At 37.0% G+C, this 288,358-nt stretch overlaps 1 protein-coding gene and 1 pseudogene across 12 annotated transcripts; one reads left to right on the top strand and one right to left on the bottom strand.

The window, feature by feature from the left end:
- Positions 1-27,617: 27,617 nt before the first annotated feature.
- Positions 27,618-34,412, bottom strand: LOC124089321 (heterogeneous nuclear ribonucleoprotein D-like; annotated as a pseudogene).
- A 25,705-nt stretch (positions 34,413-60,117) lies between these two features.
- Positions 60,118-288,041, top strand: Tjp1 (tight junction protein 1). 12 transcript variants are annotated; one of them, XM_058576741.1, is made up of 30 exons: positions 60,118-60,312; positions 73,848-73,980; positions 217,816-217,872; positions 230,994-231,118; positions 231,815-231,917; positions 237,566-237,842; positions 240,658-240,761; positions 241,322-241,490; positions 241,800-241,947; positions 255,614-255,753; positions 256,454-256,559; positions 259,536-259,686; positions 262,499-262,607; positions 263,887-264,106; positions 264,370-264,554; positions 264,805-264,900; positions 266,372-266,454; positions 267,056-267,266; positions 267,550-267,650; positions 270,871-271,221; positions 271,557-271,796; positions 272,446-273,318; positions 273,446-273,543; positions 274,148-274,375; positions 277,388-277,438; positions 278,581-278,747; positions 280,695-281,172; positions 282,696-282,913; positions 284,150-284,233; positions 286,487-288,041. In XM_058576741.1, exons 1-30 carry the CDS (start codon positions 60,140-60,142, stop codon positions 286,579-286,581), a joined length of 5,574 nt encoding a protein of 1,857 aa, XP_058432724.1. In that variant the 5' UTR covers positions 60,118-60,139; the 3' UTR covers positions 286,582-288,041. The 12 variants fall into 12 exon arrangements, with proteins under 12 accessions (XP_058432724.1, XP_058432715.1, XP_058432713.1 ...); XM_058576732.1 differs by having other exon boundaries at positions 284,150-284,254; XM_058576730.1 differs by having other exon boundaries at positions 284,150-284,293.
- Positions 288,042-288,358: the final 317 nt, after the last annotated feature.

Raw genomic sequence — 288,358 nt, 5'->3', positions numbered from 1 at the left:
AATTGATGCCTGTATTTGCTCTCTTATCAATTTTTGCCTATATTTGCTCCCTCATGTCATTTTATAATTCACAGATCATTTTAATTATGTACATTCTGAACTCCTTCACTGACATTTCATCAACTGTGATGTCAATGGACTCTATTATTGTTGTATCTTGGTTTGTTTGATGCACTTCCTTCCCTTGTTTTTTCATGTTGTCCATGTATTTTCCTTTCTTGAGGTGTAGATCTGAGGTATTGCTGTCTCTATCCTATAATCTTGTAGTGTCCCTGAAGATTACCTGTACCTCTCCTCTTCCAGTCCCCTGCTGGTGTCCCAAGATGAATGCTACTGCAACTAAAGGTGGTGGCAGCACTAGTGGAGGTAACTCAAGATAGCAGTGGGGGTGTCCCAAGATGGATACAACCACTTTCAGAGATGACACTGAAAGAGTGGGCCTTACAATGGCTTTGGGCTGCCTGTTCAGAAATGCAGCTGCCTCCAGGCCCTGATTGTTGTCCCAAGGTGGAGGCTACTATGTGAAGAGGGCTATGGCAATGGCTGCAGTGTCCCAAGAGGGAGTGGGCTAGGCCTAGGCTCCTGGGTGATCAGCAGGGGCGGTCCTGGGCCTGATCTGGGCCTGGGCTCCCACGCCGGTCAGCAGGAGTCATCTTCTAATTCTAATTCTTTTAAGTTTATTGAGGCTTCCTTCATGATGTACCATATGATTTATCCTAAGAATTCTATGAGTGTGTTGAGAAGCACATGAATTGGTTGGACAGGGTGTTATATATATGTTAGGCCAAATTGATTGGTCATGTTCTTCAAGTCTTCCATGTGCTTTCTGATTTTTCATATAGTTTTTTAGTCCATAACTGAAAGTATTCTTAAAATATTTAGTTATTATTATTATTAAATTTTCCATTTATCCTTCCAATCCTTTTAGTTTTTGATTCATATATTTGAGGCTACCTGTTAGGTGTGGTATGTTAACAATGGCATCTTCTTGATGCATTGATCCCTTTATTATTATAAATTATTCCTGCTACTTCTGATTTTTGGTCTATCCTATGAAGAGCTTGGAAGTTGTTTCTTTTGTCCTCACAGTAAGATGGTGGTTACAGAACAAACCATTACCTCAAAAACTGGAGAATCAGAAAAATAAAGAGAATCACAACTTAGTGGAAACAGAAGCTACAGATGGAGGAAGCAGCTGGTAGGAAAACTTAGAGAATAATTGACTAATTGGTGGTTCAGCCTTATGGGCATCCACAATATATGGATTGTACACACCAGGAGCCCCACAGTTTCTCAGGCTGAAGATATGAGAAAAATTCCTCCATGCTTCTGGCAGGGAGAAGTGAAAAGTCACCATTGGAAAATACACAGAGCATTCTGTTTTCCTTGACAAAGAGCTGATTTTGAAAGGAGCTGTTTTATTAAAGCCTAACCAGTGAGGGTTTTACAAGGGCCTACCTGATGCTAGGTAGAGGAAACACCCAAGTCCAGCCCCCTCTGACCTTCCCATCTCACATTAAGGCATGAGGGAAACTGACAAGTAGTTCTGAAGGCACAGCCTTCATGGACACAGGCTCACTAAAAGACTGATACCTAGTCATAGGATGATAAAATGCTCACTCCACGTCACCCCTACATGAACAGGACTCCTGCATAATAACAGCCAAAAGAACCGCAAGACTCAGGCTGTACTTATGAATTCTCCAGGAAAATCCAAAGACAACAAGGGAGAAAAAACAAGTGCACTAGGAGAAATTTTAGAGTCTGGCATCTACAGCTACAGTAAATAGAAAACACAGCCTAACTCCTAACAAATAAATAGAAAACCTCATCCTAAAGACATATTTACTTCAGTTCCTTTTGCCTAATGCAACATGTCCAGCTTCCAGTAAAAAAAAAAAAAAAAATTATGACATGCTACCATGTAAAAAACACAGTCTAAAGAGACAAAGCAAACATCAGAACTGAATTCAGATATGGCAGAAATATTAAAATTATTAGATTAGGACTTTAAAATAATTATAACTTTAAAATAACTAGGTACAGTGGCACACGCCTGTAATCCCAGTGACTCAGGAAGTTAAGGAATGAGGATTGCAAGTTCACCGCCAGCCTCAGCAATTTAGTAACTTATCAAAACTCTGTCTCAAAATGAAAAATAAAAACGGCTGGGGATATGGCTCAATGGTAAAGCACCTTGGGTTCAATACCTGGTACAAAATAAATAAAATAATTAAATAACTATGGGTGGTATGTTAAGGATGCTATTAGAAAAAAAAAAACAAATGAATAATGTAATCAGAGAGATGGAAACCTAAAAAAAATTTTTTTTAAAGACATGCTAGAAATAGCATGGTAATAGACTTTCAAAAGATGCCTTTGTTGGACTCATCAGTAGACTGGATTCCACTGAGAAAAGAACCAATGAACTTAAAGATATATCAGTGGAAATTTCCCAAATTGAAAAGGATGAAAAAATAGAATATCCAAGAACTGTAGGGCAATTGAAGAAGATTCAACATATACATAATGGGATTATCAGAAAGAGAAGAAAAAGAGAAAAAAACAAAGAAATATTTGAAGTAATCATGACTGGAATGTTCAAAAATTAATCACAGACACCAAACCACAAGTCAGGAAGCTCACAGAACACTAATGAGACTAAAAGCCAAAAAATCTACACCTTGTATCGTATTCAAACTGTAGCTAATTAAAACGAGAAAAAAGAAAAAGAGATCTAGGGCAAGAACCACATAGTGCTTCTCTTCAGAAACCATACAAGTAAGAGCAGAAAAGAATTAAATGTTTAAATTGCTGAAATGTAAAAAATCAACATAGAATTCTACATTTAGTAAAATTGTTCTTCAAAATAAAAGAGAAAAAAATGCTTTCTCAGACCAACAAAATTAATAGAGTATTCCCCCCAATAAACCTACTTTTTAAGAAGAAACTTTAAAAATTTTTCAAAAAGAAAGACATGAAATAGAATGAAAATTATATAGGACAGAAATTTGAACCCACATGAATAAAGAAAGTTAGAGAAAAAATAAATGAACGTAAAATAAAACATATTACTTCTCTTATTTTTAATTGACTTCATAGATAACAATTTGCTCAAATAATAATGGCAATAAAATAGTGGATAATTATATTTTACATTTAAGTAAAATTAATATCAGAAGTGATGAGAAAGAGAAACTTTCTCTTTCTGGGAATATGCTGTTAAAAAGTACTCGGGTAACCTGAGAATCGACATAGCATTATTTGAAAGTAGACACAGTTTAGTTTTAAATGTATATGGCACACTCTAGGGCAATGACTGAAACAAATGCAAAGTATCCTTGATATGTTAAGAGATGACAGAAAATTCCATTTGTTTCCAAAAAAGAAACAAAATAAAGGCAATGAAGAAAAGCAGTTACAAATACGGATGATATTAATCATAAAATACCAATATGTACTTTCAATGTGAATGACTTAAGTAAACCAATTGAAAGAGAGAGACTGCCTGAGTAGATAAATACACAAGATCCAACTAGTTATGTGTTGTCTCCAAGAAATGGCACATGAAGTTTAAAAGTACAGGGATGGAGGGGCTGGGGTTGTGGCTCAGTGGTAGAGTGCTTGCCTAGCACACGTGAAGCACTGGGTTCCATCCTCAACACAACATAAAAATGAAATAAAAATATTGTGCCCACCTACAACTAAAATAAATATTTTTTAAGAAAAGTAAAGGGAAGGAGAATATACACCATGTTAACACTGATCAAAAGAAAACTAGAGTACCAATGTTAATTTTGACAGAGCAGACTTCAGAGCAAGGAAAATTATCAGAGATAAAGAAGGGCATCACATAATGATAAACGTAAAGATGACATTTATAGTTTATGTCCAAGAAGACATAAAAATCACTTAGGGCTACAACAAAATATGCCGACTGGTTTAAACAATAGAAATGTATTTTCTTATAGTTCTGGAAACTGAAGACAAAGATGAAGGAGCCAGCTGGTTCAGTTCCTGGTGAGGACTCTTTCTGGATTCTCACTGTCTTCATGTGGTGGAGGGAGTAAGATGTCTCCTGTCTCTTTTTATCAGGAAACTAATCCTATTTATCAAGCCTCCACCTTTATAAACTCTTTTAAATTTAATTACCTCCATAAAGGCCATTTTTCCAAATATAGTCACATTGGGAATTAAGGCTTCAATGTGAGAATGGTGGGGTTGGTTGTCAGGGAATATAATCCAAAACAGTTGTCTCTTAAAACACAATGGGAATAAACTACAAATCAATAAGAGAAAGATAGTTGTAGAATCCCAGAATATCTGGAGATTTAATTTAAGGTGTTTTTTGTTTGTTTGGTTTGTTGTTGTTGTTGTTGTTGTTTGGGTGAGGAGGGTATTGGAGATTGAATACCTGGGGTACTTACCACTGAGATACATTCCTAGCCCTTTTTATTTTTTACTTTGCTCACTAAGTTGCTTAGGGCCTTGCTAAATTGCTGAGGTTGGCCTCCAACTTGCAATCCTCCAGGCTTAGCCTCCCAAGCCTCTGATATCACAGGCATGTGACACCACATCCTGCTAAACTTAAATATTTTTAAGACTAAGTAAAAGACTTCTACATAATACCTAAGTCAAGGAAGAAGTCTCAAAATAAATTTTAAAATATTTTGAACAAACTAAATGATGTAGCAAAATAATGCTTAGAGGGAAATTTATAACATTGAATATGTATGTTAGAAAAACAAAAAGGTAAAATAAGAAAGAAAAGAAGATCAAATTTAATTCCAAAATAAACAAAGGAAAGAAGTAATGAATATTTGAGCAAAATTAATGAAATTTAAAGCAGTAATTTAATAGAGAATGTCAACAAAATCAAAATCTGTCTCTCTCTTAAAAAAATAATAATCTAATACATCTCTAGCCTGTCTAGAAAACAAAGAAGAGAGAAGACACAAATTATTAGCATCAGAAGTGAAAGAGGAACCCATCACTAATGATCTCATACACATTAAAAGGTAATGAAGAAAGATTATAAACACATTTGATTTTCACACATTTGATAACTTAGATGAATGGACCGATTCCTTAAATAGCATAATCTGACAAAATTTGCACAAGAAGAAAGGAAACAATCTAAATAGAGCTATGGTTATTAAAGATATTGAATCAGTAATGGAATAATTTTCAGATAACATCATCAAACAGCAGAATCGGAGGTCCCAGCCCTAGATCCGCAGGAAAAAACACCCATATACAACAATGCTTTGTGAAGAATGCCCAGGGGAGATTTCAGCACCCTGGTGGAGCACAGAAATTAATTTTAAAACACATCAAGAACAGTAAACGGAAGAATCTCACCTTGTCTGCATCATCCCATCCCCAAACCAGCACAATACTATACTGAGAAAGATCCCCTTGAGTTATAATTTATCCAGTAGTGGAAAGAGAGGCAAAGGTAAAAATGAAACTTCACCAGCTTTTTAGGAAATGGCCAAAAGGCCAACTTCTTTCTCTCCTTTTCCATATGGAGCAGGCCACCTGGGGACAGCTAGGACTAGGGAAAAAGGTTGGGCACTCACAGTGATTAGTGCACAAATATGGAAGTAACCTTGTGTCAACACCAGTGACCTCATCCAGCCAGGGCCCTTGCTAGTGGCTTTGAAAAAACAAGAATTCCTCCAACCAGCCAAACACAGGAGTCAAGACTTTAACCCCACCCCCCATGGAGCCCACCCAGCCACCTCGCCTGACCAGAGAGCCAAGCCAGCATCCCCCTCCAGCCAGGGAGCCCATCCAGTGGCCCAACCTGACCATGAACACTAACTAGTGTCCTGCCAACCACAGAATTTAACCAGCACCCACACCCAATCAGGAAACCCATCCAGTGTCCCTGCCCAATCATGGAGACCAGGAAGCAATCCAGCCTAACCCCAGAGCACTGGTAGTTTGCCCTGCCCACCTGCAGATACCACAAGCTGGCCCTCCCAGGACTTCAGTTGTGTTGACTGGTGGAAGTCTTTGCCTGCCAAATCTAACTTGTACGTATACGTAAACACCTCAAATGCACAGACACCAACTCAAAGATACAAGAATCACAAATAATCAGGGAAATATCACACCACCAAGGGGAACTGTGAAAGACCTAATAACCCATGTATTGATTCTTGATTTTATTTCTTGTGCTATAGGAGTCTTGTTAAGAAAGTCGGGACCTAATCCAACATGGTGACGATTTGGGTCTACTTTTTATTCTATTAGGGGTAGGGTCTCTTGTCTAATTCTTAGGTCCTTGATCCACTTTTAGTTGAGTTTTGTGCAGGATGAGAGATAGGGGTTTAGTTTCATTTTATTGCATATGGATTTCCAGTTTTCCCAGCACTATTTGTTGAAGAGGCTGTCTTTTCTCCAATAGATGTTTTTGGCACCTTTGTCTAGTATGAGATAATGGTATTTATGTGGGTTTGTCTCTGTGTCTTCAATTCAGTACCATTGATCTACAAGTCTATTTTGGTGCCAATATCATGCCATTTTTGTTACTATTGCTCTGTACTATAATTTAAGATCTGGTGTTGTGATGCCTCCTTCTTTACTCTTCTTGCTAAGGATTGCTTTGGCTATTCTGGGTCTCTTATTTTTCCAGATGAGTTTCATGATTGCCTTTTCTATTTCTATAAGATATGTCATTGGGATTTTAATTGGAATTGCAATAAATCTGTGTAGTGCTTTTGATTGTATGATCATTTTGACATTACTAATACTGCTTATCCAAGAACAAGGGAGATCTTTCCACCTTTTAAGGTTTTCTTCAATTTCTTTCTTTAATATTCTGTAGTTTTCATTGCAGAGGTCTTTCACCTCTTTTGTTAAATTTATTTCCAAGTATTTTATTTTTATTGAGGCTATTGTGAATGGGGTAGTTTTCCTTTCTCAGAGGATTTGTCACTGATGTACAGAAATGCATTTCATTTATGGGTGTTGATTTTTTTATCTGATGAACTCATTTATTAGTTATAGAAGTTTTCTTGTGGAACTTTTTGGATCCTCTAAGTATAGAAACATGACTTCAGCAAACAGTGATAGTTTGATTTCTTCTTTTCCTATCTGTATCCCTTTAATTTCTTTCATCTGTCTAATTGCTCTGGCTAGAGTGTCAAGGACTATGTAAAATAGAAGTGGTGAAAGAGGGCATCCCCATCTTGTTCCATTTTTTAGAGGGCATGTTTTCAATTTTTCTCCATTTAGAGTGATATTGACCTTGGGCTTAGCATAGATAGCTTTTACAATGTTGAGGTATGTTCCTGTTATCCCTAGTTTTTCTAGTGTTTTGAACATGAAGGGGTGCTGTATTTTGAGAAATAAAATCAAGAATCAATAAATGAGATGGATTCAAACTGAAAGCTTCTTCTCAGCAAAAGAAATAATTGGGATTTTAATTGGAATTGCAATAAATCTGTGTAGTGCTTTTCAATGAGGTGAAGAGACAACCTATAGAATGGGAGCAAATTTTTACCTCATGCACATCAGATAGAGCACTAATTTTCAGAATATATAAAGATCTAAAAAACATCAAAAAAAAAAAAAAACAACCCAATCAATAAATGGGCTAAAGAACTGAGCAGATACTTCACAGAAGAAGATATACAATCAATCAACAAATATATGGGAAAAAAAAGTTTAACATCTTTGGTAATTAGAGAAACGCAAATCAAAACTAAGATTTCATCTCACTCCAGTCAGAATGGCAGTTATTAGAATACAAGCTGTAAGGTCAGGCACCAGTGACCAAAATGAGGCAGATAGAAAGGTTGCTGAATGGGGATTTATTGAGACTCGATCCCGGGGAGATCCTCCAGTCCAACAGACCGGGTCTGGGGAATCGTGCGTGGGCTAAGCCGGATTGGAATTTTTATTGGGTTTAGGGCAGGAAGGGAGGGCTTGGGACAGGAAAGGGAGGTTTTTAGAGTCCCTTTTCCTACAGGGGTTGGATGGGGGAGCTTGCTGAGATCCAGGATTGGTCAGGAGACCCTGCTGGTTGTAGTTTTCATTGTAGAGGTCTTTCACCTCTTTTGTTAAATTGATTTCCAAGTATTTTATTGACAGGTGGTTCTGTTTGTGACTGGTTGGTGGTTCTTTCTTGCCCATGGGTTGCCTGGTGCTTTGTTCCTTAGCCACCTCAAACCAACCTAACACAAGCAACAATAAGTGTTGGCAAGGATGTGGGGGGAAAAGGCACACTTTTACATTGCTGGTGGGACCGCAGATTGATACAACCAATCTGGAAAGGTGTATGGAGATTCTTTAGAAAATTTGGAATCAAACCTCCATTTGACCCAGCTATCCCACTCCTTGATTTATACCCAAAGCACTTAAACTCAGCATATTACAGTGACACAGCCACATCAATTTTTATAGCAAGTCAACTCACAATAGCTAAATTGTGGAACCAACCTAGATGCCCTTCAGTTGATGAATGGATAAAGAAACTGTGGTATATACACACAATAGACTATTACTCAGCATTAAAAGAGAATAAAATCATGACATTTGCAGGTAAATGGATTGGGTTGGAGACTATCCATTGGTTAAATGAAGTAAGCCAATCCCCAAAATCCAAAGGCTGAATATTTTTTCTGATAAGTGGATGCTGATCCATAATGAGGGTGAGCGGGGAGCATGGGAGGAATGGAGGAACTTTGGATAGGGAAAGGGGAGGGAAGTGAAGGAATGGGGCATGGGGGTAGGAAAGATGGTGGAATGAGAGGGACATTATTACCCTAGTACATGTATGAAGACAGGAATGCTGAGACTCTACTTTTTGTACAATCAGAGGAATGAAAAATTGTGATCCCTGTATTATTTAAAAAAAAACAACCTAATAGCCAACCATAAAGAAATGGTGATACATGAAATTCCTGGTAAAGAATTCAAAATAATCACCTTAAAGAAGCTCAGTGAACTACAAAAGGATACAGGTAAACAAAGAAATGAAACCAGGGAGAAAAATACATGAATACAATGAAGTTCAAAAGGAAACCATAAAATTAAAAAGATACAAATTGTTAACACAGAAATCCTAGAGATAAAAAATACAAAAAAAAAATCAATAGAGAACGTCAATAGCAAACTCAAACAAGCAAAAGAACTATTGAGCCAAAGAATTATTGAATTCAAAGCCAAGTCATTTGAAAATATCCAGTCAAGGGTGCAAAAAGAAAAAGAATGAAGAAGGGTGAAGAAAGCCAAAAGGACTTCTGAGATGCCACTGAAGAAAATTTCATGTATATTATGGAAGTTTCAGCAGTAGAAGGGATATTGTGCAGAAAATCAGTTTTAAGAAAATGGATGAAAACTTCTCAAAAATGGGAGGGAAATGAGCAAGTCGATTCATAAAACCCAAAGACTCCCAAATGGATTGATTCTAAGGAGGTCTACCCTGAGGCACATCATAATCAAACTGGTAAAAGTCAAAGACAAAAAGAATTTTTAAAGTAGCAAGAGGAAAATGACTCATAAAGAAGCAAAGTAATGTTCATTAGACTATCAGAAGATTTCATAGTAAAAATCTTGTAGGCCAAAGGAGATATTCAACTACTGAGGAGGAAAGACTATTAACCAAGAATACTATGCCCAGCAAAAGGGTTCTTCAAAAATGAAAAGATAAAGACTTTCCCAGAAAGACAAAAACTGAGGGATTGTGTCACTAGACCTGCCTTCCAAGATGTGCTAAAGGGAGTTCTTCAAGGTGAAATGAGTAAGTGCTAAACAAAAATGAGAAAACATGAAAAGTACAAATCACACTGGTAAAGATATATTCAATGTATGTGTGTGTGTGTGTGTATACACACACCTTTATACATACACACACAGATGTATACATATATATAAGTGTATATATATAGATAGATAGATAGATAGATATGTATATAGATATATAGAGAGAGACACAAAGATAAAATGTTGTAAGTTTATGATAACACATAAATCGATTTTAACCCTTTTATAAAATTTCAGTGATTTAAATATATTAATAAGGTTATTCTAAATACATAAAACAACACAAAAATGTGTGTGGTCTTATCTCACACTATCTACAAAAATAAACTCAAAGTAGATTTAAACATAGGACGAGGATGAGGCTCAGTGGCAGATTACTCGACTAGCATGTGTAAGGTCCTGGGTTTGATCTCCAGCACTGCAATAAACAAACAAACAAACATAAACATAAAACCTGAAATATAAAACTACTATAATAAAATATAAAAAAGAAAGCTTTCTGACATTGGTTGGTGCAGTGATGTTTTGACATGACACCCAAAACACAGGCAACAGAAGCAAAACTAGAAAACTTAGATTGGGTTAAACTAAAAAGGTTCTCCACAACAAAGGAAACAAATCAACCGAGTGGAAAGGTAACCTACAGAATGGAGAACATATTTGCAAGCCATTATCTGACAAAGAATTAATTTCCATAGAACATAAGAATTCCTAAAAATTCAATAGCCAAAAAAAAATGAGCTTTGAAGGATTTGAACAGACCACATCTCCAAAGAAGACAAATAGCCAACATCACTCAGTAACAAGGAAATGTAAATCAAAACTACAAGATAGCACCACACACATGTTATCATGATTATTAAAAACAAAACAGTGCTAGTAAGATTATGCAGAAGATAGACCCTTTTATGCTGTTGTTGATTAGGTATAATGGAAAGCAACATAGAAGATCCTCAGAAACTGAAAATAGAATTACCATGTGATTCAGAATCCCATTCTTGGAAATTGAGCCCAAAGAATTGAAATTGGGATCTCAAAGAGATATCTGCACTCCCATGTTCATAGCAGCATTATTCACAATAGCCAACATAACAGGAACAACCCAAATGTACATAGACATATTAATTTAGGATAAAGAAAATGTGGTGTGCTTGGTGTGGTGGTGCATGCTTGTAATCCCAGAGACTCAGGAGGCAGAGAAAGGAGGATTGCAAATTCAATGTCAGCCTCAGCAACTTAGTGAGGCCCTAAGCAACATAGAGAGTCCCTGTTTCAAAAGAAAAAGGAAAAAAGGGTTGGGGATATGGCTCAGTGATTAAGTATCCTTGGGTTCAATGCCCAGTACCAAAAAATAAAATAAAATAAAATAGAAATTAATTAATTAAAAAAGAAAAAGGAAATGTGGTATTATATACATAATGGAATACTTGTTATTCAGCCTTTAAAAATAAAATACTTTCATTTGTGGCGATATGGATGAACCCAGAGGACATTATGTTAAGTGAAATAAACCAGTCACAGAATGTATGATCCTTCTAGCACGAGATACCTAAAATAGTCAAAAGTATTGAGGTAAACAATAAAATAATGGTTACCTAGGAAATGGAGGAAAGGGGAGAGAGGAGTTGTTTAATGGGTGTAAAGTTACCATTATACCAGATGATTAAGTTCCAGAAATATGCTGTGCAACATATTACCTATAGTTAAGAGTAAGGCTTTGTGTACTAAATTATTTTGAAAGAGAGTAGATCGTATAGTAAGTGTTCTCACTACAAAAAAGGAGGATTACACAAGGAACATTTTGAAAGTGATAGATATATTTACTACCTAGACAGTGATAATAATGAGTGTATACATTTATCCATACCTACCAAATAATGAACATTAATTATATGAAGTTTTTGTAAGGTTATTATAGCTCAGCAAAGTTGGCAATTTCTTTTAAGAAAAAAAAAAAGCAAAAAACACTTTTAAACAGAAAACACCAGGCCCAAGTGGATTCACTGGTGAAATCTACCAAATGTTTAAGAAAAAATAACATCAATTTTTTTTACAATCTCTTACACAAAATAAAATCAGAGAAAATACATCCTAAATCATTCAATGAGGCCAGAATAACCTTTGTACAATATCTAGAAAAGAATTTTATAAGAAGTCAAAATTATAAACTAGTATTTCTCATAAACATAGATGCAAAATCCAAACAAAATATTAGTAAAACAAATATAATATATATTATTAATGTATTATATGCATTATGTATAGAATTAATGTATTTAAAACTAGTTGCTATGAGTGAACTAAGCAGACACTTCTCAAAAGAAGAACTACAAATGGTCAACAAATATATAAAAAATGTTCAACATCATTAGCAATTAGGGAAATGCAAATCAAAACTACCCTGAGATTTTATCTCATTCTGGTTAGAATGGCAGCCATCAGGAATATAAGCAATAATATATGCTGGAGAGGATGTGTGTGTATGGGGGGGTGGAGATTGTAAATTAGTATAACCATTAAGGAAATCAGTATGAAGTTTTCTCAAAAGACTAGGAATAAAGCCACCATATGACTCAGCTATACCATTTCTCAATATTTATCCTAAAGAGTTAGACATTGCTATAGCAATACATGCACACCCATGTTTACAGCAGCACAATTCACAATAGCCAAACTGTGGAACCAATCTAGGTGCCCATTAACAGATCAATGGATTGAAAAAAATTTTATATATATATATATATATATATATATATATATATATATATATATATATGAATATAATGGAATTTTATTCCATCATAAAGAAAAATAAAATTATGTCATTTGCAGGAAAATGTAAGGAACTTGAGAACATTATGTTAAACAAAATAAGACAAACTCAAGAGATCAAGGTTTGCATATTTTCTCATATGTGGAAGCTAGAGAGGAAAAAAAAAGAAAGGTGTTTGTGTGAGGGGATGTTTCATGAAAATAAAAGGAAAATCAGTTGAGTAGAGGAAAGAGACCAGGGGAGGGAGAAGGGGAGAGAAAGAGGAAATACTGGGGAATAATATTGACCAAATTATATCATTATATAATGTGCATGTGTCAATATGTAGCAACAAATTCTACCATTATGTGCAACTATAATGCACCAATGAAAATATGGAAAAACATACATGCATTCATCAAGTGGAACTTATTATAGTATGCCAGGCTGGTTCAACATTCAAATATCAATTAATGAAAAATATAATCATATCAAGAATGTATAATATGCATTTAACAAAATCCAATATCCATTCATAATAAACACACACAAAAAAGTTTCTAGCAAACTAGAAACTTGATAAAAGATACCTGTGAATAACCAACAACTAACATTGTACTTAGTGAAGAAAGTAGATGTTTTTCCCTAAGAATGAGAGTAAGACAAGGTTGTCCCTCTCACCAGTCTATTCATTATTGCACTGAAAATTCTAATTAATGAAATAAGATGAGGAAAGGAAATAAAAGGTATAAAATTGTGAAGGAAGAAATAAAACCTCTTGTATTCACAAGTGGCTTGATTGTCTACATGGAAAATCCACAGAATTTACCCAAACAAGAAAACAAACAAAAAAACCCAGAAAAGGTACTGTAAATAATAAGCATTTATAGCATGTTTGTAGGAACTAAGAATATGTAAAAGTCAATATCTTTCCCATATAATAGCAATAAACAAGTGAAATTATAAATTTCACACAGTACCATATATGTTAGCACTACCAAAAATAAAATACTTAGCTAAAAACCTAACAAAATATGTAAAAGATCTAGATAAGGAAAAACTCAGCACACTGGTGGAAAACATCAAAGAATTAAATAAATGGAAAGATATTCCATGTTCATCAGTAGGAAAACTCACTATTGTTAAGTTAGGAAAACTCACTATTGTTAGTTCTTTCACACCTCATCTATAGATTGAATGCAATCCAATAAAAATCAAAGCAAGACAGGCTGGGTTGTGGCTCAGCGTTAGAGCCCTTGCCTAGGACACGTGAGACCCTGGGTTCGATTCTCAGCATCACTTAACAATAAATAAGTAAAATAAAGGTATTATTTCCAACTACAATTAAAAAATAAATTTTAAAAAATCCAAGCAAGCTATTTTATGGGTATGAACTGATTCAAAGTTTATATGGAGAGTCAAAGAATAGACAACACAATACTGAAAGAGGAAAACAAAGTCGGAGAATTACTAGTACTTAACTTCAAGATTTACTATAATGCTAAAGCAGTCAAGACTGTATATTTTTACTAAGAGAATAGATAACAGGACAATGGAAGAAAACAGAGAGCCTAGAATTAGACCCATAAAAATAAGTCAATTGATCCTTAACAAGGGAGCAAAGGGAATGAAGTGAGAAGAGATGGCCTTTTACACAAAGCTAGAACAAATGGACAGGCACATACTAAAAAGAAAATCAAATTATCCAACAGACCTTAACTCTCTCACAACAAAATTAATTCAAAATGCATTATAGACTTAAAATGCAAAATTATAAAACTCCTAGAAGACAACATGATAACATTTGGGTCACGGTGGCAACTTTTTGGACACAAAACCAAAGACACAACCCATGAAAGAAAGAGAGTATTGAAAAACTGTACTTCATTAAAATAAAAAAAATTAAAATTTAAAAAAAACAACTTCTGCTCTGTAAAAGATACTGTCAAGAGAATGAGAATCCATCCACTTACTGGAAGAAAGTATTTGCTAAAGACTTATCTGATAAGGAGCTGTTTTCCAAAATATACATTCTTAAAACTCAACAATAAGAAAATTACAAACCCAATTTTTAAAAATGGGCAAAAGATGTAAACAGACACCTCATGAAGAAGATATACAGATGGGAAATTATTAGATGAATAAATGTCCAACATGATGTATTATTAGGGAACTATAAATTAAAACAACTATGAAATACCATTGCACATCTATCCAAACAGTCAAAAGCCAAAACACTAACAAGAAATGACAGTGAGGATGTACAGCAACTATAACTTTCATTCCACATTCACAATACTGTAACTGTACTATAATTACATATACTATAACTGTAACACATTTATTATGCAAAAATGTAAAATGGCACACTCATTTTGTAAGATAATTTGGATGTTTCTTACAAAACAAAATAGGCTTACCGTATGATCCATCCATCATATGGCTTTGGATTTATCCAAATGAACTGAAAATGCAGGCCTACACACAAATCTACGTGTGAACATTTATGGCCACTTCATTCATAATTGCCAAAACTTGGAAACAACCAAGACATCCTTCAATAGGTGAATGGAAAAACAAACTGGTATATATACACAATGGAATGTCATTTGGCAATAAAGAAAATTACATGAAGGAATTTTAAATGTGTATTGCTAAGTAAAAGAGGACAGTCTGAAAGTGAACATGTTGTTTGATTCCAACTATACAATATTTGGAGAAGGTAAAAATCATAAAGATAGTAGAAAAGATTGCTGGTTGCCAGGTTGCCACCAGGTAGAATGAATGAGTGGAGCACAGGGCATTTGGGGGTGGTGAAACTGTTTTGTATGATGTTATAATGGTGGACATAGACCCTTAGTGCTGAGAGTAATTCTCTAATGTAAACTATGCACCTAACTTTTTTCAAAAAAATTAAAGCCCCTCTCTATATTTAAATACTTCTTTGTCTGGTTTATTTTGTTTCATATTAGGAAGTCATTCCAGATTTCACAAAGTTACTATTTGCATAATATGTCTTTACTACCTTCTTACTTCCAACCTCTTTGAATGTAAAATGTCTTTTGCAGACAGCATGTCATCAAATATTGTCTTTTAAATTCAGTCTGACAATCTCTGCCTTTTATTTGGAGTGTTTAGTCTATTCACATTTATTGTTATTATTTATATGATTGAAACTATATCTTGCATTTTGGTATTGATTTTATATGTGACTTTTTGTCAATGTCAGAACTGCTCCTGCTTTATTTCTTTCTTTTGTAATAAGTAGATCATTTCTATTGTATGATTTTAATTCTCCTGTTAACGTTTTGACTTAGTTGTTGCTTTAAATTGGTAGCACTACAGGAGAAGAGCTGGTCAGACCAGTCAGAGTTACCTCATAAATACAAACTGCCATCTTCCAGAAGCGGCCGGAGCCCCCAGCTTCCAGAAACCAATGCTCTCTGAGGACTGCTTTTGCCTTGATGACCCTCTGGATCTTGGTTTTTCCTGTCGTCCAGGTTCCTGGCTTCATTCTGAGGCTTTGATCTGGGCCTCTTTATGCACGACCAACTATAATCCCAACCCTTTCTGATCCTTGAGGAGCCCTTCTCTTCTGCCAGAAGCGAGTCAGTCAGTCAGCTTTTTTTAGATGCAGAAAATAGGGCTGAATCAGAGAGACTTGAAGGGTCTTTCAAATTCTATCATTCTCTGAGATTGCCTTAAAGTAGTACTAGGAAAACTTTCTCACCCTCTAGTCTCCATTCATGATCTCATTATATCTCCACATGGTATCAGCTGTGTGATTTAAACACCTTTCTGCCTGATGTAAGATAAATAATAACTGAAATTTAACCATTATATGATGTGATTATTTAGTGTTAGACTTGTGCTATGAAACTACACAATGTCTTACATATGTTTTCTGATAGAACTAGGGCAGTGAATCCCTTCTGGATATTTTTCTCTGAAATTACACTAAAAGAAATAAACAGCTGTCAGGAATATGAAGGCTAAACCATTAGACTGCTGACTCAGTGCTCTGGAAGTTACAATATGTCCTAAAATACAAGTCACATGCCCTGACGTTCAAGTACTTGCTTTCTTTTTGTAAGGGTCAACATAGATTAGTTGTGTGAGGTTGAAAACAGGACAGGAACACAAGTACAAATACAATTGCATGTACAAGTAACAACCAGCATTCTAGACATACAGGAATCGTCAAACAGCGTTTAAAATGGAATTGATAGCCAATTTTTACAATTCGGAAAGCCTCTTCTTTTTTTAATATTTATTTTTTAGTTGTAGTTGGACACAATACCTTTATTTTATTGATTTATATGTGGTGTTGAGGATCGAACCCAGGGCCCCGCACATGCTAGACAAGTGCTCTACCACTGTGCCACAACCCCAGCCCCCAAGCCTGTTCTTATAATAGTTTTCTCTTTTTCATCTACTGAATTATATAATTCTTTATTCCCTTGTCTTATTTTTCCTCCAAAACAGTGTAAATTGTTGTAATAGAGATAATATTTTATAAATAAAAAACTCACACATTTTATCCATAAGCCACATTGTATTCCAGACTCTCATTTAGAGTCAGTGAGTTTATTGCCTAGGGCTGAATGCAGGTGTGTGTCCTCTTTGGCAAGACGCTAGCTTGAAATCCAGGCTTCACAATTTGGGTAGATTATTTTAACTGCCAATTGGATGGCCTGCCTCGAAGCCTGAACCATCATCTCCTACGGTATAGATAAAGAGTCCTTCCATCTACCTTTGCTGGGCCTGTGGTTTTCTTTAATGTAGTCAGAGGAGAATATCCTAGAGGAAATATAAAGAAAAACCTGCTTCATCCAGTCTGATGGATGGTGGGTAAAACAGAGCCTAAAATAGGGGCTGAGTGTCCCTTGTGAGATTCCAGAAGAAAAGGAGTGCTCCAGAGGTGCTGTGCTGACCTCAAATCCATGGTCAGGGAGAGAAGCCAGGCTACCACAGGGTCTAAAGTAGTCATGTCAACGGTGTTTCTGGCACTTGGAGGGGTCTCAGCTGGTGAGATGAAGAAGCTGGATCTGTTGGGGGCATGGCCCCACAAAAATGGTTCTAGAAGTGCAAGTTTCACCACCAATCATTAGCCACTGCCTAGTCTCAGAATCAAGGAGGGAGCCCAGCACTAGATAGCCATGGTCATATACGAGATCAAAGGCATGCAACTGGCCACAAGGTCACCACACAGATCAATGCTGTATGTCTGTATAATAAACAAGAGACAACATTTTTCGCTGTATGTTCAAGTTATGGCAGGTTTCAGGTAGATTACAGGTTGACAGGAAGTATGTACACACTTACTTGTACACATGCACACCCAGCTGTGAATTGGGTAGCCGAGGAACAGAACTTTCACAGAAGTAAATATTGAAACAGGGCAAGAAGATGATCACAAATGTCAAGCACCTTTTGGGTTTTGAACCAATGGTGGCATTGGTGCAACCAGTTCTCATGCAGTGGAATAGTATTGCTGTGGCCAGCGGCCCCCGAACAATTGTCCATCTTTCCAGGATGCCAGTGTTAGAAAAATGTTTAACCTCCTCAGTGTTAATATTTCCATGTGAACATATAATTGTGGGATTATATACACATTATTTTACTTACACAACCAATTTTTTATCAGATTAACCTTTTTCCTGTCCTTAGGGTTGCTGAAATGTACTGAGGTCATGTTGGCAGTGCCAGAGCATCTCCGATGGAGCACTGCAGTGTGGTCAGAGGGGACTGGGAGCAGCATAATGAAGCTGCTCTCGTGGCATGCAGGGGACAATTCCTATCTTCCTAGCAGTTCCCAAGACTAAGCCAGCACAGCAACTTTGCTCCAGGCTGAACCTCACCAATCCTGCCAAACAAACCCTTTTCAGAATCTTCTTAACTCTTGAACTTAATGTGGAGGCTCAAGAAGCTGAATGACATTTTCCTTATATTATGTTGACTATATTTATCACAATATCTACTTTTATCTCTTCAATTTCTGTCTGCATTATGTTCCTGAAACGTTCTCATGGTCACTCTTTTGTACCCTATTTTGTTCTCGTATCTGTATCTTTTTTTTTTAATCTAAACTCAATTTCCATAAGAATTTCTAGTATGCTCATTGTAATGTTTGACACTATCTGTTGGGATCAGAGGTCAGAGTCCAACATGATGGTCAGCAAATCTAGGGCTGTGGGACTCTTCCTTTTGTGGACAAGAATGTGATGGAAGTTTGATAAACCTCGATACCGTGTAGTTGTTTGGGATGCTGGTCACAGTGCCATGATGGAGTGAAGTGCATTTGAGTGTCATCTCAAAGGGGGCACTGCCATTCTAATTTCTGATTTTTCATTTGGAATTTCTTGTTTGTTTGTTTTGAACTTTACGATTCTACAGAGTGGATGGGCTCATCCTGACAAACTCATACATGCATGGAAATCAATTTCAGTTCATGATACTCCCTTTTCCCTCCTTCCCTTCCCCCTTCTCCTTCCTCTATTGGAGTTTTGATGAGTCCCAACTTTTAGGGCTTTCTGAAGTCTTTGCTTCTGATCTCATTCTATGTTGGGAGAATTTGTCGCACCATGTACCACACATGGTACCTGAGACAGAAGACCACTCTTCCCACTGGAATACTCCCAGGGTGGTCAGCATTCTAAAAATATGAGATTCAACCAACCACATATCAAAAAAGAATCTCATCTATACAGAACATGTACAGGCTATTTTCTTGTCATTATTCCCTACACAATACAGTATAACAACTATAGCATTTGCCTAATACTAGGTTTTATAAGTAATGTAGACTAATTGGCTGAGGCTGCAGGTATGGGCACAGCATTCATCTCCACTCATGTGGCCCAGGTATCTTAATGGAGGTTCTCTTGGCATTTTGGGTGGGATAATTCTTCTTTGTTCAGAACTTTTCCACACATTGTCAAATGCTTAGTAACCTAGATTCCTCTTTGTTAGCTCTCAGTTCTCTGGAGCCTTGCTACTTAAAGTGTGGTCCTCAGAGCAACAGTATCCCCTGAACGTTTGATAGAAATGAAAATTTTACCATAAGTTCAAATTCGCTAAATTTGAACAAGGTCCCTATTTAATCCACATGCACAGCAGAGAACACCCTGGATAATCTCATGGCAACTTTTTTATAGTTAGACATTTTCCTTCTTGGCGGTATAATTTTTTGGATACCGACTCCCAGTGGTATGCACCTTTTGATTTGTATTTTTGCATTGTAATTCAAGTAGAATGCTCTCTGCCAAAGAGCCATCATGTTCCTATTCAACCTGGGTTCCAACATTAATTGAACTACATTATAATTATAAAAAAAAGAGTAAGAGAAAAAAAAGAAATACTAGGGACTGAAGTGGAGCAAATTATATTTCATGCATGTATGACTATGTCAAAATGAACCCCAATATTATGTGTAACTATAGTACACTGATAGAACATTTTTTAAAAAGCGAAAACAAAAAAGGAGCAAGAATATCAAGTGATCTTAATAATTCCTATTCATTATTTCTATTAGCTAATGACAGACAAAACCCATATCCTGTAAAAGGGGTAGAAACTGGAAGTGTTTCCTCAAGAGCTATACTATGCCGCCAGGCATTGTCCATCTTTCCTGTTAGTTATTTTACTTTTAACTAGGAGTTTTTCCTAATCTAGAGAAAAGCCTACTTGCAACGACCATCCACCCACACTTCCCATCATCTGCAGCAACAAAAATTCAAAAGGCCCCAAGACCACAAACACCCTAAAGGAATAAATAAAGGGATTGTGTGCCGGTGCAGCTAGCATGGCCCCAGCTGGCATAAAGGGCTGCTTGTGCTGCCCCATGCACTGTCAGCTGACTCAGTGGGACACTGTGAGCATCAACTGCTCTTGAACCTGCCAGCTCCTGTCTGCAGCTGGCTCAGCAGTGAACTCAGACCAACTAACGTCCAAAGACTCCCTGCCCACAAGTCTGCCTGGGCCCAAATGAACATTGCTTCCTTGTTGATTCTCCAGCTGAACTCACAGCTGCCCAGAAGCTAGTGGACACTTTGTAGGTTTTCCACAAAGAAAAAGAGGGGCAATTCTAACAATTTAACTTGGCTGTATCCTTTCTTCTTCAAACCGGAGGTTTTAGGCCACTGGCAAATTTGATTTTCTGGCATATTTAGGTGAGCTAAATATCTTTTAAAAGATCATTTTTATTGTGGCAAAACACATATAGCACATATGAAACTTACCATTTTAACCATTTTAAGTGTACAATTCAGAGGCATTTAGTACATTCACATTATTGTACAATCATCACCACTCTCTAGATTCAGAATCAATTTTGAAAAGATTTCTGCAATTTCAACTGTCTTCTATTTGTTATATGTTTTAGGAAAATTATGTGGTTTTAGTATACATAAAGTACATTGATTTATCTAATTTTGAAGATCTTATCATACAATTTGTGGGCCAATGTAGAGAAATATCTGCAATTATCTTCAAACTAAATATATGCAAAAGACTATTTTCAATTCATTAATAGTCTTCGTTATCTTTATATATATACATTGTTTTCTCCTAAATATAGCCTTTTTACTAAGCCTCAGAAAAGTAAGTGCAATACAAACAGAAATGGAAAGTCATTAATTATCTCTGTTATTCTTCATAAATTCAAAGCAACTGTCCTACTTATAATGTTTTAAGAAAAATTATAAGACAATATATATTTTTTAAATTCTTAACTGGTGAAATTAATAGTCCTTTCATATATCCCCACATATCTTTCTATTTATAAAATTTAAACCCACACATACATATTTTAAAGCTGTCTGACTTTATTAGGAGGCTAGTACTTAGAGGCAAAAGACCAAAATATGGGCTCCAAAAATTGTTGTCAGCAAAATTTGGGGTTGTTGTCTTAATAACATAAGAAATGATTAAGGCTGTTTGTGGCCCTGAGAAGCCCAGCCGTGGGCTGATAAGCCTATGATTAAGTTCCCATACTTTTCATTGGTCATAGTTTTTTTGTTATTCTTATCTTTTTATAGCCACCTGCCTGGACCAGTAAAAGCCTCACCCTAATTTTGGATCTCAGACACTTTCTTACATAAACACCACCCACAGGGAGAAATGGTTCTTCAACCAGATAGTTATACATATTTTCTCCTTTTTTAAAAATATTTTATGTTGGCACATGAAGCATTGAAGAGTTTTTTTTTCTTTGTAACTTAAGAGTTAATGTTCCTTCAGCTTTTCTCAAAATTTGTGTAGTATTATTCTCCACTTCTATTACCTACTAAATACCAACTATAGAGGACACTGCATTTAGATGATTGTTTTGGTACAGTGAATTGTTATTTTTAAAAAAAGTTGGGATTAGATAAATTCTAAAGCCTAGATTTCCATAAGAGCAAGTCAAATGGTCAAGTTTGGCAAATGTTCAACGCAGTTAAACAAACAAACAAAAAATCATTTATTTGCATCATTGTTACTCAGCTTTCCATTATTATGACAAAATACCTGAGATAATAAACTTAAAAGGAAGAGAGGTTTATTTTGGCTCATGGTTCCACCACCTCCCAATAGCATCATGAACTAGGGACCTAGCCTTCAACACATGGGCCTTTGAGGAGCATTCAACTTAAATGAGGAGCTCCAATTGTGGCTCAGTGGTAGAGCACTTACTTGGCATGTGTGAGGCCCTGGGTTCAATCCTCAGTACCACATATAAATAAATAAATAAATAAACAAACAAACAAAAGATCGGATTACAAGTAAAAAATATCTTTAAAAACTTAAATGATAGCAATCAGATGTCTGGCAGCTTTCAATTATCTATTACATATTTTCCTTTTTAACACACTCTACTGGGCAAAATTCATTCTGTGAATTATGTCATACACAAACACATGTTTCTGGAAATCATGACTTTACACAACACACAGGTAAAAAGTTGGAAGATGTTGAGCTTTGAATCAAAAAGACTATCTTAAAATATCTAAATCTAAATGAATGTCATGTACAGAGGGGAGTAGCTCTCCTTTCAGTGACCCCTGAGGGCAGAGACATAGAAATGCAGCGTTCAATTTCACACATGAAAGACTTTTCTAGATTTTAGAATCGTTCAACAATGGGACAGGTCTCCGTTTGAGGAGGTTTTTCCTTTTAAGTTTAAGCAAAGACCAAATCACTATAGATGAGTACATTACAAAATCAGTCTCATATCATTTGACTGTTGTTTTAACTCTCTTCTGACCTCACCAGGGAGCCAAGGGTACAGCTTGAATGTCAGGTTTGAAACTGTGAAACAGAAATGGCTTCACAGAGTACTGAGTTCATGCATTGTTGCTTCTATCTGAGAGGCAAGTTATCTCTAAAAGTGGTCAAATCAATCAGTCCTATCTTGCATGCCTTTTGCAATGTATTTTTACCAATAAAGAGATAAAATCGGTCTCTCTTCCCTTGAATACCAATGGTCTCATGACTTTCTTTGACTGATACAAAGCAGTGAAAATGACATTGTGGTTTCTGGGTCGAGGCCCTGAGAAGCCCAGCAGCTTCTGTTTCTGCCCTTTTGGAAACCAACTGCTGTGTGAAGTCCAGGATATCTGGTTGGAAGGACCACATGGAAAGAAATAGGGCCTGGATGAGGAGAGGCCACACAAAGGAGAACCAAGTACTTTGTGCTGACAGCCAGCACCAACTGACAGACGGCTGGGACCTTCCAAGCTCGGCCACCCACCTGATCCTCCCACTCCCAGAGCCAAGATGAGCTGTTTCCATCAACACTCACTCACATCCCAGACTTGCAGAATTGTGAACAATAAAAATGAATATCGATTTAAGCTACCACATTCTGGGCTGGTTTACAGCATAATGATGGATAACTGAATCAGAAAGTGAAATCTGGACATGGATGCTACCATAACCCAAACCTAAAACATTTGTCATCTATTATGATATCAAGTGGCAGTAGAGGTCAGAAAGGCTCTAAGGAGGTTGTGAGGACAACCTGGGGTAGCAGTGCAAAAGTTGCTATTGGAAACTCAGAAAAGGGTAGCCTATGTCACATGGTAGTGAACTTTTTGCTGACACTGTCACTTGCAGAATCATACAAGTTAGAAAAGACAGCTAATGAACGTGTTGATCTGGAGGAGGAGATTCCAAACAGAGATTGAAAGCCACAGTCAATTTCTCTTGGATGCATTGGTAAAGTAAAAGAAGAGAGAGATGAACTAAAGGAGGAACTGTTTCATTTTAGTCAGGATAAGGAAGAAATACAGAGGGTTCAGGGCAGTATCTCTGGCCAGTAAAACATTCTCAATAAGCCTCGGAGTAAAGAAAATCAAGTGTTCGACTTGAAGATCCCTTACTAAAACTTCTATAAGATTTGATGTAATACCACAGAGGCTTTTTCAGTAGACAGTTGGTCTTATAAGAATCTTAAGGGCATTTCTCACAGCAGCCTCGCATGTGGTCCAATGTAAAGTGAAGTCCATCTTAGAACTATGGATGGAATCTTTTTTGCCGTGGTCTGGTCTTCAATAAGATTCACAGAGAACCTAGAACATTAAAAAAAAAAAAAACAACTATACTTGCTTAAACACCATCAGTTCTACTAAAAGGCAGGAACATTTTAAAGTGAAAAGAGATCTCTGGGCCTCTACCTTTTTAGGGTCAAGAGGCAGGGAGAGCTACTTCTAATGAAAAGTAAGGACAACTCAGAGGACAGAGTCAAGAGCCCAAAACATGAACTCAAGAGCATCTTTAAAATAATGGACCTGGCATCACTTCCAGGGAGCAGAATTAGACTCTAATTAAAGGAATTTTTTTCTGTTCCTGGTAAATACGTGCTGAGCTGCGCTTCAGAATTATAGTGGATCAATGATCACTATGTGCTTCTCCTTCCTTTCTGTGGTTTGTATAATTTAGGTGTCAGAAGATTTAAATAAAATTGCCTGAGCCCTTTGCCATGGGTGGTGGAAGACACGTGTCCTTTTTGGTATTTTTTGAGGGTCATGAAGTAGTCCTGTTCCTTTCTTCTCTGATCACCTTCTACTGATGAACGAATTCTGTGGAAGGGTTTTCTTACTATCCCCCATTATACCCTACAGCACATGAACTAGATGGCCTTTCCTCAAAAGCATTGTTCACACAAGGCCATGTATATGAAGCAGACCATCAGAAAGATGAGGTAACAGTAGGGACAGGGTCACCTCAAGTCTCCAATCCTAGGTCTCAACAAGTCTCTTATATCAGCCAGTTCAGGTTCCAGCCTCTAACCAAACTGTTCAGCCTGTTCTTCCCTTCTTTCTTCTCTCAGTCTCTGTCTATTCCTTTAGAGAATTCAGTTCTTGGACTCTGAATATCCAAAAGTCCTGCTAAACTGGGATCTTAAATCCTTCTCTTGTCTCCCAGGAGTTTGTATTAGGGGAAAAAAGGCTAAGAGAGATTTCTTTCTCAACTGAGGAGAGTTATGCTGCCTTACTCAAAAGTCAGAGGTACTTACAGATAATTTGGGCTCCATTTTCCCCTTTCCATTACTTTTGATAGCAATATATTAAAAATAGAAGTTTAGAAAAGAGTTTATACAATAACATTGGAGGTTTGAGTAGAGACCACTGAGAAAGATAAGGTGCTGAGAATCTAAAGTTTTGCTCTACTTGAGATTTAATACTCTTTTTAACCTTTGTACATTATAAATACAAAGAAAATAATAAAATCTAAAGTTGAAATAAATATCTGCTATTAAAGACCAAAATAGGACAGAATGGAAGAGGAGGCTGAGCTTCTCCAAGGTCGCCACCCACAAGCATCTGACAATTGCTTCATTTTGACCATTGACTTCAGTAGCTCAAAAGCTGAATAAATACCAAAGAGGAGTGAAACTTTCTAAAAAAACATTGGCTTGCATGCTTCTTTTAATTACACAATTTTAATTATAATATTTAAAGCTAGTTACAGCTGTATAATTTAGGCACATTTATAATTTTGACATATTTATGTACACGTAAAATGCTTTGTGCTGTATATCCAAAGCAGTTAAAAAATTGCCAAAATGCTTCTTGATAATTTGAAAAGCTAAGCGCAAATTACAAATGGGAAGATTAATAAATTGAACTACATGCAAACATAAAACTTCTACTGATCAAAAGATACACACAAAAGGGACAAATCAGTGTCAACTAGGAGAACATATTTGCAACACATATGACATTTAAGGAGCTAGTTAAGAATATGTGTCTATCACATAAGAAAAAGGCAACATAAGATAAAAATCATCATAAGAGAAAAGTAGGCAATTCAGAAAAGAGAAAATAGTCAAGGCTCAATTCTACAAACAATCAGGAAAATACAAGTTAAAACTATCATGAAATATCATTTCACAATCATCATGCTGGTGAAAAGTGCAGAGTTACCACCATAAGGTGTGGGCAGGCTGCAGAACAATGTGTGGTTGGGTTCATCCTAGTGGGAGTGTAGGGAGAACAATTTGGAACCTTCAATCAAAGTTTAAAATGTGTAGATCTCATGATTCAGCAGTTATACTCCTAGGTCTACAGGGAAGGATCTTTTTAACATGGCAAAATTTTTACTTTAAGTTAAAAAAACAAAACAAAACAGTATAATCATCAGTATAATATTTCTGAAATTTGGCAAAAAAAAAAAAAAGGTTTAACTCATCCATAATCTAACTGGGGTCTTCTGACTGGTTTATTTTCTTCTGTTTTTCACCTGCAATGAGCAAGCATCTCCTTTTGAAGCCTCTCAACCCAAAATTTCACTTTCTTCACACTAAAAATAGAAATCTCCATCCATTTCCATAAAAGAACTGACCTTTGGGCCTCTTGAGTCCTGCTCTTAGGAGAAAGTCTGGGCTTCCTAGTACCTGTCATTGCTGCTAGAGTCCAATCTGCACTCTTGGTTGCATGACCATCAATGAGTGGGGATCCCGATCTTGAGCTTCCTTTTCAGTTTTTTCACCAGTGAGAGCCTTGAGGCTTCTCTATAAGAGGATCTGTTTTTTTCCCATTGGGAACAGCATACTCATCGGTTGCAAACTGAAACACAGAAAATCCAGGTAAGGAGGTGAGAACATATAAGTAAGCCAAGTGTTTCAAAATAGGAAGTGATGCCAACTATGACAAATTGGAATAGGCAGGTCCCACCTAAGAACTTCTAACTAGCTCCACCTGTTGATATGAGAGAACAATTTCTGATTTTTTCCCAGAGGTGCCATATTTGTATGTGAAATTTCCCAATTTAAAAAATTCTGTACAACTAAAGAGGTCTGTGACCTAATAAAGCCCTCAGGTCACAAACTTGCAAACTTTGGTCTAAAGCCAAATTGGATGAAAGTATGTTTTCTCTATTAGCAAAGCTTCATTCCTGCTCTCAAAAAACATCAGGCCTTTACAGTCATGCTGCCTTTGCCCAGTTCTTTCTCCCTGCCTGGGAATCTGTAGACACAGCAAGATCCCTTGGAGGACTGCTAAGTATCCAAATAACTGAATAAAACTTGTTTATTTCAATTTTACTATTATTTCATCATTGGATAATGACTTTTGTGTTATTAACATTTAGTCAATCTCAATTAACATATAGAATATGATATTTTCCAAACCGACAATTTTACTAGTTTTTTAAGTAGTATTACTGTGTTATAATATAGTCCTAATTCTTTGAGTGGTCCAACAGATCAGAGCTACTGATTAAAGTTAAGAAGCAGTGTTAAAATAAAAAAGAAAATATGTAACAAAAATATAAGGTTAAATAGAGAAAGGACTCCAATGCAAATTTATAATGTGAATTTATATGTGCTCAGACTAGATATATGCCAGTGTAATTAATAAGCATGTGTCCAAATATAAATAAATAAATGGTTAAATAGGAAGAACAAAGATTAATTTCTGAAAATTGAGGCTTTTTTTTTTCCTTTTGAACTGATAATATATTCCTCCAATAATCCCTGGTTACAAAAATTTGACAAATATTGGCATAATCTGTCAATTTTTTTTATATAATTTTCAAGTGGAACACAGTGAGCTCCTGTCTGATAAAGCAATGAAAGTTCTTTTCTTTTTTTCACATAAGGAAGCATTTATTTGAGGTTTAACATGAAATCATACAAATAAAATTTGTATAAACACAAATCCACATTGAGTCATAACACAGATAGCAAAGGACAAAGTAAAAACAAAGAAAACTAATTGGCGGCTATATACAGTTGGACACAGTAGTTGTGTCTTGAACTCTAGAAAGTCTTTTACAAAATAATCATCTTAGATCAACAGAAGATCAATCTTCAATGTCGTCCTGCAAGATGGGTTTCTTTAGCATCTCCTGTTTTCTCCAATGTCCTCCTCTAGTATGGCTGGTAATTATTTTGGTGATTGCCACCCCCTCGAGAAGCCTTGCCATAAGTGCTCTGTTGACCTCGGCCACGACCCCTGGTACCACCTCGCCCACCAGCTGCAGCACCTCTTCCTCCTTTTTGTTGTTACTGTTGCTGCCTATATACCTCTTTGGGCAGTGCAACTTTGATTTCACACTTCCCAGAACCAATTTGATGATATCTGCTTTCTAACAATTTCTTTACTGGCTCTTCATCTGTATATGTGATAAAACAAAATCCTCTTCTTTCATTTGTTTTTGTATCCATGGGAAGTTCAATATTTTCAATCTCTCCAAAGGCTCCAAAATATTCTTCAATTTGTTCTTCAGAAGTATCTGGGCTCAATCCACCCACAAAAACCTTTTTAGGGGGTTCTTTCCCTTTCAAAGCTTTGGCGCTTTGGGGGTCTATCAATTTGCCATCCAGTTTGTGTTCTTTCAGTTCCAAAACCTTATCAACACTAGCAGCATCTTTAAAAAGCACAAATACAAATCCTCTTGATCTTCCAGTGACGGGATCTGTTTTAATCGTACAGTCTACAACCGTCATCCTGCTGATTCTTGCTCGCGTTGATCATGGATCCCTCTGCGAATTCTTCTATGTTGCTGTACTCGTTCATGTCCTCCATAGTGGCGGAGCTGTCGCAGTGGGGTGCTGGCGCGCAGTCCTGGTCACGGCAGCAGCGGCGGCGGAGCATTGTATGGAGCTGGATTTAAAATGCCGGCGGAAGAGCAGCAATGAAAGTTTTACAAAACCCAAAAATGCCTTCCAGCACAAACCCGATGAATTCTGTCTCTAAAGGAGAAGAAGCAGAACTAAAAATCATCACAATGGTCTTCTTAAACAGGTTCACTGATTTTCCAAGAAAAAAGCCCAGTATTGGGCTAGGGATGCAGCTCAGAAGTATAAATATTTGCCTAGCACATGCAAGGCCCAGAGTTCTATCACCCAACAATGCAAGAAAAAAATAAACAAACAAAACCCCTCAATGTTAATGACAATTATTATGTTCAGAGAGAAAACAAAACTAACACAGGAAAATCCATTATCAAATGACTCTGTCACTGGACATAACATTTCTCTTGGGAGAGGAACATCATGTAATATCAATACTATAGACCACAGAGGAGCAGCTGTGTGTGCATTCCAGCATATATTGCACAATACAATTGAACCAAAGTACTAATGTAAAAGGTCTGAGCTTTCTCCTGGGTGGGTAGGGGTCGGCGTTTGAGGTTTGAACCTTTTCTTCTCTGGTAGGACATTCTCTATGTAATTGATACTTGTGAATCATGACATTAACTGAAAAAATGAAATACCTTGGAGATAAGTAATTAAGGGCTACCTGGTACAGGTGCAGGGGGGCCGCTGCTAAGATACACAGAACACAAATTTATATCCTTGCTGCATGCTCATTTCTGTCTAGCTGTAACATACAGTGAAAAAGTGGACACAGTGTGGCTATGTGCTGTGCATGAGTTAAAGAAATAAGCAAGAAGTGTATCACCCTTGCTCTTCCACAGTGAAGTATAAAGACTATCTAGTGGAAGGATGTTCTCAGGAGAAATGTAAATGAATTTTATCATTACCATCATCATCACTGTCACTTAGGCCTCTCCATTGTGACATTTGAGTGCCTTCAAGATATGGCAGCTGGCTTCCTAAGAGTGATGCACGAAATGAAGCAAGAAGTAAAGCACAGCGCCTCTTTTGATATAGTCTGCAAAGTTGTACATCATCACTTTTGCTTCATTCTATTCATTTTCTTTATTCTATTAGAAGTGTTGAAGTATTAACCAAAATAATAAAATAACTCGATACAGAAGTCAAAGGAAATAGCATTTATTTGGGAAACAAGGAATTACAAATCCAGTACTCTGAATCTGGGAAGCCTTGAATTGTGTTCTGCATGGTAAATGCAAGGAGAGATTTTTGTGTGTGTGTCTGTGTGCTCGCACACATGCACATTATAATCATACAAAATAATGGGATTCACTGTGATATACTTGTACATGTACATAATATAATATATATACACACACACAATGGAGTTTTATTCAGTCATAAAGAGGAATATATATGAAAGAGTAATATGAAATCTCAGCATAGTTTTGATTTGTATTTACCTGATGTTAAACATTTTTTTCATATATTTGTTTGCCATTTGTATTTCCTCTTTTGAGAAATGTCTGCTTAATTAATTTGCCTATTTATTGAGTGGGTTATTTTATGGGATTTTTACTGTTAGTGGTGGTTTTGTTTGTTTGTTTGTTTTGTTTTAAGTGTTTGAGATTTTAAATTAATCTTCTGTTAGAAGAGTAGTTGGCAAAGATTTTCTCCCATTTGGTAGTTCTTTCTTCACATTTTTAATCATTTCCTTTGCTGTGTAGAAGATTTTTAATTTGATGCTGTCCCATTTATTAACTCTTAGTATCATTTCTGAGCTTTAGGGGTTCTGTTGAGAAAGTTGTTGCCTGTATCTGCCTTGGAGTATACACTCTACATTTTCTTCAAGGAGTGGCTTCATTCCTAAATCTTTGATCCATTTTGAGTTTTATTTTGGTCCTAGGGATTGAACCCAGGGGCACTCTACCACTGTGCTACATCCCCAGATCTTTTAATTAATTTATTGATTTTGAGAGAGGGCCTTCCTATGTAGCTTAGAGTCTCACTAAGTGGCTGAGGTTGGCCTCAAACTTTTGATCCTTCTGCCTGGAGCCTCCGGAGTTTCTAGGATTACAAGCATATGCCATCATGCCTGGCTTGAGCTCACTTTTCGTCCAGGTGAGAGAGAGGAGTATAGTTTCATTCTTCTACAAATGGATATCCAGTTTTACCAGCACCATTTGTTCTTTTAAAAGGCTGTCTTTTCTCCAATGTATGTTTTTGTCACTTTTGTCTAGAATCAGAAGACTGTATCTGAGTGGGTTTTTCTTGATGTCTTCGATTCTATTCCATTGGTCTGTGTGTATGTTTTTATGTCAGTACCATGCTGATTTTGTTACTACATTTCTATAGTATAATTTTTTAAAAAATGTTATGATGCCTCCAGCATTGCTCTTTTTTGCTCAGAATTATTTTGGCTATTGTTTCATATGAATTTGAGAACTGTTTTTTCTAGTTCTGTAAAGAATGTCACTGATATTTTGCTGAGGATTGCATTGAATCTGTGAATAGCTTTTGGCAATATAGTCATTTTAACTGTATTAGTTCTGTTTTTTTGTTTGTTTGTTCTTTTCTTTTTTTTTAACAAGGGATTTCTACAGTAGATTTTTTTTTGTTTTGTTTTGTTTTTTTTTTGGAGACAGTTCATTGCCTGGCAGAACTCCTAAACTGCAAATCCTTTTTGATTGGTTCGTTAATTAGGGCACACCCAGCTGAGAGATGTTGAAGGCTGGCAGGATACTGACTTCAGTTGTTTATCCAAGACTACTGGGACATTCTGTGGTTTAACCCTTGGCAGGTGTGAATACAATCCTCTTGAAATCTCCCAGCTTCATTTTAGAAGATCTTGGTCTTAAGGACTTCATTTTCTTTCACAGAGGCAAGTCACTAAATCCAACCAAGACTCGAGGGGAAGGAAATTCGTTTTCTCTTCTCAGAGGAAGAAGTACACTGCACCCAGGACACACACCCTCACTGAAACAAGAGTGTCAAGAAATAACACTGATCTGTAAAATGTGTGACGCATCCTAATATTTCCAATTATATTTTATTTCATCTTTTTATAATGCTGGCTAGGACCACTATATTAATTTCATAACCCATTAATGTGTTAAAATGAGGAAATCACTGTTTCATATTCTATACCTTTCTGTACTTTGATTTATCAACTTTGAACTATGTCTATTAAAAATAAATATATTGGAGTACTTAGTACTTATCTCCCACCTGCCCTCTTGAATGCTACCAATCAATTTTATTGTTATTTAATGTCCTTAAGTTGTCACTGTGTGTGATCTATTTATTCTGCTTTGTTGCCCTAATTAAATCTATCAATTTGTTGTAAAAAATTAAACTTAATAAAATAGTATGTACAGTATGATTATTCTGTTAATTAGTTTTCAGTTACTGTGACAAAATATGTGAGGTAAGAAATTTATAAGAAGGGAAAGTTTATTTTGGTTCATGGTTTTGGGAGTTCCAGCCCATGGTCTCTTGGCCCCATTGGCTTTGGGCCTTTGGCAAGACAGCATATCAGTGGAGCATAGATGGTAGAGGAGGCCTGTTCACTGATGGCATCCAGGAGCAGAGAAAAAGAAACAGGAAGGGATCAGGTCCAAAAATCCCTTTCAAGGACAGGCCCCCAATGCCCTAACTTTCTCCCAGTAGGCCCCACCTCCTAAAGGTTCTGCCACCCTCTTAGCACCACAGGCTAGGGAACAAGCCTTCAACACATGGGGCTTTGGGGGACACTTACCCAAACTATACTAATTGTTAATTATTGTAGAAATAAATGGTGTAATTATACCTACAGAAAAGGAGATGGAATTCTAAATCTCCAACGTTCTACCAACCAAAGGAAAGTGCACCAAATATCAAAGCTCAATGGATTCTCCTTTGATTTCTTTTTAGTTTTCTGGGCTTCATCCAAGGCATATTCAGTTGCCACTCTTTCTGTCTTCATCTGGTCCTCGTTTTTCCTTTATTTTTAATTTTTTTATTTTGGTACTGAGTTGAACGCAGTAGCACTTTACCTCTCAGCTACAACCCCAGCCCTTTTTATTTTTTTCTTTAGAGACAGTGCCTCACAAAGTTGCTTAGGACCTCACTAATTTGCTGAGGATGACCTCAAACTTGTGATCCTCCTGCTTCAGCCTCCCAAGCTGCTGGAATTAGAGGCATATGTGTTCCTCTTTCTTAAATTCTCTTTTCCCCTGGTTAGCAGGTCATTTTGAGTCATATCTTATGTGGACTTGGTGATGTTCAACTTTCCAAGTCTCTGCATATCTGAAATGACTTTGTTTACCCCATACTTGGTTTGCTGTCTTTCCTGAGAATTCTGAGATATTGCTTCATTGTTTTCTACTAACCACTCTGTTAATATGAAACCTAATGTCTTCTGATTCTTATTCTCTTAAAGGTAATCTGTTTTGCTATTTAGTAACTTTTAGCCCTTATTTGGTAGACTTTTAATGACCTGGATCTAACCACCTGTCTTTTAATGTCTCTCATGTTTTCTTTGTCCTGCATCTCAACAAACTTCTTTTCCAGATTCATCTTAGCCCTGACCATTTCTTCTATCCACTGAACTTTTTATTTGACAGTCATATTTTAGTTGGTAGGAAAGTTTTCTTGCTCTCTGTTTGGTTCTTTTTCATAGCAACCAATCTTATTTTTGTGGATGCAGTATCCTAATTTTTCTAAGATTACTAATTAGAATTTCAAAATAAGCATCTCTCCCCTGGGCTTTTTCTTTTCTTTTTTTCCTCCTAAGATCAGCTGTTTGGTTTATTCCCCTGGTCTTTTTTAAAAATAATTTGTAAAATTGTGGTAAAATATACTTGAATTTGCCATTTTAGTCTTTTTTCCTTCCTTCTCCTTCTCCTTCTCCTTCTCCTTCTCCTTCTTCCAGGGATTAAACTCAGGGGCACTTGACCACTGAGCTACATCCCCAGCCTATTTTGTATTTTATTTAGAGACAGGGTCTCACTGAGTTGTTTAGGGCCTCACGTTCACTGAGGCTGGCTTTGAACTTGTGATCCTCCTGCCTTCGCTTCCCGAGCTGCTGGGATTACAGGCATGCACCATCGTGTCTGTGTCCGGCTTAATCGTCTTTTAAGTGTACAGTCCAGTGATGTTAAGCATATTCACAATGTTTTGCAACCATCACCACTGCCCACCTCCAGAATCTTCCCAAACTGAAACTCTGTTCCCATGAAACATTATTTCCCATCCCCCTCTCGCCTACTTTCTCAGGAGTTGCCACTGTTATACTACCTCTATGAGCATGAGTATCCTAGATCTCTTGCTCAAATGGAATCACAGGTCAGCCCCTTTGTGTTTGACTGAGTTACTTCATCACCTTGGTCTTTTTCATGCAGCTGGTTTTCATCCAGGGCCCAGTGATTCTTGAGCCAGGTCATCTGTATGAATGGTCAGGAGTTGCAGTTTCTCCACAGGCATTCCTGTCCATGGGGGTCCTGAGTATAGCCTCTGTCCCAGTGGGCAGGGTTGTTCTTACCCAGCAGGTTTGCTTATAATAGGTGTGGTGAAGGCAGGCAGGCGAGGCAGCGGGGCAAAATTAGCAGGATTCTGTTCTGGGGATGGAGTGCTTTAGCGGCCTCACTGTCTTTTGTTCCTCTTGGTGTCTGATGTGAGTGTTTTGGGAGTTATCCTGAACCCTGCTTGGCTTATTGTTCAGACTCTTGCCCCCAAACACAAATTGCCTCTCCAGGCAGACTGTCTTTCTCCAGGGGGCTCCGATGTGATTCTTACACCAGCTTTGAGTGCTCTGTATAAACGGGGAGGCAGGAAGGATGCAAGTCCGCTGACCATGCTAGATCAGATCTTGAAGCAAATGGCAGAATTTCTTCCTTTTTAAAAGGCTGAAAAGGATTCCATTGTGTATAGAGACCACATTTTCTTTGTCTGTTCATCTGTTGAGACAAGTTGATTCTACAACCTGGCTATTGTGAACAGTGGGTAAGGGACATGGAAGGGACATGGGTAGGCAGAAATGTTTTCAACATGCTGATTTTGAATCTTTGGGGTAAACACCCAGAGGTGAAATTACTAGATCAAAGAATGGTTCTCTATTTTTAGGTTTTTGAGGACACTTCATATAGTTTTCCATCATAACTGTACTAATTTATATTCCCAATAAGATATGAGAGCTCCACTTTCTCTATATTCTCACTGACATTTGTTATTTTTTAATCTTTGTGGAAGTAATGTTGGAATTGAATGAAATTACCTAGCTCAACCCTAACCCAAAAAAAAAGTAAATAAAGCTGGAAGGTTATGAAGGAAGCATTCCTATGATTACCTGAGGGTGACTGTCACAAAAGACTCTTCAGAACCACAAGCTTGCACAGAGACCCCACAACATTATATAAAAGTACTTCTACAAGGAAATTTGCCCAGAAACTCTGTGCTCAACCTCAGACTAATGCCATTCTTGTTATTAATCACTGTGGTCAAAAGTTATAATTTCCAAATATCTGATGTAGTCTTCCTCATAATTTAAATATGACTTCCCTCTTACTGAACCTCTTTGAATATACCCCTAATTTACTATGGCATGTGTATTCCTATTGCAATGCTCCTCTAGTCCCAAACAAATATAATTGTTTATTTATAGAATAAATAAATAAATAGAATATCTGATTTTTTAAATTTAAGTATATGTCTTTTTTTATAGTAGCTATTCTAGCCATTGTGATTTTAATTTTCACCTCTCTGGTGATTAGAGGAGTTGAGCATTTTTTCATTTATATGTCATCTTTTGGGAAATGCCTATTCAAGTCCCTTGTTCTTTCTTAAACACATTATTTGTTTTCTTTTTTTAATTTTTTTTCTTTTTTAGTTGTTGACCTTTATTTACTTTATTTATTTATATGTGATGCTGAGAATTGAATCCAGTGCCTCACACATGCCAGGCAAGTGCACTACCGCTGAGCCCCAGCCCCAGCCCTTGTCTTCTTTGAGTTCCTTGTATATTTAGATATTAGCCCTTGTCAGATGTATGGTTTGCAAATATTTTTATCTAGTCTCTAGGTTGTCTCTTCACACTTCAAATTGTTTCCTTTTTGTGCAAAAGCTTTCTAATTTGATGTAATTCCATTTCTCTTTTTTTTTGTTTTTGTTGCCTGTGCTTTCGGAGTTAAATCTAAAAACTCTTTGCCCAGACCAATGTTGTATGAATTTTCCTCCATGCTTTCTTTTAGTTGTTTTACAGTAGAATTGGGGAACACTGTATTAAGTAAAAATCAGCCCCATGCAGAAAAATAAATATCACATATTCTCATTTATATGTGGACTCTAAATTGAACTCATAGAAGAAGAGGGTAGAAGCTAGGAGGTGGGAGGAATAGTTAGATATGAGGAATGAGTTGGCTTTGGGGTATTCGTTTGTTGAGATTGTTGCACAGCATGGTGAATATAGCTAATTGTTGAGTACTGTACATTTCAATGTCATGAGAGAGTGGAACTCAACTGCTCTCATCATGAAATCTGCCAAATCTTTGAGGTGATGGATGGTTGGTTGGCTTGATTTGGCCATTCCATATTGTACTAAGAAAATAGTGACATCACTTTGTTCCCTGTAAATATATACAGCTATCATTTGTTGATATACAATTTTAAAACACAACTCTTTCTTCTTCTAGCACCTTAGGGACTGTAGCACCTGCTTTTGTGGTTGATAGACTTGGGGCGTGGTACTTTCCTTGGGGCTTTGACTATCCTAAATGGGGTTTTGTACACAGAAAGGAATCCTTCTATTTACTTATTTTACCCCATATTATATTATTATAGTTACAAATGTAAAAAGCTTGCTTCCCTTCAACATTTAAGCTTAACTAATAGCACTTATTTTACTTTTAATTTTATTATTTTAATCAAAATCAGAATAATCCTTTTCACATATTCTTTTTCAGTGAACTCATGCATGTAATGTTAAACGTCATTTATATAGTTAGCAAATCAAATTCCTATTTTAATGCACTTGCCCCTCTTAAACATTTCAAATACATCAAGGGAGGATTACAAATATAAGAAACAAATCTTCCTAAGCATTTAAACCACTCTTATCAATCCACTAAATCAATCTTCTAAAATAAATTGTAGATAAAATCCTTCTAAGCCTTTTAAAAAATCATTTAAAAAATTAAGAGTATGCACATGATAACCGTTATATTTAAACACAAGTTACATAAGCGTACACTGAGTTTTTATACTTTTCAGAGATTATAAATTATTCATCCAACTAAGGGGAACAAAACAAGCACATCACACTGACTGACATTACAAGGTCAAAAGCACGGGACACTGATACACTCTCTAAATGAAATAACTTGGAGATCCCCAGGGCACAAGGACCCAGCAGTTCTGGGTGGGGCACCATCTTATGAGCACACTTTGTCTATCATGGCATCAGCAATTGCCAAGTTTATGACTTACAATTATATCAGTTTGGATAATTTCAATTAACTGAAAATCCAGTGATCCCTCCCTCCCCCCTGAAAAATGACCTACCCTTAAATTAGTGAATACTTTCCAGGTCTTAGCTTTAAATTTAATCTTCTATAGTTCTTGTGTAAATTCCTTCACTAAAGTTTAAAATATCCTAATAGAATTTTGAGTCACTGGGATTTACCTGCATCCTCTTTGTTCACCTTATCCAGAGTGATCAACTATCCTCATTTTATTTCAATGTTATGACACATAAGAGACTTGTTGTATTTCTTCACTGTTGTTCATTAAGACTGTCTGATTTGTACACATCAAAATCCTATATGAACAATCTATGCCAGAGTCTTCTCAGAATTACAGATTTAATTCTGTGTGGCTAAAAGAGAATTATGAAATATCCAAGCTTAGTTTCTGCCATTAATTTTCTTGCTAAGCTTTCTGGGATTATTGGTCTATGGAAGCTGACTTCAGATTACTTATCTCATTTTCCTGTTATTTATTTTAGTCTTTCAGTATATCTTTAAAAAGTCTACAGTTTTAAAAATTCCCATTTATATCTTTGGCAGCTAGCACAATGTCTGGCAAATGGTATATGTTCCACAATTATTGATTGAATGGGAAGGATGACGACATAGATAGTTTATTATCTTCAATCACTTGTACCTCAGTCATCCAAATACTTTCTGGGAGGAATTTAACATATGTGAAAATGTGGGCTAAGAATAAATGTGTCTTGGGGCTGGGGATGTGGCTCAAGCGGTAGCGCGCTCGTCTGGCATGCGTGCGGCCCGGGTTCGATCCTCAGCACCACATACCAACAAAGATGTTGTGTCCGCCGAAAACTAAAAAATAAATATTAAAAAATTAAAAAAAAAAGAATAAATGTGTCTTAACTTCCTCTCAATGTCTTTTTGAAATTTTATACTTCATATTATCCACAGCATCAATCTGACAGATGTAAACTCTGAACTTCCAATTGCTGGTGATTAATAAAACAGGATTTTACTGGAATCCTTCAATACACATTTTATTGTGCAGGGAGCAAATGTTATAACTGGTTTTTTTTTTATTTACCAAGTGATTTGTGCCACTAACCCATGCCTGACCCTGTCCTTTCCCACCTCTTGATTAGTCTGATGATGCTAGACATAGCTCTGGGTCAAATGCAGAAAACACCAGATGGTGTCATACCACTTAGAGAAAACAAACAAAGCTCATTTGGTGTGGGGAGGGGGTAGAGGAGTATGGAGCAGATCATATTGCACTAAAATCTCTGGATATGAAGGCTGGAGTCAGGATAAATTTGGACAATATACCTATGGACTTGAAAGAGAAATAAAAAAATCTGAAAGAAATAATGCTTAGAAAAGGATAATACTAATGAATAGTTAGAAATCTTTTTGTTAAAGATTGTAGTCTGGTTACTTGATATATTCTCTATCGTCTTTAGAAATATAACTCATATTTGTTCAGGCAGAAAGAGTACTAATCTAAAAGTCATATTTCTCAACCTCCCCTGCAGTTAAGGGTTTAGTCAATTAAATTTAAATGAAATCTTTGATTTTTTTCCCCCTGCAACTCTTTTTAAAGGGGGACGGCCTTGTTTGAGAGTCTATCTGCATCTTGTTCTTCCCTTTCTATTCTCCTAAATTGCAGACATACTGGCTGGAGCTCTGACAGCCATTTTGTGACTTGAAGATAGAAGCAACTGCTAAAGAATGAATACCAAACAGAGAGAAAGAAGTGCCTGAGAGTCCTTCATGACTTTACGGAGTCACCTTACTAACCAGAATACACACACACACACACACACACACACATATTTTATATATTTTCTGGTGAATATATGTGGAGGGAGCTTTAATTTTTTTAAGCCACTATAATAGGTTCTCAATTACTAGTCCAACATAATTCCTAACTGACACATCCTAAAATTGTGAATGTACATTACATAATAAATCAAAGATAAGTTAACTCATAGGACAAACATTTATTAAGCACCCACTATGTGCAAGGAACTGGGAAAGACATTGTGGAAATCACACAATGATCCTATTTTTCAAGAGGTCGCTGTTTGCAGAAAGAGGTAACACATGTGCATCTGAAGAGTAATATAATAAAGTGGGAACAGTGGCACATGCCTGTAATCCCAGCTACTCAGGAGGTTGAGGCAGGAGGATCACAAGTTTGAGTAGCTATACTTATATCAGATAAATAGATTTTAAAACAAAATCTGTAAAAAGAATAAAATAAGGTCACTATTTAACAATAAAAGGATCAATTCAACCAAAGGAAATAGTGATTGTAAATATATATGTGCCCTATGCTGGAACACTCAATTGTATAGGCAAATATTAGATCTGCAAGGAGAGATGGACTCTAATGCTGTAATATTTGAGGACTTTCAATGCCCTGATTTCATCAATGGGGAGATCATTCAGACAAAATGGGGCTGTGACCAATAGTTTTGTTGGATGGGACTTGGAAGGAACACAGTTGGACAACTGGTGACAAGGAAGTCTAGGAGGAGGTATACGGATAGAGTTCTCTGAATGGAAGAAAAGCATGAAGATGTTTGTGTCCCATGTGAACATGCTCACCGAAAAGTGACCTCAGCAGAAGAGGATTTTAATAATCAAGCCGATAAAATATCCTGTCCTATGGAGATCTGTCTACTTCCTCAGTCGATCCTGTCATTGCACAAAGGGCTCAAGAGCAAAGTGGCCGTGGGGGCAGGGATGGAGGTTGTGCAGAGGCTCAGCAACATAGATTCTGTTCGCCAAAGCTGACATGGCTCTGCCTGCTGCTGAGTGCCAAATCTTCCAGAAGCAGAGACTAACTTGGAGCCCCACCCCCCCCCACCCCCCGCACTTCAGGGATGATCAACCAGTCAGGAACCAGGTGGCAGGTTGATTATATTGGACTATTTTCATCATTGAAGGGGCTGTGTTTGTGAAATTGACAGTCTGGTTAAGTACACAACGCTTCTGCCAAGTCTACTATCTGTGGACTTACAGAATGCCTTTTCCACTCTCATGGTACTCCACATGCAGTTACTTCTGACCAAGGAAGTCACTGCGCAGCAAATGAAGTATAGTAGGGCGTCCACAGATCTTATCATATTTCCTACTGTCTTATTTAGGCCATCTGGGCTACCATAGCAAAATACCATTAATTGGCAGCTTATAAACAGCAGAAACTTGGGGCTGGGGTTGGGGCTCAGTGGCAGAGCACTTGCTTGGCATGTGTGAGGCACTGAGTTCAATCCTCAGCACCGCATATAAAATAAATAAAAAATAAAGGTAAATCAACAACTAAAAAATATTCTAAAAAAATAAAATAAATAGCAGAAACTTATTTCTCACAGTTCTGAAAGCTGTAAAGTCCAAGATCAAGGCACTGGCAGATTTGGTGCCTGATGAAAACAGATTTGCAGCTCATGGAAGTTGTCTTCTTGCTACATCTTCTTATGATGGAAGAGGCAAACAACCCCCAAGCATCTATTTTATAAGGGTACTAATCTGGTTCAACAGGGTTCTGACCTAATCATGGACTTTTGACCCATCAGTTCCTAATGCCATCACCCACCGTGGGGGTTATCAACATATAAATTTGGAGGGACGTGAACATTCAGACCATTGCATCCACTATTCTGAAACAGTTGACTTCGTAGAATGGTGGAATGGCCTTCTGAAGATTAGAGCACCAGCTTGGTGGACATTCCTGGGCACGGTTTCCCATAAGGCCACAAATGCTCTGTATAGCGTCTAACACACAGTGCTGTTTCTCCTGTATCCAGGATTCACAGACCCGGGAATCAAGGAATAGGAATGGGAGTGGCACCATTCACTAGAGCCCATTTTGCCTCACAAGCAAAAAACCAAAAATTTGTTTTGTTTTGTTTCCTGTCCCCGTGAACTTACACATGTTGGCCTAGAGGTTTCAGTTCCAGGGGGAGAAATCCTTTAACTAGGAGATACAACAACAATTTCATTGAACTGGAAACTAAGACCAACTGCTGCCTGGCCACTTTGGATTCCTCATGTCTCTAAATTAACAGTGAAAAAAGGAATTATTGTGCCATTTGGGGGTAATTGATCCTGGCTACCAAGGGGGAAATTGGACTCCTAATCCATGAAGGAGGTAAGGAAGAGTATGTCTGGAATTCAGAGGTTCCATTAAGCATCTCACAGAATTACTATATTTTATGATTAAAGTCAATGGAAAACTACATTAATCCAATTCATGCAGGACTGCTAATGGCAGAAACCCTTTAGGAATAGGGTGTGGGTCACCCCACCAGAAAAAGAATCACAACCAGATGAGGTGCTTGCTGAGGATTAAAGAATTATGAAAGGAGTGGTAGAAGAATGTAGTTATAAATACCAGCTATGACCACATGACCCATTATAGACATCAGGACTATAATGGACAACAGTATTTTTTCTTTTTTAGGTTATGAATATTGGTGTATGTCTGTGTGATATCATGTAACACCCATCATGTAACTTAAGATGTACTGCTGGGCATGGTGGTGCACACCTGTAATCCCAGAGGCTTGGGAGGCTGAGACAGGAGGATCACGAGTTCAAAGCCAGCCTCAGCAATGGTGAGGTGCTAAGCAACTCAGTGAGACCCTGTCACTAAATAAAATACAAAATAGGGCTGGGGATGTGGCTCAGTGGTTGAGTGCCCCTGAGCTCAATCCCTGGTACCAAAAAAAAAAAAAGTACTGATTTTTTTTCTGTCGTGGTATTTAAGAATTGCTGCATATATACACATGGATGTATAACCAATGTGATCCTGCAATCCGTACACGTGGAAAAATGAGAATTCATACCCCTATTTGAATCAAATGTATGATATGTCAAGATCATTGTATTGTCTTGAACAACTAATAAAAAAAAGAAAAAAAAAGAATTGTTGGTTTTATATTTAAGTTAGAGACTGTCAAGGAGAAGAGTAACCATCATACAAGGATGCATCTTCTTTGGGGGAAAGAGTGCATTTTAAAAAAAAATTGGTTGTAGATGGACACAATACTTCCATTTTATTTATTTTTATGTGGTGCTGAGGATCGAACCTAGTGCCTCACTCATGCTAAGCCACTGCTCTACCACCGAGCCACAATTGCAGCCCCAAATTAGTGCATTTTTCCTTGTACACAGATAGTTGTATCATGGTAGATAGAAGTAAGACGTATTCATTATTTAGAGATTAAATATGGTCTAAGAAGATATATATGGGCACTAAATTGATAAGCAGTGGACTTGTGGTGGTTAACTTTATATGTCAACTTAGATGAGTCACAGTCATTTGACTGTGACTGAGATATTTGGTCAAATGTTATTCTGGATATTTGTGTGAGAATTTTTGGGGGTTATCTTAATATTCAGTTGGTGGACTTTGAGTCATGCACATTACCATGCATAAAATAGGTGAGCCTTGTGAAATCAGTTGAAGACATTAATACAACAAAGACTGACTTCCCTTGACTAAGAAGGAATTCTGCCAGCAGACTGCATTTGGACTCAAACTGCCACTCTTCCTGGGTCTCCAGCCTGCCAACTGACCCTGCAAGTTTTAGACTCATGAGGCTCCAGATCACATGCACCCACTCTGATAGATAAAGATATAAGTATTTTTATATCATGATTGGTCTGTTTTGAAGATAATTTTATCTAATTCAGAAAAAAATTTCCCAGAAAATGAAGCGAACAAAAAAAAGTAAGTAAAAACAATAACAACCAGTAGGTAAAAGATAAGAAAATTAGAGGATTAGGGGGCTGGAATTATAACTCAGTGGTAGATTGCATGCTTAGCATACATGAGTTTCCCTGTGTTCAATCCCTAGCAACATCAAAAAAATTGTTTAAATAGAAAAACATGGGCTGGGGATGTGGCTCAAGCAGTAGCGTGCTCGCCTGTCATGCGTGCGGCCCAGGTTCTATCCTCAGCACCACATACAAACAAAGATGTTGTGTGCGCTGAAAACTAAAAAATAAATAAATATTAAAATTCTCTCTCTCTTTAAAAAAAAAAGAAAAACATAAGATTATACCAGGAAACTTGATATCCAACTATAAAGAGTCAGTTTTGGAAAGAGTCAAGAGACACAGGAACACAGAAGGAAATATCAAAAAACTAATACAAGAAAATTCTCTAAAACTCAAGAGTTACACCTTTTTTTCTCAATGAGTGGGTTTACAGTAACTGACCAAAGTCCCACTCCATAAAATATTGTTATGAAATGTTAAAGGAGAGGGATTAATAGAAGATCCAGAATTTTCCAAAGACTGGAAAAATCAAACAAGACAACGATGTACTCAAAATACAGAACACAGTGTATTTCTCATCAGCAACACTGGAACCTAGAAAACATTGCAGCAATGAGCCAAAACGTTAAGTGAAATTATTTACGGTCTGGAATTCTATATCCAGTCAAAGAATGGATTAAGATGACGATAATGGCATTACTTTTCAGATATGTGGTGTCTCAAAATACCTATCTCATGTACTTTTCATCAGGAAATTACTAGAAGAGGTCATCCATCAAAACAAAGAAGTAAATCAAGAAAGAAGATATTAAATCCAGAATCCTGGGGACTCAATATAGAAATGAGATTAAAGAGCATTCCCAGGACAACAGCAGGGCATAAACCTAGAGGGCTAATCTGTATAGATTTGCACAATAGGATGTAGGGCTTTAGAAGGGAGGCGTCCAGAAGAAATGAAACTGATAGACTATGTTCTAAGTTTATGGAAAATTGTATTGAATTTCACATGAGTGTCACTAATGTTAGAAGACTTAGCTGTGGATTCTAGAAAACATGGCAATTACTAACTTCAGGAAAAAAATAAAACACTGCATTAGGAAGGAAAATCTAATCATGGTATAATACTAGGTTCAGTACTAAACAGTGTTTAAATAGTCACAATGAAGAAATATGTGGACTTAACCCCAAATGTTGATGATCTGCAGGAAGGAATATATAAATCTCTTGTCTGAGATTGCCAGCATTCTGGAGAAGGGAGCTCAGTATCTCATTGCTCAATGTACAGACTTTCCTATAACTCTCTATTTCAGTCTGGTAGCCTACTCTGTTAAACTGATGCCAGTCCCTGCCTTTTCTCTTGATAACATACTCTCATTTTTGCTGGAGAGAGATGCCTAGGAGACTAAAGGGTTCCTATTCCAGCTTTCAAAGTAACCTTATTTATTTATTTATTTTGGAATTTGTTATAATATATTCATACATGCACACAATAAAACAATATAATTTGATCAGTCTCCTTCCCTAGTACCTCCCCTTTCCATTCCCCTCATTCTCGTCTTCTCTTTTTCTGGTCTCCCTTCTATTTTTTTTTAAATTTGTCCTAATTAGTTATACATGACAGTAGAATGCATTTTAACACATTGCACACAAATGGAGCACAACTTCTCATTCCTCTGGCTGCACATGGTGCAGTCATATCCGTACATAGGGTAATAATGTCTGTCTCATTCTACTGTCATTCCCATCCCCACAGCCCCACCCCTCCCCTCATTCCCCTCTGCACAATCCAAAATTCCTTCATTCTTCCCTAACCTCCCCCACTATGGATCAGCATCTGCTTATAGAGAAAACATTCAGCCTTTAGTTTTTTGGGACTGACTTATTTCACTTAGCACGATATTCTCTAGTTACATTCATTTACCTGCAAATGTCATGATTTCATTTTTCTTTAAGGCTGAGTAATATTCCATTGTGTACATGTACCACATTTTCTTCATCTGTTATGGGGCATCTAGGTTAGTTCCACAGTTTCAGTGTTTTTATGTCCCTCCATGTACATCTGTCTTTCATGGGACCTGGTGTTTATATTTTACAGTTCATTCCTTTGCATTTCTGTGGTTCCACAATGCCAATGAACTTGCTTCTCCCTAGCCCTACCCTAGAGAGCCACTTAGGTTGGTCACCCTTCTTCTGTTAAGTCATTTACTATATTACCACTGTTTTCCAACTTCTGAAATGGAGTTTCAGATTTCTTCATATTTCAATGATGATGGAATTTTATTTTTCCCTTCCTTGGTCTTTTGAGCTGATTTTTTAAGAGGGGAAATGTTTTTATTACTGTATCTTTAAACTGAAAGCCCATATTATTGCCAATATTTAATATTTGGGAGAAAGACCATGAAAATATGTGTTTACATGAATTTGAAGATTTAGAAATACTACCTAACTTTTCCACATGATGAAACTTGACTGGTATTGAGTAGTGGTCACTCCTTTCTAAAAAGGACCTGCAGGACCAAGCACGGAGGTCACAGCTTCCTCTCTACTAACACCTAATGTTTTGCTCATTAGCAGTAAGTTCTTTGCACTACTGGCATTTGAGTTTGTGAGCCTGGGTCTAAGGTATCTCTCCAGCTACAGCCCACAGGAATAAGTGGCTGCAGTTGAATAAGTAAAGGTCGTTGGAGGAGATGAAGACAAGGAACTAAGAGGCAAGGCTGTTGGATGGTTCATTCATGTGGCTGTTGAAGTCATTAAGAATTATGCCAGAAATAGAAGTGGAGAGGAAGTCAGTAAATGATGATGGAGAAGAGGAGAAGGAGGTATAGTCTGCCTTCCTTGAGGACTGTAGAGAGATTGTTGAGGTATGCAAAATATAAAATGTGAAGTCTCATTGAAGGATACAGAAGATAGCATTGAATCAGGGCACAGTCCAGCTTCAAGTGAGAACAGGACCTGAAGAAAAAGTTTAAATGAAATGCTAAAAATGTAGGGTAGCTTCATCTTTGCAAAAATGGCAACCCAGAGGGCACAGAGATCGATTTGGAAGGGATGGAAATTGGGTCACTCTAATTGGAGACGAACAGAGTGATAAGTCTGCTTCTTGCTGATGGAAGGGCTTAGACCATGGGAAGCCATTGAGGCAAACAAGGATGTGACAGATGATGGCATTAGTCACAGGCATCTCTTAGAAACATGTTATATGAGCTATAGTTATGATCTGTTAAAGGGTCAAAAATTAATTTGGTGGGTTGTGATTAATATGTAAAACATTGAATAAAAGAGAACAGAAAAGTTCTGCTGAGGAAGTTACAATATTGTCTGCAGGAGTGGGTGTATGTGTGCATGTGTGCACACACGCATGTGCCTCTGTGTGTCTGTATGTACTGGTATACTGGGTCACTATTTAAAACGTCTTTGTGTAGTAGGCCGCTATTTTCAATGTGCTTCTTGGGGCTGGTTTCCAATCCCATCACTGCAAAAACAAGACAAAATATTAGACTGAAATATTAAATGTAATTCTCTGGCTGAGGTGGTGGTTCACTGGTAGAGAGCTCGCCTAGCACCTGTGAGGCACTGGGTTCGATCCTCAGCACTACATAAAAATAAATAAATAAAAATAAAGTCATTGTGTCAAAATATAACTAAATTTAAAAAAAAATTGAATGTAATTCTCGCTGGAGGAGGTAACCAAAGGAATTTGGAAAAAAACAAAAACAAAAACCCTGTCTTGGAGAAAGACAGGCAAAAAGTTCAGCTGCTCTGAACCTGGATACTTGCTTGTTGAGAGGCAGGTTGAGAAGACTTCCCCTTGTGCTTCACTCCCTCATTTTCCTTTGAGGAACTGACTATCCTGTGAGAACTAACAGCAAATTTTTATTTCTTGGATTTCAAAAATTGATATAAACTTTCTAGCTGTAATATTTATACCACCTGCAAAACTATATAGGTAGCATATTTTATTCTTTAGAAAAATGATATGTTTACATAAAGTCCTGAAACCTTTCACTTTGCTTTCATGCCTTCACTCAAGTTCAACAAATTCTTACTGGCTGCTTACTGTATACCATGGTATCTTCTAAGCACCAACTTTTGATTTTGTTCACTCTCTCTATTTTCTTCTCTTCTTTATTTCATTTATTTCCATTCTGATTTTTAATATTTCTTTCCCTTTCTTTGATTTAGATTTAGTATGCTCTTCTTTCTAGTTGCTTAAGGCAGAAAGTTAGATTATAAATTTGAGATTGTTCATCTTTATCAATCTTATGTTAACAACTATACGTTTTCCATTAAGTATTTAAATGCAACAAATATTTATTGGGTGTCATAGCTACATCATGTTTTATATTATGCTTTCATTTTCATTCATCTTTTTTTCACATTTTTCTTATTGTTTCTTTTTGGTTCTATTGGCTATTTAGGGATGTTTTGTTTAATTTCTACATATTTATGAATTTCCCCAAATTTCCTTCTATTATTGATTTCTAGTTTCATTCCATTTCAATTAGAGAATATGCTTCGTATGACTCCAATAATTTTAAATTTATTAGGAACTTGTTTCATGACCTAAACTGCTCCATCTTTCTCCATTTGAGAAGAATACATGTTCTGCTGTTATTGGGTAGCATGTTCTAGAGGCATGCTGGGTCAAGTTGGTTTACAATGTTGTTCACACCTTTTGTTTCCCTGTTGGTGCTCTGCCTTGATCTATCCAAAGTGAAAAGTGGATTGTTGAAATTTCCAGTTATTATTATTGAAATATCTGTTTTTCTATTTAATTCTGTAAAGGTTTTTTTTTTCCATATGTTTTTGGGCTCAGTTGTCATGTGCATATCTTTTTCTAGTTGTTATATTTTTTTTGATGGATTGACCTTCCTGTCCTTATGAAAGGTTCTTTCTGTCTAGTAACATTTTTTTTTCTGAAAGTCTAGTTTGCCTATTAGTATATCTACTCCAGCTCTCCTTTATTACACTTTGCATAGAGAAAGTCTATCCATCATTTTACTTTCAACCCATTTGAGGCTTTAGAGTGTTTTTAGGGGCAGTATATTATAGGGTACTGAGTTTGTATCTGTTTTACCGGTCTCTGTTTTTTTCATTGGAATGTTCAATAAATTTACACTTAATTATATGTAATTATTGACAAATTAGAATTTATGTCTACCATTTTGCTATTTGTTTTCTTTTTTTTTTAAATTTTTTTATTTGTTCTTTTTAGATACACATGACAGTAGAATGTATGTTGACAAATTACACATACATGGAGTATAACTTCCCATTCTTGTGGTGTCTATGATGTTACACTGGTCATGTATTCATATATGAACATAGGAAAATTATGTCCAGTTCATTGTACTATCTTTTATGTTCCCATCTCCCCTCCATTCCTTTCTTTCCCCTTTGCCTAATCCAATGAATTTTTATTCTTCTCCTTCCCCCTTTATTGTGTGTTAGCATCTGCAGACCGGAGAGAATGTTCAGCCTTTGGTTTTTTGGGATTGGCTTATTTTACTTAGTATGGTAGTCTCCAGTTTCATCCATTTACTGGCAAATGCCATAATTTCATCTTCATTATGGCTGAGTAATATTCCATTGTGTGCATGAATATATATATATATATATATATATATATATATATATATATATCACATTATCTTTATCCATTCATCTGTTGGAGGGCACCTAGGTTGGTTCTATAATTTAGCTATTGTGAATTGAACACTATGAACATTGATGTTGATGTGTCACTGTAGTATGAAGATTTTTTAAGTCCTTTGAGTATAAACTGAGGAATGAGATAGCTGGGTCAAATGGTAGTACCGTTCCAAGTTTTCTGAGGAATCTCCAAACTGCTTTCCAGAGTGGTTGCACCAATTTGCAGTCCCACCAACAATGTATGCTGTACCTTTTTCCACACATTCTCACCAACATTTATTATTACTTGTATTCTTGATAATTGCCATTCTGACTGGAGTGAGATGGAATCTTTCAGTGTAGTTTTAATTCACATTCCTCTAATTGCTAGAGATGTTGAAACTTTTTTCATATATTTGTTTACTAATTGTATTTCTTCTTCTGTGACGTGCCTATTCAGTTCCTTTGCCCATTTATTGATTGGGTTTTTTTTTTGTTGTTGTTGTTGTTGTTGTTTTGTTTTGGTGTTGTTTTTGGCTGGCATCCATTTTCTTTTAGAGCTTGGTTTACATTATTCTGAGACCTCCTAGGTTTGAGTATCTGGGTTGAGAAATCAGCTGAGATCTGTATTAGTTTCTCTCTAAATGTAATCTGAACTTTTTTCTCTGGCAGTCTTTAAAATTCTATCCTTATTCTGTATGTTAAGCATTTTCATAATAATATGCCTTGGTGTGGGTCTGATGTAATTTTGTATATTTGGGGTCCTATAAGCCTCTTATATTTTATTTTTCATTTCATTCTTTAGGTTTGGGAAATTTTCTGATATTTCATTGAAAAGATTGTATATTCCTTTGATTCATATCTCTGAGCCTTCATTTATCCTGATAAATCTTTTTATGTAATTATATAGTTATCTTTATCCGTGCTTTTAATTTCTACACATATATTCAAATTTCTGTCTAATATCCTCTCATTTCAGCCTGAAGGACCCCCTTTGGTATTTCTGGTAGTTTATGTCTGGTAGTGAGAATTTCTTTGTTTTTGTTTATCTGAGAAGCCTCACCTTTTTTCATATTTGAAAGGTATTTCTGCTGGCTATGGAATTCTTGGTTGACAATCTTTTTCTTTCAGGTCTTTAAATATGTCTTCCCATTGTCTTCTAACCTTCATGACTTCTGAAGAGAATTCGGCTATTAGTCTTATTGAGGACCTTTGCATGTAATGGGTTGTTTTTCTCTTGATAGTTTCTCTCATTGTCTTTGGCTTTCAACACTTAGACTATTGTGTATCTGTGAGGGCATCTTTCAGTTTCTCCTACTTAGAATTTTTGTTGGGTGCAGTTCATGATTCTTCATAGATCTTATGAGACCTTGTTCATTTTTCTTCATTCTTTTTTCTCTCTCCATCAAACTGCATAACTTCAACTTACCTATTTTCAAGTTAACTGTCTTCACTCACTTCAAATGTGTTGTTATTGAGCCCACTAGTGAATTTTTCATTTAAATTTTTATACTTTTCAAATCTAGAGTTTTTTTTTTTAAGTTTCTGTTTGTTAGAGGATCCAAGATGGCAGGCTAGAGGGAAGCTGCATTCTGTGTTGCTCTGTGACCTGGGGTTCAAGTAGAGGGAACACTGTTTCTCTGTGAGTGACACCCAATAGCTGCTCCTGCACAGGAATGATGGCCACCATGCCCAAGCAGGTCTCCAGCCTCAGTGTCTGTGCAGGACTCCCAGCCACTCATCCACACAGGACCTCTGGGTGCCCGAGCAGGAACACCAGCATCAGGACCTGCTCAGGACTCCTGGCTGCCCACCCACTCAGGAATCCTAGATACTGCTCTCACGCAGGATACCTGACCACTGCCCATGCACAGGAACTCTGGCTGCCACTCCTGTGTGGACCCCCATCTACCAGTGGGGCTCTCCCAGTTGCCTCCATCTTGGGACACTGCAACCATTGCCATAGTCCCCTACATGTGGTAGCCTGCACCTGGGGACACCACACAGGGTCTAGAGACAGCTGCCAGCCACAACACAGCATGCCACAGAGCTGCATCTCTTAACACGCTGCCCACTGCCACCGCTTGGCCCCAACCGACCCAACAACTAATCACTGAAAGCAGCTGCCTCCATCTTGGCACACCTTCTTTAGTAGGGGCAACCCCCAGCTTGGAACTCTAGTTGGGTCTTAGAGGCAATATCAAGGTAGCTTTAGTCCCCAAATCACCCCCTCTCCCTGGTAGCTGCTAACCCAGCACGGTGCTTGTGGCTACACAACCGGTCTATAGCACACAAAACCTGGCCCTGAACTGCCCAATACAAAACAGCTTTCCACAGCAGGTGCACAGCCCCCAGAGCCCAGCTCACAAGACCTCCAGAGAGAAAGGTTCCTGATTGGGAAGTAGAAAGGGAGGGAAGCAGTGAGATATAGTTTAGAGACTAAATTAGAGACCAGGAATTTTGAGGTTTACAGGCGATATAAGGAGATAAGACCAGGCGACCACATCACATGAATAGGCCCCAAAGGAGATCCTTGGGGTGCAGTCTCCTATAGGGGACCACCTCCAGGAGCCACACTCCCAAGACCAACCCTCCCACCCTAATAACCTTCACCATGCTGAGGGTGGAGATACTAGCAAACAACAGACAACCCCACCTATTGGATGAGAATCGAAGTAGGAAAGATACTGGTCTACAAAAACAATCCTTATATCTTCCTTTGAGATTCCCCATCCTTCTCCCACTCTCACATCCCCAACATTTGTGAAACCAAGTACTTTTCATGAATTAGGCTACTGAGGATGGAGGTGTCTGCATAGTATATTACAGTTGTGTTGTATATTCTTTTATCTCCTATTTTTACATTTTTAATTTTTCTTAATATTTATGTTTGTTGTACACAATTGTCTTCCCACTTACTTGTCTCCCCAAAATCACTTCTCTCTCTTCTCCTGCTACTAACCAATTTCTTTAGATTCTCTTTCATGCTTCCTAAGATTTAATAACTCTATATCCTCACCTCCTACCCCTTCAACATCTCATCTTACACCTCATCTCCAGTTCTTTGTCCACCATTAGAAACTGTAGACCATTTTGCAAACTTACTATTTATATTGTAGATAATAATTGAACTCAACATTTCTGTATATTGTGACAAAACTGTAAACATCTTAATAGCAGCTATTTGGTTTAAGGTGGTATATTGTTTGTATTGGGATCTGTTCACATTGTTCTCCCCCTTAAAGGACAGGTATTAGAACCCTGCAGAGACACTATAGGCCTATAAGGTAAAAACTGTAGTGCATTTTGTAGTGCTAGAAGGAAAGACACATGAACAACAAGAAAAAACAAGGGAAGAAAGTGCCCCAGACAAACCAAGATCCTACAATATTAGCATCCATGGCCAGCACAACAGAAGAAATGACAGAGAAGTTCAGCATGTACATAATTAAAATGTTATGTGAATTAAAGGATGATATAAGAGAGCAAGTACGGGCATCAAAAGATCATTTCAATAAAGAGCTACATAAATAAATACAGGAAGCAAAAGATTATTTCAATAAGGAGATAGAGGTTCTGAAGAAAAACCAAACAGAAATCCTTGAAATGAAAGAAATAATAAACCAAATTAAAAACTCAATAGAAACCACCACCAACAGATCACTTGGAAGACAGAACCTCAGACAATGAAGACAAAATATATAATCTTGAAAATAATGTTGACCACACAGTGGAGATGGTAAGAAACCATGAGCAGAACATTCAAAAATTAATTATGTGATAACATAAAAAGACAAAATTTTAAAGTTATTGGGATACAGGAAGACATATAGTTCCAAACCAAAGGAATGAACAATTTATTCAATGAAATAATATCAGAAAATTTCCCAAACATAAAGAATGAATTGGAAAATCAAATACAAGAAACTTACAGGACATCAATGAACTAAATCACAACAGATCCACACCAAGTCACATTATAATGAAAATGCCTAGCATACAGAATAAGGAGAGAATTTCAAAGGCCACAAGAGAGAGGAATCAGATTACATATAGGGAGAAGCCAATTAGAATATCTGCAGATTTTTCAACCTAGACCCTGAAAGCTAGAAGATTCTGGAAGAACATACACCAAGCTCTGAAAGAAGAGGGATGCCAATCAAGAATCTTATATCCAGCAAAATTAAGCTTTAGATTTAATGATGAAATAAAAACCTTCCATGATAAACAAAAGTTAAAAGAATTTACAACTAGAAAGCCTGCACTACACAACATCCTCAGCAAAATATTCCAAGAAGAGGAAACGAAAAACAACAGTGAAAATCAGCAAAGGGAGGTATTACACTAAAGGAAAAACCAATCAAAGGAGAAACTAAATCAAGTTAAATACCAAAAATAAACAAAAATTACCAGGAAAACAAATCATGTCTCAATAATAACCCTTAATGTTAATGGCCTAAACTCACCAATCAAAAGACATAGACTAGCAGATTGGATTTAATAAAAAGACCCAACAGGGGCTGGGGTCATGCTCAGTGGTAGAGTACTTGCCTCATGTGTGTGAGGCACTGTGTTCAATTCTCAACACTGCAGATAAATCAATGAATAAAACAAAGGTCCATCAAAAACTATATATATATATATATATATATATATATATATATATATATATATATATAAAAAAAAAATACCCAACAATATGCTGCCTTCAAGAGACTCATCTCATAGGAAAAAACAGCCATACACTGAAGGTGAAGGTTTGGGAAAAAACATTTCACTCACATGGACTGTAGAAACCAGCAGAGGTGTCGTCCTCATATCAAATAAAATAGACTTCAAGCCAAAGTTAATCACAAGGGATAAAGAAAGACATTTAATACTGCTTAAGGGAACCATACATCAACAAAACATGACAATTATAAACATATATGCCTCAAACAACGGAGCATCTACATTCATCAAACAAATTCTTCTCAAATTCAAGAGTCAAACAGACCACAACACAATAATTCTGGGTGACTTTAACACACCTCTTACACCACTGGATAGATCTTCCAAACAAAATCTAAACAAAGAAACTATAGAACTCAATAATACAATCAATAACTTAGACTTTATATATATAAAGTCTAAGATATATATATATATATATATATATATATATATATAAAGTCTAAGTTTATATATAGATAATAATAGATGCAGAATTATTTTATATATATATATATATATATATATATATATATATATAAAATAATTCATCCATCAACAAGTGAATACACTTTCTTCTCAGCAGCACATGGATTCTTCTCTAAAATAGACCATATATTATGCCACAAAGCAACTCTTAGCAAATACAAAAAAGTAGAGATACTACCCTGCATTCAATCAGATCATAAGGGAATAAAATTAGAAATCAATGACAAAATAAAAAATAGAAGCTACTCCAACACCTGGAGACTAAATAATATGCTATTGAAGAATTTTTTATCTCCTCTTTGATGTCTTTTGCAACCCATTCTTAGAGGTAAATGAGAACACTGATACAACATATCAAAATCTCTGGGACACTATGAAGGCAGTACTAAGAGGAAAAAGTTCATTGCATGGAGCTTATTCCTGAAAAAAAGAAAAAGTCAACAAATAAGTGACCTAGTAATAACAACAGCATGGTATTGGCACCGAAATAGAAATTACATCTCAAAGCCCTAGAAAAAGAAGAACAAATCAACATCAAAAGCAGTAGAAAATAGGAAATAATTAAAACAGAGCTGCAATCAATGAAATTGAAACAAAAGAAACAATTGAAAACATTGACAAAGCAAAAAGTTGGTTCTTTGAAAAATAAATAAAATTGATAAGCCCTTAGCCCTACTAACAAAGAGGAGAGAGAAAACTTAAATTACTAACATTTGTGATGAAAAATGAAATATCATAACTGACACAGAAGATAACTAAAAATTATTTTGAAAATTTGTACTCCAATAAAATAGAAAATATCAAAGCCATTGACAAACTTCTAAAGTCATATGATTTACCCAAACAGAATCAGGATAATATACACAAGTTAAACAGATCAATTTCAAGCAATGAAATAGAAGACACCATCAGAAGCCTACAAAACAAGATAAGCCCAGGAACAGATGGATACACAGATGAGTTCTACAAGACCTTCAAAGAAGAACTAATACCAATAATCCTCAAATTATTTCATGAAATAGCAAAACAGGGAATCTTTCCTAACTCATTTGATGAGGCATCAATAAAATTCTGGCAAATCAAATTAAAAAAATAACAAAAAGATCGTGTACCACAACCAAATGGGGTTCATCCCAGGGATGCAAGGTTGGTTCAATATACAGAAATCAATAAATGTAATTTGTCACATCCATAGACTTAATTAAGAATCATACGATCATCTCAATAGATGCAGAAAAAGCATTTGACAAAACACAGCACCCCTTCATGTACAAAGCACTAGAAAAACTAGGGATATCTCAACATTGTAAAAGCTATCTATGCTAAGCTCCAGGCCAAAATCATTCTAAATGGATAAAAATTGAAAGCATTCCCTCTAAAAACTGTAACAAGACAGGGATGCTTTCTTTCACCACTTCTATTTAACGTAGCTCTTGAATCTCTAGCCAGAGCAATTAGACAGATGAAAGAAATTAAAGGGACACAGACAGGAAAAGAAGAACTCAAACTATCACTATTTTCCTACAAAATTATTCTATACCTAGAAAATCCAAAAAATTCCACCAGAAAACTCCTAGAACTAATAAATAAATTCTTCAAAGTAGCAGGATATAAAATCAACACCCATAAATCAAAGACATTTCTGTACATCAGTGACAAATCCTCTGAAAGAGAAACTAGGAAAAGTACCCCATTTACAATAGCCTCAAAGAAAAAATAAACTGCTTAATCAACTTAACAAAAGAAGTGAAAGACCTCTACAATGAAAACTACAGAATGCTAAAGAAAGAAATTAGAGGAGACCTTAGAAGATGGAAAGATCTCCCTTGTTCTTGGATAGATAGAATTAATGCTGTCAAAATGATCATATTACCAAAAGCACTATACAGATTTAACACAATTCCAATCAAAATACCAATGACATTCCTCGTAGAAATAGAAAAAACAGTTATGAAATTCATCTGGAAAAATAAAAGATCCAGAATAGCTCAAGCAATCCTTAGCAAGAAGAGTGAAGCAGGTGGCATCACTATATCAGACCTTAAACTATACTACAGAGCAATAGTAACAAAAACAGCATGGTATTGGCACCAAAATAGACATGTAGACCAGTGGTACAGAATAGAGGATGCAGAGACAAACCCACATAAATAAAGTTATCTCATACTAAACAAAGGCACCAAAAACATACATTGGAGATAAGATAGCCTCTTCAACAAATGGTCCTAGGAAAACTGGAATGCCATATGCAGCAAAATGAAATTAAGCCCCTATCTCTCACCATGCACAAAACTCAACTCAAAGTGGATCAAAGACCTAGGAATTAAACCAGAGACCCTGCACCTAATAGAAGAAAAAATAGGCCCAAATTTTCATCTTGTTGGATTAGGTCCCAATTTCCTTATATAGCACAGGAAATAAAATCAAGAATCAATAAATGGGATGGATTCAAACTAAAAAGTTTCTTCTCAGTGAGAGAAACAATCACTGAGGTGAAGAGAGAGCCTACAGAATGGGAGCAAATTTTTTATCACACATACATCAGATAGAACACTAATCTCTAGGATATTTAAAGCACTCAAAACTCCTGGGGCTGGGGCTGTGGTTCAGCAGTAGAAGCTTGCCTAACATGTGCAAGGCCCTAGGTTCAATCCTCAGCACCACAAAAATAAATAAATAAAATAAAGGTATTGTGTCCAATTACAACTAAAAATAAATATTTTTTAAAAAAACTCAAAAATCTTAACACCAAAAACCGAATAACCCAACCAATAAATGGGCCAAGGAAATGCACAGACACTTCTCAGAAGATGATATACTATCAATCATCAAATATATGAAAAAATATTCAACATCTCTAGCAATCAGAGAAATGCAAATCAAAACTACTCTAAGATTTCATTTCACTTCAGTCAGAATGGCAGCTATTAATAATACAAACAACAATAAGTGTTGGTGAGGATGTGGGGGAAAAGGCAAACTCATGCATTTCTGGTGGGACTGCAAATTGGTGCAACCAATATGGAAAGCAGTATAGAGATTCCTTGGAAAACTTGGAAGGGACCCATCATTTATCCCACTCCTTGGTTTACACCCAAAGGACTTAAAAACAGCATAATACAGTGACATATCCACATCAACGTTTATAGTAACACAATTCACAACAGCTAAGTTGTGGAACCAACCTAGATGTCCTTTAGTAGATGAATGGATAAAGAAAATGTGGTATATATACACAATGGAATATTATTCAGCATTAAGAGAGAATAAAATTATGGTATTTTTAGGTAAATAGATGGAGTTGGAGAATATTATCCTAGGTCAAGAAAGCCAATCCCAAGAAAACCAAATGCCGAATGTTTTCTCTGATATGTGGAGACTGGTCCATAATGGGTATGGAGGGGAGAGCATGCGAAGAACTTTAGATAACGCAAAGCGGAGGGAGGGAGAGGGAAGGGGCATGGATGTAAGAAAGATGGTGGAATAAAATGGACATCATTATCCTAAGTACACTCATGAAGACACTAATGATGTGAGTTTACTTTGTGTACAACCAGAGACATGAAAAATTGAGTTCTATATGTGTACTATGAATTGAAATGCATTCTGCTGTCATGTATAACTAATTAGAATAAATAAATAATTTTTTTAAAAAGCTTCTGTTTGTTGATCTTATCTATTTGGTGAGTCATTATTTTTAACTTTCCTTTAGTTCTTTGGATATGCTTTTTTTCATCCTCTATGAACATATTTATAATACTTGATTTAAATCAAGTCTTTGTTCAGTTAAGTCCAATGTTCACACTTTTGTAGGGACAGTATATGTAAACTACTTTTTCCCTTATATATAAATCATATTTTTCTGTTTCTTTGCATTTTGTGTAACTTTCTGTTTAAGTCTTGACACTTTGAATAACATAATATGGCACTCTAGAAATCATATTCCCCTCTCCACCATGATTTGTTGTTCATTTAGTTCCTTTATAGGACCACTTCTGTAAAGTCTGTATTCTTAGTTGTGGGTAATCAGTAAAGTTTCTCCTTGCGTAATTTGTATTCAGCTAATAATTAGAGATTTTCTTAAATGCTTTGAACCGATAAGTCTCCAAGCCTTTGCTGAGAGGCTGTGTGTATTAGCCTTCAATATCCCAAATATCCCAGTTGGTGGTTTGCTACTCTTGTTTAACCTGTACTTTCTGCTTGAATTGAACCTCAAGGTCAACTGGAAGTGGAAGATTAGGCCTTTTCAGATGTTTCCTCGATATGTACAGTCCTGCATGTATGCATGGCATTCTGGAGTCCCAGGAATAGGTCAGAAATTTTCGAGAAAACTTATGTACTTACATTTCCCATTATCCTATTTATTTACTTACTTGGTGAGCTTCTTTTTTTAGGGGGAGAAGGGGTTTACCAGGATTAAACTCAGAGATACTCCACCACTAAGCCACATCCCCAGTCCTATTTTATATATTATTTAGAGACAGGGTCTCACTGACTTGCTTAGTGCCTTGCTTTTGCTGAGGCTGGCTTTGAACTCACAATCCTCCTTCCTCAGCCTCCTGAACTGTTGGAATTACAGGCAAGCCCCACTATGCTCAGTTTGGTTAGCTTCTTGATAGTCCCCACTGGTTTCACCACTTCAGGAAGCTGTGATGCTAAGCAATTGCAATGGATTGTTTTCAACAAATGCCCTGGCGATAGGGCTACTTCACAGCAAGATCTGAGCCAGGTCAAATAAAGGCAAGCACTGAGAATGGAACTTTTCAAGGTGCTGTTAGGTCAAATGATGACTGTTTTCTGAGGATGGGGCTTTTGAGGGGACCTAAATCCATTCTTTTTTCTCCAGTAGCTGCTAGTCTGCTGGTTTTCAAAGAAAACTGCCATAGTTTTGAGGCCACAGTGAGCCTAATGTAGTTTTCAACAAGATGCAGTACTTTTTCTTGAATAAAAACTTGTATTATTGCAAGCCTTTGGTTTATTCAGTTTAGGCACTGACAGCAAAGTGTACAGTTGTGTTGCTTCCTTTTCTCCCAGTGGTAAACCAGCACAGCATTGTATAAAAATTAGTAATTGAAAGAGAGAATCTGTCAACAAAGATGAAAGTGCAGCAAAAACAAGAATAAAAACAAACAAACAAAAAGGCTAAGGATAGAACTGAAGTGAAATTCGAGTGGAATGTAAAGGAAATGTAAAAGAAATGGACAACTCAGAGATTGTGACTTTTTGGAGACTTTAGATATGAAGCCCGCAGAATTTACTAAATAAGAAACTGAAATGAAGAAGACAAAAAGGATGAGGATGTCCCTGAGGACATCAACAAAAACAAAGCAAAACAAATAACATTAAAGGAACTCTTTGAGATATTGCATGACATTAGTAGCACAAAGAATAACGTGCTGAGAGTAATCCAAATATGATGCTTTGCCAAGGCACAGAAATGTGGGTATATGAGTTACACTGGAAGACAAGCACTGTTTAACTTAATTCTTGATATTTTTTTTTTTTATTTTTTAGGTATAGATGGACACAACACAATGCCTTTATTTATTTATTTATTTATTTTATGTGGTGGTGAGGATCAAACCAGTGTCCCGCCTGTGCTAGGCAAGCGCTCTACCGCTGAGCTACAATCCCAGCCCCAACTCTTGATATACTTTAACAACAAAAAATACTTTAATTCTCAATGTTTGTATTGTTTTAAATTGCATTAACTCATTAAATTGTATTAACTCAATAGTTTTCCATTTTTAAAATTTCCGTATACATTTCTAACTACCATTTACAAAGATTCAAGTTTTTTTTTTTCTTTTAACGTATTTGCGAAATTTAAAAGGTCATGTAACAATCTTTTAACTTTTTCCCATTGATTGTTGAGGAAGTCTGGAATGGTTCAGTATTTCCACCATCCAGAACTACCATGCAAATGAGGACTGCATATCTTTGGATGTATAATATATAAGTAATATGCATGTAATACATATTAAATGTAAATGCAAAATCGTCAAACAGTTTAGGGTAGACAACATATGATGACAACAAACCATTTAGTAGTAATTCTAAATTAAAATTTTTTTTCACTCTGAGATTCTTTTTGGGTATAAACGACTGGAAAGGAGGGGGGCCGATGAAGAAACTGAGGCACGCGGGGATCAGGCCTCGCCCGCAGCTCCAGGAGCGCGCACCACGCACGCCCCGCTGTCTGCGAATCCCGCAGGGTGCGCACCGGAGCCCGGCTTCCCGGGTGGAGGAGGCGGTGCGGGCGGCGGCTGGAGCGGCGGGCCACGCACGGCGGCGGCGAGAGCGGCCGGGCACGCACGGCGACGGCGGCGGCGGGAGCCCTGGCCACGCACGGCGGTGGGATCGGGATCCCGGCCACGCAGGGCCACGGCGGCGGGAGCAGGAGCCGGGCGCACACTGCGGCGGCGGCAGCGGCGGGAGCGGCGGGAGCTGTGGCGACGGCGGATGGCCCAGAGCTGATCTATGCGGCGCTTGGAAGGGCTGTGTCTGCGGCGGCGGCGGCGGCGGCGGGGCCCTGCCCGCGAGCGGAGCGGGGACAAGATGAAGTACCAGAAATACCTGACGGTGCTGCAGATGGCCATCGGTGTCACCCCCTCCAACCGCGGCAGCCTCCTGCCGCTCAAGAGGAAGCTGTGGTGAGGGAGGGCGCGGCGCGCGCGGGCGCAGAGCCCCAGCGGGACCGGGCGCTGGGCGCGGGGCGTGGGGCGGGAGCCGGGCCGGGACAGGGGCGGGCCAGTGGCCAGGCCGCGGTGACCCGGCCGACGGCGCTCGGAGAGCGCGGGGTGCAGCAGCGGTTTCAGTCTCCCAGGGCCGAGCGCCGCCACGACCCTCACGGTGCCCAGCGACACGTAGAGCTGCGCGCTGCAGCGAGCTAGCTGCAGGGACCTGCCGGTTGCTGGCACTGGACCGGGCCTCCCTCCCTGTCTGTCCTTTTAGCTCCATACCGGCGAGTTGTGACTCCAGATTTCAAGCCAGGCTTTCTTGGCATACAGACACCAATTTATTATCTTTGTGTATACGTTCTCTGTTTTTTCCCAAAATCCATCTGCTCTTGAGTACATAGTAAAAATGAATTGTTCCCAAGGTAGGGGAAATAAATTGTGAGAATAGAATTGCATTGTCAGAGACTATTATTTTATTTGCATGTTTTCTGGTTCCTTCTACCTGGAAATTGTTATTGAGGTAACGGGGAAAAGAACGCCCTTAATGAAAATATCTGGAAGTTAACCAGACCTGGTTTATATAGTTGATTATCTCTGATTGCATATCGCATTTTGTTAGTTTCTAAATTGCCATATCGCAGCCCCAGTGGCCACCTAGACATTCTAGTGGCTTGAGATGTAGATTTAAGGTTTTATCACAGAAGAAATAAGTAAAGGGAAGGTGATTACAGAAAAAAAGAGGCCAATAATTGTGATAGTTATTGATGGTTACTAATTAAAACTACTGGTCAGTGCTATCCATAAAGGTTTTGTTTTATTCCATTGAACGTAGTTAATTTGATCCTAAGGTTGTAGAGAAAGGAAGGGAGGCTGCTTTTAGGTATTTGGGAAAATTAATTTCTTCTGTGTCAGAAATTAATGATCCAAGATTTTTAAAGATTGATCAGTGAGAAAAAGATGGGTTAAAAAAAAAAAAAGAAGAAGCCCGATAGTAGTCACTTTTGGAGGGAAGGCAACAAATGTGAGCACCAAAATTCAAATTTCATCTGTGCCACGTGCTGTGTGACACTAAGCAAGTTACCAGAGTATCTGTTTCTTCCCCTGTAAAATGAGAATCTTGTTATCTTCCTCAGGGATAATACACAGATCAATTCTGATAATGAATATAACATGTCTACTGCTGTGCCTGGCTGAATAATAGATGCTTAGTAAACATTAATATCTTCCTCCTTGCCCTACCACCATTATTTTTATTCTAAAGAAGATATTTTAATTTGATGAATAGAAAGGAATAAACATAGAAGACTAGAGTAGTAAAAATTGAATAAAATGTCTATTAGGGTTGGGTATATAGCTCAGTGGTAGAGTGCTCGCCTAGCTTGTACAAGGCCTTGGGTTTAATCCCAGCACCACAATAAACAAATGAATAAACAAACAAGTATAGGTCACTCCTGTGAAGGAAAGCAAAGTAATATTTAAAGATGATTTCTCAGATTGATGGTGAACACCAGCAGTCTTACCCATACCCTGCATTTCTCCTGATACCTAACACACTATTTATTTTTTACTTATTTTTCATGTATGTTGTTTCTCTCTCCATCAAAATGTAACTTGCTTGAGGGAGGACTTTTGTCTATTTGGTCCATGACGAAATCCCCTACAATTGATATTTGGCACAAAATAGCGTCTCAATAAATATTTGTTGAGTAAATGGAGAAGTGAATTCTTACTTAAAAATGAATTCTTAATAATGTGTGGCTGAGAATGACCATTAAAAAAAATCAGTTTTCTTTGTGCTCACTTTAAAGAGATACAAGAATAATATTTAAGAAGCTCCTAGCCATGAGTATTAGCAACATTAAATCACAAAGTTAAGAAACTAAATTTACTCTTTCTCATCATTTGGAGCACTGTTTCTGAAAATACATTTCCCAAACACAGAATTTATGAAGAGAGGCTCTAAGGAAATAAAATTCAGGTAATATTTGTACTGTAATGATTCACATGGAAGCAGACAATAAATTTGGACCAGGGATAAAAACCATCCTATTAAGAGATGGTCTGCAAAAATCTGGTGGATTTGGTGTAACCTTTTTCATAATCTTAGATGAGTGTTTCAGAGTTTCCACTGAATGCTAATTTGCAAAGCTTAATCTAGTTTTTGCAGAGGTAAAATGAAGAGCATACTCTACAAAAACTCTGTTATGGGTATTACTTCTCAACACAATTGGATAGTACTTTTTTTTTTAAATTGGTCCACTTATCTCTTATTTCCTCTGGAATTTTTTTCTAGATAGCATTTTAATTTTGTCAATATCATCATAATTGCACATGGAGAGTTTGAGATATAAAGCACTGTTACATGGTTAGAAGATAAGAAGATGTAGGTTCCAACTCCAGAGTGGTGGGGACCTGTAGCAGACATCAGCAACATGTGTCAGACCTTGGAATGCACCGGCATCTGCCCATTTATAAAATATGAGGTCATACTATGAAAATTGTGGTATATATGAAGATTTGTATGGATATGTTTATGAAAATTTGAATTCTCTGTTTCTCTCTTTAAATTATTATAGTCTGCACTAAAAGACGTGGGCTTGCAAAGCTTATACCAGTATAAAAGATGGGATGGGATGATCTAGTGCTTTGTTCCCACACTTCATCTAGTTTGGGCATTTGTGACCATCAGCTTTCTTTTGTGCAGTGTTCCCTGTTTTTGTACTGGACTCCTGAAATCCCTTAAGGAGTATCATATTTTACAGACCAATTTATGTGGAAACTGAAATAAACAGACCCGTGCGCGTTGGTGGAGCCTGTAAGAACCCTCTTCTGCTTGTCCTCTCTTCTTGTCTCCTAGAGACAGAAGTAGGAGTGCATGCAGTGTTTGGTTCTGAATCATCACTGTTTAGGAACCCAGAGGAAGGCCTGCTACCTCTACCCCAGATGGGTAGAAGTTGCTGCAGCCTACTGTTGTCCTTTGGGGGTTTCCTGTGATTACCAATTATGAAAAGCAGTAGGATATTGTATTTGCTAGGGTTGCTGGAACAGATGACCACAGATTTGGTGGCCTTAAACAACAGAAATTTGTCATTTCACAGTTCTGGAGGCCAGAGGCCCAAAGTCAAGGTGTCAGTAGGGCCACCCTCCCTTGAGGGCTCTAGGGGAGATCCTTCCTTGCCTCTTCCTGCTCCTGGTAGCTCTTTGTGGCCACATTCCTCCAGTCTCTGCCTCCATCTTTTTTATTTTTTATTGTTGGTTGTTCAAAACATTACATAGTTCTTGATATATCATATTTCACACTTTGATTCAAGTGGGTTATGAACTCCCATTTTTACCCCATATACAGATTGCAGAATCACATCGGTTACACATCCATTGATTTACATATTGCCATACTAGTGTCTGTTGTGTTCTGTTGCCTTTCCTATCCTCTACTATCCCCCCTACCCTCTCCTCCCCTCTTCTCTCTCTACCCCCTCTACTGTCATTCATTTCTCCCCCTTGTATTATTTTTCCCTTTCCCCTCACTTCCTCTTGTATGTACTTTTGTATAACCCTGAGGGTCTCTTTCCATTTCCATGCAGTTTCCCTTCTCTCTCCCTTTCCCTCCCACCTCTCATCCCTGTTTAATGTTAATCTTCTTCTCCTGCTCTTCGTCCCTACTCTGTTCTTAGTTACTCTCCTTATATCAAAGAAGACATTTGGCATTTGTTTTTTAGGGATTGGCTAGCTTCACTTAGCATAATCTGCTCTAATGCCATCCATTTCCCTGCAAATTCTATGATTTTGTCATTTTTTAATGCAGAGTAATACTCCATTGTGTATAAATGCCACATTTTTTTTATCCATTCGTCTATTGAAGGGCATCTAGGTTGGTTCCACAGTCTTGCTATTGTGAATTGAGCTGCTATGAACATCGATGTAGCAGTGTCCCTGTAGCATGCTCTTTTTAGGTCTTTAGGGAATAGACCGAGAAGGGGAATAGCTGGGTCAAATGGTGTCTGCCTCCATCTTTACATGTCCTTTTCTTCTGCATCTGTCTTCTCTTCTGTCTCTTATAAGGATATTTGTCATTGGATTCAGGACCACCTGAATAATCTAGGATGATCTCATCTCAAGATCTTTAACTTAATTACATCTGCAAAGTCTCTTTTTCTAAATAAGGTGACATTCTAAATAAGGTGACAGTCACCCTGCTCTTCAGCAGGTTTGGTAAGAGCCATATAATAATCCTATCTATTCTGAAACGTGAAAAAAAAATTTAATAATAATGGTATGGTTGTCAACTGTCTTTTAATTTTTGCACCAAGTATTTTTAGGAGTGTTTACACTGACCTGGGGTAGAGGAGAAGGGGTTGTCATTTGATTTTCTTCATCTTATAAAAAAGATTTTTTGTGGTTATTTGAGTCAGTGATTACTGAAAGCCATGCAGCATCAATGTCCTGATTCAAGTAGCCATCCAGTAATCAGATTTTGAAAGTGTTCAAAGCTGCTGTTCATTAAGCTATTATTAGCAACCTATAGAAGTGCTTTGCAAGCATCCTGTCATTTAACTTATAGCATCCCTGTGAGGTAGGTGCTATATTTTCCCAGTCTACAAATAAGGTTATTGACTTGCCCAGAGTCAGGAGGTTTTATGCTGGTTATTGGGTTAAAAGACAATGGAGCAGGAAGATGATAGTGTAGGAGGAGAGAATAGCTGAAAATAGGTGTAAGGACCCAGTAGTATTAGTATCTGCATGGGTGTTGTATGGACCACTCATGTGTCACACAGGTCTGCCTGCTGGGATGTGAAGGGCTCTAATATCCAAGTCCTTTGTAGTTTCATAATGAGCAAATTATAGATGATTACACATATTATTATTTACAAGCGCAACTAAAGACTATTTGCTATTAATCTAATAAGTGAATCATTAAGGTTTCTGAAGTCTGATACTTAAAAACAAAAGTTAGCATTTTGCTACCTTCTATGAAAGTGTCCTTAGAAGGAGTCAGTGCCTTTTAAAGTCAGCTGCACTTCTGTTCTTCGCAGTATGCCAATGCTCTTGTTCTCACACTGTTGTTTGGGATTCCCCTCTTTGGGGAAGGATGCTTTGCTGTCACTCATTAGCATTATCTTGAGTTGGTGGTAGCTGTCAACTGCTGATAATTTAAACTTCATATCTTATAGAAGCATTGCCACTTTATGAATAGTTTGGTTCTTGCATAACTGCTTCATTTTTACCATCTTGCTGATTTATTTTTGCCCCATTCTTTGTTGTTATTGAATTATTTTCTACTGGAAATTTGAAATGGAATAGAAAGAATACACAAATACAAGGATACCTAATACTCCCCTTGGACATCGGCTTTGCAAGGATGGGGAGCAGGAGGGCATTCCAGCAGAGGGAGAGTCTGGGAGGGATGGTTGCAGAATGTAAGGAGTTGTGTGCTGTGTATTTTGGATGAGTGAATTTTTTAGATTTCTGTTGGGTTTCAAGGACTTTGCAATGCTGTATTGAAGGTTTAGCAGTCTGTACCTGGATGGCAGCCAGCAACAGGCCAGGCGTTTGCAAGTGTAGGTGTGACATGATTGATAGGGTTGGATTGGTGTTTACCTTTCCCCTTGTATCCTCGAAATGGGGAATGTACACACAAGGAACAAGAACTAAGTGGTAAACAATTTACTGGGTTGTTAATATCTGGGCAGGTGCCATTTATCACCCACATGAGGACCTTCCAGGAAGCCATGCTGAAGCAGATTGGCCTTCAAGCCCAAGAGGGGATGGTCCTCTCTTCTCTCAAAAGCTAAGAGGGTGGACCCTGGCCTAATAATGTCAGGCAAAGAGAAGGGAAATGAGCAAAAGGAGACCCGAATCCTGGGGTGAACCTTACCAGGCCATGTTTATTCTGTGGAAGCAGGAAGTGAGATGAGAGGGTGGACCCTGGATTTTTACCTTATGGGCACATTGGCCTGGCCCACAAGTAAAACATGGTCCCATGAGAAACATAGGAAGAGAGTGGAGAGAGAGAGAGAGAGAGAGAGAGAGAGAGAGAGACAGACATTTTCTCCCCAACGTCCCTTTATGGATGATAAAATGAAATGAAGAATTTAGAAAACTTCACTGTAAGGTAAGTATTGATTTCCCCTTAATTCAAGAGAAAATACAAGGTGCTTATAACTCAGTTCCTAAACGTGTTTCCATGACATTAAAGGTCATTCCCTGAAATATTTGGGGAACTATCCCCAAAGTCTGTTATTCAGTTCAGATTCATACCATCAGGGATGGGGGAGGGTGATCCCTTGGGATTAGAAAACTCCTACTGTACATCTGAGGGAACTGTCCTTGGTGGCTTTCTGTAACCAAGTACAGTTCTTCTTGCCTGAGTTGTAGATATGCCCCTGTATTCCGTGAGTGTCCAACAGAAACCTGTTGTATAATGTCAAATCGAAGTAAACATGTTGATCTCCCCAGGACCCCTCTTTTCAAAGACAGTAATCAACAAAGGAGAAGCAAAACCTCAAATTCTACTATACTTATAAGATCATTTTTTAAACTGGAGTTAACATTCTCCACAGTTATCTGGATCAATGTTTATTCTTTTTCTTTATTCCCCACCAAGGAAAGGGAGCTGGTCATTACTGAGCCATGCTTTTTAACAATTGGCCTCTCACCTTCAAAGAGACTTGGTCAAAGCTTATAAATGAATGATACTACTGTGTAGGAGCCTTAACCAATTCCATCCTCTTTGGGGAACTATAGGCAAGTGGGTCCAGAGTGATCTTCATCTGGTATTTATCCATTCTGCTCATCTGGTCATTAATTATTATGATCCTGGTGGGAAAGGGTTTGGTCCATTCTTCTAGTTATATTTATGATTTTTTAGCCTTGTCATTGGATTTAGTATTATATTGAGTTTATTCTGATAAATGTCTTGGCTGCCTGCCATTTGTAAAATTTGGTGTAAGCTCTAGGTTTTAAGCTTATAGGTTTGAAGAAAAGGGAAAATAGTGATGCCTATTAAAGTCAGATGAGAGAAAATCTTATGAAAAATATTAGCCAGATGATTTCATCAAAAAAGTGAACATTATGTTTGCATTCACTTCCTAAAATACGACCATATGATTTAACCAGTGCCATCAAAATAAAGTGAGACAGAAGAAATAAAAGAAAAAAATTGATATGTATATTGTTTTATAATTCTTTCTAATATGTCCTCTTTTGAATAAGTTCATTTAAAAATTTAAGTTTATTTTAATTTTTATCTATAAAAACTTGAAATTGTACATATTTATGAAGTATCATATGATGTTCTGTTACATGTATATGTTGTATAATGTCAAATCAAATTAAACATGTTGATCTCCTCAAACATTTATTATTTCTTTATGGTGAAAACATTCAAAATCCTTTCTTGTAGCTTTTTCTTGAAATATTCAGTACATGGTTGTTACCTATAGTCACTCTGCTGTGCACATTAGGACTTGTGAACCTTACTGCCTGTTGATCAACCTTTCCCCATTGCTCCTTGCTCCTACTCTCCTCACCCTCTGGTAACGACCATACTATTCTCAATTTCTATGAGATCAACATTTTATATCGCAGTGTGAGATCATGTGGAGCTTATCTTTCTGTGTCTGGCTTACTTCACTTAATGATCTCTGCTTGTATCTATATTGTTGCAGATAACAAGCTTTCATTCTTTTTTATGGCTGAATGGTATTCCATTATGTACCTTACACATTTCCTTTGTCCATGGGTTGGTGAACATTAGGTAGTTTCCCTTCCTTGACTATTGTGAATAGTGCTGCCATGAGCATGGGAGGGCAGCTGTCTCTTCAACAAACTGATTTCATTTCTTTTGGATATATACCCAGGAGTGGGATTGCTGGATCATATGGTAGTTGTATTTAAAAAAATTTTTTTTAAGAACCTCCATAGTGTTTCCCATAATGGCTGTATTAATTTGCATTCCCACCAAGAACGTGCAGGGTTCCCTGTTCTCCACATCATTGCCAGTGCTTATTATCTTCAGTCGTTTTGGTCACAGCCTTTCCTACTGGGATGAGGTCATGATTGCATTTCTCTGACAATTAGCTATGTTGAACATTTTTTCATGTACCTGTTGGCTATTTGGTATGTTTTTTTTTCCAGAAATTTTTCTATTTAGGTTTATTGTCCATTCTATTTTTTGTGTGTGTTTTTTGAGGAGGGGTCTCATTGCACTGCCCAAGCTGATCTTGAACTTGTGGGCTTAAGCAATCTTCTGCCTCAGCCTCCCCAGTAGTTGGCATTGGGGTGTACAACACCACACCCATCTTTTTAATTTGGCCATTTATTTGTTTGTTTTTTGCTCTTGAGTTTTGGGAGTTCTCTATACATTCTAGATATTAACTCCTTGTCAGATGTATGCTGTACAGATATTTTCTCCCATCTGTGGGTAGTCTCTTTACTCCTTGATTGTTTCTTTTCCTGTACAGAAAGTTTTTAGTTTGATGTATCCCATTTGTTTATTTTTTCATTTTGTTTCCTGTACTTTTGGAGTCTTGTCCAAAAATTCTTTGCCCATTCCAACGTCCTGAAGCGTTTCCCTTTGAATAAAGTTCTTTATTGTTTTTGTGGAAGCTTTTAACTCTGCAGAAAGGAAAATAGGGTTGTAAAGTGTGCTTCTTTTTATATTGAGAATCATGAAAAAGGTAGCATTAAATTTATACTTTGGGATCTGAATCAAAGTGAGAAAATTCAATTAAGTAAAAAAAAAGTTAATTAAAAAGCTTCAGCAAAATTAATGATGGTCTAAATGAAGGTAAAGAATGCTTCTGTGAATCTGCATTTTTTTTGGGGGGATGGGGGTTACTGGGGATTGAGCTCAGGGGCACTCGACCACTGAGCCACATCCCCAGCCCTATTTTATATTCTATTTAGAGACAGAGTCTCACTGAGTTGCTTAGCACCTTACTTTTGCTGAGGCTGGCTTTGAATTCACAATCCTGTCTCAACCCCCCAGGCTGCTGGGATTAGGGTGTGTGCGACTACTCCGGGTGGACCTGCATTTTTGAGAATTCTGAAATGTAGCTAGTAGATAGAGGTAGGTGGACTGAGAGAAAACCTTGCAGAATCACTGTCCAGAGCCATGCGCAAGAGACCCTTGCAAAGGTGGGGTGGATAGCAGATGGGGACACTTGGGAAATGAATTGCATGTGATATGCTGGGTTGGCTCAGCCTCGATCCTCACTGTTTGTGCCAAGTAGAGCATAGTGGTGCTGCTTTCTCACCTCCTTAAATATTGAGTGTGGGCACCAGGCCAGAGCCAGGGCTGTTCCCAAGGAGCTACTGAATCCTGCTAACCCAGAGAAGTTTCCTCACAGACCTCCCAGTACCCCATGCTATCTCTCTGCCAGAGTCACTGAAGGCAGGTACAGTAGATGCCACAGGAGGAAAATAGATGTTCTCCAGGACAAACATAAGTGGACAGTATAGGTCACCAAACAGTGGGAGAAACTAGCACCTTGAGAATTACCAAACTGAAAGAACAGAGGAACTAATCCCTGAGAAAATAGAAGAGCATCGGATTAACAGTTATTTTCAGAAAGTTGCAAAAGAACATTCAATCATGAAGGCTAGGCACTTTGAAACTTTTTAATTTTCTCACTGATGGAAAGGAGACTGGTTGAATTGTCAAAACTGATAATCCAATCAGCAATTTGGAGTTACGAGTAAGCTAAAGAATTCAAGAAGAGCAAAGGTAAATCGGAAGAGTAAATGAGAAGTTAGGAACGTGGAAACTTTCCAAGGGGAAGGCCGGTTTTAGTAGGAGTGTGGTGGTGCTGTAAGAGAAGGGCCATGAAGATGCATTAATGCCGTTTATTATTTAGAAGAGGTGACAATATTGATGAACCTAGGTGTTGACAGGAAAATATGCTCCCGTGTCCTTAAACATCACCTCAGTACTGAAAACAAACACACTTTCTTTCCTTGTCATTGTTCCCTAAACAATATAGTGTTACAAGTATTTACATAGCATTTATGTTAGGTATTATAAATCCTGAAGAGATAATTTGAAGTATGAGACGGTCTACATAGGTCATATGCAAATACTTCACCTTTTATTTATTTTTTCTTGATACTGAGAATAGAACCCAGGGATTCTACACCCCCAACCCTTTCTGTTTTTAATTTTGTGACAGGGTCTCGCTAAGCTGTCCAGTCTGACCTCAAATTTACAATTCTCATCTTCCTGAGTAGCTGGGATTATAGCCCCGAACCACTGCGTCTGGCATAGCCATGTTATATAAAGGAGTTGCGTATCCACAGATTTGATATCCAAAGGGGATTTTGGAGCCAATCCCCCATGAATACCAAGTGACAACTCTGTGTGTGTGTATGTGTGTGTATTAGCTAGTGTGTGTGTGCCCTAATAATATGTGTAACTTTCAAACTACTAACTGGAGAGGGAAATCAGTCATAGAGCAGTTGGGGACAAGAAAACTCCATCATATTAATAAGGCAGAAAAATAAGAAAGCATTTATAATGGGAATAAAACATAGAAAAAGATGATAGTAATAAATCTAAACATATAAATAAGCATAATTTGAATGGATTAAGTGCATCTCCAAGGATATTTACTCTCAGATTGGGTGAAGAAAAAAAACCACTCTAGCTACATGCCAAGATGTACATGTACAACTTAAGGAAAAAAAAAAAGACAGACTTGGAAAGGTTGAAAACATAGGCACACAAAAAGATAAACTAGATAAACATAGAAATGTAAATGGGGACCATGCATTGTAGTGCAGACTTGCAATCCCAGCAAGGGGGCTGGGATTGAGAGGCTGAGGCAGATTGAGAGGCTGAGGCAGGAGGATCATGAGTTCAAAGCCAGCCTCAGCAACTTAGCAAGGCCCTGAGCAACTTAGTGAAACCTGTCTCAAAACATAAAAAGGGCAAGAAATGTGATTCAGTGCGTAAGGACCCCTGGGTTCAATCTCTGGTACCAAAAAAAAAAAAATGTAGATGGGGAAATTATCATCAGATAAAATAGCATAAAATTATCACCACATAAAATAGCTCTAAAATACCATAAAATTAAGGTAAAATTGATCATTGGCACAAAGACTTTCTATATGATAAAACATTAAATCCCTAAGAAAATTTGAATAATAAACATTAAGGCATCTAATCAGAAAGATTTGAAATGTAAAAAGCAAACACCTAACAGACTGACAAAGATTAATTGACAAATCCCTCTTTTTCATGGGAAACTCCACAATAGTCCTTTTTATACAAATCATCAGTTCAGCAAGACAAAAGTATAATGAAGAACACAGAAAAGTTGAGTTATAAAATAATTAGAATATAGAGTTGCCTTTGTATTTAATGATTCACCCAGTGCACATTCTCATGCACTGTTGGTGGAAGTGTAAATTGGCAAATTTTGGAAGTCAGTGCCTGTTAACATTTAGAAATCTTCTATCCCTACCCCTGAATTTCCACTTAGGATTCTTTCCTAAGTAAGTATTGAATTTGTCTACAAATATTGTCATGGATATTTGTTGCTTTAAGACAAATATAGCTCAGCAGTAGAGTGCTTGCCTCGCACATGTAAGGCACTGGGTTCGATCCTCAGCACCACGTAAAAATAAATAAAGTAAATATATTTTTAAAAAAGATTTAATAGCAAACATTTGAAAGCAAAATAAATGCTCCTCAGCAGGAAAGTGATTGATAAATGATGTTACATCTGTATCATAAAATACTGTTTAGTTATTAAAAAGAAATTGTTCTACATGGGTTATTGTAGTTATTATATAAGTCATATTAAGTGAAAAAATATGGTGCAGGAAAATATGAATAATTTGGTCATCTTACTAAAAAATTCCAAAAGGAAATAAGCACATACATAAATAACATAAGCATTTGTCTGGGAGGTAGTAAAAGGAACTGGTAACAGTAGTTGTCTGGAAAATGGACTGAGGTTTAGGATGAGGGTGAAGGAGGCCCATTTTACTTTCCATTTTCATATCTTTCTGTACTCTTTAAATATTCTAAATATATAGATATTTTCATTCTAAATTACAGGCATACATAAACTTGTCTATTTTATAATAGTCCCTCTTTTTTTTTTTTTGTACTGGAGATTGAACCTAGGGGTAATTAACTACTGAGCCACATCTTAGCCCTTTTTATTTTTCATTTTGACCCAGGGTCTCACAAAGTTGCTTAAAGCCTCGTTAAAGTTACTGAGACAGGTCTTGAACTTTCCATCCTCCTGCCTCAGCCTCTGAACTGCTAGGATTATAGGTGCTCACCACCATACCTCGCAAATATTTACTCTTATTCATATATGAATCAAGTTTATTTTGCTAGTAGTCCATTCTGTGCATCTTTTAAAAAGCAATTAGAGGCCAGTGTGGTGGCTTACACCTGTAATCCTAGCAGCTCCAGAGACTGAGACAGGAGGATTGCAAGTTCAAAGCCAGCCTTAGCAACTTAGAGAGAACCTGTCTTAAAATTTGAAAATAAATAAACAAATAAAAGGAATGAGGATGTGACTCAGTGGTCGAGTGCCCCTGAGTTTAATCCCGGGTACCCCCCACCCCCCAAAAACAAAGGGAAAAAGAAAAAGGAGTTAGAGCTTACAGGCTATGTCTTATGTTATTCCATCTGGTCAACACTTGAAGTATAAAAAAATTAAGAAGTAACAAGGGTTGAAAATTATATGAACATGGACTGCGTTATGAATAGGAAATTCCATCACGATATGAAGAAATTGACTTTCATAAACCATATTTAGAAATCATTCCCATTGCTTTATACATTTTGTCATCTCTAAGAAAATAATTTACAAGTTTCCTTGCAGGTGCCCAGAGCATCTTCTCTCTGACTAGTTTGTTCTAACGCTGCCAGCCAGTAGTGACGCAGCAATAAGAGAGCATGTGTCAGTTCTGTGTGTGTGTTTCCATGTATGAACATGTATCCCAGTGTACACTCCATTAGATGGATAGCTTAGATTATTTGCTATTTCTTCTTATCTGTGTTTTTTTTATTCCAAAATCATGCTGAATTATTGACTGTCATGTTTAAATTTGGAGGAGTTATTTTCATGCTTAACAAAAGCATGCTGAACAGTATCTGTGGATCTCTCCAGTGACAGCTGACTTGTACTGGGTGAACCAGGTTGAGTGCTGCTGGTTAGACCACTGTCCCAAGGGAAGCCAATGCCTGTGAGTTACTTAGGAAACCTCAGTCTAGTTGTAATTGCTTCTTTGATGGTGGCAGAGTTGACTTTTAGTGAATTTTAGTGTTGGAATATTTGAACTCTTTCAGGAAGATTCCTACACTACCAGCTGCTAAGAAATATTTAGAAAGAGTATCCGATAGAATGTTTGGCTCTTGGGTTTTTGGTTGAAAAAAGGAGTGTGTGTGACATTTCCAAAGCTACCCTCAAGTAAATGCTTACCACTAATTTGAGAAATAGGCTCACCTGTAAATCTGCCTTTTTAAGCAATTTTTCCCCTTTTTCCAGGGTTACTCCATCCTCTGAAAATCCCAATGGTGCTACTTCTAGTGTCAGCCAAGGAAAACCTTCTTTAAGACGAATTAAAGGGAGACTGCACAGAAGCAAAAGTCTTGATAGCTTCGATTTCTGTGAACTCACTGTAAGTGGACTGGTTGATACTTTTCTCATTTTTTAAGGAATGCAAAACTTTTGATTTTTTTTTTCATAAAAATATAATAGTCTCATTTGGTGGTCAGCATTTTTTTAACTAAAAAATGTTTGAACTAACAGGTTACCAACCAGAATGCTTTCTTAACTGGCATGCACAGGGTATATTTATAATAAATGGTTCATAACAAAGATTCTGTTGGAAAGATGAAGATAAAGAAATTTTTCCTGAATTCTATGAGACATGTTGAATTGAGTAGACTATCCATGTAAATTTCTTTGAATATCACAAATTCATGTTAATATGAACAGAGACTTAAGTATCTGATTAACTCCAAACATTCAGCTTTCTGGTAGTACCTGAAAGTCGTTATGCCAAAAATTATTAGGATAGATCCCAATTCAGTTAATGATTGCACTTTCTCTCTGTTCTAAGTGATTAACTCTAACAGTCATGTTTTTTGTTCCAGGCCATGTGACATGTTTTTCCTATGGGTGTATGGTAATAAATCAATTCATGTTTCTGAAAGAACACTAACACTGTCAGGCTCTTCTCTATTAAAAGATACACTGTAATGCCGTGAAGTACATACTAGAATGCTCTCTGCTTTGAAAAAAGTTTTATTCAGATTTATGTATGTGTTCGTTGGCAGATTAATGGATGTTTAGGATGTTTAGAAGAATGTGTGCATTTCTGCCTTTTGAGTTCTGAAAAATTCTGAATTATTAAAGTACCACTGACAAGTGTTGTTTCAAAAAATGATACCAAATTGCTGTCTTTAGTATATGAAACTAAATCCTCTCTGCTTTTGAGGATATGACATTTGCATTTCTTACCTATAATTGATAAAAACAAAAGCTCAGTAAATGTGAATGCTTATTTTTTATTTGTTAAGATTTATTTTTTAGCAATTATTTTTATTAAAATAATTGTATTCAATTATTTTGCTTTAAAGTGTTCTTGAACACTTTTATGATACAAGACATAAGAAAGTGAAATGTGATCTATAGGAAAACACTTAATCAATAACTGAGAAAAGGAGTCAGTTTTTGCTAAGTCAACTTAACAGTGAAAGTGACTATTAGAAAACATACAATCAAGTGAATTGTTTCTCAAAAGTAAAGCAATAAATTCACTGAGAAACAAATTTTAATTACGTTTTAAAATATAAAAATGGAGGCCAGGCGCGGTGGTACACACCTATAATCCTAGTGACTCAGACGTCTGAAGCAGGAGGAACAGGAGTTCAAACCCAGCCTCAGCAACTTAGTGAGGCCCTAAGCAACTCAGTGAGACCCTGTCTCTAATAAAATATAAAAAATGGCTGGGGATGTGGCTCCATGGTTAAGTGCCCTGGGTTCAATCTCTGGTACCAAAAAAACCTCAAAGAATATAAAAATGGAAATTGAAATTTTATTAGGTTCTTTTCTCTGATGTTTGATATTATCATTACTGATACATAATCAGGTAATTAATATGACATGTTGTAAAATACATTTACTTGCTTAACCAGAATCATTCTGGTTGGAGAAGAAGTTAAAATTTGTCTAGAACATGACAAAGAAAACTTTACATATCAGTTATCCCTTATCTGAAATGTCTGGGATCAGGCATGTTTTGGATTTTGAATTTTGGCATTTTTACATCTCCATAATCAGATATCTTAGGGTTGGTCTTAGTTCATTTGTATTTCATTTACACTTTATATACATAGATTGAAGGTAAATGTGTACAGTATTTTTAGGTACCTGTGCTTTGACTACAATCTGTTATGTGAGGGCAAGTGTGGAATTTGCCATGTGTGGCAACGTGTTGGTGCTCTAAAAGTTAGGGATATTCAACTGTACTTTGTGTAAGGTTGCCTTCAGTTTCCCACAAATAGAAATGAATATTTAAATGATCAGGAAGTTATCTTTTTATTATAATCAATATGCTTAAAAGTGATTGATAATTTATTCTTTGCCTTGTTCCATAAGACACTTTATCTGGCTAAAGTCTAAGCAAGAAAAAAAAAATAGCACTATCCAGTGGATTTACCATCTATAGAATTCATTTTTTTTTTCTTTTTGATATTCTTTCTTTTGGGGTGTTATCTCAAAAGTAAAGTCTTAGCATGAAGGAAAGGCATTTGACATTGAGGTTAAAAAAGAGGAAAAGTTGGGGGGATTCACAGAAGGTGGATTGCAGGGATGGTCTGTGGTTCTTGAGTGGTGGTATGTGCAGTTGTCTTCATGGACTACGTTGTTGCTTTCTATTTTGGTTTTCTATTTCTGAAGGGTGGATCAAAAGGCTGGGGACTTTGGCATGTGGTACTCCATTTCTCTTTCATTAAGGGGAATGTACTACGAAATCTAATTATTGCAAAACTCAAGTTTTTCACTATTTAAATTCATTTTCTTTCTCAGGTTTTCACAGTAATGGTGGGGCAGCAATTTATTTTACCCTTTCGACACTTGTAGACTGTTAGACATTTTTACAATGAGTATATTCCATTTTTAGAAAAGTATAAAATTATTTCCCAAACAATAAAAAATATTAATAAAAGAGGAGCTTAAAAGCTTGACTACTCCCACTTCCTACCAAAGCCTATGACAGCACTATAATATCCAAGATATTTAGGGGAATATAACATCTTGGTGTGGGACTAAAAAAGTGATTTTTCCCTATATTTTTAAATTCTGTCGTTTTTTTTTTTTTTTTTAGAAGGCAGTGCTGTGCTTTTGTATTTTTGAGAAGAAACATGGATTACAGAAGGGTTTTATGGGAGGTGAAAGGTGTTTGGGAATAGAGCTCAGTGACAGAGCATTAACCTAGCAAGTACTAGGCCCTTGGTTTTTATCCCAGCATCACAAAAAAATTAAAAAGAATTGGCTCTCTAATGTAATTAACTTTGTAAATATAATTATGGAAAACCAAGTTTTAAAACCTAAGTCACAACAGTCTAAAGAGAAGATACTTGGTAAAGGATCTGAAATGACTTTCAATTATATAGGAGTAATCTTTGTTCCCTTTAGGAAATAGCTTAGGCACCATAGATCTCTTTGTAAAGGTCCATCTCATTGAAAAAAAGACTGAAAATTTTGTCATTTTTATACACTATTCTTACAATTAAAAAAATACTTATTTCATGCATGTCTTCCTATGACTGTTAAACAGAGATCCTTAAAATGGACAGACAGTTTATAATCTCCTCTCTCAGTACATATCAAATCTGTGTCACCAAGAGGATAACATATTTTTATTTTACTTTTAACTTTCCTAAATTTTCCAATATTAAAAACAACTTTTCTTGCCTTTGGAAAGGCATAGCAAGTGGGAGCAAGAGATCCACTTGCTATAGTTTCAAGGTCCCAGTTTCTGGCCGAGAACCCTCAGGTTCCAGCTGAGACTATTGGCTTTGGTCCCAGGCATCAGATTGATGCCATTTCACTCCTGGGGAGAAGCAATTGTTTCAGCTTTCTCTGTGGGGATTAAATGGGATGGGCATTCTAGTTCATTTTGTAAACCCTACCGCATAATTGATTGGTATCCTAGTTCACTGAGGGAGACTGGCATCTCTCCAGTCTCCCTGGTTCCTTGAGACAGTGTCCGGAGATACCTGGCAAAATTTTCTTAGACAAGTTCTGAACTGGACCAGTCTATTCTGTAGATGTGTTTTGCATAAAAGACCCAAGCTTTTATTTTTGGTGGGCAAAATGCTATAGAAGTCAGGTGATAGGTTCTCTTTTCTCTGAGGTGGAAAAGTGATATACAGTTCTCTATTTGTGAGGGTTTTTTTGTTTTGTTTTGTTTTTATTTTTGTTTTGTACTGGGGATTGAACTCAGAGGCTCTCAACCACTGAGCCGCACACCCCCAGCCCTATTTTATACTTTATTTGGAGACAGGATCTCACTGCGTTGCCTAGTGCCTTGCTTATGCTGAGGCTGGCTTTGAACTCAGGATCCTCCTACCTCGGCCTCCTGAGCTGCTGGGATTACGGGAATATGCCACTGCGCCCAGCTCCTGTCTGCCCTGAACTTGTATATGACTTTCTTTCTTGGTATTAGTCCTTAAACAATGGAGTACAACAATCATTTACATTGCCTTAGGTATTATAAGGCTTCTAGAGATGATTTAAAATATTGAGGAGGATATGGGAGGATATACATAGGTTATAGGCAAATAGTGTGTCATTTTATATAAGGGGTGTGAACATCACAGACATTGGTGTCCATAGAGTCCTAGAATCAAAAATCATCGGGTATGATTTGGAGATGACTATATTGACAATCAATCTGAAGAAGAAATGGGATCCTTTGTCTTTAGATGTAGTTAGTGGGCTGGGGATGTGGCTCAAGCGGTAGCGCGCTCGCCTGGCATGCGTGCGGCCAGGGTTCGATCCTCAGCACCACATACAAAGATGTTGTGTCTGACGAAAACTAAAAAAATAAATAAATATTAAAATTCTCTCTCTCTCTCTCTCCCTCTCTCTTTCTCTAAAAAAAAAAAATATATTAGATGTAGTTAGTGATTACATTTTCAGCTACTTCCTCTGACTCTGGTGTCATTGCCTGTTGATAGAGTGATCAAGTTACATTTTTACATCTGTCCCCTCCCTTCCTTGGATTCTAAGTGTATAGTTAAAGAATTTTAAGGGATAATTTAAAAATTTAATAGATTGCTTGAAATTTTACAGCTTTTCCTAATCAAATTTCCTCCCTAAACTAGGGGAATGAAGTCAGCTGAGTTAAGTTCATTCTGTTTGAACTCTAGAATATAAACGTAAGCAATTTATTTCTTAATGTGTATAAGCCTCCATTACTGCTTGTCTCCGCAGACAGATACTACATAAAGTTTTATGCACAATAAGTAGAAATGACGATCCATTAACAATTTATGGGGATATTCCTTAACCTTACGTGAAAGAAGGATTCAGTCATGATTAAGAAGCTTTTTTTTTTTTTGTCAGGGCTGGGGTTATGGCTCAGCATGTGCGAAGGACTGGGTTTGATCCTCAGCACCACATAACAATAACTGAATAAAATAAAGGTATTGGGTCCAACTACAACTAAAATATATATATATATATATATATATATATATATATATATATATATATATATTTTAAATATATTTGGCAAAAAGGATACATACTTCAAAACTTTAGAGCACTATTTGTCATGAGAGGGGAGGATGGATGATAAGAAATTACTTGGAGTGTTACTTTGAGTATACTTTTTGGCCTAATAAGTTGTAATTTGCTGCTGTCTGAATAATAGCTCTCTGGTATTTTTGGTGATTAGTGAATTTTCATATTTGAAAAGATACTTCTTTCTCCTGACAAAGAGGAATCTCCATGAAGGCTAATAGAAAACATAGGTAAGTCTATGAACTTATCAATGATGAAAAATTTCCTCCATCTCCAAGGCCTCCAATTGTAAGATCTGTGGGATCTAGTGGGGTGTTTTAAAACTCAGTTGCCTCTTCACTTCAACACACACTTTTTTTTTTAAGAGAGAGAGAGAATTTTTTTTTTAATATTTATTTTTTAGTTTTCAGCGGACACACAACATCTTTGTTTGTACGTGGTGCTGAGGATCGAACCTGGGCCGCACGCATGCCAGGCGAGCGCGCTACCGCTTGAGCCACATCCCCAGCCCAACAACACACACTTCTTGACCTGACTTGGGTTCCTGGTTGGTGAATAAGGAGCTGGGCATTAAAAGCAAGAAAATGATGTAGGAAAGCCTGTGAAGGGATGCTGAGGGCCTGTGTGTCCAGCCTCCCAGTTCTGTGGGAGGGGCTGGCCTCTTCTGTCTGTCTCACTTTCACCAAAGTCACTAGCTCCCACCTCACCAGTAGGAGAGCTAGGAAGGAAAAGCATGAGCACTGTGGGCTCCTTCTGCTCAGGGCATACAGCTGCTCCTCGCATCCTGAGCTCCAGTGACGTGGGCAACTTTCCACTCTCTTTATATCCTCTGTCAGGGTAGGTGTTACCCCAAGGACACCAGCAGATCCCCACACTGTGCCCTTGGCTCTTAGTGCCTGTGTTCTTCCCTGATGTGTCATATATTTCAGCTACTCAGGGAAGGGAGTAGTTCTTTTATATTCACACAGATACCACGCATGACAAATTTTATGCTCATGAGATATGTTAGTTGACATTTATTTTCTTGACTGATCACTTTATTAACTGTGACAGCTAAGCAGAAAAAAATTTAGAGACCATTAAATATTAATATAGTTGGGCTTGAGAAGAGGATATGTAAGATAATATGACTTATTGGACATATGTTGGAGATATGTAAAATGTAATCATCTTACTTTATTTATTGACTTATTTTATAGGGAACATACATATACACTAAGAAATAAGGGGGAGATGGTGAAGGTGCTGGTGGTGAAGGTGAAGGTGGAGGCGTTGGTGGTCATGGAGGTGGCATAAGTGGTGGTAGAAATAGAAGAGGTGGGGGTGTTGATTGAGGAGGTGGTGATGGTGGAGGTGGTGATGTTGATGGAGGTGGTAATGCAGGTGATAAAGGTGGTAGAGTCCTAGTGGTGGCAGTGGTGAAGGTAGAGGTGGAGGTCGAGGTGATTAGTGGAGATTAAAAGGTGGCAGAGGCGGAGGTGATGGTGGTAGAGGATAGTAGATGGTGGTGGTGGAGTAGTAGTGGTGGTGATGGTGGTGGAGGTAGAGATGGTGGGAAACAGTGCATGTGGTAGAAGTGGGGGATGGAGAAGTGGGGGAGGTGGTGGAGGTAGAGGTGGAGGTGGAGGTGGTGGAAATGGTGAATGTGGAGGTGGAGGTTGTGGATTTAGAGTGAGGGGGGTGAAGGTGGAGGTGGTAGAGGTAGAAGTAGAGATGCTACACGTGGAGGTAGAGGTACGGGAGGTGAAGATGGAGGTGCTATGGGTGGTAGACATGGAGATGGAAGAGATGGAGATGGTAGGAAAGGTGGTGACTGAGGAGGCAGAGGTGTCAATATTAGAAGTGGAAGTGGAGGTGGTAAAGTGATGGTAGGGATGCAGGTGGTGGATGTGGAGTTGGAGGTGGAGGTAATGGATGTGGGTTTGGGGATGGAGGTGGTGGATGCATCTGCACTCCTCTCTGCATGGATTTCATTGGAAGGTTTGTAACAGTGGGTACAGCAGTTCCAGGCCTCACATAAACACAGATAAGTAGAGAAGAACCAGTGTCTCTTTCTGTGGCTGTCTCTCACAGCATGGGAAGCCTCCTCAAACACTTTCTTACTTACCATTTCTTATGATTGGGCCAGTCTCTGGCCTGGTGAATGCAAAGACTACATTGATTTGCTTAACTGGGTCCTTTGACCAAAGTCTGAGGATCCATAAATTATAGCTCTAAGACTATCAAAAGTACAGTCAAAGAAGACTTTGGTGGGAGCAAATAAATACTTTTCAGGTATCATTACTTCTGGCTGATGGAATGAGAGTCATTTAAAGTATAGGAATGGGAGTTTTTCTTATCTAGCAAGGAGGATGAGGTAGCAGTCCAGCTCTGGTGCAGCTGCCGTGGCATTTCTTAGAGACCCAGCTTGCTCCACCCTTCCTTCTCATGCTGTCAGCCTCAGTCCTCATTTCTTTCATCTCAAGATAGCATCTTGTATTTTTAGCAAGATGAAGGGGATAAAGGGGCACAAGACACTTTCTCCTAGTTCACTAGCTCTGTCCTTTTAGTTTAGAGAAGATGCCCTCCCCAGGGATATCTTCCTATATCTCCTTGGCAAGAACATGACATGTTGTCATGTCAAGCAAGTATTAAAAAATTGGGAGTTTTGGTAGCACAAGCTCCTAAGGATAAAAATCAGATTCTATTAGTAAGGAAAGAAGAAATGGATACTTTATAGGTAACTTGTGGGATATACTCTACTTATGTACCCCAGTGGTCAGGAATTCATACCTATACTGGCCAGGAAATGCTACAGTAAAAGCCATATCATAAGTAGATTAAAATATAGTTGTTTATGAAACAGATATATTTCTGAGGCCCCTGCACTTTGAAATTTATACATTTGTGAGATGGATTTTCCCCTGAGGCTTACAAAGTTTGGGGGCTTATTTCGTTCTCCAGATGAACTGTCTTTCCATGGTTAGTAGTACAGACTCAAGTTGTAGTATACTCCGCCTACCAGTTTGAAATTATGTAATTCTTGGACTGGGGATATAGCTCAGTTGATAGGATGCCTGCCTCACATTCAGTAGTCCATAGGTTCAATCCCCAGTACCAAAAAGAAAAAAAAAAGAAAAAGAAAAGAAATTATGAAATTCTTGATGTTTATTCATATTTTGGGGGGAGGTGAGGTGCAGGTACCACGGATTGAACCCAGGGGTAGTTAACTACTGAGCTATGTACCCAGCCTTTTTATTTTTTATTTAGAGACAGGGTCTCACTAAGTTGCTTAGGGCCTCACTAAGTTGCTAAGGCTGGCTTTGAACTTGCAATCCTCCTGTCTCAGCCTCTGGAGCTGCTGGGATTACAGATAGGCGCCACAGTGCCTGGCTTGATGCTTGCTCTTAATCTGGGGCATTTGCATAGTTTCAGGTTTGTTTGTAAAGCGAAGCTTTGTTACTATCCTTTAAAAAAAATTTTACTTTTTGGTGTAGATGGACATAACCCTAACCCTTTATTTTTATGTGGTGCTGAGGATCGAACCCAGGTCCAGCCCGTGCTAGGCGAGCGCTCTGCCACTCTACCGCTGAGCTACAATCCCAGCCCTGTTACTATTCTTTATTGCATTATTTAGATGTACACAATTAAAATTTGCATAAACTGAATTGTGTTCAGATGAAGAAGGCAGCAATGTGTAATACATTTTAGGGGGGAAATGCAGCCAGATTTAAAATGCAAAAAGGGTTTTCATACCTGAAATTATGTTTTCCGTTAACTCTATGAAAACTTGTGCTATGAAGAACCAGTTGTTCCCTAATTTTTCCCTCGTTCCAAGAAATCTATTTTACCGTACCACCTTGCAAGATCTCTTATGGTATAATTTATATGTATATATTTCCTTCCCAATTTCAAGCACAAATTATGTCACAAAAACTACGTTTTTTTGTTGTTTTTTTTTTTTTTTTTTTTTTGTATAATGCATGGCATAATGTTGAGGGCTTTGTAGAGCTCACTCAGTATTTTTTGAATGAGTGAAGAGATGTGATTAAGTGAATAAATGGCCTTGCTAGTGGCTAGACTGTGCAGGATGCTGAAAATGGAAACGGCAATGAGTTTCTCCCTGTCCTTCGTGTCCTTGACAGTTTTAAAGAATCCTCAACTTAGTTTCATCCAGTGTTTCTTCATGACTGGATTCAGGTCATACATTCTTGGCAGAAATACCACTGAAAACTGAAATGATGCTATGCTCTGAGTGCCTCACCGCGAGCACAGAGGGAAGCCATCCCGCCATTGTGACGTTCGCCTTGCTAGCCTAGTCATGTTGTGTCTGCCAGACTTCGACATGTTTAATTCACCATTTTTCCACTTGATAATTGATGAATTTTTGTGGGGAGATATTCCAAGATCACACCAGTATTTCTCATTAAGTTTTTAGCCACTTAGCCCTAGACTCCACTGAGGACTCCCAGGTCAAAATTGTGATATTAAAAGGTCCAGTATCTGTTTTCTAATAATTTCTGATTTTTTCTTTCTTTCTTTTCTTTTTTTTTTTTTTTTTTTTTTTTGCTTACACAATATTTCCTTTAACTTCCTAACTTACATGGTAGAAATTTTAATTTTGTTTAGTTTTTTATTTTTAATGTATAGGGAAAAAATAAAAAAATAAAAATAGCCCAAACTCTGACTTGCAAAGTAGTCACAGGATTTTCCATAATTGTAGAAAAACTCGAGAAGGATTAACTAAATTCACGAATTGGATTGTAAATTCATATCAGAAAGCCATATCACTTATCTCTTATGTCAAGGGAGAATGCCTGTGTAATCTTGCTCACTTGCGCGTGCTGTCTGTCTCTCTGTCTCTCTGTCATGTCAAATCCCCAACTGCTGTCTTCTGCAGTTTAGACAAAAGCCTGGTGGGCTACTGGTCTGGATTTCACTAGTGTCTTAGCACAGCTCACAGTGATCTTACTTGTTAGGACTTATTCTGCTGCTTGTCTTCTCCATGAGAAAGTTAGCTCTATCAGGACAGGGACCAGGACAGTCTTGTTTTTTTTTTTTTTTACATCCTTAGTGTATAGCATAGCATTATATCCATATGGCTATTAAGAATTGTTGATTAGGGCTGGGGATGTGGCTCAAGCGGTAGTGCGCTCGCCTGGCATGCGTGCGGCCCGGGGTTCGATCCTCAGCACCACATACAAACAAAGATGTTGTGTCTGCCAATAACTAAAAAATAAATATTAAAAAAATTCTCTCACTCTCTCTTTAAAAGAAAATTGTTGATTAGCCAACAGAGTATTCTTTTTTGTACACACAAAGTACAAAAGTGTGTGTGTGGTGCTGGAGATTGAACCCAGGGCCTTGTGCATGCGAGGCAAGCACTCTACCCCAGCCCCATAGTATTCACTTTTTTAAAAAGAAAAGAAAAGCAACTTGTAAGGAGAATCTCACAAGTGATCATAAATAGGTCCTCTCCCTAGAGGTCCCATGGGCTTGCCCTCCCTAGTCCCAATTCACCAAGTGAGAGTCCAGTGTACCTTGCTGGTCCTGCATCTGCAAACTGGATGTGACACCAGAGCCTGCTTTGGTCTGCTCCTAACCCTCTGGAGGGCAGGGGGTGTGCATTGCTGGAGAGGAGAGGAATCTACTGGGATTATCGCCCTCATTAATTTTCCAAAGTGAGAGGAGTCAGAGAGATTTAAAGCTTTTCTGCAGAACAAGAAATCCAGCTATTTATATAACTAGGAATTCCAGAGGCCGGCCTGAATGCAGTCTGCCAGTTGACAACCAATTAGTAGGAGATTTTTGCCTTAATGGTTACCTTCTTCATTAAGCTGTGAATGTCCAGATATTTCTAAGAGACTCTTACAGACAGGCAACCTTGCAAGACTCTTGGTTTTTTGAAATGGTCCTAAGTACAATGGCTACAAGTTCTCCATTCTTGTGAATAATGCCAGCCTCCATATTTGTCTAATAGCCTTCCTGGATTGATTTTGCATCTCAGAATTTTGTTTCCATCTTGAACCTGTGCCAGCATTTCTTATATCTTTAAAGTTTCTTTTCACTAGCAACTGCTAATTTGGGAGCTTGTTGGCTCTGATTTTAGGCAGGATTTTATTCATTTTTAGGCAAGATTTTCTGAATAGAAAATACAGGTTTTTTTAGAAATTTAGATCTTAATGAAATGAATAGAGAAATTATTATTTCAAAGAAGAGAATGAGGCCTTTAGCATTCTGCCTTAACTTGTGATTCATAAAGTCTCTCATGAAAGCAGTTCCTGAATGCTATAGTTTGAATCTTGAATGTCCCCAAAGGCCCACATGTGGCACTGGTGAGAAGTGGTGAAAGGATTAGGAGGTGCGAGTAAGGTTGGTCACTGGGGTGTGTACTTGAAGGGCATATTGAGGCCCCAGCACCTTCCTCTCTCCCTTTTTACTTCCCAGCTCTGTGAGGTGAGCAGGCCTCCTTCACTACATGTTCTGGCCATAATGCATTGGGCCACCGTAGGCCAAGCAACTGTGCAATGAAATCTTTGAAACTGTGAGTCCAAACTACCCCTGCCCCCGACCCCCCATACTGGGGTTTGAATCCAGGGGCACTTTACCAAATCCCTAGCCTTTTTCAATTTTTAATTTTGAGACAAAGTCTTCTAAACTGTTGACGCTGACCTTGAACTTGCAGTCCTCCTGCTTCAGCTGGTCACTGGGATTACAGGCATGTGCCACTGTGCCTGGCTAAACCTTTATCTTTTTAAGTTGATTATCTCAGGTATTTTGTCACAGTGACAGAAATCTGATTAACACTGGATTTCGCCAGAGTCTCTCCCTTTCTAAGGCTTAGATTTGGTTCTTGTTGACTGGGCTAGAGACCAACGGCCACCTTTCCTCTCCTATTTCCCCATTTGACTGCCTGCCTCACAGACTCTACATGCAGATCAAGACACCTCACTCACAACCAGAACATGTCCAAGCTTCATTTTAGGTTCACCTAGGACTCCCCTCCCATTATCTGTCTGTCTATCTTTTTCTCTCTCTTACACACACACACATACACCACTACCACCACCACCATCATCAACCTGTCAACCTTTAACATGGTCGAAATTGAGTAGAGCAGGCAGAGGTGTAAATGAACATTGCTCATGTACTACAGTGGAGGCAGCACAGGATACCTCCGAGGATAACAGAGTGCTCAAAGCTGCTCAGAACAGGAAACACCACAGAGGAGATAGCCCTTAAAGTGGAACCAGAAGAGCACATAAAACTTCGTTGTGACAGAAATGGGGAGTTGGTACTGGGGTTGGAGGGAGCAGAGGAGGGGAAATGGAGCTGGAGCCGAGAACTCCCTGCCCTTGGTTATGAACCACAGAGCTCTGCAGAGATGCCCCAGGTGACAGTGGGTGATGTAGAGGGCGAGGGACGGGGCCTCGCGCCTCATCCTCCCCTCCAGCCAGAGTAGCTCTGCTTTTTCTGTTTTTACAGAAGGGCAAGGTGGGGAGAAGGATTCTGTTGCCAGTTTTGTTTTGTGAACATGGATTGCTAATGCAGAGCCAGGAAACATCACCAGAGCAGGAGCAGTCAGGCGTAGAGAAATCAGGAGGGAAATTCATGCATATATGTTGAAGAAGCTGAGGAGGGGAGTTTCCAGGAGGGAACAAGTGATCAGAGACTGTAGCCTCAAACATTTGGGGGAGGGCAAAGGCAACGTGGACCTGCCAGTGGTCAGAGGAGGTCATTCCTCTTTTTTTTTTTCTTGACAGGAGGGATAACGTCATTTTTCTCCTAGCCACAGAATTGAAAGAGCCATTGCTGCTTCAAACTCTGCAGAGATGATGTCATATAATTCTTAGTTTTCTTACATTTCTGATGTTGCAGCTGTCCTCCCCTCAGTCTATGAAAGGAGTGCCCCTCTGTGTGCTGTGCTTAGGGTTGTTGGCAGTGCATGTGGTATAGGTTGGGGACATTTGGAGGTGATTGGTGACACTGACTGAGGGCAGTGGAGCATCGGGCAGACTGAAGAAGGTTGGAAAATTTAGAAAGAAAAGTGTGTGTGTGTGTGTGCACGCGCGTGTGTGTATGTGTGTTGAACGAGAGTTAACTCATGAGTTAATTTGTGTAAATAATTTGTTTTTATGTAATATGGATCTGTTTCACCTTTCCAGAGATGATCTTAGATTATTTCATTATTCTTCGATCAGTGAACAAAATCATTTAATCTCCACATTTGTTATTGGACAGAATAAATCGTGCCTGAGGAACAAAGGAAATAATGTATTATGTTTGTCTATTTTCACACACATAAAATTTCAAGTACATGTAGAAAATAGATTGTAGTTGTCTTTGAAACATATCATTCTGTTTCCACTAATGCAAATGAAAACAGTTTAGCTCACCTGATTATTATGTGACTTCTGAGGATTAGAATGAAAAATGGAAGTTTCAAAATACGTTTTTTTCTATCTGGTGGGGAGGAGCAAAGGCCGGATTCATGGACAGCCCTGGTTCTTTTTGTTGGCTCAAAAAAGGCCTGAGAAGACACACTGGGAAGGAAGGAGTCATTTTCTTTCCTGTGGCCAGAGGGAAAATGAAATGTTAGAGTTAAGTTTTCTTCAGTAATGACTCCATAGGTGCTAGGAAGGCTCATTCCCCAAGACTGACTTGCAAGCTGCCGCAAGACCCACCCAGTCTTCCCGAGAATATCTTTGGGGCAGCTGTTTGTTCTGGAAGTCCCTCTCTGAAAGTTACTAATGGACTTGGGCCAAACTCAGTTTCCAAAGGTTGTTATTCAAATGCTTGGTGTCTTCATCCTTTCAGGCTGCTAAAACAAAATGCCATAAATTGAGTGGCTTATAACCAAGATGTTTATTTCTCACAGTTTTGGAAGCCAAAATCAAGGCACTGGCAGAGTTGGTGTCTGGTTGGGGGCTCATTTCTCACAGACATCTCACTGTGTCCTCAGTGGATGGGGCAGATAAGCCCCCGTGAACCTCTTCTGTAAGAGCACCAGTCTCATTTGTGAGATCTCTACTCTTGCAACCAATTGCCTCATGAAGGCCACACCTCCTAATATCATCACCTTGGGGATTAGTTTGCCACACATGAATGTGAGGCAAACCATAGCTCATGTATAGCTGGGATGGCATTTTTCCTGTTTTCTCTTGTGATTCACCAGCATTGCAGCCAGCCATCATCCACAGAGAACTGAGAGCCTACCCCGAGGGGTGGGGGATAGAGTATAGGTTTGGGACATGGCTGTTGGTGAGTAGAATTCAGTGCCTATAGACTCTGGATTGGAAACTACTTGGAATGTGAACCAGAGAGGATTGAAACATTCCAAGAGAGACCCTGGGCAGCTGCAGGAGGGAGAGGAGGGTCCAGGACCTCAGAGTAGGAAGCTGACAGAGATAGTACCAAAAGCCCAGAGTGCCCAGATGCCTCTTATGCCCTCAAGTACCACAGAAAGTCAGCCGTGACCTTTAGTATGAATTACAAGGTCACAAAATAGTTGTGAACAGGAAAGATGTCACTTAAATGGGGCCTCAGAGTCATCTCAGACCTTGAATGCCTCTGCTTCCTGCAGCCATGCAGAGACCTTATGTGAGGCCTGGTGCAGACACCAGCTGTTTAACCATACCCTCCAGTTGTGTGTCCCTTTAGTCCCAGCCACTAAGTCTGGGATAGGTGTGTTTCCGCGGAGGAGACTTTATTCATAATCTTTCAGCAGCCAGAGGTGAGCGCTGCACATGATAATTTTGGTCCAGGGCAGGCTGATCGGCTGCACAAGCGGCGCAGCCGGCCACAGGGGGGCAGGGCTTTCTAGCGGGTGCCGCTTGGCTGCCTTCTCCAGGCTATTCAGTTACTTCCCACTCGTCAAAACTCTACTGAAGGTCATGATGGATGGACTTTAATGTGAAAATGAAAGCGGAAAAAACTTTTCCAATTTGAAGTTATTTTGGTTGTTTGAATTGCTGGAAGCAGCTGTTATTTAGCTGGTAGGGCTGAGTGGGAATTTGACGTACCCTGTGCTTGTTTGAAGGTGATTTACATGCACAGGACTTCCATAATTGGAGGACTGTAGTGGAAGGGCTGAAGTGGCTCTGTTATATTTTGGGGAGTGGAAATGAAAGTGCAGCCACCCTTCTTTGAAGTCTTTAGTGCTTTCAGAAAGAAGTCAAGCTTTTTTCTTGTTGATTTTTTTCAGTTGGTCAAAGTTCATTATTTAAAACTAGTGATGTACCTGTACTGCAAACATGATTTTCGATCTTTTTAAAATCACATTTGATATTCATTTTCATGTTTTGATATAACATGAGCCATCATATTTATTAACTTTGTTTATCCATTCTCTGTTGCATATTAAATTTTGATTTATTGCAATTAGAGAATGAAAATCACAAACTAGCTTTTAAAATATTTCACTATTTTTCCTTTTGCTCCAACTGTAGACTTTGAGTTATTTCCTTTTATCTTGGTGACTTGTAATCACTGGCTTTCCACACCATTTTGGCATGAAAATTCATTTTCCGGCATTTTGAAAATTACATAATTCAATATATTCTTCTTGCTGCTGTTTACTTTTTAAGAGCCTCTTTTAACCTATTCGAGGACTGGAAATGTTGGGAATTTGTAGTCATTTGAATGACAATGTGTAGCTCAGCAGGCATTAGAGTTTTTAGAAATTCCTCATTGGTCATGATTAGTTTAGTGCTATGCAGAGCCCCTTCTAACTCCACCACCACCTCAGGGAGATGCAAGAGTTTTTTTTTTTTTTTTTTTTTTGAACCGCCTGACAATAATTACAGAAAGATAGAGGCTTAGAGAATCTTTATGGATCACTGGACCAGAAGAGGGAGAAGGAAAATGGATGGAAGGATCTGGTGCTGCTGGCTGAACTTGAAAAATGTTGAAAAGGTAAATGTAAAGAATTTTAAGTTTGGAGTTTAAGAAGAAATTTGAGAATAAGGAAATTTTGAGGCACAAAAGAGAGATGATTTGTGGTCGCAGTTTGAACTAATTAGACATAAATTCAAAATGTTAAATGACCTAGGAGATCTACAGTGTTACTGGAGGATGTGAAAACAAAGAGAGAAGGGTTCTTAGAGCAAGGAGCAGAAACATCTGTGGAATGTGGAATACTGTGAGTGTAGGCATTTCTTTGTGACTTCACTCCTGACAGTCATTCTCCAAATAGTTCCAAGAGAGTACAAAAAAACCAAAACAAAACAAAACAAAAAAACCTCAGTTTCCCTCTGATAGCATTGCTTTGCTATTACCTCAGAGACTTCCATACTTAACTTACTAATTTACTTAACATTACAGGAAATTAACAGCTATTTTGGAAACTAAAGGTGTTTTAACATTTTGAAATCTACATTCAGTAAAAATCTTTGCAAGCTTTACTTTCTCAAGTCACATCAACTCTTCATACATGGCTTTATAACAAAGTTCATAGTTAGCTTTTGCCTCTAATGTATGTTTGTATTTGAAGTCAAAAGCCACTTTAGAAGTTCCACATATTGCAATTGTAAGCTTTAGTTGTGCATATGCTTAGAAGGTAATTGTTTTTATTACTTATAAATTTTAGGTCCCCTTTTAAGCAATGGTTATGGAGATCAGTAAGCATTCTTGTTTCTCCAGTTTGTTGGGTTCATGACACAAGGGTGTCTGTGCCTGTTTGACTTGGCGTCACTCAAGGTGGGGCTGAGTTTTGATAGGCCCAAAGAGACGTGTGAGGTTTGGATGTGGAAAGGTTGGGGAAGATCACAGGGACAGGTCAACCCAACTTCTCTGTTCCAGGGAAGCAACCTCAATATAACTTACATAAAGTGCTATGAGTCACTGTATTCCTGATTTAGTCACAGACATGTAGGAAGATCTGGGTTGGGTTCTTTCACCTTGAATTGGTTTTGCTTTTAATTCTGTATCTTAAACTAGCAATTATGCTGTTGACTATGTAGCACAGAAACATTCATTGCATATAACACTTAGCAGTATTTATTGACTGTCTACTGTGGATGCACACTGACATCCAAAATTCAAAATTAAAATAAATTAATATTTTGCTGCTTTTAAGGAAACAGGAACTTGTCAGTGGTTAACCAATTAAAATTCTTTCCTTTACCATCAATTCTTATAAAATCGTTGATGTATTAGTCTTGGTTCTCATGCCATGGGTAACTGAAGCAAAGACATAGGATTTTTTTTTTCCTGTTCTAATGTGGATACTTCTTGGTTTAAGTTGCTTTTTTGACATATCTGGGTACTGAAATTCTGACTTTTCTTACGCTGAGGGTCCTCCTGACCTCATCAACTTGAAATATCTCTTTTGTGAGCTTAAGATGTGGATCAGTGATAGAGTGCTTACCTAGCCTGTGTAAGACCCTGGGTTTCATCTCCAGCGCCACAAGAAAGAAAAAAAGTCAAAGAAAGAAAAGAATCTTTTTTGTTATACTGGCTCTTTTCTCCTGACAAGTCTTATTCTCCTTTCATAATTCCCTCCTCCCTTTCTGCTGGCAGGGCTTTGAGTCTTTATTTTATTTTCTCTAGTATCTTCAGTCTTTCAATATTTGGTACTTCTCTCCTGAATCTCTCTTATCTTGATGAAAACTTCCTATTGATTTGTCACTTTTTTTTTCTTGCCGGATTTGTTGACTGCATGATCTACACCCAGGCATCTCTACCTCCCTTATCTGTTTTCTTTGCATTCCTGTAATCTGACATTTTCAGCACAGCCCTCTTGACTGCTAAATGTGCTGGCCTTTTCTTAGCACTCATTCTGTGCAGGATGTGGCAGTTGATTAATACCCTCTTCTTGAAATTTTTCCACAGTAGCCCAGTTCTCCTCCCACCTTCTCTTTTTTCCAAGAGTTCTTTCCTCCAACATCTTAACATGACCCTTATCCCAACTTTTAATTCTCACTCTTAATGTTCCTTCCACAGTCTCTTCCTGCAATAGCAATTCCCAAGTCAACAAATGTGACCTCCACAGACAACACTCCCAGACTTAACCTCTTTCTTAAGCTTTAGTTTGCATCTTCTACTGATTGATGGGTACTGCTGCTGGATGGAGCCACCTTTGCCTTGGACTCAATGTGTCATGCATAGAAGTGAATGTGTTCATTAATGGAAAGAAGGTGTTGAAAAAAAATTCTGCAATATTAATAAGGATTATGTGGGCGTATGAGGCATTATTAATGATTCTTATGTTTTATGTTTATTTTTCATCTTAATGTTTTAATTTTTGAATATTCAAATATATGTTTTACTATCTTTACAACATTTGTACAGTTATCATATTTTCATAATTATAAAAGTTATCAAGTATTAATTTTAAATTGTTTTTGATAGTTCTTATTCCAATCAGTTGTAGCCTTCCGCATTGGAATGACAATAAGGTAGAGAATACTCTCAGAGAGGCAAGATGTTCATTTTTCAAAATGGAAGCAAAATTGAAGACCTTCACACTTTTAAAAACAGTGAAGTTATTGAAAGACAAGATTGGTCATTGATTTATGGGAGTACTTTGTACTAGTTATTAGTCATTTGATGGCAGTATGCATTGCAAATGTATTCTTGTTTGTGGCTTTCACTTTCTGCTTGTTGCTCTTAACTTTAATGTAGTCATATTATCAGTCTTGTCTGATTTTTGTTCTCTCTCTCTCTCTCTTTTTTTTTTTTTGCAGTGCAGAGATTTAAACCCAGGGCCTCTTGCATGATAAGCAAGTACTGTACCACTGAGCTATGAGTTTTGCTCTTTTAATATCTTTTTAAAAATGCTTTTTTTTCTCTGGGTAAAAAGATGTTCATAATAAAGATGTTCATGTTCACACACACACACACACACACACATACATTCATATTTTTAGATTTGAAGTGTTGGTTTTCCCATGTAGGTCCTTAATTTTAAAATCGAGTTTCTGAGTGTGGTGAGAAAGAGATTGGTTATTTTCAACATGGATTACCAGCTATTTGGGCACTATATATTGAGTGTTTAATCTTTTCCATAGTAATATATATAATATCTTATCTATTGAATATCAGGTTTCCATATGCATGTGGGTCTGTTTCTCTTTCCCACTGGTCTGTTTGGTAGAAACCACACTGTCTTAGTTACTATAGTTTAATAGCAAATCCTGAAAACTGGTAGGGCAAGTGCCTTCCCACATTACCTTGGGTGTTCTTTAATGTTGTGTCAGTTGCTTGGCCCATTGATTTTCCTGGCAGATTTTACACACATCCACAACCTTAACAAGGACCTTGGAATTACAATGAATATGTTTAATTAGAAGGGGGAGAATTAGTATCTTATAATTTGAACTCTTGTTTATATGCAAACAGAGCACATTACCATTCTTCTAAAATTACTTTCAATAATGTTTTATCTTACATGACTAATTAGATTTGTTGGGTAGTTTTTGGTTATTGTCAATGGCTTATATTTGTATTTTCATTTTCTAACTGTGCTAGATGGATAGATGTGTCATTGACTATTCTATTTTTATGTTATAACCAGCAGCCTTTCATTTTAATACCAATAATTTATAGATTTCTATGGTTATTCCAAGCACTTTCCTGTTCTCTGCATGTATGATAGGTCCGTGTCTCCTTTTCTAGTTCTTGTGTCCATCCTCTGTCTCATTTCCATGTTGATGCTGTGTACAGTGATGGGTACAGGCAGTGAGTCAGCACCCTTATCTTAGATCAGATTATAAAAGGACAACTTTCATGTCATCATTAAGCATGATAGTTGCTTTATGTTTTTGTAGATAGCCTTTATTAAGCTTCTGATCTAAGTTGCTAAGAGTTTGTATCATGAGTAAGCCTTGAATTTTAAATTGTGTTATTTCTACCTATTGAGATGATAATGCATTCTCTCTCCCTTAATCTGTGGGTTTCCTGAATGACAATCATCTTGATAGATTTTTCTAGCATGATACTGTTTTTATGTTACTTGGATAAGTTGAACTTGACAGTGTTGCTATTTAAGACTTTGCAAAATTGAGTTCTCTAATGTTTTATTTGAAATTTGTACATCTGTGTTAGGAAGATGTTCATATTGTACTTGTTTGATTTGGTTTCTTTTGTTTTTCCTAGTTTCATTCTATCAGTTGAGAATACTTTCTTCATTTTTTGTTCTCTGGAAGGTTGTGTAAATAGAGATATGCATCTTGAATGTTTGATCTAACTAACCACTAATATTATCCAGGGCTAGTGTCCAGCGTTTTGTTTGTTTTTAGTTTGTCTTGAGGGAATAAATTATAAATTACTGATTCAATTTCTTCTTCAAGTTTTGTTTCTTCTTGACTTAATTTGAGGTTACATTTTTCCTTTAAAACTGTTTATTTTTCATTTTTCCTTTAAAACTGTCCATTTTTACCCTAAATTTCAATTGCATTGCAAGACTTACTGCTTCTTTTCTTTCTTTCTTTTTTCTTTCTTTCTTTCTTTCTTTCTTTCTTTTTTGGTATTGTGATAGTAGGAACAAATGTGACTCCATTTTGTTTTATGACTTCATCCTGTAAAACAACCATGCCAAGTAGAAGAGTCATGACTGGGGCAAAATGTTCTTTCCCTTTTGCTATAGAAACCTTAACTACACGGAACTACCTAATGGGTCATTGTTTCTGTAACTAGGGTAACGGGGCTCTGGTTCTGTAACTGGGGTGACTGGGCTAACTGTGATTGGTTAGGCTTCCCTCCGCTTGACTGCACTCTCCTGCTTCTGTAACCTGGCTTGCTTGCATTGGCTAGACCCCGGAACATCCCTTTTGCGGTTTTCAGGCTTATAAGGAGTGCCCTTGCAATTGTTTGGGGCTGATCAGGGGAACAGCTTTATGTTCTGGTCAGCCGCCACCGGTGTGCTTCAATAAAGGCTTGATTGGATTATACATGAGTGGTCTGGAAGTCAGTTTATGAAACCCTGGGACAAAGCTTTAACTGTAACAGTACCAGGGATTGAACTTGGGAGCACTCAACCACTGAACCACATCCCCAACACTGTTTTGTATTTTATTTAGAGACAGGGTCTCACTGAGTTGCTTAGCCCCTTACTGTTGTTGAGGCTGGCTTTGAGCTCACAATCCTTCTGCCTCAGCCTCCCAAGCTGCTGGGATTACAGGTTTGGGCCACTGTGCCTGACTACTTACTCTTTCTTTATTTCTTCTTTTTTTCTTTTTGGTGCTAGAGATAGAACTTAAGGCCTCATAAATGCTAAGCTCACATTCTACCACTGACCCAAAACCACATCCCCAACCCCTTCTTAAAAAAAAAAAAAAAAAAAGTTGGGTGCATCTATAGGTGAAACCCTTTTTTCATTCCTGATATTGCCCTATTTTTAAAAATCTTTTTTAAAACCAGCTTTTAGTTTTGTTGATTTTTTTAAAAAAGCGTTTGTTTTAATCTTATTAATTTCTGCTCCTATCTGATTATACTCTATACTGTTTTTTTCTCATTTTGAGTCACATATTGAGATTACTGATTTTCAGATTTTTTTGCTTTTCTTATATATTTGTGAAACTCCGATTTTCTCTTTAGTGATTTAACAGAGTCCCATGTATTTAAAAATGTAGTGCTTTGATTCTCACTGGAGTTTTAAATATTTTCTAATATCCTTTATGGTTTCTTCTCGACCTGTGATTTTTCAGTACTGTGCCTTTACATTTCCAAGAAGAGAGGTACAATTTTTGCCCTTGATTTCTGATTTCATTGGTATAAGATATGTAGTCTGCAGGACAATGATTATTTTATCTTTGTTAAAATTTACGCCACTACCCAATAAATTCAGGGTGTTGTTTTTTTTTTCCTTTTTATTAAATGTTGTCAGTGGAGTTGAAAATAATGGTTCATTAATTTGGTCTGCATATTTCCTTTAGATTGGGCTTGTCAGTTGTTTTTCTGCTTGTCTCTACTTGATCAATTTACCGAAACAAGTGTGTTAAAATCTATTACTGGATTATCCAGTTTTCCTTCCAGTACTCAAATTTTGCTGTTGGAAGTTTTCTGTGTATGTTTCTTGGTGTTCGGGTGCACGAGTTGTGTTGGATGTATAACCTAGCTGTAAAATTGCCATGGCACTGGTTACACATATGTTCAGTTTTATTAGGTAACACTAAGTTTTGTAAGGTGGTTTAAACAATTTAAATTAGCAGTGCTTGAGAGTTCCTGTTAATATCTTTAGCAATGCTGTGTGTGTGTGTGTGTGTGTGTGTGTGTTTTAATTTGAGCCACCATGGTTGGAGTATATTAGTAGCTCATTGTAGTTTTAGCAGGCATTTCCTAATCACTAATGAGATTAACCTCTTTTCATGTTCATTGGTTCTTCTTTAAAGTTTCCAATTCTCTGCCAAATAGATCAATCTTTTATCTTTTTGGGTATAGTACACACAGTTATTTTGCACTTTTGGTCTCATATACTAGTACTAGTACACTTCTGGGTATGTTGCTGTTGCTTGTGGTTTCTAACAGCTTTTTCCCATGAAGTTTTATCTTTTCATATGTCTGATTATTTTTAATTAAGTAGCAGAAAAATAAAAACATTTGAAAATCAGTGAAGATCTAGGATGATGTAGTTTTCTTTTTCCAGAATGGGTTGTGTGTGTGCCAAGCAGTTGGCAGCAGTAGCAATCTGGGATCACATCACTTCAATCTCAAGAACTAAGATGATTGGAAATCTGTGACAGCCTTGAGGGCTTCCCAATTTCTGGTTCTTCGTGTCTTTGGGATTCCAAAGGAGGATCCACTAGTCTTCCCAACTTTGGTGGGCCTCAGACTCCAGTGATCAGTTCCTTTAGCCTGGATGGAGTCACAGTGTTACAACCTCATTCTCCAGAATTAGAGGACACCACTAAGGGGGAAAACTGCCCCATGTTTGGCTCAATCTCTCAGATGCCTGTTTTCCCAGAACCTGGTATGGCTGTTTTTTGCTATCTTATTGGTTCTTTTTGCCTTTAAGAAAACATACCCTTTATATTTTTTCCAGTTCTGTTCATAGGAAGGGCTAGACTAAATTACCTGGTCCACCAGTCCCAGAATCTAAAATCTTCTAGTATATATAACTTTCCCTCTTAACCTTTCTGTATCTACATGTGTCTCTGTGTATTTTGTGAGGTTTATTTTTCCCTTTTTACACAACTTAAATTTTTATCCAGTTCAATGGACACATATAATTACTTATATTTATTTGTGACATATTTGAATATATTCCCATCAGCTTTTCCTAGTCTTTTTTAATCATATTTTTTTTGGTGGGGTTCTTTTTTTTGTCTTTTTTGGAACTGGGGGTCGAACCCAGGGCTTTGCGAATGCAAGGCAGACGATTTGCCACTGAGCTACATCCCAGCCCTTTTCCTGGTCTTTTTATTTACCCTGTTTTTGCCAGGATTTTTTATTTCTCTGGGTCTTTAATCATTTTAAATATATGTCTTTTACAATGTCTATTTGATTGTTATATTACCTCGAATACTTTTGAATTTCTATATTTTACTCAAGTAACTCGAATATGAGGGTGATTTTGGGGGGCATGAAGGTTTTTTTAAAAAACATTTATTCTAAAATATGCTTTTTCTTTTCACTAAGAAGATCCAGAGAAGACACAAAAGATAAGGTATGATTGGAAAATAAAACCAATGGAAAGTAAACTAGGAACAGAAAATGTGTCTTAGTATTTCTTAAGATGTTAGGACCCAATCGAAACTAGAAATCAAGATGAAAAAAAATGTAGTCAGGTTAGATAGTAAATGTTTACCATCACTTGTATGAATTTGTTTTTTGTCCCCAATTAATTATTTATTGTTTAGATAGTTTCATGAAGTTATTTGTGGGATTTTTAACTATTTGTAGGATTAGGACAAAGGTTATACAGCAAAGCTTAAAAATAAAATTTAAGCTTTTGCTTATAAACTCTGAACTTGCCATCTATCCCTTAAAAGTCTACAAAAATCCTTTCATTTATTTGACTTCATTTTTATCCTCGTCCCTTTGGTTTTCAGTTAGACATGTGGTCTCAGCCTGTCGCCTCGCCAGTTGCTTCTTCTGGTAGGTGCAGTGGGGGTGGAGGGGTCATGCCATAGCAAGCGACCCCTGCTGCACTGGCTGCTCCATCCCCTCCTCCCTCCTTTTCCTCTCTTCCTTTTTGGTCACCAGGAGGTGTCGCCCAGGAATCCAAGAGTAGCCTTGCATTCAGTGGGCACCCAGAGAATCAGAATCATGGTGGAAAGATGAGGACGAGGGAAGTGGTAGGGAACAGAGGATGTGATCGCAAGAGAAGGGAGCGAATTTATTTATTGATTTTTTGCCTTCCTTTCTGTGATGGCCTGTCAATAATAAAAACCACTGAACTTTACCCTTTAAGTGGGTAGATTTTATGACCTGTGTAATATACCTCAATAAAGCTGTAAAAAAGAAACATCTCCCTGTCAGAAGAGTTGAAGGAGAAGGCGTTAGAGACTGCTGACCTGTTCACAGGTCCCAGGAGCCTGCGGACTGTGTGGGACCCAGTTGAGTCTGGAAGTCTCCTAAAGGGCTGCCTGTTGAAGGCTTTGTGCTCAGCAGGGCCCTGTTGGAAGGTGATGGAGCCTTTCAGAGGTGGAGCCTCGTGGGAGGTTTTGTCACTAAGGCTATACCCTGGAAGGGGTTTGGGAGACACTGTTTTTTTTTTTTCCCTTTTCTTTTTCACTTCCTAGCTGTGGTGGTGTGAGCAGCTTGCTCCCCGCCTCGGTGTTCTGCCTCACCACAGCCCCAAAGCAATGGGGCTAAGTGACCATGGACTGAAACTTTTGAAACCGTGGGCCAAAATAAACCCTCCTTCTTTAAAGTTATCTCAAGTATTTTGTTATGGTAATGGAATGCTGATTAATACAGTCTGACAGATACTTCCCAGTGTAGTACGTATAAGGAAAAGAGTGTGTGTGTGTGTGTGTGTGTGTGTATAAGAATAAAGTCCTGGGCTTTTGGGTGGATGCTGTGTCTTAGAACTTGTAATTATTATACCCACAGCAGAAATTTGACTTTTTTTAAAAAAATAGAGGCAGCACAGAGAAGTAATACATTGATGGATGCCTGCTGTGAGGTAGATGTGGTCACCTCCTTTCTGTAGATGAGGAAACTCAGATGTAGATGCTGAAGAACTTGTTAGGTAACTAGGTTAGAAGAGAAGTAGAACCAGGGCCTAAGGGACCTGGACACAGGCTTTCATTACTTCATTGTGGTGCTGGTGGCCCAGGTGTCAGAATTCTAAGTACATGAGGATGCCCCTCTATCCTTAGAGATTTAGGTGCTGTCAAGAAAGGGTGTCCGGCTCAAGGAGGGTAGAGATCCAGCTTAATCTTCACAACTTAGTGCACTTCTGAACACTTTTGCATTGGTGCCATCTCTGAGCTAGGATAGAAGGAAGCTGAACAGAGACTGGAGCACAGCCCTGAAATGTCAAGGCTCAGTGTCAGACCCTGTGCCAGAGTGCTTGATCCCTCACACTGTGTGATCATCTGCAATACAGTGAGAGGAGAGTAAGAATTCCATGTGAAATTGTATAATATATTCTGAAAAAGGGGTAAATTTTGTATACCTATCCCTGAAGAAAACGCAACAAGTGGTATCCTAATCCATTTTCTGTTGCTATAGCAAAATACCTGAGACTGAGTAATTTATAGAGTAGAGGTTACTTAGCTCATGGTTCTGGAAGGTGGGAAGTCCAAGAGCATGGCACCAGTATCTGGTAAAGGGGAACTTTCTATGCCATATCATCATAGAAGGCATTTCTTGGTAAGACAGAGCAAACTAGCCAAAGAGGGCTTGCTTTTATAACAAAGCAACTCCTATAATAATTCATTAATAGACTGATCCATTCCAGAGGGCAGATATCTTATGATGCAATCACTTCTTCAAGGCCCAATCTCCCAACACCACCACAATGTCAAGTTAATTTCAACACGAGTCTGGGAGGGAACAAACCATATTCAAACCAAAACAGTTGATGGCCATATCAATTGCTATACCTATGTATTGTTCTAGACAAGTAACAGGAAATTTGGGGCAGCCATAAATCCTAGTTGTTTCCATAGCAGAATCAGCACTTTGCTTATTTAGTGTGACTAGTGCGTACTAAATAAAAAGATACTACAGAGAGCTGCTGGCACAGGTAGACACGACCAGCATTCCCATGGGATTAGCCTTGTTTACAACCAGTGTGTGCTGGGAGATTTCAGCCCCTGAGCCAGTGAAAGCTAAGAAAATTGGAATTTTAGTGAAGTGACTATGGGGTAGGATTCAGAGCCGTCCTGGTGGACCAAGACCCTACCAGCATTCCTTAGATAACAGTGAACTGTAGCAGACTGACAAACTGGGCCTGGGGTAGATCTCGGTTCAAGAGAGCAACCAAGTTGAATCTCATGTTGTCAATTTCAAATTTCTGGGGAAGGACCTGTGATTGGCCACCTGATCCTTAGATCAGTCTCTGTCTCTGAGGCTGTGGTCATATTACATCAACATAGTGACTCTCAAGGGAGAGGTTGGTAGTCAGAGAAAGCAATTGATATCCCTCACATCCATGTTGTTGTAAAATATATATAACAGGGATGATATTACACACACATACACACACACACACATGCACACACAATTACTTTGTGTTTTTTTATTTCCTTCTGATAGATTTCAAAAGATAATCTCTGAATCAAAGGATAAGAATTTTTATTTTAGCTGTTGATATTTACTGTCAGATTCTTTCTAGAAAAGTGAAGTATGAGTATAGAGATAATATAGCTTTATGCATATAGATGATAAAACTTGCACACACAGAATAAGTATATAAAGTACATTTAGCTGTAAGAATAAGGATGCCGAGGTGTCAAAAGATAGCATATGGGAGATCTCTTAGTTTTTTAACAACTTTATTAACATAAAAAATTCACATACCATACCCCATTTAAATTAAGTGTATGTTTCAGTGGTTTTTAGTATATTCATAGATTCACAAAACTTTAACCATTATCTAACTCTCCAACATTTTTAGGACCCCATAAAGAACCTCATACCAGTTAGTGGTCATCTAACCTGCAGCGCTGGCACTCCTTAGTCCTGGCAACCACTAAATGATCTGCTGTCTATAAATTTTCCCATTCTGAACATCTCATATAAATGCCCTCATACAATATATGTTCCTTTGTATCTAGCTTCTTTTACTCAGCATGTTTTCAAGGTTTGTGCATGTAGCATGCGTCAGTACTTCATTCCTTTTTATTGTTGTTAGGAGAATATATTAGTCAGTTTTCTGTTACTGTAACAAAATAACTGAGATGATCACCATAAAATAGCAAAGGTTTATTTTTGCTGACAGGTTTGGAGATTTCAATTTATGGTCAGTTGGCCCTGTTGCTTTGTGCATGTGGTGACATAGTATATAATAGTGGGAGTGTGTGGTGGCTGAAGGTGATTCACCTCATGGCCGGTAATTGAAAAAAGAGCAAAAAGAAGAGTCCTCCATCCCCTTCAGTGGCACAGCCTCATTGACTTCCTAGTAGATCCCACCTCTCAGTGGTTCTACTGCTTCCCCAAAACACCATGCTAGGGACCAAGCCTTAACACATGCCTCTTTGTGAGACATTCCAGATCCAACTGTGGCAGAGTTTATGTTGCATTGGCAGCAGGACCTCTGAGCCTATGGTTAGAGAAAGGGAGTCGAAGGCCCATTTGGGAGCAGTGATCCTGAAATATAGTGGCATCAATTTCTTAGGTTCCTTCTCCTTATATATTTTTAAGGATCATAGCAGTGGTCTTTTTTGTTGCTAATCCACAGTTTATTTACCCTATCCATTATTAGTGAATATTTGAGTTTTCCCCAGTTTTCTCTTTTGAACACTGCTTCAGTGGATGTATCTTTGAATATTATTTTCTGTGGGTAAATTTGTAGACGTATATCTGGTGGGTAAGGAGTATGATTGACATCTGTGTGTACATTTATTTATTTGATGATGATGATGATGATGATGTTGTATGTGGTGCTGGATATCAAACCCAGGCCCTCACAGTGCTAGGCAAGTGCTCTAGCACTGAGCTGCATCTCCAGCCCTCAGTTTATATTGTGATGCAGAGTGCCACCTTGTCTTCTTGAAAAGGAAAGGGAATTTACACACCAACCAAGAGTCCCCAGGTCTTTGTTACCCTAATGAACAGCTAATTGGGGATGTTGCTCAGTGACAGAACATTGCCTAGCATGCTTGAGGCCCTGGGTTTGATCCCCAGTGCTGCCATCCTCCCCCACCCCCACCCCCCAAAAAAGTGAATCTTAATGTGTGGTGTATTGATGTGTGAAAAATTGCTTATCAGTGATTTTGGTTGCTTTTGGGGGCACTTTTCTGGTTGAACAGTTTTTTCATAACTGTTTTCCTTTTTTTTTCTTTTAAAATTTATAAGACATTTTTAAGTAGAAGTTCAAATTTTTTACAAAATCGGGTAGTTTAGTTTTCCAGATGGACTTCCCCTGCCTTAAATGTAATTAAAAATTTTAATGATATCTTATTGCTCTTAATTAGCTTTCTTCCACAGTTAACCTGTTTATTATCCCTTTATCATTTTCTTTGGTTGTTGTATTACCATTTCCTTTCTACTCTTTTTCATGTGGCTTCTAGAAACCATTTAATTTCTTTTAAAAATGCCACCTTCAGTGTTACTCTTCAAAATATTTATTCTTCTCAAGAAACGAGAAACTTACAACCCTCAATTAGACATTTTCCCACACAGCTAACCCTTGCATTTTCACACCAATTATTTCTTTTTACTTTAACTAATTTTAGAAGCTTGTAAACTGCTAACTGAAGATTTTTCTTAGAAACTTAAAAAAACATAGCCCTTTACAAATGTTTGTGTGTAGCCTAAGAGTTAATTTACAAATGAAAACTACTGAATATGAAGTTAGTAGACTACAACTTTTGCATCAATTTCCATATTTAGATCTGATTTCTTTTTCAATTTCTAAAACTCTTTTCTTTATTTTTCTTATTTTCTCTCTTTCCCATCTATGGAAAGAGGGAAATGTTACATTCCTTTTATTCTCCTTAGAAAATCTTTGTTTTTATCCCATGCATTATTTTATTGAATAGTCTAATTTTTTTAGCTACTAAAAATATTTAGAGCCTGTCTTTGGAGCCAGAGGGAACGCCAACTCTACATAATAAGTTTGGAATTTCCCAGTTGGGAAGCCAGCAAATAATATCTGAACAAAGAAATGACCAAGAACATGATACAGAACTACTGGTATTAAGCTGCTATTATAGCAAACGCACAACACCATCCAACTACTGAAAGAAATACTAAGAAAATACGAAAAATAAATACTAAAGAAGAACAAAGAAAACAGACCTTAGTATACATTAAGTATTACACACTTCATTTATATTAAAAAATGTAAAAAGACTCATTACTATTAAAACTAAAGATTCTTGCAGCTGGGGATGTAGCTCAATGGCAGAATGTGCTTAACATGTACAAGGAAGGCCCTGGGTTCAGTCTTCAGCACCCAACAACAAGAAACAATTTGAATATTTTCTTGCATTGGCAGGAAATTAAAACTTTCTGCAGTACACTCATAGTGTGTGTTGAGTGTGTTAGAAACACAAGAGGATGTGCTGGGAAGTTACCTTTAATGTAGATTTAGGCAAAAAACAAAACAAAACAAAAAAAAACATCACATAAGGCAGAAACACCACATAATGGTAAAGTCTGTAATTCATGATGAAGCAATGACAGGCTTAACTATTGGTGCTCTAAATACCCCAGAGGCAGCTTTCCTAAAGCAGAAACTATAGGAGATGAAATGAGAAATAGAAAGGCAGGAATAATAGGGGAATCTTACATGCCTCACTCTGATTTACACAGATCAAGTACAAAAATTAAGAATGTAGATGGCCTAAATAAATAACGAATAAGGAGATCTATCAATGCATATAATACTCTATACCCCAATAGTAGAGCATATTCTGTGATTTCAGGTGCACATGGATATTTTATATCAGTTGACCTTATAAAAAACTTCAAATAATTTTGAAAAGTAGAAATCAAGCAGCATTTTCTGAGTAAAAGTACAAATTAATGATTAGAGTAAATGGCTGGCCAGATATGGTGGCACATGCGTATAATCCCAGCTACTCAGGAGGCTGAGAAAAGAGGATTACAAGTTCAAGGCCAGCCTGGGCAATTTGGCAAGACCCTGTCTTAAAATAAAAAGCGCTAGAGATGTAGCTCAGCAGTAGAGCACTTGGCTAGCATGAGCAAGGCCCTGGGTTCTGTCTCCAGTACCACAATTAATAGTAATGATGATGATGATGGTGTTGACATACTTAACACTGCTGAACTGTACACTTAAACATGGTTAAGGTGATAGGTTTTATGGTATATACATTTTACTACAAGTTTTTTAGGAAGCCTAAAAATAAAAAGAACATCAACAACAAAAGAATTCCCTAATAGAAACAAAAAGAATGCATGGTTGATCCTGTTTCTGAAGTGATAGATAGAGTGAAATTGGACAGACTTTGCCACCACACAGACCTGAGTTCAAGTCACAGATCCTCTAATACCTTGAGATCCAAGAAAAGTGGTCACTTTTAAAATTCACTTTCTTAACTTTCAAGTTGATAACATCACGTCTCTTTAGAGGGAAGGTTTGTTGAGAACTTACATAAAATGCGTGGTGAATTCAGGTTTATTCCTAAGAAGTCTGTTTCTGCCTTCAATTATGTTGTCATTAAATTAATTCCATGAAGAATTATTGAGAATCTTGATATACACTCATAATTTTCATTAAGATCCAAAGCAGGTACTAACATGGAGATCAAGAGGGAATTGCAAATAGTAGTCACAAGACTCTTAAAATTCCACTGAATTAAAGCTCAAGAACAGGTGAGGAGTAGCTTTTTACTTCAGTGCCAATTTATTCTAAATAGAAAACAGAGGTAATTATCACTTGCAGTGCAGCTATAGAATGGAATTTAGACCTAAAGCGAATCTTAGCATCAACGCCCTACTTAAACAGAGGAAGATAGTGAACCTCAGAGGAGTTGGAGGACTTCCTGAAAGTCTTGCAGCTGGTTAGTGATAGAGGTAGGGTTTGAGTGGTGACTACCAGAAGTATAACATCTATGGAGTAATACCAATAGCATTGGAAGAGGGATAAAGATAGGCAAAGAAAAAGATAAAGTATGTATAAAAATAAATTTCCTTAGAATGTGAAAAATTTTAGAGGGAAGTAAGAACACCCTTTTGCTTCAAAGGTCAAAGTCTTCAATAAGGGTTTAATTATTCATTAAAAAAAAAAGCCCTTTATGTTAGTGCAGTTGGTTGGCTGTAACAAAAACATCATAAACTGGATGGTTTGTGAACAACAGAAATGTATTCATTTATTTATTTTATGGTTGTAACAGTGCTAGGAAGTCCAAGATGAAGGCACCAGATTGGTTGTCTGGTGAGGGCTTGCTCTATGCAACGTAGATGGCGCATTCTCCCTGTGTTCTCACATGGTAGAAGGGGCAAGACTGCTCTCTGGGGCCTCTTTTAATCCCATTCATGAGTGGATGAAACCCAGGACCTCACACATGGTAGGCAAGCACTCTACCACTGACCTGTACCCCCAGCCTGCCCCACTTCTTAATAGGATCATCTTAGGGGTTAGGTTTCAACATGTGGATTTTGAGGAGACACAGACAGACTATAGCACCCTTCAATCTGGAAAATTTGAACCTTGTTAAACAATTCTTGGATCAAAAGGAGAATATGAACAAAACTACAGAATTCTGAGAAAACAATAATAATAAAGAAGCATGACATATCAGAGTCTATGGGATATAGTTGAAACAAGGCTTAGGAAGATTCATAGCATAAATACCTGTAGAAATAAAAATTTCAGTAGATTAAAAAGAAGTGAACTGAGCATCATCAAACTCAAAACCCTGGGGGAAGGCTGGAGATATAGCTCAGTTGGTGGAGTGCTTGCCTCACACGCACAAGGCCATGGGTCCAATCCCCAGCACCACACACACACACACAAAAAAAAAAAAAAAAAAAAAACCCTGAGGGAAAAACACAAAATAACTAGAAAGAAGGGATTTATAAATATAAAAACTGAAATTAACTGGTTGGAAAAAGAAAACCAAAAGAGTTAATAAATAAGTAAAGAATCGAGTTCTTGAATCAAGAAGAGGAAAAACAACTAGATCACCTAATTAAGAAAGAGGTGGATGAAGAAGGCAGTATATATTCAAATAAGATATAACAACAAGCTGGGTGGGTGCAGTGACACACGCCTATAATCCCAGCGGCTAGGGAGGCAGAGGTACTTTATTATCCAGGAGGATTGTGAGTTCAAAGCTAGCCTCAGCAACTTAGCGAGGCCCTTAGCAACTCAGCGAGATCCTGTGTCTAAATAAAATATTAAGAAAGGCTGGGTGTGTGGCTCAGTGTTTAAGCGCCCCTGGGTTCAATCCCCAGGACCTCCCCCCCCACACACACACACACAAATATATATATATATATATATATATATGGCTCAGTGATAGAGCACTTGCCTAGCATGTGTGAGGCGGCACTGGGTTCGATTCTCAGCACCACATATAAATAAATAAAGGTCTGTCAGCAACTAAAAAAAATGTATATTAAATTAAATACACACACACACACACACACACACACACATATATATATATATATATATATATATTTGAAAATTTAGATGAAATAGATAACTTTCTATGAAGTTGTAACTTACAAAAAATTGATGCCAGGGGAGACAGAAAATCTAAACATCCCAACTGCCCATGAAATTTGCAAAAGAGCTTGATTAAAAGCTCCATGCCCAGATGTTCTCACAGGGGCATTCTTCCAAATCTTTAAAGCTCAGATAATCCCAGTGCTACTTAAACTGCTCCATAGCACAGAAAAAGAAGGGAGAATTCCAAATATTTCAGTGAAGTAAATATAACATTAATACTTAAGCCTGATAAGTACTTTATTAAAAGAGAACTGCAGAACAATATTACTTATCAATATCAATGCATAATTATCTGTTAACACAGAATCTAATGTTACATTAAAAATGGATCACGAACAAGCAGGGTTTATTCTAAGAATTCAAATGTGATTTATTAATCCATTCATGTAACTTATCGTATTAGATCAAGTAGATCTAAAGAGAACATTTAATTATAGGAACATCTTTTTTTAATATTTATTTTTTAGTTGTAGTCAGACACAATACCTTTATTTGTTTATTTATTTTTATGTGGTGCTGAGGATCGAACCCAGGGCACTGCACATGCTAGGCAAGCACTCTACCGCTGAGCCTCAGCCCCAGCCCTAGGATCATCTTTAATAGATGCCAAAAAGGTATTTCACAACATTTTAACACTCATTCCTTAAAAAAATGCTTACTTTATGTTTGCTTACCTTGGTTAAACATTCTCATATATATACATAAATATGCACATACATGTATGCCTACATAAAGAAACCTCAAAGCCAGCATCTTACTTAATAGTGTAAAAACTGAAGGCTTTCCCTACTAAAATCAAGAATGTCAGAGGCATACAGTTTGGAAATAAAGGCTTAAAAGTCTTCTTTATATATATGTATATATACATATACATTATATATATATTTGTTGTCAATGAACCTTTATTTTATTTATTTATATGCAATGCTGAGAATTGAACCCAGTGCCTTGCGCATTCTAGGCAGGCGCTCCACCACTGAGCCACCACCCCTGCCCCTAAAGTCTTCTTTTAAGAAGTCTTGTGTTAAGAAGACTAATGTAGATTGTGTTAGTCAGCTTTCTGTCACTGTGACAAATACCTGAGAAAAATCCACTTGAATTTTGGCTCACAGTTCTAGAGGTTTCCGTCCATGGCCATGTGGTCCACGGCTATGTGGTCCTACTGCTTTGGACCTGTGATGGCACAGTACATTATGGTGGGAATGTGTAGCAATGGAGCTGTTACCTCATGGTGGCCAGGGAGCATAGAGAGACAGAAAGGAATGGGAGTCCCAACATCCCCTCTAAAGACATGCCCAATAACCTAACTTTGACTCACTAGACCCTACCTACTAAAGGTTCCACCACCCCCCAGTCATACCATTGGCTGGAGACCAAGACGTTAGCACAGGGCTCATGGGACATTTCAGATCCAAACTGTAATACAGATAAGTTAAACTAAAATGCTATAATGCTAAATCTAAATTGGAAATATTAGTATGAATATGAATTTCCTAGCCCCATCCATGGAATGATCCTAGAAGCTGTGATAATCCCAGCAATGAAACATGTCTAAAACCCACATTGAGGTATGTGTGTCACCAGGGTTCTGGCTAGTTTCAATATAGGACAGGAAATATTCCAGATGCGTCAGAATATTTTATTGTGCCAGAAAGCAAAGAAATTACCAGTGACTAATGGGTCCATGTCAGGAGATAGAGAAGCCAATGTAAAGAGACTCTAATTAGCCAAAGATGGACAATGCCACACAATCACACACACACACACACACACACAATGCAATTAATTGAAACAAAGAATACATAAAAATCTATGATTCTATAAGGATAGTTTAAAAGAGACAGAAAAGCCAAATAACTTGTTGGACCATATTGAGTAGAATTATGAATTAGGATACTATTCTTGTTCTGAAAGTTAATGTTTAAAAAGAAAAATGATACACTCATCCTGTCTTTTGTGTATCAGTTGTAATTCAGGTAAACAAATAGCTGTCTCATGAATGAAACTTGTTCTGTATAGAAGAACACCAGCTAATAGCTGTTGGGAGAATAAGAATTATAGATTCAGAAAATCGTCGTATTGTAACGCTTGGTGAAACAAAAGATTGAAGCAATGACCATCAACAGGTGAAACTTCTGAAGAAAGGTTGAGAGGAACTTTACCTTAATCCACTGGTGGGTTACTAACGGAGGACCCAGCAAATACTATGGACCTCTTGATGAGATGCGGTCGGAAGTGCTCAGCACTATCTATGAATTTTTTTCCACTCTTTTTTTTTTAAACTTTATTTATTTATTTATTTATTTTTAATGTGGTGCTGAGAATTGAACCCAGTGCTTCACACATGCTAGGAAAGTGCTCTACCACTGAGCCACAACCCCAGCCCACCTATGAATTATTTTTGCTAAAAACTGGAACCTTGTATTTAATCATACCTCTAGAGCTAACTTCCATTTATGAAGATAAGAGGAGAGTAAATATTAAATGATGATGCTACAAGGAAACAAGCAGGTGAATCCAGCACATGGTTCAGAGACAAATGCTCTGGTTTCTGCAACAGATTAATGGCATTAAATAAGTAAAGGTGGGGGGAGAGCTGGCTTTTAGATTAAAGAAGATGTGAAAGAATGCAACCAAAGCTAATATATATGTGCATCCTGTTGGATTCTGATTAAGATTTATTTGGGGAAAATAACATTTTCAGACAGTCAGGAAATTTTGGTCATGGACTGAATTAGGTGATACCAAGGAGTCAGTGTTGATTTTATTTATGTGATCATTACATTGTGGTTATGCTTTTTAAAATTCTACATAATTTCGAGAGGCATACTGAAGAAGTTAGCATTCCTTTACAATACTTCAGCAAAAAAAAAAAGAATAGAAAAAGAATAAAATGGTATAATGAGGCCAATATGTCAAAATCTTGACACTGTTGATTCTGAGGGATGAATCTATAGGGGTTCATTATATCCTTCTTTCTTCTTTTAAGTATATTTAAAATATTTCATAATAAAAAAGTTCTAAGTGTTGAAAGATATATGCTCCATCAGAATGAGAGTAAGCTAAGCCATCTTGGAAGATTCAGGCCATAGAAAAGTGGAGAGCCAGCCCAGGAAAGAGGCAAGGGGGTTGGAGGGAGGGCCCAGGAGAGAGATGTCCACACATCTCATCTGTCACTACATGGCTTACTGGGAGCTGACCTACGGCTCCTGCTCCGCCTCCGCATAAGCTCCATTCAGGCAGAGCTGTTTTCTGCCACTAATATGTTCCCATCCTTAAAAGTGCCCATTCCTGTGTGTTGGCAAGGAAGTGCCCCAGGGTTTGACAGCAGAAGTCATGGAGAGAAAGGAGGTGCGGGCACTAGGCATCTTCCTGCAGTGATAGCACCATGAAGGCAGCAAGATGGAATGAAGAGAATTTGGTCTGGGGAAAGACTTCCTTTTAACTTCAGGATATCACTGTTGTGAATGAGGAATGGCCAGGAGCTGAGGGGAGCATCCTAGGTATCCAGAGAGTCAGGAAGCTTGAGGCTAGATTGTTGAATGAATCATTCATGTGGGTTTTGAAATGATCCAGGATGATGGGAGAGTCCCTCTCCACTGACCCCAACATTTTTAAATGAATGCTTCAAAACTACAACACAGCTGAAAGGATTTGCAATGAATACTCTTATCTCTAAAACCTGGATTCCACTGGTACTATTTTACTTTGTTTCATCACATATCATCTCATCCATTGTCCATCTTACATCTTACGTTTTTGTCTCATTTCAAGTGGATTGTAGACATGAGTATGATTCTCTCATGCAGAGGGTTTTTAAGGATTAAATGTCACAGTATCTTTAAAAACTCTTAGATACTATAAATCTGGCTAAGAAGAAGCTGCCTGACTTCAAGTTGCAAACAGTGACTCAAGTTTTTAATCAGCTTCAGGAACCTGGCCAGAACCAGGAGGAGATGGGGCCACCCTGGGTCTCCTTGCTCAGCAGGAGCAGCAGGGTCATAGCTGCTGACTCCTTGTGTTGGCATGCGGTGGCTGCTCCTCCCATCCTGAACCTCCACACACTCCTTCCCGGCACATGCAAACATTCCTGTGCTCCCAGAAGAGAGATGCAATTTGAAGACCAGAAGAAAAAAAAATTGCAATTGCAGTGTTTGGAAGGGACAGCTAACGCGGTGCCTTGTGGAAGGGAGCTAGCAGCAGTGCACTTAATATAACCATTGAACCATCTTCTGCTAGGGAGACCTGATTCCATCCTTTAGTTTGCACTTCACTTCTTCTGTGGAACTACAGTTTTTCTAATCTGAGGTGGAGCAAGGCTAACCCACTTTTGGTACCTGTCTTCAGTGTGAGTGACTAGAAAATGACAACTCAAGGTAAAGTTCCAAGAGAAGTCCTTTTGCGGTTTATTAAGTAAAAAGAGCCTTTGTTCACTTGAACCGCTGACAGCTTGTGATTTATTTCTACCTCTGTGGAGAAAACGAAAGATAATAGGGCAAAAAACTTTTACATTTGGTTTTGATCCAGTATTGGCTCCTGAAGTAGGCTCAAGTTAGAGTTTGCACTATAACTAATGTGATCTGTGACCCTGATCATGTCCCTTACCCAGAAGTGCCTCAGTTTCTCCATTTGCAAATGAAGATGGTGAGGCCTTCTCTGCCTGCTCCCTCCCCCCCCCCACTCCATTTGTGAAAAACCACATAAAAAGCTTTGCAAGTGTAAGGTGCTATTCTTGGGCTCTTGCACTTGTAAAGACTTGTGTTGTCTCCCCCCTGGAGAGGAGGGAAAGGAGATTGGCCAGATAGGGCTCTGGCCATATAGTAATTGGGGCCACTTAGTCCTGCTGCTGAGTTCCAGGCAGAATCCATTCCCAGAGGGGTCTGGAAGAAGTGAGAAGGCTGGGAACAAATGGAAAACCTTGTCCTAAGAGACTGCTTGTCCAGGGGGCAGGCTGAGTGAGGCAGCCTGGGCCTGAAGTCTCTGTGGCTGACTGTTCTCAGCTCCCTTCACCCCTGAAGAACCCCCTCCCCAGCCTACCCATGTAGGCTCTCCCCTCCCTGCTCTGGGTCTCCGAGGTCACCTCTGTTCTAAGCTAGCACTCTACCTGATCATCTGTCCCCTTCTTACTCAGCTTATTTTCCTCAGAGCACTTTACCTAGCAAGATATTTTTGTTTATTGTCCCTCTCAACTTGATTGAAAACTCCACGAGGGCAGGAACTTTGTGTTATTCACCGCTGCATTCCTAGCACTCAGAACAGAGCCTGGCACACAGTAGACATTCAGTGAACTCCGTTGAGTGAATGAATGAATCAGAAACAAGGCCATAGGCCTGTAATGCAAGGTCAGAAGCCTCCATCCCCTGCTTCCGCCTGACTGCTTCCTCTGCTCCTCTCCTCTGATGGAGAAGGCTTGCCTCCTTCTTGATTGGTGATTTGCTTAAGTATTATTTAATTTTTCTAACTTAAAAAATTATTTTTCTCTGAATTTGGATAGCATTGTTCTACTATAACACAAGTATTACTATTTCGATCTCTGGTACTCCTCCATTTCCTGAACTTTTACATGACCTGCTTTTTGTTCTGGAAGCTCTTTGCATCTTATTTTTATTCCTGATAGGACAGAATTTCACTATGGGGTCTCCTATGGTCTATTTTCACTTTTTCTAGGTGTTTAAATGATTTCTGAATGTGGATACCTTCCAGTTTTGAAGAAACTTCGGTTGTTTCTTTGATTAAATACCTTCTTTCTTTTCTCTTAGGAAATTCTGTTATTTGGATATTGGAACATCTACATTAAGTCTTATCTTTTTTGTGTTTGATCTCCATTTATGCTATTTGCTGAAAGAGTTCTGTGATTTCATTTTTCAACCCTTCTAACACTCTTTATGCTATTTTATATTTAATTTTCAAGATCCCTTCCTCTATTCCTTTCCTTAATTATTTATTCATAAATAATTGAGTCACTAGAAAGCAGGAACATGAAAAGATACTTGCACACCCATGTTTATAGCAGCATATTCACAATAGCCAACAGGTAGAAGCAACCCAGTGTTCATTGACGGGTGAATACATAAACACAATGAGGTTCATTCATGCAATGGAATATTATTCAGCCTTTAAAAGGAAGGAAACTCTGACTTATGTTACAATGTAGCTTAGCCTTGAGGAAATTATGCCAAGTAAATAAGTCAGCCACAAAGGATAAATACTGTATGACTCCACTTAGGTGAGGTACCGAGAGTAGTCACATTCATAGAGACAGAAAGTAGAATGGTGGTTGTCAGGGGCTGGGAGGAGGAGGGACTGGAGAATTGATGTTTATTGGGTACAGAGTTTCAGTTTTTATTATGTGTATTTTACCACAATAAAAAAGAAAAAAGAATGTGTCACTAGCAAGCACATTGGAGGCTTTGCAGCCTGCCAGCTCTTTCCTTGGAAGAAGGCATTTAAGCAGGGTTGGGGAGAACCTGGGGTCCCAGGTGTTCTATCTGTAGATATTCATAGACACCCCCACCATGTTCAGTCCTGTACTCCCCGCTGTCCTTTGTGGCCAGGTCCTGCTCCCCCAAGCCTGCAACCTAGGTCTGAGAGCAATCTGGCTTCTCTGCCGTGTCCAGGTGGCAGCCTCTCCTTTGTCCCATCCTGTCACCACTCTCTGCTCGTTTTCCATTTTCTGAAAGGCATTGCTGTCTTCCATTCTCATGGATCTTTGTTTCTCCTTGTGGTTTTAGATCTTTTCTTTGGGGTCAGGGAGCAGGGACTCATGAAGGAGAAGAAATAGCATGCAAATATTCTATGACCTTCTTAATTAGAAGCTGGCACAGGGATTTTGTTTGTAATGTTTTGAGGTACTAGGGATTGAATCCAGGACCTTGCACATTCTGGGCAGGTGCTCTACCCCGAGCGACATCCTGCCTGTTTCCCCTTCCTTCCTTCCTTCCTTCCTTCCTTCCTTCCTTCCTTCCTTCCTTCCTTCCTCACTAATTTTCCCATGCTGGCCCTGAACTTGTTAAACTTGCAATCTTCCTGCCTCAGCCTCCTAACTGGCTGGGATTACAGGCATTCATCGCCCCACCCCCAACACCTGGCATAGGTATTTGTGAATAGTAGTGATCTCAAAATTATGGATCTACCCTTTAATCTTCTTAATCCACTCACATACAAATGAAAATTCTAAGTGCTTGTTTCATCCAGTTGTTCAGTTCACCTTGCTGTCCACATCAGTACCACCGTCAGTGAGGACCTGTGATCAAGAAGTGGAGTCAGTGTCTAAAACCAGTGAGCTGCAGATGACCCCTTCAAGCTATAGTTTACAGCTGAGGCAGCAAGGCTGTGTCCTGATAGAAGAAGGCATTCCTTAAAGAAAACAGAAGACAATAACAGCAATAATGAAATGTCACAGGAGTAGATTCTAAGCATCTTTCCTTTTGTTAGTTCTTCAGAGGAGATTGGAAAGTACTTCCAAAATTGTCAAAAAAAAAATTAAAATGAATTTGACTAAAAAGTAATCACAAATATATGCCATGAAGTAGTGGTGGGTATGCAAGTGTGTGTGTGTGTGTGTGTGTGTGTGTGTGTGAGAGAGAGAGAGAGAGAGAGAGAAGAGAAGAGAAGAGAAGGGAAGGTGATTGGAGGTATGGATTAAGGGGAGGACTTGAAAGGAACTGTCTGCATGAAGTCACAATTCATTGTTTTGTGATAGTTTATCTCAGTTTTTCAATGTAATATAGTATTATTATGCATTGAAAATAAGTATGAGTTAAGTTTTAATTTATAATGACCATGTGTTAACAGGTGCAGCTGCTCTGTTAAGTGTTAGGTCTGTAAGAAAAATCTCATCTTCCAGTTGACACCAGATATCAAAGCACTGCTGGTTCAGGTGGTTAAGGACTGAGTAGTAAGATTTGAGCCAAATTGCCAAAACTAGAGGAAATTGAGTTTGTGTAACAGCATCTGTGTAGGGCTTTTAAAATCATGTAACTTAAAATTTCCCTTCTGGTTGCCTATCATGGGAAGAAAATTCGATTTTAATTGTACTGTTTTTTTCCTTTTTTAATTAGAGGTGAAAGCGAGGCAGCCTCCAGCGGATTAGATGTAAGGGAGCTCAGTACCCATTCGGGAAATCCAGTCACATCTTCTCCAGTTGCTTTTAGTGTTAAGTCCTGTGTGTAAGGACTAAATGTCAGCCTGGAGCATTCCACAGTGCATCTGAGACCTCACCAAATTGCTAGAGATATATTAAAGCACAATATATTGATATTTTAAGACATTATGAGGAAAGCATTACTGAATAGCTGGCATTCACTAGTTAGTAATCCTCTTATAACAGATTTCAAAGCATCAGGTTTTAAAGGAGGACAGCTCCTCCAACTGAATCAGTGTTTAAAAGAAAACATGAACAGGGCAATTTTTCAACAAAGTAATAGTTTTCTTGCTAAATATAAGTTTGATAGTTACATATTGAATGTTTAATGCCAAAAAAAAGAAAGTAACTACATACTTTGCATTCAAAAATTAATTTTGTAAGTTTTTTAGAAAGAATCATTAATACTTAAAATTCTGCAACTAAATTGCAAATGCTCACAGACACTAAGAAAGTGCTTTGCTAGAGTACCTTATGTGTTTATTATTTATTATTATTTATTTATTATTTATTCAGTCTCTAAATTATTTTCTAGACTGTATGAAATCTTGTTGGGTGAGTTGAAGGAAGATTGGGCAGTGGGTAAGCGTTACATTTTAGTATAAAACTCCTTTTCACAGAAAGTTGAAATAGCTTACCTAGATCACATAGTAAAAGTGGTAGAGATTAAAACAACAACAACAACAAAAAAAAAAACCCTCCTTTTCACACGTAAAGCTAAATCCAGATCATAGTAAATGAGACTACGGTTTGGGAATCATCTTGAGGTAGCCCTGTGAGGAGCCAATGACCAGTTGAAAGGCAGTGCAGCTGGCAATGAGGGTGTGGGAGGTGGAAGGGGGTTGTTGATATCACTTCAGTTAAATTCATGAACAAAAGGAATCAGAGAAGTGGTAGTTTTTTGTTAATTCCTATGACATCAGCCAATAAATTGCAAGACAGCAGTTAAAGCGGAAAATTATATTTAAAAATGATCTAGGCATCCTGATGGTGAAGCCCCAGAGCAGGAGCAGGCTTCACTGGTGGCTGTGCTTCAGTGCAGCTGGTTAGTTCTGCCACTCGCTTTTACCCTGTGCTGGGGAATCTTGGTTTGGAGTAGAGGAGCACAGACTTTTCTGGGGCCACAGAGCTTTGAGAAAAAGTCATGAACTCTACAAGAAAACAAAAACCAAAAAGCCCATGAACCCATAAGCATTTTTCTCCAATGTCAGGAAGTCCAGGGACCTACGGTGAGATAAAGCAACTCCTTTCAGCTTTCTGGGATTCTTGAAACTCATGGTTTCTCTCTCTTCTCTGACCCACTTGCCTGTCCTTTCTCCTTTTTTTTTTTTCTCCTTTGGCTTTAACATCTGGACACTGCTAGCTTGACCCCTGCCTCTCGATTAGCACTCACTAAGATGTCTTTTTTGGCTTCAGATCTGCATTTTCCTTAGCCTGTGCCAAAATTTTTCCTGTCGCTCAAGCTGGTTGGTGGTGAAGTGGAGACTTCAATAGAGCTGATAATGTGGATGGAGGTTCTCAGGGCTGGCCCTGTACCACAGGCAGCAGCAGCACTGGGAGCTTGTCGGAAATGCAGACTGTCAATCTGGGAGCCATGGCACGCACCTGTAATCCCAGGGAAAAGGGAGGCTGAGACAGGAGGATCACAAGTCCAGCCTCAACAACAACTTAAGACCATGTCTCAAAATAAAAAGGGCTGGGGGTGTAGCTCCATAGTATAATGAATGCCCCTGCGTTCAATCTGTAGTACTAGGAAAAGCAACATTTGAAAAAAATGTATCCAGAATAGCAGAATCTTGGCCTGCTCCAGGTCTGCTTCTGTAGAAGCTCTGGAGTGAGGCTGGCCCACTGTTGATTTTGATGCAGGCTGGAGTTTGAGAACCACTCAGTGAGTGAAGGTTACACTTCCCCGGGTTCCATCATTGGTTCCCAGCTGGTTGAAGTTCTTTATAAATCAGCTTCAAGCCCCTTTCCAACGAGACTGCAGCCCCTAAGGCCCTCCCAGAGTCATTCTGGACCCTGGTGATGTGGGCACAGTTGCAAGAGGTGCCCCCTTCAAGATGACCTGTTCAGCCATGACAACTGAAGGCCACTGCTGTCCCCTTCTCGTTGGAAGTGGGGTGAGTTCAGGGCCTGACCTTCTCTGTGAGAAGTTGGGGGACAGTAGTGAGGGTGATGGAGGAGTGCTGGTTATTTGTGCCTCTTCTCTTAGGACGTTAAACTCACAGATTTGTATGTGTGTGTGTGTGTGTGTGTGTGCACAAGGAGGTGGGGAGGGGAGGACAGGCAAGTGGGTACTGGGGATTGAGCCCAGGGTTGCTCTACCACTGAGCTACATCCCCAAAATCTTTTATTTTTTATTTTGAGACAGTCTCACTAAGTTGCTTAGGCGGTCCTTGAACTTGCTATCCTCCTGCCTTAGCCTCCTGAGTTGCTTAGATTATAGCCACTGTGCATGGCTCACCTCACAGATTTTTAAACTTCAGAGCCATTTCAGAGTTAAAAGAATCAGAGAAAGTCATATAAGAATCATTTTTATGATTAAGAACAGTCAGAAAGGAAACCTGGGGGGCCAGTTTCCTTGAATATAACTGAGGTCAAGGTTCTATGGTGTTCTTATCCTACCCCCTCTTATCCTGCATAACAGACTGATTTTGTTTTTCTGTTGTCTTTCTACATCCTTCCTAAGTTTATCTATTTGTTTATTCTTCAAGTGCTCATCCTTAACTCTTGCTTTCCTTACCACCTATTTTCCACACCAGTGGCTTTAAAGCTTTTGTCTTGGCAGAATTCATGTTGAATGGCTGTTTAAGTACAGACTCCTATCCCACTGCAGCAGCTCTGAGGGATTAAGTCTGGGTCGGCCCCAGGAACCTGCATCCTAAAAAACATACCAGGAGCCCAGCAGTGACACACTCCTATAACCCCAGCAGCTCGGGAGGCTGCGGCAGGAGGATTGTGAGTTCAAAGCCAACCTCAGCAACTTAGAACCAGTCTCAAAATAAAATATAAAAAAGGGCTGGGGATGTGGTTAAGTGCCCCCTCCCCCTGTGCCCCCATGAACAAAAAGGCACACACATTTTGGTCTTGGGCCACTTTGCTGGCTTGTAATGAAATGTATACTTCTGGTTTATTTCAAAATTAGAGTGCTGTTGTGCATTACTTATGTAATAAAAACAGGTAGTAATGGTTTTTAAATCCACAAAAATAAATTTTTACACACACACACACACACACGCACTTTTTTTTTTAACATGTAGAAATTTACTTGCTAGAGTTGAGCACTGACTTTGTTCTGGACCCAACCTTGAGCATATTTTGAATGTCAGTCACTATTTTAACTTTGGAGGTTAGGGCAGGGAAGAAATCAGAGAGAACTTTAAGGCTCTGCCTAACAAGTGTTTCCTAAAGAAGTATAAATTTGTCCCATGATACATGAAGATACAAAGGAAGAAACTGTGTTCATTGAAGGGGTAATCCATTACTGGTGAGTGAAATTCCTAATTTGTAAAAATCTTCAAGACACATAAAATGTTTTTTATTTTAAAAATTGAATACTGTTTTGCTCATTATCTTTAACTTACTTTCCTCATGTATGTTCAGTTCCATCTCTGGTGTGACAGAGACAGATACATACCCCTGAGGGTTCCTAATGCCAGGAGAATATGGAAAATTGGGCCTACCCAGGGAGAGAAATCACTGCAAGAAAGGCTTTGAAGATTGTTTTCTCATCTGCTTTTTATTTTTATATGCAAGCAGGGTCCTCTGTAGTTCATCTTATCTCTGTCTTTAGGCAGAAATATTTTGGCCCATAAAAGTAGAAGAAAATCTCCAGTTAAAAGTGACATAAGTTCAGAGGTTAAATATTCCATTCTTTGAAGTGAAATCACTTCTTTGTTCTGAGGGTAATGATAGCATTTCTCTCCTCTCTCCTTTCCTCTCCCCCAGCACTTCCCAGCTAGAAACTTTGTGGTCATCTTTGGATCCTCCTCCTCTCTCACTCACTATTCACTGAAGGTCCAGAAAGGCATTTTTGCAGTCATTAATTCTTCCTGTTCACTGCATACTTGCCACTTCTGCTCCATCCCTACGCACTTGACATTAACCCTGTAGTTGTTAACCTTTTGAAGTTATGAACTCCTTTGGTATCTGTCGAACACCACAGGTCCCCTTCTTGAACAAGTGTGTGTATGTGAACACATGTACACATATGCACACACACACATGATTTTGCAACTATTTCCAGAGGTTCACAGATCTTTATAATGAACCCCTCATCAGAATCATTTTCCATCTCTAATATCTCCCACAACAAATAAATCATCCATATTTGTATCGAGGCTTTTTCCCCAAAACAGATTTGATTATACCACTCCTCTGTTTAAACACTTTACTGCTTGACTGACTTGACTCAATTACAAAATAAGTTCTAGTCTATTTAACCCAGTCTTTTAAGACTTCTATATTCTACCCTCTCCCTTTTTTCTCCCCTATCTCTTGAACTTCCTGCTGCCTGCTTAGCTGTTCTCCATGCATGCCATGAGTTTGCATAGCGTTTTGCCTGCTAGTACTGCTCTGTATTGGAGCATCTGCCAGCAACCTGCCAGAACCTTGATTTTGGACTTCCAATCTTCTAGAACTGTTAGAAACAAATGTATGTTGTTTAAATCACCCAGTCTGTGATATCTTGTTGCAGCATCCCCAGTGAATAAGACACTTACCTTCATCCTCATTGGATTGTAAATCACCCCAGGACTCCAAACCAGGCCTTAACTTTCTCTTTCCTTATAGCACCTATAACATTGAGCCTGGTGCATTTTTCATTCCCAGGGCCTGAGTCCTAGTCAAGTCAACAGATGAAAGCATGGTTAAGAAAAATAATTATAAGGTTTGATTTAATTGTGAGACTGTACCTCCTTGTTCTGTTTCCAGCCTTTTCTTCCTCAGGTAGATTTACTAACAGGTCCTGCCACTTCTCGCTCAGTCCTGCAGACAATTGTGACAGAAACTACAGCTCAGCTCTGCCAGCCTCTGGGTTTTGAATGTAGTTATGTGACTGAGCAGAGCTGGTGTGCTGTGTGGAGGCACTGAGCCTGAGGCATTGAGATGGCCTCTCGGTGGCAGTAGGCAGCAGCTGGCTTGACTTCATGAAGCAGTTTGTGGGACACCACTACAGGTAAATGTGCTGTAGAGGGACAGTGTAACTTCCTCCTCACCATATTCTTTACTTGTCTGTACTCGCCTTAAGGTCATTGTGGCACAGTTTATTGCCTCCCATGCTCTGAAAGCTGAACAGAGTAGTTTGGAGCTGAAGGTGTCAGCTAGTGACCAGTAAAGGGGCATCCTGTGATCTCAGATGGCTCCCTTACCCTGGGGCTGTGTGCTCTCCTCTCCCTGTGAGGGCCTGTGGCTTGTTTAATTGACCTCAGGTAATCTCTTATTCTCTTTCAGTACATGTGTTCAATCATATATATTTCATGTCTATATCATGAATCTCTGTGCTCATAGTGTATTATTTTAGGGAGAGAAGGTGACAATTCTATGGTCAAAGTTATTAAAAAAAGGTTGATGTTAGTCATTATGCATATCAGTAATTATACAGACTGATTCATAAATACATGCTTTTTGTCATGCATATCATTATAGAGTTATTAGAGCTCTATCACAAATGGAATTATTTTCAACTTTAATGAAGTATTATAGAATCACCCACATTCAGGTAGTAAACATAGTTTCAACTTGCATAACTTAATTAAAATGCCCTCTTTTATATAAACATATTCAAAATGTAAAAATAAACATGATGCCAGAAATTGTTTTTAAAATGGAAAGTTTGGCTTGGGGTGTGTCTGGCTCAGCAGTGGAGTGCTTGCCCAGCATGCCTGAGTTCCTGGGTTTGATCTCCAACACCTCTCCAAAAAAAAAAAAAAAAAGTGGAAAAGTCAAGGGAGTGGTGAAAGTGTTCAAAAACAGGGCTGTGTCTAGGACTAGAGTGATAGGCCAAACACTTTGGCAGAGTTTCAGGTATTGTAGCAATGAACTTGGGTGGAGGGAACATAGTAAAGTCACTGTTTCCACTTAAGTATTTAAAAACACAAACACACTTTGATGCTAAAGGAGAAAGCGAGGGTACATAGAAACTGGGTATTGTATTTATTTATTTTCAAGTTCCTATAACATTTCTTAGCATAGAAGGCTCTGTTTCTACTGCCTGCTATTGTTTTCTAAGGAAAATGGGTATTAGATGTCAATTTAGATTTGGGAAGGTGAGTGAAAGTTCAAATTGTTTTTCCAGATAAGGCGTTTTCTCCAGTGGCTTTTGGTAGTACAAATAAACAAATATCACATTGCCTTTTAGAATGTTTTCTGATTTTTGATGCAGATATCCCAGTCCTTTGTGGAGTATACATCTGGATCATTCTGGAAAGTCTGTTTGGACTGAGATTAGCAACAAAGACTTAAAGAATACTGAAAGAACTAAATTAATTTCCCACCTCTGTCTCTTGCGGTCTAACTGATGAATGGATTCCATGTGAAGCCCTGGAAGGACTTAGCCCATTCCTCAGGGATATGGATTCTCATCTGCAGTTTCCCACGAATGAGAATAGACATGCTGTGAGGTGGCAGGGGGAGGAGGGGATGCTCAGCTCCCCTCAGAGCCTGTGTGAGCCTAATGAGAGAGTTGGTGTTGCCAGGTTGCCCTGGTTCTACAAGTAGCAGGAGGATTCCTCACAGTGGAAGATCCATTTTTGCTCCCCAAGCTGCAGAGGACTGAGGACACAGGCACCAGGGAAGCTCACTTTGTTCTTGACTCATAAGCAGTTTGTCTATAAATTGATTTGAAAAGCATCAGAATTTCTTCTTTCTGGATTATCAGATTGACATATCATTTTTAAAGTAACCAGATTTTTAAAGAGTATTGTCTCTGTCAAGCAGTCATTTATGGGGGCTGGGGATGTGGCTCAAGCGGTAGCACGCCCGCCTGGCGTGCGTGCGGCCCGGGTTCGATCCTCAGCACCACATACCAACAAAGATGTTGTGTCCACCGAGAACTAAAAAAATAAATATTAAAAAAAATTCTCTCTCTCTCTCTTAAAAAAAATATTTAAAAAAGCAGTCATTTATTTTCTGTATGAATTAATTCTTCATACCAGATAAATGAAACCAGCTCTTTGATGTTTAAAGGGCAACAGAATGCCACAGGAAGGGAGATTTTTGGAGGGAAAAAGAGAGAGCAGACCTGGAGAGGGGTAGCCCAGTGTGTTTGGCTCCAACAGGTGCTGAGATGCCTCCAGGGTGGGAGAAAGGGGTGCCTGGAAATCGAAGAATGCTAAGGACAAATGTTGCATTTTTCCATGTTATCTTTGGCTAACTCCCACCATAGGGAAACCACTAGACATTTGTTCTGAAGAAAGTGGAACTAAATGACCATCCAAGTTGACAGTCTTCCTAGACAGAAATCCTCTTACATTCTAGGATAACATTCTAATAGGAAAATCTCAAGAAACCTTCCTTTCTGCATCCTCTGGCAGGAGCAAAGCCTTCAGCCATGGTGTCCATGCTGGCTACCAGTAGTGCTGCAGGACCCCACCTTTCCATGAGTTCACCAACCAGAAAGCTCTGCTATGCTTCCATATCTGAAGTTTATATTGGGGCTTCATTAGAGCAGAATCATTAGAGCAGAATCACTGGCCATATGATTGAACTCCATCTCCAGCCCCACTCTGCTCCCTGAAAGTCAGTCAGCTGTAAGTCCCAATCCTGTAATCATATATAGTTGCTCTTTCTGGTGACCAGTCTCCATCCTGATTCTAGGTAGGGACAGGAGGCACTCATTAGCATAACAAAGACACTCTTATCACTCAGGAAATAACGAGGATTTTAGAAGCTTCATGCCAGAAACCTGGAACAAAGTCCACTCAGATGCTTTATTATACCCCGGGAATGTATTCATATAGTTTCATAGGTCAGTCAGTATGACAGGATTTAAGTTTCTTCAACCTTCAACTTTTTCCTTGGAATTGACTTCCATAGTACGAAATGAGGTGCTATTGTGATCTCTTGGTTTTTCTACCTTAATATTACCACTGATTTCCTCTTATGGAAGATGAGAGGGCATTGCTCTTACCCCAGGCTCTCCCTCCCTTTTCCTTTTCTTCCCCAATTCTTCTTCCCATCCTCTGGCTTTGCTTTTGCCAGAGGATGCAGAAAAGAGGGTTTCTTGAGATTTTCCTGTTAATATTATTGTGACTGTGTAAGTGCTATTCATTGCTGAGCCAAGTAGTGTGCTTTTCCTTTCTTGTGCAGATTTTAAGTTTTCTAGAGTATCTTGAATAATCATTGTTAAATACTTTTTCAAAATTAGCCTCGTTTTTAAAAAAATGACCTCATTTTTTCATTTGCTTAGTTTTGTATTTACCTGCTATTATGCTATTATGTGGTCTGTGTGCCCATTATTATGCCTTCTTAAATTCTTTATCTGTTATTATGTCTTCTTAAACTCTTTAAGAAGATTGCAGAAGCCTCCTGCGTGATATTTTTCATAGCTACACACTTTTAAAGTCTGCTGTCTTTCCTGGGTTCCATCCTGAAGCCTCATTGTAGTCAGGCTCCAGTGTGGATGTTTCCTGGGCTTTTGCACAGCTGTTTTCTTCAGGTGACCCTCACAGTTATTGCAGGAGTTCCCTTAACTTTTTCTATTTCTTGGGTCCATTAGTTTTCCAAGAAGGATATGCATTATATTCAGGTAATAGCCAAATAAAAGTAACCTAAACAGAAAGGACATTTATTATTATATCTGATAGGTCTGGAGTGAGGGTGGCTATAGTGGTGTAGGCTTGGTGGTATCTTCATGGACTCAGGTTTTTCCCAGCTATCACCTCTTTGAGCCTTAAGTGTAAGGATTTGGCCTCATAGGATACCTGCAAGGTGACCCTCATGTTGAAGGTGTCCTATTGAAGACAATATCTGTAAGTAAAAAAGAACCATTTTGCCTGCTGAGCCTCTTTTTAAAAGCCTCTTCTTAAAACCTCCTAGCCATCTTACCTTTACATCTCAGGCCAAGGGAATGGAATTACTGTAACTGGCTTCTGCCAAGGATTCACCCTGGTTTCCGTTAATTTTTCATCACTGTGACTAAAATACCTGACAAGTCCAACTTAGAGGAGAAAAGTTTATTTTGGCTCATGGTTTCAGAGGATTCTAGTCCGTGATCAGCTGGCTCCAAGGTAGAAACATCATGGCGACGGCATGGAGGGAAGCTACTCAGATCATGACAGCTGGAAGCAGAGAGAGAAAAGGAGGGTGGGGGCAAAGTGGCCTAGGGAGAAAAGAAACCCTTCCAGGGCAGGCCCCCAGTGACCTGCCTCCTTCAACTAGGTCCCACCTCTTAGTTGTCCATTCAGCTATCACTGGATCAATCCAGGAGTATTCCACTGATAAAGTCAGAGCCTCCAGGATCCAATCTTTGCCTAAAAGCCGCACCACCTTCGAATCTTGCTGTAATGGGGACCATGCTTTCAGCACATGAGATTTGGGGGACATTCCAGTTCCAAACTGTAGCAACCCTGTTGGGGCTGGTACCCTGCCTCCTTCAAAACAGATGATCACTTAGTATCTTAATAAAACTCGGGCTTGTTGTCAAGAAAGAGTGGGAGAGGCTGAGGGCTGGCCATTAACAGTGGCTGTTGTGGCATTAAGGGAGGTACATTGATGTCTGAGAACATCTTTAAGCTACTGGAACTGTCGATAGCATGGTTGGCTTTAGAATTTAGATTGGAAATTGGTTTCTCCTAATATTGTGGCATCACTAATTGTCTTTTTGTTTCCAAGGTTGTCACTAGTTTCAGAGATGTCCCTATCCTCTGCCTTATTTACATGCTTCTGTTCCTCCCTGTCTTTGGAAGTTTGTGGGACCTTCTCTGTACTCTATAGAGAGGTTAAGAAGCAGCTCTTCTTAAATTCATTGTGATGGGCACCTGATTTCTTTCTCTTTTTATCTCCCATTTCTTCCCTCATTGTCCTTTTTCTCTGCTTGATGAGATAATTTCTCAACTTTATCTTTCAAATTTATATTGATTTTACCCACTTCTGCTCCCATATTTTTAGTTTTCAAGAACACTTTGTTTTCAGCTCTCTCCCTCTCTCTTTTTTTTTTTATCAGCAAATCACAAGAGGAATGAAGGAACTGGTGGGTAAAAATTCTGGGAAACTTTTGTTATGCAAGCAGGGGAAAGGGAGGGTGCTCATATGAGATGAATTTCAGCATCCCTGCATGAGTAAGCAGGTTGCCTGATAAAAGAGGAGGTTGAGGGAACCCAGGGGAAGCTTGGGAGGAATGTAGGTTACAAAGGTCATGAACATGAATGTGATGGGTGGGTTAAAACAACACAGACCACATTGGGAGCTCAGTTGAAGGGATTTGTTATTTCTCACATTAATATTCTTAGGGTTTTCAGACTTTTGCATTTATATTATTTTGCATTTTAAATTACATTAGCTTTGTGTTCCTGATCACAAAATTATACATGTTTATCATAGAGTTCTGGAGAATACAAGAAATCACAAAGGAAAACATAAAAGTTGCATGTAATCCCAGCATTCAGTGTTAGCATTTTATATTTTCTGTGCTTTTATCTATGATATCTAAATATATTTGTATAACATATACTTTTAAAAAGAACATTAGAATCATGCCATGTATTTTTGTACTCATATATCTTGAATATTTATATCAAATATTTTTTCAAGATAATTTTTCCTTGGAAATTTTTATTTTAAGTTAATAAATTTTGTTATGCTATTTAGCTTTTCATCACAACAACAAATATCTGACATTAAAAAAAAAACTTAAAAGGAGGAAAGATTTAGTTTGGCTTTATTGCTTCCTACTTGTGGTGAGGCAGAACATCATGGTGGAAGGGTATGACAGATGAAAGCTGTTCATTTTTTGACATCTGGAAAGCAGAGATAGATAGATGGTGTGGGGGATGTGGAATGGACCAAGGGCAAGATATTATCCCCAAGGGCATACCCCCAAGGACTTACTCCCTTCTATAAGGTCTCACCTCCTATAGTTTCCACTATCTCCCAATAGTCCATTCAAATTATGAATCCCTCAATGGATTAATTCATCCATGAGGTCAGAGCCTTCAGATCCAATCACTTCCCAAGTGCCCCACCTCTGAAAACTCCCACATTTGGGGAACAGCTTCACCATGTGAGTTTACACATGGAGGACATTCTAGTTCCAAACCATAATATTTTTAGAACAGATTTAGGTTCACAGCAAAATCAAGCATAAAATACATATACTTTCTGCCCCCATATAGGCACAGACTCCCCCATTACCAGCATTTGCACCAAAGTGGTACAGTTTTACAATGGACAAATCCACATTGACACATCATTATCACCCAAAGTTCATGGCTTACATTAGGTTTTGCTTTGGTGTACATTCTGTGGGTTTGGACAAATGTACAATGGCCAATAGAGTATCATACAGAGTAGTCCACTCTCTGCCCTAAAAATCCTCTGTGCTCTAGCTCCCCCAAACCCTTGCCAGTTTTCACTGTCTCCGTGTTTTTATCTTTTCCAGAATGTCACACAGTTGGAATCATACAACATTTATCCTATCTACATAGACACTTCATTTAGTAATATGCCTTTTTGTGGCTGATAGCTCATTTTTTGATTGCTGAATAATATTCTAAACTGTGGTGAATAAATTGTATTACAATTTGTTTATTCTTTCACTGTTGGAGGATATCTTGGTTGTTTCCAAGTTTGGCAGTTATGAATAAAGTGACTCTAAACATTCATGTCCAGGTTTTGGTGTTCACATGTTTTCAACTCATTAATGTAAATACTAAAGAGTGCAATTGTTGGACCTATGCTAAGGAATATGTTTTGTTTTGAAAGAAACTGCCAAACTATCCTTTAATCAAAGATCATTTTAATAACTACATAGTACTTGATTATAAATTCATACCATATATAGTTTATATGACTAATTTTAAATTTTTTATTCTTCCTTTTTAGTCTTTGTACATATTTCTTATTTTCTTAGAATAAACCCCTAAGATTGTAATTGTTGAGTCAGAGATCTGGTCAATTAAATTGTGGTCAGCATCTCCTGATCATCTTTCCCAAAGGCTAAGCTACTAATTTATGGTTCTTCCAACAGGCATGAGAGTGATGGCTACTTCCCACATTCTTGGTAATGCTGCCTGTTATTGTATTTGTTTTCTAAGGCTGCTGTTACGAAGAACCACAAATGTTATTCTTTTCACAGTTTTGGAAGCCAGAAATCAAGGGTCTAGGGAAGAATCCTTCACTGTCTCTGCTGGTCATTCTTGGAGTTTCTTAGCTCATAGCTGCAGCATGTCAATCTTTGCATCCTTCTTCTTCCCTGTCTATCTCTGTGGGTCCTCTCCTCTTCTTATAAGACACCAGTCATTGGGTTTAGAGTGCATTCTAATCCAGTATGACCTCATCTTAATTACTTGTCCACTCCTTGCGAACTAGTCCACAGGGAACATATTCTAAGGCTCCTTGTGGGTGCCTGACACTGAGGATAGTACCAGATCCTCTGTCTTAATGACTCTGTGGCCATAATTTTAAGCTGTTTGAGATGCAACAGCAAAACTATGAATTTCTTTTTATTCTTTTTTCACAATTTCATGAACAGAAGATTGTTTATTATAGATCTTAGCAACCTCAGTATTCAGTTCTTTTTTCTTTATTGAGAATTTTCACTTAAAGGAAGCACTTTACAGCTTCTTTGGCATATTGAAATTATCAGCATTGCTACTCAGCACTTTGGGGCCATTATTAAGTACAGTAAGGGTTACTTGAACACAAACACCAAGAGCCCATGACAATTGATGTGATAATCTAGATGGTTACTAGTGACTATCAGGTAGATAGCATATATATGGTGGATATGCTGGACAAAGGGATGATTTTCATATCCTGGTAAGATAGAACATGATAGCTCAGGATTTCAATATACTACTCAGAATAGTATTCAGTTTAAGATGATTAGTTTATTTCTAGAATTTTCTATTTAATATTTCCTGATCACTGTTGGCTGCTTGTGTTATGGTTTAGATATGAAGTGTCCCTTCTCTACCACCACCCCAAACTCATGTGTGAGACAATGCAAGAAACTTTAGAGGTGAGATTAGGTTTTAAGAGTCTTGAACTAATCAGTGTTATTAATCCACTGGTTGGGATTAACTGGGTGGTAACCTTAGGCAGGTCGGGTGTGACTAGAAGAGTTGGGTCACGGGGGATATGCCTTTGAGGTTTATATTGTCTCTGGTGAGCAGAACGCTCCCCTGCCCATTTCTGCTTATTTGTTGCTCTGTCCTGAGCTGCTTTCTTCCTCCACACCCTTCCGCCATGATGTTCCACTTTATTTTGGGCCCAGAACAATGGAATTGGCCATCTATGGACTAAGACTTTTGAAACCGTTAGCCCCCAAATAAACTTCTCCTCCTCTAATTATTCTTGTCAGGTCTTTTGGTTATAGTAATGAAAAAGCTGAATAAAACAGCCAGTAACTGAAACTGAAGAAAGCAAAACCACAGGTGAAGGAGAGAGGTTGCTACTCTAATTGTATCTACAAAGACCCTGTGTGCAAATAAGGACATCCTGAGGTTCTAGGTGGACAAGAATTTGAAGGATACTATTCAGCCCACTATAATTATTTTTAAATTTGTTTTCTAATCACATGGGGGAAAGCTTCCCTTTTTTTGTCTCAATTTGCATTTCTGTCATTACTAGAGATGTTGAAATCTTTTGTTGTCATTTGCAAATGTTTCTTGCTTTTTAAAAATTGTTTATAGCCCATACCTATTTTTCATTTGAATGGTTCTTCCTAATTTATGGAATCTGCAGTTTATTTATAGTGAAAAGAGGTAGAAATTTGACTTTGGCTTCCTCTTGCTTCTTGCATGTGACTGATGAGCAACTCCTGTTGGCTTCCTCCTATAACCATATCACATATCTGATCTTTCTCACCACCTTCATGGTCCAAGTCATCTGCCGCCAGAAGTTGCTTTCCCTGCCTCTACTTGGTCTTACTTTACAATACTGCTGAGTAATTCTTTTAATGTGTAAATATGATTCTGACATTTTTCTGCTGATCATCTTCCAGTGGCTTCTGAACATTTAGAACAAAATTCAGAACCCTAATTGTGGCCAGTAGGCCTCCCCTCACCTCCTTTTCTACCACTGTGCCCCTACTTTCCCTCCTTTATCCAAACACATTCACTGATCCAGGACTTCAGGCCCTAAAGCCTGGTTGAGTTCTGCTCTTGTGAAATCAGCTTGTGTTATTTTTAGGCCTCATATCTAGCTCCAAGAGGTCAAAGAATTGATAATGGGGCTGCCCCTGGGCACTTCTATTTCCCAACTCTGTTGCTTGTTTTGTATGAGTATGGTATTTTGTCTTCAGGTTTTCTACTGTAAATACATTTTATTTGGATGTTTAAATTACCGAGCTGTAAAGGAATTTCTCACTGCTTTGATCTACATAGATTGCTGTTTTTCATTGGCAGTTCTGCCTTAATTTCTGAAAAAGGAAGCATAACTATCTTGAAAAACGTGAAGGAAAGTTTTTTGATTTTTAAAAAAATATTTTGACACTTGGAAAAATAGAAAATATATTAAAATATTAAATATTTGCTAGTTTCTTCATGAGTTAAGGTTTTAATTTTGACCTGCTGATTTACCAAGCAACAAGAAGATCTTTCTAGATAAATATTGCATAATATTGTAAGTACATTTGACCATATAGGAAAATTGAATAAATTTGTGGCATGCATGGTTTGTGCCTTTGGAAAATTTTCATCTAAAATTTCATATAGAGCTTGGAAAAAGATGATACGTAGGCTATTTGGAAAACTTTGCTTCATTCAGGCTCCACCTTCTCTGAGCCAAAAGCCACTAAGTAGATAGAGCTGGCAGAAGAGTGAGAAAGGAGCCTGAAGAGGCCTGGCTGGTGTGCTTTGTTTACAGGGGCCAGGCTTGCCTGTAATCACATAGGTCAAAACCTGGCCTGCGAGATGGAAAAGAGAATCTCCTTAAATGTGGTTGACAATTGTTTTTTTCCTTTAGAAGTTCATGGCACATGACAACTGAGATGTTGACTTGCTAAATTGTTGGTTTCTACTTTCTGTAGTTCTTATCTGTTTCCTTTGGGTCAAACTGATCCCTTCAGGGCCAGGTAAATGATACCTTAGTGCAGTTTATTAAGAAAAGGAATTCTGTCCTAACAGAACTCAGAACTCGTCTTTGGCAAAAAAAGAAAAAAAAAAAAAGAGAAAGAAAGAAAGAAAAAATAAAGAATAAGTTCTCATTCCTGATTAGTTATTAAAGATGTTTGTAAATGGGATGAGGACTGAGTGTTGTGACTTAATAGAAAATTTCCTTTTAAAATGCAGCTTGAGGGGCTGGGGCTGTAGCTCAGTGGCAGAGTGCTTGCTTAGCATGTGTGAGGCACTGGGCTTGATCCTCAGCACCACATAAAATAAAGGTATCATGTCATCTACAACTAAAAATTATATTTTAAAAAAATGCAGCGTGAGCTGGGCATGGTGGTGTACATCTGTAAACCCAATGGCTTGGGAGGCTGAGGCAGAAGGATCGCACACAAGTTCAAAGATAGCCTCAGCAACTTAATGAGGCTCTAAGTAACTCAGCTAGACTGTGTCTTAAAATAAAAAAATTAAAAAGGACTGTGGTTATAGCTCAGTGGTTAAGCCCCTCTGGGTTTAACCCCTGGTACCAAAAAAGAAAATAATAATAAAATAAAATACAGCCTGACCATTGACTGAAGTTGACACTGAGTTTATTTTACCTTTAGTTTGCTAATGATTTTTTTCTCCATCAGCACCATAGTTAGAACAGAATACAAACTAATGGCACCAAGTGTACTTGTGTTTTCTCAAGCAGTTGAATCTGTAATGTTCAAATAAGCATCAAAAGAAAAAAATACAGTGAAAAAAATTAATTACATTTCTTTCAGTGGAAAAAAATTAAGAATTTTGTTTCTGCTGGGTGTGGTGGTTCACACCTGTAATCCCAGCAATTTGGGAGGTTGAGGCAGAATTGCAAATTTGAGGCCAGCCTCAGCAACTTACTGAGACCCTGTATCAAATAAAAATATTTTAAAAAGTGGCTCAGTGACTAAGTATTCCTGAGTTTAATCCCAGGTACCTTGCCCCCCCCCCATTAATAATTGTGTTTCTCCATGAACTATTACTGTTTCTCATTTTCTATTTTTTTCACATAATAAAATTTCCAAGATCTCTATGACTCAAATTATAAAAACCAAATGTGACATTGTCACCAATTTCATTTCATATCTGAATTTCCCTCCTACCTTCCAACTCATAGAAATTGAGTTGTTTTCGGGGTTGATGCCATTAATACAGAAATTCATGGCTTATGTTTCAGTATTAAATGTTGTAGTCCTTTTATTTCATCTTACTAAGAAAATGAAATTAACTGTAGATTTATAGACAGATACTAAGTATATGGACAGTATGAAAAGATCTGGATCATGATTGACCACCATGCAAACATATCACCAACTGAGTAGTGTTATTAGAAGTGACACTTGCTCACTGCTGTGGATCATGGCAGAATTCACCAGAGGCTTCTGTGTTCCTTGGAATCTATGGAAAGAGAAAGCCCAAGGGGTGTGGATTGGGACCCCTCCCTTCCACCCTCAGGCGACTGTACTTTTGCAGGATTTTGCTTTGGAGATGTATAATGTGATGTTACATTGCTGACTAGAGTTGACTGAACCAAATTATAATTGTGAAAGCAAGAACAGTCAAACCAAATAACAACTGTGTTTTGAGAAACATTTACAAGAAACCGAGTACACATTGTGATCCTCAGGATATGGTGCCTGCGTCTCAGGATGTGGTGCATAGAGGAGACACAGACAATATCATTGTCTTCAAAAATAATAAACCACCATCATTCAGTGTCAGACAAGTGCTCCCTGAACATGCTGTCCTTTTCTACAGTCTTTTCACAGCTATGACAGTTCTCATGGGTTTTCCTCCCAAGAAGGCAACTCTGCCACCTCCTGTAAGCAGTCCTCCTAGATCCCACCCATGTGATGACTCACACCCTTTCCCCCTGACTTCTAAGTCTTCTGCACATTCCTGTGGCCCTTGTTCGACCCTGTACCATACAGAAATATTTCTCTCTCCCACTCCATCCCCACTCCAGGAGGCTGGATTGCACCTCTTCCACATGCTTGTATTTCTGGACCTAATAGACTAAGAGCTGGGCACACAGCAGACAATTCACAGAGTTTATGATTTCTACTTGAGCGTTACTGGAGGGCCCACTGTGCCAGGCATTGGGCTGTGTGCCTTATATACATTCAACACCCAGCTAGTTCTCAGAGCCAGAAATTAGGTCATGTGCAGGTTACACAGCTAGTAAGTTGCTCAGGCCAGAAAACCTGGGCTCTTCCTTGACTCTTCCCTTGTGCTCAGCCAGTTTCTAGTCCACTCAGCGTCGGGCACACTGTAGTGTAGACCCAATTTGTGACTGCTTCTTATCCCCTACGTGGTATACCCTTATCTAATTTGTCATCATCTTGACCTGGTTTGTTGCAGTAGCTTCTTAGGAGAATCTGTGTTCACAGTCCTTTCCTAACACACACTTCAGAGAGTTGAAAGGACCCTGTCAAAAGGTTAGCTGTGCTGTCATTCCTGTGCTTGGAACTGCCAGGCCTCCCATCCCACTCAAGTTGGATTTTTTTACTGATTGTATTTTATTAGAATGGAAGCTCCATAAGAACTGGGATTTTTGTCTTCTCATTGCTGTATCCTCGGTACCAACAAGTGTCTGGCACAGAGTAGTTAAAACATATTTCTTGAATAAATGAATCAACTTATCCAATTTTCTGTTATCAGATAATGATTTGGTGTTTTTTTGTTTTGTATTGTTTTTTAATGGAGGTTGGTGGATCTTTGTATGATTTTTCCTTAGGGATGAATACCTTGATTAGGAGGAAAAAATAAAACTGATATCCTCATTGTGATTATTGAACTTCGAATGCAGAGTGGCTTTAAACCTTACAGCAAAACTGTGGCGGTGTAGACATGGCTGTTTCCATTTTACTCAAGAAAAGGTTGAGGACTTCCACAGATTGCCTGCAGTCATACAGATGGTAAGGCCTGGACCCTGTGTCAGGAAGCCTCCAGCCCCCTGGGCCTCTCTCGTTGTTGCCTGTGTCAGGAGCTGCCCTCATGGTGGCAGGGTGAGGAACACTGACAAAAGTTCCCAGAGACAACATCGAGGAAACAAAGGAACTTAAATTAGAGAATAACTGGTCATTCTGATTGGAGGGAGAATGGTGACTTTTCTTAATAATTGAGAATGGAAAAAAGAGAATGACCTTAAATTGCGAGAGGAAAGGGATAATTTAAGTACAAGACATAAAATAAGGATTTGGGACTTTGCTGTCATATGTAATTAAAAATAGAAGAGAGAGTCAGGTCCTTATGCACATGGCTGAGTGCTTTAGCCAGTGGTTGGGAAGATTATGGCTTTGGGGACGCCTTTCTTCAAGACTCACTTTCATGAAACATTGGCTTTGTTTTTTCAGAGCTACTAATTGAAAGTATGAATACATAGAGGCGTATTCAGATGATCATTATAGTACCAATAATGCACCACGTTCCCTTCACAGAGACCAATCCTAAAATTGATCTCGTCCTTACTTCATCTTTTTGTACTTCATTTCAGCCAACTATTCCAGCTAAAACCCTACCGATGAGCCAAAAATTCATTACATTTTAATTTCATTATCTATGATCTATAATCTACCCGTTTTCATATATTTAATGAACATATCAATCCATTGTTTTCTCACTCCAAAGTGAATTTGAGATGGGAATAATTCTTCCAATTAAGATTATATTTAGCATTAGGTAACAAAATGCTGTATTTTTTTTTATCTAATAGGTTTTATCTAAAACGTTCTGAAATATAACTATGAAATATAACTGTGGATTAAAGTTAAATTGTTGCTTTCAAAAAATATCTGAAAGGGGCTGGAGTTGTAACTCAGTGGCAGAGCGCTTACCTAGCACATGTGAGGCACTAGGTTCGATCCTTGGCACCACATAATGAATAAATAAATGAAATAGAGATATTGTATCCATCTATAACTTAAAATATTTTTTAAAAAGCATTTGAAGGAGTTCTATATAAATGTTTTATATTGCTATGGCTTGAATGTTTATGTCCCCCAAATTCACATCTTGACCCCCAAAGTGATAGTATTAGAAGGTAGTGTCTTTTGGGAGGTAACTGGGGCATACAGGCAGAGCCCTCATGGATGAGATTAGTGCCATTATAAAAGAGGCCCCAGAGAGCTTTCTTACCTCCTTTGCCATGTAAGCACAGAACAAGAGGCATCATCTGTGAGAAAGTTGGCCCTTACCAGATACCAAATCTGCCAGGACCTTGATCTTGGACTTCTCCACCTCCAGAACTATAAGAGATAAATTTCTGTTGTTTATTAACTACCTAGTCTGTGGTATTTTGTTATACAGTCTGAATGGACTAAGAAATTAGTAACAGAAGTGAAGTCACTGCTATATGCCCCATGTGTCACATAACAAGGGGATATATCTGAGAAATGTGTGCTTAGGCAACATTGTACAAACATTACAGAGTGCACTTACACAATCTTAGATGGTAGGTCAATTATTTGAAATGGCTTCCTGATGCAATCAAGAGACACAGTAAACACAAGATGTAGGAGGCTGCTTCTGTACAGTTTTCCAGTAAACTTTTTATATCAATAGAATAAGAGTACATTCTAAAATAGGCAAAAGTATGGCATAGTAAATACATAAACCAGTAGCACCATGGTTTCTTATCAGGAACTGTGTACTATATATAATTATATGTTTATACTTACATGTGACTGACAGCACTGTAGGTTTGTTGCCAGAATCACCACAAACTCTTGAGTAAAGCCTTGTTATGATATTACAACAGCTGCAACATCACTAGGCAATAGGGATTTTTCAGCTGCATTATAATCCTGTGGTCCATCATAGACTGAAACATCATTACTTGGCACATAACTGTACCTAAAATGGTAGAAACTACTTTGGAGTTGGGCAATGGGTAGAGGTCAAAAGACGTTTTGAGGTGCAAATTAGAAAAGGCCCACATTGCTGTTAATGTATGTAAAGGTCGAGGATGGTGAGGGCTTAAAAAGGGAAGAAAAGAAAATCTCTGTCTTAGAGAATACCCACGTGGTCAAGATCAGGATGAAATCTGGACTACTGAGGTCTCATAGGAGAAAGAAGAACATGTTTTTGGAAACCAGAGAAAAGGTGATTTTTATTATAAAGTGGCAAAGAACTTGGCTGAATTATGTTTGTTGTGGTGTTTTGTTTGTGAGCAATGATAGATTCAGCAAAGCAAATTTCTCAGCAAAGTATTGAAGGTGCAGCTTGACTTCTCTTAAATGTGTATAGTAAAATGTGAGAAGAGAGCAATGATTTAAAGATAGAATTTTTAATTCAAAGGGAAGTAGACTTTAAATATTTGGAAAATTCTCAGTATGTTTGTATTGAGAAGCATGTTCAGGCGAGAACACCAGGAGTTCTTGGTGGTACTTCCTCAAGGCTCTGCTCCCCACATTCCAGGGCAGGTCTTTTGGCAATCCCAGTTCAACCTCAGTAGGCCCACATGTGGTACTAGCCACCCCTCCAGAGGTCAGAGTGGTAAACCTTGGCGGCATTCAGTCAGTGCCATCTCTACAGGCCTAAGGAGTACACGGGCTTCAGGAATGCTGCCCCCTCTGCCTAGATTTCTGTGGATGAAGCAGCCAGGAGCTTGGGTCGGGGACCTTGGCAAAGAGAGGCTGCCACAAAGGCAGGCCACTACAGAGTCCCTACTAGGGTTTCCCTGTCACCTGAGACCAGTAGAGCCACAGTGTGTGATTCTAGCCTGGGAGAGCTGCAGGCACCAACTACCATAGCTGGGCCTTGGGCTGTGCTTGGCAGAGCCGTGGGGCTTGGCTGCCCAGAGCTCATCCAGGTTAGGTATCTTGATATAGCTGCCTAAACAGACTAAGACAGTCATGTTCACATTTTTTTATGCATATACTTTTACAAAATTTGAATATTTTCTAATAATTGCCTCTCAGGTATATGTAATGGTACACATCCTGCAATGCATCTCCCTTAAGTGACTTCATTTCTCTTTATTTGTCCCCAGACACATAGTTAATGAAATCACCAGTAAAAATAAGATATCATAAATGGATTTTTTTTCTCCTTTTTTGCAAATATCTTTTTATATATATAGTTAGTTAGTTAGTTGTTGAAGGGCCTTTATTTTACTTGCTTATTTATATGTGGTTCTGAGAATCGAACCCAGTGCCTCACATATATGAGGCAAGCACTCAACCAGTAAGCTACAACTCCAGTCCCAGCAAATATCTTCCTGTTACATAAATGTTCACTCAAAGTATCTGATTAAAACAAGAATATGGATGGGGCAGCAAAGGGCGGACTTGATCACTGGTCAGCACCTTCTTCTACCAGGGAACAAGTAAGTGTAAACCTGTGGCTGTGGCAGCTTTGGTTTTTACAGTACATGCTACAAGATGGGAAGAATATAAACATGATATATTGTTCAGATAATTCTTTTTATTCAGTGTTTCATATTTTACCTTTTTTCTGTCAAGAAAAGATGATGACCCCAGAGAATCTAAGTCAAGAGTTTCTGATTTTAGGACTGGGGATATAGATCAGTGGTAGAAAGCTTGCCAACCATGTGCAAGGCCCTAGGTTTTATTCCTAGCAAAACACACACACACACACACACACACACACACATACACACACACAGAATAAAAGAATTCAGAATTTGAGTCGAGGGGACTACATAAATCTGGTTACTCCTTCTGGAGGTTTTCCTAAAATGACACCAGACATTGTATTCTAGGCTTTTCCTACCTGTTGACATTTAGTCCTGTCAATCTGGAAGGCCAACTGCAGGCCAGAGAGGATTTGGGGCGTGGTGGGTGGAGGAAGTGGGATTTGAACTCTGGGATTCTCGTGTGCACAGTGCCACAAGAAGCACCTTGGGAAACAGTATGCCTTTAGGATGATGCTCGTCTTGACCAATGCATCTGATGTGGAGGAGAGCTTTGACTGGGTACTGAGGCTCCCTCATTCCCCTTCGTACCTCTGTGCAGGATACACCTTGAACTGGGCTTTCAAGTGAGGCTTCAGTGGAGATCTCTAGAACAAGGAGACATTTCCCTGACAGGGCTGCTACTTGTTATTAGCTTTTGTATTCCTCTGTGGATTTGACTTTCTAGGGATTCTGTTCTTTTGACAGTAGATGAGGGAATAGTGATACAGGATTATCTTTCCTCCTATAGCAACTTTATACAGATTTACTGTCATACCAGCCCCTCCAAGAAGGACTAAGGAGTGCTTAATCATTTTCCAACACATTTTGTATTGAACATACTATACATATATTATTCCTTTCACAACTGAACATTTGTCTAACAGTCTGCCCTAGAATTTTGTTAGGGATCGATGCCATATTTGCCAAGTTTGTAGTTTCCAGAATCTTATTCTTTGCTCTTTTCTGAAAACTGAGAAAACATTCCCTGGCTTCCATTTCCTGACAGCTGTCCATTTTTCTTCCTTAGAAAACCACTCTAACAATGGTGCCATTGCAGTGGGAGAAATTCGTGAGGGCCTTGTAGTTGTTTTGAAGGCCCTTGCCATCTCCAGCCTTGTTTAAAGATCATACTTATTGCAAGAAGAATTAAGCAAAGTACTGAAGCACCTCTGCTTCTGTTCCCTTCTGATGGCCTTTCTCTCTTTATTTCTCTCTTGAATTCAAGTGGCTTATGACAGTCATTTTATTTTAAATCTCATTTTCCTGGCAGTGAGACCTGTTCCTCCCCACCCCAGCCCAGTTTTGTTGGACTTTTACCTTTGACATGGTAGACTCAGGGTGGATGGTCACTCTGGCCTTCTGTGGACCTTTTGTTCTGCTGAAGAGGGCATGACACTGAGGGTCCAAACTGGATCTGAGAGAGAAGAAAGGAGAGATGGTTACACTGGCAGGAAAGAGAATGTTTGAGCAGGAAAAAGTAGGTATCTAATGGAAGAGATTAAAATTGTTTTGCTGTGTGGTACATGGGAAAAAGTACCAAATCAGTAACCGTTTTTCCATGAAATCTTAGGGACAACTGTGACTGGGAATGCCTTGTAGCACCGGATCTCTTCTGGGAGGATGGGATGAAGAAGTGCCATCTCTAAGTGAGAGAGAGGGCCGTGGAGAGGCTGGGGCCTGCCTTGCCAACCACTTCTGTTTCCTGTGGGTGTGGCTGTATAGTAGAGCCCAGTTTACTTCTTTCTCTGGCTGTGGAAGTGACTAAATGGTAGGCAGTAATGTCCAAGAGGGGATACCATCCTTCCAAAGAACTGCTGTTATTATTGGTGTTTAAAAACATTCAGCTCATTTCCTTTTTTAGTTTAGAAAACTTGTTTTTCCCTTAATGGTTCTAATTATTTTTGTGTAAAATAAGACTGATCATTGGATTCACTTTAATTGATTGAATTTTCCTTAAACATTTTAAACTACATTTATAGGTTTAATGTATTTTATTTTTAAGCATTTAAGATGTCTGGGAGGCAAGCTTATAATCATAATAGGAAAAAAATGTCTCAAACCAAATCTATTGAACTTACAGTAATCAACTGAACTTGAACATAGCAGTATTATTTACAAACAATAAATTTCCAATACATCATTTAACTTACTGATGACTAAACCATTATAACAGATTCTCTGCATTATTACAAACACTTTAAATGACAGTAACCCAAAGATGTCTTGTACGTGATACAAGCAATATGCATATGTGCTATGGGTTTGGTTTACTTTGAGGCCTGTCCTCTTTATCTTCCCAGGCTTGGTTACCTAACTAAAGAGATTTGCCACCTCTGTTCTTGGGGAGCTGGAGTTTGGCCTCTGGGCATTTTAAGAGTAAAGCATCAGATTAGATCCAGTCCACATCCTGCCTCCTCTCTGGCTTTTGTGCATGTCTATTGTACTCCCAGAGCTTTTTGCCCCACTCCACAGTCCTGCTGACCACATGCCATTGCATCCTGCATTCCTCTCATACTTCTGTCAGAGTGTGAGGCCACGTGCTGTTGTCATTCTAATGACCAGAGTGAAAAGCCCTGAAAGTTCCCCTGGGTTCTGTGGACACTGTCAGGGAATTATGTAGAGAGAAAATGCAGTGTTAGGGTGTATGTGGAAGGTAGAAACGTTGAAGTGCTTTTATCCAGAATATCTGTGCTGTGCTTTCCCAGCTTAGGAAACTACATTATTATATTTGCATTTAAAATAGTGCCCTGCAATGTTTAAAATATGAGACTTTTTTAATATACACTTAATTCATAACTGTTTCTCTTATGACTTTATTTTGTTGAAAAAGATATTAAGATGCTCTGGGAATTATAATATTACACTATAAAATGAGTGTTAATACTATATTATTGATTTTGGGTCTTAGGCCCTATTAAAAAAAAAACAAATTGAAAGCATTAAACAGTGGTGTATACATATGTTTGTGTATGTATATATGGGGGCGGAAACATATGTATATCCAGTCACATATATATTTCTGTATATGCCAGATGTGGTGAAACAAGCCTATAATTCCAGCAACTTGGGAGGGTGAGGCAGGAGAAACACAAATTCAAGTTTAGCTTCAGCAACTTAAGAGAGATCAAGTCTCAAAATAAAAACAACTGGGAGTGTAGCTTAGTCGTAGAGGCCCCATGGGTTTAATCCCCAGTATAAAAAAAAATTAAAAATTACAAGTGTTTTTAAGCATTATTACACACTTTTTAAAACTTTATTTAAAAATTCTACATAGTTTACGTAAATGTTCTTTAATGCACTTTAGATTACTTTTCAAACTCTGATAAACACGTTTGTGCAGAGTATTTATTATATGTGATTATTTCCACAAGTGGAATCAGTGGGTCCTTGATACAGATATATTTAAGGGTCCAGTTACATATATTGCCAAGTTGTCTTACCAAAAGTTTGTCTTAGTTTACTGAGCTATTTACTAGAGCTGTTTACTAGAAAGCTATTTGCTCTTGGATTAACATTTTTACTACAAATATTTTTTTCCAGTTCAATATTCGCCCATAAATTTATTTTTATAATCAAAATAAAAATAGTAGTTTATAATTTCTAGATGAATTTGTGACTTGTCTTAATAAAAATTTTATTCAAGTCTTAAATTCATGTAGAATTTATTTCAGTATAAGTGCTTGGGTGAGACAGCTCTGATTTAAAAAGAAAAATAATCAGAATTGCTACTTAGTTGACACCATCCTCTTTATTTGATTGATTTGTGGTATTTTCTTATAATGTATACGTTTTATTTCTGGGTTATCTACTCTGACCCATCCTTCTGCTTGTCTTTCTACCTGTGCCATATTGCTTAAAAGATGTAAAATCTTTAGTACTCTTCTGCAAAATTTTTTTTGTTGTCGTTATTGCCTGTTTGCTTTTTCAGATGAACTTTGAAAATTTTATGTTGAATCTGCAAATTATTTTGAGGAAAAAATGTCCTTTTAAAATTTCGTAGTCTTTACAACCAAACACATGGCATGGTCTATGCATCTACTCATATCTTGTTTTTTTATAGTTATCACAAGATTTTTAAAATTTTTCAGTTTTCTTTCAATAGGTCACACAGACTACTGCCTTGTGAGCACAAGGCAAAGTTATTTTTTCTTATTATACTTATTTTTAAAATCTTTTTTAGTTGTAGTTGGACACAATACCTTTATTTTATTTATTTATTTTTATGTGGTGCTGAGGATCGAACCCAGGGTCTTGCACATGCTAGGCGAGCACTCTACCGCTGAGCCACAACCCCAGCCCTTATTATGGTTATTTTTAGTTGCTTTATAGTTTGTGTTTTTAATCTATTTTTTCTCAGCATGTTTCTAGATTGGTGAGACTTGGTATTTAGAATTTGCGTATCTTGAATTCACTACTTTTAGTCAAATATAATGGTTTTCCCATGATTTCTAGAAACATATCATTCAGAAAGAAAATATTTTTTGTCATCCTTTTTAAAATTATCTTGTTTTTTGTCTCATGTTTTTTTAACATTGACCTGAATCCTGAAAAAAACTTTTAAAGAATTTTTTAAAACTTAAAATTATAAAAGAAAAATTTAACAACTAGTAGTGATAATGGCATGGTATGCTTTTAAAGGAAATACTAAGGACTGTGGACATAGCTTACTGGTACAGCACTTGCCTAGCAAGTGCAGGATTCTGGGTCCAATCCCCAGCACCATAAATGAATAAACAAAACAAAACAAAGGAAATACTAAGTTTTGCAGACGGTTCTATAGCACCATAAACAACATGTTTAGCATGACATGATTTTCCTGTGCTGCAGATGTTTACATTTATTTATGGTATTTTTAAATTGGCCCCTTCTCCAGTTTGGTTCTGTTAACTCAAGAACAGGCACAGCCTGGATTACACATGATGAGGGGTTTTCAAATCCAGTGGAACTTTACGCCTGTTTCCAAGTCTTGAGAACCTCTGAGTGTTTATTCTCTTTTCCCTTCTCTTCTCACACCCCCTTCCTCTTTTTTTTTTTTTTTTCAATCTTCAAGCTGTGGCTTATAGGTCTTAGCCTGCAGTAGCTTATAAGTACCACAGCTGGGGCCATATGATGCCATTTTTATTAGTATAAGGCAAAGTTCTTTTTAAAAAATAGGTAAAACATCATGTGTTTTCATAATCTGAATTTATTCTATTCAAAGAATGGTTCTTCATTGAAATAGTGGTTTTCCTAGTTTGCCTAAAATGCTTCTTTTTTAAAATATTCTTGGATGCCAACATCAAAGGTTGACAATTCTAGGTCAGTTCTCTTTCCTTTCTCCTGCTTCCTTTTTAAACTTACTGAACCATGGCAGAAAAGAAAAGCTGATTGTTGATCAGTTTGTTTGTTTCTTAAAGCTTACAAACACTGAGCAGTTATCTGACAGCTGTACTGGCCTGGAGGAATTTTACCCGTGGTGCACAGGAAAGGGACACAGGGCCAGGGAAAATAACTTCACAGCCTGAGGCCCCTCCCACAGCCCTCTGAAGTGCTGCTTTGGGTTTCCCCTTCCTGTCTCAGATGCTATCTCAGCCAGTCCCCTTACCAGGGAAGCTTTGTAGTGGAGGAACACCGGCTTGCGCACAGGGTATCTAGGCTCTAGCCTAGAAGCTGCCTCTCACTTTCTGACCTCAGGAAGGCTGCCAATCTCCTCTGAGCCTTGGTTCCCATGTGGGAAAGGAGAGCCTGTAAAGTGTTGGTGAGTGTGGGGATTCTCTCACAAGTGGTGGGAAGAAGATAAGATCCAGGTAGACAGCAGAACTGAACAGGGAGGGTAGGGGTGAGGAAAAGCAGAGTTGGAGATGCCATGCCTAGAACGAGGACCCTGTTTTCTTTTACCTCTCCTTTTCCATTCATGTTGAACACTTGTGCACAAAGTAGTACCTTTCAAGCTGCAGCCTGCACCATTTTCACTGGGTAGTGAATGAGAGTAGTAAGGTGTGCTTTCTCTGCTGCCCATGGCTGCTACAAGCCCAGCCCTCCTACCAGAAGTGGCCTCTCCTCTGTGAAATCTGTATTCATCATCTGAACCTGAACCTGAGGTGAGGACTGCTACTTACAACTCTCTGACCCCTTCAGTTAACTGGTTAACTCTTGTGGTGTTCATTGCAGGCAACTGTAATTGTACCTCCTGGTACACACCTTTTCTTTGCTCAGTTGCACACTTAGCCCCCACCTTCTGATGCATAATAGTGAAGGCTTATGCAGTACAAGCCATTCAAGACAGATTTGTGGGATAAAAGAAAGAATGAGAAAGGTCTAAGATATTATTATACGATAGTTATCGAACTTAAAATGTCCATTCTGTCCCTGGGGTATATTCAGTAGTAGAGCATGCATAAGGCCTTGGGTTCAATCCTCAGCACCCACTAAATTAATAAATAAATAATGTTCATTCTGCTTTTCTGCAATTTAGTATTTAGCAAATGTTTTATTACAGAGAAGTAGTGTGGTATTTGATCATTGGATTAAGTTTACCCGTATCTGCCATTCTGATCTTGGACAAACTGGGTTAGAATTTCTGCATATGAAAATGGAAGAGAAAGGATAACAAGGGTTTTCAAAATTTAGTTAACACAAGAATGAAATAAGTGCCTATTAAAACTATAGGTGTCTAGGCTCTGCCTTCTAAGATTCACTGGGCCTGAAGGAAGAGGCAGAGCTGGGGGGGGGAGCCTGTAAGTTAATGCACCCCCATACCTCCTGCTGATCCTCAGACAGGTGGTCCAGGGAGCATCTGCTGAGAACCTTTGAAGAAGATAATGTCTAAGGCTTCTCCAGTTTTCTTTTATAAGGATACTTTATAACATCAGAGACATCTGTTTGTATAGTTATTTTCTTTCAAAAGATGTTTAGGCCAGCTCAGTGGCACATTTCTGTAAGTCTAGTGGCCTGGGAGGCTGAGGCAAGTGGATTGCAAGTTCAAGGGCAGCTTCAACAATTTAGCAAGGCCTTAAGCAACTCAGTGAGACCCTATCTGTACATAAAATATAAAAAAGGGCTGGGGGTGTGGCTCAGGGGTTAAGCACACCTGGGTTCAATCCCTGATACAAAAAAAAAAAAAGAAAGAAAAAAGTTTAGTCCCTGCTTACCATTGTGAGTTCATTGCGGCAAGTACAAATTAGTGTGTGCTACATAAAATAGTAGAAAAAGGTGTGTTTTCAAATTATTAATATGTATTATTATTATTATTATTATTAGTGCTGAGATGGAACCCAGGGCCTCCAGCAGTCTAGGCAAGTGCTCTACCACTGGGCCATATCCCCAGCCCAAATTCTCTTAAAGGAGAAAAAAGTTACTAGGATTCCCTTGTTTTAGTAGGTATACTTAGTAGAAACATTTAATTTAGTAAATCCCAAATTAAACTTCCTTGGCAATAGTTGTTTAATAGTACAGTGTTTAGCTGAAAACCTTTTTCTAAGAATGTTTACCTTTGAAGAGTTACATATTTATCATACCTATTCACTTTATTAATAGCACCATAGAATGGATCATCCCCTTCAAATACATGTCAAGCTCTATGTATGATTTGTCCATTCCTTTATGAACTTAAGCTGTAAATGTGTTATTAATAAAATATATCCACAGATTCTAAAAGATTTATAAAAATGTTATCATTCATTGACATGGAATTCTTTTATGACTAGAGGGTCTTCTCCTTCCCCTTCTCCATCTCCTCCTCGTCCTGCCCCACCTTGCTCTTCCTTTATCTTTTTCTTCACTAAAAATAAGTCCCATTCTCACAGTTAAAGCCAGAAATGAAAAAGGAAACACTTCAACACCTCTTTTTCTTCTTTGCCATTCGGTCCTTCCATTCGGAGGCCTTTAATATAATAAATGATCCCAGGGAGAAAAGGAAAAAGGAATACACACCGTTTCACTACTTAAAGTGTGTGTGTGTGTGTGTGTGTAAGTAGTGGGGTGATGGTTGCTGCAAGAAATGTATGAGGTTATATTAATTTATCTTATAATTTTATGACCTAGTCACAATACGAAGTTAAAAAATTTCATCTCGGATTGAAGAGTAAATATAGGTTACTCAAGCAAGTATGAACAACTCAATGAGAAAAGAACACATTGTTCCCTGAATTTCCTGAGCATTCTGCGTGGTGCAGTCATCAAATTGTCTCTAAAGATCCTCAGTTGCAAGCTTCCCATGCCAGCAGGAAATGGACCCAGCCTTGCATTTAAATCCCAAGGCAAGCCTAGAGTTTGGAAGAAATCTTCTTACTTTGGTAGATCCCAAATTAAATTTCCTTGGCAATAGTTGGAAGAAGCAGACAGATTTTCATTAGGCTTCAGGTTATACAAAATCAATCAGAGGTCGCTGTGTTTTCGCAGGGAAAGATTATTCAAGGTTCTTCTCTGGCAGAAACAATTGTCCTCTAGAGTAAGTAAAGGCACTTTTACCCTCTGCTAATTAGATCCTTTCTTTCAAACAACCCTTTTCAAGAGTTTAAGTGCTGTAGACATTTTTGTACTCCCTCAATGTAAGAGTCCTAGAAATGGCAAAATTGAAAGGGGCAACGGGGAGGGGAAAAATGACACATTGAAGGCACAGATGAAAGCCTCACCAAAGCTAAAGAAAGATGTGGTTAATGGGTGAAATCTTGAGTCTATTTAGCTTTTTCTGTTTGCTCTCTAAATCACCCTCCACCAAATTAATCAAACCGTTTTTAAAAAAAATAATAAAACCCTTATTATTAAACCTGCAGGTTACTTCCAACTGAATTGGACCAATGACTCTTAATATAAGGAGGGTAAATAGAGAGGGACCTTCTCTGTTGCACAGGTATGTGCAGTTGCTTGTTCATTGTGCCCAGCACATTTATTTAATGCAGCCACCTAAGTCAATTAGGGATTTTGTACTTAAACCAAGTTACAAATTGAATTTTGGTCCTGTTCCCTCTTATGGTGCATGATATCATGTGCCTCCTGGTCATTTTGTGGCCCATTTTCTGCAGTCTATTAAATGATTTGTTTATATAGTCATTTAGAATGAAAGTCACAAAATCATTTTTAGAAAGGTTATTAGTGCCTCTAAAATCTCCAAGTGTTGCCAGAAATTCCTCAGTTGTGGACATTTGCAATGAGGGCATGAGAGTCATTTCATATTTGAAGTATAGCTTTGAGCCTACTCATGTCTCTTCCCCGCCTTCCCAAAACCAAAATACAAACACATACAAGCAAAAAGCATATGAGAAAACAAAATAAAATCCTGCCATGTCTTTGCTGGCGGGATAACTGTGCTAACAGAGGGCTCCCATGGAATCTTCAGTTAGTGTACTTGGGGAATTTAAGGTTAGCTTGAGTGGATATGAGGATGGAGTTAAGTAATATTGACTTCTTAGCATCCAGCATAACCTAATCATTCATTTGAAATTATGTTTGATGATGCCCTCGAGTAAATATTATAAAGTATCAGAGAAATAAAAATTTAAAACTTTGACACCAGCTTAAGAGTGCTGAACTCAATCATTACCCAAAATAAATAAGTATAAAATGCTGACCCTCAATAATCTTAGTTAGATCTGTGAGACTTTGTTAGCAAACCAACATCTTTAAATGCTTTGCTTTTTCTGGCGCAGAAATATTTTAGGACTGATGTACATAGGTAGTGTTAGGAAATAGATCACTGTTAAAAAAAATTGTCATAGTTTAAATTGTCCAGAGACCCTTTTTAAAGTTTCATTTTCCTAATTATCTGGGAATTACGATGAATATCCATCCACACAGCTTTCTGACTAGAGGGGAAATGTATTGATCCATTGAATAGATCAAACTTGAATCTACTGATAAACAGATGAGGGACATTAATTGAATTAAGTATTTATTTATTTATTTGTTTGTTTGTTTGTTTGCAGTGCTTAAGATCTTAGTGCTCTACCCCTGCGCTGCATCCCCAACCCTTGGATAGTCTTAATGGATATTTTACTTTCTCTTTCAGTTAATGTAATTCATTGGTAGACATAGAGAACCAGGCATAGAGAGTCAATTATTTGCCTAAGGTTAAACAATGAGACTCAGGTAATGAGGCTCTAAGCTTCACCTCCTATGTACCACACTGGACTGCCTGTCTCCAAAGAATGCACCAACAAGCAGGGAAACAATGAAAAGAGTTGAAAGCCAACCTACAGAATGGGAGAACATATTTGCAAAGTGTATATCTAATGAGGTTAATTTCTAAAATAAGTCAAGAGCTTCTACAACTCAATAGCCAAAATATCAATAACCTGTTTAAAACATGGGCAATGAATATGAACAGACATTTCTCCAAAGAAGACATACAAGTGGCCAAATGGTGTAGGAAAGATGCTCAATGTCATTAATTATCTGGGAAATGCAAATCAAAACCACAGTGAGATATCATGTCGTACCTGTCAGGATGGATATTATCAAAGAAAGTTTTGGTGAGGATGTAGAGAAATGGGAATTCTTGTATGCAGTTGATGGAAATGTAAAATGGTGTTGCATTTTGGAAAACAATAAGCAAGTTTCTCAAAAAATTAAAAAATGATCCAGCAATTTCACTTCTGGTTCTGTATCCAGAAGAATTGAAGTCAGAGTCTTAAAGAGATATCTGTGCTCTCATGTTTACTATAGTATTATTCATGATAGCCAAGATGTGGAATCAAACAACATATCCCTCAACAGATGGATAGATAAAGAAAATGTGTTATGTACACACAATGGAATATTATTCAGTTTAAAAAAGACCTGCCATTTGCAACATGAACCTGGAGAGTATTATGTTAAGTGAAATAAGCTAGACAGAGAAGGACAAACATTGCATGATTCTGCTTTTATAAGACATCTGTAGTACTAAACACATAGAAGGAAAGAATATAGTAACAGTTGCCTGAGACTGGGGTGCAGAAAATGGAGAGGTGTTTATCAGTGGGTGTAAAGTTTCAGTTCTGCAAGATAAGTAAGTTCTAGAGATCTGCTGAATAGCATAGTGCCTGTCATTAACAATACAGTATTTTTCTCTTCAGAGTTTTTTTTTTTTTAACTTTTTTTTTTAGTTGTAGATGAACACAATATCTTTATTTATTTATTTATTTTTATGTGGTGCTGAGAATTGAACCCAGTGCCTCACCCATGCAACACAAGTGCTCTACCACTGAGCCTCACCCCAGCCCTGTTCTCTTCAAAGTTTAAGGATAGGGCTTGGGTTGTGGCTCAGTGGTAGAGCACTCGCCTCGCATGTGCAAGACCCTGGGTTCGAATCTCAGCACCACATAAAAATAAATGAGTGAAATAAAGGTATTGTGTCCAACTACAACTAAAAAAATAAACGTTTAAAAAAAAAAAAGTTTAAGGATAGGTCCTAAATGTTCTTACATGCATGCATGGATACACACGTGTGTGCATGTGCATGCACGCGCTCACGCGCGCACACACACACACACACACACACATACCCCAAAATCAAAACAAAACAAAACAAAAACACACAAGACAGCTTTGAGTGGTGTTGGATGTATCTAGAGTCCTGTGCAGTTCTTTGTCTATTGGTTATACCTTGATAAAGCTGTTTAAAGAAGAAAGAAAAACAAACACACACACACACACACACACACACACACACACCAGACCATGGACAAGGATGTTTTACAGCTTTGTTTTTAGATACCAAAAAAACCCTGACAGTACATTCACATAGAAATCATGGAAAAAATTGTTGAAAACAATTGCACAAAGAAAAAAAATTAAAGATACAGTAGAATAGAAAATCAGTAAGTAAACTTTTGTAATTAACTTCATACTAATGAGAAATAGTTTTGTTGCTTTTGTGTTTATTGTAGTGCTGGGGATCAAATCCAGGGCGAACTTTCCCACCAAGCTATGCCCCCCCATCCAGCCAGTAGGAATACTTTATTTAAGGTAATATTCAGCAGATTTCAAAGCAGCTAGCATGATTAAAATATTCTTTCTTGTCATTCTGATATACTGACTTGATATAAGAAATTTGCCCAAATCTCATGCAGAAGAGTGCATTCCTGATGTCATGATTCTGTCACTGCACTACCTGGGTCAGTGGAGTGTGATTGACACTGCTGATCACAGGGCTGCTCTTGCTAGAGTAGACACTTCCTAGAATACTCAGATTTAGCTTTAAACCATTGTAAAAGTTAACCTGATTAATCATGAACATAGTCTTAGAAATGTAAATTTAAAAATATTCAAAAAGGGGGGAAAAAGGCTGATGGGGCTTGGGGCCCTCTGGTCTTGGCTCTGAGCAGGCTCCTGGGCAGTGAGCCCTAGAACTGACTGCAGGGAAGAAGACAAGCTTGTCTTCTGGCGTTGAAAATCAGCCAAGGGGGAGCAGGCAAAGAAGGTCATAGGTCTCTTCCCAGACCCAAGACTACTGCATGTTGCTTCCATTAGATGTTTCTTCACTGAAATGATGATTGACATTCTTTTCATCCAATTTTATATGCTTGTACACGAATGTAGGTAGGAAGAGGGGCATGGAGAAGACATGACATTAATTAGCGTGCAGGTCATCTCCTGTATTCCTTCCAGGTCAGGCCCTCCTCCCATACCAGCTTCTTGTTGGTCCCAACAGAATGAGGATATTATAGAAGCCAATGTGGAAGCAGATGCGTATACAAGGGAAGTCATTTTTCATGTCAGCTGTTTACATGCAGGATTGGAAAATTATACACTGCCCTGGAACTCTAAAATTATAGGAACACCTTTCAAAGAATGTTTCTAGAGTCTTCCTTTTTTTCCCCCTGCAGATTTCTATTCTAAGAACAGATTGTTGTCATATACTAAACTGTGCCTTGTCTTTCTAAAATAAGATTCTATCAGAATGATCTGACTTTTAAAACTGAAGTGTTTATTTGCAAACGTATCAGCTTCTTTCCAGGCATTCATAATGGCTCTAGGGAAAGTACAAAGGCTGCCCCTGGAGAGCAAGTCAATTTATAGTCACTTGATTAGTCACAATGAACCAGCTTTTGAGACATAATACATTGCTCCTTGCACAGTGGTGCATGCCTGTAATGCCAGCAACCTGGGAGACTGAGGTAGGAGGATTGCAAGTTTCAGGATAGTAGCAAGCACCTCAGCAACTTAGTGAGACTCTATCTCGAACTAAAAAAATTAAAAGGGCTGGGTGTGTAGCTCAGTGGTAAAAGCACCCCTGGGTTTTAAGCCCCAGTCCAAACAAACAAACAACAATAACAACAAGCCCTATATGTCCCTTTTAGGGAAAATTGGCAAATTTCAATTAAAAAAAAAAGTCAAAGGAACCAAGAACAGTGATTCATGCCTAGAGCCCCAGCTCCTCAGGATGCTGAGGCAGGAGGATCCTTTGAGTTTAGAAGTTCAAGGCCAGCCTAGAGAACAAAGTACAAGACAACCCTATCTCCAAACAATTAAAAAAAAAAAACACAAGTATTTATTGTCATTGTTTTAAATCTTCCATTTTATGTCTGGGGGTCAAATACTAAGGCAAATACGAAATCTTCTGCATCTGTTACTGCTTAACATGAAATTACAAGAATAGTGAATTTTTAAAAATATTTTTTAAGATTTTTTTTTTTAGTTGTAGATGGACACAATACCTTTATTTAATTTATTTATTTTTATGTGGTGCTGAGGCTCCAAGTGCCTCACCACTGAGCTACCAGAGAGCTACAGTGAATTTTAATTAATGTAAGATCCTAAATCAGGGGCTGGGTCTGTACTCAGTGGTAGAGCACTTGCCTAGCATGTGTAAGGCACTGGGTTCAATTATCAGCACCACATATATTAATTAATGGTCCATTGACAACTAAAAAAAAAATTTTAAAAGATCCTAAATCAGTAAACATTAGGTGTTGAACACTCTTTTTTTCAGAGCAGTAGACTGGTATATTATACAGAAAATGTTGACAAAACTGAGGAGAAGAAGTATTGACCCCAGTTTAACCAAAATAATTTCTTCTGCATTCTGGTTACTCTAGGCTTCAGGTGTTCTCATAAATGTTTGTGTATTATATGTCCTGAAGAGATGGTGTTAAGCCATTACAGGAAAAGGTTTGGGACAATTTCAGGCTCCAGACAAGAATGTGCTGGGTCTTTAGGTTTGTACTCTGGGGCACTGACAGGTATTTGCCTCCAGGTTCTTTCAAGGAAAAGAGGGCTGCTGTATCCCAGGTAGTCTGTACTCATTGGAATAATCCCAGTTGTGTGTGCACTGGTGGATACTGCTCTATATGTATCCATCAGGGCAACTTTCTAAACTGTTCCAAGGGGTTGTCACCAGCCACACATGATGGAGGGTCACTTGAAATGTGAAATGTGTATCTGAGGTATAGAGTTTTGACTTCAGTAACAGGTACATTTGGTCGTTGGAAATACCACCCCACCAAGAAGATGATGACACTTTCCTGCTAAGATTGGGAAGAGGACCAAAACCCACATTCTGCCTTTGGGGGATCATTTATGGCATGTCAAGGAGAAGTTAGTTCTCAAAAGTTGCAAAACTGTTAGCTTTAGGAATTCATGTAGCAGGTAGAAAAGAGAACTCAAAGGAGTTGAAGATAATAAACCCAGGTGTCATTTTCCACAGAAGCAAAGTAGTTCAGCAGAACAAAGTCTGTTGAACAAAAGCAAGGTCAAAATTTCTTTTTAAAAGCCCCTTAGAAATGTGGTGTATATAGAATTTACAATGGCAATTTACTCAACCATAAAGAAGAATGAAATAATCGCATTTGCTCATAGATGAATGGAAATGGAGAAAATCATACTAAGTCAAATAAGCCAGAGTCAGAAAATCAAGGGTCAAATGTTTTCTTTCATATGTAGAAGCTAAAGCAAAATAAGGGAAAGAAGGCAGTTTGTGTGTATGTGTGTGTGTGTGTGGGGGGGGGGATCAGATCATAAATTATAGAGAAGATCAGTGAAGTAGAAGGTAGAGAAAAAGAGGGAGGTAGGGAGGGAGGAGGGTAAAGGGGAGCAAATACATAATTAACAAAATCATGTTATACACATATAAAATGCACCAAAGGGATTTCATCTTTATGTATATATAGAACAATCAAAAGTAAATGAAAAAAGAAGTGAAAGAAAGATCAATAAAGTAGAGGAAGGAGAATAGGGGGAGGGATGAGGGGAGGAAAAAACTAGGAGGGGTGCTAGATGGAGTTTGAAATCAAATTCCTTGCACATATGATTCTGTCAAAGTGAACCCAACTACTATATGTAACTATAGTGCTCTAATTTAAACAAAGAAAGAAAGAGCCTCTTAGGCAGGCTTCCTTCCCGCTGGTCTGCAGATGGTCACAGTGCCTCACAGGGCTGCACATTTCATAGGACAAAGTCGAAGGCTTTGCTGGAAGTCCTAGTGAGTTGCCAGACTTGAACTGAACACTCCTTATGCACTTTCCATGTGATATTCGTCAATTATGTATAGATCACCTATATTAATGTTTATAATACATTGTCACAGTTGTGCATTAAGTTGTGGTATTTTAACACTGTTTTCCATTAAATAGGGAATAAGATCTTTTTGTCCCAAAAGCTCATAGCCAAGTTGCAAACAAAAATAAAAAAAATTCTACATTTGTTTAAAGTGATGTTTTTTGCTCAATTTAGAGAATTTCGTTAGCATGGATTTTGATGGACTAAACAACTCTTTGTTCATTGTATTACCCTTTTATCAGCTCAGAGATCATAGACAACAACTTGCTGAGGTTTCTTCTATTTCATAATGGGTTGGATTCCTTTTTCAACCCGGGGCATTGTCTCTGACTGCTGTCCACTATAGGCCGGTCTCATGTGGTTGATGATGCCAATCCCAATCATGTCCTGCAACTGAGATGTGTTGTTTGTGAGATTTGCCCTCCTTACTCGCTGCTGTGGGGGCCAGCTTCCAGTAAGCCCAGTGTCTGATTGACCCCGACAGTGCATAGTGGGTACTGTGCAGCACTCTGCACCCCTATCCTAACACTCCCTGGCTGTCGCCCTGCGGGCCCTTCTCTCCCCAGCACCCTTCCTTCCCTGCTGAGAGAGAAAGCCATGATGCAGCCTCAGGTTGCCCCAGAACTGACCCTGATTTTATTAATGTGACCACATTTCCCTTATTGTTATTTAGTGTGTTAGTGGTTATGGCCCTAAAAAGAACGTGGGACATCATCTCTGCCTAAAAATTAACTGTGTAACTGAGAAATTCCCCATGGGAGATACATTTGGGTGGGTGGTGGAAGAAGAAGAGGGGGTAGAAGAGAAGAAAACTACTTTTCTTCCTGTCCCTTTGTTTTCTTTTAATTTAGATTTTTGAGCCTGTTGGGTCAGAGCTATGTCTTTTGCTGTACTTTGTGCAGTATCTAATATACTTCTTGTTCTCAGAAAAAGATTATATAGTGATGGTTTGTAATCATTTATGACAAAATGATTTCTAGATTTATCTGGAAGAGGAATACCTATTTGTATTGAAGTGATAAGGAAAGAGGGTATATCCTAAGTATTTCCCAGGCCAAAAAACCCCAAATCTTGTCTAAGCAAGTGTCATGTACTTATCCCCTAGCCCAAAGAAAAGGACAGTCCACACTTGAAAATTTTATTAAAACCAGAAACTAAAGAAAGGTATCGAGCATAGTGAAAATTGCCTTGGTAGTAAGAGAACAGTTCCTTGGGGCTGCAGGAGTGTCTTCTTCCCAAATGTGTTTCTAGTACCTGGGATAGGTTTGGTTGCAGGGGATGTCACCTTTGAGTTTGGGGACAACTAATAATCCAAAATTAATATTTTTAAAAGAACTCCCTCATAGGTATTAGTGTATTTGGCAAGATACAGGCAGTGGAGTGGTCTATTTAATAAGAAATTCTTTTGCCAAAAAGACAGCAAAAGAAATGCTGAGAGCTGCTGGAAGCTCTGATCTCTTGCAGGACACAACGTGCCCTTTGCCTGCAGCAGGTCCTCATGCAAGCACTTGCTGAAGGCATCCACTCTTCCTTGGCAGATTTCTTCTACCAGTTTGAGTCCCATTCATCCCGCAAGGCCCACTTTAGACATAGCTTTGAGTCTCAAAAATGACTTTCTGTTGAAATGACTGATGTCCAACCCTGTGTCAGGTCTCAGAGGCAGGGACCTGGCCTCATTCCTCAGTGGAGGTAATGCCTGGCAGAGTGAACAGAGGACAGTTGAGTTCCCCTGGAAACTCAAGCAAGGGGACAGGCTACATGACCCTGGGTTGGTGAGTGGACCTTTTGGTGCTGTGGCTTCTCCAGGGTACAAAGGTCTAGGTGCAGGGTTGGGCTGAGGACTAGAGATTTGTATTCAGGGCCTCGTGCAAGCCTGCATGACATAGATGTTCATAGCATACTAGCTCCTAGTCCTGTTCTTTCTCTGTCATTTCAGGACTTTTATATACAATTTGCACTATCACTGAGGATCATAGAGCCACTTTTTTCTTCCAGTTGAAGGTCTTAAAATTCCAAGTCACGAAGAGGTTAATTGTCTACAGGCCCTTGTTAGGGATGAGACACTATGGGGTGCAGTCTGTTGCAAACTACCAGCTTTCTCCAGTATCAGAAGTCTGTTTTTGTTATACTATCCTTGAACTGTGTTTTGTTTGTTTTGAGTCTCTGTTCTTGTCTCTGCTTTCATCTTTGTTTTATATTTTTAAGTTTGAATTTGAGTCCAAGTCTCTTCATAATTATCTCTGATGGAAATACAATAAGACTTACATACATCTAGGGAGAGAATCAAAGGAGTTGCCACACAATCTAGTCTAGCAGAATTAAATCCACATTTGTAAATACCACTCTAACCCTAGCACATTCTAGAGTTTGTAAGAGAAATAACAGGGTTATGATTCAGATTGGAAATTAAATGTTATCACTGAATCCTCCAGCTGACCACCTCCTGGGCCCTCCTGTGGTCACCATTGTTTCCCCCCAGCCTATGAGGTTTCTTCTCCCACAGCCAACCCTGTCCCACCACCTGCCAGTCTTCCTTCCCACAGCTGGATGCTGTCTGCTCAGATGTAGAAGCACTTCTAAGGCCTTCCGTTTAAGAGCCCCCCTGATGGTTTTTTAATGTTTGTTGTTTACATCCCTCGTTTGTTACAGCAAGAAATCTATTTGGACACTTTCTTGAAGTTTGCCTAGCCAGTGGTTCAGTGATGTGCTGCTTTAAGAGAAACTTCGTGGATTGTTTATTATTAGCCCTCTTGGTTCTGTGAGTGGGCAATTCTCACCTGGGTCCTCTCATGAGGTTGCAGTCTGGGCTGGGCTCGTCATACACATGTTAGTGCTTCTACTGGTGTGGCTGGGCTGGCTGGAGGCTGTCTCCCAGGTAACCAGCATGCATGTCCTCATAAGAAGGCCTCTGGGGAAGTTGGGCTTCCACATAGCAAGCCTTCCAGAGGCTCAAATTGCAGGATAGGATGACGTACAATCGGGTCTTGGAAGTCCAACAGGTTAGCTTCTACTACTCAACAGAGAGGTATCGGTCACTAGGGCACAGGGGGATGGAGGCAACTGGGAGGAGGGGTGTCATTTTTGGACATTAGCTACCACAGCAGGAAGTAACCACTACGCATTTTCACATGTTATAATGTTTTCTGCATTTTCACTATTTTCTACGTTTACTACAGTGTTCTCAACTTACCATTATTTTACTCTCACAATTTTTGTGGTCTCTCTCTTTGCTGATTTCCTGTTTTGCATACTTTTCTAGAACTGTGTGGGAAATATCCCAAAAGTTGGGTAAGTGAGCCTTGAGTGCTGACAGAGGCTTCTGTTACCAGCTTTAAATGAGTGTCCAGTGTCCTGTGCAGGGGAGTATCTTTCCTTTCCTTTGTCCAGTAAAAACATGGCAGAGTATCCAGAGCTTGCCTCTGGGAAATGCCTCCTCCCTGCTGCCCAGAGGAGGTTGCTGGAGGAGGGAAGCCTTCCCTGTTCTGAGACTGGCCCTAAGTTCCCTTGTGACCTTGGGCTGGTTATCACATATGCATGAACTCAATTTGCTCTTTGTCTGAATGTATGAGTCAATAAACTTGTTCATTTCACTAATTTCCCTTGTCCGTCCTTAGCCTTCTCCTTGCATCTGTCTTTCATTTAAAAGAGCTGTGTTCAGTTCTCATGCCTGTGCAGGTGACCAGCCCCTCCTCAGTTAGCAGGCTCTTGGGAGCACAGGGCATTTTGCTGAGGCAGAATCACTAGCTTTCCTGAGGTCCCTGCGAGGGAACACTCTGACAGGAATTGATAAGGGCACGTTATGTAAAATCTGGAGGGCAGGGCTTTCCCTTTTAGGTCAGCACTCAGCCGCAAGCTAAAAATGCTAATCAACAGAAGCATTTTCTGTGTTCATTCCAGAGACTTTCCCAGGGGCACAATAAATCTAGCCTGCATGTTTACAGGATCGTTGTTACTTAACAAGCTAGTCTCCCAAGCTTAGGAGTTTCTGGTTTCATCAAATCTAACCCAACCTGCTATATTCGTAAGATCCATTGTCTACTTGTATTGCTCTCCGCACTGTAAGATAATTTTGCATACTTAAAGTAATTTTTACACCCAAAACTAACCTTACATGAAGTAGAGGAATACTCAAAAGTTACATCTCTTTATCTCTGTCTCTTTTTTTCTTCTTCCAAACTTCCATCTCTGGGTCAGTTCAATCTCTAGTCTGCCCACTTGTACCCCCAGTTAGCTAGATTACTCATTGACACATTCATTCACCGGTTCGTTCATCCATCCACTAAATGTTACTTTGAGTGATATGAATAATGTATGAAGAAGATGAAAGGATAGCATCCTGCCTTCAAGATGCTGGGAGTGTAGGGAGGAGGCAGACCCGTCAACAGGTAGTGTCAAGGCAGTGGGCTTAGGACTGCTGACCTGACTGAAAGGTTCCCCTTTGACTTGGCTTCCAAGGAATCATCAGTCACTCTAGCAAGCAGTATGAGCAGGACATGGGTTGAACCCCGTCACAGTGTGAATAGTGAACTGTGGGTAACCCTGCTTTTTTCTGGAACCTTGACCTTTGAACAGAGCTTCTGATCTTGGGAGTATGGGCTAAATGCTCTCTGGCCCAGGGATGCTGAGATACATACTTTCTAGATTTCGATAAGCTCAGCCAGATCCACCAGAAATGTCACATCTCATAGACACTCCCTTTAACAGTGTCTCAGAAAAATGTTTTTCCCACGCCCTCTCCAGAGTTTTGCCAGTGTGATGGGTAAAATACACAGTATCTCTCTGAATTAAGAAAGGCAGCCTTTTGTATCTATATTGCAGATATTTTCTTGTTTGATGTTGGAGTTTGTGTCCTGCATAGACTATCCTCCTGTGAGATATTCCCTGTTCACTCCTACTTTATTTTTACATTTTGGAAATTTTGATCCATCCAAAATTATATCTGGTATAAGGAATGAGATAGGAATCTGGCTTTATTAATTTTTTTCTCAGATGGCTACCTAGTTGCATTAAAGATATTTTATTGAGTAATCTCTTTTCTTGAAAAGCTGTCTTTATAGTTACATTCCTTAATTGTATGCTTTTATAATAAATTAAATCCCCTCACCTATTTTTAATTCTTCATTATGATCCACCAGTCTGTTTTGTGGACTTCTCCTTCAGTTCCAAGCTGTGATTGATTGATTGATTGATTGATTAGTACTAAGGATTGAACCCAGGCGTGCTTAACCACTGAGCCACATCACCAGCCCCTTTTAATTTTTATTTTGAGCCAAGTTGCTTAGCACTTCAGTAAGTTGCTGAGGCTGGTTTTGAACTTGAGATCCTCCTGCCTCAGCCTCCCAAGTTGCTGGGATTATAGGCATGTGCCACTGTGTTCAGCTCCCAAGCTGTTTTAATACTGAAGCCTCATAATGGGGAGCTTCAGACTTTGTTAACAGGAGCAAAGTCTTTCTTTTATGTTCTCAAAAACCAGTCTTTAAAGGAAGCTTGACAAAACTTAAATTTGGCTATTTTGCCTTGAGAATTCATTTTCTCAATAAATATTAGGTACTGGTGATGCTAGTCATGATCTACCATTTCCTTCTCTTGATTTATTCCTTCTCTTTCTTGCCTTTCATAAATGTTCATCTACTATTGTTATGTGCTGGACACTGTTTGCTTGGAGACTGAGAGGAGAATGAGATTCCCTGATTTGTTTATATCACAGTGAGCTTGACTTTGGCTGCCATTAGAGCTCACCTGGAGATCTTATACAAAGCCACGATGCCAAAAATGGGAAGGAAGCCTCTTCAACTGCCACCTCTATATGTTATCCTAAGCCTTTGCCCAACCACTGAGCAGAATTAATAATCTCCTAATTGACCAGTTCTGTTCAATGCCTGGAAAATTACAAAGAGGGAGGTAAGAATTAATGCTCTCATCCTCTGTTAGGTTTTCTTAAAAAATATTTTTAAAACAGATTTTTTTTACACACAGAGACAATTGTCAAGGGAATATACACACCCAACTAGCTTGTGGAAAGATAATGGAGAACTACAGAAAACTCCCTCACGGCGGCAAGGGAAGGAAATGCTTTCTCCTGACATGAGCCTACATGGGCCACATGGGAGCCGCCAAGGCCCTACGTGAAAACGAGCTGGTGATCTTCTTTCTGGATGGCTGCTTTTATGTTTGAGTAAACAGGTTTCCAGTTTTGTCCTTTTGTGATGGTTATGACCTTATCAGAACCACAGATAATTCGTTTTTTTCATTTGATTTGTTGCTCATAAATTGCCATTTGCTCTTACAGTCGAATGACTAAGTTCTCATGTAGGGCATAAACAGCCTAGGTCTTGCTCAACTTTGATGGGCTGAATTTTTTCGTGTTTAGGAGTGTTCCAGTAAGTCAGAAATGGCTCTCTCCATTTTTTACACCTTATATTTTACATAATTTATATTATTTGTCCAAAATACATGTCTTAAGTCTAGTGCAATGGATTCTGCAGGAGACTGTGGAGAATTTGGAAGGAACTAGAAGTGTGCCCCCTTTGAGCACCCACATGAATGAAACCAGAACCACATGAAGAAGCTATTAGATTCAGGCTGAGTGTCCTCCCCTTTCTCTGAGTGTTCAGGACACTAATGGTACCTCTCTGTGGTCCTTGTGGATGTGAGGAAACCTTTCCCTCCTCTGTCCTCCTGGTTCTCTCAGGTTAGGTGACCACTGGAAAGAGGCTATGGATCTTCACAATTTATAAAAAGATCAGCTTAGTCTCCAACCAGAAGGCCTTTTAGTTTTTTTTTTTTTTAGAGAGAGACAGAGAGAGAATTTTAATATTTATTTTTTAGTTTTCAGCGGACACAACATCTTTGTTTGTATGTGGTGCTGAGGATCGAACCCGGGCCGCATGCATGCCAGGCGAGCGCGCTACCGCTTGAGCCACATCCCCAGCGCCCACCTTTTAGTTTTTAAAAAATACATCTTACCTTACCCTTTCAGATAATTTGTTGTTGTAAAAGGCAAATTATATTTTCCAGTGGATCAAAAACATTGGAATGCTTTCCAAACATTCCAGAGTCTTATTTTCTGATGTGACATTTGACTTATATAAAAGCAGACTGTTTTCCCCCCTTGCATAAATATACACGAAGGACAGCTTTTGTAATATAGTAAATAAGATCCCACACAAATTCCACATGACACACTGTGTGGGGAATCTCACATAATAAAATGAAGAATGTGCCTGTTTGTTTTCCAATCAATGTGGAGTTTTCATTCTACCCCGGATCTGTCAAAGCCATGTTCAAATACAGAGATGATGTATTTAAGCATACTGATTTTTAAACGGACACGTTTTCTACATAAACAAAACACACCCATTACTGCAGCCATCCTTTATATTTCAGAAAGGGTGAAGGCAGGCTCTAAATATGGTTCATGACTTAAGCTTATGCTAAATTTGTGAGGGAAGATGTGTTGAAATTTAGGTGGGTGTTGCCAGAAAAGCACAGGAATGTGGGGGGCAGGACCAGGTGACACGGGGATAAAGTCATGCCAGACGTAAACGCAGATTTCAGAAGGTTTAACAGAGAATTAATATGCTGCTATTTTTGAAAAGGAGAAGGTGTCAGATCACCAAAAGGAGAAAAAACTGCTTAAAGCTGTATTTGCATTGAAGTTTATGTCAGCTCTGTATTTCCTTTCTCCCAAGTGCCCAGGATGAAAGTGTACCTTTGAATTTGTTAAATGCATGTTTATTTCTGTCTCATTACCAATCAAGCAAGGACAGAAAGCTTCTCTTAAATACCTCATGCCCCTCATTTTCTAGCACAGGGCCCAGGGATGTGAATGGATTCGAATAAGATCATGTACATGTTTCTCTCACACATGCAACTTCTGTTTCTGTAGCTCTTCTTCTTCTCTAACTCACTCTCACTTTTCTACCTTCACTCCACCTTATGAAGTTATTTCTCTAGCCAGCTTTCAAGGCTCCAGAGGGTCATGTTCATTTTTTGTTTGATATTCATCATGATGCCCAGCACAGACCTTGAACCTTGAGATTGCTCAGTGCACCAAACACCTTTGCTGACCATTCTTGCTGCCCGGACTTCTCCACATACTCATGTTCCTCTGATGTTAGAGGTTTTCCAATGCTTTACATATTTATGTATGTTACCTCGTTCTCATTCCACAGATGTTTGTTAAAAAATTTTTTTTTCAAATTAAAAAATGCATTACTTCTGAACATGATAATATTCAAAATAGCCCTTGAAGGTCTTCCAGATATGGCAACTTTTCTTCCATGTAAAAGTCACTCTGAAGTTAAAAGAAACAGCTCTTTATTTTGGGAAGACTATACTTTGAGGTTGCAGTGAACCTGGCAGTGTAGAATTTTCAACAAGACTAAACTGCTGAGTTTACATTAACGTGTGTGAGAATTACGTGCTTCTCACCCCTGCTCTTTGGTTTTAAATGTATGTTCTTAGTATCTTCATGGCGTTTGCTACTGTCCATGACTGCTGAAAGTGCAGTTCTTATTCTTTCAGAGGGCTTGGTGTTGGTCTGTAGAGCTAAAACCAAGAAAAACAGCCACCTAATCTTGTCCTTGAATAGTTTCCTGGTCTTGTTACAGATTGCTTATTCTTTTTAAAATTCATTTGTAGATTTCCAAGTCAAGCAAATCATGAAGATCTTGGCTCACAGGAGCTTTCATGGTTTCCTGAGCGTTCAAATCAGAGTGGGAAGGACTCTCCTGATGTGTCACTCCTGGAGGAGATAAAGAGATTAAGTCTTTTGAATTTAGCTTAATGTTTTTCCTTCTATTACTTAACTTTTGTTTTCGAAAAGAGATTTACAAATAACATGGCAATTTTATTTTTTTTATTTTTTATTTTTTGTAAAATGAAAAGAAGTAATAGCATACACATGTTCACTGCTTGGTACCCAGGAAGGCCAAGTAAAAGCCTTGCCAAGTATAGAGGATTTGGAGGAGAGGAAGCACAGACACAGCTAACTGATAAGAAATGTGGGAATAGTGATAACACAGGCAGGAACTCAAGATGCAGTCCCAGAATCACACACAAAATCTTGAAACTCCTAGGATCTGGCTTCCAGATTTTTTCTCCCACTGCCTTTATTCCTGTGTTGAGATGAGAGCTCTTTGGAATTAACCTGGCCCAGAGGCCTACAGACATCTGGAGCTGAAAAGACCTGAGATGAAAGTCCTGAGGGTAGGAAACCTGTGTAATTTTCAATAATAATGACCTCGGGAGAGCCAGGAACCTTGTTAAGCTCTTGGGTTACTAAGTTAAGTGAGACACACAGTCCCTATCATCAAGGTACTTAAACTCAGAAGGAAGATTCGTGTGAACAAAGTTCAAAAGAAAACAGAACATTATCGTTGAACCAGGGCACATCCTCTTTATCTAGTAATACCACATCATTGTCTAACACCAGAGTCTTCAACTTCAGGAATATTGAATCTTCAAAGAACTTTGCTTCCCAGAAAACTCAGTCTACTTGCCACAACTTCAGTAGAGAATAAAACGCAGTTCACAAGAACTACATTGAAAGGCTACGTGTTTGTTTATAACTGTCACAATAGGCCAAGAGCCAGGAGTGCAAGCGTTCACAGTAGCAAGTTCAGGGAATGTGTTGTCAGCATTCTGGGGGATGGAATGTGGGCTAGGCACATTGATGTCCAGAGATTAACTTCACCCTCTGTTCTCCCACCTCCAAAGAGCGGCCACTGTCAGTCCACTTTCTGAATTATCCTGGGAGTACATGTTCTCCTCTCCTCCCCTCCCCTCCTCTTCCCTCCCCTCCCCTTCCCTCCCCTCCCCTCCCTTCTCCTCCCCTCCCCTGCCCTCCCCTGCTTCTTAGACTCTTGTAGTGAACTGTTAGGAGAAACTCCTAAACACTTCCTCCAGGCTGTGCCTCCTGTGACAATCTCCTAAACGCTTCCTCCAGCAACTGTATTTCTAATATGGTGTCGTTTCCCTGCTATACAAACCCATTGTCCATCCTGGGAGGATGAGCTCAGCCTGGTCTTTGGCCTCACCTACAAGGTCCTTCCCAGTTTGCTCCAACTCTGCCTCAGCTTCTTCTCCTGTTACTCCCCCCCCCCCCCCCCCCCGCCCCTTCTGCTCCAACCTAAGGTCCTTCACACTGGTGATTCCTTATGCTTCCCACAACATTCCTGTCCACATGCTTCTGTGAGTAAGCTTCCCTCCCACCACCCTACCTCCCACCCTGATCCTGGAATGTCCCTCTTTGGTGAGTCTTAGTTCATGTCAGTGGGTAGTTATTTAATCAGTCCTTTGTCGGTGATACTACCCTGCCTTGTACGCTTCTGCAGTTAAACTTCCCTCATTGTAATGTTTGCCTCTCTCACTAACTTAAAAATTCTTAACCTGGGCTGGGGATATAGCTCAGTTGGTAGAGTGCTTGCTTTGCATGCACAAGGCACTGAGTTCGATCCTCAACACCACATAAAAATAAATAAATAAAATAAGGATTTATTTTTTAAAAAATTTAAAAAATTAAAGAATTTCCTTTCCCCACCACTTAAAAAAAAAAAATTCTTAACCTGTGTAACTCCACATCATGTGCAACCACAAAAATAGGAAGTTATACTCCATGTTTAAAGGCTATATCAAAATACATTTTACTGTCATATATAACAAAAAAGAACAAATAAAAAATTCAAGAAAAGTTCTCAAGCATGAGAACCAAGTTTTCTTCTCTGGATCTTTTTTTTTTTTAATTTTAAATTATTTTAGTTATACATGGACACAATATCTTTATTTTGTTTATTTATTTTTATGTGGTGCTAAGGATCGAACCCAGGGTCTCACGCATGCGAGGTGAGCGCTTTGCCGCTGAGCCACAACCCCAGCCCTCTTCTCTGGATCTTTATCTTTAACCCAGAGTACTTTTAGTGTAATCTCTTTGGTCCTGTTTTTTTTTTTTCTTCTTTTTAATCTGTAAAGTGAAGATGTTGGACTGGAATGAAGTGGTCTCTTAAGTAGAGGCACTCATTAAAATTACTTGGAGTTCAACAGACAATGAAGGGACCACTGTACGTACACATGCCAAGGAATGAAGTTGGACTCCTGCCTCACACCATAAACAAAAATTAACTCATAATTGATTATAGGGGGCTGGGGCTGGGGCTCAGTGGCAGAGAGTGCTGGATTCAATCCTTAGCAGCACATACAAAAATAAATAAAATAAAGGTATGCTATCCATCTACAACTATAAAAAATTTTTAAATTGATTATAGACCTAAATTTAAGAGATAAAGCTATAATATTCTAAGAAGAAAATAATTAAATCTTCTTGACCTTGGATTAAAAAAGGATTCTTAGAGATGACACCAATAGTATAAGACAGAAGAAAAAATAGATAAATTATACTTCATCAACATTAAAAACTTTGTGCTTCAAAGGATCCATTAAGTGAAAAGACAACCCACAGAATGGAAGAAAATATTTGCAAATCATGTCTCATAAGGGTATATATACATATTTTTTCTAGTATCCAGAATATATAAAGAACTCTTACTAGTCAACAATAAAAAGACAATCCAGTTTAAAAATGGTGAAGGATTTGAATAGACATTGTTACAAGGAAAACATACACAGATAATAGGCACATGAAAAGGTAGCATCCTTAGTTACCAGGGAAATACAAATCAAAATCACAGTGAAATGCCACTTTGTACCCAACGGGATGGCTGTTATCAGAAAGATGAATGATAATGAGTGTGAGGAAGAATGAGAAGGAATTGGAACCCTCCTGCATGTTCATGAAAATGTAAAATGTAAAATAGAATACTTTGCAGTTCTTTCTTTTTATAAACATAGAATTATCTTGTGACCTAGTAATTCCATTCCTAAGGGTACATATATAAGAGAATTGAAAACATACCTACTCAAAAATTTGTATGTAAGTGTTCACAGGCAGCATTATTATTTCATAACCAAGAAGTTGAAACAACCGAAATGTCCATCACCTGAAAAATGAACAGACAAAATGTGGTATGTCCATACAACAGAATAATACTCAGCATAAAAAGAAACTAAGTACTGATACATGCTACAATATGGATGAGCCTTGAAAACATTATGCTACATAAAAGAAGCTAGATACAAAAGGCCATATATTGTATCATTCCATTTATGTGAAATGTTCAGAATGGGCAAATTCATAGAAAAGGAAAATAGATTCTTGGTTGCCAGAAGCTAGGGAATTGAATGGGTTGGGTAGTAGTGAATACTCTCTGGTATGAGGTTCTTTATGGTATCCTAAATGTGGAATTAAATAATGATGGTCGTATGACTTTGTGAAGCCACTTAAGCCCACGGAATTATACACTTTAATAGGTGAATTTTATGGAATGTAAAATTTAGCTCAAAAAGCTGTTACTATTTTTAATCCCTCCGAGAGCTTTTCTAAAATGTGCCTGTGACATCTCTCGTCTTCCTGTCGTGAATCGGATTCAGAAAGGCTGGGAGGTACCTCGGCTTTGCCTGCAGCTCTTTTTATGACTTCATGAACTGAGAGTTTGAACACTTACAAGCATACCTGGACAAACAAGTGTGAAATATCTTTTGGCTTTTTAGGTACGACTGTGCATTTCTGCAGGTGCCTCTCCAGATCTCTTGAGGACGGATTGGACAGCCTAGCTGTCCTGTAATTACATCCTGTTGCCTACAACCAGGGCACAGCAGGACAGAAAGGAGAGCATAGACCATATAGGCAGTAAAACAGGACTCCAGGGAGGGTGAGAGAAAGGGGGGCTTTCTCTGGAGTCAGAGTTGAAGATGTAGTCTGGGAGTGTCTCCACTGCAAGGATCCTGATGTGGATCTAGTCTGAGGCTGTCATCACCTTCACAGGGTGGCTGAGACTGCTCTGGGAGAAGCAGAGTTCCGTGCTCGCCTGCCTCCAGACACTTATGTCTCTGGCTTCATTTGGTTGCTGGCCAAAATATCTTTGGAGAAGTCCTGAATTGAACCCCCCCCCCCCCAAAGACAGTTTCTTGTTGAAACATAGAAATCATTGAGCATAAACATAAAAATAAAAACCAACTGTAAAATCCATTTACTTCTCAATATAGGGAGAAATAAATGCATAGCACACAACGGTTTGCTTTCTAGCTTAGAGAGTCAACATAGATCCATAAATAAAATCATGACAGTAGCAATCTCATATTCCTTTAGGGTGTGATGTGCTACCTGGTCTTAGTGGCTGGGCTTTAGATAAATGGTAGCTCTTTTTATTCTCATCACTACAAATAAAAACTAAAACTTACAGATAAAAATTTTTAAAAATTGTGTTGCCTGTGAAACCATTTGAGTTTTTATTTGCCATCCTGTTTTGACTTTGCATAAACTCTGCTGGAATGTCAGCCTTGCAGGTATCTCCTCTGTACCTGAAAACTTTTCTCCAGAGTCACACAGAACCTTTCAAACAGTTCATAGTTCTTATGGAAATTAGGTAGACCATTATTTGTTTAATATTATTTCTACCTGAAATGTTGGAATTGGGATGTTAATACAGGGACACTGGTCAAAAACAAAACAAGCACAAAGGCATAAACATTAGTAGTTTGAAGAATAAAACAAAGCCATTCTTAACAGAACTCTTCCTAACAATATTTATCTTGGAAATGAAGCAACATTGGGAAGAGCCAGTGACTGAAAATACAGCATATTATTGTTTAATTTTTAACAGTAGGAGTAGACAGAGCATGTCTGTCACTTTATGTGCTTCCCAACAGAATGTCCTGCCTCGATGGATGTGTAGTGTCTTTATATGACAATGTAGCACAAAATCATCTCCTACTTGGTGGCCATGGCGTTTTGAATCTTTCTTAGAGACTGTTTTGCCTCATACCCAGTCTTTGAAATGAGTGCAATATTTTTTCTCTAAATTAGCATTTTTATCATTATATTTTTTATTGATACATATTATATAATAAGAATAAAATATACAATACAGTATAGAATTATAACCACATTGAGTGAAGTTGGCAAAGTCTGACCAGATGACATACTCTTCCAAAAAGAGACCCTTTTATAACAAGACACGTATTTTAATGGCTCATAGGCATGAATCGAACTGAACTATCAAGTGAAAAACATATAACATTAGGAATTATATTTGAATGTAAATAATTCCATTGGAGCAGTGTGACATCATGATCACCACTAATCATTCACCATCTTTTGAGTGCTAGGATTTGTGCGGGGGGAGGGAGGATTGTTATTTCTAGTCCTGCAAGTAATCTCAAATGCTAGATTGTTCTTACTCTGTTTTGTCACTGAGGCTCAGAGAGTTAACTTCATGTCTATTTGGATCCAAACCCTACCCTACTAAAATATGACATACCACAGAAACCACAAAAGGCTAGTTTCTGGTCTTGCCTTTTCTACTATGACCTTGAGTGAGGCATTTCATCTCTAGATTCCTCTTTCCTTATTTGTAAAATAAGAGACTTGAATTATGACATCTAAATTCTTTTTAGAAACTTTTCAGAAGTTCCTGAGAACAAAATGTACTTACAAGATAACTACTGAAACAATTTATCATTATATCATTATATATAGGTATGTAAAATCTTGGTCAAAGTCATCAGGAAATGACTGATTATCAAGTACTTAAAAAGTTATTGAGCTAAAAATTTTTAATTCATTAATTCACATTTTTATTCAATGCATCCAGTGCTTCTGTGGACTGAATATTTGTACCTGCACCACAATTCATATGTTGAAGTCCTAACCTAGGTGATAGTATTAGAAAGTGCTGCCTTTGGGATGTGATTAGGTTATGAGGGTGGAGCCCATAGCAATGGGGTTAGTTCCCTTATGAGAGAGACTTGAGAATTTCCAATGTGAAGATACAGCAAGAAGATGGCCATCTCAGAACTGGGAAGCAGGCCCCAGAGCCCAGCCAGCCTAGTACATTGATCTTGGACTTCCAGTCTCCGGAACTGGGAGAAACTATTTCTGTTATTTAAGCCCTCCAGTCTATGATGTTTTTGTTACAGCAACTCAGACTCACTAAGACAGCTTCTTGGTCTTTTTCAGTAGCATGTTCTTTGTGCAACTAGACTTCTGATGTGGAAAGTTTTGGGCTTCCTGAGCATCCCTTTGGTGATGCCTGGAGTTGCAGAGGCAGAAGAGGGAGACCCACATCCATGGCTCAACATGAACTTATCTTCATCATCACTGACCCCTACTTTTTTTTTTAAAGGTAGAATGGAACCTGAGTACCAAACAGGTAGCTTTACCCAAAAGCTGAGTTGCAAATGAAAGCAGCTTCTTCCTGAGAACTTATCTTGCCCTTTAGAGAATTCTTTTTCTTAATGCTATTAGTATCACTTGAGTAGAAGTCACCCTTCAGAACATTCATTTGTAATCCTGATCATCTCTGTGATTTTCAGATACTTTAGTTTCAGGGACTTTTTGCTCAAATGAATCTCCTGCATACTCAGAATGAAGAACAGGAAGCAGAACAAAAGGAAGAACAAAACTTGCACTGCTGTTATTGAGAGGACCAGGCTGAGAACATGGAGGAAGCTGGACCCCCATTTACTTTCTCTATCCCATCCTAATCCTGTGCTTGACAGCTTTCTGTCACTGTGACAAATATCTGAGACGGACAACCTAAAAAAAGGAAAGGCTTATTTTGGCTCACAGATTCAGAGGTTTTGGTCCATAGTCACTTGCCCTGTTGCTTTGGGCCTGCAAGACACAGTACACCAAGGTGAGTGTTCATGGCAGAGGAAACTGCACATCTCATGGTACTGGAAATCAAAGAGAGACAGGAAAATGGGCTGGGGTCCCAATATCCCCTTCAAGGGCACGTTCTTAATGACCTCACTTCCTCCCATTAGGCCCCACCTCCTAAAGGTTTCACCACCTCCCAATAGTGCCTTGGGCTGGAGACCAAGCCCTTAATACATGATCCTTTGGGGGACATTCAAGATCTAAGCCATAACACACCCCAAGAGAACCTGATGACTTTGAGGCACAGTTTCAAAGCCACTTTCTCAAAGAAGGGCTGTAGATGGGATCCCACAGTTATTGTCAACCTCTCTGCCTTCTTACTCGGGCTACTGTGATTTGTGAGGCAAGAAGGACCATCCCTTTTTCTTAAGAGTTTGTGGTGGATTGCGTGGGTGTCAAAGCCTACTGATTCTTATTCTCAGATGGTGAATATGTCTGCTGTCTTAGATTCCTGATTTGGTTTTCCTAAAGCTCTTCTTAATGTTTGACTTCCTTTTATTTTATTCCTCAAAGTAGGTTTGCTCATTAAAGAAAATGCAGAAATTTGTGCAGTAGAAAAACGTTACCATAGTCTCACCATTCAAAGATAACAACTATGAACACTTTGATCCTTCCATTCTTTTGTTCTAAATATAGGCTCAAAATGTTTATATTCGGTTATTAAAATGTGTTAATATGTTGTTTTTTCTCTTAAAATAACTTTTTTTAATATTACAAATGGCACTTTAATGCTTGAGTAACATTAATGTAGGTAATGTTGAGTAAACAGTCCACAATAAATCCCCTATTACTGGACATCTATCTAAGTGGTTTCTATAATTATAAATAATTCTTCAGTGATCATCTATCTTAGGACACACTGTACTCATGTTGCCTTAAACAGTGCCTGGCATATGCCAGGGACTAAATATATAATCATTATATTAATATTTCTGATTGCAGCTATTTCCATATTTTAGATTCTAAAAAGCAGAATTAGTGAGCGAAAGAAATGGAATCATCTTTAATAAAATGAATTCATTTTGACATCTTTCGTTAAAAGTAAAAGAAGAAACCCACTAAGGGAACTTAAGGATACTGGCATGTCTCCTGGTCTCCCAAGGCAGGAATATACCTTAACTCTGGAAAAAGACTGCAACAGGGAACTTGCATGCCATTAATACTCAGTTCACTATCATTTAAGTCTGCCCTCTTTACATTTTTTTTTTCAGTGCTGGGAACAGAACCCAGGACCTTGTGCATGCTATGCCAGTGCTCTGCCTCTCAAGTGCATCCCCAGTCCCTTTGTATATCTTTTATTCTTCTTGTCTGTCTGTGGAAGAACCTCCTGCTTTTCTTGTCCATGTGAGAGAACCTTGATGAAGTCTCAGGGGCAGATCCAGATCCATGTGATGTAAGAGACAAAATGATTGACTTGGGAACCCACTCAGCATAAGCCTTCATAAGCCTTCTAAGATATGTGGATGGAAACTTCCTTTTTTTTTTTTCCTTTTAATCAAACCATCAATTCAGAAAGTTTCTTGTGTTGTAGATTTAAGTAATTTTTACATACTTGTATCCAGCTGTCTTTTGTAAGTTTTTAAATCGATGTCACGCTTACAATGGATTGTAGATTATAGAAATACTCTTCTGAAATCCAAGATTATAGAATTATTCTTCTATTTCTTTATAGCATTTTCATGGAATTTTTTAAATTAATTTATTTTTTTAAGTTGTTAGAAGTCCAAAATCTGAGAGGGCTGTTATGTGGTCTCCCCACCTACCAACCCCCTGCGAGTCCTAGGGGGGAATCTGTTCCTTGTCTCTTCCAGTTTCTGGTGCTTGTCCTGGCATCTCTGACCATTCTACTATGTGGGTGGCCTCATTTCTCCAACTTTTGCCTTCATTTTTACATTACTTTCTCTTTTCCTTAGTGGGATAAGGACACTTGTCATTGGGTTTAGGGCCCATTTGAATAATTTAGGATGATCTCCTCATCCCCAAGTACTTACATCTATGGAGATCACTTTTCCCAATAAAGTAGCCTTCAAGGTTCTAAGGGTTAGGACATACCTTCTTGGGGGCCACATCATGCAACCCACCCCAGAAACCATCCTTCAGTTAACAGTGCATGGACCCTCTCCTGATTCTCACTTTATTGTACACAAATACACACACACACACACACTCACATATTATATATTTCTAGATTTTTCTCTATGGTATATAGAACATTACATTTTGCACATAGATTTAGAGTTTGGTTAAATATCTATCTATCTATCTATCGAGGCGGGGAGAGAGAGAATTTCCAAGCAATGAGAATATCCTTATAATTTTTGCAGGTATTGTAAAAAGAATAAAAGCCCTGTGACATATCAGTTTTCCTGTGCATGCTTCTGTGGTGCTGTGGTGAAAATATAGTGACCATCTGCTAGACACGCAGATGCCTAGTGGCTACCTAGATGTGTTCTCTCTTGGGGGGAAAAAAAAGCCCCCTCCCTTTTCATTACCTTGTAATACAGAATAGCACTGCATAAGTCATTCTTAACCAAGGAGATTCATTTCAGAAGGTTTGGGTTTTGAAATAAGGAAATTGCTTTCAGAATCCTAAACACAACCACACTTAGTAACCTTGCAAAACTGCATTTTATAGAACTTAGAGATTATCTTTAGAAATATACTTTCTTTGTTTTATTTTTGGTATGTTGATAAGTAACCACAGGGCATCAATTCCTCTTATTCAATTTTTACAACAAGGCAATTGTGTTAGGTACGATGCCTGTGGTGGAAAAACAGAGTAACCTCAAAGAGCACCTCTCTTTATCTGACCTTTGTATATATTTTTAATTAGTTTTTATTGAGATAATTATAGTTTCACATGCAACTTAAGAATTAATACAGAGATCCCTTGCACATTTTGTCCAGTATCACCCAATTAGTAAAGTTTTCTACAAAATTTATTTTAATATCACAACCAGAATGTCGACATTGATTCAATCGACTGATCATGTTCATATTTCCTTATTTTTCACTTGCACAAATTTATACCTGCATGGGTTCTTGGATTTACCACCACATTAACATACAGAATGTTTCCAACAACCCAAGAATCTCTCATATTCCCTTTTCATAACCACACTCTCTTTCCAGCTCCCCCCTCCTCCGAGGCAGGTCTCTGACCACCAACAATAACTGACCTAGCCTTGGTGCCTAAAATGTTATTTCAAAATGCTATATAAATGGAATCAAACTTTCAAAACAGTGTGGAACTTTTTGGGTGGTTTTATTTCACCCAACATAATGTCCTAGAGATTTATCTGAGTGATTGTATGTATAAATAGTTTATTTTTTTTTATTACTGAGTAATAGATCACAATTTATTTAACCATTTACTTATTGAAGAACATGGGGGCTGATTCTAGATTTGAGATATTATAAAGAAAGCTGCTATGAAATTTGTACAGGATTTTTTTGTGAACCTAGATTCTCATTTCACCGGCATAAATGCCCAAGAGTGCAATTGCTGGGTATGGTAATTACATATTTAGCTGTATATGAAACTGCCAAGCTGTTTTCCAGAGTGACCGTAACATATCTCATTCCCTCCAGCAATGTATGAGTGGTCGAGTTTTTTCATATCCTCCTCAGCTTTTGGTGTCTCCAAATAGGTATGTCACTGTCGGGTATGCAGTATTGTCTCCTTGTAGTTTTAATTTGCATTTCTCTGAATATCCCCTTCAATGAAATGTTTATTATCTAGTTTTTACTTGGACTGTTTTTTTGTTTGTTTGTTTGTTTATGTGTTTGTTTTTTACTGTTGAGTTTTAAGAGGTTTTTGTTTTTTGGGGTTTTTTTTTTTGTTGTTGTTATTTAATATTCTAGTCTCGTCAGATATATGATTGCAAATCCCCTGCACCCCACCACGGCCTCTGTAGCTTGTCTTTTCGACCTCTTGACATGGTTGTTGGCAGAACAAAGAGCTCTTGATTTAGAGGATGTCCCGTTTATCAGCATTTCCTTTTGTGCACTGTCCTACTGATGTCAAGTCTAAGAAATTTTTGTCTAGTCCTAGAGCCCAAGATTCTTTCCCCACACCCACCCACGGCTTTTTACTTTCACATTTAAGTGTCTGATCCATTTTATATAAAGGTGTAAAGTTTAGGGTCTAGTTCATTTTTTTGCTGGTGGATGGTCCGTTGTCCCGGCACCACTTGTTCAAAAGGCCATTCTTTCATTGAATTGGTTTTGCACTTTTGTTACAAATCAGTTGGGCATATTTTTGGGTTTCACTGACCTTTGTATGTATCCTTGTATCCGTACTCTGTGATCTTCTTTACAGAAGCTGTGTAAGTCTTGACATCTGGTGGATAGAATCCTTCCATTTTATTTTTATTTTTTTTTCAAAGTCATTTTACCTAATTCTAATTTCTTTGCCATTCTCTGTAAACTTTAAAATAACCTTGTCTGTATCTACAAATATCTTGTTGGGCTTTTGATTCTCAATACTTTTTAAAATGTTTGCAAGAATTTATAGTGGTATCCCTTATCTCATTTATGCCTTTTTGTTTGTTTGTTTGTTAGTTTTCTTTCTTTTTGGGGGTGGGGGTTACTGGGGCTTGAACTCAGGGGCACTGTACCACTGAGCCACATCCTCAGCCTTATTTTGTATTTTATTTAGAGACAGAGTCTCACTGATTTGCTTAGCCACTCATTTTTGCTGAGGCTGGCTTTGAAGTTGCGATCCTCCTGCCTCAGGCTTCAGAGCCACAGGGATTACAGGCATGTCTTGCCATGCCTGGTTAGTTTTCTTCCTTTTTTTTTTTTTGTCAGTCTTGCTAAAGAAGAATTTATTGATTTTACTGACTCCCCTCTCCAGCCCATTTTTTTAACTCTTGTTTTTCTGATTTCAGTGTTTCTGGGTTTTGTTGTTGTTGTTTGTTTGTTTGTTTGTTTTTTAAAGAGAGAGAATTTTTTAATACTTATTTTTTATTTTTCGGCAGACACAACATCTTTGTTTGTATGTGGTGCTGAGGATTGAACCCGGGGCTGCACACATGCCAGGCGAGCACGCTACCGCTTGAGCCACATCCCCAGCCCATTTTCTGGGTTTTGCTCTTAGCTTTATTACTCCTTTTCTTTAATCCCAGTGGTTTAGGAGACTGAGGCAGGAGGATCACAAGTTCAAAGTCAGCTTCAGCAGCTTAACAAGGCCCTAAGCAATTTAGCTAGACCCTATCTCTAAGAAAAATATAAAAAAGGACTGGGAATGTGACTCAGTAGTTGAGCACCCCTGAGTTCAATCCCCGGAACTCCCTCCCCATTATGTTAAACATAACTTAAAATGTAAAGAACTCTAATTCTAGTTATTATTAATTTTTTATTCTGCTTGATACATTTTATAGCAGTAACAAGAAGTAAAGTAAAAACAAATTTAGAAACAACTTTCTAGTGTAGGCAATGTCAATGCTATTATAGCAACAGTATACTTTTTCCTATATGTGGAAAACTTGTGTTCTATTTTTGTAAAACATTACTTTTCACATAACAGTAAATAGAATATATAATAAACTTGATGACTTATGCCATCAGTAAAAGACTTCTAAATGTAACATTTCTATAACATGATCCTATAAGTAAGCAAGAAAAAAAAAGAAGAGAGCCAAAATGAAACTAAATTTAATTATGTGGTGCATTTTGGACAGTGTTTTAAGTAGGTTTTGTGAAATAATTCGTAAGTTTGACCCTTGACTAAATTATAATTTTCTTGATGAAATCTATATATAACACTTTTTACCACATTCTGATTTGTGTTATACTTCTGTGTTTGTTTTAGCAGTATTTCTATACTGCTCTTTACAAAACCAGATAGTGTACTAGTTTAAAAATATATTTATAGGGCTGGGGTTGTGGCTCAGTCGTGTACTCCACATGCACTAGGTAGAGCACTCACCTAGCACATGTGAGGCACTGGGGTCGATCCTCAGCACCACATAATAATAAATAAATAATAATAAAGGTATATATATATATATATATATATATATATATATATATATATATATATAAATATATATATATATATATATATAAAATCTTTGATGCTCCTCCTTTAAGGAAGTGGAGCTTAATTTCCCGCCCCTTGAATGTGGACTGGACTCATTGACTCACTTCTAGTAAACAGGGTTAGGTAGATATGATGATGTCCTTTGTAGACTGGGTCATCCTTGCATTGTGGTTTCCTCCTTGTTTTCTCTTGAGTAGGTTGCTGGGCAGGGCAGGGGGATCCTGAGGGCATTCAGGCAGCTCTGTGGGGTGATCTGTGTGGTAGGAAACTGAGGCCTTCTGCCAACAACCATGTGCTAGGGCCATCTTGAAAGCAGATCCTCCAGCACAATCAAGTCTTCAGATGAGGCAGCCCTGTGCATGTCTTGACTGCAACTTCACGAGAGCCCCTGAGCCAGAACCCCTCTACTAAGTTATTCCTGGATACCTGACTGTCTGAGTCCATTTTATGTTGTTATAACAGAATACTGCAGAATAAGTAATTTATGAAGGAAAGAAATTCATCTCTCACAGTTCTGGAGGTAGAGAAATCCAGGACCGAGGTGCTGATATCTGGGGACAGCTTTCTTGCTACATTGTAACATGATGGAAGGCATCACAGGGCAGAGAGTAAGTGTGCTAGTTCAGGTCTTTCTTCTTTTTCATAAAAAGCCATTAATCCCATGGATGCCACACCCTCATGACCTCATCTAACCCCACTTGCCTCCCAAAGACCTCACCTCCAAATACCATCAACATATGAATATGGGGATTCAGTTTCTAATGCAGGAGCTCTGGGAACCAGACTCAAACCTTAGCGCTGACCTTTAGAAATTACGTGAAATTTTGTTGTTTCATTGTTTTAAATAGCCAAGTTTTTGGGGAGAAGGGGTGCCAGGGATTGAACTCAGGGGCTTTTGACCACTGAGCCACATCCCCTGCCCTATTATGTATTTTATTTAGAGACAGGGTCTCAGTTGCTTAGCGCCTCACTTTTTTGCTGAGGTTGGCTTTGAACTCGCACTCTTCTCTCAGCCTCCCAAGCTGCTGGGATTTCAGGCGTGCCACCGCACCTGGCTAAATCACCAAGTTTTTGTTTTGTACCAATAGATAAACAATTGCACTTAGCATTTCATTGTATGTTATTTTGAAGTAAATGCTCATTAGATATTTACTAATATTTTTTAAGTAGGCATTTATATGTTTTCAGACAGTTTTCTCTTCTTTGACCCCAGCCCTTTTTTTTTCCTAAGTCTGACATATTGACCCTGGCTCTTATAGCCCCCACGACTCCAGTTTACCTTCACCTTTTTAACATGCTGGAAAGAGTAAATGAACTGATCTTTAAAAGATACTCTCACTGCTTCAGATTTCCCTCTTTTATTCACTTTTACCTTCTCTGTGTTTCATTCCCTCAGCTCTGGTATCGAATCAGCAAATAGAGAGAATTATTATTGACTGAAAACCTTCTAAAAGTACTCGGAGATTGGGATATTTGGGTGCAGTGACTTCAGAGAGAGGTAGGCTGAGGTAATGGACTCTTTGTGTGCCTCTGGGCCTGTGTTGTCGAGAGAGAGTGGGCACAGGATTGTCAGAATTGAGAAGTTCTTTGATGTTCATGTGAATATTGACGTCCCCCTAGCTGCAGGCAGGAATTGGGCAGGAATTGAGTCCTCTGCCTCCTTATAATAACAACAACATCTTAGATCATTAATATCTTTTATTTTGAAGTTTGACATTTAAATATGATTCTTTAGCTTTTTTTTTTAAATTTGCTTAACCATTTTTGTGTTTATTCTTGTTACTTCATCTAGATTGTAAACTCCTTATGAATCTGCTGTTGTTCTGGGAGGTTTCTTATATTTCCTTTAGTATTGCTGGGGCATCGATTTCTCTGGATTTCCTGGGATAACCAATTAAACTTAGCTGAAAAATCCATCTTTGAATTGACCCCAGGATCAGTTCTGATCTGTTGAGAGTTTAGAGGGGAAGGAAGAGTCATGGCCTGACTAATATTGTCTCTTTGTCTTTATGTGTTTAGACTGTTATCTTTAGTGTCATTTTAGTGAGATTTAGTAATGGAGATAAATACATGTGTAAGCTCTCATTTAATTGTAAGACCTTTCTCTCTTCGTCTTCTGAAACTAGTGATGACATTTGACATAGGTCATGGTTAATCAGTTTTTTTTTCTTCAAGTATTTTCTACACTTGGCTTCCAAAACACATGGCTACTCATTCTTAGCCACCTTTGCTGGTTCTTCTGGACCTCTTACCATTGGCATGCCCCAAAGCTTGGTCTTGGATCTCTTCTTGGTATCTGCACTCACCACGCTGTGGGTTTGTCCCATCTCCTGGCTTCAAACAGCTTCTTCATTTGATGATTATCAACTCATCCATTGATTGTCCAACCTGGGACTCTTCCTTAAAGAAGGAAGGGGCTGGCATTCATCTACCCACTACCCACTCAACAGGAATATGTGGATGTCTAACACCGCTCCCACCTGAGAAGCCTACTAGCTGTTGACCCTCTTCCAAGCCATCTTTCCCTAGGTGTCTGCATGGTTTTCTCCTTTAACCCTGTACCCAGATGTCTTCTCAATGAGACTTTCCAGATGAACTGCTTTGCATTTCCCACTGATTCTCTATCCCTTTCTTTCACTATATTTTTATCTCTAGAACTTTCTACCATCTAACATTTCACATGTTTTCTTATTTATTTCATTTAGTCTCTTTTTACACTACAATGGGAGCTGGGGAGCAGGGAAGGAACTTTTTGTCTGCTCTGGGTCCCCAGCATGTAGCACATATTAGCTGCTCAGTAATTGAATTTGGTCTAGAAAATAGCTCATGTCATTTTGAGAATGGTTGCTTAACTCCTCTCAAAGATAATAACATCAATAAAAAGTACTGGTTGCCAAAGTAGGAAGCAAAGAATAGTTTAGTAAAATATGAGCAAATTTACTTATGTTTTTGAATGCTTATCTATACTTTTTATCCATGAACTTATTTAAGCATCACAGCACTATGCATAAAAAATAATGGTTATCTCATTTTTATTAATAAGGTTCAGAGAAGTTGGGTAGTTTGTCCACATATAGGTAGCGTGTAGCTGGCAAACACCAAACTAAACATTATGCAAACTAGGCTTATTTGTAAGATTAATTCAGCATTTCAAAAGTGAAACTTTTTTCTCTTATATGGATAAGAAATAGGTAACTTAAGAAAACTCATTCCTATCAGGTATGAAGAGGAAAGCAAATTAGCTCTTTCGGCTTTCAGAGATTTTTGCATTTCTGACCATGCATTAACCTTCCTTTTACAATTATATCTGGAAGCTGTAACTAGCTTTATTTTTTTTCCCTCTCTCAAATTGAAATACCCTAACTTGGGTCTCCTAGTCAAAGTTTACCTGAAGATCAGAAAGTTCCACTCTGCCCCACCATTTCTAGATATATCCCTACTTAAGATAATTCTTAGTTGAGATTCTTGCTTTAGAAGCCCCAAGTGATGGTGACACAGCAACTTTAGTATATAGTTGTAACATATGTGTAATAAATACACAATTGTATTATAATATTATTAGAAGACAGAAGCCACAAATTCTAATTGATTCTCAATCCATCCAAGTTATGGTAAAGAAAAAATTAGTATCATTTTTGAAGTTAAAATATTATTTTCCCAATAGTTTGCTACCACTTAAATTAATAAGGAAAAGGATGGACTATAGCTTGGACCTTTTTAAATCTTGAGAATTTATTAATCTGCTCCTTCTGGTTGGCAGGTTGAGACACAAAGTCAGGACTTTGTAGCCTGAACCCGACAAAACATAACTAAGTCAGACTGATTGAGGACAGAGAACGTTGGAATTAGTCAAAAAGTAAAATTGCAGCATATAAAGAAATGCAATCTTTATATGTTTTGCTCATACTGTAACTCCAATTAAATGGTAACTAAGTCTTGCAAAGTATAGGTACTGAAGGGTGGGTCTTCTTTTAATGAGTAGTTAAATGTTTTTTTAAATGAACAGGTTGTTTGTAAATATGAACAAGTATAAATTATTTTCAGTGGGTTAAATATTTTGGCTGAATTACGTTCTCCCTATGTTTCTGCTTGGTAAGCTTTTTGTGTTAACCGTGGATGAGCCAGACTAAACTTAAGGACACTGAAGCTCAGCTTGAACCCTGGCCTTTCATGTTCTTGGAGGCCCAGTGCTCCAGGGTGGTGTGGGGGGAAAGTTAGCCATCTGCAGTCACATTCTACCCTCTCATGAGTTCTTGCTGCTCATGGGAAATGCCAATGTGCTGTTTTCAGAAGAGCAGCCCTCAAACTGTTACCCTTGAAATGAACTTCAAGGACTATGAAGTGCAGGAACTCTTATTCTCAATTCATAGTTTCCTATTTCAGGAATTCTCACTTCCTCCATGTCGTCCCCTAGGGAAGCTTTCCCCAGGTCCCCAGTCTAAGTTTACTGTCCTTCTTACCTTTGCTTCCTATCTGTGTTCTTATCCCCCCACCCCTACCCTCCCTCCCTCCATATCTCTCCCCACCCCTCCCTCTCTCATGTTTTGGTTATTGGTATGGAATAGTATCATCATTGTTGGTACTCAGGCCTTTTATTAGGGACTTTATTTTTTAAATTAACATGTATTAATTGTACACATGAATGGAGTTCAGTGTGATATTTTCATACATGCTCACAGTGTGTGCTGATCAAGTCCAACCTATATTTTTTTTTACCCTTCTCTCCCAAACCCTTCACAACCTCCAGTACATTATACTACTTTCAGGACAACTTTTATTAGCTTCTACATATAAGAGAGAACATGTGGTAGATGCCTTTCTGTATCTGGCTTTACATTTATATTTAACATACTCTCCTCTGTTTCCTGCAAATGACAAGATTTCATTCTTCTTTATGGCTCAGTCATACTCCATTGTGTATACATACCACATTTTCTTTGTCCATTCATCAGTTGATGGGCATTTAAATTGATTCTGAATATTAGCTATTATGAATAATAAATATAGGTATGTAGGTAAGTATCTCTTTGGTTTGCTAATTTCATTTCCTTTGGATAAAAACCCAGAAGTCATTTCCTTTGGATATAAACCCATGGATAGCTGGATCATGCAGTAGAGCTATTTCTAGTTTTTGTTAGTTTATTTGTTTTGTTTTACAGTAACCTCCATACTTTTCTCCATAATAGCTGTAGTAATTTATAGTCTCAGTAACAGTGTATGAAAGTTTCTTTTTCTCCATATCCTTGCCAAGATTTGTTATTTTTGTTTTCTTGACAATAGGTATTCTAACTGGGTGACTTGTTATCTCATTGTAATTTTTTTAAACTTATTTTTTGGGGTACTGGATATTGAAGCCAGAGGCACTTTGCTACTGAACTACATCCCCCATCCCTTTAAAAATTTTTTTTAATCTTTTTTATTTTTTAAGATAAGGTCTTACCAAGTTGTTTAGGGCCTCGCTAATTTGCTGAGGCTGGCTTTGAACTTATGGTCCTCCCACTTCAGCCTCCTGAACCACTGGGATTATAGGCCTGTGTCCTGGTGCTAGGCTTCTCATTGTAGTTTTTATTTGCATTTCCCTGATGGCAGATGATATTGGACATTTTCATATATTTGTTGGCCCTTTGTGCTTTTTTTGAGAAGTGTCTATTCAGATGATTTGCCCATTTCTAAATTGTTTCACTTGTTTTGTTGCTGTTGTTTGAGTTGCTTATACATTCTTGATATTAACTCTCTGTCCGATGAATAGTTGCCAAATATTTTCTCTCATTCCACAGGATGTCTCTTCACTGTGTTGATTGTTTCCTTTACTGCATTGAAGGTTTCCAGCTTGATGTAATTCTGTTTGTCAAATTTTGCTTTTGTTTTCTGTGCTTTTAGAGTTCTATCCAGAAAAATTATGGTCTGTCATGAAGTGTTTCCTGTTTTCCTCTAGTAGTTTCACAGTTTGGGGTCTTATATTCAGGCTTTTGATCCATTTTGAGTTGATTTTTTTGTATAGGGTGAGAAGGGTCAAGTTTAGTCTCATGTGTATATCCAGGTTTCATAACACCATTTATTGAAGAGGCTAGCCTTTCTCCAATGTACGTTTTTGTCAACTTTGTTGTGAATCACTTGTCTGTAAACATGCTTTATTTCTGGGATCTCTGTTCCATTCTGTTGGTCTGTTATTTATTTATTTATTTTTGTCAGTACCTTGCTGTTTTGGTTACTCTAGCTCTGTAGTATATGTTGAAATCAGGAACCACGATGCCTACAGCTTTGTTCTTTTTATTCAAGATTACTTTAACTATATGGGGTCTTTTTTGCTTCCATATGAATTGCAGGAGTGTTTCTTCTAGTTCTGTGATCTATATCATTGTTATCTTCATGGATATTGCATTGAATCTGTGGATCATTTTGGGTAGTATGGACATTTTAATGACGTTAATTCTTCCAATCCATGAACATGGAAGGCCTTTCCTTTTTATAAATGTCTTTACTTTCTTTCGTCGGTGCTCTGTAATTTTCATTGCAGAGGTCTCTTACCTCCTTAGTTAAGTTTATTCCTAGGATATTTTATTTTATTTTGTGTGACTATGGCAAATGGGATTGCTCTCATGATTTCTTTCTCAGAAAATTTATTACTGATATATAGGAAATTAGTCCTCTTTCTTATCTATTTTTTTTTTGTGTGTGTGTGTGTGTGTGTGTGTTATCTCTGACTATAGGTTTTTGGGAACCAAGAGCTTCTTGTTAGTTTTTCTCATATTCCAAACAGCTAGCAAATGGAATGGCATCTAATGAAAGATGCAATGAATAAATAATAGAGAGTTATGCTTTGTATTCATGACAGATGCTACTGTGTGCTGCTTGGTTCCATGGCAGCAGACAGTAACTATGGGGAGGCGTGAGGAAGCACATTTGATGTAGGGTTCTTCGCTTAGCATTTGCCCCTCCAGTTTCTGCCTCTTTTCCAGGGCAAGGACAAAGCCAGAGGACTGCATATAGTTTTCAAACTAATAATGGATGTGGAAGTGATAGAAAAGGATGTTTATCTGCTCTTTCAAACTTCTCTACCTGGGCCTCTAGAATGAACATGGTCAGGGAAAAGAATAATCCAACACATTGGCCATCCTGTTCTAAGCTTTTCTAGAATGGCTTTTCTGTATTTATAACTAGGGTGGCCAGCTGTCCTCATTTGCCCGGGACTGTTCTGATTTTAACACTGAAAATTCTGTTTCCCAGGAAACCATTTGCTGGGACATAGAAAGTACAGGCTTTTGGCAGTGGGTGCTGAAGGTCGAGGGGTTGGGTGGGGGAAAGGAATACAAAATCCATAAAGCAGCTGCAAAAAAAATAGGAGCTGAAAGCAACATTGGTTTTAGCATCAGGTGGATACTGAGTAGGTTATTTGCCCTCTGTAGCTGCTATCACTAGAGTAGTACTATTGGTATTTCTAAAAACTAGCAGTTTTTATCCCACTGCTAATGTTGGCAACTGTGATTTGTGGTTCACGGTAATGGATCATCCATTGTGGCATCATTGAAAACTATGTGACTTCAGTGTGCAATTAAGGGTTTTGTAATCATGAACATTAAACATCCAGCTCTTACTTTGCCTGTTTATCAGTTGTTGTGTTTTGTATCAAGATAGTGCTTGTAGGACCTGGGGAGGGGGTGACTCAGTGGTATAGTCTGCATTTGTCATACATGAGGCTCTGGGTTCAATCCCTGGCATCTCCACCCTCACACACACACACACACACACACACACACACACACACACAAATTGTACAAGGATAGTGCTACCATGTTAATATGGTACCAATGCCAGCATGACCTAAAGCTCACTGAAAAGGATAAATGACTATGCTCTAATGACTGATGCAAGGACACATACAACTGGATCAGGGAGGTGAATGATCAAACAGAACATTACACAATCTACAGAAAAAGAATTGGGATTGAGTATGGTGGAGAAGGCAATGTGAAACCAACCACTTATGGAGATTGAATCTTACCCATCTGGGCTGAGATAAGCAAATTCCTCTAAATCCAAAGCTTTTTTGTCTCCCTAAAAGACATCAGTAGTCACTTGAAAGCAGAAGGTGCTAGCTGGTCTTGGACACACTACATAAATGAATCATATTACTGTATAGTTCCCCTGTTGTCCCTTGTTACTGAGTACAGATAGACTTCAGAAGTTGCTGATGGTGCCCTATGGGCAGACAGAGAAGAAGATCTTGATTACAGATGCAGTGGCCCCTTATGGCTGAAAGATGATTCTGTCAGGTCTTACCAGGGACAATATTTTCTAGTATGTCAAGGAATGTATCAGATCCTGGCAAAATAAATATTCCCCCCAGCTCTTTGGAATTTTGATTTGGAAAATGAAGTTTCAAATCACATTGATTTCTGTGGAGATTTTGATGACATCTCAGAAAACATAAAGCAAAATGATTGTTGATATCTTGCCCAAATGCAAACTAAACTTCGCTCATCTATCTGCATGTTGAGCAGATAGTATAAAGGCAAATTTTGGAAATTCCATCTAGTCTGTAAACTTCTCATCAAAGAAACTACAATGATGTTACCTACCAAATATCTAACTCACTTTGAGCACAACACACTTCCAAAAGGTATGGTTTGTTCACAGGTAATAATGAGACTTTCATCATGCAAGTTTTGGGTCATTTGGGGGTCAAATTTTGGGTGTAAGTTTTCTAGTTTCATTTCATTCAGAAGTACTGAATGAAATGTTTGAATTAATAGAAGTGAAAGAAGGTAGTCTTTGATTTTTAACTCTATAATGTTAAAATGTTAGCCTGTCATCAAATCGTATTTTCAAAGTGTGGAACAAAGAATATTCTTCTCTATTTGAAGACACATGGAAGGTGAGAATGGAGAAAAGTAGTCGAGTACAACAAACTTATGTGTTTTTTCTTTAGAAGTGCTTGATAATCTTTGATGAAGCCTGGGAGAACCTAGAAAAGGGTAAAGTAACTATGTCTGGATTGTGTAATTTCTTGTGTAGCATGTAACAAGAACTCATATGGACAAAAATTGGATCATATTTTGAAGTACAACTGCTCAAAAAATATTTGAAGTTACCAGAAACAGGATACCAAGTTAAGTTGGACTATCTCGCCTAAACCACAACTATGATTTTCTAAATTCAGGCTATGCATTTACCTAAAACAATTTCTCCTGAGAGAGAGAAGTTTAACTTAACATCCATTTGGAATCTTTAAAAATGGCAGACAATTTTAAATGTGAAACATGAAACTGTAAAACTTCCAGAAAAGAACAAAAGATAAAGTCTTCAGGACTGAGAACTGGGTGCAGAGCACTTAGACTTGACACCAAAAGTAAAATCAAAAAGGGGGAATCATTGATAAACTGGAACTCATCAAAAGTAACCTCTCTGGGCAGGAGCCTGATGAGAGGATGAAAAAACAAGCTTTAGACAGGGAGAAAATATCTGCAAACTGCATATCCAAGTCTGTGAAGTCTGCCTATCTAGAATATACAAAGAACTATTAGAAAAGGCATCTCACCAAAGGGGATGTCCAGGTGACAGTAAGCACAGGAAAAGCTGTTCAGTATCATTAACCACTAAAGAAATGCAAATTAAAGCTACAAGATACCATTATACATCTATCAAAATGGCTAAGATGAAAAAAGAAAAAAACAGTGGTAACAGCACATATTGGCAAGAATGCAGAGAAATTGGTTCACTCCTACATTGCTAGTAGGAATGTAAAATGGGATGGTCACTCTAGAAAGTAGTTTTGTAGTTACTTTAAAAACTAAAAATGGATTTACCATACAACTCAGCATTTAAATTCTTGGACATTTATTCTGGCTAAAGAAAAGTGTGTTCACAAGGAGATGTGTTAGAGTGTGCTCATAACACTTATTCATGACAGCAAAAAAATGGAAATTACTCAAATGTCCTTCAGTAGGTGAATGGTTAAACTGACACACTAATACCATGGAAACCATTCTTATGAAAAGGAAGGAACCATGCCCTTCAATAGATGAATGGATAAAGAAACTGTGGTATATATACACAATGGAACATTACTCAGCATTAAAAGAGAATAAAATCATGGCATTTGCAAGTAAATGGATGGAGCTGGAGAATATCATGCTAAGTAAAGTAAAGCCAATCCCCCAAAAAACAAACACTGAATGTTTTCTTTGATATGTGGACGCTGGTCCATAATGAGGGGGGGGAGGGGAACATGAGAGGAATGGAGGAACTTTGGATAGGGCAAAGGGGAAGGAGGGGAGAAAACAGAGCATGGGAATAGGAAAGATGGTGTAATGAGATGGACATCAGTTATCCTAAATACATGTATGAAGACATGAGTGGTGTGATTCTATGTTGTGTACAACCAGAGACATGAAAATTTGTGCTCTATATGTGTACTATGAATTGAAATGCATTCTGCTGTCATGTATAACAAATTAGAATAAATAAATAAATTTTTTTTAAAAAAAGGAAGAAACTACCTATACATGCAACAACTTGTATAAACCTCAAAGAAATTATGCTGAATGAAAGAAAAAAAGCCAATTCCAAAAGGTGACATACTGGATGATTTCATTTATGTAACATTAATGAGGTACCATAATTATAGGAGGGAAGACAGATTAGTAGTTGCCAAGTATGAGGGATTAAGGGGAGGGGAGGGGTGTGGCTCTATGGAGTTACAAGAGGGGGGTCTTGTGCTGATGGTTCAGTTGATCTTGGTAGTAATGGCTGTGGGTTTAAAAAACAACACTATGATAAACACATAGAGCTACACACATGTGTGTATGCATACACAAGAGTGCATATATGACTGGTGAAATCTGAATGCTGTGTTTGGATTGTACCCATGTCAATTTCTTTATTTTGATAATGTACTATAATTGTGTATGAGAACATCAGGGGATACTGAGGGCAAGGAACATGAAACCTCCTTGTACATTTCTTTGCAACCGCTTCTTGTAAATCTATAATTATTTCAAAATACAAAGTTTTGTAAAACAATGGACAGTTTAAACATGAATGTCCTAGCCAACAACTTAACAAGCCTGTAGAGTCAAAATGGATATTTTTGAAGAACTGAAAATGAATTTCCATAAGTGAAAACCTGTTCTTGCATGCTAGTAAGTAAAATCATAGGTATTCCACACTCTACTGATTTTTCCCCTCCTTTTTTTTTTTTTTTTGAGAAGATATTTAGTTTGATGTCATCACTTGGACCTATGCCATGGATCAGTGGACTGTGGGCTTAGAAAGTGCAGAGCTGAAAATCAATATGAATTCTAAATATGACTTTATTCAGTTTTACTACCATATAAAGAAAGAGGAAGGTCTTAACTTCAAGCAGTTCAGAGAAGTATTTGTGGAGAAGGAACCAAGAGTAAAATATCCTACCAGGGAGCAGAAACTTTGTTTGATGTTGTTATTAAAAATAGGTAATATCTGTTTAATTACTCATGCTTTTTTTTACATTTTCCTTTTTAAAAGGCTTAACATTTATATATCTTCAGAATACATAATATAAGCTTACAAAATTTAAATAAGTCAGTAAAGAATTTTTAAATGAGTTAAACTGCTATATCAGAACAGAAATATTATAAAATATTGTTATATTTTTCTCACATCTCATTTAATTAGTCCTACTACTAATTACTATTAATTGCCATTTTAAACCAGTTTTATTGTTATTTTGCTTAAGTAATTACATTTATGTAACAGAAAGTTAAATAATACAGAATATACAATTTCTTTGTTTCTTTTTTATGTTAAAGCAGTAATACATGCTACTTTTATGTTTGCCTTAGCCTGTCTTTGCTGCTCTAACAAAATGCTATAGAGAAAGCAATTTTGTAACAATAGAAATTTTATTTCTCTAGTTCTGGGGGCTGGGAAACTCAAGACCAAGGCATTAGCAGATCTGGTGTGTGGTGAGGGACTGGTCTCAGATTCCAAAAGGGCACTTTCCAGGGGAGGGGAGGGGAGGGGAGGGGAGGGGGGATAGTAGAGGATAGGAAGGGCAGCAGAATACAACATACACTAGTATGGCAGTAGGTAAAAAAGTGGATGTGTAACCGATGTGATTCTGCAATATATATATAGGGTAAAAATGGGAGTTCATAATCTGCTTGATCAAATGTATGAAATATGATATGTCAAGAACTTTTTGAACAACTAATAAAAAAAATCAAAAAAAAAAAAAAAGGGCACTTTTGCTGTATTCTTCAGAGGGGAGGCATGCTGTGTCCTGAAGTAGAAGGAAGAATGGAAGAGTAAAAAAAAAAAAAGGAACATGGGGGAGATTTCACTACCTTAATCTCTGAGAAATTCTATAGTTTTATTCATGAGGGGCTCCATCCTTGTGACTTAATTACTTCCTAAAAGCACCTCCTCTTAATACTATTATCTTGATGATTAAGTTTCAAGGCATGGGTTTGGGGGACCTTCAGATGGTAGGTAGCCTGTTACTGCTGTGTCCTGGGTTGACTCTAGGAGTTGGTCATCTCCTGAGTAACTTAACATTAGTGACAGTAAGAAGCAAATAAGTCCAGCTGGAATTGACTTCCTGATCCAGCTGTGACCTACCTGTGTGTTCTCTTTAGGTGGGGATGGTGAGGAGTGAACAAAGCAGCTCATACATTGATTTGCTTCTCAGGCACCACCTCCTCTGCCTGTGTGAGGTACTGACCCAAGTGGGTTGCTTTTAGTGCCACAGTTTACATGTATCCTGGAAGAATGCAACATTGTAGATAACAAGGCAGGAGTGAGAGAAAAGAAGTTTAAAAAGAGAAAACAACCTGAATTTTTTAAAAAAAGAAATTTAGGTTCTGGCACACCATAAGAGATACATAAATGTTAGGTGAAAGGATGAAAATTTTCATTTAAATGAGTAGATGAATGAATGGGAAAGTGAATGAAAAGTACATGAAATGTTGCTAAATTTCCCGGTCCAGCTAATTATTGAGACTATCTAAAAAGGAATTAGAGAATATAGATGTGAAACCTTTTAGGTGTTTATCACCTTGGTTGACTTAAACAGATATACCTATAGGTATATCATATTTTATGCTATTTTGGGATCCAGTTCCAGGCTGCAGTCCAGGATTTCAGAGAAACAAATTTGCCTTTGTCAGAATGTTTCCAAACAATACAGAGAGAGGAAACCACACCCTTTCAAAACACTCTCACACATGTGATTGACCTCAGCTCAGTTTGTATGTTTTTTAATTTGCTCAGCTTGTATAAAACTTCATTTTCATATAATATGCATTTCCTTATGGAAATATTAATCACATTTAAAATTAGAGCTTTTTATGGCAACAAGGTATACGGATGTAATATTTATCTTTCCAAAACTTGTAAGACCTACCAATAACCTCTTCCTGCATTGGCCTCACAGTGTCAGGGATGAGAAGATCCTCTGCTATGAACTATTCAGATCGCCGAATGTTATAGCTTTAAAGGGTCTTCGAATTCACATCTGCCCACTCCTCATCCTTGTCAAGGCCCTTTCTTCAGTCCCCTTCCCTCCTCTGTGTGGAGATGGAGGAGGAAACTTTATTCCCAGAAGAAATTTCTCAGATTATTTCCATCATGTGCTTTCTGATGCCTTCCCCATATGTATCCACACTTTGTTAACGAAAGAGGTCATTATTTTAGTATTATGTGGGATGATAATGAATCTAATGGCTTGCCCCCAGCTCTTTGTGTCCCCCTTTCAGAAAGAGATGGCAAGTCTTTCGGTAGCAGGAGGACAAAGTGCTCCCCAAAATGGAGGAGCCTCGATCGAGGTGCCTTGGTTTCTGCTGTACCAACCTTAAGCTTGGGTTAGGTTTTCACTTATATCTTTGAAGTTTAGTTTCATAAATAATGAAGCTGCTACCAGTTATTCCTAGCTTTTGAAATCTGTTCTTCCCAAATACCATATTTGCTCATCTTTTTTGTGTCATTAAACCTGTTGAATGTTAACTTCCAACCCAAAATAGCTGCAAAAGGCATTTGCAACATTTACTGTAGTTTGCTTGTGCCAAGTAGTATAAAATATTGTCATTTACTCATAAAGATTCTTTGCTTCTCAAAATGTACTTATAAAAATCATACTGTACCTTTTAAAATACAAATGAAGAGGTTGGGTAAATTAGCATGTAAATGTAGGTGATAATTGTGCAAACAGTAATTTTAATGTACTGAAAATAGACATAGTCATCAAAAATTAAAGCATCAAAGTAATTTAAAAATAACTTCCAAATAAATAGCTGCTATTATAGAGAAATATTTAACTCTCTTGATTTTTTTTCTTTTACAAATATAACATTTTGCTCATGATACTAAGATGAACCACAATCTTTATGAGGATTATTTTAAAGTTATGTGACTCAGTTAAATTGAGTGGTTGTAATTTGAGCTTTTTTATAGTAAAAATCCTTTACTATTTTCTTTTTCTTTTTTTGTACCGGGGAATGACCTCAGGGCCACTTAACCACTGAGTCATATCCCCAGCCCTACTTTGTGTTTTATTTAGAGATAGGGTCTCACTGAATTGCTTAGTGCCTCACTTTAGCTGAGGCTGGCTTTGAACTCTCAATCCTCCTGCCTCAGCATCCCAAGCCACTGGGATTACAGGTGTGCACCACCACGCCCAGTTACTCTTAAGATCCTATAAATCTTTTGCCTTTTACTATTGTCTTTTAGTAAAAAGTACTTTAACTAAAATATCCATATGCTCCTCAGTGACTTATGTACATTTTTTATAGGGCTCTAAATACGCTCTCATCTTTCTGCTGAATCCATCATTTACAAGAGTACATAAAGTGAAATGTGTCCTGTGGGGAAGTGTACCTACTGAATCATATATGATAGGGCAACCAGCATGTCCCTTAGAGGAGGAAGGTTTAGCCAGCTTGTCAGGGGAATGTCTGTTCTCTCCCTGCACTGGCTATCTTTGATGCAAAACTGCATCAAAAAAGAAAGTCAGGCCAGCTGCCACCAATCTCAAAGGCCTTTCTCTGGCACATGGTCATTATTGAATAGAGGTAGAGCCAGTCTACTAAAGTTCTCCAAGAGGAAAAAAAGTTTTTCATAGTCCATCTGCCATACTTAAATTCTATCACTGGAGTAACTACTATACTTGGTTTAATCGCACTTCCTATATACAAAAGGAGGTAACCTACCCAAACCTTCCATTGCCTTTAGAAAAGTTTCTGTACATACTATTTTATAGTATCACAAATTTCTATTCAGATATTCTCATTGAATACACATTGTGTACCCCACAGTGATAAGAAGCTGGTCTTTTGAATGAGTGTGTGCATTTGTGATTAGTATTCCTATAGGTTTAGCCTTTTGTATCAGTTAGTCATTGCTGTGTAACAAACCATCCCAATATTTACCATCTTAAAGAACAATCATGATTCCAAGGGCCGGCAAATTGGGTTCATTTCTGCTGAGTGCTATATTTCCCTGGGCTCACTCATGCATATTCTGTGCTGTTCCTGGCTTGGCTGAGGCTGGAGGGTCTAGAAATCCCTCACTTGTATGTTGGCAGGCTGTTAGCCAAGGCTTCCAATTTCTTTTTCATGTGACCTCGCCAGTAGCCTGGTCTGGGTTTTTCCTGTAGTGATTTCAGGGTTCTCAACAGCATAGGCTTACAAATCCCAGTTCCCAACTACTTTTCATGTCTCTGCTTGTATCATGTTTGCCCCTTCACTGAAAGAGGTCACACTGCAGCCCAGATTCAAGGGATGGGGGGAAAAGACCACACCTCTTAAAAGAAAGAGTTGCAATAGTACCTCCAAACAGGGATGGAAAGAATCTGTGACAATTGTTTATAGTCTGCCTCCCTTATCTGGCAGAAGTGTTTCCATTTTTATGCTTTTTTGATTTTCACGATTAAAAAAAAGTCAAATGTATACCAACATTCAAACATACCCTAGAGTAGAAAGAATAATACAGTACAATAAATCTCCCATATGCCCATCACCCAGATTCACCAGTTTTCAATGTTTTGCTATATTTGCCTCTTCTATTTTAAAATTTTACTCTTAATATAGCAAGTTCCAAATATCATGCGATTTCAACTTTGTATGTTTGAATATCCTTCTCCTAAAAAGAGGTCCCTTCCTTAGGTAATTGTGATGACATCATCATATCTTGGTATCATCTAACTGTCCATCATCAAATATTCCCAATTGCTTTTTTAAAAAAGTCTTGCTAAAGTAGGTTGGTTTGGAAAAAAATTCATGTAAGATCCATTTAAAGTCTCAAATTACTTTTCTTTTCTTTCTTTCTTTCTTTCTTTTTTTTTTTTATTGCTCTGTTTGGAAAAGCAGGTCTGATTCCTTCCACATTTGTTTAATCCTGTGGAATCATTTAACTTGCACCTCCAGCTCCTGTATTTCTGTCTACCCAAGTTAACCCTATAGGCTGGATTTCATTCTATTCCTTTTTTTTAAATAAAAAATCTTAATAGTTAATACCGTGTGTTTCTACTTGCTTTATGGGAGTCATAAATATTTGCTTGTCTTACTTTTAGTGATGCTCAGATTGATCCTTTGATCTTTTGGTAATCATTGCCTAAATCTATTAAGTGCACAAGATGATGATTTTCTCTTATTACTTCCAGATTTATTAATTGGAGTTCATGTATGAGGAACTTCTCATCAGTCAGTTATTTGGTTATCTGAAATAAAGTTCATGCAAAGTGTATCTTTTCTTTTAACTGACAGCTTAGGAAGTAAGGAGGTGGTGTCCAAGTTATATCCATGGATGTTCAATAAGTTATTGTTTGTTTCCTGTAGTGATTTCAGGGTTCTCAACAGCATAGGCTTACAAACCCTTATGCTTCACAATTAAAATGTTCAATAAGTTATTGTTTGTTTTCTGTAGTGATTTCAGGGTTCTCAACAGCATAGGCTTACAAACCCTTATGCTTCTATTGATTTTCACGATTAAAAAAAAGTCAAATGTTTACCTTTCTTACTCTCTTTTGTTATTATGAAGTCCTGGGTTTTAGATATTTGGTGTGTTTCAGTCAAATGCATTCTTTTTCTTTTCTCCTTCCTTCCTTCGTTCCCTCCCTCCCTCCCTCCCTACTTCACCTCTTTTCTTTTGGTTAGGGTCAAATTGTATCATCTTTGGCCAATGAGAGCTACTTATTGGCTTCTGTATAATTTTGATTGATTATTCTTCAAGAACTTCTTTGCATTCTGTCACAAAATATTCCCAGATTATCTTGCACATTCTTTGCTCCAGACTATAATTAGCCATTCTTGGCTGGAAATTCAGTATGGACATTAAGTGTGCCATTGCTGTTGAGTTTTCATTATTTCTAGTCCTTTCCAATGACCAAAGGAAATAAATACAAATATATATTATATATGGAGACAGAGACTGACTTTTTCAACTTAAATTAGAATTGCAAAATTTTTACTTAACTTCTTTGATTTTATACTTTTTTTCTCTTAGATAGAAAATCTTGGTTCCTAAAAATGTCAACATACACTAATATGCATCACTACTATAACATATATAACAATGTCAGCCTTATTAGCATAGAGCAACATACATTATGGTACTATTATTACTTAGAATTGTTCTGTATGTATAACTTAAAAATTATTATATATATAGTAATAATGAGAATGTTATAAATGGATTATGTTAATGTTAATATAAGTTAAGTACACTAATATATACTGGTTAATATATATTACATTATACACCAATGAATATATAAGTTTTATATTAGTTAATATAAATAAATTATGTTTCAAAGTAATAATGCTGGGATGGGGTGGTGGCTCAGTGGTAGAGCACTTGCCTGGCATGTATGAGGCACTGGGTTCGATCCTCAGCACCACATAAATAAGTAAATTAAATAAAGGTCCATTGACAACTAAATGAAATATTTTTTTAAAAAGTAATAATGCTAATGTTATTAGTAACAGACTACTGAATGAAATTTCAACCTTCTTTGTAATACTATTTTTCTTGGAATATGCTACAGTCCTCGGAAATCTTTTCTTTGTATAGTTAGGTCACTGATTTTACATACATTCAGTTTTCTTGTTTCAGTTTGTTTTCAGCTTTTACAGATTGTGTTTTTATTTCATTTTATTTTTTTAAATACATAAAATGTCTTTGTTTCCAAACTTAAAATAATTTGTAAGATATATATAGAAAATATTCATATAATTGCTTTCTTCTCCTTCCTGTAAAAGTAATTTTTGTTTTTAGTTTTCCTTCCAAAGTTTCTTTTTACAAATATCAGCAAATATGTGTATATATTTTCTTCCCTTTAAAAATTATTTTTCTTAACAAGGTCTGTCTCAAAATATAAAGGCCTGGGATGTGGCTCAGTAGTAAAGTGCCTCTGGGTTCAATCCCCAGTACCCTACAAAATTATTTTAAAAATAAAAATATATTTACCTCTTTTAGAAGGAGGATTTTATGAAATTATATTAATTTTCCATATTTTGCTTATCTTAAAAGACTGTTATAAAGGTTTTACAACACACACATATTGTTAAAAAGAATTATACTTTGGGGAGGCTGGGGTTGTAGCTCAGTGGTAGAGCACAGCCCTAGCATGTGCTAGGCTTCGGGTTCAATCCTCAGCACCACATAAAAATAAATAAATAAGTAAATAAAATAAAGGTATTATGTCAAACTACAATTAAAAAATATATTAAAAAAAGAATTATACTTTGGGGAAGGCTTTGACTTCTTTTAAGGAATATATTTGTGCTTGTTAGCTTTCTGTTGCTGTGACAAAATATCTGAGAAAAACAACCTAAAAGGAGGAAATATTTATTACTGACTCACAGTTTCAGAGGTGGTGGCACAGTATATTGTGGCAGGAGTAGGTGGTAGAGGAAAGCTGTACACCTCATGGTGGCCAGGAAGCAAAGAGAGGGAGAACTAGGCCCCAATATCCCCTTCAAGTCAAGTGGACATTCCCAGTGACCTAACTTCCTTCTGCTAGGCCCCACCTCCTACAGGTTCCACCACCTCTCAGTAGTACCCCAGACTAGGGACCATCTCTTTAGCATATGGATCTTTGAGGGGCATTTAGGATCTAAACCAAAATAATATTTTATTCCTACCCTCCCTTAATCTAATGAGTTTGGTTCTCCTTGCCATCTTTGGAGGACAGACACCAAAATAAAAAGGTGTAGATAGGTTTCTTCTAATTTCCACTAGTATTTGAGACCCAGAAAATTTTTTACAGCAGTTCTTTCCTAAAAATGAGCCTCAGAAAAAAAATGTTTCTTGAACATAGTAAGAAATGTGAAATTCCATGTGTACTGTTGTATTGTCCTCTGACTTTTTTGATCTATATTCTCCCTCATCCAGTCATGTTCTCAAACCTTGAACTTATGAAAAGTCTAGAAGCTCAAAACCAACGTTACCAAAATAGTTTTCACAAGATTTGGAGGGTAGGTGGAATTGGCAAAATCGGAAGAATGTAAGAGAAATTCAAGAATTAAATTTGGCAGAACTTGGTATAGTTTAGTTAATAATGTTGCACCAATGAGAATCTTTTCTTTTTTAACAAATGCCCTGTAGTTGTGCAAGATATTAACCTTAGAGAAAGCTGCGTCAGTGGAAAGATGTTTAGGAACTCTCTGTTCTCTTTAAAAACTTTTTTGTAAAACTAAAGTTATTCTGAAGTACTTTTTATTTCACACACACACACACACACACACACACACACTTGACCAAAAGATAAGCCTTAGACTGCATGCAATACAAAAGGATACATAAAGAAGGTGAACAAATCAATAAAAGAAATAACCTAATAGGACAAAATGGGTAAATGACAGCATCAGGGAAGTGATATGCCATTTCTGCCTACTAAATGGACAGAAATATAAAAGATTAATATTCTCAAGGGTTCATATGGGTGTGCGTGGGGGGGGAAATACGATAAGTTGATTTGGTTTTCTTTGGAGAGCAAGCTGGCAGTATCCAGTTAAAATGTTTTTATTACTTTATAAAAATCTATTTTTGTTTTTTAAATAAGCATATCCTTCAAGCCAGAAAATTCCTTTTTGAATGCCTCTCCTAGAGAAATACTTACATGTGTCAAAAAAGCATATGTAAGAATTTTCATTTCAACATTATAATAGCAGAAATCAGCCTAAAATTTCATATTATTAAGTTCTAGAAAGCTATTTTAAGATGAGGAGGCAGATTTTTATTGTTTGAAAGAATTACCAAGACAAAATATTAAGTGAAAAAAACGAACTTCACAATATAAATATTGTCTATCATTTGTTTAAACACCACAAAACCATATATTCCTATATATCTGTTCCTCTATTCCTCTATTTGCACATACACACACACACACACACACAAATAAAAACATGGAAAGCCATCTAGAAACAAACTTTCGGGTTAGGTTTAAATAATCATTTTCCTGGGTAATTAGAAGGGAAATGCAGTGGATGAGATCCTGTTGGTTTTTCAAATATATCTTACATGAATCTTTCACAGAAGGAATGTATAAAGTATTATTTGTGAAATTAAGGGGGATTCCAAAAGGTCTGGACATTTGTTAATAGAGAGACCCAGAGCTGGTCGGCAGCTCTTGAGAAGCCTATCACAAACTGGTAGAAAAGCATCTAGAGAAGAGATGGGCTTTGTGCTACCTATATGATCTGGGGCCCAGTGCAAAATGAACATCAGGGCTCCTTGTTCAACAAGCAAAAATACATGCTCTTAAATGAACATATACCATGTAGCCTTTGCTTTTCTCCTATAGTCTACATCTTGCCATGTTTTTTATTTACTATTTAATGTCATTCTAAGTAAAAAAAATTAAAAATTGAATTATTAGCTTGAATCTTACTATTCATTTTGTGCAACACCAGTTTTTTGAATACTTAGTTCATATGAGGAGATACTGAAATTATACAATTCATACTTTGTGGCTTGTCTCTGGAATATGCTTCAAGCTGGCCAAAAGAGACAAAATCAGCCAGTCTTGGAGAGGTTGGAAGGTGAGAGAGAAGACTGCATTCCCAGGCACAGCACTAGTACAGGGAGCACACTATGTCAGGCTTGGGGAGCATAATCACAGCAAGACAGACCCACCCAGGGCCCTGGGTCCCACTTGTACATGTGTTGGGCCTGCTGGCTTGTTGAGTCTCCTCAAAAGTCTACAATGTCCTGCAAGGAATAAAGTCTGGGGAAGTTGAATCACATGCCTCCTGCTCCAACCCACAGCAATCACCGAGGATTGTTAAAATTCCATGGCTAGACATCTTGGTTCCTGATTCTCTGCTAGGCTTCTTGGAGGTCCACCAAGAAGTGGGCTCCAGCCAGCTGACCGCCAGACAGGAAGTGGTTCTGCCTGCCTGGGGTTCTTGTACAATCAAAGATACTGGTGTACACACATTGGTTCCCACCCCTTGCTCAGATCTTTGTCATGGACAGAAGTGGTAGAACAGGGTGGAAGAAGACCAGCAGGGACATTAGGGGGTACAGTATGGGATATCTCAGAAATCCTCCTGACAAGTGACTAGATATAGGAATGTGTGACAGCAGAGGCTCCAAGTCCCGATGCACACTCCACTGTCACATAAACTTTCATTTACAAAACACTTATCCAAAACTGAAATTTTTAAGATTTAAAACCACAGTTGCAGACCATTCTGCAGGGCACTTCTGTGCTAGAGCCCTTTATACCTTCGCTGATACACACCTTGGGAGGTAGCCAGGAGTTATCAGTGTTTCCCCCCCCCCCCCCCCCCCGGGTTTAAGATGGGAGACACTAGAAGAAGCTTGAATTCTGAGGTAGACTTACTTGGCTAAAATGAGAATGAAGTTAATGGAGTCAGGATACAACCAGGAAGGTCAGTCCCACCCCTGCCCAACCTCAGTTCCCAGCCCAGGAGAAGAAAAGCAGGTGCTCTGGATAGGTCTTTCAGTGTTTTAGTAGGAAGGGAAGGGAGTTTCCATTCTTCAAGTTCTATTCTCTTTATGGATTCTGGAAAGAAATGTTTTTGCTTGGGTTGGGGATAGGGGTCTATGAGGAATCACTAGGAGAGTATAGGAGATGTATAATAGCTGTTGCAGAGAATAGAAGATACACTGCTCAGAGATGAGTCAGAAGCTGCTTGCCAGCCTGGCTGCTTCAATAGTTATAGGCTTTTGGAGCTTCCAAACTGCCTGGTTATATAATATTTAGGACCCTTAAGAGAAAGTTCCATCTTGCCAAAGTCAGAGGAAAGGTGGATCCAAAGGAGGAGTTCTTTTTAGGAAAATACTCTTATTTATTCTGAAATGAATAAAAAATGACTTGATTTTAGTGCTTACATGTCTTTTAAAAAAATGAAATAACTTTGGCAAATGGATATAATTTTCATTGTAGTGAAATGTACTTGATATAAAATTTGCCATTTTAACTAATGTGCATAATTTGTAATGTTTATGTTAAAACAAGATTAAAAGAGTTGGTAATCCTCTATCACCCTAAACTGTTTTTTAAAAATTTTACTGGTATTAAATCCAGAAGCTTTCTGAGTCTTAAAAATGGTAACCCTTTAACATTGTTATACAACTTTATTGGCAGAGGAAAATTCTGAAGCAATTTATATAATTTTAATGATAGGACATAGGAGTGAGATTAGGATGACTTATATTCTTATTTTATAGTGCTTTGATAAAGTTTTCCTACTTTTAGGATTCTGTATATATTTTCTTCTATAACTTTATCAAGATTGCCTCATGCTCCACTGTGGTGTCCTAATACTTCCTCTTAGCAGTTCATGCATAAATGCATAGCTTCTACCAAAAGTAAAACAAAGATGCTTTTCTGAAGATCTGTTTTGCAATGGAAACATAAACATACATATGTAAAATGTAGGTAATGGATATAGTTGTTCATTAGGTCAAAGCTTTAATAAGTTTTACTAAGATTTACAAAGATTTTACACAAACCATGTTTCTTTCATTTTGAGCCGCAGACACCAGATATCCCACAGGAAGTTGTCTTTGTAAGTGTTGTGGTTTTTTAGTTTCCTGTTCAGTAGCAGTAGATGATCAGAAATAAATCTGTACATGGAGAGAAGTTCTTGGTTAAACTTTATTGGAACTCATTAAATGAGAATCTCTAATTTACGTGTATTTCTTTCTATTTCATTGATGTATAGGAATTATGACCACGTTAATCTTGATATAATTTGAAAAAATTTTGGTATTCAATTGATAAACTCCTAATTATTAATGTTAAGGGTGAGTCTTTAAGATTATGCTTTATGCTCTCTACTTCATATCAAAGCACCTTCCCAAAAATGAACTGTAGAAATACAGATATGTTTTTAATTCTCGACAAGTGTTTTAATTTTACATTTATCAACAAAAACTTTCCCTTGGTTATTTAGAGAGAAGGAGATACATCAAAATACAATTTGATTTAAATACTTAAAATAACTATACAGTTTAACACATAGTTCAGTTTAGATAGTTTAATTTAGCTATTAAGAATATCATTTTTAGGCCGGGCAGGGTGGCACACTCCTTTAATTCCAGTGACTTGGGAGGCTGAGGCAGAAGGATTGCTAAAGGACAGCCTGGGCAACTTAGGGACACCCTGACTCAAAAATAAGAATAAACAAGGGCTCAGGGGTAGAGTTCTCCTGGGTTCAATCCCCAGTACCACAATTCTTTTTTAATTAAAAAAATGCAATTTCAAAGGGATTCTGTTATTCACTGAAATATTTTTTATTGATCTTTTTTCCTTTTTGGAAGGTGCTAAGGTACTAAGGATAGAACCCGGCCCTCCAGCATGCTATACAAGCGCTCTACCACTGAGCCACATTCCCACCCGCTTGATTATCATTTTTGAAGCAAAGCATTCTCAATGTGGAATATTTTTGCTTGATATCATTGTTTAAAACCATGGCAAAATTAAAGCCATAATCAAATATATTAGTTTGGTGACAAATTGTTGTCATCTAGCACTTAAACTATATATTGGGGTTGATATAAGAGTGATAAATGAGAAAAAGGTACAGATGTCAGTGCATTTGTAGATATTATCCCCAGATTTAAGTGTCATTAAAGACACCCCACCTTGATCTATGCAAGTTATCCATATTGTACATTTTATTAAATTGTGAAGACAATCTGAAAGGTCTTCTATAACCACCTTTTAAATAAAACATTTCTACAAAAATTTTAAAAATGGTGTTTGTTCATAGGGAATTTTAATCACCATTCTTAAGCAAATAAATAAAAGTGTCCAAAGACAAAACAATCATACATGATTTTACTTTAAAACAAATGATTTAGACCATTTTTAGGCAGGAAAAAAAGAATGAAAAGAGTAAGGGTTTACTTTGAAGAATGCCCTGTTGTAGTTCATATAGCTTAGAGTTACAAAATATATGGTACTTTGTTGAAACCTTAATTGATGTTTACATACCATATATGGATATTTCTTGGTTACAATTAAGTTTGATGTTTTCATACAGTTGAATTCTAAAGAAAAAAAGTTTAAAATCTGTCGTGTATGCCTCCCCCCCACCCCTATTTCTTGTGTGCCTTTTTTGGCACTAGAATTTTGTATAGATGTTATTTAATTTTACTAAGAATTTCTGACATTTGTAAGGAGCTTTACTTTTTTTTTTCTGACATGTTTATTTCCTTTGTTAAACTAAATTTACTTAATGGCATTGTGCCACTAGACAGTGTTGTTTCTTTCATACTGCAGACCCACAAAACTGCCCACTCAAACCCTCCAGCATATCCAGCTTAGAGGAGCTTTACATTTTACAAAGTGTAAATTAATGAGGGTGGTAATGTTTCCCTATATACAGATTCTTTGGTGTTTAGCAAGGCCGTACGTAGACATTGGGGGAATGTGTGTAGAGGGTGATTAAACTGAAAGGTAGACTGCGCATCTTTACATCCTTTTCTGCCCAGCTTGAGCAGGAGGAAAACGGTTTAAAAACGCAGGACAGCCTGGCCCCTTTACTCGCCAAGAATTTCAGCAAATTTGATGGCTGAAACCATACTTCTGAGATCCCTGTCTAGCTGGGGGGAAGGAGGTGTAGCTTTGGATATATCTCGGGGCCTAAAGTGAGGTGGGCCAGGTTGCCATAGGCCTCTTGGGTGTCTCTCAGATCGCTTGCCCCTAGAAGTGCTCCTGATGTGTGACCAGTTTTGTTATGGCAGTCGGTTTGTCCTAAAGGAGAGCAGCGTCCTAAGCCTGTTAGAGCGCCTCAGAGACGCAAGAATGCATTCTGTCTTCAAAGGGGCAACAACGCCCAGACACAAGGCGAAAGCTGTGACCATGAATATTTCCACAGTTAAGGAAACGACAGTCAGGTATTTGCCAGGCCAGTCTTTCCTGCCACACTGCAGCGTTGGGCTGATCCAGCCTGGCTTGTTGAGGAGCAAGTGGACAGGTCTCTGTTGGGAGTCGAAAAAGCGGAGTTGAGGACCTCAGTGGGGGTCAAAATCTGTCGGACTTCGATTAAAAACAAACAATCAAAAACTCCAGAAAGCCTCCCAGGGCGGTGGAAGCTGCCTTCAAGTTTCTTGGGTAACGGGGCTTTTCCTTGGACGCCTCGGGTCGGACCCCGGCCGCGGCCCCGCCCCCCGCGCTCGCCCCGCCCCCGGCCCGCCCCCGCTCGGCCGGGCATGCTCAGTGAGTGGGCCGGGCTGGCAGGTTTGCGTGGCTCCCCGGAGTTGCCGGCGTCGGCTCTGCCCGCCGACGCCGCGCCCCTTCGCGGCCGCGCGCTCCGGGGAAGTTACGTGTGGAAGCCGGGTTCCGAGGAGACGCCGGAGGCCTCGGGCGCTGCCGAGTGGCGTGCGGGTGGGGCCGACGTGGCCGGGCTGGTAGAGCTTTGGGAGACCGAACGGGCGGCTGCAGTCGGCGGGAGGCGCTGATCGGGCGCGCCCCGAGAAGACCCGGGCGGGGCGGACGCTTCCTGGACTTTTGTCCGAGTTGAATCCCCTCCCCGTGGGCCGGGCCTTTCCGCCCGCTCCCGCCCCAGTCCCGCTCGCTCCCGGGAGATGTTTATTTGGGCTGTGGCGTGAGGACCGGGCGGGCCGGTGGCGCGGAGTTTCGGGTCCGAGGAACCTCGCGCGGCGCTGGAGAGAGACAAGATGTCCGCCAGGGCCGCGGCCGCCAAGGTGAGAGCCTCCGCGGCCGCCTGGGCCAGACCCGGGCCGCGGCGAGTGCGGCTGCCTGCCGGCGTCGGGCCGCGCCCCGCCCTCCCCCGCAGGCGAAAGCCCAGGCGCCGGGGGGCGGCGGCGGCGGCGGCGGCTGCGCGTGGGGGGGTGGGGAACCGGGCTGGCGCTTGGCGGTGGGTCGTGCCAGGGCTGGGGAAGCCCGTGGGAGGGGGCTGCGGGCGCGTAGAACCGCCGTCGGGACAGGTGCACCGCTGCCGGTGTCTGGTTCCTGCTCGCGGCCGGCAGGGACGCGCAACAGGTCTTGCGCGGGGAAACTCGGCGCCCAGTTAGGGTTCTCCCTTGCCGGTGGCGAGCTTGAGTCCAGGTTTGGGGTGCTACCTCCAACAGGCCGGTAGCTGCCGTCTTGGAAGGAGTGGTTTGTCCCCGGCGAAACCGTGTAGTTTCGATCTGATGTCACCCGCTGCGGTATGCGCTAGGTAGCGATAAGACGTTGAGACAGCATACAACCTGTGAGTAGTAGGTCGGATATTTTCAAGTTGTATTATTTAAGGTACCTTTGAAGAAACTAAGTTCTTAACATTCTTTAGTAGTATGAGTTAACTTCCAAAAATAACGCAAAATACCCCTACACTTGAGCAGTCAGATGAATTCGTAAACTAAAATTAATAAAGATCCGTGGATTTAGCACAAAAAGTAACTTTTCCTATTAATTTCCCCATGTGCTCTGAAGTATTGTTATTTTCTCAACTCCTTTATATTAACTTGTGTGCTACATTGAAAAACTCAAATTTCCCCAAACCAGTTAAAATCCCCCTTTCCTTTTGTACTTTTTAACCTTTTTCATCATAAAGTGACATTTGCTCATCAAACAATAACAGGAATACCAAAATGTGAAAAGTAAAAATATTCCCTTAAAAAAAATCACCTCGTTACTTTAAATATTATATAGAGGTTCTTAAATGAGAGGTGGGATTTTTTTTTTGTATTTATTTTTTGTTTGAATTGTTTATTCATTATATCCAGAAGGTATAATATGCCCCTGAAGATTCTTAACTCTTAACAGGACTTTTTCTGACTGGCAGAAATTAGCGGTTACATTTAGTATTGAGTTGATTTTTTTAGGAAATATAGTAATCTTTGTAATCTTCCTTTTTTTTAAAGAAAAATTTAATTTGTACTTTTTTGAGCTTTAATTGATGAAGTACAGTCTAAACATAAAACTTGACCCAAAGATTTAGATTAAAAGGAAAATTTTGCTTTGTTTTAAAAATAAGATCACATTATTTACCTTTTCTGGGGCTTCCTCTCCTAGGAGGAAAGACTTTGTTTCCGTATTACACAGAATATCACTTTGTTCCTGAAGTATGATATCTGGTACTTGATATGCAAGATAACACAGTTTTAAAGGGTTATGTCAATTATGGAGAGAAATGTTTTCAATAGATACTCATAGTAAGATGATTTAGAAGGAGTACTGCTTTTACTCCTAAATTATGGTATTGAGATTTTTTGGAATATTGAGAAATTTCCTTAAATATTACATTGTAGGGACGTTAGCATGAAATATTTATAAAATGGAAGTTGAAAATGTATATCTTTAAATGCTGCATTATGGGACCATCTTGAAATCTTACATAGAACAGTTCTTTCCGTAAATCACATTTAATTTTTTAAGGTGATCCAAATGCTTAGGAACCACAGTTCCTTCTACTCCCTAAGTTAAAAACAAAAACAAATCAAAACAAAACAAACCCCACAGACATTAATTTTGCACTTCTTTGCTTTTAGCCCAATAGTTGTGCAACTCTTGACTACTTTTCAGTTCTTGTAATGGTTGAAGTTTTTAATGCCATGAATATGCTTCACCTTAGATCATCATTGCCTAGTACAGACATTTAACTTGTTTCTAGGATTTTGCTATTGCAGAAAGTATATCATATGTGCTTATATTTATACTTTTGTATATATACACTTATTCCTATATGGCATATTCTTTTTTTTAAATATTTATTTTATTTTTAGTTTTAGGTGGATACAATATCTTTATTTTTATGTGTTGTTGAGGATCAAACCCAGTGCCTCCTGCATGCCAGGCGGGCACACTACCACTTGAGCCACATATCCAGCCCCATGGCAAATTCTTTAAAATGAAAATTGGTGGGTCAAAGAGTATGTGCGTTTGAAATACACCACTAAATTTTTCCCAAAGAGACTACCTAGGAACAAATATAACAAATCTTGATGAGTTGCCTGAATTTTAATGATGGACAAAAAATTTGATCAATGGGATAAAACAGTATAATTTCTGGATGATGAGTCAATATTGTAGAATTTACCATTTTCCTCCTAGTTGATAGATAAAAGCACTACAATTCCAAATAGAATTCCAGGGTGGTAGTGTAGAAAATTCTACATATTGGTCAGGAAGTTTACCTGATAAGTAAAATGATCAATAGCCAGGAAATTTTGGAAAAAGGAGGCCTTGTCAGAAATTGTAATTTGACGTAAATTCAAAGCCAAGTAGTATATCAGTTCAAGAACAGAGATGGACCTTTAATGATTGTGTTGAGCTGCATTTATCAGATACTGTTCTATGTGCTTAATTACATTCTCACAGTAATCTTTTGAAGTAAGCACTGGGTTAAGAAATTGAAACAAAGTAACTTGCCTCTGTTCAGGTAGCCTATAAGAGGTAAAATTACAGTTATGAGGTAAATTTATAGTGTAGATTTTTGAGGAAAGGATGGGTTATTCAATAGTGTTAAAACTGTTGATTATCCACTTTTTAAAATGTTTGTTTTCTGCCTTAAAGGTCCACCCTTTCCCTCAACCCAAATGAAGCCTAAATTTTTTTGGGGGGGAGGGGTGGGCGGAGGGAGGGGAGGAAGCAAACAAAGTCACAAAATACTTGCAGAAAATATAGAGCACATTTTTTTAAAAAAATATGCCTGGATTGGCAAGGACTTCTCTGCATGATATTAAGTAATAAAGGGAAAAAAGCTTTTACATGCATGATATACATCTGAATTTGTGAACAAAATTTTGTTCAGTAGTGCACCTGATACAAAATTATTTGAAAGTTGAAAATAGAAATTTGAGGGTGGTTCCCTGCTTTTCTAAAGAATTGTCTAATTATGTAAGAAAATGCTTTGAATAATTATTAGGAACATTTTCATTGGTTGAATCATAGAAAGTGGTTGGATGAAGTAGGATTGGCTGCTGGATTTTCAAGCTATTTCTCATTGGAGGAAGCAATAAAATTTAAGATTGTTGTTATATATGCTTATTATTTTGTTGTATGCTGTAGTGTTTTTATGTCTCAGGGATAATTTTCTTCCCCAATGGCTATGTCTGAAATTAAAATATAGGTTAGTATGGAAATGATTTATACCCGTTTTTACCATTATACTACTAATTTATAATATTCTCAAGAATCAATTTATTTTATCAGTTAAAGTACAATGGACTTTTTTCAATAGTTGAACATTTTTAAAAGTTAAGAACTGCAGAAAATAGCTAAGCTAATGAATAAAGCTAATTATGAAATCAGTATTTACAGTTAGAAATTGTTTCTTGAGTAACAGTAACAATAGAGTTTTAATTTTGGTACTTAACAGATCAGTGCATATTTGCTTCATTCTGCTTTAAAAGTAAAATAAAGACTGTGGTTTATGAACATTCACTTAATTGTGTCTGCCAACTTTTAATGGTCTTCACTGTAGTAATACTTTGATGAGTCTGCTCAGCTTGTACAATATTTTTCACTAGGATTACTTTTGTAGTGTTTTTGACAAAGCATTTAATTTATTAGTATACTTGGCATTTTAGATTCTTATATAGTTGACTGATAACTGCATTTTTTTAACTCTTAAACTTGTTTTTAGGATATTTATATAAGAGTTACTTTTCAAATCATACCGTGCCTTTTCTCCCAACTAATGTTTTCTTGTTGGGAGCTTGCAGACTGAACTTTTATTTCAGATTTAAGGAAGACTTAAGCTGCATATCAGTGATAGAGGTCAGCCATCCACACCAATAGATAATGAGGTTGAAAGCAGTCTGTGGTTTTCAGGGCTATAATGCAGTATATATATAGCACTGCTTCTGGTTTGGTTTGAAGGAAAAACAATTATAGTAGTTTCAGTCTTTTTTTTTTCCCCCATCTCTTTTTTCCCCAATCCTGGAAACAGTGTTCTGGCTCTGAGTTTTTACTTGCTCTTTAATCTTTTTTTTTTTTTTCTATTTAGAGACCAAACATAAACTCAGTACAGTTCTAAGAATAAAACTGAGTAGAAATAAGATAGATCACAATGCTGCCAAGGAAAATGTCTTTTAAAATAATAGTTTTTGTGAAAAATTTGGAAGCGTAAACCTGTTTCTTGACATAAACCTGATGTGATAAAAATTTGATCTACTAAAAGATTAGGAATCTAGCTGTAAATTATTATGTGTAGTGTGACCATCTCTGACTGCTCAGTCACAGAACTTTCCAGGCCCACACAACACTTTCACATACTCAGCACCGAGTCCTGACTGAGCAGCATAGTAGCTGAAGACAAGCCAGTGGATTGAACAAAATTATTTCTTATTAGCTATATCTAGACTGATATTCCTGAAATATTTGACTGGAACTTGGTTTGCATCTCTGAGATGAAAAGGAAGTTCCAAAGACAATCCTGAAAATCCTTATTTAATATTTAATTTTAACATTTAATATCATGGATTTTTAATCTAATTTGACCTGTTTCAGAACAATATTTCCTATATAAACTGGTAATAAAAATAGGCCTTTGCTGTCTCTAACCTAGAGTTCTTTACTTATTTATTGTAGAGAAGAGTGGCTTCAGGTTGCTCCTTTATGGGTTAGCAAGGTAACTTTATTTCCATTCCTTCTTAAACAGATAAATTCTTAATAATGAGAAGTATGTGGGGAGGACATGGGTAGAGAGTTTCATTTCACATCCTAAAAATGGATGGACACAATGGACTCTGAATGATTACACCACAGAGCACTGATTTAGATCAGAAGAAAAAAATAAGGTTTGTGTTATAGATACATTTCAGTTACCAGAATAACCTATTTTGCACCGAAAGAAGCCTGGGAAGTAGGTTGATTGATGATTGAACTCCTAGTTTATCATATGCAGAAAGGTAAAAAAAGAAGCTGATGTTACTTTCTTTGGGTATTAATTAGGGCCATAAGATTAGCATATATCTGAAGTAAAATTTTTTTTTTTTTTTTGCTCAGCTGAAATATTTTCAGGTTTTATTTTTTAAATAGTGTATATTCCCAAAGATCAAAAAGTTCATTTTCTGTCTTGGTTATTTGGGGAATTTTTACTTTTTTGAAATTGTCACTGATATTTTGGGGGTTTATAGATAGTTTCTGATGACTGAATATTACATGCTAAACTTGATGATTAGCTCTTCTAATTCAGTATGTAATTCTAAAATTTAAGATACCGGTAATGACTAGTTCTTTTTGTTAGTTCAACAAACATTAATTGAGCACATTTTGTTTTAGATCCCTGTCCTCTAGAAGCACATAGTTTTCAGCTCCTCTATGTTGTAATAGTCAATGTGAAATGTGTAATTCATTGTTGTAAGAACCAACACATTTGCATTGTTTACTCTTAAAAAGTAAGTATGAGCAAGCAAACTCACACGCATCCTGTAAGAGCATTCTGGTGTTTTCTTGGTTGAGTGAGTTGGTAGAGAACTGTGTCTGTGTAGTTTCTGCATTTTTCCTGTTTGAACTGAATCTGGATACATCCTCAGAGGTGTTTTTAGTAAGTTTGGTATATTTCAATTGGAGAAAGAGATTGAAATTACAAAAGTACTTGAAACTTACAGTTCTTTATACTCCTCAAATATACTGACCTGGAACATGGACACTGTGCTAGCTTTACTATTTACAGTTAGGGTCTAACAAGTTGTGAAATATGTAACAATATTGATTTTTAAATGGTATTTTATGTTCAACATATACTCCTGTCCAATGTGTTCCAGGTACCTTTGTTGGTGTAGTGAGCAGTGAACACACCTCTGTGAGCGTAGACAGCAACAAATTAAATACTGTAACACAATAATAAGTGTTAGAATTCCTAACATGCTATTTCTGTTTAACAGTCCCTCCTCCCCAAAGTGTTACTTATTTTATGATTTTTCTTTATAATTTTGCTACCTAAATATGCATTCCATCAACACTGTAGTTTTGTTTCTTTCTAATCTTAACACAAACAGAATCTTCCTGTGTGGATTCTGTTGTGTGTGGAATTTTTCGTTTTGTTTTTTGACTGAGCACTGTTTGAAGATGATCCATCTTGTGGGTAACTGGTTCTTTAGTTTTTTTGGGGGGGGGGTACTGGGGATTGAACTTGGGGCACTTAACCACTGAGCCATATCCCCAGCCCTTTTTTTGTATTTTATTTAGAGACAGGGTCTCACTGAGTTGGTTAGGACCTTGCTAAGTTGTGGAGACTGGCTTTGAACTTGCTATCCTTCTGCCTCAGCCTCCAAGTCGCTGGGATTACAGGTGTGTGCCACTTTGTCCATTGGTTCATTAGTTTTCATTTATAAACTTCACACTGATTTATTATATAAGGACTTACTATCATATTGGCTTTGGGGAAAAATAATTTATTTTAGACTTTTATGGGGATTTTTTGGAGGCAAATATTGTATACATATGTCAAAGGAGAAAGAATTAAGTGTCATAGCCAGTCATTGGCATACTAGCAGTTGTATGAAAGGTAGTAAGCTGCTTTTGGTGTTCTTATGTTTACCCTGACATTAAGTTTGTCTTAATTTGTGGGACATTTTATGATTCTTAGAACCATTATTTTAAAGTGTTTCAGTAGGTATATACTTATCTCCCCTGATCAGACCACTAAAAGCTACTTTTTATAAATACATGTTTTGGACAAAAGTAAAAAGATGTCTGCCTTTTGAAATAAAATAGTAGGAAATTTTTCTTGGTAGTATCACATAAAGGAACTTGAGGAGACTTCACTGATTTTTTTTAATAGTGATACATGTTGTACAATTTAGTTAAACAAAAGTACAGAAACCCATATTTTGATGCTGTATCACCTTAAAATCAGAAGACAGTGATTCTGGCAAGTAGTTTATATTAAAGTTGTAAGTGTCAGAAATATGTGTAAATAACAGTGGCCCCTCATGTTTAGTGCTGATTCTGACAGATAACTGAGCTAAGTGTTTTATGTGAATGATCAAATGATTTTGTTAGGTACTACTATTAATCTGAGGCTATATTTACTTATTATAGCTAGTTGAACATCTTACCTCATAACTCATACAAGCACACACACACACACACATATATATATATATATATATATATATATATATATATATATATATCTTCATACATTCTAAGTAAGCGTCAGATGAGTTTGGAATGGTGTTAGGTGAGTCTTAGATCAGACAAATCATATGAATCATGAAAGCTGGAAGAGAGTGCAGACTGGACTGAAGGAAGCAGCCTATTGCTCAGCTCTAGCAGATTGTTGTCTTGGAGGAAGGAAGGCTGGATCTTCCAGTTTTTCAAAATGGATTGTAAATCTGGAGTTTTACATTGTCCTGACTTATAAGTTGCCAGCTAACTTATGCCTTTTTATTGCGAAATATAGTGCTATATGTATAAAAGTACATAAAGCAATTGTACATTAATGAATTGTTATACAGTGAACTCCATATAAACAACATTCACCTGTTGGTAGGCGAGATCCTATACAGAGAGAGATTCAGTAATATAAAGACTGAAAGGATTTTCATTGAATAACCCTAAGTTTAGGTCACTTCCTATCTGAGTTTGGGTTCTAGAATCTGTGTCCTGTATCTACCACTTAATAGCTGTTTTCTCATCTGTTAAAAAAAAAATGTGTGAGTATAAAAATGCAAACAGTACTTGTCTTGAGATACTTGTGTACTCAGAACCTAACACATAGTAAACTATTACGTTAGTTCAGTCTTTTTAAGAACATTTTAGGTGAAGCTCAGATAAGGTGCATGTTGAAATTATGGTTTTGTGTGTATGCATATATGTACATAAACATTTATTTCTGAACAATGATTAGCCTGTAGATTAGTAGTGGTTGTAGCCCAGCAAGATGTTTTGTGGTTTGAGGGAAGGTTCGTGGGCTTCTGAAATGCTTACTGAAAAATTTATTACAGTGACATTAAAAGATATAGTCTTTAGTCTGCTGGATTAGGCAATAGGCATTAAAGACCATTTCAAATCCATCATACCTGGCTCAGTTTTTGATATTTACCTAGTATGGTGAATGAATGATTAGAAAGTTCTGTTTAGCTTTTGACCTGCTGAACATATCATGTCTTTCCACGTGTTCCATCTGTACTTTTGCTGTTTACATCCTGTTCTCTCCAACAATGCCCACCACCCTATTGATATAATAGACTCCCAGAGAGTATGGCACCCCCCTCTTTCTCTTACAAACTTTTTCTAAAATAATTTTCCAAAATTCAGGTTTGATTAGTTTCTCCCCCACCTCATTCACACATTCAGATTCCTCCTTAAATTCCTTTTTTAACTGCCTTTACAAGTAAAAGATGAAAATTCATAACATAGATTCACTTCTAGTATACTGTTGGGCTTCTGTTTACCCCTGTAGCCTCACCTTGCATCATTCTCCTTATTCTCTGATCCTAAGCTATGCTTTCCTCATTTTTAGTTCCTAGCAGTTACTCTGCTTCCTACTAACTTCTCCTGACACTGTTTTTTTCCCCCATAGTGCTTATTTAAGCCTGTGATAATATATTTAGTCATGAAGTGCTTTGATCATCATCATCTGGTTCTCCCAGTAGACTGTAAGCTTCATGTTCTCCAAAGTCATCTTGCCTATGTCTGGTTATCTGCAATTTAACACAGTGTCTAGAATACAATAAACTCAAACATTTGAATGAATGAGATGCTCTCCTGGGTCCAGGGCTTTTGATTGTGCTGTTTTCTCTACCAGGAAAGTTTCCCACTTCTAACCCTTATTCACCTGGCACCTGTCCCTCAATTCTTAATTCCTTAAGAATTTTGTCTGAATCCAGAAAGTAGGTCAGAACTCTGTGCTTTATGCTCCCTCTTCTGTCCCTCCACAGTGCTTACAACAACTTATACTTAGTATGTCTTTTGGTTATTTGATTAAAATTGGGTGTCTCTTCTAGGTGAGAGTTGCTTCTTTCCTCTTCTTATTTACTTGCTGATTACATTAGACCATCTCAGAATGAGCCTAGAAACTCTCAGAAGTCTTCTCCAACACTAGCTGCATTTTTCTTACCTTTTTGAAAGGGAAGGCGGTTGCTAGAGTAGCCAGCCTAGGACATTTTGCTTAATGCTAGGCCATGGTAGCCACATTCTTGGTTTGAGTTTTTATTGGATTGGAAATTCTAGTCTCCTTACGTTATCTTTCCTTTTTTAAGTGGAAAATTTTAAATCCATATAAAAGTAAATGAATATAATGAATCTACTCTCAACTAGTATAGTTATATCCAATTTATGTTCAGATGTATTTTAGTTATAAATATATATTTACATATATTTATATAATATGTAAATCATTGTGTCCTTCACATGATTTTGAAGTAAATGTCAAAAATTTCCTCTTCTGTTAATATTTGAGTACGGATCTGCCAAAGAATAAGAACACTTTTAAAAAGTATATAGCTATAGTACCGTTGTCAAACTTTAAAAATAAATTCTAAAGCAACTAGTATTTTCTAGTTCTTTTAAATATTTAACTTTTCCTTTTAAGTGTGTGTGTGTGTAAATCAGGATCTGAATAAGGACCTCTTAATTATGATTGACATATCTTATATCTAGCTCTTGGGTATACAAGGTCCCCCATGTTTCTCTCTGTCTCATCTCCCCCTCATTAGCGTGCAGTTTTACTGGTTAAGGAACTGGATTGTTTGTCCTGTAGAATTTTTCTCAGTCTGGATTTTGGTCTTTGCTTCATTGTAGTGGTTACAGTGGAATTCAGCTCTCTATACTTCCTACAAGTTGGTAATTGGAGGTAGAGCATTTCTGTCCAATAAGAATATTAGGTAAAATACCATGATATAATTTAAAATTTTCTAGTAGCCACACTGAAAATTTTTAAGGTAAAATTCATCTTAACATTTAATTTAATTCATTTATCCAAAATATTGCTATTTTGGCATATAATAATATAAAACTTAAAAATGAGGTGTTTCATATTATTTTTTTTATATTCAATACTTGAAAGCTATTTGTTGTGTATTTTATATATGTCAACCCATCTCAGTTTAGAATAGGCATACTTTAAGTGCTCATTAGCCACATGTGACTGGCTACTATATTAGTACAGATCTAGAGCAGTGATCAGATTTGGCTTTGATTTTTTTTTTTCTTTTTAATACTACTACTTCATAAGTGGTATAGTTCCAGGGGTTTTGTTGTTGCTATTTTAAGTGAGGTTAGCAGCTATAATCAGTGGCTAGATTTCTTAATTCACTAGGTATTGCAAAATGATGATGCTCAAATTTTATTATTTCTTCTACATTTATTATCAGGAATACCACTAAAAAGAGAAACTTCACTTTATCTACTGATTATCCAGTGGTACTGTTTTTATAGGAAAGGCAGAATGGATATTTAGCTTAATCCCTTCTTTAAATCTACTTTTTTTTTTTTTTTCGAAAGACTGCAATGTCAGTGCTTATCATTTTTTCACATCACTGCACAAATGGGTGAATGGAAATATATTTGATATATTTAAATCCTTATTGCCAAGCTATTTTATTTTGAACCTTATATAATCATTAAGGTGAATAAATCTTAGGTATATACAGATTTTTGCCCAGCATATATATCAAGAAGGAACATTATTAGCAACTCAAGAGTTTTTCTTAGTTTTTATGCCCTTGCAGTTGATGCATATACAAGGATGGGTTATCCTAACCCTATCCTGACTTCTAACAGTGTAGGTCACTTTTGCTTGTTTTTTATTTTTTTTAAATCACATGTGCCATTTTTCATGGGTTATGAAATTCATTTCTTCATTGTCAAATATCAAAAATTAAAAAAATATGTACTCTGAAGCTGATCTTCTTTTTCAAAACTGTAAGTATGTAAATATGCTTTTCAAAAATCAAAATTGGTACCTTTTTTGCATTGTTTTCCCATATACCTCCAAACTGTTTTTAAAAAAAATTTGGAATATTAATTGCTGTGCGGTTTCATCATCCATTTGTAATATAGTTGGTGTTTGTATATTTGTTACTGTTTTTGATTCTTTGCCGCCCCGCCCCCCCCCCCCCCCCCCACATCCTTTTCTTTATTGGTTTTAATGGCTGAATTTTTCTAATGTGTGAATGGTGTGTCATGGAGTAATAGTGGTTCTAAAAATCAGGGCTAAATACAAAAAAGATAAATTTAGAGAAATGTCACTCTTCATCTTTGCTATTCCATTCCCTTCTTCCTTTCTACCTGGAAAATTTTGAGAGGCCTTTTCTCTGCCTCCAGCCATTATAAAATACCATACCTAAAAATAGTTCTGTTTTTGATAATTGGAAAGCATTCTTGATTTTAAGCTTTCCCAAGGTATCTAACTGTCCCTAATGGAAATTTCTCAATATTTAATGTGCACAATATGGTAACTTATTTAAGCGAATATTTTTTCTAGGTAAGCAATAAATATAAGTTGCCTTTGAACTTGTTTTTAGCATACTTTAGGCTTCATCAAAAAATTCCAGGTCAACTGTGTCTTTCTTCCAACTTTTAATATTTCCTAATTATATGTATCTTATCCTTTTTCTCCTGAATTGTAAATCAAATGCTGAACACAAAGTATTTCTAAATTTAACTGGTGTTGAATATAGTACTGGATGCTAAATTTACTTCACTTATATTTAGACTTCTGCCCTATAGTTGTTGTGCTCTTGTTTTTTTGGGGTTTTTTTGTTTGTTTGTTTGTTTTTTGGTTTTGTTTTGTTTTTTTGCACTTTTATTTTGATAATTATTTTAACTCTTATGTTTAGTGAGTATTATCTTCTTACCTTGTATTTGTGAAGTGCGTTAAATCTCCAGGAATGTCTCTTTGACTTTCTTTTTTTTTTTTTTTTAGAGAGAGAGAGAGAGAGAATTTTAATATTTTATTTTTTAGTTTTTGGCAGACACAACATCTTTGTTTGTATGTGGTGCTGAGGATCGAACCCGGGCCACACGCATGCCAGGCGAGCGTGCTACCGCTTGAGCCACATCCCCAGCCCCTCTTCATTTGACTTTCGATGGACCTTTTTTACTACCTTTTGGGTATCTCAGTTTGAGAATTTAAAAGCCAACCCTCAGGTCAATACAAATACATACCTTTTTTTTTCACTTTCAACACATATCCTACTTTCTTTGTACTTCATTCTCATAGCAGTGATCAGAATTTGAAATTAAATACAAAGTGAAATTTCATAGAGGGGACCATCCTTGTATTTCCTGCTAAGTTCCTGGCTCATTATTATCTCAGTAGTTAATCTCACATTGTATTTTGGATGAGGAAAAAAGCCAATAACAACAACAAACCCAACAAAAACACTTGGAAGCATAAGAGAAATCAGAAACAATTCAGTGTAGCAGTTTAGCTTATAGAAATAACCTAGAAAGTGCACCAGAGTGTCACTTTTCTTTACTACTTGGTTTCCTAGTGGGGGAATACAAGTCATTAGGAAATTGTTTAGCATGCTGAATAATCTGTTTTAGGTATGTATTTAGTAATGTTTAAGGGTCTAATTTTTAAAATTTTCATGGAAATTTTGTTCTTTTATGATATCAGATAAATAAGATATATTGTTCTCAAATTGAGAGATCTTCAGTTTGTATTTCCTGTTTTAGTGTATTCTCTGGATAATAAATGATGTTTTGTATTAGCTCCATTGATTTTCTTGTACCCTTACTGGTGGCTCCTTAAGTTCCTTTGGTTCTTCCTTTTTTTTTTTTTAACCCCCAAAATATTGTAGTCCACAGGGTTATCTTAGTCCTTTGGTAATTGGATCTTTTCTTTAGGTTTCCAGGATGCTACCTTGTTAATTACTCTTAGATCATATCTACTCTCAGTCTTGATTTTCAAACCTGTATATCCAGTGGCTACTTGCCATGTCTGCTCTGATGGTTCCATAGGCACCTTAAATTAAGCATTTCTGAAACTTCATTTTAAGTCTTCCTGCCTTTCCACTCAGCTGCTTAATTCAGAACAAGTCATTTTTAACTCTTCCCATCTTTTCACTTTAACTTTCTATCTGGTCTTCTTGCTTCAAATCCATATTCCACATTATAGTCTTTATAATGAATTTTGACTATATTTGATATCTAAAATTTATTAGTGTCTTCCTATTGAGTTTAAAATCCTTGGCATTACATCATAAGGCTTGTTGTGATGTGGTACTTTTATAACTTCTCTTTTTAACCCCCTTCCCTATTCCACAAATTATACAACTCTGTCATATCAAAGCAGCTGTCTTCTCAGTTCTTGTGCCCTCCTGTCTTTCCTCATTTGATTTGTAATCAGTCCTAAAGAATGGTGAAACTGCCTAGAATTGGGACCTGGAGTTTTGGCAGGAAGCCCTTTAGAGTTGGTGATCTGAGTAGTGTCTTTGCCAGCTGGAGCTTAGAACAAACGAACCAAACAAACTCTTGGCAGATTCTGAAATGCAGCTTTTTGCTTCTTCAGAAATTGTGATTCTAGTCAGTTGGTGCTGACTTTGTAGAAATGTATGCAGAACTAATCTAGCAACCACGAATTACAGTCACTTTTGATGCCTTCATGTTTCACTGATCATTTAATTTTTAGCCTGCTCTTTGACATTATAGTTTTATAGAAATTTGGAACTGGAAAGACCTTTTTACTTGAGATAATCTTGTCCAGTTTCCTAATTTTATAGGAGAGTAAAAAGTAAGGTCACATTTCTAGTTTATGACAGATTTGGGCTCTGGACTCATTATTTCTGAGCAAGTTCAAGTTGAGGTGCTTTGAAAATGAGACTAGGGATTTAGCAGAAGATCCTTGTGCAAGTTATGCAACTATTCATTCTGCATTTTTTTAAAATAAAGCAAATTTTAAGCAAGTTTACAGCAAAAATATTAAGTTTTGAAAATCATTTATTTGCCTAAGTAATAGATAAATATTATAAAACAGTGCAGAACGGAGCATAGTACTAAGATTCCCCACCCTGATTTCTATTTCTGTACTTCAGAGGCTCTTGTTTCTTTCATCTTTCTAAAGAGCCCCCTTTTCTAAAACATCAAAATTCTGTTATTAATGATTATTTTTTTTCTGTATATAGTCCCCATTAAAATAATTCTTAGTAAATTTACTGGTACAAAATATTTTTAGTCAATTTTAGTTTCAATTTCTGAATGATTTACTAATTTTTAACCCCAGCATTTTATCATTATCATTTTCAAATGTAACAAAGTTAAAGAAATTTTATAGTAGATTTCTGAATTCTGACCATTGAGAGTCTACCACTATCATTTTACTATATTGGTATCATTCCATGCCTATGTGTTATCCATCTAACCATCCTTCAGTTCATTCAGAACTCCTCAAGGATTGCCTTATTGTACCAAAAAAAGACACAGAATTTTCTGCTTTTGCCACTGATGCAATGAAAGGATAGAGGGTGGAAAGAGAAGGACAAGGTCTATGGTTTAAACTAGAAATACTTATTCTGTTTTTAAAGCTAATGATGATAAAGAGTGGTAAGGTGTAGTAACTCATGGATTAAATTGGTTTAGTGTATTGGTCAAGACAGTAACTAGTAATTCCTTTTGATATTTCATGTTTTTACATGGGTCTCCTTTGAGAGAACTAAATCAAGCTAATAAAAGCTCATTTTGACTTTAACAGAAGAGTGAGATATATTATCATTTTGGGGAAACCATTGAGTTTTTTGAGAAGTATACTTGTCTGATTCCTCCCTCAAAAAAATCATGTTAATTGGAATATGGAGAACAGTTATATTTTGGTATATTTTATTTTTTCCCCTTAGCTTGTACAAAAAAGTAATTTAAATTTCTCTTACTGCACTCTTGGAGATTGTATAATAAGACCTTAATGTGTAGAATCCTTAATAACAGTAGAATAAACTCTTTTTTAAAGTTTTTGTCTGTTTGTTTTAGTTGTTGATGGATCTTTTATTTATATGAGGTGCTAAGAATCGAACTCAGTGCCTCAAGCATGGTAGGCAAGCAATCTACCACTGATCCATCCACAACCTTAGCCCAACTCTCTTTTATAATTAACAATAAGACATAAAATAATCCTCTTCAACATTATTTGATTTTCCTAAAAACCAAAATAGAGTAAATATTTGAAATTTCAAGTAGGAGTGGAATTTGGTGAAGAGTGTGTTCTGTTTGAGAATAGAGTAAGGAAAGCAAAAACGAGAAAACACCTGTTGAAAAAATGTCACCCACAGTCCCTTCGTTTTGAGAATGATCACTGTTTACATTTAGTGGGTCCCTTTCAGTCTCCCTCCCCCATGTTTAAACAAACTTAAAATGTACAAACTGTTTCATAACCTGCTTTCTTACCCTAACATTAAATGAACTGTATGGTTATTTAAACCATATGGAGGATGATAAACTGTTTCATATTAAAGAGTATGTTATCAAGGAAAGTGTCTGTTAGTTGTCAGATCACTTACAGTTTGGACTGATAGGTCATGGATTTAAAAAAGCAGTGAAGCAATGCTACTGGAAGTGGATCAAGAAAAGACCAGCTTAGAGCTATGCAAGCAGTTTTCATTCTTAATGTCAGCTGAGATTGGCAATTATTACAGATATTTATATCACTTATATTTTGGTATAATTTTAGTGCTTAGCTGATACAACATCATTGCTTCATATTGATAGAGGAGTTTTTAATACCATCATTGCTTCACAATGGTAGAGCAGGTTTTTTCTTTTTCTTTTTTAAAAATTCATTGAATCCCGGTCAGTTTTTGTTAAAAAAAAAGACAAAACAGCTTTGTTTCCAGCAGAGGTCTCATTAAAGAGAGAGTTTGCTGCACTTGATTGGAAGATTGAAACAAAACCGCTCCTAAGGTTGGCAGTTCTTATCTATGGGAGTGAACAGAGAGATCCTTTCTCTCTCCTCTCTTATTCATCTGGCAGGGAAGTTAATCTAGTTGCTTTGAATTTAGGAAAAGCAGGCTTTCTTTATAAGCATTCGTTTTTCTAAAGTGGCATTAATCTTCAATTAAAACTGCTGTGGGAAAGGAGAAATGGGCCCATGGCACCTTGATGGACATAGTCTCATAATGCTAATGACAACGCTATAACAGAAAACAGATCTCACTTGTGAAATAAGCATTTATTTATTTATTTATTTTTATTTTAATTAATTTATTTTTTTAAAGAGAGAGAGGTAGAGAGAATTTTTAATATTTATTTTTTAGTTATCGGCGGGCACAACATCTTTGTATGTGGAGCTGAGGATCGAACCCGGCCGCATGCATGCCAGGCGAGCGCGCTACCGCTTGAGCCACATCCCCAGCCCCATGAAATAAGCATTTATAATAATAGATGATGGGGGATATTCTGAGAATGTTGTGTTCAACATTCTTCCCTTTTACCCTCTCTTTTGGTATCTCTGAAAGATCTTTTATTGAGTTTACTTAAAAAATAAATACATTTTTAGGAACCCTAATTTTATAAAATTTTAACAGTAAGGTTGAACCTCCTAGAGCAGTTGACCAATTCTAAAGAAATTTATTTTGAATTTTTTTAGCATTTATCCTTTAGGTAACTATTTTCCTCATGAGAGTTCATGACAGGAGATGAAACTGAACTATACTATGAATTGAGTATGACCTATATTGAAGCTTGCATTGCCTTTATTTTATGATGATACTTGGAATGGGGGATTGTTGTTAAATTTTTTTTGTTGTTTCTTGTGTTTGTATATACATGTGTGATGCATATATTGGATTTATGATTATAAATGAAGCTGAAGAAGGTAATTCAGTAGTAAAACTAAAACTATGAAGCAGTAGTGTTTGTGATATAAAGCAACATTGACCAAACCTATCAGATGGTCGTATGTTTTTTATATATACACACATACATACACACACAGGACCATCTTTGTTTTAGAAATGATCAAGTGATCCAATCTCCACTGTAAAGCTGTGTTTTTCACATGTTTAAAATGGGGGTAATGGCACCAATTGATGCTTTACTAATTCATATACACTTTTACACATACACACATATATACACATATAAGTTACTGAATTCAGAGGTATTTAGCTTTTCTTTCCTTTGCAGAACACAAGGTATGCTTTCAAATGTTTATGTATCATTAGATATTTCAAAATAGAAGCATTCTGATTTTTGTTCATATTAGCTTGAACACTTATTTTAGCTGGCAGAAAACTAATAGAGCAGCATCTGTCCAGAGAGTAAGTTAAAAACAAAGGAAGTTCCTGTGTGTAGTTTCCTGTCTCTTAAAACAAAAGCAAACTAAAAACCTTTCATAATTATTAAGCTTCTTTCAGAATATATTAATATTAATAGTATGAATTTTGGTATTTTATTGTGGTGATTGTTTACTGGATGTTCTTGTTCACTTGATGGAAAACATTTTCTTAAGAGGTAAATGTTTTATTTTTCTTTTCGTTTATCAGAGCACAGCAATGGAGGAAACAGCTATATGGGAACAACACACAGTGACGCTTCACAGGGTGAGTTTCTGTTGCAGTAAATAATCTTGTGTTACAACTCAGGATACTGGCAGCTTTTGAAAACAATAGAGGAAAGCCAGATGTCAGGAAACCAGAAGAAAGGGGAAAATTTTTCTATATTCTTTTGTTTAAAATTAGAGTTGCAATAAATTCTTTATTAAGGTCAAAAGTGAGCATGATTACTTTTTCATATATCCTTTTGGTTGTTACTTGTAGATTTGTCATTTTTATTCCTGATTTGAATGATCAAGGACTGTATGTACATTAGTGTAATTTATAAAGTGTTGGTTCAACTCTTCTGAGTGTGTATACGTGTTTTCAGAGTGTGAGGTTTAAAATTAAACCAGGACATGCATATAATCTTGAAATATGTACCTTAGCTATTGCTCAAACAATTGCTGACTTGTGAAAGATTAATCGTAACTTAAAGAACTTTGAAGTGAAACTGTCCTGGATTTGAATCCTAGTTCTGCCTCTTTTTTTAAAGAAATGGGCAAGTGATCCAATCTCCACTATAAAACTGTGTTTTTCACATGTTTAAAATGGGGTAATGGCACCAGTTCCTGCTCTACTAATTCATAACATAAGTGCCTCTCCAAAGAGCTGACTTTACTGATTACCCTCTTCTTTAAGAGAAAGTATAGAAAGACAGAGAATAATATTTAAATATACGACATATTTTCACACTTATATCTACTAGCTGCTAACTATTATTAGGAAGTTGGAAAGGGGGAGAATTATGTTCTTGGACCCTACTTAATTATCTCATGAATGTTTAAATCTGCACATAACAGATAATGGGTAAATATTCAAAAACAATGATTTCAGTTAGGATATAGTTGACATTTTGGTGCTTTACAAAATGAAATAATCCTAACATTAACTTTTAATTTATAAAGCTAAAGTAAAACATCTTGTGGTTTGAAATGTGTTCATTTTTAGCATATTTAAGTCAGATATATGATTAAGCACAAAGTAACTTCATTCCTTATGACTGTTTGATTATCAAGATGATGATTTAGTATAATTTTATCATGCTACATTTATTTGTCTTATTACCTTTACTTTTATTTTGGTATAATTTATACAATAAAGTTTTTTAGTGTACCACTTCTGAATTCATAGTCATGTAACCAATACCACAGTTACAAAACAGAACAGCTCTATCACCTTAAAATTTTCACTTAAGTCCATTGTAGTCATCTCTGTCCCCTTGGCCCCAGCCCTTAACAACCACTGATCTGTTTTCTGTTCCTATACTTTGGCCTTTTCCAGAATGTCATATAAATGGATTCTTACAGTTTAGACTAGTGCATTTGTTTTAGTCAGCTTTTGTGTCACTATGACCAAACTACCTGACAAGAAGGTTAGAGGAGGAAAAGTTTATTTGGTGCTCACAGTTTCAGAGGCCTCAGTCCATAGATGACCAACTATTGCTCTGAGCACAAGGTAAGGTGGTAGCATGATTTGGGGGAGGAATAGTGCCTCAGAAAAAAACGACCCTTTCAGGGCATGCCCCCAGTGACCCACCTCCTCCAGCCATGTCACACCTCTTCCTGCATTTACCTCCCAGGTCATTCATTCAAATTAGGATAGATTTACTAGGTCACAGGTCTCATAATCTAATCATTTCACTTCCAAACATTTCTGCATTAATACAAGAGCTTTTAGGGGACACATATCCAAACCATAACAGCATTTGAGATCTCCATGATGTAGTTTATTAGTAGTTAGTTCCTATTTATTGCTGACTAGTGTTCCATTATATGAATGTATAATAACTTACTCATTCTCTAGTTGTGTGGTACACTGAGTTTATAGTTTTTGTTGATTATGAATAAATCTTCTGTAATGTGCAGATTTTTAAAATATGAACATAATTTTGCATTTGTTGTAGTAAATATTTAGTAATGGAATGGCTATGAGTTATATGGTAATTTTTTAATTTTGTAGGAAACTGCCAAACTCTGTGTCACCTTTCATATTCACTAGTAATGTATAGGAGGAGTTCCTTGCTCAGTATCCTTGTCAATACTTGATATTTTTTGTTTTTTTCCCCCTTAATTTTAGTCATTCTAATAGATACCTAGTGATATTGCATTGCAGTTTTAGTTTGCATTTCTGTAGTGATATTGAGTACCTGCTTATTTTTGTGATCCGTATATATTCTTTGGTAAAATGTTTTCCAAGTATTTTGCCCATTTTTAATTTTATTGTTTGCTTATTATGGGGGTTTTAAAAATTGTGCTAAAATATGTAACATAAAATTTACCACATGTGTAAGTCCTTTGTCCATAATTTAATCAGGTTGTTTATGTTTTAGTTGTAGAAGTTATGTATATATTCTGAATATTAACAACTTACCAGATATATAATTTGTAAACATTTTCTTTCATTCATTTATTACCTTTTCACTGTTAATTATGCACAGAAGTTGGAGTTTTTAGAGTTCTTTCTATATTCTGGACACAGGTTTTCTTTTTTTTGAGGTGGGTGGGAATCAGGGATTGAACTCCTCAGGGGCACTTGACCACTGAGCCGCATCCCCAGCCCTGTTTTGTATTTTATTTAGAGACAGGGTCTCATTGAGTTGCTTTAGTGCCTCGCTTTTTGCTGAGGCCGCCTTTGAACTCCGAACTTCTTTCCTCAGCCTCCCAAGCCACTGGGATTATAGGTGTGCACCACCATGCCTGGCGGATACAGGTTCTTTATGAGGTTTTATTTTGCTAATATTTTTGGCCAGCCTCTGGTTTACCTATTCATCTCATAACAGTATCTTTTGCAGACTATATAAGTTTTAAATTTTGAAAAGACTGGTTTAACTTTTGTTTTCATAAATTATGCTTTTGGTTTAGTATCTGAGAAATCTTTGCCAAATCTAAAGTCACAAAAGTTTTTTTTTTTCTCCTGTGTTTTCTTCTAGAAGTTGTATTTGAGTTAAATTTTGTATGTGGTATGAGATAGGCAGAGGATTTTTTTCATATGATGTCTAATATTTTGAGCAACCATTTTGTTGAAGAGTATTTTTTTTCTCCATTTAATTTCCTTGTCAAAAATCAGTTGACCATGTATGTTTGCATCTGTTTCTGGACTCCCTCATCTTTTTTATTGAATTACGTATGTGTCTACTAGTGACTTCTGCTATTGATTACTGTAGCTTTATGTTAAGTATGAAAATCAACTAGTGCAAATCCTCCAAATCTATTATTTAAAACAGGAGAAAAATGAACATAATTTTGGCTGTGCAAGTTCCTTTGCCTTTTTTTTGGTGGTGGTTGTTTTTCTGTTTTTTTTTTTTTTTTTTCCGTTTGTTCTTTAACTTTTATTTATTTATTTAATGATGGGGTCTTGCCACGTGTCCAGGTTTGAGCTTCCAAGTAATCTTCCTATATCTTCCCAAGTAGCTGGGACTACAGGTGTACACTGCCATGCCAAATTTCCATATAAATTTTAGAATAAACTTGGCAGTTTTTACTGTCCCTGCCCCACCAAAAATTTGTGATTTTCATTGGGATTGGATTGACTCTATATAGATCAATTGGGGATAATTAATGGCTTTATAACATGAGTCTTATTAACTGATACACATGGTGTATCTCCTAGTTCTCTGATGTCTTTCATCATTGTTTTGCAGTTTTAGACATACAGATCCTGTATACTTTTCATTAGGTTTATATCTAGTTAAGTATTTCTGGTTTCTTGGTGCTGTTGTAGATTTTTTTTTTTAACTTTAGTTTTTTATTATTCACTGCTGATATGTAGAAATACAATTAATTTTTAAAAATAACATCCCTGTTACTTCCTAAACTTATTAATTCTGGGAACTTTTAAGTTTTTTGTAGATAGTCATATATCTACATATGGACATAGAGACTAAGAGAAGTCTTTTCTCATAGACAGTCATGTTATCTGCAAACAGAAAATATGGTTTTATTTCTTCTTTTCCAGTCTGTATGCTGCTTATAGGAATGGTGAGCAGACTTGCTTTGTAATATTGGATAAAATCACTGTCTATTATCATTCAGTATGATGTGTTTATAGATGCCCATTATCAGACTGAGGAAGCATTTCTATTTTGTAATTCTGTTTTTGTGTTTTGTCATTTTTTTAGGTTAGGAAGTTTTCTTATAATTTACTGAGAGAGTTTTTTTTGTTTTCGTACTGGAGATGGAAGACAGACTCATTTAACCGCTAAGCCAGATCCCCGCTCTTTTCAATTTTTTATTTTGAAACAGGGTCTCACTAAGTTGCTTAGGACCTCACTAAATTGCTGAGGTTGATCTTGAACTTGTGATCCTCCAGCTTCAGCCCCCTGAGCTGCTGGGATTATAGGTATTTGCTACCACTCCCAGTTTAGTGAGAGTTTTTAAAATCACAAGTGAATATTGAATTTTTCAGTACTTTTTTTTTTTTTTTTAAACAAGTATTGGTTGACATTATAGTAGTGTTTTAGTCAGCTTTTTGTCACTGTGACCAAAAGATCTGACAAGAACCACTTAGAGGAGGAAAAGCTTATTTTGGCTCCCGATTTTAGAGGTTTAGTTCATGGTCAGCCAATTCCATAGCTCAAGATGGGGCACAACAAGATGGAGGAAGGGTGTGGCTGAGAGAAGCAGTTTAGGATGTGACAGCCAGGAAGCAGAGCGAGAACTCTGTTCATGGGGGACAAAATATAAACCCCAAAGGCACACTCCAGTGACCTACTTCCTCCAGCCACACCCTGCCTACCTATAGTCACCACCTAATACAGTAGTCCTTTCAAATTATTAACTCATCAAATGAATCAATTTGCTGATTAGGTTTTAGCTCTCATAAATGTTCCTGCATTGCCTCACATGTGAGCTTTTGGGGGACACCTCATATCCAAACCATAATATATAGATTTTTTTCCCTTGTGGATTTGGTGAATTTAAATATTTTTTGATTATTGAACAGCCCCCTTGCATTTCTAATATAAATTACAATTATGGTATAGTACACATTATATATGTTGTTGGATTGATTTGATAATATTCTGTGAAGATAGCTTATTTCAGTGTTGTGGGACAAATTGGCCAATTGACATTTTTTTCTTACATTACTGGTATCAAGGGAAAGCTACTAACCTCAAAGGGAGGAGCTAGGAAGTGTTCCTTCCTCCTGTCGTTTCTGATGGAGTTTGTAAACAATTGATGCAGTTTTTCTCCCCCTTTAATGATTGATAGAATTCACCAGTATAGCTATCTGGTGTTGGAGTTTTCTTTGTTGGGATGGTTTTTAAACTACAAATTTAGTTTCTTTAGTATTCTGTAGGATTGTTGAGTTTACAAATTTGCTTTTGATAGTTTTTTTGTGGGGATTGTTTTTTGTAGTTTTGGTAGTTTGTATCTTGCAGAGGATATATCATCATCTAGGTTGATACATTTATGGACAGAAAATTGTTCATAATCATTTATTTTTAATGTTTGATGTTGTGTAATGATGTCCCTTTTCTCCTTGATTTTGGAAAAATTTGTGTCTTATTTCCTGTTTAATTTGTTTATTCTGGCTAACAGTTTGACAATTTTATTGTTTTTTTTTGCACAATACTTGTTTTTTTGTTTTTCTTGGTGGTGCTGGGGATTGAACCCAGGGCCTTGTGCACGCAAGGCAAGCACTCTATCAACTGAGCTGTATCTCCAGCCCCAGTACCAGTATTTTCATTGATACTCTTTATTTTCTGTTTTCTATTTCATTGAATTATGGTTTTGTTTTAGTATTTTTATTTGTTTATGTTGTTTAAATTGATCTTGTATATTGTTTCTTTAGGTAGAAGCTAGATAGTTTCCATTATACATTACTTTTATTTTTCCTAATACTTCTAGTTAATAAATAAGCAAAAGAAAATAAGAGACTTAAATTAGCTAAACATTTTCTCCTTTGTACTGTTTTGCTTGATTTTATTAGGAATTCAGGTATGAAGAAATACTACATGTATGTACTACAAATCTGTCTCATTAACTTAAGGGGAGTAGGGAAAGATCCTGAATATTGAGAAATAATATGATTTTTCTGAACATAAGTGTCATCCTAACTCATCTTGGTAAATAATATTCAGGCAAATCTGAGAACTCCTGCCTGGATGATAAGGTAGGCTCCTTCCTGTGCTTTCAGTCTTCTTTTGCCCTAAGAGAGCCATTTGTCCAGGGGGTAGAAGTGTCATCAGAAGACAGAGATAAGAGGAATTTCTAACTCATAATTCTTTGTTATTTTAATGTTAACTGTTGTGCTGGGAGTACAGAGTTGTATTGTCTGAGTGTTTCATCAGAGATAGACTGTGGTAGAATGAAAGTCCTCAACAACCAACCCTCCAGGAATGGTTATTTTGAATGTTTTTAAAAATAGCCTTGTCATTGCAAACTGAGAAACTTATGCCAAAGCCTAATTCAGTTGACTTTATTCTCTGAGGCTACAGAACATAGTACTTTGAAGTATCTTAGTCCTTTGGTGTTCTAAACTGATCCAGAATAAAATGTAGACTCTCTAGAGCAGAATCAGCAAACTTTTTCTGTAAAAAGCCACATAATAAATATTTTGAATTTTGCAAGCCATAAATCTCTGTCACAACTACACAACTCTTTAGGTGTATTGGAAAAGTAGCTATAGACAACAAGTAAAGAAATAGCTATGGCTGTATTCCAATAAAATTTATTTATAAATAAATAACTGGCCACATGACCTTTGGACCATAGCTTGCCAACATTGATCTAGAGCAGTGGCTCTCCAGGTTTATTTGGGTTGCCCTTACCACTAGAGAATCTGATTTAGTGCTCCAGTTTGAAATGGAGAGCCGTGACTTTGGCATAACCTCTGCTCCCCCAGTACTGGGGATTGAACTGAGGAGCACTCTACCACTGAGCCCTTTTTATATTTCAGATAGGGTCTCACTAAATTGCAGAGGCTGGCTCCAACTTGCAACCATCCTCTTGTCTCAGCCTCCCTAGTTACTTGGATTGCAGGCATGTACTGCTGCACTAGACTTAGCATCACCCTGGGTGCAATGGTGCACACCAATAATCCCCGTAATTCAGTCATCAAGAGGTTGAGGCTGGAGGATCACAAGCCAACCCCAGTAACTTAATGAGACCTGCCAGGTTTTTGTTCTCGCGACTAAAATGCTCAGGGGTCACTCCAGTCAAACTGGGCTAACTGGGCTGCACAAAATAACCGCACAAGAGACACAAATACCTTTTTCTTTGGGGTTGCTGTGATGGCTCCTCGGACCTTAAGGGTCCACAGAAAGAGAGAGCAAGAGCATGCGCTGACCCCTTTTATTGAGGGAAGCTATTCAAATGAAGCAAGGGGTCAGGTTTCAGGGGGCTGAGTATCTTTACTGTCAGCCGGTTGACTGACACCTGGGTAGGCCACACCCAAGGGCACAGTAAGAGAAGGGGACATACACAAGGCACTTCCATGGAAGATTCTATCCTAAACAGGGCAAGGAGTTATATTACAAAGGAACAGGTGAGCATAGCTTCACCCATGGGGCTGTAGCAAGACACACCCATGCACAAGACACATCCATGCACGAGACAGCGCCCACATTTCTGTGACTGAGCACCTCAGCACCCAGCCAGGGAATGTGACTCAGTCACGTGTAAGGTTGGTCTCCCACAGAGACCTATCTCAAAAAGGTCTGGGGATGTGGTTTATTGGTTAGGCATTCCTGGGTTCAATTCCTGGTACCACACACAAAAAGCAAACAAACAAAAAACACCCACACAGGAATGAAAAAGTCTGCTCTTGTAGAGGTGAGCAAGTGGACTTTAAGCGATAGTAGTAAGTGAAGATTTGAATCTGTGTTCTTTTGGCAATAACCTGGCAATAATATGTTCTCTATTGTCAAATAAGAGCAAATCCTTAATCATATGAAAGGTAGAGAACTTTTAAATGAATAAAAATCCTATGGATTAGAACTCTAATATTCTTCTCTTTACTGCTAGGAATAATATATGATATGCCTCATTCTTTCATTTACATTACATTTAGGAAACTTTCTTCATCTTGGAAAACTAGAAACAGTTGAAATTGCGTTCATTCTTCAAGGCTAAATAATTATCTGGTATTCCACTGTATGCAAACACTGTTGTAGATCCTGGAGTTATGTCAGGGAACAAAACATGCTTATTCTCATGTATTCTTATCACCTGATCCTCACTGAAAGCTGAATATACACCTCTGGTAGTGGTTTACCCCTTCCCTTGGTGCATTATAACTTTCTCAGGGTGGGAAGTCTTAGTCAATTTCATATCCTCTTAGTGCTTGGTACTTGGTAAGGCCCAGTAAAATTTAATTTCCTATGAGACCAGTCATATAATAAAATCACTCTTAGGAGGTCTACAACAACACTAATAGTAACATAGTACCACATATTTAAGTTCAGGTTTTTAGTCTTCATATTAAAAAATGTGAAGAACAGATAAAACCAATATTCATACATATCTTATTTAAAACTTTCAACACGTAGTCAATATTGAAAAATTCATTACTTTACTTTTCTTATACAGAATCCTAAAATTAGTGCTTATCATACAATTTCACATTGTAGACACATTTAAAGTGCTCAGTCACATATCTAATGGCTGTCATACTGACAAGCGTAGGTCTGTCTATAGGTTAAAATGGTAAGAACATTTGGAGGACTCTGTGTTCCATTCCCTGCCACCACAATACACCCACACTTTCTTTACTTTCAGGTGTACTTCCTTACAATATATGAATATATTTTTAGAATCTTTTGAAAAATAAAAATTTTAGGAATGAGTTGGTCATCTGCTTTTTCATTTTCTCTTTTTTATTAGTAAAAAATTTTCAAATGCATTACCACTGAGCCATACCCCCACTCTCTATTTTTTCATTTTCTAAAGTAGAATTCTGTAGTGTAAATGAGTATTTGTGTACTGAAGAATTTTTAGTATCCTAAAGTATTAAAGGGTGAAAATATAGTGAAAGCAGTGAAATCGGTCAGGAAAATAAAGTATGAGCCAGCTGATAAATATTTAAACTAAGGAAGTGATTGAAGAAGAGGTAAACTTGAGACAAGAGTGTTGGGAGAAGAGAATGGGGGGAAATAGTCTTGAACAAATGGTGTCAGGATAGCTGGTTGACCAAATATAAAAATAATGAATTTGAACCTATCTCATACCAAAAGCAAAACTTAAAATGAATTATAGACCTACATAAAGTAAAGCTTTAAAACACAGGAATAGATCTTCTTGACCTTAGATTAGGTAATGGGTATTGACTAATAACCACTCAGCAACTTAGTGAAATCCTGTCTCAAAATAAAAAGGTTGTAGTTGTAATTCAGTGGTGGGGTGACCCTGGATTTGACCCTTGGTGTTTAAAAAATAAAAAGTTAGATTCCCATTTCTTCTTGGGGAGGATGTATGTGTACATGCTGGGGATTGACCTTGAGCATACTAGGCTCTGTTGCTGTACTGTATCCCAACAAAGATCCCCCTTTACACCTACTAGGATTGCGATAAGCATAAGAATAGACAATAGCAAGTGTTGACAAGGATGTGGATAATTTAGAACTTTTGTAGATTCTAGGTAGGAATGTAAAATGATGTAGCCACTATAGAAAACATTTCCTTAAAAGTTAACCAAAGCCAAGTGTGGTGACTCATGCCTGTAATCCCAGTGGCTTGGGAAGCTGAGGAGGATCACATGTTCAAAGCCCAGCAACTTAGTGAGGCGCTAAGAACTCAGCAAGACCCTGTCTCTAGGAAAAATATTTTAAAAAGGGCTGGGGATGTGGCTCAGTGGTTAAACGCCCCTGGGATTCAATCCTTGATACCAAAAAAAAGGTTAATCATAGAATTACCAAGTGTGTGACCCAACAGTTTCACTCCTAGGTCTGTACTGAAGAGCTGTGAAACAAAATGTCCACACCACACATTATACCCAGATATTCATAGCAACATTATTCAAAATAGCCAGATAGTGGAAACAACATTAATATCTACTAGCTGATGAATAACAGACAAAATATAGCTATATGATCAAACATTTTTAAACAATAAAAACGAAGTACTGATAACATTTTTAGAAATTTGTAACTGTCAAAAGAAGTACATTTGTATTTTTGTTAGATATTGTGGAATTGCCCCCCTAAAGAGTGAAGCAGGTTGCATGCACGTTAGCAGTGTGTACCTAGTGTTGATATTGAGACCTGATAGTGACTGTTTATTATAAAGATTGACCTCCAGAATTAAAAACCAGCATCTTTTATGTATATCTGTGCAAAAGTACAAAATAAAAATAAGCAAACAAAGCTCAACATTATATAAATACTTAATTAGGCAATAAGATTAGAAAATCCATTGGTGTACTATATCCTATTAATAAATCTCAAGTTCTGTGACTATCTCCAAGGTCCTGAAAACTGTTTTCTAATGTTATTTTTTGTTAAAGTTCACCAAGAAAATCTGACTTTATACATGTACTGTTGAAAAAGAGGAGTTATCTTAATAGCACTTCTAAACTATTATGATATATAGTCATCTTTAATTTTATGCCAAAAACATGATAAGTGGTAGTTTCTCAAGGATAGTTGTCATGTGCAGTCTTTAAATCTATATCAGTGAACTTTTTATACTGTTATGTGAATATCCACTGGCTTATTATACCCTGAATCAGTATTTTATCTATGCATAATTTAATAAAAACTTGCTTGGTCTTTTGAAAATGCTGGTTTCCAGAGTCAAGGAATATCTTTCAAATGATAAGACATTTATCATACAATATATTTTTAAAACCACATAGTTAATACCACCACCAAACCTATAAGAAAGGTCTTTTAAATGTTGAAAAACTATTGTAAACTTATGGTGATAGGTAAATTTTTCCAAATTTAAAATTTTTATTTTAAAAATAAATTTTTGGGCTGGGGTTGTAGCTCAGTGGTAGAGTGCTTGTCAGGCACATGTGAGGCACTTGGTTTGGTCCTCAGCACCACATAAAAATAAGTAAATAAAATAAAATTTTAAATTTTTTTTATTTTTTAGTTGTAGATGGACACAAAATCTTTATTTACTTTTGTGTGGTGCTGAGGATTGAACCCAGAACCTCACACATGCAAGATGGGCACTCTTCCACTTGAGCTACAGCCTCAGCCCAAACAAAATAAATTTTTAAAAAATAAATTTTCATTGCTGGCAGCAAGTACCATTAGTTGTTTTCTTTTGAAGCAGCATGTATTTATACATTTTGGAGAAAAATGTCCCAAATATTTAGGCCTGAATAACTGTACATTCCTTCAAGTAAAAATGGTGAAAAAATGTGTCTGGTGTCCACCTCCCTCTATTATATGCACAGCTGGTTGAATTTGAATTCACAGTAGTACTTGGGTATAAGGTCAAAGTGTTTTATGTACACTTCTCATTTCTATACATAGATTATTGGAAAGATGTATACTTAAGGTTGAGATGTAGTAAAACTGAGACTTTTTACTGCTTCAAAACATTCTGAGAATAACTGAATTTTCCTTTTAAATTATGACTTTGTGGCAGTGACCATTAGGTTTGGTGTCATTGTCCTGAATTTGTGTCTACCGAAGAGAAATCTCATTCCCTTTAGCCATCACTCTCAAGTTTTTTCCTTCCCTCTTGGCTCTAGACAACAGCTAATCTAATTTCTGTCACTGTTGATTTGCCTGTTTCTGAACATTTCATATAAATGGAATAATACATATATGGACTTTTGTGACAGGTTTCTTAACTGATAATGTCTTCAGGGTTCATCTATGCTGTAGCATTTGTCAGCACTTCATTCCTTTTCAATGCCAAATGATTTTCCATTGTATAACTATACCACATTTTACTTATCCATTCTTTAGTTGAATGGACATTGGCTTATTTTCTACTTTATGACTGTTATGGTTGATGCCACTGTTAATATTTATGTGTAAGTCTTTGGATATGTTTTTGTTTTTCTTGGGCATATACCTAGAAGTAAAATCAACGGTGTTTGTTCTTTTTTTAGGGAGAGGTTGTTTTGTTTTGTTTTGTTTTTGTGTTTTCTTTTGCTACTTTAGTAGGCTTTGGGGTGGAAAGGAAGATCTTGACCTACCCTTTTCATAGTGAACATGGTTTCCTTTGTTGTGAACTGGACTGCTTAGGAAGGGAGTTGTTATTTTTTATCGTTAGGGTGTTTTGTATTATAGAACATAGGAATATAGTACAACTTTATACAAATATATGTATTTCTCTGTTTTTAAAAAAATATTTATTTTGTAGTTGTAGTTGGACACAATACCTTTATTTTATTTATTTTTATGTGGTGCTAAGGATCAAACCCAGGGCCTTGCACATGCTAGGCAAGTGCTCTACTGCTAAGCCACAACCCCAGCCCCCAAAACATGTATTTCTTTAGACTACTCGGAGTACTTTATTCTAGGGAATGGTTTTGGTTTCCTTGAGATTCTGTAATTTTTAAACAAGTTGGAAATATTTTTAATTTTTTTCTCAATTGGGCTATCCCTTAGTCATTGTGGTAAAGATTTTTAGCTCTGTCAGAAGTTTATAGTATATAATTTACTTTAGCTAAAAATATATGTAAAAATGCTTGTTTGACATAACTAATGTGTAATTCATACAGCTAATATATACAGTGTGTTCGTAACTTTATTACTTCTATAAAGATTTACTTACTCAAAGTTTTAGAATAATTGAAGTCGAACTAATATTTGATTTTCAAGTCTACTTTTTATATTGAATTACAAATGGTGTTGTATGCTAGTTTAGTGTGTCATTTTCTAAATTAGTTGCCATTGTTTGTGATGATCGACACTAGGTACTGCCAGTACCCTCAGGCCCTCTTCTCATAATCAGAAATCAAGACTTCAATGTTCAGAATTTTTAAATTATTGTAGTTTTTAACATTTATGTAATTGAAATTTTTTAATATTATTATGTTTAGTATTTATTAGAGAATGTATTCTTATAATAAGAGTCTATAGTTCTAATACACAATCATATAAGCAAAGTATAGACCACAGAATGACTATTTTTGTGTAATTTTTTAGATTATAGCATATACCTTAATGAGCAATTATTTTTGTCTTTAGTAGCAATAATTTACGGTAATTACTACTTTAGGCTCCTGGATTTGGATTTGGGATTGCAATATCTGGTGGAAGAGATAATCCTCATTTTCAGAGTGGAGAAACCTCAATAGTGATTTCAGATGTATTGAAAGGAGGACCAGCTGAAGGACAGCTACAGTAAGTGCTTTTCTTCTTTCAGGCGCCTGTGTGACAAACTCTTTCCTGTCCTCTCACTGTCCTGCTTTTCTAATGATTTTGCTAACTCAATTTAGGTAAACTTTAGCTTTCAGGAGCCTCTCACCCCAAGTTTTGCCCTTTTTGTATGATAAAGAGGGTAGCAAGACAAGGAGAATAAAAAAATACAGTTAAAAATGGGATTATAATCAGAAGGATAATAAGAAATGTAAAAGGAGAAAGAATGAACTTTTTTTCTTTTTGATGGTACTGGAGGTCAAACTCGGATCTCAGTGGATGCTAGGCACAAGCTCTGTCGCTGAGGTATATCTTCAGCCCAAGAATTTACCTTTTAAAAAGGGAATGATTTTTTTTTTTCCTAGCTAGATGAGATAATTTAGTATCACCTAATACTGTAATTGAACTGCCAATAATTGTTTCCTCTATTGTGCTACCTGATTTGTCCTTTGGGGAAATACTGTGTTAGTAGTTACAAAAATGGCCTGGGGTTGGTTACTTGCTGAACATTTTTGTGAAAGTTCATCAAGCAAAAAGTTTGACATTATATATCATCACTTTGAAGACAGATAGATTGTCCATAATTAGAAGAATTTTTTTTTTTTTTTTAAAGAAACTTCTTCATAAACTTAACTGTAGAGTTTTCTCTAACATGTTGTTTGGTGCCTTTTTCCCCCGTAGGGAAAATGACCGAGTTGCAATGGTTAATGGAGTTTCAATGGACAATGTTGAACATGCTTTTGCTGTTCAGCAACTCAGGAAGAGTGGGAAAAATGCAAAAATTGTAAGTATCTTTTTAGTTCATTAGAAGTATACCATCTGCTGTTGATACTTCTCTGGTGTTTGAATTTGTCTTTCCCTTTAGGAAAATGAAAACTGAAACAAAAGTTCCAGAGTTAGTTGTTCAAAGTAAGAGTGCTGCTTCTAATATTTCTGTATATTTGTTCAAAGTTTAGATGTTGGGATTTTTATTTTTTCAATTACAAAAGGAAAAGAAGTAATCAAGTGGTCTTTATGGTTTAATATTATTTCCTTCTCTCTTAAGTATTTTGGTTAGATTGAATTTTGGCAAATAATTTAAAATATGTGGCCCTGTTTTCTTGTAATATTTGTTTACTTGGAAATATTTGTTTACTTATATTGTTTCTTTAATCTACCTCATCAGCTTGTTGCTGTGACTGAGTTTGAGGAGAAAGTCTCATATTTTCTTTGTAGAGTTGTTCAGGGTATATTTCATTTTACTGCTTTTTATATGGCTAGAATCTTTATTAGAGTTCATATTTCTCTGAAAATTCTACTTTTTTAAAGGGTAAAGTTCAGTTCTCTCTCAATAACCTGCCTCAGATCACAGTTAAAACTTGGGAAATGTGGCATAAAACAGATTTGTTGTAGAAGTCTTATGATGTTGATATCGAGGAGCACATGAGCTTCTTCACCCACTTTTTTCCTCACCTGACTTAACCCCATCTGTCTTCTGAAGGACTGATTAAGGCACCCCTTGAAGCCTGAATTCGGGTATACAAGAGCAGGATGCAGAGGCTAGGTGGTCTGTCCTGTTTGGTCCTTTGAGAACCTTTCTACCTTCCAGTAAGCACTCAGAACCACAGTGGACCCAGTAGACAGGCCTGAAGGGATGCATGCATTGCGTTTTGACCTCTGGGAACTATCATGAAAGCCAGAATCGGTGTTCTCCAATACTATACCCAACAATTGCTAGGCCCTCTTGCCCTGTGCAGGCTGCCATGCTACATAGTGTTATCTTCACACCAATGTCATTGCTGGGAGATGAGCATTTTTCTCATATTGCAGTAGAGCCAATATTTAGGTATTGCTTTGTTCCATATAACAGACACCTTCTATTTTGATGTTTTCACAGTCTCATTATAATTATTTTTTATAATCATAACATTTGAAAATTATAGTTAATATACAGATTGCCTAGTGGATGGCAAAAATTTTAAAACAATTTTTATAAGATAAGATTTCAGTGTTTACACAAGTAAATTGCTTATTTTTATAATGACCTATTTCATTGTTTTTATAAGCTTTGTTGTCAAATAAGCTTTAGATTTCCCTTTTGCATTTGAGGAGGTTAGTTTCACACATCCTCCTAACTTTAAGCCTTCCATTCCTCTGTAATGTTGAGCTGTTTTGTGTTTTCCATGCAAAATATTTACTGTACATAACTTTACACTGATAGTGTATCTAAGAAAGTTCTAATCCTGTACTTCTACTGTTCACCATAAAATGATTTTATAAGAAGGTCTTTACCAAGAATGTTTTTGAAATTACACATATTGGGCCCAGCATGTAAGGAAAAGGATTTGGGCAGCTCAAAGCTTTACCAGTTGGACAGAAGGAACTTGGGAGGCTTGGCCATGTATTTTTTTCTCTTATGGGGAGAGGATGTTGAGGGCTCTGGTGGTAAAGTATCTTAATCAGGAAAGAATATTTGTTTATTTCCATATTTGAACAACTTGAATCATGTCATTAATTTATATTGTCTTTCATCTCCACATGACACTTAGAATAAAACCCCCAGTGCCTTAGTATATATTCTTTCATCTGAAGCTTTTTTTTCCCTAACTTTATCCTTAGTCATAACTAGATCATCAAAAACCTCAAGGTCATATTATATACATGTGTGTGAGTGTGTGTGTGTGTATATATAATTATTTAGATTTCTTGATTTTTAGCTATTTACCCTGAACATTATAATTATTATTAGTATTTTTCAGATAGGTCACTTGGCATATTTTTAAGGTGAGAACCTTGGGTAAATTTTTTTTATTTCCCTATTATATTTTATATAATACAGTATATAACATGATCTCCCCATATCCAAATAACCATCTCCTCTTCTCTGTTTCCCAACCTGTTGATCTATGTGGTCTTTCATTGTGGCCATGATCTGTCTAGATGATTGTTTTTCCATAGACTAAAAGGCCTTTGGGCAGTAGGCTCAGTAAATTAAATTAAATTTAATTAAAATGTTAGAAGAAGCTAGAAATAGATTTATCATTTATACCGCAGTGAGCATATAAAAATTTCACTGAAAGTTTGAACATACTGAGAAAGCATTGTGGAACAAATGAAGATGCAAAAAAACACTTTGCTAATGATAACCTCTGTGAACCCTCCACATGGCTGTGCAGCATTTCACATACAGTATGCATATACTTATCCAAACCACTTACTGATGGGCAATTCAGTATCCAGTTTCCGTAAATATTAAAAAATAATAATAATATTGTGGTGAAGGTTGTCACTTCCTACTTACTTGTTTAGTTAGTTTTTGGTAATAAGTTCCTTAGAAATGAGAGTTTTTGGAGCTAGAAGACATAAATGACTTTATATGTATTGCACTTCAGAAAATCAGTAGGACAGTGAGAGTTCAGTACTTTTTGAATCTTTTCCAAACTGATAAACTAAATACAATTATTTTTAAAAAATACTTATAATCCCTAGTGGGGTTGATTCTCTCATAGTGTGTTCACTACCTTTTATGTTTCTTTTTCCTGTTCACAGCCCTTGCAGTTATCTGAGAGTAGAAGTGTTTTATGTGTTAAGATTATTAGCCTTCTGTCATGTACACTAATACATTGTTTTCCCATTTGGCATTTGTGAGTATAAGTTATTATATATAACTTATATGTACTTCATATACTGTTTTTTTGTTTGTTTTTATATAATTCTGTTTCAACATGGAAACATTTGATTTTATGTTGTCAGTCTGTCAGACTTGTACTTTACTGGCTCTTCTTTTAGTGCCTTGCTCACAAAGGCCATAGCAGAATTTTAAAAGCCTCTGTTGATAATTTTATTCTCATACATACATGATTTTATTTTATTTTATATTTGAACGTGTAATTTAGTTAACTATTTGGAAGTAGGCATTTTTCCCCAAAAACATTTGTTCCAAAATTTTCATAGTTAAACCTTAAGCAGGTTGTCAAACCTGCTCTGAATATCATTCAAGTGAAATTATAGTGGTTAACCATAATATAAATGAAGAATCATAACAGAACTGGATATTTTTCAGTAACTTAAGTACCTACTAGGTTCAGATATTTTGTTATATGTACAATTGAATGAATGGCAAGGAACTTGAATCTGGTAGGTTAGATGGGTATACACACTAACTGTAATGCCCTATAACATGATATTGAGAGTCATTGAGATATAGTAGAGTTCCAAAGAGGTGCTTCTAGTAATTCTGGCCTGGAAGTTGATGACTTTGTTTTTATTTATATTTTACTAGGGAGGAATTGAAGATTAAGGCATAAACATAGAGTATTACTCCCAGTGCAGTATGTTGGAGATTGAAGTAGATACGAGACTTAAAAGCAGGGAATCAGTCAGGGATGCTTTCAGTAATTGTTACCTGAGAAGGACCTACCAGTATAGGTATACTGAGAGGGGAAGATTAGCCTTCTGTCAGTTCATAACAGAACATTGATTGTTCTTTCCACATGCTGGCCTCTTGTTGCTTCTTTTTCTTCAGTAGCAAAGTTTGTGTTTTTTGTTTTTTCAGAAAGGCCCGCTCTAATCTCTCTTTTAGTAGGAAGCAATGGTAATTTTTTTTTCAGAGTTTAGAATTTTTAATTTGTTTTGAAGTCACTGAAGCAAAATCATAAAACATTTTACTTTCCTTTATAATCCCCACTAAAAAAAATTGTAGAAAAAAATATTTTGTACGTGGGATGAAGCAATATTGATTCAAAACTTACAGATAAATGTTAGCTCTATCACTCTTCTTTAATATTTAATCAAAACCAATAGGCTGTCTCCTTTGAAATATTATCTATACTGATTTCCAGGTAAACCACAAGACTGTATACTGTCTTGGAATGTCCTCAGGAGGCTCTTTCATTGAATAGTTAATAGAGTAAGAACCCTCAAGTCCTTGGAAGCAAAAAGTATTTAGTGTAGATCACCCTTTCAAACAAATTGGCTTGTGAAGAGAAGAGATTAGATACAACTTGAAGGTAAGTAGTAAGATAGAAACACAGAAGGTTAATTGGGAGATTAGTGAACTGAGGACAGATTTGAAGTAGATAGGGAGAGATTGAAGTTGCAAATAACTTGGAGAATGGTAACTGATGAAGGAAGATCTTGGAAGTGGGTAGGAACAGGAATGGAGCTCAAATGGAATGGTTTTCTTCATACCCATAGAAGATCCCCCTTGGTCTTTGGGATTAGAAACCAGAAGTTCAAAAAAGAGGCGGGGGGCAAGAGAGAGAGATCGAAAGTACTTAGAAGTGAAAGGGGAACAAAATAGCACTGATCTCTAGAAGCAGACTGAGAGACTAGGACCTTGGAGAACAACTTTGGTAAAATACCTGTGCCTCTCCATTGAGAGGCAGCAAGATGTAGATGAAAGAATTGGGGAATAAGAGAAAAATTTCTGTGAAGTAAAATGAACTTATAGAGGACCTAATCAGAAAAATGTAGAAATGCAGCCATCCAAAGTAAATTTAATACTGTACTCACTCTTATTAGCAGATGATTGAGGGGTGAGTAGAAAGTCATTTACATATGGCAGCATGGAGTCTGATGCAAACTTGGGAGGAAGGAAAACGAAGCCAGGAGAGAATTGATGGACTGAAAGAATAGACGAGGATGGAAGAACTAGAAATAAGATAGACAGTGAAAGTTTCAGTAGATGAAGTTGTGTGGAGTAGAAGTCAAGCGTTACCCAAGAAGCTCTCAGATATCTCTGAAGTGACCCAATATATACCTGTGTGAGAAATCAAGTGTAGTCCAAGGATTATAGGGCCACTCAATCAGACATTAATATGTATAGATCTTGAACTTAGAGTGAAAGAAATAAATGGACAGGGAACACAGAGTGTTGAGAAAAGGATGCCAGAAGACCGACCTTGCACCTATGCCAGAGGGTATAAATTGGAGCAATACGGAAATGGAAGGCAGTTGGTGTTGGTGGAGTATAGCCTATTTAATAGCTCCAGCATACTAAGTGGAATGTTAGTGTGTGATAAATAAATTTCTCTCTTAGAAGTCTGGCTGGGCAGTTGTGCAACTGGATATTGATGCATTCTAAAAATATAATGAAGGAAGCAATTGGGCTTATAAGGTTGCTCTGGTGTTTTGGTAACATCTACAGTATATTTGATGACATTACAGTGCCTATCCTTTGTTCCAGCCACCAACAATCATTAACTTCCCTGTAAGCTTTCTGGATAAAGTGAATAAGGACTTAGTAGACCCACTGAGAAAAGAGCAGCCATTATAGAAATATATTATTTTGTAATTTTGTGTTTTATCTCTCTCATTCATATTTAAATTAATATGAGACAAGAGAAATGTATTGTTCTCTCTCTTAGGAACTGAAATTATATGGATGAAAATCAAGCAGTTTATCTAATAAATGTCTCTCTCTCTCTCTCTCTCTCTCTCTGTTTAATGTAGACAATTCGAAGGAAAAAGAAAGTTCAAATACCAGTAAGTCGTCCTGATCCTGAACCAGTATCTGATAATGATGAAGACAGTTATGATGAGGAAGTACATGATCCAAGAAGTGGCCATGGTGGTCCGGTTAACAGAAGGAGTGAGAAGAGTTGGGCAAGGGATAGAAGTGCAAGTAGAGAGCGGAGCTTGTCTCCACGATCAGATAGGCGATCAGTGGCCTCCAGTCAGCCTGCCAAACCCACCAAAGTCACATTGGTGAAATCCCGAAAAAATGAAGGTATTCCCTACCAACTCTTGCATTACTACTTTCACATAAAAATATTAAGGCTATTTTTAATAAGTACAGTTGTGATATTTTCATGTATTTTGCTTTGTGGTTCTATTTCTGTTTTATATTTGTGTCCTGTTATAAGTGAAATTCTATTATGGCAGGCTTTAGGGATTGTTCATTTTCTCTTAAATCATTTTGTTGGAACTGTTTGCACTTCAAATAAATTGTCTACTAGTTGGATTTTAGATTTGTTATTGTGACAAGAACAGCCATTTATATATTATGCCAACAAGAAATGTTACAACATCATCATATTGAAATTCAGTGATTTTCTTAGCTGTAGGGATCAGTCATATTATTACCATGGGGTGGGGATATCTTGGGACTTTTTTGGAAGGGTTGGTTAGAGAGGATGCTGTTTTTAAAAGGAGAGATTGAAAGAAGGAACCTCTTATAGGTCATTTCTTCATAATGCAGGACTTTTAAAAACATTTTTGAAACTGAAGCCTAACTGCTTTACCTTACCCGTCATCAACTTTACTTTTTTTTTTTTTTCTTCATTCTTAATTTGTTGGAAACTCTATTTATTTATTTATCTATTTTTCAAATTTTTAAAAGATGAAACTGCTTATTCTATTACTTTTTTTTTTTTTAATGTTCTGTGGGATTCTCCCCTCTTCTTCACTTAATATGATTTCTTCAGCCACCTCAATTACTCTCATTGCCTCAGCTCACTGCTAATAATGGCTTCACTAATTTTTCCAGCCCACATTTGTGTGTTTCTATGTTATTTGTTAGGATGTTCCATGTAGAACATCTAAGTAAATTTACTTAGATGTTCTACATGGAACATCCTAACATGTCTCATATGAAGCACAACTCCTTTTAAAGTTTTTATTGTATCTTTAAAGTTGTTGATTGAATATTTTCATGTGAACCTGGTTTCTCAAGCCAGTCACATATAACATGGTAGATTTCTGTTTTAGTCAACTTTTGCATTGCTGTGAACAAAATACCCAAGAATAACTTAGAGGAGGAAAACTTTTTTTGAGGCTCACGGTTTCAGTCCATAGATGACTGATTCCATTTATTTGAGCCCAAAGAAATGGGGAGAGTCATTGTAGGAAAGCTGCTTAGCTCATAGTAGGGGTCTGGAAGCAGAGGTGGGGGTGGAAAGGGCGGGCCATAGGGAGTTGTGTCCTTCTAGGGCATGTCAGTAGTCCTCCACCTCCTTCAGCCATGCCCTACCAGTCTACAGTCACTACCTAGTCAGTTTATTCAAACTAGGATGGGCTGATAGATTACAGCTCTTACATTTCAATCATTTCTCCTCTGAATATTCCTGCATAAACATGAGCTTTTGTGAAACACCTCATATCCAAACCATAACCTATGCATTATGAATATATTCTAACTTCCTAAATGCTACTCTTTTCTGTTCTACTTTTGTCTGTCTTTACTGCCATTGCCCTTTTCCAGGCCACCACTGTCTCTTTAGTGGTTTTGTTTATTCTCATGACTATGCCCTGGATCTCTTTCAGTGGGTTCTGTAGATTGTTTTGTGATGTTTCTGTCTTATTCTTTTGACTCTTTGTTATTTTTCAGTTTCAGTTATACTCGACCTAGGATTTATACACACACACACACACACACACACACACACATACACGCCAGGTTTTTTTCCTTCATACTTTATGATGCATTTGTTTTTAACTGTTCTATCAACACCCCCAATTCCCTGTACACAAAAACAGCCTTCATATTTAGTTTTAGTATTTCTTTGGCAAAGTTTTAGTATTTCTTTCTTGAAGAGACCATCTCTGCCCTCCGTCCCCCCACTTAATGCAAGAACCTACATTTATTTCTACTATTTGAGCTCTTTATAGCACTTTTAATTGCTGTGGTAACTTGTTTTTCTCCACTGGCTGTATCGTTGCCACAGGACTGGGAATGTCTCTCATATGCTGTTTTATTTATAGTGCCTGAAACATAGTTATTGAATTTATATCCAATGAAATACTTGGGTTAACTGATAATATCTAGGGGATATTTTGGGATCACGTATAATAATGGTGATTTGTAAGTTTTAATCTTGAAGAACAGTCTTCTAATCAGTGCTATATTTTGTAATTTAATGACCATTTCCAGAGCACAGTTCCTTGCCTAATTCCCTAAAAAGTCATTTTCTTTTTTCACCTTGGTTCTTTTCCTGCTTGTGAGCACTCTTAGTGTATTTATCTTATGTTAAATTGTAGCTGATGGTACTTTTAGATGCTTGAGTAACAAGCCTGCTAATTTTATTTCAGAATAAAAACAATTTTCTGTTTTCCATCTTAGTTTTCAAAATTTTGCTTCATGTGTGTCTGGGTTTTTGTGTATGTGTATTTGTTTTTGTTTTTTAATGCAGTAACACTTAGAGTCCTTCTTTTTCTCCTTATAGAACCAAGGACATCTCTTTTCCTGTTGACACTACACTGATGGTTTTAGTTGTTAGTCTTATTCTTTAAAAAATACATTTTATAAAGCTTTTTTAAGAACCAGAAAGTTTTCTGGTCTCTTCCTGGTAACTTTCTCACCAGCAGACACAATGTTGCCTCACTCTGGGATACTTTGTTGGGTATATAAAGGGGAAGTCTAGCATTTTAACTCCTGTTCACACTTGCCAGGCTGGTTGTGAACAGTTGTATTAATATATAGTAGCATAAGCTAATGTTCTGAGTAAAAATCTGTTTTTGCAGTGATTATTATTATCCTTATATTTTAAACTCTACTTATGTGTTTTAATATTTTACACTAAAGACATTTAAATATATTATTCCAGAATACGGTCTTCGATTGGCCAGCCATATATTTGTAAAGGAAATTTCACAAGATAGTTTGGCAGCAAGAGATGGCAATATTCAAGAAGGTGATGTTGTATTGAAGGTATAGTCATATTCTTATATTTTAATGAACCAAACTAAAAAACAGATCCTAGATTACCCATCCTTTACTCCTGTTTGAATTAATTTAGCCAAAGAAAATTAAAAATCTGTGTTTGGGGAGAGTGACCCAGATTGCCCCTGTCCATTCTTACATGTCAATAATAATATTTTAGCTATGGAGAGAATAAAGTTTGTTAATGTATATCATTCATCAGCAGGAGGTACTTGGTAGATAGAGATGTCTGTTCAGTTATACATTGAGTGGTTTTGATAATTTCTCCAGATATTGAAATGTTTAGTTGTTTGTTTATAAGTTAGGATGGGACAGACTTTGGGAAGGGGTTAGGGAATACTAATTTGAGTTTATCCAACAGAACAACAGAGTAATAAATTAAATTTTTATCATTTCAGAAGGTGGAATAATTTGATGATTTAGAAAAATATAAGGGGAATATTTTGGTTCTTATAACTAGTCAATGAGTAGTTTGGATATTTCTGTTTATAACAGAATGAACATTTGTACTTTTGTTATTTACTTCTGTAGTATCTTTTCTCTTGCAGATAAATGGTACTGTGACAGAAAATATGTCATTGACAGATGCAAAGACATTGATAGAAAGGTCTAAAGGCAAGTTAAAAATGGTAGTTCAAAGAGATGAACGGGCCACTCTATTGAATGTCCCTGATCTTTCTGACAGTATTCATTCTGCTAATGCATCTGAAAGAGATGGTGAGTATAGTTCTGTTTGGAGGGTCCCAAATGACTTTTTATTAAACTACTGGAAAGACTTGACATATTTGAGTGATATGTTAATTTTCTACAAACCAGATACCTTCAGAATTTAAATATTACATCTCCATATAGGTTTTTTTTTTCTCTGTAAGCAGCTCATCAGTGTTGATCTAATCATTAACTGATGAAATTAGTGTCATTTTGTACAAAATTATGCCTACCTTATTTCCAATATCACTGGAGTGTCTTAATACTTGACTGTACATCATTTCATGGAAAATTAAATAATACCCTTTTATTTAACAGACATTTCAGAAATTCAGTCACTAGCATCAGATCATTCCGGTCGCTCACATGACAGGCATCCTCGACGCAGCCGGTCACGATCTCCTGACCAACGATCAGAGCCCTCTGATCATTCCAGACACTCTCCACAGCAGCCCAGTAATGGCAGGTAATAACACTCTATTGTTTAAAATAAAATGATTATGTTTTCTTCATACATGCATCTATAATACGCAGTAAAATGAGAAGATAGATTTTCTTTTGATTATTTAATATTAGGTCTGTTTTTCATCCTCAGACATTTTTTATCTAAAAGAACAGATGGAAACTATACTTTCTTTTAAAGGGCCAAATAATAAATATTTTAGGCATGCCAGCTGTACAGTATCTATTGTGTGTTTGTATCACAAAAGCAACTATAGACAGTATGTAAATGAATGGGTGCATGGCTATGTCCCAATATTTTATTTATTTATTTAAAACAATGGCCCACAGATGCAGTTTGCCAACCTATTTACTTTAGAAAATGCTAGCAAGCTTCAGAAATCTACTCCTTGGTAAGGTTAGCCATGGAAAAAACTTTTAATAGATTATTCTAGACTTTGTTTTTCCTTTTAAAAATACTTTGCCTGGTATTCAGTGGGTCTGGTATGTGATTTGTGTGACATATCTGAGTTTATCTTAATTTGTGGTCACATATACATATGAAAGTCTGAATAAGATTATGATCTTTTGCTTAAGAAGAAATGCACATGTGCATACATATGCATCATTTTGCTACAATTTCTGGATATTCCCAGGGCTCTCTAGCCTGCCATTTGACCTATAATAGTAATCCATATGTAAATCTGGAGCAATTTAAAAATATGGACCCAAAGCCATAGAGACAGTTTTGGAGAAAAGGAGGCCTTTATACATTTGTTAGTAGGAATATAAATTGATACAACCTTTATGGAAAATAGTGTAGAGGTTCCCCCAAAATTAAAAATAGGCTGGGTATGATGTCACACACATCTAATTCCAGCTTCTCAGGAAGCTGAGACAGGAGGATTGCTAGTCCAAGGCCAGCTTCAGCCACTTAGCAAGACCCTGTCTCAGACTATAAAATAAAAAGTGCTGGGAGTATAGCTAAATGGTAGAGTGCCCCTGGGTTCAATCCCCAGTACTACCAAAACAAATAATTAAAAAAAAAAATGCAGTAATCCTACTTTTCAAGAAATAAAATCACTATCCTGAAGAGAGATCTGCACTCCCATGTTGGTTGCAGCATTATTCACAGTAGCCAAGATATGGAATCACTCTGTCCAGCAGTGGATAAATGAGTAAAAATAAGTGTGTATATATGCAATGGAATATTATTTGGTCTTAAAAAAGAAGGAAATTCTGCCATCTGTAACAACATCATAGATGAACTTAGAGGATGTGTTACTAAGTGAAATAAGCTAGACACAGGAAAAAAATGTTGAATGATCTCACTTACATGTGGAATCTAAAAATGTTGAATGCAGAAATAGAGAGTAAAAGGTGTCAGGGAGAAATGGGAAGATGTTGGTCAAAGGGTATAAAGTTTTAGTTATAAGATGATGTAACTTGCGGAAACCTGATATATACAGTATGGTGGTATATACTTGAAATTTACTAAAAGTAGATCATAAGTGCTCATCATGAAAATAGGCAACTGAGAGGGGACAGATAATGTTAATTATCTTGATTGTGGTCATCATTTCATAATTATAGATATGTCAAAACAGCACATGTGGGCTGGGGTTGTAGCTCAGTGGTAAAGCACTTACCTTGCATGCATGAGGCCCTGGGTTCAATCCTCAGCACCACATAAAAATAAATAAATAAAGATATTGTGTCCCTCTACAACTAAAAAATATATATTAAAAAAAAAAAACAGCACGTATATACCTTAAATATATGTGGTCTTATTTTTCAGTTACAGCTCAATAAAGCTGGGAAGATAAACTCAGGTCCAGAACTGAAGATTCAGTGTATGATTAGATGTATAGTTTTGAAATTTGTCTGTATGGTAGTATTGTCTGAAGTCACAGAAGTCATTAAAATTGCTAAGAGGACCAATATGGAAAGAAGGCTAAGATTTGGACCATAGGAAGCATATTGCTTTAGGAAATTGAGGAGGCAGAGGAGAAGTAAATGGAGAGAGGAGCAGTATCTAGCCAGGAGAGAGCTTTTTAAAAAGTTATCACAAACCATAGTGATACAGTTGTTAAACTCTATATATTCACCAAGGTGTTTAACTTTCTACTAAAATAGAACTAATAAGAGAAGAGGATAACAAGTAACACCTGTGGATGTCTTTGCTGTTATATTGTATTATATAGTTTTTAGATACTTGTGAAGCTGATTCTTTGTAAATTTCAACTTAATTTCAATTTTTAATCTGTTAATTATTTTAAACCACTGAAAGATAATGTATATTGATTCTAAAGATAATACATCAATTCTGAAAAACTACCTGATGCCACAACATATACACAGTGATATAACTAACACCTTTGATGATTCATGGGAGTAGCTATAATTTTAACACATTTCTCACACTTAGAAACCATGGTAATATCAAGCAGTTTGGGCATAATTTTGCCCTTTAAAAAAACTATTAATCAGGTGCTAAGGATGTGGCTCAGTGACAGAGCACTTGCCTAGCATTTGCGAGGCACTGGATTCAATCCTTAGCACTATATAAAAATAAATAAATACATTCTGTCCATCTACAACTACCAAAAAATTTGTTTTAAAAATATTAATCAGAAGATCAAAAATTTGGCCGCTTTATTTGATTATACACAAATTCCAAATCTCAGAAATTTCTTTTTGATCTTTTTGATACCTATTTTTTTAATTTTTTTTCCTACACTCTTGGCATTTACAACCTTAACTTGAAAGTTGAAGGGGTATTATCTTCTGAAAATTAACTATCCTCATATTTTCTCAGTATGTTTTACTTCTTTTAGGAACCTTAAATATTTTCATGGGTGACACCAAAGCCTTTAAAAACATAATGTCCTGGGGCCTACTGTCAGTTCAAATGAGATAGAGAAGGAATGCTTTTCTTTAAGCTCCTGGTATCATCCTCCTTGTATTCTATCAAATTTGGGATCTACTGGTTAAAAAAGGTAGCATGTGAAAGAAAAGAGAGTACTTCAAAGGATAGCAAAAGTCTTCAAGTTCTTCTCAAATTATGGTAAAATGTAATTCCTAAAAATTGAGTAACCTGTCCAAAGGCAAAATACAGAATAGTATTACTGGTTATTTAAAGCACCCCAAAATTAATGTTAAAATTTAGAAACCATGGAATTTTAGTTTAGAAAGTACCCTCGTTTTGAGAAACAATTCGAATACACTGTAAGAGTAAAATACTGGTATAATAAACATCATGTAACTTCCATGTAGTCTTTTATTTAGTTTTGTTTGTATAAATGTGTGTTTCAAATGTTATTAAATTATGTTGTTTAAAGAAATGATACAAAACTGTCTTTGTCTCCATGAGAAAAGTTTTGATTTAGTGTGGGAAAAGGGATTGGAGCCAGGATTAAAACTCTTGGCCTTTTGACCCAAATCTTTGACTTTACTAATACAGAGAAAGGAAGAAAGTGGATTAGTGCTATTTAATCTTCAAGGAACAAAAGTCTACAAGTAGTTACCATTGTTGTCATGACCAACTAAAGTTTTCTTTTCTCAGAGGATAAGCATGGAAGAGAATGAGAAAAACATTAACACTTGTTCTTCATTTTTATTAGATGAACAAAGTACCTTCATTGTTCAGTATAATATGAATTGGCATACTATGGCCTATGAACTAAATCCAGCCTGGTTTTATAAATAAATTTTTATTTAAATTATTTAAATTATTCCTTTAATGGCATAATTGAGAAGTTGTGACAGAAACTGTATGACCAAGGGAGCCATTTACAGAAAAAGTTAGCCAGTCTATGCCTTGATGTATGTGACTAGACTTGTATGCTCTTTGTATTTTACTTAGTATTGTTTCAGAGCCCATTCTGGGGCCATGGCTTGGATAGACTCTAAGGAGATGAGAATACTGAGAGCATTCGTAGTTGATGGTGGCATTGCCTCTAGTGATTGCTGAGTGGATATCACTGAAAAGATAGTTTTACTCTTCTCACTTTAGTCCCAGCATATGGAAGTGTTTGATTTGCAGAATATGTTCTAGATTCTTTATGGTTATATTATACTCTTCTAGTATTTATAGTTAATTTAGTAGATGCATTTTTACTTTTTCCCCTGGAAGAAGAATATGTTTGCCTTTTTTTCTGTGCTATAAACTTTTTTATACAAGTGAGTATGATGCTACTTATTAATCATAGTGGGAACAATACTGAAAAAGTTCTATCACAATAAAAGCTCAGACTTATCATTTTTCTGATAAGATTAAATTGCAAAAACTTGCATTGTCAAGATTTACTTGTACCTAGTCATTCCATGAAGCTGGCAAAGCTCATCTAAGGCCTAAGCTGTGTGTAAAGTTTTAAAGAAATGTGTTTTTGGGAATGGGGATATAGTTCAATTGGTAGAGTGCTTGCCTCTCATGCACAAGGCGATGGGTTCAATCCCCAGCACCACCAAAAAAAAAAAAAGAGAGAGAGAGAGAGAACTGTGTTTTTAACAAATAAACAAAATCAACATTTTATTTAGTATATCCATTCTGTAAAAGTAGTTGTTTCTCACTACTTGAAAGCAGTGTTTATAAAAGATTGAAACTTTGTAAACATCTTACATATTTTCTTTACTCATTGTTTGTTCCTCTGAAGAGAAACACCTCCGCTAAATTCTGAGTATAGTGGTGTCAGCATGGATAAGGTTTATGTTACAGTAAATACATTGATAGTAAAGTTGAATTTCATGAATGAGAAATTTCTAGCTTAAATCCAGGTGTTGAGCCAAATTAAGATAATATATTTGGGGACAAAAACTCATTCCTGATCTTATTATTCATTTTTTAAGAGTGCCTTTTAAGTCTTAATATATGTACACATAGGCCATATAATGTATCTTCTTAAATTAGAGAAGTCTTGGCTTAGAGAGGACCTAGTTTTTTGTTGTTGTTCTTTTATTTACATACCTTTCTTCACCTTTAATAGTTGTTTTTTTTTTAAGAAACGATTACTAGTAAGATACAAATATTCTTTAATCACACTATATACTGTTCCTGCTCCATATTGCTTAGTTTTCTCTGGAATATATATTTAGCTTTGCCAATAGGTTAAGAGGTATTATTGAAACATCCTAATAGGTCACTTGAACCTCTTTTAATGTTTCACATGTGGAGGAGTTATCATTTTTCTGACTGAATTTCAGATTTTAATTTGAAAAAAATTACTGATCTTTGGTTTTAATCCTTTTACATTGGTGCCTTACTCTAAACAAGAATTATATATACTACTATTGATAATTAACTTGGTGTCGTAGGTACTACTGCATTTTCTTTTTGTGAGTTGTCATCATTATTTCCCCCCTCTTATTTTCCCTTCTTTGAAAGAAAGGACTAGGTAGAAAGGATATGATTAATTATCTCAATGGAGTTAATAAACTGATTGATTTCTTCTTTCTTATGTCTTTGTTTATTACAACTTGACCAATGGTGGGTTTTGAGTTTTAACAGATGGCAGTTTCTGTATGGAAGATTGAAAAGTTTTCTTTTTCAATAAGTCAGTAATTTGGACTTTGTCCTACTGATTTGTCTTTTACCAAATTTTTTGTTGAAACCTCATGTATATCATCAGTGCATGATTATAAATGCATGAACAAGCTAGGCATGATCTTTTTTGTCATTTATAGAATTTATATCCAAGACTGAAGAAAGCAAGTAGGTTCAAAAATTTGAAAACTTTTTTTTTTTTTTTTAAAGCAGTACTGGGGATTGAGCTCTGTGGCTCTCTACCACTAAGCTATATTCCCAATTCTTTTTATGTTGAGACAATGTCTTGATGTTGCTGAGGCTGACCTGAATCTTATGATTCTCTGCCCCAGCCAAGTAGTTGGGATTACAGGTGTGCATCATCATGCCAAGCACGGTCTATTTTATTTTATTTTTTTGGTACCAAGTGTTTAATTCAGGGGCACTTAACCACTAAGCCACATCCCCGGCCCTTTTTTGTATTTTTATTTAGAGACAGAGTCTCATTGAGTTGCATAGGACCTCATTAAGTTGAACGGGCAGCCTGGTATATTTTATTAATCAAGATGTAATTAGAAGATAGTACAGTGTCTGTGAATGGAGAAAGATTATTGTAAAGAAATTAACCAGCAGGTTATTAGAGTGATGAAGGATTGGGTAGTAAGAAGTAAAGAGAAATCTTAAGAATGTAAGAGCCATAGATAGCAAGTAACAGAATCACTACCATTGGTGCTGAGACAATGCCAAGGTAAGAGGTAGCTCCACCCACGCCCAGGGATGGGATTCCAGCTTTCTCTGAAAGGGCACTACCTTGGCTTGATGTATGACAGAGAATTTGCTGTAGAGGGTCAACAGATGAACTTAAAGGGTATTCGCCCTCTGAAGTGCTTGGGAAAGCCACTGATGGGGAAGTGTCTCATTAGAGACATTGTACTACAAAGGTGTCTGAGTGGCTAGGGCAATTTGCCGACCATTGAGTTCTCTTGCCCAGTGTGTGCTGCAGGAGCATGTTGAGGGAAGATGCCTCTCCTGCACATCTTCTTGGGTCACTCTGCCTTCTGCCCTCTGCTTGTACTAACTGGCTCCAAACAGTTGTTTGAGATGGAGGCGGGGCTGCAGTTTTTCTCTTACAGCAGTATTACCTCTTATTGATCTCCTTGAGTATGTTAAACACTCTGTTACTCTGTTAACACAATCGGTAGGTTAAAGAAGGCTGTTTCCAATGATTTTTATTATTAGAACTGTAAAAATTCTCTTCAGATACATTTCTACTCCATTTTAAACAACCATCCTTTTAAGTGTTTTAACCAGCCTCTTAAAGTCTCTAGAAAAATGGGTCATTACCATTAGATTGATATGTTCAGGTTAAAAATTAAAAACTTGTCTCTATCCTTCTGAGGAAAATCAAAAATGCCCTTAAGAAGGTCTTAAGGTCCATTAAAATGCATTGAGTTTCCATCTGGCCTACTAGTAGGCAGAGTGTGGTAGATAAACATGAGTCTGATCAGAATATGTATGATTTTCATATAAAATCAGCTATCCTCACAGTTTAAAGCTTTTAACTTTTTTATGCTTTAGTATTATTACAGCCATTAGGAAAGAATTATGTAAAGAAAGTTTTGGGGGAAAGTAAGTGTTCGCAATCTCAACAGTTTTTCTTTCAGCAGTCGTTGCTAATTGTAGACTAATTTCATGGATATAAATTGGTTTTGTATTTGTAATCACATCTGCTCATAAGGTAACATCTCAGGTATTTGGAAAAGTTATTTATTTTGTTCTGTACTGTAACTTTAGATCTACATTGCCTAAGACCAAAGCCACTAATGCCATATGTGGCTGTTGAACATTTGAAATGTGGGTAGTCCAAACTGAAATATATTGGGTTAAGTATGTGGCTCATCTAGCATACAGGAAGCAGCACTGGGTCAATCCCCAGTGGCACTGGTGGGAAAAAAGAGAGAAAGAAAGAAATTGGTTCCCAAATCAAGGTTGTATTGTAAACATGAAAATGCCCCTTAGATTTTGAAGACTTGAGTACAGACAAGAAAACATAATATACTTTATTCATTAATTATTTATATTTACGTGATAAGGAATGTTTTAGATATTGGGTTAATTTAAGTTTATTAATGGATTTTTTTACTTCATTTAATGTGGGTTCTAGAAAATTGTGAATTGCCTAAGCAACTCACTGTGTAATTCTGTTAAATTGTACTGCTTTGCATCTTCATGTATTATTGAATAATGCTTCCATCTTTTGGTAGATAATGGAAATGCATGAAAAGGAGCAGTAGTTTTCCAAATATTAATTATATGCAAAATTTTATAGAATGATGAGAGCTTCATTTATATGAAATATTCTTAAAGGCTAATAATTTTTAGTTCCTAATAAGTATATCACAAAAGAGAAAATTTTTCCTTTAATTTTATTTATTTATTCTGATTAGGTCTATATGACAGCAGAATACATTTTGATTCATTATATACAATTGTAGCACAACTTTTCATTTCTCTGGTTATACACAATGTAGCATTGCACCATATGTGCAATCCTAGTGTATCTGTGGTAATGATGTCCATTTGATTCTACCATGTTACCTGCCTTCATGCCCCGACCCCTCTTCTCCCTCCCCTTTGCCCAATCAGAATTCCTCCATGTTTCCCATGTCCCCACCTCCCCATTATGGATCAGCATCTACTTATCAGAGAAAACATTTGGCTTTTGATTTTTTGGGATTGGCTTACTTTGCTTAGCATGATATTCTCCAAATCCATCCATTTACCTGCAAATGCCATAATTTAATTCTCTTTTAATGCTGAGTAATATTCCATTGTGTATATATAACACAGTTTCTTTATCCATTCTTTTATTGAAGGGCATCTAGGTTGCTTTCACAGTTTAGCTATTGTAAATTGAGCTATAAACATTAATGTTGCTGTGTCACTGTAGTATGCTGATTTTAAGTCCTTTGGGTATAAGGAGTGGGATAGCTGGGTCAAAGGGTGGTTTCATTCTAAGTTTTCTAAGGAATCTCCATACTGCTTTCCAGATTGGTTGCACCAATTTGCAGTCCCACCAGCAATGTATAAGTGTACCTTTTCCCCCACATCCTCACCAGTACTTATTCTTGCTTGTATTATCGATAACTGCCATTCTGACTGGCATGAGATGAAATCTTAGAGTAGTTTTGATTTGCATTTCTCTAATTATTAGAGATGTTGAACATTTTTTTCATACATTCATTGATTGATTTATTATCTTCTTCTGAGAAGTGTCTGTTCATCTCCTTAGCCCATTTATTGATTGGGTTGTTTGGTTTTTTAGTGTTAAGTTTTTTGAGTTCTTTATATTTCCTGCAGATTAGTGCTCTATCTGATGTGTGTGTGTGTGGCAAAAATTTGCTCCCAAAATGTTCACTGTAACTAATTTTAATAGTATCTTCAATTTTAAAAACAATGTGCTTATCAATAAAAACAAGTAAAATAGCTCAAACCCACCAACTCCAACCCTGATTCTTCCTACAGTTGAATCAAATCTTTGTCTACACTTGTGTAGACATTTAGCATCATATAGGGTTTTTTTTTTCTTTTGAATATTGCTTCAATATTATGTTTAAATATTCTCTTTAAATATATCCTTAACACAGTGTAAAGAACCAAAAGGGGGAAAATTGTTTTTAGAAGATCAGACATGTTTTGGATTCACATTGACAATACTAACTGTATGCAGTATGTGAGAAAGGAAATTGGAAAATATTAAGAGTTGCATTAATTGAGTGTGATCTTTTATTTAGGCTCACACTGAGTGGAACTGAAGCAGTTTGCTTCTGTGATCAGAGGCCCAGCTTTCCTAGCAACCGTGAGCTATAATTTTGTTCTACTCAGGTAACACCAGTTATGAGAGATGGGTGAGGTTATAGAAAAGGCCCTTTGCTTGACAACAGTTAATGCTAAGTGTTAATATTTAGCATTCAGTGTCATTGGTCAGTGTGAATCAGAATTGTAGACTTTATGAGATATGAACTTAGGTTAAGAAACTGGAGTTTCACAGAAATAGCAAATATCTTGTGGGTTGGTAATGAGTTTAATAATTACAAATTTAAATTTATTGATCCCAAAGGCTAAAGTGTCTCATATTGAGAGATTAGAATCCACTTTCTAAGTTAAACTAGAACTTTCCTAAGAAGGAAATTTGCAGAGCTCCCTACTCTTTCCATCAAACTTCTTAATAATTTTCCTCCCATAGAGCTAAATTCCCAGTTAAGCTTCAGTTTTGTGTTGGAAGGTTCCAGTCTAAGGTGGAGGGAATGTAGCTCAGTTTGGAATAGTGTCTAGATGGAAGATACTTAATACTCAACTGTTTCTTGAGACATTGTAAGTGAAATGCTCCTACCACATACATGAAGATTGCTTTAAGATAGCAGGAGGGCCTTGCCACCTACAGTGGTGCACACCTGTAATCCCAGTGTCTTGGGAGGCTGAGATAGGAGGATTGCAAGTTCATATCCAGTCTCTGCAACTTATCAAGGCCCTAAGTAATTTAGCAAGATCCTGTCTCGAAATAAAAAATGGAAAAAGGACTGGGGACAAATATGTGGCTAAATGATAAGGCACTTCTGGGTTCTATCCTTGTTATCAAAAAAAAAAAAAAAAAGGTACCAGTGTTTTAGTATCCCACAAGAGGAGATTTTATGAGCAAAATAAGTAGGAATATTTATATACCCAACCAATTTTTTTTTTTCTTTCCTAGTTAATAAAGCTTGCCAGATGTGAGGTATGGTGTAAAGGATGCCAGAGAAGAATAGTGTTTTGTTCCCAACTGTTTCCTTCCCCACCCCCCACCCCCAAATTAAAAAAGATCAGTTATTTCCCAGCCAGTTTGTTTCAGTTTAACAATACAAGGTGAACATCCTTCCAGTTTGTTCTTTTGATAAAAACATTTCCATATTAATGAAGTCTGTTTCTAAGTTTTGTGCAAACAGATTCAGTCAGCATCTTTGTTCATGATTTTATATATTGGCATTTTTTAATTCTAAAGTGGTGAAAGAGTGTTTTTGTTATTTAAAAACTTTAATGGATACAATTTCTTTCCAAAAGTAATGTGTGAGACTACTTGTTTTCAGAATCCCATACTTACCATTCTGATGGTTGGAAAATCGTAACTCCTTATTTTGAATTGACATTTTTCCGGTCTACTAGTGGAGTAGAACATCTTTTCATAAAATTATTGATCATTGGATTTCTTCCTCAGTAAAATCATTTGTTCATTTCTCATTTTTTCTCTTGCATTGTTATTTTTCCTTTTTTCATCCCTAGTACTTTCAACATGTATTGTGAATAGGAGTTTTTGTAATGTCTTTTACTGTGCATTTATATTTTTATCTTCATGACCTCCTAATTTGTGCCTGCTTATGAAGGTTTCTACTAGTCTAAAGATTATACAAAATTTCAGCCAGGCACAGTGGCACATACTTGTAATCCCAATGACTTGAGAAGCTGAGGCAGGATGATCACAATTTCAAAGCCAGCCTCAGCAACTTAGTAAGGCCTTGTCTCTAAATAAAATATTAAAAAAATGTCTGGGGATGTGGCTTAGTGGTTAAGCACCACTGGGTTCAATCCCTAATACCAAAAAAAAAAAAAAAACTAAAACAAACCAAAAAAAACTACCGTATGAATTTTCTCTAGGAGTTTTAGAATTTTCAATGCTATTTATTTAAATTTTAGTGGGGTTTATTTTGACATATTCATGAATGTGTATAACCTAGTTTTTTTACATTTCAATCACCAGTATTATTTCCTTCCCTTCACTCTCCCCCATTTTTTAACATTTAAATTTATTTTTTTGTGGTTTTGGGGATCGTACCCAAGACCTTGTATATACTAAGCATATTATCATGACAGTCACATCTCCAGTCCTTTAATGCCATTATTACTGATATACTTTCACCTTTTAATTTTAATCAAGTTTTGTTGATGCTATTGCAAAAATTTATTGAATTTTAAAAACATAATTATCTAAATTCAAATAATGTTTTAGTATTTCATGCTAATTTTGCCAAATATTTTAGGCCCATTATTTCATGATTATAATTGAGTCTTTAAATTATAGTGAATAATAGTAATGTTTACAGACTATCTCTGTATATTTACTTATTTATAATTTTGTTATAAATACATTGAGCATTTCCCTGTGTAATAGGATGCTCACTCTTGGTTTTAGAAAATAGTCTCTTTAATAATATTACCTGTTTCTTTGCTTTTATTGATTTTTTTTTTAATTGTACACAAATGGATCACAACTTTTCATTTCTCTGGTTGTACTTATTGATGATTTTTAATTAGAAAAGACTGCTGAATTTTCTCAAATGCCTATTTCAACCAGTATTAAGATTTTTCTATAATATTTATAAATGAAATATGCTAATAAATTTCCTAATGTTGAACTACTTCTACACTCTTGTAGTTACCTCGATATAATAATCTTCCAATAAGCTGTTATATTCCTTTAGCTGGTATTTTATTTAGATTGTTTTTTTGTCCCCATTCATAAGGAAAACGATTGTTTTCTCTCTGTACTATCATCATCAAGGTTTGAGTAGTAATGATTACATTGATAATTGAATATTGACACTTGTTGAAAATACATGGGATGTTAGGGTATGGTTCTCTGTATTACTACATGTGTTTGGAAATAATAAAGGGTTTTTTAATCAAATTGGAGAGCTTCTTAAGTTTTTCTGTAGTCTGAGATAATTAGGAGACTAATTGTTTCGTTTTTTAGAGGTTGAAAGAACTCATTGTAAAATCATAGGTCATTACAAAAAGTAATGATAGGTCTTGTTTTATATTTTTATTTAAAGGAAATTTATTGCCCTTCTAAATATACATATATACATTTCTTAGTTCAGCTTTTATAATTCATATTTTTCTGGGAAAACTTTTGGTGGATACATAGTTTTTATTGTTTTGTTTGTGGAATTACAGTATTTAACATGTTTGCATTTTTTGTTTTGATAAATAACTCCCATATTGCCTTCTCAGTACTTGTACAGTTTTACCATGATTATGTGTCTGTTGCTCCATGTCCTTTCTTCCCTTATCATGTGAAAGTTCTCATGGGTGACAAGGTGATTTCTGATTATTTTAGTTTGCATTTCCCTAGTTACTAGTGAGGTTGAATGTGTTTGTATATTTATTGTTTGTATATCTCTTTCGGTGAATTGCCTTTTTCTAGTGTTTTGTCCTTTTTTCTCTTCAGTTACTTGACTGATACAGAGTTATTTATTTTTCTAAATATCAAATTTTTAGATATTTGTTAGCTCAATCTATAATCTTAATGTTGAACTCTTGCTATTTATGTTTGACCAAACTATATGAAATTGTTATTCATCTGTTTGAATTTAAAAACAACTTTTATTTGGCTCAGCTCAATGTGTATATTTTCCCCCAACATTTGCATGTCTTTTGATTTCATTTTTTATTAATCATCTTTGTTGATATACCATGGCTTTTGGGCAATGAGTCTTCATCTTAAAGGCCTTCCTTTCTTGATTTCAATTTTAAATTTTTTTGTTTAGAGCCCGGCATGATGGCTCATGTCTGTAATCCCAGTGACTCAAGAAGCTAAGGCAGGAGGACCACAAGTTGGAGGCGAGCCTGGTCAACTTGGCTAGACCTGGTCTCAAAATAAAAAATAAAAAGGGATGGTGATATAATATATTGCTAGAGTTCTCCTGAGTTCAGTACCCAGCATCACCAAAAAATAAATTTTTGTTGTTGTATAGGACTTTATTTCATCTGAAATTAATTTATTTTCATTATTAATATGTGTTTGGTTTTAATCTTTCAAAAAATTTATGGATAATTGTCCCAACACTGTTTATTATTTTTTTTCCATATAAAATAATAAGATCCTTTCTGGCAGTCTTGAAATAACACATCCATAATAGACTTTGCTATTATGACTGTTTCTCAATTTTCAGTTTTATAACAAACATAACATTTGTTCTTGGTGGTGTTATGCTATTCTAGTTTTAATTACTTTTTGTTAAAAATTAGAGCAAGTCTTTTGTCACTGTTTTTAAGTTGACAGTCCTCTTGTACTTTTTCTCAAAAATGTTTTTCAGAATCAACCTTATATTCTTAATTCTTTATTTTAATAATGTAGTCTCCAGAGCAGAGAGGAAGAGAGAATTTCTAAACCTGGGGCTGTCTCAACTCCCGTGAAGCATGTAGATGATCACACATCCAAAACAGTGGAAGAAGTTACAGTAGAAAGAAATGAGAAACAAACACCTACTCTTCCAGGTAAGTGTAACAAAACACTAAGTTAAAAAAACTTTTTTACAGTCAGAATAAGGTAATTGCAAGATTTGAAAAGATAAGATGCAGTTATTATTTCGCATGCATGAATTTTTCTGTATTAAAGAAGCATTAGATTGGCTTCAAAATTTTAAAAATAGTGTTTTCTTAAGTGTACCCTTTAAGGCTATATATAAGGACTTAGACTAAGAATCTGCAGGTTTGTAAAATTGGTTGCTCAAAAGATTTTGTTTCTAATGTCTCAGTTTGTCCTCTCACATTCATCTTACTCAACTTAGTAACAAATGTGGATATTTAAAAACATTTTATCAGAGGAATGGTGACTATATTGATGATCTTAAAAGAAAAATGTTTGGATTTTCTCTAATGTTATCTTTGGTTATTCTTCCATAGAGAATCTAGATTTTTTTTTTTTTCCAATTCCTAACAACTAAAGCTATGGAAGCACAAGTGGCCGTGTAACCTGATACTTGTTAAAAAGACTTCAGAGTTTTTAACTGTAAAATATACTCTGATACATGTGGTGTATATGCTCTTCATCAAGTTCTCTAAACTTAATTTTACTGATGAATAATACATATGTTTTGTAGAATTTTTATTGTTATTTCACTAGTTGCTTATATTATCTCATGTTTTGAAAAGTTGAGTCCTTCGCAATTTAAATTTTATTTATTTATTTTTTTAGAACCAAAACCTGTGTATGCTCAAGTTGGACAACCAGATGTGGATTTACCTGTCAGTCCTTCAGATGGTGTCATACCTAATTCAACACATGAAGATGGAATTCTTAGGTAATGCAGTTTTAAAGTTGTATATCTTCTTTGTCTATTATTAAGCATTATGTAGAATGAAAGTTTAATTGCAAATGATATTACACATACTTTTTAAAATTAACATATGACACAATATTATGATTAGGTTATTTTTTAGTTGTAGTTGGACACAGTACCTTTATTTTTATGTATTTTTATGTGGTGCTGAGGATCGAACCCAGGGCCTTGCATGTGCTAGGCAAGCACTCTACCACTGAGCCACAACCCCAGCCCTATTTCTTTATTTAACAGTTTCTTACAGATTCACTTAGAGATTAGAGAATAACAAAGGACCTTTTTGGATATATTCAGTGTGACCTACCTAGTTTTAAAGGTCAGGAATTCAAAAAGTAAAAATTGTTATCTATTCAGACATTAGAATTTCTATAAGCTTTCTAATGCCCTAGCATTTAAAAGTATATATATATTACTCAATCTCAGCACCGTCTACATTTGGAGCCAGATAACTGTTGTCTTGAGGCAGGCAGGGACACTCTCCTAGGCACTGTGACATCTCTGTCAGCATATCTGCCATCTAAGTGCCAATGGCACTCTTCCATTTGTAACAACCAGAATTGTCTCCAGACATTACCAGATGTTTTATGTGAGGGACAATAACCCCTGGTTAAGCTGTTTTAGATTAGTTAACAACTTGAAAGTAAGTTTGACTGTTCTATGCCTTTTATTATATTTTATTTTATTAAGTATTTTATACTTAGTGGAATTGAGATAAAAATTTTGTAAACAAATGATATCAAAATAGTTTTTTGTTGTCTCTAGTAAATGATGTGAATAATTGAAATCTTGCAAATTTCTTAAAATGGGTTGGGTTATATCTAGACCCATTTCCCCACTCTCATTTATTTTCTTTACTAAAGAAAATTGTCTTGGTAGCCCAGTACCCAAGTAGGCAGAGAGAGTTTCACAAGTTGTTGGGTATCACACAAGTTTTAAATTGCATCTTTTTAATATTAGCTAATTGATAATTCAAACATTAGCTCCCCCACTCCCACCACCACCATCCCCCTTTTTTAAAAACTTTTTGGAAATTGCTTGAATGTTTTTAAGGTGTAGAAAACTTGAATAAGATTTCAGAGATCTGCTTCTGTGGGAGAGCCCTGAAGAACAATTACCAAAGAGGATTTGAGGATGTGGGCAGGATTAGTAGCTGAGCCGATAAAGGTTTGGTGTTTTATTCAAATCCAGTGAATGGATTTGAGGAAAAAGAGTGTTGTTTGCTTTTTTCTCTTACAGAGTAGTTGATATAATGCAGATGAAGCAAAGTACAAAATGTCAAGTCACACCTAGCACATGTCACTGTGAGATGTGGCCTGAAGCTGTCCTCTTAACAGTGATTCTCAAAGGCTGTAGTTTACTCAAGGTACAGACTGCACTCGGGTCTACTTTTGAAGCAGTCTGGAGAAGGATTTCCAAGGATCTACAGTCTTAAGGACTTGGAGGAAATGTTTAAAAGAGCTTTTTGTACTGTTGGTTTAGGAAAGGAGTTTATGGGAATGCTTTTGACCTGCTTGGAAAAGTAGGATACCATCACAACTAGGACTCTGACAGTTCTATCATAATAAAGCTGGTAAATAGTTTCAGGCAGGGATCAAGAATGCTACCAGCCGTAGCCCTGAGTGACGTAATCTAAGTTGAGGGTTTTTTCTTTTATGTCTAGTTAATGTTATTTCCTGTTAAAACTGGATCAAAGGTGAATATAAGTTTTAAAAACTAAGGTGATTTTTAAATAGTTGGTCCAAAAGGACTAGAAATATCTCTTTTCTCATCTCATTCATTCATTTGGGGTTTTTAGTTATTTTCTATTAATTTCTAATAGTTTGGTTACTGTTGGTGATTTAGGGCAAAGTGAATTCTTTTATACCTCATGTTTAGAATAGAGAACAAGAGGTACAATAGTGTGTCTCTTGGTCAGGAATGTAGAGGTAGTTATGATATCCTAGAAGGAAGATGTAAAGGGTAATTTGTAATTAAGATCTATTTCTTCACAGCCAATTTTAAGGCAAGCTTTAGTATTTGTTTTAGGATGTCCAAGGTGTTAACACTACTCTTTTGATAGAGGGATATGCCTGTATCTTTTCCTTCAGTTCTAACAAATAGTGGGTAGAGATTGGATATGGGGCTAATCAAGAAAGGGTAAATGATTATAAGATTTTTATTTTAAAATTCAATGAGTCCTGGATACAGTGGCATACACCTGTCATCCCAGCTACTCAGGAGACCGAGGCAAGAGGATGAAAAGTTTGAGGCCAGCCAGAGCAACTAAGCAAGACCCTGTCTCAAAATAAACAAGGGCTGGGGATGTGGCTCTGTGGTAGAGTGCTCCTAGGTTCAATCCCCAGTACCTCAAAAAAATTTTTTTAAATTAATAATATTAAAAGGGAAAGGAGAATAAGTGAACCTACTCTGAGCTACTGAAAGAGTCTACCAGCTTCAAAGTTTAACAATCACTATCTGTTGAGTGTAGAGATTATAATGCATAGAGTCTGAATTTGACTCTGTATTAGGAAAATTTGTTAATTTGTGCTTCAATTTCTAATTTTATAGAAATGACACTTTCCAGTTCAACGATATGGTGTGGACTGGGATGGAAAGAATACATTTTTTTTAAGCCATTGGGAATGAATCATATACCTAGACTCTTTGAGAGTTGGGAAAACATTGCTTTATAAGGTAGTTTTATAAATTAGTTGTGTAAAACAGTGCTTGCACATTAAATTTAGATAGTCCAAAGTTTACTGTGTATCAGAAAATGAAATTATTAAATCGGATTTTGCATTCTTAACACTAAATTTTATTCAGTGGATTAGTGGTATGTGGGTAGTTTTAGAAATGATGGTCTTTTATTTCATTCTGAATGTGATTTTTAGTATAGCAGTTTGCTGTAACTTTTTAAGCTTCTACTAACTGTTTCAAATGAAATATTTATTTTAACAGGCCCAGCATGAAATTGGTAAAATTCAGAAAAGGAGACAGTGTTGGTTTACGGCTAGCTGGTGGAAATGATGTCGGAATATTTGTAGCCGGAGTTCTAGAAGATAGCCCTGCAGCCAAAGAAGGCTTAGAGGAAGGGGATCAAATTCTCAGGGTATGTCAGTTGGATCTCTAGAAAAAATAATAAGATATAACAAACCTACTGCCTTGGTTAGTCTGTAGTCTATATACAGCTCAAACTAATTAAGCTTTCAATTAAGAATCTATCAGGGGGGCTGGGATTGTGGCTCAGCAGTAGAGCGCTCGCCTAGCATGCACAGGGCCCTGGGTTCGATCCTCAGCACCACATAAAAATAAATGAATGGAATAAAGATATTGTGTCCAACTACAACTAAAAAAAAATAAATATCTTTTTAAAAAAAAGAATCTATCAGGGGGCTGGGGTTGTGGCTCAGCAGTAGAGTGCTTGCCTGTCACGTGTAAGGCACTGGGTTTGATACTCAGCACCACATAAAAATAAATAAAGGTACTGTGTCCATCTACAACTAAAAAATATTAAAAAAAAAAAAGAATTTATCAGGTTTAACCTGTGCCAGATTAATTACTTCCCATTCCGACATGTGCTCTTGTTTACTGCTATGTCATGTGTTAGTACACAGTGTGGTATTCACTGATATTCATGGAACTGATAAGAAAATAAGTCTTAAATCCCTATAGTACCTACTTGGCAGTCTTTTTTTTTTTTTTTTAATTTTTTTGTGGTTGTAGATGAACAGAATGTTCCTTTTTTTTTTTTTTTTTTTTAATGTGGTGACAAAGATCAAACACAGTGCCTCACACATGCTAGGCAAGTGCTCTGCCACTGAGCTAAAGTTTCTGGCCATACTTGGCAGTCTTACTGTTCAACTAAACAGAATAGCCAGACTCTGCCACAGACCACAACTTGTCAACAGATAATATCAGGTGTTTCTCTCCCATGGGAGAAGAGTCTTTGTAGCAGTACACATAGCCTCTGGGATTTTTTTTTTAACCCCAAATAATGTCTCAGTCACAAGGAGATACAGTTTATATCAGACAACAATGTAAGCTGCCCTGACTTTGAAACTTCATAGCCCTGACTTTGGAACTTCATAACCCACAAGAAAGAGGATCAGTTATAAAAGTCAGAAAAACCTCTGTTAGATGCAGTCTAAATGGAGTGTTCCTTCTTTTTCTTTTCCTTTGTCTTTTCTCCCCTTCCTCACTTTATCCCTTCCTTCTTTTTTTTCATAAACATGTTGCCTAATGGCAATATTTTCTTCGTCTGTCTTCTACTTTTCTTTTTATAAAATATCTAGATCTTCATTTGACTTCTGGTAGATAGACTATGTCCCATTTTAGTCAGAAGATAGGTTTGTCAAATGAGAGTTCTTGAACTCACTTTACCTCTCTAACTCCAAGTGTCTTTGCGGCCTCTTTTCTGTTCTTTCTGTTTTCAGCCTACCTCCTGCCTACACTCTTGAATTCAGAATCTTGTCTGCTCTAGAATTTTGTAGTTCATCTTTTTCTCTTTCCCTCTCCTATGGTTCTTCATCCATTTTCCACTGTTTTATTTCTCCTCTTTGCTGTTGACCTAGTTAAAGGAGTGGTTGAGTTCCTTCCCTACTTTACTTTCACTCATTTTGTTTATATATAGTCTTGCTTTCCTCTTGTCACTACTGCCTTGAATTTTCACAAGCCATTGCTGACCAATGTCACCTCAGCACCCATTTTTTTTTTAAGCAATGTTTCAATTATCTTAATCCTTGAAATGCTTTCTCTCTTAGATTCTTATAGCAGTGACAACAAAATCTTTTTTATCAGTCTTTTATTCTTTTCCTGCCTTTACTACTCTCAAATTTGGGGGAATACCTTGCTTCTCTTCTGCGATGGTCTTCATCACTCACATGAGCAGCCTACCATCAGAATCTTTTTTTTCACCCGGAGCAGTTTCCTGGCCCCTTAGGCTACTGTCTCAGGAATTTTCATCTGTTCTTTTCCTTTGCCTTCAAACATGTCAAAAAGTCAAGGCATCACCTCTGACTTAATGATTTCCACCTGATATTGTATTGTTTCCTCCTAATGATATTTATCCTGTTCTCAGTCCATATCGAGGAAATTAAACTTTTCTTTCTTTCCTACCTCCTATCCTGTTTTGAAGTAATCAACATATGCATTATTTTAAAAATGTTTCTTAATAGTTTATTTTTGTTTTTATTACAATGCTGATTGATTGTTTTGGTTTTGGGTGGTCCCCCCCCCCCTTCCTTTTTAATGTGGAAAATTCCCAAAAAGTGGAAGGGGAAAAAAAAATCTTAAACAATCACAGGTGACATTTTGATGGAGCTTTTGATATAAGTACATATTGACTTGGCAGACATCACATCTGTATTTACAGAGTTGCTGTTACAGGGATGCCATAATTATAGTCCTTTTTTATTATTATTTTTTAAAAATCTCACTTCCTTTTGATTTCTTTTTCACAACTAGTAAAATGTAGGGCTATATTATACATTCATAGAATTATTTAAAAATTTAAAGTTACAGATTTTACGACTATAAATATAAGTTGACTTTTTTGGTCTTAATTAGATGTGTGTGTGTGTGTGTGTGTGTGTGTGTGTGTGTGTGTGTGTGTGTATTGCCTGAAAAGAATTAACCTTATGCATGTTAGGCCAAATGGTTTACAAGGGAGCTACACCTCTGTCCCCACCACATGATCTTTAATGTCAGGATATATTGTGACCATACTCTAAAGAAATTTTTTACTTAGTTTCTGCTTGTTTAAATTACAGCACACTGTATTTTTTCCAAAATAAATTCTTTCCTACTTAAAAGTATAGTATTTTCAAATTAGATTGACTCAGAAACTGTTTGTTTCTTGATAAATAAAAATTTTTATGTTCTTAGAAATAGCCATGCTAACTTATAAAATCTTATTTTGATAGGTGAATAATGTAGATTTCACAAATATCATAAGAGAAGAAGCTGTTCTTTTCCTACTTGACCTCCCCAAAGGAGAAGAAGTGACTATATTGGCTCAGAAGAAGAAGGATGGTGAGATACTGTCAAAAATGGGGGAAAATGAACCTGTGGGAATTTGAGGACTTACCTAGAGATTTATTTTTTATTTTTATTTTTTTTAAATAAATCACTTAAAATTTTGAGATGAATGAATTTGTTAATCTCAGAGGTAACTTCGTTATTTTAATTCTTTTCAGGGCACATAGTATTAACTATGCTTATTAGCAGAACACAGTAATAGGACCAATATAGTTTTAAGTAAAATGCCAACCAACCCTTTACAAAAGTCTATAAGAATAATTCCCAAATCTTGCACTAATGTTTTCTAAGAAATAACTCAAATGTCCCCCTTGTTTGGGGAGGGGATGGGGGATAGTAGAGGATAGGAAAGGCAGCAGAATACAACAGACACTAGCATAGCAATATGTAAAACAGTGGATGTGTAACCGATGTGATGCTGAAATCTGTATACGGGGTAAAAATGGGAGTAAAGTGTGAAATATGATTTGTCAAGAACTATGTAATGTTTTGAACAACTAACAATAAAAATTAAAAAAATAAATAAATAAAAAAGGGAAAAAAGGAAATATATAAAAGACACAAGAAGTAAAAAAAAAATAAAAATAAAAAAAGTTTGAATCAAAAAAAAAAGAAATATACTCAAATGTTTGTTGTTACACAGAATAACACCTAATATTCTCTGTAATTAAGCAAATATACTTAAATTTAGAATTTGATTTCTCAGCCTTAGCACTGTTGACATTTAGAGCTGAATAAGTCTATCTTTTAGAGGCTGTCCTGATTGTTATAGGATATTTCGGAACTTTCCTAGCCTCTACCCACCAGGTGAGAATGTTACCAGCAAACCTCCCATCTCCCTTCAACACACATAATTGGAGCTTTATAAAAAATATTCCTCCAGATTTTGGCAAACAGTCTCTGAAGTGGGGGGCAAAAATACCCTCACTTGAGAGCCACTTATTTAGAATATGGAAAGTCTGTGATGTTTGCAGACAAATTAAATTAAATCAGATAATATAAATAGAAATCAAGTATGTGATTTGAACAAATTGATCTGTTTCTCCACGAAAAAGTAGACATAGTAAGAGTACCCAATTCATGAGGTAGTGGATGAATACCTGAGATGAAGTAGTTAATACAATGCCTGACACATAGTAAAAACTTATCATTTGTTGGATACTGTTGTTTTTGTTAATGTTAATATTTTCACCAGCATTTTAATATAATGTCTTCTCAGACTAATTCTTTATCCCACCAAATATTGATAATGTGTTTGTTTGATCTCTCTTAGTTTATCGTCGCATTGTAGAATCAGATGTAGGAGATTCTTTCTATATTAGAACCCATTTTGAATATGAAAAAGAGTCTCCCTATGGGCTTAGTTTTAACAAAGGAGAAGTGTTCCGTGTCGTGGATACCTTGTACAACGGAAAACTAGGCTCTTGGCTTGCTATTCGAATTGGTAAAAATCATAAGGAGGTGGAACGAGGCATCATTCCTAATAAGAACAGGTATGAATATTTGGATACTTCTCATGAAGTGAATTAAGTAAATGATGATAGATTTCAGTCTCACTGTGAAATTTTGGTAGTGTAAATAAATATTTTTCATTATATTCACCATAGCTATAATTGACTTAGTTATACACTCTTTATTTTACTGTAACTTTGAGATTTAAACTACAAGTGAACCTCTCAGTATTTTGACATTTCATTTTGTTGTCTTTTTCCACATTACTTTTTAAATATCCTTATTTTACTTTTCTCTTGCATAGAGCTGAGCAATTAGCCAGCGTACAGTACACACTTCCAAAAACAGCAGGAGGAGATCGTGCTGACTTCTGGAGATTCCGAGGTCTTCGAAGCTCCAAGAGAAATCTTCGAAAAAGCAGAGAGGATTTGTCAGCTCAACCAGTTCAAACCAAGTTTCCAGCTTATGAAAGAGTTGTTCTTCGAGAAGGTAGCTTGTTTCCCATAGATTAATCTAATATATTTTTATATTAGAATGTTTAACAAAGCAGGGATGGGGTTGTGGCTCAGTGGTAGAGTGCTCACCTAGCATGTGCAAGGTCATGGGTTGGATCCTCAGCACCACATAAAAATAAACAAAATAAATGTATTGTGTACAAATAAAAAACAAAATTAAAAAAAGAATGTTTAATAAAGCAAAAGTATAAACTGTACTATTTTTCATCTTAATTTATCCCCAGCTGGATTCCTGAGGCCTGTAACCATCTTTGGACCAATTGCTGATGTTGCCAGAGAAAAGCTGGCAAGAGAAGAACCAGATATTTATCAGATTGCAAGTAAGTACACTCAGGATTGAATTTAATTAAGATGAACTTAAGTGTATATCTTTACTAATTAGCTCCTCAAAAAAGATTGTTCTGGTCCTTTAATAAAAGTAAAACTTTTTGTGAGAAATTTGTAGTTTTATCTCCTATTCTTTTAATTCGAAAGGAAGCCGTAATGATTGTATCCTTATTCTACCATTTCCCTTTAATAAGAATCACCATTTATGAAACTTTTGACTTTATACGAAAACTGCTTAGCTCACACTTTAGTTTAATCCTCATACTAATATTGCCAGGTGAGAATTAAAATACGCCAAAGTTAAGCAAACTAAGCCTTTTGGTTGTGGTTGGAACCATATCAGTCAGTCTAAACTTGTTGTATGACACCCATTAATGAATGGCAAAATTAGGCTTCTATTTCAATCTTGTTTTGCTTCAGTACAGTGAATTTTAATCATTATACTAACAAATGGTCAAATATGCAAAACATAATAATAAAGCATGAGTAATAATGTCAGTTGTTATTATTGTAGATGTTTGTAGTAAGTAGTATTAAATGTAAATACTGAAGCATACTAAGCTTTGTGCTGTGGTACAAACCTGTAATCCCAACTACTTGGAAGGCTGAGGCAGGAGGATCTCACAGGTTCAAGGCCAGTCCCAGCAGTTTGGGAGAACTATCTCAAATTTAAAAGGGAAAAGGGTATAACTCAGTAGTAGATCCTCTCCTGGGTTCAATCATAATACCAAACCAAAAAAAAAAGTATGTCTGTTAAAACTTGCATTAAGTTTAAATATTATATTTATACTATACACAAAATTTAATAATTTTACTTTTCTGGGTTTTATGGAAAATAAGATTAAAATACTGATGAACAGGTTCATCAGTACTATTTTTTAAAAAATCTTCATCTCATTTTCACAAAATTGCCATATTTGATCATTCTGTTGAAAGTAACAGTCTTAAAATAATTTTTATTCGAGTTCTGCTTACTGCTTGATTACATTAAAAATTTTGATATGTTGCTCATTATGGATCTTTTGCATTCATTTATTTTGATTTTTTTTTTTTAAATATTGTCTCAAAATATTATTTGTTTTGATTACTAATGGTTTTGGGGTACCTCCTTAATTTCGTACCCAAAAGCAAAGCAAGCATCTCACTTCTCATCCTGATCCTGTTAAGAAGCATTTATGTAGCACAGTGGTTCTTAACTGGGTAATGGGGAGCAGAGTGGATGTGTCCCATTTGAGAACTTTTAGCTCTATCTGGAGACCTTTTCGTTTTCACAGTGAATGAGGAGGGGCTTTGGGAATGGGTTTTCTACTTCCTTTAGTGAGTGGAATTTTCTGCTGCCAAACAGGCCAAAATGCAAATAGCCCCACAACAAAGTATTATTTCAGCATGTCAGTAGTGCCCAGTAATTGAGAAATTCTGATCTAAGCAATATGATATTTTGTATTTGTCCTATTTCATGAATAGAAAGTGAGCCACGAGATGCTGGAACTGACCAACGTAGCTCTGGCATTATTCGCCTTCATACAATAAAGCAAATAATAGATCAGGTAAGTTATTAAAAATTGCTATATTTCATTATAAGCTGTAATGGTTTGTTTTTAAGTGGGGATATTTGATGAATTTGAAAGTAGAAGGTAGTTTTCCTAAGATTATTACTGACATACCATAAGAGAAGCCCCCACTGAAAGGCATTTAATAATGATTGCCTTCAAGGGAATAGTATTATTATAGACACCAAAAAATGATTTTTTGTTACTGCAAAAAAGTATATGATGTTTGGATGTAATTAACAGACTCTTTATATTACATCAGTTCAATTCAAGGTGACCTTAACTTACACAATAAGGGAATGTCAGGAACATTTAATTGTTGCATTTATTTGCTCTCTAACTGAGCACAAATAAATATTGTTGGTTTTCCATTTGTGGGAGGCTAAGTCCTAAAAATATGGTGGTTTAAAGGTTTGGTTTGGTTTTAAAAAGCTAGAAATTGTTTTGAATTAACTTTTGATTACAAAGTTTTTAATATGTACTCCTGACACATTCTAGAACACAAATGATTGTTAGAATTGAAAGGTAGTATAGGATGTGGTGTTTTCTGAAGAGGAAGATTTTTAATTAACAGTGTCTTGTCTCTTTCTGTCTCCAGGACAAACATGCTTTATTAGATGTAACACCAAATGCAGTTGATCGTCTTAATTATGCCCAGTGGTACCCAATTGTTGTATTCCTTAACCCTGACTCTAAACAAGGTGTGAAAACAATGAGAATGAGATTGTGTCCAGAATCTCGGAAAAGTGCCAGGAAATTATATGAACGATCTCATAAGCTTCGTAAAAACAACCACCATCTTTTTACAAGTGAGTATATTAAGGCTGCATTTTAGATTAAAATGTCCCAGCAATAATAGGTTAAAGTGTCATGTCTTTCACATACAAAAACTTATATGATGACCTTTACTTGGAAAGCTTCCCATTATATTAACAGCTGAAAGAAAATGTGTATAATGCCAAAATAGAAATTTTAAATGTTTGTATCCTTTACTACCATCATTTCAATAATGATTTTAAGAAGAATTGACTGAATTTTTCTAACTTTGGGCAGTGTTTTAACATAAAACTACATTGTTAAATTTATTTTCAGCTACAATAAACTTAAATTCTATGAATGATGGTTGGTATGGTGCACTGAAAGAAGCAATTCAGCAACAACAAAACCAGCTGGTATGGGTTTCTGAAGGAAAGGTAAGAAATTTCTTAATACTCTTTTAACCCATTTGATAAGTTAGGTAGATACCTTTAAGTTACCATTGTTTTTTTATGGATCAAGATCTTAGAATAATTTTAGAAAAGTTAGCTTTCATGCATTTATCGTTTGTTTGTAGAGATTATAACTACTGTTTTTAATAGTTAGAGATTCTTAAATTTCCTTCCCTAATGGACTACCACTCCTGTGGGATTCTCCCTTAAAAGAATTCTCAGATAATGGAAAACATTTATGACTCTGCCTCTTTCTGACTGAGGAAAGACAACTTTTAACCTGGCTTCATTTTCTTCCTCTGAAAATGAGAGGACTTGGATGACCTAAATGAATGTTTCCTGAAGTCCTGTCCTTGGTGCACACGGGTCAGGACTTGTTCTAAAGGCAAGCAGTGGGTGGGAAATATCACCAGCCCTTATCTCTTCGAGTGTCATGGTAGCCACTAGTGTATTAAAGGTTCCAAAAAGTCTTGTAAATTAAAAAAAAAAAAGCCTACTTAAAAATATTTCCTTACATTTTTACCTTGGGATTTTTTTTTCTTCTACTCAGCACCTGCCAACATTCATTCTTACAACATACTGGGGAATATTGAACAAAGCAATAGATCTTTTCTAGCTCTGAATTTTGCTTTTTATATACACCCAAATGGCCAGCTTTAAAATAACTACTTTCCTTTTTTGATAGGAAAGTTCTGTTTATTTTTTTTGGAGAGTTGTTTTCTAAAGTATACTGTTGAAAGAAGCTTTGTTTTTGATGTCTGTTACCTTCAGATCAGTGCAATATTAAAAAGTTTTGGTGGTTAGGGAACTTTGAGAATATCTCTGGTTTTTTGTTTTGCTTTTTGTATTTCCTTGTTGGTTTGTTTTTGTTGTGTTTTGCCCCTGCATGACCCCTTCTTTCCTCTGCCTGGCTGTTGGTACAAGTGCTCTGGCAGTGCATGCTGCATGCATAGGACCATGTATCCCTTATTTAGGAACATGTGGCCTCTGCAAGAAGAAATGTTAAATGTTTATATCTAGAGGTAGTGTCACTGTTCTCACCTGTAGAAACGTGTTAGAACCATGAATTTTCTCATGTACCGGTTTGGGGGATGGACCATTCAAATGAGATCATAAGACCACTCTGAATAACTTACATGTTAGCTGGGACACTTGATAGGAAAAACACAGTGGAAAAAATCCAATACACCACTTTACATCAACACACTATTTCCAATTTTTATTTTCATTGCATTTGGTAAAATGGGATTGTAGTCTTCATATTAACCTTCTGTAACTACGTGATTCTGTTAGTATTCTTTGTCAGGTAGATAGCTTGCAGGTTAACAGCTTTCACTAGTGAACCCTTGGAATAAGTCTTTAAATCTCTTCCCCAAATGCACAAAGTAAACATGATTACCTGAGATTTTTTTAAGTCACATTCTTAATTTTCTATAATTTCTCTTTGTGATATTATGTACCTTCTTTCTTTGCTTGGTTTTAAAATAAAGGTCTTTTATATGAAAAAATGTAGGTAGTTTATAATTATTAGGATAGATCAGTGCATTTCCTAAGTCACAAAAAGTTCAAATCAAGTTTGATTTCTCTTCCTGTCCCCTTCTATTGGATTGTATCTTAATAGATACATTCCTTACCCTTAGTAAAATAAAACCACTTTGTTGCACGTTGACATTCTCCTGAACTAACTACTTTGACTTAATTGCTAGGAAGAGTTCTTTTTGGCAAGATCTGACACACTCTTGTACGTTCTTTACTCAATCAAGAAAAGTCATCCTGAGGCTTTCTTATTGTGTAGATGTACCAGTTCCTGGTTCCAAACAACCCAAGGTTGTTGCTTACTTCTGCATTTCAAACAAGGTGCAGAAGCTAGACGAATTGTTGAGTTTTAAGTGAGTCTTCCCCAGGCCTTAAATATTTCCTGACACGTTAAAGATTAGTAGCAAGAATTCTCTTTTGCAGCAGCCATTATAGCATTCAGAAAGCAGTGGGACTTCAGTCAGATATTCTGCTCTAACAGGGCATATCCCTGGATTCTCTCTTTTCCCAGCCTAGCATGTGCTTTGATGAAAGCGAGAGCCAGTGGGAGGCATGACATGCCCTGGTCTTTATTATCAGAAAGGCAGTGTTCAGGGTCAGGCTCCTACAGAGCCAAGCATAAGACTTAAAGGAAAGTTCCTTTCAGGCAGCTCAACTCCAAAGACAGTGTTATCTGGCATAGCAAACTTGGAGAGCCAACCCAGCCTGCTAGTAAATAGCAATACGTCTTCCTGGACAAGAGTTTCATGATTATCATTCAGTCCATGATAAAATGGAAGAAGTATTTTCTATCTTCTGGGCCCTTTTTCAGACCCTTTGACTCTCATGCCTAACCAGGAACAGTATCTATGCAAGATCCTCAGGGACTGTTCTATTTAATCCATGTACTAGTCTCAAATTACTGTGTAGTGACAGCCTGATACTTGGAACTCCATAGTTCCCTTTCCCTCACATACTTTTCTCTTTCTTATCTACTTAGAAGCTAGTCAGTGTATACCATTAGAAACAAATTCAGCTCTTAAATTACTTGAAAAACAGAAACATAACTGCATTTCTACTTCTCCATCCATTGGATACTACTTCTGTGAAAAATAAATAAAAATGTCTTCTTGATTGAATGGGCAACCACCATGTAGGTGATGATTTTCTGTTATGTTTCATAAAAGCTTTTAGGGTCAAATACCAACTTTTAAAAAGTTGCTTTCTAATATAAATGTATTATCTCTTAACGCAACTTGAGCTGTGGGTTTATTTTCATAGTTATTCTCACGTTCATTGTTCTGTCAGTATGTCCTTGTTTGTATGAGCTTGGTTTGGTAGCATTCTCTCTCTTCACCTTACTTTGGTCTAAAAATCTAGTGAGTAGGTTTTATGAACGTGAGTAGTGTCAGTTCCTTCATTGTCCTCTGGGGCTGAGCCCTGGAATCCAGTTTTGTCCTGACTGATCAACCAATATTTCATTCATCCAAGGCCTTCAGATCTCAAGGGATGCTATGTGTGTCTGCATGTGTGCTTGTACAATCTTCTTGACCTTTTGTGACCAGAAATTTCAAGAAATAGATATGATTTCTCCAAAGAAAAGTATCCTTTTCAATCTCCCTTGTAAAATAAAGGCCATCTCTTAAAGAACTACTGAATAAAATTTTTAATTTACTTTTATTTGACCCAGGCGGATGGTGCTACAAGTGATGACCTTGATTTGCATGATGATCGTCTGTCCTACCTGTCAGCCCCAGGTAGTGAATACTCAATGTATAGCACGGACAGTAGACACACTTCTGACTATGAAGATACAGATACAGAAGGCGGGGCCTACACTGATCAAGAACTAGATGAAACTCTTAATGATGAGGTTGGGACTCCACCGGAGTCTGCCATTACACGGTCCTCTGAGCCTGTAAGAGAGGACTCCTCTGGAATGCATCATGAAAACCAAACATATCCTCCTTACTCACCACAAGCTCAGCCACAACCTATTCATAGAATAGACTCCCCTGGATTTAAGACAGCCTCTCAACAGGTAAGCAGCAAGCATTCAACGTTTTATAGTTAGAAGTGCATTATTAAATTTTAGAATGTGGTGATTGAGTTCAAAAGGTATATTTTGTCCTTTCTCTAGATTACAACTTAATCTTTAACTCAATTTGAGAGTACCAAGGACAATTCTAAATTTTGTGTGTTAATCTTACACAGCCAATGTTCTGAACTTTTCAAAAGAATTTAGTACATGAGGTCATAGTTTAACAGTGTTACTCAGCACACTTAAAATATATGTCTGCCAATCACTATAAATTGAAGTGGGAAGTTAGCAATAAACATAAACACTATATTTAAAATATTTTAAACACTTCACAGAAAGCAGAAGCCTCATCTCCAGTCCCTTACCTTTCGCCTGAAACAAACCCAGCATCATCAACCTCTGCAGTTAATCATAATGTAAATTTAACTAATGTCAAACTGGAGGAGCCCACCCCAGCTCCTTCCACCTCTTACTCACCACAAGCTGATTCTTTAAGAACACCAAGTACAGAGGCAGCTCACATAATGCTAAGAGACCAAGAGCCATCATTGTCGTCGCATGTAGATCCAACAAAGGTACCTGTGCTGCAGTGTTGCACTAATTTGTTGCTCTCCATCAATCTAGCACATGATCATTTTTGCTTTGCCCTTTAAGTTTTCCTTTTGCTTTTTTTACTGTGGGCTTATACACTCTGGTGCTTTCAAATTGGTACAAATCATTTCAGTTTTGTAGTTTGCATGGCTTCTGGTGGTATACTGATTATTTGAGAAAAGGCCTTTTAAAGATTTGCTCTTAATATTTTTTTTTCATTTTTGGTTTTTAGTATTTTCCAGAATTTCTTAATATGTAGTTGAGACGTATCCAAGCATTTCTAAGTTCATATAAATCATGGTGTCCATAAATTTTCCTGATTTTCAGTGTCAGAATCAAGTGGAATCAGTAGTTGAGTGCATTAATTTTCTACTAAATTTAATAATTATCTTTAACTCACTTTTCATTTAATACATGCTAAAACCTAAAAGTCCCTACCCGCACTATAAACTTCGAGCTTTCACTTAAACTAGCTTTTTTTTTTTTTTTTACTAATTTGTCTATCTTGGTAATAAATGGTAAACATACCATTTTCATGTATTAAAATCATAGTTTAATATTCAATCATAGTTTAATAAAAATATACTAGAATAAAAACAAAACTTTGTCCTTAAATGTGAAATTTTTGTACAGGTATATAGAAAGGATCCATATCCTGAGGAAATGATGAGACAGAATCATGTTTTGAAACAACCAACTGTTGGTCACACAGGCCAGAGGCCAGACAAAGAGCCAAACATGACCTATGAAGCTCAAGTTCCCTATGTGGAAAAACAAGCCAGCAGAGATCTTGAGCAGCCCACATACAGATACGACTCCTCAAGCTATACAGACCAGTTTTCTCGAAACTATGACCATCGCCTACGATATGAGGATCGAATTCCTGCATATGAAGAACAATGGTCATATTATGATGACAAACAGTCCTACCAGCCTCGACCTTCTTTTGATAATCAGCACCCTCGAGACCTTGACTCCAGACAGCATCCTGAAGAGTCCTCAGAACGAGGGTATTTTCCACGTTTTGAAGAGCCAGCCCCTCTGTCCTATGACAGTAGACCACGATATGAACAGCCACCTAGAACCTCCTCCCTACGACATGAAGAACAACCAGCTCCTGGATATGACATGCATAACAGATACAGACCAGAAGCACAGCCCTATCCTTCAGCTGGTCCTAAGTCTTCTGATCCCAAGCAGTATTTTGATCAGTACCCACGAAGTTATGAGCAAGTACCATCACAAGGATTTACCTCCAAAGCAGGCCATTATGAGCCTCTCCATGGTGCTGCAGTTGTTCCTCCTCTAATACCTTCATCTCAACATAAACCAGAAGTTCTGCCTTCAACTACTAAACCACTGCCTCCTCCCCCAAATCTTACTGAAGAAGAGGAAGACCCAGCAATGAAACCACAATCTGTGCTCACCAGAGTTAAAATGTTTGAAAACAAAAGATCTGCATCATTGGAGAACAAAAAGGATACGAATGACACTGCCAACTTTAAGGTAAACGTGTTTCTGTATGCCTTGAATGCATAGGCACAGAGAGTGCATAGCAGTTTAGAATGCTTCTTAGCTGTGCCCTCCCTCCTAAAGGAACCCTGCTTGGTAACGATCTTGTTTGTTTTTGCAGCCTCCAGAAGTAGCATCTAAACCTCCAAGTGCTTCCATTACTGGTCCTAAAGCCACTTCTCAGAATCAATTCAGTGAACATGACAAAACTCTTTACAGGTGGGTGCACTTTGTGGCGTTTATACATAGAACTGACCAGGAATTTACTCTTAATTAGTGAGAAAGTCTTCTGTGTTAGCAGAGGAGAGTTGTAAAAAAGAGAGGATTTCTTCTTAAATAAAAACTGCCTACTCTCCTAATCAGAATACTGATCCTAAGGAAGGAGCAGATAATGTGTACCTTCAAGAAATAAATCTTTTGAAAAGAGATTTTTTTTTCAGCAAATGGTTAATAAAAAATTTAAAGCCCTAATTATGTTATGTTTGGCAATTTCAGATTGGTTTAAGTCACTACAAGTAATCATTTAGTGAGCATGCATAATGTTCTTGCCATTGTGCTAATAATTATATCAGCACAATGAGGCCACACTATTGTTTTCTGCATTTTAAAGAGAGGTGCTAAGGCAGGGCTCTGTGACATGCCCCTGTAATCCCTGACACTCAGGAAGCTGAGGCAGGAGGATTGCAAGTTTCTTCCTCAGTCTCCCTAATTGCTGATATTACAGGTGTGCACTACCACATATGGCTTCAAATATCCATTTTTGACTGTACAGATTCCAAAAATCACAGTAGTCAGTCTAAAAAGTTGTTTTATTCATTGCCAGGATCCCAGAACCTCAAAAACCTCAACAGAAACCACCTGAAGATATTGTCCGATCAAATCATTATGATCCGGAGGAAGATGAAGAATACTATCGAAAACAGCTCTCATACTTTGACCGAAGAAGTTTTGAGAACAAACCTTCTGCACACATTCCTGCCAGCCATCTCTCAGAGCCTGCAAAATCAGTTCATTCTCAGAATCAACCAAATTTTTCTGGTTATTCTTCTAAGTAAGTAATTTCACCTAAGACAACTTTTTAAACTAGATGAAATATAAAGGTTCAATTGTGTAAAACACAATTATTAACATGAAGTTCAATATATTTTTTTAAGAAAGTAGTTTCACATAATACATGGTTTTCTTAGACTTAGGAGTTCCTTATTATACATATGTTCTAGTGCTAAATGTGTGTTCTTAATCTCTGATATCAGATTTATATATATATATATTTTACTTTAGAAAACATGCTAAAATCAAGAGTTTTTGAGGAAGGAGAGTAAACTGTAAAGATCCTGATTTTTAGGTAAAATCTGTTTTTTTTTTTTGTTTTGTTTTTTTTTAAATACATTCACTGATGATTCTTTTTCTTACTTTTTAAATATGAAAATAGAGCTATGAAGGGAACACTGGAGGGAAATACTAGATTGTTTGTTCTGGTTTTATTTATCCAAGCAAGAAAAAAACTTGTCTTTTTCATTGTTGAAGCTTGAGGGGACTACAGATTTCTGGTCCAGTTTTATAGACAAGGAAACCAAGGTTAAATGAAGTGAAATGATAGAGCAGAGCTGGGACTGATCCCCAAGTTTCTTCACTTTGGGTGCTGTACTACTAGGCTGTGTCCCCAGACACTTTTTTTTATAGACTTTTTTTTCCCTATCTGTTCCCTCCTGGTATGTTTGTGTCTCCTGCTGGTATTTTTTTTTTCTTTTTTTTTTTTTTTTTCTGGTTGCAGCCTAATTCATAGGGTCTGGTGCAGAGAGTTGGGTATAAAGCCTCATGGGCACCAGTGGGTTCATATCCTCAAACCAGCTGCTGGGAAGTATTTGAGCTCAGGGAAGACCTGTGACCTCTGTCTGATTATGTCAGGCTCACACACATCATTTCCTTCTGATGAACTTAACATCAGCTGATGAGAGGCATTATAACCAAAAGGTCCCTTTACAACAGCACCTGCATGATTGTTTGAATAACTGGGACTATAGTGTGTAGCGTAAAGAAGTTGACACATCAGAAGTCATCAGCCATTTCAGTTTTGTGTCAAAGATGAAAAGCACCTAGATTTTTATTTACCCAAATGTTTGGGGTAGTATCAACCCATGTTTCATTTGTCATTTACTATTGACTGAAAATTCTTTTAGAATATACTTTTAAACCTCAAACATTAAAAACCAATTTTAATTGTCTTCGTACATTATTTGAAGTGAAGACTTTCTTTTTCCAACTATTTAAATCTTTATGCATGTAGAAGAAAACAGTTTATGAGAAATACAGATGCATACTGAGTGCTATAGTGGGGATTGATGTAAGACATTATCATACATTCCCCCAGCACAAACTATACAGGTGCCCAGTAACATTTAGATAGAGTATTAAGACTCATATGAGCTCACCTTTGGCAAGGTAGAAGGATATATCCTACAGTAATTATTTTTACATACACCATGAGACTCATATCATTCCGTTCCTGTCAGAAAAGGGCCCAGCAATGTAGTTTAATTATTTTATTTATCCTTTTGCATGTTTGATGAACAGATATGACCTTAAAAGACTACATTTAGCTGTAAGAAGTAAGTAAAAGTTTTGCTAGGGAATTAAATGAAAAACACTCTCCCACACCACTATACCACCACCAGTATTAGGGATTGAACCCAGGGGTGCTGTACTACTAAACTATGTCCCCAGACACTTTTTTAATAGACAGTTTTGCTGTGTTCCCATGGCTGGCCTGGAACTTGGTGATCATTCTGCCTCAACCTTCCTAGTAGCTGGGTTGTAATGTGTGCTACCATGCCCAGTTGAAAGGCATACTTGATTTTGGATTATTTTGGCTTTCTAGAAAGACTTAATAGCTTATTTGTGATATGTAACTTTCAGACAGAGTCTAGAATACTGCCTGATATACAGTAGAGGGTTGGTAATTATTTGTCAAGTGAATGAAGTTCAACATAGGACACAAAGTAGTAGGTGCATCAGCCACCCAACTTTTCCTTAACACAGCTCTGGGGGAAGAATCAGTGTTTGCTGCTGGTCAAGGATATATTTATTGCCTTTGAAAGAAAAATAACATCTGTTTTGCTTTTCAGAGAACTAAGTGTAGGACTGGTGATGTATCTCAGTGGTAGAGCACTTGCCTAGCATGTAGGAGGCCCTGGGTTCAATACCCAGTACCACAAAAACTTAAGTGTATTAGAGATTGATGGCAAATTGTTTTTGTATCATATGAACATTAAATGAGAGACTGTAGAAGTAAGCATGGAAGCTTTGGATCCACCCATCACAGGGCTTAGCTTGCCACTTGAGATTAATGAAATCTTACTAGAATGTATAATGTATGTGTGTTAATCATAGTCGTGATTCGAAGGTATGCATGTTTCCTTTTACTGATTTATTATTACCCTGCTAGGGAACTAGTATAGCTGTCACGTTATCACTTTTTCATGTGTCTGTACTTGGAGAATTTCTTCTGACCAGGCCTTTTCTTTTTTCGAACATTTCACTCTTACATATTCAGAATCTACTGATTATCCCTGGTTACTGGTTCTTCATTTGGTTCTTTTATCCGTGTGTGTGTGTGTGTGTGTGTGTGTGTGCGCGTGCATGTGTGTGTGTGGTGTAGTACTGGGAATGGAACCAAGGGCCTATCACATGCTAGGCAAGTGCTCTACTATTGAGCTTCATCCCCAACTTGGTTCATTTCTTTGCTCACCATTAGCAACTGCAGCAGAAGGTGAAGGAGAGTGGCGCTCAAAAACATTAATTGCTTTTCACTGGCAACCCTAACTAATTAAAATATGTGGAGGGTAGGCAGGCAGGGTACAGGTTACTGTATATTAATATATTGGTAATTTCCTAAATGACAGTGATAATTTTCTTTTATGAACCAAATTATGCTGACATTGACATGGTGGATGTTGGTTAATATTTTGACATGACATTTGAGTTCCATTTGCTGCAAATTTACTTAGTTAGATTGACCATTTTCTTTCATGTTTTCTATTGCGCTTGCTTTGCCATCACCTAGATTTCTTGGCTCTTACACTAGCTATGACTACTTGAAAAGGAACGTCAAGTGGTAAGACTGGCATTAATGTGAGGTTGTTACTTGAGGTGTCCCTCACTGTGTCACTGGCATTATGTGCACTTCCAGATCTTAGTGGCATCTCCAAATGTTTAGTCTAAATGCATGAAAGTTCAAAATGACAGCATAGTTTTAAAGCTAATCATAAGGCTAGCTATCTTCACAAAAGTCTTCTATTAAAATAAGTATGTATTTGAAATGTATATGTTATTGTTTGTGCACATAAAGCCAGTGCAGCTTTGGCACTCTGCAGTAAGGTTTAGATGACAATGTTGCAATTATGGGTCTATTTAGAAGTTTTGTTTGAATTTTGTGTGTTATATATTAACAATTGGCAATCTGAAACAAATAAAATATGTATAACAATTTGACTTAAATGAGCTTCACAAAATAAAGTAATATCTGCTGCTTTAGCAGTCAGTAACAACAACAAAATTATCTGGTCAATCAAGGGGAGATTTTAAAGTAAGAGACGTTCAGTTTTTTGGTGTTCCTGGAACACAGCTATGCCCATTCATTGACTTATTGTCTGTGGCTGCTAAAATGTCAAAGCTGAATAGTTGTTACAGAGGCCATATCCCCAAAAAGCCAAAAACTTGTTTGGCACCTCAGTGAGTAAATTTGCCAATCTCTGGTGTCTGGCATCATCATTTATGATGATGTAAGTATACCGGACTCCAAGACTTTAAAACCTTAAGATATAAAATCGGAAGTGAGTCTATAAAGGACTCAGAAATGGGTCTAAGGAAGACTTGTATCAAGGTGTATTTTATAAAATACTTGTAAGACTTCCTTAAACCTACCAACCATTATTGTTTTGTAAGTGCTGCAATTATTAAAAATTATACCCAAAACTTAATCCACCTTTTGGTTGCTATTTTCTTGATGTTTTACTAATATTATTAAGTATCTGTGCTGTCTTGACATTTCTCGTGCTGATGAATTGTTGAATTTGTTTGTATATTTTGATAGAATAACTATCCATACTCATGAGAAAAAAATTGTGAAATTTTTGGATTTTTTTTTTTTCTCCCTAGTTTACGGATATTTGGAAGAATGAGAACTTGTTTTGTAAATGAGTCCATATTCAGGGGTTGGTATTTTCTTTCTTTCTTTTTTTTTTTTTTTCCTAATAGGGGAAAACCAGAAGCTGATGCTGTGGATAGATCATTTGGTGAGAAACGCTATGACCCAATCCAGGCCACCCCTCCTCCTCCTCCATTGCCCTCACAGTACACCCAGCCAGCTCAGCCTGTCACCAGCTCTTCTCTTCACATACATTCTAAGGGATCACATGGTGAAGGTAGGAAGTTCACAAGTTGACATTATTATTATAATATAGTGATAACTTATAAAATTAAATTCTTGTATTCTCTAAGCTAAGTGGTTTATATGTTAAAAAATAATCTTTGGGCTAGGATCAGTGAACATTAAGGATTTTCTTAAAAGTATATCTTCTGTTTTTATGACTGTGACCATTATATTGGACAAGTGTTTTAGCTTAACAGATCTTAATCTTGTTGCAACATAGCTTAATTTTATGCTAGTCTTCAAATCTTCTGGAAGAAGATTTACCAGTGTGTCTAAATTTTTATACTTTTGAAGAATGGTTTCTAAAAATTGTTATGTTCCATTTTTACACGTAGACATAGAAAACCATAAAATGTTATCTCTAGCACCTTGTCTTTTTAATTTCTTGGTAAAATTCTCAACGAGGCAGATAACATATATCCAATGTATTCATTCAAATAGCTATGTAATCTTATACCTTAGGAATATAGCAAATGTATTTATCCATTCTCCTGTTGACAGACATTTTGCTAGTGCCAACAAACTTCTTTGTTATTTACATAGGAATCAAATTTCAGGTTATGTAAGTCTTCAACCAACAAATTTTATGTAGTTCTAAATTGATACTACTTTGAGATTTTTCTCCACACACTATCACATCTGCAGATAAAGACAGTTTTAATTCTTATTTTCACATCTTTTATGCCTTTTCTTTCTTTTCTTGCTTTATTGCACCAGCCAGGACCTCCTGAAATGTGAAATGTTGAATAGAAATGCTTAAAGCAGACATCTTTCGCAGGTTCGCCCATCTTAACCTATTATGTCCCAGGGTCCTACATGTAGGACACCTATAAAAATTTAAATTGAGCAACAGTTATATTCGTTGCTCGGTTTAAATTTTTATCGGTGTCCTATATATGGGATGCCAAGACATAATGGATTTAAGGAGAAAAGATTTAATGTAACCCTTATGATGTTACTGTAGGTTTTTTGTAGCTGTCCTTTATCATGGTTAGGAAGTTTCCTCTAGTCCTAGATTGCTGAAAGCATTTTCTCAAATGCTTTTTCTCATGTATTAAGATGGTCAAATGATTTTTCTCCTTCATTCACTTAATGTGGTAAATTATATTACTATATTCATGAGGAATTTGGATTAATAATTTTCTTGTAATGTTCTTGTCTGATTTGGGTATCAAAGCTGTGCTGATTTAATAAAAGAAACATTATTTTTACATTTCCATATTCTGTTTATCGAAGAGTGTGTAAAGCATTGGTACTATTTTATCCTTAATTTCACATAATTCAGTTGGTATTTTTTTTACACTGCCCCCAGCAATACAATTCCTGTTGTTCTACATCTTCATCAATAGTTGGCATTATTGAACTTCTCAGTTTTACCATTCCAATGGATGTGAAGTGGTATTTAATGGTTTATTTTGGGGTTTGCTTTACATTTTCCTAATAGGTCAAGTATCTTACTGTACAGTTAATGGGCACTCTAGTTGCCACTTTCATTTTTTGCCCATTTTTCTGTTTCGTTGAGGGTGGTGGTGTTTTTTTTTTAAACAAATGTATAGGTATTCTTTCTAGGTTTTAGATGTTAGTACTTTATTAGGTGTATACTTTGTAAATATCTTCTAATATGTGGCTCTTTTCTTTAACTTTGGTCATGGTGAGCTATTCATTACTGAAATTTTTAATGAATCAAATTTGTCATTCTGTTTCTAATTTGTGGTGGATATTGGAAGAGGGTTGCTCAGACACTAGTCTCTGGAGGTCAGGACCCTTACAGCATGACCCTGAATTCAAGGCAACAGAGTACACTAATAGCTCTGAGTGTACTACCCAGACCTGGGCTTCTACTCCAGCACAAGGACAAGCTGAGCTAGACAAGACATCAGAGGGCTACTAAAACTTTTTTCAGGAAATTTTAAAAAATGTTTTCATGTTTGTTTTTCAGGTAATTCAGTATCACTGGATTTTCAGAATTCTTTAGTGTCCAAACCAGACCCACCTCCATCTCAAAGTAAGCCAACAACTTTCAGACCACCAAACCGAGAAGAGACTGCTCAGACTACTTTCTATCCCCAGAAAAATTTTTCAGATAAAGCTCCAGTTAACGGAGCTGAGCAGACTCAGAAAATGATCACTCCAGCATACAATCGATTCACACCAAAACCATATACAAGTTCTGCCCGACCATTTGAACGCAAGTTTGAAAGTCCAAAATTCAATCACAATCTTCTGCCAAGTGAAACTGTACATAAACCTGACTTGTCTTCAAAAGCTCCCACTTCTCCAAAAACTCTTATGAAAGGACACAGTTCAGCACAGCCTCCTGAGTTTGACAGTGGAGTTGAAACTTTCTCCATCCATGCAGATAAGCCTAAATATCAAATAAATAATATCAGCACAGTGCCTAAAGCTATTCCTGTGAGGTAAGATTCTTATTTGCCTTTGTGTAAACATTAGCCCTTTGATTTATTTTATGTTAAGTTCAGTATAGTTTATGTGATTTTGGACTTGAAATGATAATTGTAATTCTACGTATAAACTAAACAATGTCCTTGTTTTGAATATCATTCTGTATCTCTGGGAGGTATCAGATGTTAATAACATTAAAAAGCTAATAATCATGTATGATTGGTAGGTATTGTCATTTATCCATTTGTGACAGAAAACAGTTTGCCCAGGGTCACATAGCTAGGGCAAGGTAAACCCGATTCAGCCCCTGGTCATTTGACCTAAAAGCCCATACTCTTAGCTGACCATGGTTTCCTGTAACCTCCTAACTTCTACTGGTGAGGTATATTTGAAGAATATCTTAGAAAAATGAGTACCTGTATTACTCATCTTCTATTTGTTCATCATGGATACTGAAAAATAGAGATGTAATAACCCCAAAAACTGCAATTATGAAACAACAGTTACTAATAAGATGGTTGAGCAAATGAGACAAAGTGAACCTACCTAGAATCTCACTCAGATGCATTCTGTTTTCTCATTAGTGACTGACCAGACCCATCTGGCCACATATCAGATCAGATCAGTCTCCTAAGTCCAGTTATGTTTTCAAACTCACAGGTTGTCAGGGATGGGCCACAGGGGACTCCTACTTTTAGGGACTATATGGTATTACCACCTTAGGCAGTGGGCTCTGCTAATCTTGCAATTGTGCCATAAGATTCCATCCCTCACACTCCAGTCATGCTGGAATGAAGCTGCAGCTGCCCTTTATCTGCTTCTAAGTTATTGGTCCATTTTTCTGCCCACCTTAAGTTCAGGATTAAAACTTTACTTCAGAAAGTCTTGATAAACTCCATTTTTTAAGTAGTCATTAATACCACATCTTTTTTTTACCTTTGATATTCTTCTGTACTAAGTTAACCTAGTTTCTCTTTCATGGATCTTTGGGATGTACCCATACCAGGGACTTTACTTTCGTAACCTTGGAAGCCTTGGCTTTGATAGTGTGGTTGTTTGGTCGGGGAATGCTCAGGAAGGGCCATGCATCTGCACACTTTAAAATCCTAGAGAGACTTTATCAAATCTAAGATGTTCTCAGCTGTAAACACCATAGTTACATGTATGACTAAGAAGATTAAAGAAAATGCTACCAATTAAATTGTGACTAACCATCAATTTTAAAAAGTAATACGTTGATGGGTATTGAAATGTCCTTCTTTTATTAAAAGCCAAGATATCAGATTTTATACACTCATATTGCATAGTCAGTAATGATGCTAATTCAACTAGCTATCAGAAATACAATTGATTTCTCTAAGAAAAAATATGCTTAATTATCTCTCTAGGTAAAATCTTTGACTAAAAACTTATCTTGTTAAAGTAACTTCTTGATCGTATGTAGAAATAAAATGAAACCACCTATTAAATAGTTAATAAAGGGAAAACTCCTGTGTGTTATTAGGAATTTACTTATTAGCTATTTCTGAACTCTCAGTCCTTCAGCTATGGAAGAAGATGAAGATGAAGATGGTCATACTGTGGTTGCCACAGCCCGAGGCATATTTAACAGCAACGGTGGGGTGTTGAGTTCCATAGAAACTGGTGTTAGTATAATTATTCCACAAGGAGCCATTCCCGAAGGAATTGAGCAAGAAATCTATTTCAAGGTCTGCCGAGACAATAGCATCCTCCCACCTTTAGATAAAGAGAAAGGTAAATGTTATTTAGGTAAATGTTATTTATATTTCTGCTTAGTTCTAGTAACTTTAAAGTTGCCCTGTGGGATAAAAGCTAGCAGCTTCTCTGTTCACTCTGGGCCAACCACAGCATGTTCCTTCCAACAGGGAGGACCTCTCAAATGAGCTCTGTGAAAGGGAGCAGCATCATGGACATGTGGTGGGTCGTCCATAGTGGAACCACAGTGACCTTCCACAATGCATTCTTTACTTTCATGATGAAATCCAAAGTGTTGGCAGGTGATAGGCCACTAGATGTCCCTCACACATGGCTGCCAGGCAGTCTTGGCTGACCTAACCAAATTTGTCTTTGAACCATTCTACCCTTTCATCTGTGGAGATGGATTAAGGAGCCCCACTCAGAAAGGCTTTGCCATGCCTGTCACCTGATTACAGATGCTGTTGAGGCAGGGCTGTCTTACTCATCACTCCAGAAGCTAGCACTAGTAAACACTCAGTAGAATAAATGAAATATTTTTAGAAGACATCAGAGTGTATCTGCGCTTCCTAAGGAACTAGGAATGCTGCTGTTTTCACAATCTTCCTGGACTTATCAGAGTGAAATTATGATGAGCTGTATTATGTCTTTTAACAGTACTTTACTTCTCTGACTACACTGACCTTAGCTTGCTTACTTATATTTTGCCAGAATACTGAAATCTGATTCTACATGCTAATTTTGGGATAGCTTGTCTTAAAAACCAATAGGACTGATTATGTTGGTCTTGCATGAATTTCTTAAACTAAGTCTATAACAGACTTGAGAAATGGAAGATAAAAGTGACATTTGTGGAAAGTACATTTGAATATGCTGTGCAGTGTAGACCTATATGGTTGAATGTGGTAGCTAATAGCTACAGTGGATATTTGGCACTTGAAATGTAGCTATCTTGAATTGAAAGGTGTTAGAAATGTAAAATACTAATTTCAAAGTGTTAGTGTATTGATTACATTTTGGAATAATGATGTTTCAGTTTTATTGAGTTAGATAAAATATTAAAATTGGTGTGACTTGTTTCTTTTTACTTTCTAATTTGGCTGTGAGAAAATTTTGAATTAAATTTGTGGCTTCTGTTATGGGTCAGTAGTGCTATAGAAAACTAATCCCATTTGGCTCTATAGTATATAGTTAGAAGTGGGGTGAGGAGAAAACTATGTGTCTAGAAGAAAGATCCTCATTTCACCTCTTGCCTGTCCTTTTCCCTAACTCCAGGTGAAACTCTGCTGAGTCCCTTAGTGATGTGTGGGCCCCATGGCCTCAAGTTCCTGAAGCCTGTGGAACTGCGCTTACCACACTGTGCGTCTATGACTCCTGACGGTTGGTCTTTTGCTCTAAAATCATCCGACTCTTCGTCGGGTATGCTGTCTTCACTCTGTCCTCTGGGGGCTTTGGGTACTGTCATTGATTAAAACTAGGCTAATCATGCTCCCATGCTGTATGTTAGCAGATCTTTACCTCTGTTCCTGTGGCCTTGTAGGCATCATCAGTGTCAACAAATTTTTATCATTTTACTGAAATGATTTGGTCCCTTCATGTAATTATTTCTATTTTTGGTTACTATTTTTAATTTTTTTTTTAATCTAAAAAACATGTATACCAGAGAAACTTAAAAGAGAAAAGATCTTCCACTGTGATCATACTTGGCCATGGTTTTTCAGTGTAAAACTCTAAAAGTTCTATTTTTTAAACGACTTTTTGCTCTTAAGATCATAATTTCAAAGTTTCTCTTGCATTTTCACATTTTCTCACTTCCTTAAGTGATTTAAGTCAGTTACCAGTTGGAACTGTCTTTATTATTGGAACATCACTCTATGAGAATCTAGTATAGAGAAATAAGAATTTAAAGTTTTGCTTCTGAATTTTTGATAAATTAGTAGATTTATCAAATAGAGGTTGTGGAATAAAGATTATAGTAGGAGCATATTTTAAAGTAACCCAACAACAAAAAAAAATTGTATATAAGTAGCATTTTTCCTCATTTATAAATACTCCATCTTTTAGAAAAAAATAAATAACTTTTAACATGCCAGGTATTAAATCTATTTCTTCAAGGACTCCATTAAACATTTTATTAGCCTAGGTTGAAACTGCATTTAAAATGTATATTCCAAAAGCCAGATAGTATACCATGAGATCTGATTTTGCTCTAAACCAAATTAGAATGGGATCTTTAAGATAATTACTTGCTTTTTAAATGATCTTTTTCCAGATACTATATTAAGGATTAATGATTTCCACATTTGTTATATCCAATATTTTATGTGATAAAACATAAGTTGTGTTAGATTACTTATTCTGTTAAGTTTGAGTATGTTTACCCAGAAGATAAATATAACTGTATGAATCCTAAATGGCTTTAGAATGTGTTGCTGCTATAAATATTCCCTCAAGAAGTCACTATAGATTTTAACTACTAACATAATCCTAACAAAAACTCAAGACTAAAGATGAGATGTTTTTGTTTATGTCTAGAGTTGTTATAATTCTCTGATCACCTGAACAGTTTGCTCTTTCCAGTAATACACAAGCCCATCTGTATCTGAAGTTAAATCACTGTTTAGAAAGCACTGATCCTATCATAAGATGTTACTGACTCTAAATACTACTTAGGTAGTATGGCTTACTATAGAAAACATGCCCAACTGGTACCCTTGACATTTGGGCCAAATAATCTTTTGTTGTGGGGGCTGTTCTGTCTGCTACCAGATACTTGGTGGCTCTTCTGGACTCTCCCCCCACTATATTCCAGTTGTGTCAAGCAAAAAAAAAAAAAAGTCTTCAGACATTGTCCCTTGGACACAGAACCAGTTACTTCTGGTTGAAAGTTATTGCTGTAAGGGAAACAAAAGTCAGTGGTTTTGACTGTCATCTTGGATGCCACAGAGACATACAGATGTTTTGGCCTTCTTTACATTTAATACCTGTTGTCCAGAGATTCTTAATGCTAGCTTCATATCTTAAAACACCAAGAGCTTATTAAAAGCTCAAAAGCTCACTACCTGCCTTAGACCTACACAGACAGTGAGTTTTTAAAGGTCCACAAATGATTTTGTTGCACAACAAGAATTGGGTGGGGTGGTCTTGCTGGTTTTTATTTTGATTTGATTTTGTAAGGCAGAAAGGTTCTTTAGGAGATAGATTCTGCAGGAGTTTAATTTCTTGGTCTATGAACAAACATAACAGATGTCTTCTCACATGGATGATCATATAATTATTTTCCAAACTTTTAAAAGTGAAAGACGTTTTTAATAATTATGTAGACTCAGGGGCAAACTGGATCTGTCCTAGGCACATAACTTCATTCATTATTTGAAAAGGCCAGTTAACTTAACGGTAAAAGTTATTTGAAACAGCTTTCAAATTATTTGTTGCCAGCAACACTGCATTAACATGTAGCACTTAAGAGTTTTAATATATATACAATATGCTAAAGATATAGAAGAAAGTTATATCAAATATAAATGTATTTATTTTTGCCCATAATTGTGAAGTGTTATGGATAACAGTTTAGTTAACTATAAATAACATTTATTTCTCTTTATCTCATAGGTGAGCCTAAAACCTGGCAAAACAAGTGTCTTCCTGGAGATCCAAATTATCTTGTTGGAGCAAACTGTGTTTCTGTCCTGATTGACCATTTTTAATTCTTAAAATATAGGAATTTGATTAAATAATGTGAAACCGGGTTGAACTTACTAAATTTAAATGGAACCACTCTATCAAGTATTATACTTTTCTTAGAATTGATACTACAATTTGTTAGTATTAAGCATTTGTTGGAACTTATGAAGATTAGTGAGCATGCTCCTGAACCATGGTCTAAAACCATGCTACAGACTGCATGTTTATGATTGAAGAACTGTTGGTATTGGCTAGAGGTTCAAAGATATTTTGTTTTGTAATGATTTTTGTACTTTTTTACATTCACTGCTTAACTTCACATACTGATTTCCGTTAAAATACCAGCCAGTAAATGGGGGTGCATTTCAGTTCTGTTCTTTCCAAAGTACACTGTTTGAAACTTTATTATGGCCCTGGCCTAGCATACACATTTTATTTTATTATGCATGAGGTAATATGCACACATTTTTTAAATGCACCTGGAATATATAACCAGTGTAGTGGATTTAACAGAAATGTACAGCAGGGGAATTTATAACTTTGGGGAGGGGGGAGGGTCAAATAAAGACAATTACTTATTGTATATGAAAACACATTTTTCTTAGGGAGGACACCAAAGCATGTGAGACTGGTTCCATGGCCTCTTTGGATCTATAAATTAACCATATCACCACAGAAATACTAACCAGCAGGAATGCCTTACCCTCATGTTTTTAATTCTTAGATTGTTCTTGCTATGTATTACTGAGTTTTTATGGCTTTTGTGCACATCTACATACTGTATCATGGAAAAGATTGAGTAAATTGTGAATTTGGTGGTTTCAGAAATGTGTAATCACCTAGCAGAAAATAATGGTGTATGGTATGATTTAGAAATTTCCTTTTTCTCTTTTTCTTCCTCTTTCTTTTTTTTTTTTTTGACAAGGGGCAGTGGTTTTCTGTTCTTTTGGCATTTGAAACTTTGATGTTTTAAGGATGCTTGTACATAAATGCGTGCATACCACTTTTGTTCTTGGTTTGTAAATTAACTTTTATAAACTTTACCTTTTTTATACATAAACAAAACGGAATTTCTAAGAAAGGCTACCTTTGTATTCTCTCCTGTACCTCTTGAGCCTTGAACTTTGACCTCTGCAGCAATAAAGCAGCATTTCTATGACACATACAAGGTCATTTTTTTAAGAAAAAGAATGCACAGAGTTGTTACATTTTTAAGTGCTGCATTTAAAAGACAGTTACTCAGAATTCTCTAGTTTGATTAAATTCTTGCAAAGTATCCCTACTGTAATTTGTGATACAATGCTGTGCCCTAAAGTGTATTTTTTTACTAATAGACAATTTATTATGGCACATCAGCACGATTTTTGTTTAGATAATACACCACTACATTCTGTTAATCAATCATTAGGTGTGACTGAATTTCTTTTGCGGTTATTAAAAATCTCAAATTTCTAAATCTGCAGAATAAAACTTTTTAAAGTAATGTTCTGGTTTGGTTTGTTTGCCCACATTTAGTTTCATGAAACTTTATAATCCTACTCTTAAATCCTGTACACATTAATCCTCTTCATACAGGTCACTCGCTGCTGCCTCAGATCTGGTGCTGCACATTCAGAGTCTGTTCCCTGTGGCCAGTGTGTACTGTGGGGTGGGCATTGCTGGTCAGAAGGGCTTCAGGTCAAAGCCAGTGAGTAGGAAAAAGAAGCAGGCAGACTGTCTCTTCAGAGCACTATGAGCATGTATGTATATGTGTGTGTGTATGTTCACTAGGACCAATTTGCATATGGTTTGTTCCCCAGA

This window comes from Marmota monax, unplaced genomic scaffold, assembly GCF_021218885.2.
Source record: "Marmota monax isolate L192 unplaced genomic scaffold, Marmota_monax_Labrador192_F-V1.1 WCK01_AAM20220418_F8-fsc00005, whole genome shotgun sequence".
Lineage (NCBI taxonomy): Eukaryota > Metazoa > Chordata > Mammalia > Rodentia > Sciuridae > Marmota > Marmota monax.
This window is presented reverse-complemented; position numbering and strand designations above follow the sequence as displayed.

What these genes read in the sequence shown, in the direction of transcription:
- Tjp1 (XM_058576730.1), top strand. Translation starts at nt 60,140, where the DNA reads ATGCGGCGCTTGGAAGGGCTGTGTCTGCGGCGGCGGCGGCGGCGGCGG. An exon ending in GAAATCCCGAAAAAATGAAG is followed by an intron (nt 237,843 to 240,657) that starts GTATTCCCTACC and finishes ATATTATTCCAG; the next exon opens with AATACGGTCTTCGATTGGCC. An exon ending in AGATATTTATCAGATTGCAA is followed by an intron (nt 264,901 to 266,371) that starts GTAAGTACACTC and finishes TTTCATGAATAG; the next exon opens with AAAGTGAGCCACGAGATGCT.